Source organism: Astyanax mexicanus, chromosome 23 (assembly GCF_023375975.1).
Source record: "Astyanax mexicanus isolate ESR-SI-001 chromosome 23, AstMex3_surface, whole genome shotgun sequence".
Classification (NCBI taxonomy): Eukaryota; Metazoa; Chordata; class Actinopteri; order Characiformes; family Acestrorhamphidae; genus Astyanax; species Astyanax mexicanus.
In genome coordinates this window covers 26,164,439-26,452,796 of record NC_064430.1, presented here as the reverse complement: position 1 = coordinate 26,452,796, position 288,358 = coordinate 26,164,439, and the positions used below count along the sequence as shown (strand labels likewise).

The window sequence follows — 288,358 nt, the reverse complement described above, 5'->3', positions numbered from 1 at the left end:
CAAGTTGGATTAAATGGTTTAAATACATTTAAAATAAATGTTGCATTTGCATGAGAGACATTTGCTCCAACCACAGCAGGAGAATCTATTTTTTTTTTAAATAATCATGGTAACACTTTACAGTCATATGAAAAAGTTTGGGCACCCCTATTAATCTTAATCATTTTTAGTTGTAAATATTTGGGTGTTTGCAACAGCCATTTCAGTTTGATATATCTAATAACTGATGGACACAGTAATATTTCAGGATTGAAATGAGGTTTATTGTACTAACAGAAAATGTGCAATATGCATTAAACCAAAATTTGACCGGTGCAAAAGTATGGGCACCCTTATCATTTTATTGATTTGAATACTCCTAACTACTTTTTACTGACGTACTGAAGCTCAAAATTGCTTTGGTAACCTCATTGAGCTTTGAACTTCATTGCCAGGTGTATCCAATCATGAGAAAAGGTATTTAGGGTGGCCAATTGCAAGTTGTTCTCCTATTTGAATCTCCTCTGAAGAGTGGCATCATGGGCTTATCAAAACAACTCTCGGTAACACTTCCTATGAAGCCTGTATTCATAATGCATTATGAGTGTATTTATAATGTGTTATATGACATACATAATGCCTTATAATGACTGTAATAAGCTTGTATAATAACTCATAAGCGCTTACAATGACATTCATAACACATTATAAGCTACAAGTATAAGGATTTATAAAGCCAGGGTTTATAATGCCTTATAATGTCTGTTCATAAGAACGTTGAACATACTAATGTTGTAATGCACTATAACACATATATGGTATATTCTAGTATCACAAGTTATAATACATTATAATGTGCATCTTTAATTTTTAAATTAAAGTACATAACACATTATAAAGCATTATATACAGTCATTACAGGCTTTAAGTGAAGTGAGTTTTTTATATGCCTTTTACATGTAAATTTTACTATGCCTTAATGTAATGCCTCATAGAGCATTATAAGTGCTCTTTACTGGCTTTAAGTGAAGTGTGTTTTGGTAATGCTATTATACTTAAAGAATATTCGCTTGAATTAAAAAAAACTTACAAAGCATTATAAGTGCTCTTTACTGGCTTTAAGTGAAGTGAGAAACGCACATAGATTCACAGAATGGATTCACAAACAAGACATACAACTCATTCAAAAACAAACGATTCAAAAACATAATTTATTGTAGTTAAGCAATTGCACATATTGTACACAGAACAATTGTGTTTCTATTTCTCTCAATACATTTCAGTACAGTCAATGTGTGAGAATGCAAGTATCAGTACAGTTAAATTGCGGGAGAACTGTTCACAGCTTTTTCGAGAACTTTCTGATGTCATGCAGAAGTCGTCCAAGGATCCCGTACCTGTGCTTTCTACCAAGCCAGTGGGAGCACTGTACTGATACTTGCATTCTCACACATTGACTGTACTGAAATGTATTGAGAGAAATAGAAACACAATTGTTCTGTGTACAACTATGTACAGTGTGATTTGATCTTGATAAATATATGAGGAAATCCTTGCTTAATCTTTTACAAAATACGTTGCAATTGCTTAACTACAATAAATTATGTTTTTGAATCGTTTGTTTTTGAATGAGTTGTATGTCTTGTTTGTGAATCCATTCTGTGAATCTATGTGCGTTTCTCACTTCACTTAAAGCCAGTAAAGAGCACTTATAATGCTTTGAAAGTTTTTTTTTTTAATTCAAGCGAATATTCTTTAAGTATAACAGCATTACCAAAACACACTTCACTTAAAGCCAGTAAAGAGCACTTATAATGCTCTATGAGGCATTACATTAAGGCATAGTAAAATTTACATGTAAAAGGCATATAAAAACTCACTTTACTTAAAGCCTGTAATGACTGTATATAATGCTTTATAATGTGTTATGTACTTTAATTTAAAAATTAAAGATGCACATTATAATGCATTATAACTTGTAATACTAGAATATACCATATATGTGTTATAGTGCATTACAACATTAGTATGTTCAACGTTCTTATGAACAGACATTATAAGGCATTATAAACCCTGGCTTTATAAATCCTTATACTTGTAGCTTATAATGTGTTATGAATGTCATTGTAAGCGCTTATGAGTTATTATACAAGCTTATTACAGTCATTATAAGGCATTATGTATGTCATATAACGCATTATAAATACACTCATAATGCATTATGAATACAGGCTTCATAGGAAGTGTTACCCAACTCTCAAGTTATCTAAAAACAAAGATTGTTCAACATAGTTGTTCAGGGGAAGGATACAAAAAGTTGTCTCAGAGATTTGACCTGTCAGTTTCCACTGTGAGGAACATAGTAAGGAAATGGAAGACCACAGGGACAGTTCTTGTTAAGCCCAGAAGTGGCAGGCCAAGAAAAATATCAGAGGCAGAGAAGAAGAATGGTGAGAACAGTCAAGGACAATCCACAGACCACCTCCAAAGAGCTGCAGTATCATCTTGCTGCAGATGGTGTCACTGTGCATCGATCAACAATACAGCGCACTTTACACAAGGAGAAGCTGTATGAGAGAGTGATGCGAAAGAAGCCATTTCTGCAAACACGCCACAAACAGAGTCGCCTGAGGTGTGCAAAAGCACACTGACTCTGTTTGTGGCGTGCTTGCAGAAATGGCTTCTTTATGGCTTTCATTAATGTCTTGTTAACTAATGATCAGTAGATAAAAAAATGCATTAGTTTATCAGAATTCAAATTAAAGACACTTAGTTAATAGCATGTATATTCAAATTTAGAAATTGTAAATAATTAGCTCATCAAAATTACCTTTAACAAATTGCAAATTAATAAGAAGTTTAAACCTGAGAAGCTTTATCGATTGCAGTTCATGTTGCCAATGCATTCATTAGTATTTACAAATATGTTAGCAACTTTTTAGTTCCTTAAAATGTGAAAAATAATAGTAATTAATCATTAGTTAATGGCATATTAATGAAAGTAATTATAACGTGTTACCATGATTATTTATTTAAAAACAAAAATGCTATTGTTATGACCTCATTATTGACTATTAAATCACCCCAGCCGCAGTGTTCAGGGTGGTCAGGGCTCTCCGTAAGTGTTTCTTTGACTTTGGCGTTAACCTCAGCGTATCGGTGTGCGGTGTAGGAGTGAGTTTATCAACAGTAAACAGCAGATTTACTTCACTTCGCATCCCACGGCGGCAGGAAGCGATGAGGCGTGGCGTTATGAATTAAAAGAGTGATAAAACGCTGTGGCTGAGTTTGAAGCCCACACGGCGGAGTGTTCGGCGGGAAAAAGCACTTCGGCGGACCTCCTGCTTTTCTTTCCGCGCTCTGCCTTCACATCACGCTACACACATCAGCCCGTCATGACAGATCCGTGGGTGTTTTTTTTTTTTTTTTTTTCTCCGCTCTCCGTACGGTTGATGTACTTGACCACCCATTCGAGGGCCGGACCTCTACCCTTTTAAGGCTGGATGTTGGAGAGACGACTGTAAAGTGAAATCTGACAGCAGCGTGCGGTATGACATCTTATTCCTGGAGACAGTGGGAGATTCGCCGTGTTTGGGCTCGACTGCTGGTTCTGATGTCCTTAGATAACACCCTGTATTTCGAGGTGTGCCTCGGCATGCTGTGGCACCATGCTTTTCTAGACCTTTACCCACCAGAACATCAGCAGCTTCAGAACGAAAAAAATACAAATAAAATAAAAAAAATCTCAATCCTTACAAACGGAGAGTCTAGTGTCTGTGCAGAAGAAATGGCAATATAATAGGAGGGGTATATATATATATATATATATATATATATATATATATATATATATATAATTTACTGGTGGACCAGTGCTTTGGAATGATGGAGCTTTAGTCGTATTCAGTACATGTGTGATGATTTAGGGAAGCTGGAGATTGCTCACTTATTATCCCCATCTTCAGAATACTGAATCACACTCGATTTATTTGAAATCAGTATTGTATTGTGACCATTATTTTTTAAACTTAAATTAATTACACCACCAAGTTTAACCCCAACTTCCACCATAACCTCTTTACCCACACCCAATGCAGATTTGATATATCTGATATACAGGGGTTGGACAATGAAACTGAGAGGTTTTATGGCTAAATTGGAGCAGCCTGGTGGCCAATACTCATTAATTGCACATTGCACCAGTAAGAGCAAAATGTGAAGGTTCAATTAGCAGGGTAAGAGCACAGTTTTACTCAAAATATTGCAATGCACACAACATTATGGGCGACATACCAGAGTTCAAAAGAGGACAATTTGTTGGTGCACGTCTTGCTGGAGCATCTGTGACCAAGACAGCAAGTCTTTGTGATGTACCAAGAACCACGGTATCCAGGGTAATGTCAGCATACCACCAAGAAGGACCAACATCCAACAGGATTAACTGTGGACGCTGTAAGAGGAAGCTGTCTAAAAGGGATGTTCGGGTGCTAACCCGGATTGTATCCAAAAAACATAAAACCACGGCTGATCAAATCACGACAGAATTCAATGTGCACCTCAACTCTCCTGTTTCCACCAGAACTGTCCGTCACCACAATAAATTATCGTGCTCTAAAACCAGGTGTTTCAGTTTCATTGTCCAACCCCTGTATTAGCAAGATAATATACTACAATGAACAAATGCTGTCACTGCTGCTCCATGCTGTTTACACAACACACGTAGTATGTGCAGTGTTCACTGCTCATCTCATTGAAAACACTGTGTTTGAAAGCACAGCAGCATTTTTGGGGGGATTCCAGGTATGCACTTAACACTTAACTGTTATTAGCTTTTTTGAGGTCAATAACACAAAATACCATTTATTGTGTACCCATCTATAGTACTTCCATGCCACACACTGTTTTAAATGTACTGTCTAAGTATAGAACCATGTTCACTGTCATTTGGACCTGTACTCGTTTATTTGTCATTGTATATTCATCCCTTTTTCCTCCTATTCACATTAAATACATTTATTTTTAATTGAGCTAAACTAGGTGCTGATGAACCCCAGTTTAATCTGATACATGAGCCAGATAATATACTGCTATGGACAGTGCTGCCTCTGCTGCTCCACGCTGTTTACATGCACAGAATGTGCAGCATTCACTGCACATTCCTATTTAAAAACACTGTGTTTAAAAGCGCAACGTCATTTTTTTTTATACTCCTACTCCTTTTATACTCCTACTCCTACATACTTTTACATATGAGACTTTTTATGGTTGTTCTTAATAAAAGGCATGCATGATTATAATATTTTTGTGTAATTATTTTAGGCAATGTGGATGTCACATGTTTAAAATGCTGCCTAGATAAAACATATATTTTTTTTAAATATTTGTTATACTGATTATTTTTTTTTCCTTGATTTCACCATTTTCACTTTATTATTTGTTGTTTTCAGACACCGTTGTCAGAAACTCAGTGCTGAAGTGAATGAGTGTGAATAAGTGTGTGTGTGTGTGTTACAGAGGGGAAGTGTGTAACGGCAGGTGGGGGACGTCACTGACCTTTCCCAACACTTCCCCTTATTGAAGCTGTCCTGCAGCTTGGGCTCGGCTGGTATTTACATTAACATTTCAATACGTCCAGCCTGGTCAAAGATAAAATATTCATTTGACCTTTAAGGAGAAAGACTTACTTAAATGCTGTCATGTCATTTAACCTTAAAAAAAAAAAAAATGTGTGTAGGTCTGGGTGCAGAAGTGGCCCTCATTATCAAGTTTTAGATGCAGAAATGTATTTATATATTTATTTATTTATGTATTTTATTTACACTGCTCCCGGTTCTCGGACATTGCAATGCATAACTATATTGTTGCACCAGCTCCAGATTGTTTATTCTGACTGTGTGATGCGTGATTATATACAGCTTTTTGATTGGAAGTACGGTTAAATAAGAGAGCACTTAAAAATGATGAGTTTCTTTGATTTTACCAAAATTGAAAACCTCTGGAATATAATCAAGAGGAAGATGGATGATCACAAGCCATCAAACCAAACTGAACTGCTTGAATATTTGCACCAGGAGTAAAGCAGCATAAAGTTATTCAAAAGCAGCGTGTAAGACTGGTGGAGGAGAACATGATGCCAAGATGCATGAAGAAAACTGTGATTAAAACCAGGGTTATTACACCAAATATTGATTTCTGAACTCTTAAAACCTTATGAATATGAACTTGTTTTCTTTGCATTATTTGAGGTCTGAAAACTCAATTTCTCCTTTTCTGTAAATGAAATTATTTTTATTTTGGTAGTTTATAGAATGAAACAACAATGTTCATTTTACTCATTTATTTTCGGCCATGCCAAATCTCAGTCGCTCCTTTGTATGGAAGAATTTGGTTTGTTTAACACTTTTAAGTTACTACATGATTCCTTATGCATTCCTTCATAGTCTGGATCACTTTACTATTTATTTACAATGTAGGAAAACAAATAAAAAAATAAAGAAGAACATTGAATAAGAAGCCATGTCCAAACGTTTGAGTGGTACTGTATATTATAAAATAAAGAAAAATTATAATATTAAAAACAAAACATACACATTAAAAACATTAGCTGCAAACTAACTAATTAACTAAGTAAATAAATAAATAAATGTGGACATCCCAGTTCTCCCAGAAGTTGCGGGAGTCTGCCACCTATCAACAACAAACTTTTTTCCCCCAATCACATGTTGGAAAGAGAAAGAGAGGGAGAGGGAGAGAAAGAAGCTCCCCTCCTGTGTATATGCATGAAGTACATGCAAAACAGCGAGAGATTTGATTGGCCTGTTCTCTAGAAAGAGTCTGTGAGTCAGCGAATCAGTTTTTAGTGTGGGAGGGCAGTTTTTTTTTTTTGTTTGTTTGTTTTCCACTCCTGCACTAAAAAAAAAATTAAAAGTAAAAGTAAAAAAAAAAGTAAAATTTACTTTAAAAAAGTTTTGCAACTTTCTGCATTTGCTTGTTTTAAGTAAATTTAATTTCAGATAAATTTAAGCAACTTCAACTCGGTTTCAAGACTTAAATGTTACATAGAGTAAATAAGTGAACTGAACTTCAGTCAATACTTTCTTTTAGTAAACTTTACTTAATTTCTGCATACAATATTACCTAATTACAATTACTTCATTTATACAATATTACTGAAATTTAAATATTTTTAATTAGAACACGCATTTAAATATTTACATAATATCAAAGTCTCACTGTCTCAACACATGGATGGTATGGAATCCATTTTTTTAAGCATACTACTAAAAAGAATGTATTACATACCATCCAGGAATTATAATATATTATATATCATAAATGATTTGAGTAATATTGCATAAATGAAGTAATTGTAATTAGGTAATATTGTATGCAGAAATTAAGTAAAGGTTACTAAAAGAAAGGATTGACTGAAGTTCAGTTCACTTATTTACTCTATGTAACATTTAAGTCTTGAAACCGATTTGAAGTTACTTAAATTTATCTGAAATTAAATTTACTTTAAAAAAGCAAATCCCAAGTTGCAAAACTTTTTTAAAGTACATTTTACTCATCATTTTTAGTGTACCTGATATTATTTTTTTTTTATAAATTTCCGCAACTCGGGATGTCTGTGAAGGTGTTGCATTTGGAGACGAAGGGTTGTTTTTTTATGTTTTTTTTTTTTGTTCTAATCAATTCTCGTGATTAAGTGAGTTACATCATTTTCTCAAGGACATCATCCATCAACAGCAGCTCATCTTAAGCAAGCGATGGGAATCCGATAAGAGCTCGGGCGGACGCTCGCTCAGGTTTACCCAGCCGTCTGTTTACCCCCCTGAGATATGCAAATCATCGATACTGTAAACAAATCCAGAGCGCTGATTAAATTATGATTCATCCATTTGTACGATTGTCAATAAAAGCATGTGCTGAAATCCTGTTAGAGCTGTTTAATTAATATTTACCTGCAGGTCACAAACGCTGCATTGATTACCAGAACACCTTTACTTTACTCTCTCAGTCTGATACAGATGTTTTTTTCTCAGTTCTGCTCTCAGTGATACAACATTAACTACATACAGGATCTGAAGAAGTTCTGAAAAAAATAATCTATATCACATTAGAGCAATTTAACAGTGTGAAATTGACCCTGATGTCCTGATACTTTCTGTTTTTGACCTTTACTATATAAAATAATAAAAAAAAGAGATTAAGAATGAGCCTCATTTACCATGTGCCCAAGCCAATTCATTAAAACAAGGGTTAAGATATGAAAAAGATGAAAAAAAAAAAAAAAAATACAACAACTGAGACACCCAGTACCAGTAAGAAAGTTTTTCCTACATTGTAAATGAATGAATGAATGAATGAATGAATGAATGGATCAATCAATCAATCAATCAATCAATCATTCAATCTTAATTTTCACTTAGTAATACATTGAGGGTGAGAGAATTAAAATTTAAATCAAGTGTTTAATCAGGTGAGCTAAAATAAGGAATGTCATAAAAATAACAATCAAAATCAAATGGTAAAAGAAAATAAGACACAATATTATATTTAATTAATTAGAAATAAAATAAATCAGAATAAAAATATAAGTTGACAGGCTAAAATGTAAAAGGGATAAAAAACAAAAAGATAAATCATTAGAATAAAAAAAAAAAAAATCCACAGGCAGTCCTGATGAGAGCCAGTTTCATCCTAATAATTTTGAGGATACTTTCAACATTATTTCAATGTTTCAGATTGACTGAACTTTATTACTTAAAGTCATTATTTGTTTCTGTATTTAGTTGAGTAGTTGTTGCTTCTCATAATCTGGATTAGAACATTACTCAAATATTCACTATTCACTGTTTACCTGTAACTCTACCTCTTTACTACTTTACAACTGATGCTCTCAAACCCTTTATTAAGAGACAAGAAATTCAAGTAATTAACTCTTCATGAGTTCAGCAGCACAGCTGTTAACTGAAAGCCTGGATTCCAGGTGACTGTACCTCATAAAGCTGACTGAGAAAAACAAGCCAAGAGAAGCTTCTTTAAAGGATCTAAAATTATTATATTATTATTCTGGTTTGTTGTTTTAGTGAGACTTATATTTGGCTTAAATTTGAGCACAAGGATCACCATAACTTAACTGGTCATTTTGTGGTGCTTATTTTGAGTTCAAATTGTGAAAAATCTAAGTAAGGCACTTATGATGCTTAATAAGACAGATTTATTGGATTTATTGCATTAAAATGAGCTAAATTCACTTGCTAAAATGCTGTTTTTGTTGTGTAATTGCTAAGGCCCTGCTTGGTGGTTGCTAGGGTGGTGCTATACTTTAGCTGGTACTTTCTAAGGTGTATCTATGCACTTGTTAAAGTGTTGCTCGGTTGTTGCTAAGAGCTTGCAAGGTAATGACTATGTAATAATGTTGTTATAGTACAGATGTTAGTCGCTATGATCTTCCAGATTTGCTATCTGTTTCTAGGTTGGTTCTATGGTGGTTTAGGTTTAGATGTTGTTGCAAATGCATTTTTTTGTTGTGTTGTTTAAAAATATAGTTGCTTAAAAAGTGCATGAAAATGTTTTGGGCTTCCAAAACTGCACTATATTCTCACAAAGATATTAATAGAAACTACAAACAAATAAAAAAAATGACATGCCAGTATGTTCATCAACCCTATAAAGGCTAATAACCTAGAAATCACTCTTGAGCAGCATCACCCCAACAAACATTTCCTGTAACAGTAGTTACACAATGTTTACTCAGTGCTGAGGAGGAGGAGGAGGAGGAGGAGGAGGAGGAGGAGGAATGTTGATTTTTATTTTCAGTTCATCAATATTCCTGGGATGTCCTGCGTCCACAGCTCTCTCCAGGTCAAACACAGCAACTCAGTGGTGTTGAGGTCAGGACTCTGACTCTGACCATTCCATAAAACACCTCTTCTGCCTTTTCTACTGTTCTTTATTTGATATATTTATGTGTTTTGATCATTGTTTTGTTGCCTCACCCAAAATCTCAGCCTCATGTCATGATCCTCATGTTATCCTGTAAAATGTTTTTTTTTTTATATACCTTGAATCCTTTGTTCACTCAAAGAATACAAAGCAGTCATGCCTTCTACTAGTCTGCACATAGTAGTAGTGTAGTAGACATAACAGTAACAGCAGAAGTAACAGTAGCAATATAGTAGCAGTAGAATTGACAGTTGTAGCAATACTAATGATAGTATAAGTAGTATTTAGTAGACGGAGCAGCAGCATATATTGGCCATTAGGCAGCTAATAAACTCCCCCCACCATGCTTCACAGTGGAAAGAATAATGGTTACAGTTGTAGTAGTAGCAGTAATAATAATAGTAGTAGTAGTAGTAGTAGTAGTAGTAGTAGTAGTAGTAGTAGTAAAAGTAGAAGTTGTATCAGTAATGCAGTAGTTGTAGCAAAAGAAGTAATAATTATCCATAGCCGTAGCAGAAATAATAGAAATTCATTAGGAATTTATGGAACTACAAGTAGTAGTAGAAGTAGCAGTGCAAGTACTAGTAGTATTAGTAATAACAATAGCAAGTAACGTATATAGGCTGTTAAACAATAAAGAAGCTCCCTCCACCATGCTTCACAGTTAGGACAATAATAGTTGTAGTAGTCGTAGCAGCAGCAGCAACAAAGGTAGTGCAGTAGTTTATTAAGTAGAAAAAGTAACAGTATTAGATGTAGTAAAAGTGGTAGAAGTTTAGTAGACATTTAGTAGTAGCAGTAAATTAAGTAGTATTGTGTCTTTGTAGTATTGTAGAAGTAGTTGATCTGGTAGTGATAGAAGCAATAGTAATAGTAGTATTAGTAACAGCAATAGCAAGCAACACATAAAGTCCATTAAGCAGTAAAGCAGTAGTAGCAGCATAAACAGCAGTGCAGTATTAGACATAGTTGATGTGGTAGTAGCGTTGTACTTGCAGGAGTAGTAGGTGTAGTAGGAGTAGGAGTAGTAGTAGAAGCAAATGTAATAGTAAATACTAGTAACAACAGTGGAAGCAATAATAAGCACAAAAAAGTATAATCTATAGAACTAGATGGTAAAAAAAACTATTGTAGTAGTAGCAGCAATAGTAGTAGAAGTAGTAGTAGTAATAGTAGTAGTAGTAGTAGTAATAGTAGTATTAGTAGTAGCAGCAGTAATAGTAGTAGTAGCAATAGTAAATAGTAGTAGTGGCTGCAATAGCAAGCAAGGTATTATGCAATAAAGAAGCTTCTGACATTATGCTTCACAGTTAATGATGGTAATGGATATAGTAGTAATAGTAGTAGTAGTAGTAGTAGCAATAGTAAAACTAATAGTTACTGCAATTGCAAGCAAGGTATTAGGTAGTAAAGAAGCTCCCGACACCATGCTTCACAGTTAGTCTGATAATGGATATAGTAGTAGTAGTAGTAGTAGTAATAGTATGAGTAGTATAAGTATTAGCAGTAGTATTAGTAGTAGCATCTTTAATAGTAGTAGTAGCAATGGTAAAACAGCGAGGAGATAAGTGTGTTTAAACTGTAGACTGCACTGCTGAGAGACACACATCTGAAGTGAGAGAGACTTTTCGCTTCACCTCGATGAAATTATTTTGCCAATAGCAATTTTATGCTTCCATGCTTTCCAAAGTCACACTCTCTCCCCATGCTAAGTATCTGTGCTGCGCTAACCCGCGCTAATTCTCTCAGTTAAACATACACTGCTCTTTATTTTCACTTTTTTACTCCACCGTACACTGCTGCTCAGTAACAAGCTGGATTTAATTCTGTACCTCTTAAACAAATCCATATACGTTTTAATGTATGATCAGGATGGGTTCATGAAATACATATAAATAGGTTCCCACGGCCTACATCCATCTCCACTCAAAATGCTGTAAAGTCCAGAACTGTCTAAGAATCTGATTTATTTGTGTACGTTAGGTCATTGTCTTATCACATTTCCAGCTTTTATCTTATTTTCCTGGGCTGCCGACCTTGCGTTCTCCTGTAAAATGCTTTGCTATGCCTTCAAATCATTATTATTATTTTTTTCAAAAATGGTCACAATTAGTCCTGGCCATGAAGCAGCAAAATAGACCAGACCATGAAGCTTCATCCACCATGCTTCACAGTGGACAGTAATCATAGTACAGTAGTGGTATAAATTGCAGTACAGCTGTAGTAACAATATTAGCTGTAGTAATAGGAGTACAGAAGTAGCAGTAGAAGCAATAGCAGTACAGCAGCAGCAGTAGTAGTAGTAGTAGTAGTAGTAGTAGTAGTAGTAGTTAAGTACCAGTATAAATAATAGTAGTGGCACAAGTAAGGGATCCAGGCCATTAGGCAGTAAAATAGCCCCCTCCACCATGCTTAACAGTTAGGATGAATAAATTTATAGTAGTTATAGTAGTATAGTGATATTATCAGTAGAAGTAAAATGTGTCCAGTAGTAGTAGTAGTAGTAGGAGTAGTAGTAGCAGTATTATTATTATTATTAGTAGTAGTAGTAGTAGTAGTAGAGTAGCAGTGAAAGGAACAGTAGTTGTGCAAGTAATAAGGCATCCAGGCCATACGGTAGTAAAGTATCCCACTCCACCATGCTTCACAGTTGGGATGACAATAACTATAGTAGTAATAGTAGTAACAGCAGTAGCAGTAGTATTATGATGATTAGTGGTAACAATAGTTGTTGTTGTTGTTGTAGTAGTAGTAGTAGTAGTAATAGTAGTAGTAGTAGTAGCAGTAGTAGTAGTAGAAGTAAAGAAGGCACCCTCCACCATGCTTCACAGTTGGGATGGCAAATGAAACAGTTAGTTAGTACTACTACTAGTAGTAGTAGTAGTAATAGTAGTAGAAGTAGTAGTAGTAGTAGTTGTAGTCCTTGTTGTAGTTGTTGTTGCTGTAGTAGTAGCAGTAGTGGTAGTAGTAGAGAAGCAGTGAAAGTAACAGTAGTTGTGCAAGTAAGTAAGGCATCCAGGCAATAAGGTAGCCCCCTCCACAATGCTTCACAGTTGGGATGACAATAACTATTGTAGTAATAGTAGTAGCAGCAGTAGTATTTGTATTATGATAATTAGTGGTAACAATAGTTGTAGTAGTCATAGTAGTTATAGTAATAACAGTAGTAGTAGTAGAGTAACAGTGGAAGTAAATTAGTTGTACAGATAAGTAAGGCATACAGGCCATTATGCAGTAAAGTAGCCCCCTCCACCATGCTTCAGAGTTAAAATGATAATAGGTGTAGTAGTTGTGTTGGTATCAGCAGAAGTATAATTTGTCAGTAGTAGAAGTAGTAAAGAAAGCTTCCTCCACCATGCTTCACAGTTGAGATTATATTAATTATAGTAGTTGTGTTGGTCTCAGTAGAAGTAAAATATGTCTAATATTAGTAGTAGCAATGGTAGCAATAATAGTAGAAGTAGTAGTAGAAGTAGGAACGAATGCTCCCGTCACCATGCTTCACAGTTAAGATGATATTAGTTATAGTAGTTGTGTTGGTATCAGTAGCAATAAAATGTGTCTAGTACTAGTAGTAGCAATGGTAGCAATAGTAGTAGAAGTCATAGTATTAGTAGTAGAAGTAAAGAAAGCTTCCTCCACCATGCTTCACAGTTGAGATGATATTAGTTAAAGTGGTTGTGTTGGTATCAGTAGAAGTAAAATGTGTCTAGTATAAGTAGTAGCAGTGGTAGCAAAAGTAGTAGAAGTAATAGTAGTAGTAGTAAAGAAAGCTCCCTCCACCATGCTTCACAGTTGAGATGATAGTAGTTATAGTAGTTGTGTTGGTCTCAGTAGAAGTAAAATGTGTCTAGTATTAGTAGTAGCAATGGTAGCAAAAGTAGTAGAAGTAATAGTAGTAGTAGTAGTAAAGTAACCTCCTCCACCATGCTTCACAGTTGAGATTGTATTAGTTACAGTATTTGTGTTGGTATCAGTAGAAGTAAATTGTGTCTAGTATTAGTAGTACCAATGGTAGCAATAGTAGTAGAAGTCATAGTAGTAGTAGTAGTAGTAGTAGTAGTAGTAAAGAAATCTCCCTCCACCATGCTTCACAGTTGGGTTGTAAAATGTTACAGTGTTAGTAGTAGTACTAGTTCTATTTGGAATATTATCCCCCCACATTATTTGACAAGGTGTGCAGGAATCTCAGTTTTAGACTCAGTGCAGTATTTTTAATTTTTTTTGCAGTGCAGGTTTTGGGGAAACACTTCATTATGTACAGTAAATGTGTTCCATTGGGTCTCTGCAAACTCTGCATTTCTGCGTCTCTCAGACAGACCCGCTGTTTGCTGAGCACATGTTCTACAGAGTTCTACAGTGCAGATATCATTTACTAGGCTAATGTTTTGTAAACTGGACACAGGAGGGAGCTTGGTCCAAAAAAAGCTGCTTACAATACATAACGGATACGCGAGCCAGGCAAGCTCTAACCATCCTTGTGAATGGAGTCATTTGTGAGCCGGTGGAACGGCGTAGAGGCAGGAAGCACAGATGTGCTCCGCAGGGCTTGCTGTAGATCCGCAGTCAGCAGTTTTTACCCAGAAATACTCACGTCCACCAGCCTCTAGACCATACGCTTCCATGATGAAGACTGAGAGAGACTGCTGACTGCATGTGTTTGCATGACTTCTTGTTTGTTTTTTTACGTTTTCAGAATATACAAACTGCATATATAGCATACAGTTCCTGCAGATTTAGTGGTTGGGGCGTTGGGAGTGTTGGTAGAGCGTCCAATAGCATCCCATACTAGAGCTGCCAATAATGATCATTTTGGTAGTCGACTAATCTGACGGTTATTTTTTTTTTATTAGTCGATTAGTCAACGATTATTTTTGCCAACTCTAAAAACCAATAGAAACAGCAGATCATGAGGTTTAAATGGCATTTAAATATATTAATGTTGTTTAGGAGACACAAACTAAGTCTTCCATTGTGCTTTTGTCCCCAGCACTTTGTGTAATGTGGTACTGTTACAAATTAATGATTAGTATTTAAATTTATAAATTTAAATAATCAACATTGTCGATTATATCGACTAATCGTTGCAGGCCTATCCCACACATCTTAATTGGGAATATGTCTGCCAATGCTGTTCTTGGCATAATAGTGGCATGTAAAAAGAATATATATTTTTTCGATTATCAATCAAACTTATAATATCAGACAAAGATAACCTTCATAAATGAAAAAAAAAACTATCCGAACCAATCTATCCCTGTGTAAAAAAAATCGAAGAACTTTCTTAACCTTCCTCTAGTGTTAGCTTTCTGTTACTATTGCTTATGTTAACATGTCGGTTTTGACCCGCATCTTAAATCAGCCCTAGGATACCCTAAAAACAATTATTTATGATCCAATTTGTTTCTCACCTCTTAGTTACCTTGTTAGGGTTTAACATCCATGAAAGGTTTGATTTTTACATTTTTGTTGTGGCCCCCTGGGCCTTTCATTTGAGAGCATACCCATGATTTTCAATATAGAAATATTGTCAAATGAACCTCAAGAGATTAATAAAAGTTTTACAAAGGTTGTTATATTACCTGACTATTACTGAAGGGTAAAATACTGAAGGGTAAATACATATATATTTTTTTTATATTATTAACTCTAGTAACATCTATGGTGTTACGGGCCAATTTCGACCCATATATAAAATACTTATAAAAAAAGGCAAAAAAATGAAATTTCCTTTTTTTTTAATAGAATTAAAATTTGCATAAAAGATCATAATAATAATAATAATAATAATAATAATAATAATAATAATAATAATAATAATAATAATAATAATAAAATTGAGATTTTCAAGGTCAAAGCAAACAACCAATCAAGCAAATCAAACCAACAGAAATCAAGTTCTAGTTTTTAGGTGCATTAGTATTGTTAGATGCATGTGTGGCAAAAAGTGACACTTTTTGTGTGTTCTTTGTAGAAGTATTTATTGCATGTGAAGCACAACGTGTTTGTCTTTCTGTCCTTATTGCTAGGGCAGACCTGAAACCTCTTTCTTTTTGAATCAGATGGTCACTCTGGGGTTGTGGGTGTTGTGGTTGATGTTGAGGCAGGGCTGGTTGAGGATGATTCTGGTGCCCTCCTCATCAGACTGATCAGGGGTGGGTTTCCCGAAAACGATCAATCTTAGCGAATAACGAACGAACTAACGAATGACGTGTGTAAAGAACGAGCCAGTTCTGCGAGTGTTTCCCAAAGAGCTTCGCAACGTGAAAATTAACGAACGAGGTTAAAGAACGTCTTTGTTGACTCCTCCCCCAAAACAGCGTACTCAATCGATCCACAAATATCGATTCAACACTGCCAATATGCAGTATTTATTCACTATTACACCATAAAAACGTAGAAATGTGTTGTAATTAACAACATTATACTCCTAAAGATACATATGACTAAATAAATACTCGAAAATCTAATCTATTTTAAAACATTAAACTTATTTTTTCATTTTTAAAACTATTATTGTTAATATATATTATATTAATAGATAGTATACTAATATTATTAATAGTAATATTGATAGTAATATTAATTTATTATTATTCTAATTATTAATATTATAAAAATAATATAATAATACATATACGTATGTTCCTGTGTGTGTTTGTGTGTGTGTGTGTGTGTGTGTATATATATATATATATATATATATATATATATATTTATATATTACATTTTAAACCAACAGAAATATGTTTTGTACTTTATACTGTGAAGCTCCAGCTCATCCTAAATCACCATCTCAGTTGGGTTAATGTCAGGGGATTGTCAAGGCCATGCACCTTTTTGTCTACTAATTCCATTTGCGTCAATTAGTTTTCATGGTTTTAATATTAATCGACAATGTAAAAAAAAAAAAAAAAAACATGGAATGAGACGTGTCCAACTTTTGACTGATATTTGCGAGCTGACACACCCCAGAGTAGTTAATGTCAAGACTTCTGTCATCGCTAATCTGGATTTTAATAATTTACTCGTGGGTTTGATTGGGCAATTCCAATAGGCCCAGTTAGACTACAAGCCACAGTTGGCATTATAATATAATATAATATAATATAACTTATTCACTCACTTACTCACTCGTCAACCGCTTTATCCGTTAAGGGTCGCGGGGGGTGGGGGGATGGGGGTGCTGGGGTGCTTGGTGGCTGGAGTCAGCTGGCATCGGGCTGAAGGCAGTATACACCCTGGACAGGATGCCAATCCATCACAGGGCAGACAGACACAGACAGACACACAGACACATTCACTCACACCTAAGGGGCAATTTTTATCCGACATCTAATTAGCCTGAACTAATTTCTTGTGGGAGAAAACCGGAGGACCCGCAGACACGGGAAATAAAATAATATAATATAATATAATATTTATATAGTAATATAATTGATTATAATTAATAGTAATATAATATAATATAATAATATTAATAATTATATAGTAATATAATTGATTATAATTAATAGTAATATAATATAATTGCTTCAAACACGGAAATTATAATTTTTCTTCCTCAACATTGGTGGTCCCTGGTGTTTAAGGTGCTGAACTGCAAGTCGAGATCCCCTAAAGAAGCTCGTTAAAAATAACGACTGGGTCAGGGCACTCGTTAATCTGCGAGCGAGTTTACGTTGTACTTTAGTTACGTACGGGTTTGGGAAACACTCTTTAATTAACGATCAATCTTAAGTACGAGTTAACGAAGTTCTTAGCGTTACGAAGCTTTCGGGAAACCCACCCCAGATGTGTTTGTGTCTTTCGGTCAATAAACCACATCATCTTCCTCCTCAGAAACCTGCTCATCTGTGTTAGTTTGTTGCTGTGTGTCGTCTTATTCATTATAATCAAAGATATGATCCAGAACTTGGCTTACATCAAATATTTTTTCTCATTGTTGCATGCTGTAAACTGGAGATGTATTCTCTGCAAAGCACCAACTCTAAACTGATTTGGCCATACATGCATATGGATATGTACTTAACTCAAGTTGTTGGGGGTAGATCGGGCTGTGGGCTGTTGGTTTATATTGTGTTTGAGTTCAGTTTTGGGACTTATTATTGTTTTTTTTTATATTATATCATACCTGGGTCGAAATTGACCCTAACAACACAAAGGTTATAATTTTAACAAGAGCATTTTACAATTTAGTAAAATAGCTTTTTTTTATTTTATTTTATTTAAAAATAAGTTCCTGACAAAGTCAAAAAGTCTTGATGCAATAAACAAATGTACGTAGAATTTTTATGTATTTAAAATCTAAAACGGGTCGATCACGACCCTAACACTAGAGGAAGGTTAATTCACACTTGGCGGCAACAGCAGCAATCAAGCTTTACCGATAATTGGCAACGAGTCTCTGTGGAGGAATTTTGGTTCAATCTTCTTTACAGAATTGTTTTAAATCAGCCACATTTCCAGTTTTCCAGCATAAACGTTCTGTTTAAGATTATCCACAGCATCTCAATAAACAATCAACTTTGAGTTTTTGTTGTTTTTTAAGTCATTCAAATGTGGACTTTTTGTTTGTGTGCTTTGGGTCATTGTCCTGCGGCAGAACCCAAGTACATCTGAGCTTGAGGTCACGAACAAATAGCCAGATCCTGATTCTACTTCAGAATTTTCTGGAAAACAGCAGAGTTCCTGATTCCATCTACATTATTACAGCAAGACCTTGTCCAGACCTTGAAACAGTCGAGAAGCTCCAGACCCTCACACTACCACCACCATGTTTTACATTTTTCCGTATGATGTTCTTTTTTTCTGAAATGATGTGTTAGCACCTTCAAAACCAGACTAATCTCTTTCTTATTATTGAATCATTAACACTGATCTTAACTGAGGCGAGTGAGATCCTGAAGTTCTTTTTTAAATGTTGTTCTGGGGTCTTTTGTGACCTCCTGGATGAGTTGTTCATGCCCTTTTGGAGTAATTTTGGTCGGCCAGTCACTTCTGGGAGGGTTTACCATGTTTACATGTCTTCTCTGTTTGTGAAAAATAGCTCTCACTGTGGTTCTCTGGAATCCCAAAGCTTTAAAAAATGACTTAGAACCTTTTATAAACTGATAGAGGATCAATGACTTAGCTTTTTTTCTCAGCTGTTTCAGATCGCGGCATAATGTGTTGTTTTTTTGAGATCTTTTAGCTGCTTTTTGTTGTCAGACAGGTTCTATTTAGTAGTGAAAATCAACTTAGCTTTATCATCCAGAGTGCATCATCCAAAAAGGTAGAGAAACTGGTTGCATGAGCTTGTTAACGTAACATAAGAAGACTAAATAAAAATCTGTTTCATTCACCTGACCTTAATATATCAGAATCAGAAGTATAATTATGGTATGAAGCAACTGATGTAATGAGAAAATGAATAGAATTAGCTTACAACTTAGATTTATTGATATAATCCTAATTTTTATCTCTAATTAACTCAGAAAACATTATTTAAAACTTTTTCCTAACTGGTTTTCTCAGATTATTAAAGTAAATTCAATTTATCCAGGTTTCCAGTGAGCAGTTCTTTATGAAATTGCCTTATCTTTTTTTTATGTATTTAATAAAGCCATGTCTGGAGGTACTTTAACTTCTGCAGAACTTTCATTTGAGGACTTTTTCAAAAACAAAAGCGCATTAAGCTCTGAAGTAAAAGTGCGATCGCCCCGGTCGTTGGTTTTGTCTGCCCTTTTCAGACTTTCAGAAGATACCTCATTCCACCACACACTCTCTGATCAATACAACAAATAGGCACGGATTGATAACAAAGGGTGAGCCGCCCGAGAACTTCATGAGCCTATTTATAACCCTGGGTCTGTCCGATGGAGTAGTGATTCTTCAGAGGGGGCTCGATGCTCCTGCAGGCTGTAATCCATACGTCTGCTAATGTCGCGGCGGCGGAGCCAGAACCGCTGAATGAACTGCAGATGCACGCGTCTCCCGAGAGGCTTAAATTATTTATTTGTAAACAATAATTAACAATAGGTGTGCCTCGTTAGTCACTAGCTGGTAGTGTGTACCAGTAACATGTACCATCTCTCTGGAACCAGTCCATTCCTCACTGCTGGATGAAGAACCCAAACCATGCAGTTAAGTTAAAGTAGCGATAGTGAAGATAAAACATTACTGCAGTAAAAGTAAAAGTCTCCTCTTTAGACATCCACATTTGTTCTAGTCTCATTCCTGTTCTTTTAATAGACAATTTCACGATGAGACCAAGACTTTTTGTAGATGAGTCTGAGACAATATCAAAAGGTTTCATAGACTTAAAGTCTTAAACAAGATCAAGACATTTAGTAAATGAGTCTGAGACAAGACCAAGACTTTCATTAGATGAGTCCTTGTCAAGACCAAGATTTTTAATAGGTGAGTCTTAAACAGGACCAAGACTTTGAGTAAATGAGTCTAAGACAAGACCAAGACTTTTAGCAGGTAAGTCTTAAACAAGACAAAGATGTTTACTAAATGAATCTGAGATAAGACCAAGACTTTTAGCAGGAGTTTTTAAAACAAGACCAAGATTTTTAAAAGGTCAGTCTTAAACAGGACAAAAACTTACAGTAAATGAGTCTGAGACAAGACCAAGACTTTGTGTAAATGAGTCTAAGACAAGACCAAGACTTTTAGCAGGTCAGTTTTAAACAAGACCAAGACTTTTAGTAAATAAATCTGAGATAAGACCAAAATGTTTAGCAGGTGAGTCATAGACATGATCAAGATATTTAGTAGATAAATCCTTGTCAAGACCTTAACTTTTAGTAGACAAGCCCTTGTCAAGACAAAGACTTTTAGCAGGTCGCTCTTAAACAAGACTAAGACATTTAGCAAATGAGTCCAAGCAAGACAAAAACTTTAGTAGACAATTCTTAAACAAGACTATCAGTACTTTTAATAAATGAGTCTTAAACATGACCAAGACTTTTAGTAAATGAGTCTGAGACAAGACCAAGACTTTTAGCAGATGAGTCTTAGACAAGATTAAGATATTTCGTAGATAAGTCCTTGTCAAGACAGAGACTTTTAGTAGACGAGCCCATGTCAAGACAGAGACTTTTAGCAGGTAGGTCTTAAACAAGACCAAGATATTTAGTAAATGAGTCTGAGACAAGACAAAAACCTGAAGTCTGAGACAAATCCAAGACTTTTAGAAGGTGAGTTTTGAAGAAGACCGATACATTTAGTAAATGATTTTTGGGACCAGACCAAGACTTTTAGTAAGTGAGTCTTAGACAAGATCAAGATATTTAGTAGATAAATCCTTGTCAAGACCTCAATTTTTATAAGACAAGCCCATGTCAAGACCAGGACTTTAAGCAGGTCGGTCTCAAACAAGACCAAGACATTTAGTAAAAGAGTCCAAGCAAGACAAAAACTTTAGTAGACAATTCTTAAACAAGACCAAGACTTTAAGTAGATGAGTCTGTGTAAAGACCAAATCTTTTAGCATGTCAGTCTTAAAGAAGATCAAGACTTTTAGTAAATACATCTAAGACAAAACAAAAACTAGTAGTAAACATGTCTAAGACAAATACAAGACTTTTAGCAGGTGAGTTTTAAACAAGACCAATACATTTAGTAAATTAGTTTGAGACAAGACCAAGACCTTTAGTAAGTGAGTCTTAGACAAGATCAAGATATTTAGTAGATAAGTCCTTGTCAAGACCTTAATTTTTAGTAGACAAGCCCATGTCAAGACAAAGACTTTTAGCAGGTCGGCCTTAAACAAGACCAAGACATTTAGTAAATGAGTCCAAGCAAGACAAAAAACTTTTAGCAGACAGTTCTTAAACAAGATCAATACTTTTAGTAAATAAGTCTGAGACAAATCCAAAACCTTTAGCAGGTGAGTTTTGAACAAGACCAATACATTTAGTAAATGAGTTTGAGACAAGACCAAGAATTTTAGCAGATGAGTCTTAAACAAAGACAATACTTTTAGTAGACAAGTCCATGTAAAGACCAAGTCATTTAGCATTTCAGTCTTAAACAAGACCAAGATTTTTAATAAATAAGTCTGAGACAAGACAAAAACATGTAGTAGCTAAGTCTGAGACAAATTCAATAATTTTAGCAGGTGACTTTAAACAAGACCAAAACTGTTAGCAGTTGAGTCCTTTTCAAGACCAAGAATTTAAGCAGATGAGCCTTAAGCAACACCATGACTTGTAGTAGATGAGTTCGAGACAAGACAAAGACTTTTAGCAAGTGAGTCTTAGACAACACCAAGACTTTTAGTAGATGAGTCTGAAAAAACACCAAGACTTTTAGTAGATGAGTCTGAAACAACACCAAGACTTTTAGTAGATGAGTCTGAAACAAAACCAAGACTTTTAGTAGATGAGTCTGAAACAACACCAAGACTTTTAGTAGATGAGTCTGAAACAACACCAAGACTTTTAGTAGATGAGTCTGAAACAACACCAAGACTTTTAGTAGACGAGTCTTAAATAAGACCAAGACTTGAAGCAGGCAAGTCTTATACAAGATCAAGACTTTTTGCAGATGATTCCAACTTTTAGGATCTCAACATAGTAAATGAATACTAAAGTCATCCAGACTATGAAGGAACACATAAGGAATCATGTAGTAAAACTTAGAAGTGTTAAACAAACCAAAGGCGTGTGGGTGTGTCACGAATGACCCAGGCAGGGAGACGAGGAGGCGGACACAGGTGCAGGTAGGGTGAAATCAATAAATAATTTAATAAATAAATAACAAGTAACAAAGAAACAAGAAACAAGTAAACACTTAAATACTGAACAGGGAGATATATACAAGGAACAAGGGAGTGAACCAAATAAATGAAACTAGATAAACAAATAACCAATAACCAAAACAAACCAGTAAGACTAGAGAACATAAACTAAGCAAAACAAGGAGTACTAATGATAAACAAACAGGGAGTAAATAAACAAAGAAACAAACGAGGTAAGAACACAAAGAAACTAGAAACTACCAAGAAAAACCAAGAAGATAAACAAAACTAAACAGGGCAGGGATATATATATATATACAAGGGAAAACAAACAAGAAGCTAAACTAGACAAGGAAAACTAAACTAGACAAGGATAAATAAACTAAGCAAGGAACTAAAGGGAACAAGAAACAAGAAGATGAAAACAAGGAACTAGGGCTAGGGCTAAGGCTTGAAATAACAAAGAGACACGGAGAGACAAACAACAGGGGTTAGTGCAAAGACCGACAGAGACAAAGTGGTAGACCAGGGCTATATATAGCAACACAAACACACTAGAATTGGAAACACCTGGGGAAGGGGCGGAGCTACAAATGAGACACAGGTGGAAAAGTACTGAGACGGAAGACACAGGGGAGCACAGGTCACGTGGGGAATGCACACAAAGACACGAGACAGGGCCAAGACATGACAGAAGCCTCCCCCTAAACGCGCAGCTCCCGAGGCGCGGAAAAACGAACCCCGGGGGCTGGCGGCAGGGAGAGGCCAGGGAAAACAGGAGTCGAGACCGGGGACTGAAACGGAGACAGGACAGAGGACAGAGACTGGACGGGAGACTGAACGGGAGACGGAGACTGGACGGGGAACTGGACAGAAGACGGAGACTGGACGGGGAACTGGACAGGAGACGGAGACTGGACGGGGAACTGGACAGGGGACGGAGATTGAACAGGAGACTGGACGGGACTGGACATGGGAACAGGGACGAGGACATTAACAGGGACAGAAACGAACACTGTAACTGGGACGGGAACAGAGACAGAGACAGACACGGGTACAGGGACGTAAACAGAGACAGGGACCAAGACAGGGAGAGACATGGGGACCAGAAACACAGGTGGGTACCCAGGACTGGCAAATGTCTGAGGGGAAGTCCAAGGAGCCAGCCTGGGCACAGTACTGGGGACAAAGTCAGGGGACCTCGGTACCTGCCTGGGTACATGGGACCTGGGGCCAAACAAAGTTCTGGGAGCAGGAACCGGTGGGGTAGTGACTCTGGCAGCGGGAGCTGGTGCTGGCGGCGCGGCTACTCTGGCAGCGGGAGCTGGTGCTGGCGGCGCGGCGACTCTGGCAGCGGGAGCTGGTGCTGGCGGCGCGGCGACTCTGGCAGCGGGAGCTGGTGCTGGCGGCGCGGCGACTCTGGCAGCGGGAGCTGGTGCTGGCGGCGCGGCGACTCTGGCAGCGGGAGCTGGTGCTGGCGGCGCGGCGACTCTGGCAGCGGGAGCTGGTGCTGGCGGCGCGGCGACTCTGGCAGCGGGAGCTGGTGCTGGCGGCGCGGCGACTCTGGCAGCGGGAGCTGGTGCTGGCGGCGCGGCGACTCTGGCAGCGGGAGCTGGTGCTGGCGGCGCGGCGACTCTGGCAGCGGGAGCTGGTGCTGGCGGCGCGGCGACTCTGGCAGCGGGAGCTGGTGCTGGCGGCGCGGCGACTCTGGCAGCGGGAGCTGGTGCTGGCGGCGCGGCGACTCTGGCAGCGGGAGCTGGCACGGAGACTTGGGCAGCTGGCACGGAGACTTGGGCAGCTGGCTCTGGCACGGAGACTTGGGCAGCTGGCTCTGGCACGGAGACTTGGGCAGCTGGCTCTGGCACGGAGACTTGGGCAGCTGGCTCTGGCACGGAGACTTGGGCAGCTAGCTCTGGCACGGAGACTTGGGCAGCTGGCTCTGGCACGGAGACTTGGGCAGCTGGAGCTGACTTGAAGGCTTGAACAGCTGGAGCAGACTTGAAGGCTTGAACAGCTGGAGCAGACTTGAAGGCTTGAACAGCTGGAGCAGACACGGAGGCTTGAGCAGCTTCAGCAGACACGGAGGCTTGAGCAGCTTCAGCAGACACGGAAGCTTGAGTAGCTTCAGCAGAGACGGAGGCTTGAGCAGCTTCAGCAGACACGGAGGCTGGAGCAGCTTCTGCAGACACGGAGGCTGGAGCAGCTTCTGCAGAGACGGAGGTTGGAGCAGCTTCTGCAGACACGGCAGGAGTCCGGGGGCGTGGCTCAGCAGCCGAAGACACCTCGGAGATGGGCGTGGCCGCCGAGAGAATTTCGGAGCTGGGTGTGTGCAGATCCAGCGGAGCAGCAGCAGGGCTAGAGACTGCGGTAGAAACGAAAACCCGGACTGGATCTGCAGCCTCGCCGGTAAAGTCCACTGCAAGCAGCGCGGGGCCGCCGGTAGAAACCGGTGCGGGAAAAGTCTCCATAACAGTCCCAGTGCACGGCTGGGTTGCCGCGGAGATAGTCCTAGAGAGAGGCTGGATCGCAGCGGCGGAATCCAGCTCTGCAGCCGCCATGAAAACCAGCTCCTCAGCCTGAGGTGCTGGCGCTGCAGCTGTGGGGCTTGAGAGTGCGGTTGCCGCAAAATCCCGGACTGGATTCGTACTCTCTCCGGCTGAGTCAAGCGCGGGGAAAGTCTCAGCTCGCGGCTGGCTCGCTGGGTAGGAGGTCCTGTAGCGCGGCTCGGCTGCTACCGCGGAAATCACGGGGCACGGTTCGGCAGCTACCGCGAGGAACACGGGGCGAGGTTCGGCTGCTACCGCGGGGATCTCGGGGCGCGGTTTCACAGCCGTCACAGAAGTCACGGAGCGTGGCTTAGCCGCTGAAGACGCTAGCTTGAGAGGCGCCGGGGATGCTAGCGCCTTAGCCACTGGAGAAGCTAGCTCTGGAAGCGCCAGTGAGAACAGAGTCTTGGCCGCGGGAGGAGCTAGCTTTGGAGGCGCTGGGGAAGCTAACGCCTTAACCACCGGGGAAGCTAGCTCTGGAACCGCCGGTGAGGAGCGCACCTTGGCTGCAGGGGAACAGACGGGAGTCGGGACGGCCTCTGGAGCTGTGCGGCCGAGAGCCGGGTAGAGCACCGCCCCTGGGGGAAACGGTAACGGAGCACGGACTGGTACAGGGTAGAGCTCCTCTTCGTCCTCGGAGCTGCTGGGAGCGCACCCGAGAAAGTCCCACGGATCCCGCTCCTTTAGCCTCGGGTACACGGAGGCACCGAGGCTAACCGCACCAGCCCTTAGCGCCCCCCCAAGAAAATCCTCCCCGGAAAAGGGGTCTTCTTCCGGCTGGCGGGACCCCTTAGAACGCCTACCCCGAGGCCTGCGGCGTCCTTGAGGCCTCGAGGTGTCCTGCGCCGGGGTCCCGCAAGGCGCACGGCGAATCGCCATTCTGGTGCCAGTCCACGCAGAACCTGCTGTGTCCATGTTGTGGTCGGTCTTTCTGTCACGAATGACCCAGGCAGGGAGACGAGGAGGCGGACACAGGTGCAGGTAGGGTGAAATCAATAAATAATTTAATAAATAAATAACAAGTAACAAAGAAACAAGAAACAAGTAAACACTTAAATACTGAACAGGGAGATATATACAAGGAACAATGGAGTGAACCAAATAAATGAAACTAGATAAACAAATAACCAATAACCAAAACAAACCAGTAAGACTAGAGAACATAAACTAAGCAAAACAAGGAGTACTAATGATAAACAAACAGGGAGTAAATAAACAAAGAAACAAACGAGGTAAGAACACAAAGAAACTAGAAACTACCAAGAAAAACCAAGAAGATAAACAAAACTAAACAGGGCAGGGATATATATATATATACAAGGGAAAACAAACAAGAAGCTAAACTAGACAAGGAAAACTAAACTAGACAAGGATAAATAAACTAAGCAAGGAACTAAAGGGAACAAGAAACAAGAAGATGAAAACAAGGAACTAGGGCTAGGGCTAAGGCTTGAAATAACAAAGAGACACGGAGAGACAAACAACAGGGGTTAGTGCAAAGACCGACAGAGACAAAGTGGTAGACCAGGGCTATATATAGCAACACAAACACACTAGAATTGGAAACACCTGGGGAAGGGGCGGAGCTACAAATGAGACACAGGTGGAAAAGTACTGAGACGGAAGACACAGGGGAGCACAGGTCACGTGGGGAATGCACACAAAGACACGAGACAGGGCCAAGACATGACAGGGTGTGTGTCTCGGATATCGTGATGCGCAAAATGGATTGTACTAATTCTCTTAATTAATCATGGGTGTGTTTTGGGTGAAACATGAAATAAACCAATCAGTGTGTCACTTGAAATTTATTTTAAGAGCCAGGTGAGCTCTGACTTTGGCACATTCATGTCTTAACAGCACAGTGCTTTGCGCGTCCCAGCAGGCTTAAAAATAAACTGTTGATAGGGTGTAAAATAGCGAAGAACATCTTAACATTTCTTTACGATGAGAACCACTGGTCTTCTTTTCCTGGCACCAATTTTTTAATGGTTTTTATGACTGCACTTAAAGTAGCATAAAGTAGGCATTAAAGGTGTGTTCATTTTTGACAGGTACTGTAAGTACAGTAATACATGACATTTATTCTTTCATTGTTTTTGTAGTTTCTCACCATGCCCCATTGCCGCTGTAGACCTGAGACCTGTCGTATGAATATATAAGAATTCTCAATTTTACCACAATCCGCTCCCGCCTTGGCTTTGGCGGAGGATATCCTGTTTAAATGCATGAGAACATTTCATTCAGACATAATAACAGAGAGAAAGCCATTTTACCGGATTGCCACTATGTAAATATTTCACTTATGCTTGACTTCATTTGGCTTTCAGTGAAGACTAAGCACTTAAAAATTACCAAATTAAATCCACTGTTCTGTTCTGCGTCTCCCTACGAGGAAGTAAATGCAGAAAATTAAATTATGTTTTGTAGGTTTTTTTGTCTTTATTTCCATAATGTGGGCTTTAATGTAATTGCTTCTCTAAGAGTAGGGTTCATATTTACATTTATCATTTGAAATTCAGATGGGTGCCTTTGGAAACTTGCTGACAAAATTGAAATCCGTAAAACTGCTACGCAAAGCTGTTTCACCTCATTTAATTAGGCAGAGAGGATCACACCAGTAAAACAGACGCTCGGATCCCACAATGCTTCTGGGGATAATTGTCACAATGAGAAGATTCCTTCTTTTTTTTTTTTTTTTTTCTTCTTCTTCTTCTTCTTCTATTTTGGCTCGGGAGATATTTGGAGCAGTCCAGACGCTGTAATCTGCTGATCTGATCCTCCGGCATCATTAAACGCTTTTACATAAAGCTTATTTATGTCACTGTATGCTGTACAAAGCTTTTTCTTTTTTTTTTTACACGTACAGTATTAAGATCTGTAAGAAAGGGGATTCATTGCAGAGTGGCTCCATAATCTCTTAATCAGTGCTGATTATTTGGTCTAAAATCCACCTGTTTAAATATTTAAATATTAGATACTGCATTTTTCTGCGTAATTAAACCCTGTGCAAGGCGCGTCGCAATGCTCATTGCTATCTTACACCCCATTAACAGCTCTATACTGTTAAGAATATCATTGAAAAGTTATTTTATTGCAGTATTACATACAGAGTGATCTATTCTAAGTGTTTATTTATTTTTTTGTTGATGTTGATTATGGCTTACAGCCAATGAAAATCCAAAATTCAGTGTTTTAGAAAATTTGAATATTATGTAAGACCAATTGGTACTTTTAGCAGTGTGGGAATTATACCAAAGCTTGTTGGAAAAATCCACATAATATTCAAATTTTTTGAGATGCACGAGTATTAACTTGCGATTTACAGGGGTTGGTCAATGAAACTGAAACACCTGGTTTTAGACCACCTGACGGACAGTTCTGGTGGAAACAGGAGAGTTGAGGTGCACATTGAATTCTGCCGTGATTTGGGCAGCCATGGTTTTATGTTTTTTTTATCTTAGCACCCGAACATCCCTTTCAGACAGCTCCCTCTTACAGCGTCCACAGTTAATCCTGTTGGATGTGGTTGGTCCTTCTTGGTGGTATGCTGACATTACCCCGGATACCGTGGCTCTTGATGCATCACAAAGACTTGCTGCCTTGGTCACAGATGCTCCAGCAAGACGTGCACCAACAATTTGTCCTCTTTTGAACTCTGGTGTGTCACCCATAATGTTGAGTGAATTGCAATATTTTGAGCAGAACTGTGCTCTTACCCTGCTAATTGAACCTTCACACTCTTCACGCTCGTATTGGTGCAATGTGCAATTAATGACGATTGAACACCAGGCTGCTCCAATTTAGCCATGAAACCTCCAACACTAAAATGAAGACAGGTGTTTAAGTTTCATTGTCCAAACCTCTGTAACTGTTTAACTGTCTCTCTTACATTTACTGTGTACTACTAATTCAGTGATTCAGTGATAAACTAAATAATAAAGAGATAAAACTAAATAAATTAAAAGTTCTACCTGAGGGAACAGAGCACACCTGGCACTTTACAGCTCTAACTTCATCAGCTCTAACCTCCCCATCATACCCTTCACTCCCATCACTGATGTGCCATCCCCCATCCCCATCCCAGTGCTCCCAGCAGCCCCATCGTTTAACAGGAATAGCTCATTCTTTTGTTTACAGAAACGCTTCTCAGTATTGCATCTTCAGGCAGTTTGTTGACATTGTTTTCCTCCGAGTTTCTGTGCATTGTCATCTCCGCTGTCGCGTCTCATCTCTCCCAGAGTCCCAGCGCTGACGGGGGAGGTGGGGTGGTGGATGCATACATTAAAGAGATGTCAGATGCGCCCGTAATTGTCGGGGAATCAGAGCGCCGTCTTTTTTCTGGAACAATCTTAACTCGGATTGCAGAAAAAAAAAATAGCAATCATTCAATAGAAAAAGGCATGAGGTTACTTCATTTGTATTTGTTTATTTATTATGTACTTCTAAATATAGCCCAATAATACAATAATATGTTGTATACAATGGTGTATTGTATAGTACATTTCTTTAAAAAAAATAATTTTCCTTTAATTTGGTATAATTATTTAACAAGAGTTTTGTACAAAGATGTCTTAAAATCATGAATCATGAACCTCAGTTCCTAAAAAAAAAAAGGGAACAAAGTGCTGTAAAACAGACCAGATCTAAACTCCCCAAACTGTTACATCACAGTTATGGTTTGCTGTGGTTTTCCAAACATCTAAACCGTTCCAGATTCAAAAACACCAAATTGTTCGTTCTGATTATGAAATGTGGGCTGGTATATTGATTGTTCCTGTGTAACAATACAATTTTGTTTGTGCTATTTATTTATTTATTTATTTATTTTAAATGGGGCTTGGAGCCATGTACAACCCTAATGGGGCATATGTGTATTGGTATTTTTAAATGACTTTTAAAAGAAAAAACTCACATTTTGGTATGTGCTCATAGACCAACAGTGATAGTGCAGCATTGGACCAATACCTACTATAGCTACATATGTTTGTTTGTTTATGTATGTGTGGATATAGATTACCAGTCAAATGTTTGGACACACCTTCAATTAGGTGATTTTTTTTCCTGTTATTTTAAACTGTCCTGTATTGTAGATTTATCCTAATCCAATTTCTAAATGCTTTACAATTAGTTTATTAATGTCTACTAATTAGGTTGTAAATGCCTTAAAAATCATTAATAATCAGTTATAACACATACGTAGAAAGGGCAACAATATAGATGGCTGTGGGTTCACTATTTGACAAACAACAGGTCATTGTTGCCCTTTCTACATATGTATTATAACTGATTATTAATGACTTTTAAGGCATTTACAACCTAATCAGTAACCATTAATAAACTAATTGTAAACCATTTATAAACCCTTTATAAAGGTAGTCTTATTTTAAAGTGGTACCAGAAAATATTTTGAGAAATGAAGGTCAGTCAATCTGAAAGGAATAATTTCAAGAATTCTGAAAGTATTCTTAAGGGTAGTCACTGCAAAGAGAGTCAAAAACAATATGATGAAAGTGGCACTCATCAGGAGAATGAAAGATCAAGAGTTCCCTCTGTTGCACAGAAGAAGTTCATCATAGTTACCAGCCTCACAGAGTTTTAACACTTTTAGGTTACTACATGATTCCTTATGTGTCCCTTCATAGTCTGGAGCACGTCAGCATTAATTTATAATGTAGGAAACAAAAATATAAATAACTAAAAACATTTTTTTCTTCTGCTTCCACACAAAATTGTCAGAACTCATTTGTTACTGCTGAATAAAGTAAAATCCCTTCTTTTGGCAGAACTTGTGCTCGGTTCTGATCCGCCGCCACAGGGCGAGCAGGATTCACCTGAGCCTGAGCCTAAATCTGAGCCTGGCCTTCGCTGGAGAAGACCAGATAAACCACGTTACCCATAAACCACAGTGTTCATATTTGTTTATTTGGAAGCATCTCCTTCAGGTGAGCTCTGCTTCTGTTTAATTCAGCCGTGAATATCAATTCATTACCCGTCCTACGCAGGGCGGCTCCTGTTTTAATCAGAACCGAGAGCCCCACGGCATTGTGGGAAGTAATCACGGTTCATCTGAGGGGCTCTGATTATTGTGTGATGTTGAATGAAAGGGAAAATCTGTGAATGTGATGGTCAGGTGAATAAAATGTGCAGATTTGTATTTAGCTTTTTCTTTGATTTCATATATTTCAGACAGAATTCAGACAAATAATGGGTTTACAGTGTATGAAAAGGTAGAAACCCATTTAAAACTTTTGTAGTTTCTAGTCACCAGTACTGTTTTATGGTGAGTTTATCCATATCTCTTATACTTTTATTTTGTATTGTTCTTACTTTTTTAATAATTATTTTTTATTTATTCATTTATTTTATATTTTGGCTTTTATGATCTTAGTTAATTTTTTTTCATTATACTTTTATTTTATCATTTATTTCTGCTAATATTTATTTTATGTTTATTTATCATCACAAATTTGCAATTATTATTTCTGATTTCTTAGCTAATGTTTTAAATCCCTTTTAAACTGTAAACGCTCGGCTGCATTGTGAATAAAGGTCATCCTCAATGTATTCCCAAGTGAAAACAAAGGTTGATTCATTGATTTACGAGGAAATCTCCTTTCTCATATTTCTTACTATTTGTTTATTTTTTATTTATTTTTATTTAATTTTTATTTATATTCATATCATGTAAGTACAATATTACCAATTAATTGTTTATCATTCATATCATTTTATCATTTACTTTTAATTTAATTATTTTTATTTTACATTTTATAAATTCTTTACTTTATTTATATATATATTTTTTTCATCTATAAATGTATTAAATGTATTTATTTAAAAATATTGATATTAATATATTTTTAATTATTATTTCATATTTTTTATTTAATGTTTTCAATCTCTTTTAAACTGTAAATGCACAGCTGAATTGTAAATAAGGGTAACCCTCAATGTATTATCAGTGAAAATAAACATTAATCTTTAAATAGAGGTATTCCGGTCCGATGGACTCTGGTGGAGCTGATGTAGTTAATGGAGTTGATGGATCTGATGGAGTTGATGGAGTTGATGGATCTGATGAAGTTGATGGAGCTGATAGAGCTGATGGAGCTGATGGAGTGGATGGAGCTGATGGACTCTGATGGATCTGATGAAGCTGAACATCTGATGGAGCTGATGGATCTGATGGAGCTGATGGATCTGATGGATCTGATGGAGTTGATGGAGTTGATGGAGTTGATGGATCTGATGAACTCTGATGGATCTGATGGATCTGATGGAGTTGATGGAGTTGATGGATCTGATGGACTCTGATGGAGCTGATGGATCTGATGGAGTTGATGGATCTGATGGAGTTGATGGATCTGATGGTTCTGATGAACTCTGATGGATCTGATGGAGCTTATGGAGCTTATGGAGCTCATGGAGTTGATGGAGCTGACGGAGCTGATGCAGCTGATGGAGTTGCGGTGTTTAACTGTGTTGGGGTCTCTGGTTCTGACACGTTCTCTCAGGTTTAATTAGTTTAAAGTATACTTTTCAATCAGATCCAGCAGCACGCAGAGCCAGTGTCGGTTACAGAGATTCTGCCGGCCTCACGATTTCCTGATTAAAGTCTTTCTGCCTAATTAACAAGATGTGCTGGTGTGCGAATGTGTTTGGACAGATTTAGCACATTTCTCTTCATCTCTCTCTCCCTCTCTTTATTCCCTCTTCTGCCGATGAGTGCTACAAACCAATCAGCTCGGCGGGGGTCTTTTGTTAACCTTTCCAAATGAACAAAAGCAGAACGCTCGGACGGCCGGGACGCGGCGAGCGGCGCCCTATTTACATCAAAATATCTTAATCCAGCAGGATTGTGTTTAGCGTGAGATGGCCTCTGTTAAAAACCCAGATAACTTCACTGGTTCTGAGAGCTTCTCCCGCAGTAAGTGCACCACTTAGTCCAATTAGCCTGGTGTGGTTGGCGGTTCCTCGCTGAGATCATTGTGTAAAGTTGTTGCACTGAGATGTGAAACAAAAAAAAAAAAAACAACAACAAACACATAATAAAGACATGCAAATAATAAAATCATAAATTGAAGTGGAGCTCATGATTCAACACTAGAAATTTCAGGACTTCTACATTCAAGTAATGAGGTACAAATGTATAGTTTCCCTACACTGTAAGCCCAGATAAGTTGAATTTACTTTAAAAAATTGAGGAAACCGGTTGTCTTAACAAGGTTAAGTAATAGGTAATGAAAAAATAAGTTAGCATAACTTAGAACATCAAGTTATTACAACTAAAGAGGAAGTTGATTTATTTCTAAGGTAGCCCAGGGGGAATCACTACACACTGATGGTGAGTGTTAGTCAGAAACTGTTGGACACACCCAGTATGCAAATAGATTGTGACAGAAGCCAATGGAAAAGAAGCTGATAACAGCAACAGACTAAACTCAGGTATTATAAGTTGGTTCAACTCAAAGATCTCAGTTTGAATGTGTCTATAGGCCCACGAATGTTCAACTAACTCAAAATAGTTGCGTTATTGTTTAGAAATATTCAATTTCATGTAAAACAGACTTAAATCATTTCAGTTCAAACAACATATGGGTTTACAGTGAACCAACCACATCCAACAGGATTAACTGTGGACGTTGTAGGAGGAAGCTGTCTGAAAGGGATGTTCGGGTGCTAACCCAGATTGTATTCAAAAAACATAAAACCACGGCTGATCAAATCACGCAGAATTCAATGTGCACCTCAACTCTCCTGTTTCCACCAGAACTGTCCGTCACCACAATAAATTATTGTGCTCTAAAACCAGGTGTTTCAGTTTCATTGTCCAACCCCTGTAGTAATACATCAATTGAGGCATATACCAAAAGAACAGAACAATAAAAACCCTAAATACCCTTTAATTCTCTTACAAATACACTAAATAAAATATTTTTTTTTTCCAGATTGGTCAGATAATGGTCACAGCTTTACTAAATCACAGGCTGGAATCTGTGCTTCGCTTCCACTACTCCCCTTATGTTCCCAAAAGGTTTCAGTTCACCTCCTGGAACATTTATAAAACCTGCTTCACTGACTTCACCCTCCAAACCCAGCCCACTCCTCGCGTCCATCTGCCCAGCTCTCAGGTGGATCTATACTGGACTCATTGACATTATACTGGTCATGAAATATGAATGGCGCTATCAGAGGTATTGCGAGGAGAAGGGCAGCATCTCTACAGGACCTGCAGTGCTGGAGCTGATGCAGTGCATTAAACAGTAACGACCTCGCTGCACACCCAGCTAAAACACAGCCGGCCCGCTAATGGCTTCACATGGGTTTGCATATTTAATAATAAAAAAATAGCCTTTTACTGGCCTGATTTAACTCAGTCTGGATAAAAGATCATTATAAAAAAGAAGGAAACCCAGACAAAATAGTTAAGTACAAAACCTCAGATTTAAAATGTAAGAAACAAAAATACTTTACTTACCTGTTAAACCTGTTAAACCACAAACTTAAATGTATTTCATTAAGAAACACTGGTCACACAAGCAGCCAAGAGACCCAAGGTCACTCTGGAAGAGCTGCAGAAATCAACAGCTCAGGTAGGAGAATCAAAATGTAAAAAAAAATAAAAAATCACAGGGTATGAATACTTTTGCAAGGTGGTTGCCAGGTGGTTGCTAAAGTGTCGCTAAGTAGTTGCTGGGGTGTTGCAAAGAAGTTGCTGAGGTGTTGCTAAGTAGTTGCTGGGGTGTTGCTAAGTAGTTGCTGGGGTGTTGCTAAGTAGTTGCTGGGTTGTTGCTAAGTAGTTGCTGAGGTGTTGCTAAGTAGTTGCTGAGTTGTTGCTAAGTAGTTGCTGGGGTGTTGCAAAGTAGTTGCCGAGGTGTTGCTAAGTAGTTGCTGGGGTGTTGCAAAGTAGTTGCTGAGATGTTGCTAAGTAGTTGCTGAGGTGTTGCTAAGTAGTTGCTGGGGTGTTGCTAAGTAGTTGCTGGGATGTGTCAGGTGGTCGCTGTGGTGTGTCAGGTGGTTTGTTGGACATGTTACATGGTTGCTGTGGTGTGTCAGGTGTTTGCTAAGGTGTTGCTAAGTAGTTGCTGTGGTGTTTCAGGCACTTGCTAAAGTGTTGCTAAGTAGTCGCTATGGTGTGTCAGGTGGATGCCAAGGTGTTGCTAAGTAGTTGCTGGGGTGTGTCAGGTGGTTGCTGTGGTGTGTCAGGTGGTTGCTTAGGTGTTGCTGAGTAGTTGATGTGGTGTTTCAGACAGTTGTTCAGGTGTTGCTAAGTAGTTGCAGTGGTGCAACTACTTAGCAGCACCTTAGACAACAACTGACACACCACAACAACTACCTGACACACCAGATCAACTACTTAGCAACACCAGAGCAACCACCTGACACAACACAGCAACTACTTAGCAACACCCCAGCAACCGCCTGAAACACCACAGCAACTACTTAGCAACACCTAAGCCGTGTGTCAGGTGGTTGCTGAGGTGTTGCTAAGTAGTCGCTGTGGTGTGATAGGTGGTTGCTAAGGTGTTGCTAAGTAATTGCTGTAGGTAAATACAGTAAATACAGTAGGTGTTGTGGTGTGTCAGGCAGTTGCTGAATTTTTGCTAAGTAGTTGCTGTTGGGTGTAAGGTGGTTGCTGAGGTGTTGTTAAATACAGTAGTTGCAGTGTGGCAGGTGGTTGCTGTGGTGCATCAGGTGGCTCCTAAGGTGTTGCAAAGTAGCTGCTGAGGTGTTGCTAAGTAGTTGCTGTGGTGTCTCTGGTGATTGTTGAGGTGTTGGAATCAAGTGGTTGCTCTGGTGTGTCAGGTAGTTGCTGAGGGGTTTCGAAGTAGCTGCTGTGGCGTGTCTGGTGGTTTCTAAGGTCTTAAAGTATTTGCTGTGGTGTGTCAGGTGGTTGCTGTGGTGTTGTTAAATACAGTAGGTGTTGTGGTGTGTCAGGCAGTTGCTGAATTTTTGCTAAGTAGTTGCTGTTGGGTGTAAGGTGGTTGCTGAGGTGTTGTTAAATACAGTAGTTGCAGTGTGGCAGGTGGTTGCTGTGGTGCATCATGTGGCTCCTAAGGTGTTGCAAAGTAGCTGCTGAGGTGTTGCTGAGTAGTTGCTGTGGTGTCTCTGGTGATTGTTGAGGTGTTTCGAATTAGTTGCTGTGGTGTGTCAGGTGGATGCCAAGGTGCTGCTAAATAGTTGCTGTGGTGTTTCAGGCGGTTGCTGATGTGATGCTAAGTAGTTGCTGTGGTGTGTTAGGTGGTTGCTGAGGTGTTGTTAAATACATTAGTTGCTGTGGTGTGTCTGGTGGTTGCTGAGGTGTTGCTAAGTATTTGCTGTGGTACACAATGTGGTTGTTTAGGTTACTAATGTTTCTATTGTCATACAAACATTTGCATCACAAAAAATATATATAGTCAGTTCTGTCTGATTTTAATTTATCAGTTAGTTTATTTATTTATTCATCAAGAGGAGAGATTTGGGAGGCACTAAGTGAGCCCAACTTCCGCGAAAAGCAGAGACCTGTAATGGCTTGCGGTTGATCACGTGCCGCTTCTCCAGTCACTAACTGTGGCTGAGCACTTGATCAGGAGTAAGTGCTGCGGTGAAGAGCTTCTGGTCAGAGCCTATTGATTTTCAACACACTGCACTTGTAAAGTGCTTTTGCTTTAGATGTGATTCTGAACAGGAAGTGCTGCTGCCCGGCCTCACCGGCTTTCTTACCTCCTCCGCCCGCGGTGCGGTCTCAGCCTGCAGAGCATTAACTTAAAACCTGCGAGCGGAGATCCAAATAAGTATTTTCTGGAACATTAATTAAATTAATTAAGTTTAATTCATCATTTTACAGAACATTAATTAACTTAATTAGAAACGCTGAAAGTGGGGTGGTAAAAAACTTTGCGTTATGAATTTAAAGCGTCAGTCTGTAGTTTTTTTTTTTTTTTGAAGATTTGGAGATTTGGAGACCTCTCTGGTAAGAATGTGATATGAAGACCACTGAAAAAAAAAATGGCCAATTACCCCAAGATGCCTCTCCAGGTTTCCCTTTAACCATGAGACAGAAAGGTGTTGGGGACATTTATTGTGCTATACTATGCTATACTATGCAAATATGCATCTAAAAAAAATAAATTTAGAAATTTATTTAAAACCAGTGTGCCAAGTCCTGCTGGAAAATGAAATCCGCTGTAAGATTTTCTTAATGACTTTGCACTTGATAAAACACAGTGGATCAACACCAGCAGATGACATGTCTCTTTGTCCAAACCATCACTGATTGGTGGAAACTTCAAACTAGACCGCAAGCAGTTTGGACTGTGTGTCTCTCCACTCTTCCTCCAGACTCTGCTCTCTTTGATTTACAAATAAATTGTAAAATTTACTGATGATCAGTGATGGTTTGGACAAAGAGACAAATCATCTGCTGGTGTTAATCCACTGTGTTATATCAAGTCTAAAGTCAACTTTTATAGAGATGTGGATTTCATTTTCCAGCAGAATTTGACACACTGCCCACTCTGCCAAAAGTACCAATTGGTCTTACTGAATATAATTTTCTAATTTTCTGAGATACTGATTTTTGGTTTTCATTGGCTGTAAGTCATTCTCATCAACAATACAATAAAGCTTAAATGCTTAAAACAGATCACTCTGTGTGTAATACATATATATATATATATAATATATGAGTAACTTTTCAACTAGTATAAAATTGTATCAATATTAAAAATGTCATATCACTTATCCAGTAAAATGTTGAGCGCAAATATTATATGTAAATAAATTGAGGAATGCTCTTTTTCAGCTGTTGTTTCTAACTGTACACTAACCATCAGTGTCTGTCCTCATTTGTCCACGTCCCTCTGATTTTCCTCATGGCTGCTTTAATTATCATCATCGTCATCATCATCATATCACACTTATCCTGATTGGGATGAATATGTATGATTGGCCGCTGCCTCGCAGGCCAGGCATACATTAGATCAGCTCAAATTATCATCTGTTTTGGACTTGACCTGGATAAACGTCCAGGATCTATCAAAAGTAATGAAGATATGTTGTTATGTTTTACTGAAGAAAAACATAAAAAGATAAGTTAGTGTTATAAAAGTCCATTCTAAACTGTGGAGGTGTAGTATTTACATATTATGTTTATGATATGTTGCAAAAATTGTTATTTTAAAACTCTTTCAAAAGTTTGAAGCAGGATAGTCATGATGCTACAAAGGAAAGCAGGATCTGCAGGATTCAGGAGGTTTAGCCACAATGCTAACAGTCAGCCTCAGGTACAGTAGGATTAGAACAACAATGCTAACAAACCCAGCAGCCAGGATTGGCAGAATTGAAGTGGGTTAGCTGCAATTCTAACAGCCATTGCTAGGAGCCAGAATGCTGACTGTTAGCCTCAATGCTAACAGACAGTCTTGGCTCAGTTCGAGCTGCAATGCTAGCAGACACATTAAACAGGATTTGAGCAGTTTAGCCACAATGGTAACAGCTAGGCTGGCCATTTGAGGTTTGTTAAGTTGGTTAGCCATGATGCTAACTGCCCTTGGCCAGATTAGAGCGACAATACAGTCGACAAAACAGTTTTGGCAGAAATTAAGTGAGTTCGCTGCAATGCTAAATGCCAACCTCAGGTAGCGTGAGAGGGACAAAGCTAACAAACACAGCAGCCAGGTGAGCTTGGCACCATTATGGTGGGTTAGCCGGGATGCTAACAGCCAGTCTTGGCTCAGTTGGAGCTGCAATGCTAGCAAACACATCAGTCGGCTTTTGCAAGATTTGAGCAGTTTAGCCACAATGGTAATAGCTGGGCCATGTGATGTCAAAGTCACAATGCTAAAAGACACAGCAGCCGCCAATGGGAGATTTTATGTTGATTTCCCATGATGCTAACTGCTCTTGGCAGGATTAGGGCAACAATGCATTCGACAAAACAGCCTTGGCATAATTTGAGTGGGTTAGCTGCGATGCTAAAAGTCGACCTCAGGTAGTGTTAGAGCGACATTGCTAACAAACACAGCAGCTGGGTTTGGTTAGGTTAGAGGGGGTTATCTGCAATGCTAACAGCTGGCCTCAGGTATGAATAGAGCCACAATGCTGACAGTTAGCCTCAATGCTAACAGCCAGTCTTTGCTCGGTTCGAGATGCAATGCTAGCAAACACATCAGCCGGTCTATGCAGGATTTGAGCAGTTTAGTCGCAATGGTAACAGCTGAGCTGTGCAGTGTTGAAGTCAAAATGCTAAAAGACACAGTATTCAGCCATGGGAAGTTTCAAGTTGGTTACCCATGATGCTAACTTCCCCTGGTGGGATTAGTGTGACAATGCTAACAGTCTTGGCACAACTGGGGTGGGTTAGCTGCAATTTAAAAGCCAACCACTGGTAGGGTTAAAGCAACAATGCTAACAGATACAGCAGCCAGGATCTGCAAGATTGAAGCAGTATAGCCACAATGCTAACAGTTGACCTTGGCAGGATTATAGCCTTAATGCTAACAGACACAGTGGCCATGATTTGCCAGATTGGAGAAGTTTACCCGCAATGCTAACAGTTGGCCTCAGATAGGGTTACAGCCACGATGCTATCAGCAGTACTGTAGATGGTTCTTCGTTTATTGTACTTAAACATGGTTCTATGTGGCTCCACAGGAGTTCCACCACAATATTTTTTTTTGTTCCAAAACCTTTTTTTATGTTGTGGAGAATAAATTTTGTGTAGAATATAATGAAAGAAGCTCATTACACTTTAGGAAGGTCCTTCATTTTTAACACATCCCACACGATAACGGTTCTGTAGAAAGCAAAGCTCTGAATAATGCTTTATTTTAAAGTGTGTAAAGAATGCATCGAACAGAGGACTCCAGCTATTTTTACTCCAATCAGCACTATACGTCCTCCAGAGAAAGAAAATAGCAGGAAATCTGCTTTATTTAGAGTCAGGGAGACAGAAGGAAACAGCGAAGTTGGGTTTAGGCTCTGGAACTCTAATAAAGTGGCAGATGGTTCATGCGAGAATCTTTAGCAGTTTGGCGAGCCGAGCACTGCGAGCAGGGAGAGTAATTGGAGTTTAATTGTAAAAATCTTTTATTTTTTACTCTGTCTGCATGTACAAATTAGCATAATGATGTGTTTTTTGTATGTATTCGCTGAATAACAGCCTGAGTGCAGTTTTAAAGACACAGCACAGGCTGTACAGTACGTTAAGCTGTGAAGGTGTTTCTAATAAAGTGGCCAGTTGGTGAAATTGCAAAGTAGGCATTTCTAATGACGTGGCAAGTAAATGAAAGTGTGAATTATGAGTTCCTAATAAAGTGACAAGTAAATGTAAGCACAGGGTTCTATAGGTATTTCTAATAAAGTGGCCAGTGAGTGTAAGCACAAGGTTCTATAGGTGTTTCTAATAAATTGGCCAGTGAGTGTAAGCACAAGGTTTTTCTGTAGGTGTTTCTAATAAAGTGGCCAGTGAGTGTAAGCACATGGTTCTATAGGTGTTTCTAATAAAGTGGCCAGTGAGTGTAAGCACAAGGTTTTTCTGTAGGTGTTTCTAATAAAGTGGCCAGTGAGTGTAATCACAAGGTTTTTCTGCAGGTGTTTCTAATAAAGTGGCCAGTGAGTGTAAGTACACCACAAGGTTCTATAGGTGTTTCTAATAAAGTGGCCAGTGAGTGTAAGCACAAGGTTCTTCTGTAGGTGTTTCTAATAAAGTGGCCAGTGAGTGTAAGCACAAGGTTCTTCTGTAGGTGTTTCTAATAAAGTGGCCAGTGAGTGTAAGCACAAGGTTTGTAAGTGTTTCTAATAAAGTGGCCAGTGAGTGTAATTGCAAGGTTTTTTCTGTAGGTGTTTCTAATAAAGTGACCAATGAGTGTAAGTACAAGGTTTGTAAGTGTTTCTAATAAAGTGGCCAGTGAGTGTTAGCACAAGGTTCTATAGGTGTTTCTAATAAATTGGCCAGTGAGTGTAAGCACAAGGTTTTTCTGTAGGTGTTTCTAATAAAGTGGCCAGTGAGTGTAAGCACATGGTTCTATAGGTGTTTCTAATAAAGTGGCCAGTGAGTGTAAGCACAAGGTTTTTCTGTAGGTGTTTCTAATAAAGTGGCCAGTGAGTGTAATCACAAGGTTTTTCTGCAGGTGTTTCTAATAAAGTGGCCAGTGAGTGTAAGTACACCACAAGGTTCTATAGGTGTTTCTAATAAAGTGGCCAGTGAGTGTAAGCACAAGGTTCTTCTGTAGGTGTTTCTAATAAAGTGGCCAGTGAGTGTAAGCACAAGGTTCTTCTGTAGGTGTTTCTAATAAAGTGGCCAGTGAGTGTAAGCACAAGGTTTGTAAGTGTTTCTAATAAAGTGGCCAGTGAGTGTAATTGCAAGGTTTTTTCTGTAGGTGTTTCTAATAAAGTGACCAATGAGTGTAAGTACAAGGTTTGTAAGTGTTTCTAATAAAGTGGCCAGTGAGTGTTAGCACAGCACAAGGTTTTTCTGTAGGTGTTTCTAATAAAGTGGCCAGTGAGTGTAAGCACAAGGTTTTTCTGTAGGTGTTTCTAATAAAGTGGCCAGTAAGTGTAATCACAAGATTTGGCTGTAGGTGTTTCTAATAAAGTGGCCAATGACTGTAAGTACACCACAATGTTCTATAGGTGTTTCTAATAAAGTGGCCAGTAAGTTCAAGCACAAGGTTCTGCAGGGTGTTTCTAATAAAGTGGCCAGGGAGTGTAAGCACAAGGTGTTTCTGTAGGTGTTTCTAATAAAGTGGCCAGTGAGTGTAAGCACAAGGTTTGTAGGTGTTTCTAATAAAGTGGCCAGTGAGTGTAAGTACACCACAAGGTTCTGCAGGGTGTTTCTAATAAAGTGGCCAGTGATTGTTTGTGTTTATAGGGTGTGATAGTGCTGAAGCAGCAGTTTCTCCTCTGGATTATTTGTAAATTGGCTCAGATTATAAATAAATAAAGAGGTAAATAAACAGCTTCAGATGTTCTGCTTCACCACATCCTGCTTCATTACACGGATCAGATAATAAAGGTTATATAAACGTTTGCAGCAGTGCAGACACGTGAGACAGGGTTAATAATCTAACAGTAGACAGGTGTTCTGTGAGAAAGCGTTCAGGTGGTGAGGATGATGAGGATGCCAGCCTGTCTCTGGCTCATGATGTGAATTACACACTCAGTCATAATCAGATTACAATCTGTCATGGCATGGCAGCTGTAGCTGAATAAAAAACAAACGAACATCTATAGTGTTATACAGTAAATACATTAAAACCTTTTAAACATTAACCCTTCAAACCCAAGTTTACTACTGTTCAATACATACTAATAATTTAGTGTTGACTAAATTTTTAATTAAGTAGTTATTATGTATCATCAAGTAGTTAAGTAACTAGTAATTATTCTAAAAAGTACTAAGCATCTAATTTGTTTATAAGTAGTTGTTTTTACTACCTAGTAATTTAGTAACGGATAATAATGTAATATCTACTTACTATCAAGTACTGGTGAATTAGTTTGTAAGCTGCAATTATTTACTATGAGTAACTACTTGAGTAAAAGTAAAATTACCTATTTTAAAAACTACTTAAAAATTACAAATTACTCATAAAATCCACTTAATTACAGTAACGTGAGTAAATGTAATTCGTTACTTTCCACCTCTGGTATCTACTAACTATTCAGCACCGGTGAATTACTACATAAGTATCAATTATTTATTATCTAGTAATTTAGTAACTAGTGATTAATAAAAAAAAAACTATTTAGCACCTGCTCATTCGTTTGGAAGTAATTAATAATTATTTAGTACCTAGTAATTTAGTACCTAATGATACTGTAGGTTTATTTTTCTAATAAAGTGACCAGTGAGTGGAAGCATATGATACTGTAGGTGTTTCTAATAAAGAGGCCATTCAGTATCTACTAACTATTCAGAACCTGCTAATTAGTTTTTATAGGTAGTACATTTTAAGTACCTAGAAATTTAGTATCTACCAGAGGTGGAAAAAGTACTGAAAAATCGTAAAAAGTACCTTTACTTTGCTAAAATCCTACTCAAGTAAAAGTAAAAGTACCCATCTAAAAATCTACTCGAGTAAAAGTAAAATAGTACTTAATTTAAATTGTAATTTGAGTGAAAGTTACATAGTTACTTCTATTGAAAAAGAAAAAATAAATAATCGTTTTAAATAAAAAAAAAAAAAAAACACAGAGGCGGGCCGGAGGGAGGAGGGTTTAGTGTGGATGTGTGTGAGTGTTAGACATGTGGATTGGGCATTTATGGAAATACGGAACAAATCGCGTCCCTTATTGGTTTAATTATTATTTTTTTTTAATTCAGAATTTTTTTTCCAGCATTTTATTTGTTACTCAGTAACGGGGACTTTTCCTATGTAGTGAAGTAAATTACTTGTGTCAAAATCTACTTGAGTAAAAGTAAAATTACCTATTTTAAAAACTACTTAAAAAATTACAAATTACTCATAAAATGTAATTAATTACAGTACGTGAGTAAATGTAATTCGTTACTTTCCACCTCTGGTATCTACTAACTATTCAGCACCGGTGAATTAGTGAATCAGTAATATTATTTAGTACCTAGTAATTTAGTAGCTAATGATCCTGTAGGTGTTTCTAATAAATTGGCCAGTGAGTGAAACCACAAGGTACTGTAGGTGTTTCTAATAAAGTGGCCAGTGGCTCCTTGTGTGTTTGTATTGCTGTATACTCTAAAACAGCTCATAATGAATAAAACAAAATGTGTAATGAATATATTATTTAGATTAAATCTTTAATTCAAGCAAATAAGTTTGATATTTTGCATAATAAATCCCTAATGTTGGTTATCTTTGGAATAAAATGTTTTTAAATCTTTTAACAACGAGTTGATGTTTGTAATAAATGGTGAAAATGTCTCATACAGGTCTTCTGCTTGAGTACAGCACTTTATTTCTTACCCCTCTTACCCCGGTTATTGTCAGTCATCACTTTTTAAGCTCATAACTGCAGCTTTTCATGCGTATTCCTGACTCTGACTTCTTCCTCCTCTTCTTCTTTTTCTTTATCTTCTGATTTTCGTGTTTGTCTTTTTATATTTACCTTTATAAAACAAGCTTCACCTTAACTGAGAGGCGGAAGCGGCTGAAAGACGAGCTAATTTAAGAGTGTACTCTAATCATCTCGGTCCTCTCTGTTCCTCTGATTCTGACAGCTTTGATTATTCAGAGAGGAATCTGCTGCTCCTGCAGTTCTGAAGCCGGGAGAACTCGCTCTGAACCGGGCCTCCAGTTCAGCTGAGCCCGAGCTGCTTTTCTTACTCATCAATCTCAGCCCATTCATTTCCATTTCCATTTACGACATTTAGCAGCTCTTATCCCCAGCCGAACAGACCAGAGTCCAAAATACCCAACATACACTCCTTTCATTTCCTTTCAACACGCAGCGGCCACTTTATTAGAAACCCCAACCTTGTAACTTCACTTTGGTGGTCTAGAGAGAGTTAGATTTATCGGTACCACTTTAAAATAAGACTACCCTTATAAAGGGTTTATAAATGGTTTATGAATGAGTTTATTAATTACTATTGATTAGGTTGTAAATATTTGTAAAATTTTATATTGATTAACAGTAACAACATATCAATTGAAAAGGCAACAGTGATCTGTTGTTTGCTTAGTCATTTAATTAATCTTATAATAATTAGTTAAACATACTTACAAATATATAAGTAAGATCAGTATTTAGCAAGATCTGAGGTTTGACAGTATAAATGAGTAGCAAAGTTTTAGCTCAAAGTTGACATTTCTATTTATGTGTTGTTATATATTTATTAACCTCTTATTATTGATAAAATTTTTAAGTATTTGTAACCCAATTAACAACCATTAATATACTCATAAAAAAAAAAAAATTCATAAAACCTTTATAAAGGTAGTCTTATTTTAAAGTGGTGCAGATTTATCAAACAAAGTACAATGGCTCAATTATAACATTGGTGGAAAAGCCCTATTAAAATCCAGTGTAATCATTTACACATATGCCTGAGACATAACTGCATACTTCGTTTTGCAGAAATCTGAGGAGAATGTATAGTAGGGAAAATTACACCTAAATATTGCAATATTTATAAATTCAATTCAATAAACTAGAAAATATATTTATATCTGAACATATTTTCAAAGAAACCTACGTCTCAGAAATATTGCAATGCTGCTGAAGGTTTGCAGTGTACAGTATCCAGTATTATGTAGGCCATTCTTTAATATATGCCTGCTGAGTTTCAGGTGTTGGCACTGAGGGGCGTGTCTAAGGCAGGCAGTGATCAGTAGCCTGGTGAGTCTGAGTGCCAGGGTTCAGAAGGAGGCATTGATGGGGTTGTGACGCTGTTTTAGATTCAAAAAGGCGAGTACAGGCTGGTTTCTTGGGTATTGAACAGCAGGAGTGTTGAGGCAAGAGTTAAGGCAAGACGCCTACAGGATCTCTGAAGATGGTATCTGTGGTATCTGGCACCTAGGCTAACATTACAGCAGATGGTTTAGCAGGTTCTGGAGGTTGTGAGGTGGGTGGAGTCTCCATGTGCGTCAATGAGTCTTCACAGCTGTCCTTCCCTGGAGCACTTGGACCACTGCCTACCAGGAAAACCCTACAAATATCACCAAGTCAGTCATCCAGGACATCACAGTTTGGTTCTTGTCAAAGTGTCTCCATCAAGAGACCATTAAGAACTACAGTGCTAAAGTAACAAAACTGGCTGTTTACTTCTGATGGATGAAAAAAAAAATAGATTTTGAAATTATCCCAAGTATGGGTATGGTATCCCCAGTGGAGCCTGTGGTGTTGCTATGGGATCATCAGAGGCTACTTTTGGGTAGTGTACCATCTGGTGAGAGATATCTGACTGCCTACAATGCACATAAAGAGTTAAATTTTGCCTAGTTGACAGAATTTAAGAAGCAGGATTGTTATTTCCATGAATAGCCACTCCGTATCCCATTTGTTTGCAGTGGCATCATGAACAAAAATGCTGCACTGCTATGGACTGGAATTATATTGTCTTTAGAAAAAAAGTAAGTTGTCTTCAGGATCCAACAATTGTCGGGTTTAAATAACGAGGCCTCATGATAAGCATGTCAGTCCTGCATTTGCTGTGGAGCAACACACAGCCCCAATATCTAATGTGATTTTATGGGGAGCCATTGCATACGACAGTCAGTCACCCCTAGTAGTGATACAAGGGACACTAAAAGCTCAGTGATATGTATGAACGGGGCTTCCACCTGCCATTTTTTTTTTATTTAGTAGGATAATGGTCGCCCACAAACAGCATGAGTTTCCCAAGAATGTCTCCACCATTTATCAGACAAGCTGGGGTGCCAGCATCAGCAACATTTCGCAATATTTTGGTTCGAACCAAACTAAAAAGTCTGGATTTTAAAACTCCATAAGGCATTGCTTTAAAAGCACCATGTTTTTCACACTGATAGCCAACCTCGCACAGCCAGCACCCGTTTAATTTCAGTATCATGGTCACTGGCGGCGCATCATGCGTCTATAATTACCGTTTGATCTATCCTCTGGTTGATTAACTCAAACTGCGTGATGTATTACCCTCTTTTACATTTAATTGGGCATTTAGTCATAATATTATGTTTCATCACACCATTATTATCCTTAATTTTCCACTTTCATTATTAGAGGTTGGCTGCTTCTCCATAACGCACAAACAGGTCGGAGTCGGGCTAAGTACAGAACCGGGCCCGGCTCGATTTTATTGTTTATGTAGAGTAACTTCAGGACAACGAAACACCTGCAACTGGACACCTGCTCACAACTGCTCACCTGGTGTTTCCTGGACGTGCATTTAGTCTAAACCTAGAGTACAAATTCTAAACTACACATCTCCATTCACAGTGCTGTATAGCCCAGGCTTAGTCCTTGTCCATAAGACCAAACCCAAGTGGATTAGGCATGAGTTTGTCCATATTTGCTGCAGTAACACAGTAATCTACACTTTTCTGGGAAACCTTTACATGATTGGCTAATTTTTGCCAAAAGTAGCCTTTGATGTGGAACCAGCACCGTTCTGGTTTGTGAGCCTAATTTTAAACCTATGGAATAAAAAAAGAACACAAAGTAGGATATGTTGTGAGTGTTTTTGTGTACGTATTAATGGTTTATAAAGTGTTAACAAAGTAATTATTAAACATTAATGAACTCTCTCATAGACACTATTAAAACCCTTAATAAAGGAGCCTTATTTTTTGAAGTGGTACCAATATAACAAACTAATGAACTAAATAAATGGGAAAAAAATAAAAATAAATAAGTAATAAACTTCATCTGCCTATCAAAAGTTCAGGAGCTGTCAGCAAAACTAATAAGTCCAACTTGGCCGTCATCTGGTGCTTCTGTACTTCTGTCGCTCCGCTGATCTGTTGGGCGAATGATGCCTCATTCTGTCTCGCTGACCTCCGTTATAGATGTCCTTTTAATGGGCACAGATGCCGTCTCCCACTTATTCACCCATCTGAGTGGAATGGGCCAGAGATGAACGCTGGGGAAGCGGATCCACAGCTAGGCCGTGTTTTACATACACTTAACCAGAGTGATTTTTAATGGACACGCAGATGACCACAAAGCCCTTGGTTTTTTCAAATGAGGACGTTTCAAACTTGGGACGCGTTTATACTTGTAGATTGGTTCGTTGGGTCCAGATCAAAGCAGAAAATCATACAGTGCTGCAACAGTTCAGGTCTAGTTCACTTAGCGTTCACACTGATATTTCGCTCTGCCACAATGTATAGCTGTATATATATATATATATACAATGTATATATACAATGTATATGTATTTTTGCACCAGGAGTAAAGCAGCATAAAGTTATCCAAAAGCAGTGTGTAAGACTGGTGGAGGAGGAGAACATGATGCCAAGATGCATGAAACCACCAGGGTTATTCCACCAAATATTGATTTCTTAAAACTTAATGAATATGACATGAGATCGGCACAAATCTGTTGACTAACTACTAACTACTAAAACTACAAGAAACATCTGACATCTATGCTTTCCAAGAACGAATCCACCTGATCAAATACATTAATAACAATTATTGTATGGCTTTTATATACAATGTTTTACATGCTATTTTGTATTTATTTTATTTATTTTTTGTTTGTCTTGTCAAAAAACAGTTTTGAAAAAAAATTGACATCTTGTGTTGGCTACTGAAAATATTGACTGTTTTGAGGTGAAATCGATAAAAATGACATATATCTTTATTTAAAATAAGTTCGGTAACACTTCCTATGAAGCCTGTATTCATAATGCATTATGAGTGTATTTATAATGCGTTATATGACATACATAATGCCTTATAATGACTGTAATAAGCTTGTATAATAACTCATAAGCGCTTACAATGACATTCATAACACATTATAAGCTACAAGTATAAGGATTTATAAAGCCAGGGTTTATAATGCCTTATAATGTCTGTTCATAAGAACGTTGAACATACTAATGTTGTAATGCACTATAACACATATATGGTATATTCTAGTATTACAAGTTATAATGCATTATAATGTGCATCTTTAATTTTTAAATTAAAGTACATAACACATTATAAAGCATTATATACAGTCATTACAGGCTTTAAGTGAAGTGAGTTTTTTATATGCCTTTTACATGTAAATTTTACTATGCCTTAATGTAATGCCTCATAGAGCATTATAAGTGCTCTTTACTGGCTTTAAGTGAAGTGTGTTTTGGTAATGCTGTTATACTTAAAGAATATTCGCTTGAATTAAAAAAAAAAAACTTTCAAAGCATTATAAGTGCTCTTTACTGGCTTTAAGTGAAGTGAGAAACGCACATAGATTCACAGAATGGATTCACAAACAAGACATACAACTCATTCAAAAACAAACGATTCAAAAACATAATTTATTGTAGTTAAGCAATTGCAACGTATTTTGTAAAAGATTAAGCAAGGATTTCCTCATATATTTATCAAGATCAAATCACACTGTACATAGTTGTACACAGAACAATTGTGTTTCTATTTCTCTCAATACATTTCAGTACAGTCAATGTGTGAGAATGCAAGTATCAGTACAGTGCTCCCACTGGCTTGGTAGAAAGCACAGGTACGGGATCCTTGGACGACTTCTGCATGACATCAGAAAGTTCTCGAAAAAGCTGTGAACAGTTCTCCCGCAATTTAACTGTACTGATACTTGCATTCTCACACATTGACTGTACTGAAATGTATTGAGAGAAATAGAAACACAATTGTTCTGTGTACAATATGTGCAATTGCTTAACTACAATAAATTATGTTTTTGAATCGTTTGTTTTTGAATGAGTTGTATGTCTTGTTTGTGAATCCATTCTGTGAATCTATGTGCGTTTCTCACTTCACTTAAAGCCAGTAAAGAGCACTTATAATGCTTTGTAAGTTTTTTTTAATTCAAGCGAATATTCTTTAAGTATAATAGCATTACCAAAACACACTTCACTTAAAGCCAGTAAAGAGCACTTATAATGCTCTATGAGGCATTACATTAAGGCATAGTAAAATTTACATGTAAAAGGCATATAAAAAACTCACTTCACTTAAAGCCTGTAATGACTGTATATAATGCTTTATAATGTGTTATGTACTTTAATTTAAAAATTAAAGATACACATTATAATGTATTATAACTTGTGATACTAGAATATACCATATATGTGTTATAGTGCATTACAACATTAGTATGTTCAACGTTCTTATGAACAGACATTATAAGGCATTATAAACCCTGGCTTTATAAATCCTTATACTTGTAGCTTATAATGTGTTATGAATGTCATTGTAAGCGCTTATGAGTTATTATACAAGCTTATTACAGTCATTATAAGGCATTATGTATGTCATATAACGCATTATAAATACACTCATAATGCATTATGAATACAGGCTTCATAGGAAGTGTTACCATAAGTTCTTTATAATACATGCCAGTAGTAAAAAATAAATTGAGAATAATAAAAAAACTGAACATCCTTTATTAATTGTTTGTTATTTATGCATGGATTTACATTAGTCCTAAACTCTTAGACAAGGATACCTTACTGTAAAAGTCAATATAAATCAATCAGTTGATACAGTATTTTTTGATACTTTCTTATGCCCCTAGTGAATAAGATTGAAAAGTAATGTTCTGTTCTAGCAGCTTATATATTGGAAGTGTCTATAATAAGTTTTGGGTATATTGCTTTTCTGACCTTCTTGATTTTCTTTTCTTTTCTTTTTCTGGTATTTTGACACTCTAGAGCAGCGGTTCTCAACTGCTCTCAGTCCGGGACCCACATTTTCTCATGATTATTAAGTCATGGTCCACTTTTATAGAATACAAACCAAACTAATTTATTTGAAAAAAGAAAATGCCTTAAAAAAACATACATATGCGTGCAAAGTTAATTTAAAAGTGATTTCTTTTTTTAAGAAAAGATGAACATGACAAGCACCTGTATAAATGGTACTACCATAAAATAAAATATCAAAACTGCACAGAACACTGTACATAAGGCCAAACAATTTGATATTTCATTTCTCTATATCTTTGCATTCAGAGTATATTAGTAAGAAACTATGTCTGTCTGCTTTTTTCCCAATAAAAAAGACGAGTAAAACATTTAAAATTTATTTTTTTTATTATATATATTTTTTTGGAATTTAATTGTTAGTTTCATTTTACAACCTGGCCAGAATGTGTCCGTGGCCCACTTTTGGGTCCCCACCATTTAAAAAATGCTGCTCTAAAGGATGGAGATAAAGTTCTACCACCCAGACTAAGCAACCATCTGAGAGACATTCCCAAATCGCTCGTTGTTTGGATGATCTGGGAAGTGTTTAACATGAATGCATCCACTAGGAGAGTTAATAGAACCAGTAGCAGCAGTCAGAACCAGTTTTCCAGATGTGAGGCCACATCTGTCTGGGTAATGATGGAGTGAATGGAGTGTACGTCTGGTTGGCAGTGAAATGATCAGAGCTGCTGAGTTTTGTGAGAAATGATAAATAATTCAGTCTGTAATCTTCTCAGGTGAGGAGGGAGGAAAACACGGGCGCAGTCGATAATGATGGAAATGAAATCGCAGAATATCTCCAGTATAGAGCAGATTACCTCAGGACAGCGTGTACCTTTAATCCAGTCTGAATCAGCCTTTTAACTGGGGATTCTCGGATGGAGTCTCTGGGCAGTCGTACAGGCAGGAATTCTCCACTATATAATCTAACTGGAAGCTCTGGGAGCCATCAGGGCCTACCAGTCAATTCTGTTCCAGAAGTACATTTTTCTGCAACCAGGCAACCATACATAACATGAAGCATCCGGTCAGAGACAGTTAATGGGGAGCCTGGGCATTTCCAGTTCCTCCATTAACCCAAAATGATGGCTGCAATCTGCCAGAGGACACCTGCACGCATGTCCACAATGAAAGGAGGTCAATAGAAGAAGATATTCTTGAAAGCTGGAGGACAGTACCAGTCAAAATTGTGGGCACAGCTTAAATTCAGTGTTTTTTTTTTCATTATTTACAAAAGTGTTAAACAAACTGTTTAGATTAGACAGTTTTACACATCTTGGCTGGATTTTCTCAGTCAGCTTTATGATGTAGGATCACCTAGAATCCAGGCTTTCAGTTAACAGCTGTGCTGAACTCGTCAAGAGTTAATTACTTGAATTTTTTGCCTCTTAATTTAAAGCTTGAGAGCATCAGTTGTTGAGTAAAGTAGTGAAGAGGTAGAGTTACAGGTATACAGTGAATAGTTCTGTTTGAGTAATGTTCTAATCCAGATTATGGCTCAAGAAATAAAAAAATGACTATGATAAATGAAGGTTAGTCAATCTGAAACACTGCAAAGACAATCAAAAATGTAAAGATGAAACTGGCTCTCATCAGGAAGAGCAAGAGTTCCTCTGTTGCACAGGACAAGTTCATCAGAGTTACCAGCCTCAGAAACTGCACAGTTAACAGCTCCCCAAAAGTATTGGGTCACCCAATAATTTATTGTTTATTTCTTGAATAAATGTTTCGATTGTCCAGGAAAGTCTTTCTATTCAATGATTTGCAGTGGAAACATTGCTGTGAGGATTTGATTGTAGATTTGATGAAGACATAGAAGTTGTCTTACCACAAAATGAACACCAACAGACTGCAGTCCTGCAGTGTCTACCTGAACTCCAGCAAAGCAGATCTACAAGGGAGGGGTTTCTGATAAAGTGGCCAATGAGTTTATTGCTTTAATTACGTATGTGAGGACAATCCAGATCAAGGCATTCTTTGACATTTATTCAAGGCTTCATTCGACACTGTGCAGCAAGAAGAGATGTTAAATGAACCTGTGAGTTGAGCTACTGTGCAATGTATTTTCTACTTTTACTTTCAGTACTTGAGTACTACATTTTAGAATAAATTACTTTAAGCAATACTTAAGTACAAAAACAAATGTTGAATACTCCTTCTACTTAATACCACTTCTACTTAAGTATGGAGCTTAAAGGGTAACTAAACCCCCTGATTTTGTCTGATTTTAACTACCAGCTAAGGAGTAGTTTTGAAGGATCACTGGGTGATGTATGGGTTTAGGGGCAGAGCCGGAGAGAGAGCTGATTGGCTGAGCTGAAGCAGCAGCAGTGTGCCTATGATAGCGGTGAGACACAGATGGTTGGACGTCACAGTTGAACCTGAGAGGGCGCTACAGAGGCAGAAATGACAGCAATAAAAGCCTTTTTAAAGGTTATAAAAGGTGTATAACATTTTTTTGCAGGACTAGTACATTTCATTACTTCAATGGAACATATTTTATCTATTAATGAAAATATATATATATATATATATATATATATATATATATATATATGGTTTAGGGTTTAGTGGCTTTTACAAGAACACTTCAACTTCTATTCAAGCCACCAACAGATGTTCTACTGTGTCTAGCTGAACTCCAGCAAGGCTGATCTACAAGGATGGGGTTTCTGGCCAAAGAATGTATTGAAAGAATGTTGAAAACTTTAGTGCTTCTCCTTTAGTGTGGAGCTTAAGGGTAACTAAACCCCCTGATTATTTTAGCTGATTTCAACTAGTAGCTAAGGAGTAGTTTGGGAGGGGCAGTGGGTGATGTATGGGTTTAGGGGTGGGGCAGAAGGGAGAGGTGAATGGGCTGAGCAGTGTGCCTCTGATAAAACATTTTTATAACATTTTATTTATATATATATATATATTTTAAGTTGATGAAATTCGAAGCAGCACTACTTCAAAAAAAGCACATTTCAGCTATTTCTGAAAAAAAGGCAGATCTACAAGGAAGTGGTTTCTGATAAAGTGGCCAAAGAGTGTATTGCTTTAATTCTATGAAAATCCTCCAGACTAAGGCATTATTTGACATTTATTCAAGGCTGGAGATTCAAATAAATGCATTTTTAGAGCACTTTAGACCAAAACACTGTGCGGCACGAAGAGAAATGAAATTAACTTGTGAGTTGAGCTACTTTGCAACTCATTTTCATGCGGTGGACGTCTTTTTTCTTTTTACTTCTTCTTTTTTTTTTCGCCTTTCTGGAATAAATTACGCTTTTAATCATTCGGCCTGTATCTGTTCAATTCCTCTACTATAACTGTAACTGTATACACACGCTGTCACCGTGGAGAAATCACGTTTTCTGGGGTGGTTTGAGGACATTATGCTAGAATAATGAAATTCAAATTCTGTATTTGATATTATAATCTCCACCCCGGGGGCACTGTCTAAATGCCAGAGAGAATAAATAGTAGTGTTCTTATGTTTCTGTGTGTGTGTGTATATGTGTGTATATGCGTGTATATATGTGTGTGTGTGAGTACATTTGTGTTTTCATTAATGCGCTTATGTAGTCCTGTATGTGCACATGCTTTTGCCTAGCGTAGCATAGCTTAGCATAGCTCTGCTAGCGTCTCAATAACAGGTCACATAAAGTCGCTCCCCCGCCCAGACAGGAAGTAATTGACAAGATCAAGAAGAAGTTTTGTTATTCATGAAAAAGACGGATCTCAGATAACATTGAGGAGAAATTCTAATCTTCCAGTGGGATTAACAAAGAGAGGAGCCGCGTCTCAAAAGATAAAATCAGTGTGTTTTTTTAAAGATGTGAAGAGAAAGGGGATTGGTATGCTTCTAAGCTTCTACTTTGTTTGGGAACGCTATGAGGAACAGATAATTAAAGCTATCAAAATCTCCTCTACGAAGGATTTTCCGATTGATGGGGAAAAAAAAAGAAAGAGGGAAATCAGACTCTAATACTTCCTCTGAGGTCTATCCTGATTCAGTTCTAAAGAGATTAAACTGCAGTAGTAGTTATAAAGAGATTAAGGCTGGTTATAAGCAGATGAATCGAGAAGTATGAGAAGGTAAAACAGCAGTACGGCAAAATAGAATGTGCATCTGTAATGCAAAAAAATAAATAAATGAATAATAGAGACATGAAAGATTAAGAGAGATTACGTCTCCTGGTGAAATATAATATACAGGGGTTGGACAATAAAACTGAAACACCTGGATTTAGACCACAATAATTTGTTGTGGGGACGGACAGTTCTGGTGGAAACAGGAGAGTTGAGGTGCACATTGAATTCTGCTGTGATGTTTTTTTTGGATACAATCCGGGTTAGCACCCGAAGAGCCCTTTCAGACAGCTTCCTCTTACAGCGTCCACAGTTAATCCTGTTGGATGTGGTTGGTCCTTCTTGGGGGTATGCTGGCATTACCCTGGATACCATGGCTCTTGATGCATCATAAAGACTTGCTGTCTTGGTCACAGATGCGCCAGCAACACGTGCACCAACAATTTGTCCTCCTTTGAACTCTGGTATGTCACCCATAATGTTATAGTGTGCATTGCAATATTTTGATCAGAACTGTGCTCTTACCCTGCTAATTGAACCTTCACACTCTGCTCTTACTGATGCAATGAAACCTCCCACACTAAAATGACAGGTGTTTCAGTTTCACTGTTCTATCTATAGTTCTTTATAATATAAAAGCATTTTAATTGTGTTTAATTATGCAAAAAAACAAAAAAAGACTTCCTTTTTTTCCAGAGATGTATGTATTTAGGCAAAAAAAAATGTTGAAAAAAAAAATGTTTCCTATTTTTTTATGCAGAGAGTTGAGAGAGATTTTTAGTCCTATTTAATAATTTTGACAGGAAAAAAAAAACACACAACCTCAGAGATCGTCTGAGGTCAGATCCTGCTGGATTCGAGTTCGGCCGGAGCTGAAGAAATATTCCACCCGTAAATATTTATAAAAATATATTTCACAAAGTAGGAAACAGTACATGGGTATCTTAGATTACAATACAGAGAGTAGATAATTAAACATACAAGTATATAAGCATTAAAGCACAGTATAAAAATGATCTGCATGTCGTCTATACTGTCCAGTCCTACTGAAAATGACCATACTGTATCAGTACAAACCCAATAATGCACGCAGCTATAGTGCCATTTTTTGATCTCCGTGTGCAAGAGCCAACGTGCATAGACAAAAAAAAAAAAAAAGAAACGAACAAATAAAGCAGAAAATAATTTAAAAAAATAGAAAGTAAGGAAGAAAGCTTGGTAAAGAAAGCCAGCTAAAATGTCAGCAGTAGTGACTATGTACACGTCTTTTTTTTCTTTTTTTTTACTTCAGTTTTCTTCTCTAATATCATACAGCGTAGCACGTTACGTAGCACATGTCTGCAGTGTGTTCCGTTACTTTATGGGCTTGATTACCGGTGGGGTGTACAGTATAGAGTTGATTGAAACAAATAAACCAAGAAAAAAAAAATGTATATATATATATAAATATAAAAAAAAAGAAAGCAAAACAAGAAAATTTCCAGGGGTCAGATATAAACAGGAACTAAATCCACTCAGCTATTGTGCTTGAAATGATCACTGGTAACACTGTATACAGTATATTAATATATACACACACAGTATCAATAAAATCTCAGTTTTTTTTTTTTTTTTTTTGTGTCTCTCCCGAATCCTCCTTCTCCCCAGATCCTCTGTGGAAATCACAGTCAGCACAATTCACCACCTCAGTATCCCTCTGCAGCCTTAAGTGCAGCCTGGTACAGTAGTTCTGATTTTGATCAATTTATCAATTATTAATTCCAGCGCTTATAAAATAGCTCAACGCATGTGACGAACGCAGCAGTGAAACAAAGCAGAAAAGGAAGAATAAACTGAAATGACACAAGTGTGTGTGTGTGTTTCAATATTTTTTCTTCTTATTTTTTTTATTTTTTTCTCGTCTCCGTTTTATATTATACCCACAGCACAAAAAAACAACAATTAATGAACGACTGGCGATGGATACTTTTAATATTTATATTAATATAAATAATACTACCGTATAATGATGAAAAACACGAGTTGATTTTGGGAAGAAACTAATTTTAAATGCAAAAAAATTTAATAAAATAAAATAAAAAATGCTTAAATACAACCGTATTTAACGTTGTTTGCTTCCATAAAAAGAAGGCCTCGTTGTTTTCTACGCGTTTTCTACATGTTTTTATTTGTTTTATTTTTTTGTCTTCGTCTCAGTCTTTTATAGGCTACTAATCTTTGAGTGTGAAACACACTGATAATAGCATGAATACAAAGTGTTTGTTTTTTTTTTTTTTCGTATAAAGCGAAGCCGAAGCCGCCCTATCGAGGCTCGCCCGGGATATTCCGTAAAAATACGGAATGATTCCACTCTGTATTAAATGGTATCTCAACTAGTACCTATTAAAGCCAATATACTGTACTGTTTTTTTATTGTCTTTATGCTCACCTTAACAATGTTCATACATACATTCAGCAAAGTAATGTAGACCATATATTGCTTTGTAGGTTGTAGGTTTTTCGTAGGGTTGCTGTAACGTGTTTAATGTTCCTTGTGTTGAAGCTTTTCTGAGCGCGTCGGTTTTGGGAGTGGCGCCATTTGAGGCCTTCGCAGTCCGTAATCCGCAAAACCCGGTTAAAGTCCGTAAAAACCACGTTTTCCTCAAGTCTCGAAGCCTCGACGTCTTCAAGTCTTCAAGCGACTACCAAGAATCTACTCGTTTGATGCTTCCGGTGGTCACAGTGAACAACAAATACCCAAAATTACTGCTAGACACTCAATGACGGTAATCTAAAATCACTCCACGAGAATCATTGACCTCCTACTACAGACACTGTATTGAAGTTTAGCCCGACGTTAATTTATGACGCTGCACTTTTGATGTGGCGTATGACTAATAAGCTAAAAAGTCTTTCTAAGTTCAGGTTCAGTTCTCGAGGACAAAGAAGAAGAAGAAAAAATAAAATAAAATAAAATAAAATCAATAGGAGGCCTTGTGTCGTTCTTCAATCTGGCAACCCCCCCAGTCAGCGTGATACACACAGCGTAAGTCATGTAGGTAAAAGCAAAAAAGGCCCTGAAGGGTCCCGAGGTCAAGTTTCCTTGTCGCTCTCGCCCACAGAGTAAAGCTCCCCAAGTCTCCTGAAGTGTGGCCCCCAATCTCTGAGGTAGTCATAGTTCTGGTCCGAGTCCGACGACGCCGTCTCCAGCGAGCTCAGAGAGCCGGCCACCGAGCCCCGGCCCTCGTAGCCATAAATCTGGATGGAGTCGTATGGGGGCGCCGTGGGGTCGTTGTCCGCCTCGTGCAGCCGGACGTTGATGAACTCGTCCACGTCCACGCCGTTGGGCCCCGAGTGGTGGCCCTGCCTGGGCATGAACTGCAGGTCCGGTTTGATGTCCTTGCGAGGGAGGAAGCCGTTGATGCCGTCCGGGTTCTGCAGTGTGGCGATGTCAAACGCCTCCGTGTCCTCCTCCCCGCCGCCCTCGTCGTCGTAGCGGATGATGTTCTCCCGCACGTCCTCGTCGTCCTTGATGATGAGCGGCTCGTTTTTGTGCCTCCGTAGCGTCACGAACAGAACCACGATAACTGCGGACGACAAAAAATAAATACTACATCACAAACTGAGACAATTGTAGATACACTCAGTTCAGTATACAACAGCATTCACTTTAGAACCACAAAATTAAATATACAGTTCTGGAAAAAGATAAGAGATTTGATTTTACCAAATTGAAAACCTCTGGAATATAATCATAAGCAAGATGGATGATCACAAGCCATCAAACCAAGCTCAATTGCTTGAATTTTTACACCAGGAGTAAAGGCATAAAGCAGTGTGTAAGACTGGTGGAGGAGAACATGATGCCAAGATGCATGAAAACTGTGCTTTTAAACCAGAATTATTTCACCAAATATTGGTTTCTGAACTCTTAAAACTTTATGAATATGAACTTGTTTTCTTTGCATTGGTCTGAAAGCTCTGCTTCTTTTTTGTCATTTCAGCCATTTCTCATTTTCTGCCAATAAATGCTCTAAATTACAATATTTTCATTTGGAATTGGAAGAAATTATATGTTGTCTGTAGTTTATAGAATAAAACAACAATGAAAAATCATTTTACTCAAACATAAATCTGTAAATAGCAAAATCATAGTGATCTCTTATTTATTTATATTGTATTTTATTGAGATTTTTCAGTGATAGACCAACACAGAGTAGCACATAAAATGTGAAGTGGAACAAAAGAAAGTGATACATGGTTTTAATCAACATTTTAATCAAATAAAATCGAATCTGCTTCGTGTTGTTCTGTCCCTTAAAATTTTGAATGCATTTGTTTGCCAAGTCCTGCTGGAAAATGAAATCTCCGCATCTCCATAAATGTTGGCAGCAAGTCCGTACAGTGTTAACTTTTATGGAGATGTGGATTTCATTTTCCAGCAGGACTTGGCACACTGCCCACACTGCCAAAAGTTCCAGTTGGTCTTATGATATAATATTCAAATTTTCTGAGACACTGATTTTTGGGTTTTCATTGACTGAAATAAAATTTAAAAAAAGCTTAAAATAGATCACTCTGTGTGTAATACATCTATATAATATAGGAGTTTCACATTTTGAACTGAATTACTAAAATAAAGTAACTAAAATTTGATGTGTGAAGCTTCTAGAGTGTCGTACCCAGCAGTAAGATGATGCAGGCCAGGATAGCGATCAGAGCGCCCATGCTGAGGCCGATGGGCAGGACGAAGGCCTCGACGTTGCAGGACTGGACCGTGCCGTCTCGGCTGCAGCCGCAGACCCGGATGGTCAGGGTGTTGGTGCTGCTCATGGGCGGATCTCCGTCGTCGGTCACTATGATGGGCAGGAAGTACATCTCCTGCTTCTGCCGCCGGAAGTCATTATGCATCGTTACGATACTGATGGAGTTATCTGGAAGAGCAGAAAAACAGAAATACTTTCATTTATCCATACAGTCCTTAGATTAACCACAGTTTAGTGCCTCTTTTGCTCTACTCCATGCTCTAGATGCTGGAACATTGCTGTGAGGAGGATTTGATGGCATTTACAGTAGATATACACTGAAATAAATGACGTGTAAAATTTACTTTAAAAAAGTCTCGCAACTCAAATTTAATTTCAGATAAATTTAAGTAACTTCAACTTGGTTTCAAGACTTAAATGTTACATAGAGTAAATAAGTGAACTGAACTTCAGTCAATCCTTTCTTTTAAATACATGTATTTTTTACACATGTATTTTTATTTACACATATCTGTAGATATATACCTTATATACATATATTACAAACATGAACCATAATTCATACAGTTGTGGTCAAAAGTTTACATACACTTGTAAAAAAACATAATGTTATGGCTGTCTTGAGTTTTCAATAAGTTCTACAACTCTTATTTTTCTGTGATAGAGTGATCGGAACACATACATGTTTGTCACAAAAAACAGTCATAAAATTTGGTTCTTTCATAAATTTATTATGGGTCTGCTGAAAATGTCACCAAATCTGCTGGGTCAAAAATATACATACAGCAACATTAGTATTTGGTTACATGTCCCTTGGCCATTTTCACGGCAACTAGGCGCTTTTGGTAGCCATCCACAAGCTCCTGGCAAGCTTCAGGTCGAATGTTTGACCACTCTTCTTGACAGAATTGGTGCAGTTCAGCTAAATGTGATGGTTTTCTTGCATGAACCCGTTTCTTTAGCACTGTCCACATGTTCTCAATGGGGTTTAAGTCAGGACTTTGGGAAGGCCATTCTAAAACCTTAATTCTAGCCTGGTTTAGCCATTCCTTTACCACTTTTGATGTGTGTTTTGGGTCATTGTCTTGTTGGAACACCCAACTGCGCCCAAGACCCAACCTTCGGGCTGATGGTTTTAAGTTTTCCTGCAGAATTTGGAGGTAATCCTCCTTCTTCACTATCCCATTTACTTTCTGCAAAGAACCAGTTCCACTGGCAGCAAAACATCCCCAGAGCATAATACTACCACCACCATGCTTGACAGTAGGCATGGTGTTCCTGGGATTAAAGGCCTCACCTTTTCTCCTCCAAACATATTGCTGGGTGTTGTGGCCAAACAGCTCAATTTTTGTTTCGTCTGACCAGAGAACTTTCCTCCAGAAGGTTTTATCTTTGTCCATGTGATCAGCAGCAAACTTCAGCCGAGTCTTAAGGTGCCTTTTCTGGAGCAAGGGCTTCTTTCTTGCACGGCAGCCTCTCAGTCCATGGCGATGTAAAACACGCTTGACTGTGGAGACTGACACCTGTGTTCCATCAGCTTCCAAATCCTTGCAGACCTGCTTCTTGGTGATTCTTGGTTGACTCTTGACCATCCTGACCAATCTCCTCTCGGCAGCATGTGATAGCTTGCGTTTTCTTCCTGATCGTGGCAGTGACACAACTGTTCCATGCACTTACTTTATACTTGCGTATAATTGTCTGCACAGTTGCTCTTGGGACCTGTAGCTGCTTTGAAATGGCTCCAAGTGACTTCCCTGACTTGTTCAAGTCAATAATTCGCTTTTTCAGATCCACACTGAGTTCCTTTGACTTTCCCATTGTAGCTTTTGTAGCTGAGTCTAATCACTGGGTCAAATGAGCCCTATTTAAATGGGCTCATGAGAAGTCAACAGCTGTAGTCAATCAGAATCACTTACAAGAAGTGAAGAGGCCATGACATGAAGCTAATTTGATTGACACAACTCGCTACATCACCAAAATTGACAAATTTTGTTGCTGTATGTATATTTTTGACCCAGCAGATTTGGTGACATTTTCAGCAGACCCATAATAAATTTATGAAAGAACCAAATTTTATGACTGTTTTTTGTGACAAACATGTATGTGTTCCGATCACTCTATCACAGAAAAATAAGAGTTGTAGAACTTATTGAAAACTCAAGACAGCCATAACATTATGTTTTTTTACAAGTGTATGTAAACTTTTGACCACAACTGTACATGTTTTAGGTTGAAATTCTTATCAAACAGTGATTAACATTTCTAAATGTTAATCCCTGCATTGGTAAATATATGAAGTGTCAAGTAAACATTTGTTAAGATTCAAATTTTGCTCACAGCAATTAATACTTAGTCAATTGTATATTAATAAAGATTATCATAAGGTATTTCCAACAAAATATAATAAACTAACTATGAATAACAATACAAAATTCTAACATAACATAAACTGTGAACACAAACATATTGAATTATTATAGAATAAAATACAGTAGAAGCCATTGAACATTGCATATGTTACAAGTATTTTTTTAAACCATATAAAAAAAAATAATAATATAATATTATATAATATAAAACACAGATATATAGCAGTAGTATGCTGAAAGTAATAGCAGCTATACAGGATTGGTGGTACAAATTAGTAGTAATGTTCTGAAACCTTCTTATGAAGAAAAACATATTGTATTATTTATTGTTTACAATTATATTGCGTTTTACCAACAGACATGCTCCAAAATGACTTTTGTAAAAAAAGAAAAAATAATAAATAAAAAAAAAAACATTTTTTACATTGAGTTTTGTAAAAAATAAGTTTTTGAAAGAAGTCTGGAAGATTTTTGTGTGTGTTTGTGAATTAATTCCTGCAAGACTGATAATATTTTTTATAAATACATGCACATATGCTCGGGTTTGAAGCGCTCCAGCTCAGTCCTTCTGGAAATGTCAGGAGGTGGAGAGAAAAGAGTGGACTGGAAAAGTGCTGTCCTTCAGCGATGGCTCTTCTGAAAATCTTCGTCTGTCATTATCTAGTCCTTCATCTGCTATTTCCTTGCTGTGTTTTGTTTTAATATTCTCTAAACTCTCTGAAGATTCTCTTCCTCAGCAGCAGCAGAAATGTATTTCTACTCGTCTCCAGTGCTCATCGTTTCCTCCGTCTTGGGCGTGGAAGGCTGAAGACACATTCAGGGAAAAAGAGAGTCCTGAAGAGGAAAGTCGTCACTGGTGTACTAAGTAACAGATGTTGAACAGGTAGACCAAGGAAAACCACAGCAGTTAATGACAGAAACATTGTGAGCTCTGTAAAAAAAGACCCTAAAACAATTTCAGCAACAACCCTCAGAGGGCAGAAGTGAAGGGTTTTTATTCTTATTTTTTATTCTCTAAACTTTTTGAAGATTCTCCTCCTCAGCAGCAGCAGAAATGTGTTTCTAATCGTCTCCAGCGCTTGGCGTTTCCTCTGTATGAGATGTGCAGAAAAAGCGAATGGGAACAACTGTTTGGAATATCCTGAAGAAGAAAGTCATCACTGGTGTACTAAGCAACAGATAGCGAACCAAAAGACCAAGGAAAAACTGAGCAGTTGTTATCTATGTAAAAAAGACCCTAAAACAACTGTTAGTAATGTCAGCAACAACCTCCAGAGGACAGGAGTGAAGGGTTTTTTATTATTATCTAACATTTCTAAAGAGAGAACTGGAACAACTGTTTGGAAACTCACAGCAGTTGATGACAGAAACATTGTAAATTCTGTAAAGAAAGACCCTAAAACAACTGATACTGACATCAGCAACAACCTCCAGAGGGCAGGAGTGAAGTTTTTCTTTCTCATCGGCATCAGAAATGTGTTTCTAATCGTCTCCAGTGCATTGCATTTCGTCTGTCTCTGGGGCTTGCAAGGCAGAATTGCAGGGAAGGAGAGAGAACTGAAACTGAAACTGTTTGGAATGTCCTGAAGAAGAAAGTCATCACTGGTGTACTAAATACTAAGTAACAGATGTTGAACAGGTAGATAAAGGAAAACCACAGCAGTTGATGACAGAAACTTGTAAATTCTGTAAAGATAGACCCTAAAACAACTGATAGTGACATCAGCAACAACCCCTTCAGGGCAGGAATGAAGGTTTTTTTTCTTTTTGTTTTTTTTTTCTTTATATTTTTTGAAGATTCTCCTCCTCAGCAGCAGCAGAAATGTGTTTGTAATCGTCTCCAGCGCGAGGCAGGAGACACATTGCGGGGAAAGATAGAGAAGGGGTTGAGGAGAATGCTGTGAGGCGGAGTAAACACTGAGATAATGCAGCGATGAGTAGAATAAATGAGTTATGGAAATGACTTTTTCATCATGAAAGGCTGTCTGAGAAGCGGCGAGGTTTATTTCACTGCTTTATGAAGGTGAACGCCGTCACCTTTGCGCCGCTAATGAAAGCGAGGGGCCGGACGGGTTCTTTTCCGCGGCACCTATTCGCTAAAACGAACGTGATGGAGATTTAATTTAAGTTAATAAACATGCTAATGAAAAAAATATATAAACACAACTTTATTTTTTTTTCTGTCTCCCAAAGATCACAAAGCAATTATTTGCGAATGCAGCGAGAGCCGCTTTATCATTCTAATTACACCAACACTGCTTTCCCTCCAATGTGTGCAATAAACCAGTGCAGGGAGAAAATTGTCCATCACACTAATTTGTCTTAGTTTATCAGAAGATTCTGACAGAAATTCTGCCACCTTCAAACTCCGGCTGCACAGCCTGGGAATATTCAACTTAATGAGAGATATTACCAAACTATACAATACAGAGAATGTTCATTTATTATTATTTCTTATTGTTTCTGGGGGTGGGAGTTTGGGAGGGTTTTATCATAATTTTGTTTATTTATCAAAATAATTTATGTATTTATTGTGGCTCAGTTATTAAAGATTAAAATTTTAACCCATAGCATCCCAACTAGGGCTGCACAATAAGTATCATTTCAGCACTGTTATAACATGCATGTGTGCATGCAAAATAGTCACATTTTTGGATACAGAGAGTGCAATATTTCATATTATGGCATGTTGGATCACTGAACTCTTGCACTTTTAGTATTTTTGTGATTACCTTATGAAACGTTTTTTTTTTTTTTTTCTGGCATTTTTTTTATTTATCTTTAGTTTTACCTTTTATTTTATTTTATATTTGTCATTTTACTTTCTTTATATTGTTGGTGTTGTTTTAGTTGCTCTATTTTTTGTGTGTGTTTATCACTGACTATTTTAATAATGTATCTCTTTGTTTTATTGCTTTACATTTTTTAACTGTCTCTCTTTTATTCCGAATTAATGTATTTCTTCCTAATTAAATCTAAGTGTTTGCTTGTTTTTGTAATGCTTTTACCGTTTATTTTTTATTGTTTTGTTTATAAACTTAGTTAAATACTTTATTGATTTTTTAAGTTATTTTTCAGTCCCTTTAAGAGAAAATGTCATCTAAGCAAGAGGTGCTACTTTTAAACACAATCTAGTTTGTTTAACATTTTTTATTCCTTGTTTTATTTTTTGAGTTTTACCTTTTTATTTAATTTTATTTTGTCCTTTCATTTATTCTATTATTTATGTTTTACCTTTCATTTTATTTCATTTTTATCATTTCTTTATACTTTCTTTGTACTGTACTCTTGGTGTTATTTTAGCTAGCTATTTGTGTTTGTTATCATTTATTCTAATAATTTATCTCTTTATTTTATTGCTTTACATTTTAGTCTGTCCACTTGTCCTTTTATTCTGAATTATTTGACTTCTTCCTAATATTTTCTTCTTATATTGTTTGTTAGTTTGGTTTTTTTCCAATACTTTTCTGTTTATTATATATAATCATACTTATTTATCTCTTCATATTATTGCTTTACCTAAATATGTATATGTAAATACTTGTATACTTATATATTTATAATATTATATTATTGCTTTAAATCTTATATTGTTTGTTAGTTCGTTTTTTCCAATGTTTTTATTATTTATTTTTTATTAATTTCTTTTTGAAGTTCCTTGTTTCAGCTCACCTAATTAACAAATTCAGTACTTTAAGTTGTAAATGCTCAGTTGCATTGAAAATGGGGGTTACCCTCAATTTATTAACAAGTGAAAATAAAGATTGATTGGTTGATTTTTGGTTTCTTCATAGTTTGTATTTAAATAAAAAAGTAAAATAATGATTTAATGATTTGGTGTGTCTAAACCGCGAGCGTTGGGTTTGAGGACAGGATGAAGACACGCCTCCAATCATCACAGCCTGTTGTCTCAGTTTCACTTCCTGTCCAGAACCCCTGTCGCCATCGCCGTCAGTGTTATCATCCCAAACAAAACAACAAAACATCCCAGGCTGCTCCGGGGGGGGGGGATTTACCCTCGCCTGCTGAGAGCAGGTGGGAATCATCATCATCACCATCATCATCCTCCTCTTCCTCCTCATCCTCCAGACGCTCTACACGCCTCTGTAGATCCTCAGCACGGCTGCAGGGAGTTACTTAAAAGAATCTTCAGGATGGAAAATTATGCAGTTGACGTTACTAACCAGCCAAGGAGACTTGGAAACTGCGCAGCCGGAAAACAGGAGGGATGCTGGGAAGACTGAAAGGAGAGTAAAATCTCATTTATACATAGGATCTAAACATGTGTGCTCTGATTTTATACATCGTACTCTACCAATGTACGCACTTTGTTTAGTACAGTATCCCATTGGTTGTTTAACTTAAAACATGCTTCTATTTAAAACTACAGTAAAATTACAGTCATATATTGACTGCACTCCTCCATGTGGAATTCTCTCAGCTGTGTGATGTTTGGAAGGTTTCTTGCTGCACAGCATGTTTCAAATCCCCCACGGCATTTCAGTTAGATAACGATCAGGGCTCTGACTGGGTTATTCTAGAACTCACTATCTTTTTTTCTGGATTTTCTGGAACGTTTTAGGTCATTTTGCATGGTTCACCTATGCGTCAGGTTTATTGTTGTTTGTACAAATGGTCTCAAAATTTCCTCAAGATCTCATGATCCCTCTGATCATCTGCAGTTGATTTGCTTTTTTTTTCTCATTTTAGACATTTTAAGTAACTCTAATTGTTCTAATTTTTCCATCACATGAAATGTAAATTTCTGTTATTTTTTGTTTTGTTTTAATTTTAGAACTTTTAAAGTGACTTCTCCTGCTGCAAAGCATGTTTAAAATCCTCTACAGCATCACATCATTCTACAGCTCACCCTTTTTCTGTCTCTTTGAGACCTTTCCTGCTGGATTTACTGAAGTTTTTTGGGTCATTGTCATGTTGCATGGTTCATCTGTGCTTCAGCTTTATTGTTCATAAGACAGATGGTCTCAGAACGTCCTTAAGCACCCTCTGATCATCTACAGTTGATATGCTGTACCTATTTCTAATTTTAGACATTTTAAGTAGGAGTAAATGTGGAGGTGCTCTAACATTTTCATCACAAGAAATGTACATGTCTGTTGCATTTACTTTTATATAAATAAAAATTGTCTGTATTTTATAGAATAAATCAACAATGTTCATTTTACTTAAATATATACCTATAAATAGCAAAATCAGATAAACTGATTCAAAAACTGAAGTAGATATATAAATATATTCCAAGGGCTTCAACCTTTTACTAAGCTCCTGTTTAATTTGACCATCAAATGCAACCTTGTTCTTCATTTTAATGTGAATCCTTTTTTAATATTGTATAGAATATTATAGAATTCCATGTTGAATGGACCAATAGAAATGCTTAAAAGCGATTTGGAATAAAGACTTTTTACATTGACTTTTACTGCAGGTTAAGAAGGGTTTTTCTTCTTCTATAAAATTGATATTTTGGAGATATGACAGTGACGGTATGTGCTGTATCTGAACTTTAACCAGCGCTGACACACGACATCACTGTCTTCAGTAAGGAAAATGCACTTTGGCATGATATAGACCCTTTACACACACACACACACACACACACACACACAGTCAAGGACTCCAGAGTAGCAGAGTAAAAGAGTAAAGCTGGCAGAGAGCAGTGGATGCCTCGGGCTGTCCATCAAAAGCTGCTGACCTCACTGAGCTCTGGGATAAAACGGCCATCTTTAGCTTCACTGCGAACAAACTGACTCTCTCTCTCTCTCTCTCTCTCTTTTAGTCTCTCTCTTTTTCTCTCTTCCTCTCTCTCATTCTCTCTCTACCTATCTTTATGTCTCACTCTCTCATGGTGTTTTCACACTTCAAAATTATAGCATTGCTACATCCTGTCATCATCACCTAGCAACACACAGGAGTGTGTTGTCAATTTGTCATTGTACCTTTTCAGGTGCTGTGCTGAATTTTACCTCCCTGCCAAAATCTGTTACACAGCAGAATGAGCTTAACAGATTCCCATCGGAGTCCTTTTATTTCTGTTTATAAATAATGATTAATCTACATTTAGATTCACCAAGGAATCACCAAGGAAAGTCAAATTTTGGCACAACACCACTTCTTTTTCCTCTTATATTGTTTGCTGGGTAATTGTGACACGGCTCACCTTCTCAGACTCATTGGTCTGAGAGTGCAAACTATTAAAAAAAGTGTATTCACACTGCAAATGAATTGCACAATGTTTCAGTTGATCCAGATTGAGAACAGCTCTTTGTTTTGACCAAACTGAAAAGTCTGCAAGTCCAGACCAAAGATTGATTTGGTTCTTTGTAGCTATGAATACAATAACCACATTAGGTAACCAAACCAAACCCAAATAAAATCAAAGCTCAACACATCCTATCCTAACCCAACCCACCTCAACCAAAACCAAACCATGCCAATCTAAGAACAACAAAGACAAACCAAGCCAAAACCAAACCAGACCAAACTAAAAACAACAGACAAACCAATAAAAAAAAACAAACCAGACTAAACTATAGCAAACCATGCCAATCCAAACACAATTTAAATACAACCCAACAAAATACAACCCAATACAACATAACCAAACAAAACCAAATCTAATAACAACAAAGTAAAAATCAAGCCAAAGACAAACTACTGTAGACTAAACTGAGAAAACCATGCCAATCCAAACACAAGTCAAACACAACCCATCACAACACAACAAAACCAACCAACCAAAACCAAACTAAACCAAACCAAACAAAAACAAGCCAATCAAGACCAAACCAACTCAACCCAGACAAACCTAAACTAAAACCAATCCGACCAAAACCAAACCAAAACCAAACCAAACCAAACCAAACCAACACCAACACCAACACCAAAACAAAAAAAAAAAACAATTCAAAACCAAACCCAGAAGAAATTGTTAGTTAATAAATTTGAACCAAAATAAATTACAATTTATGTATGAATACACCATTAGTGTATATATATTTATATGTCTGTATCTCTGACTTTTTAGCCTCCCTCTCTCTCTCTCTCTCTCTCTCTCTCTCTCTGTCTCGGTGTCTCTCTCTCAGTGGAGAATCTAACAGGTCGTTATCAGTGATGCTCCGTCTGTTTCCAGTCTCTCTGCTTTATCTGGGGCAAAATCAGGAGCTATTCACAGCCTCACAGGAAGAGATTTACCAGTGTGTGTGTGTGTATGTGTGTGTGTGTGTGTGTGTGTGTGTGTGTGCATGTGTGTGTGTGTGCGCATGTGTGTGTTTGTGTGTTTTCTCCTGTGACAGCAATTAGTTCCTACTGTCCTCTTTTCTCCACAATAATAACTGCAGCATAGACTGTGTAATTATTGGAGCAAGTTGTAATTACAGTTTTATGTCGTATCTAATCATTACTTTTGGCCTCACCTCAAACCAAACCACATCGTTTTGCTCACAGAGCAAAAAATAGCCCTGCTTTCAAGCAAACTATATGGACTGGACAACTGGACAAAAGCATTGGGACACACGTTTAATTCTGAGGTAAGGAAGGTATGGTGGTAGAGGGGTAAATATGCTTATAAAACAATATCTGAGAATTTTATACCCAAACCAAAGTTACATAATGAAAAAAAAATGCTTATGGAATATAATCAAGAGGAAGATGGATGATCACAAGCCAACAAACCACCAAACTGAACTGCTTGACTTTTTGCACCAGGAGTGTAAAGGTATAACGTTATCCAAAAGCTGTGTGTGAGACTGGTGGAGGAGAACATGATGCCAAGATGCATGAAGAAAACTGTGATTAAAAACCAGGGTTATTGCACCAAATATTGATTTCTGAACTCTTAAAACTCTTAAAACTTTATGAATATGAACTTGTTTTCTTTGCATTATTTGAGGTCTGAAAGCTCTGCATATTTTTTGTGATTTCAGCCATTTTTTATTTTCTGCAAATAAATGCTCTAAATGACAAAATTTTTATTTGGAATTTGGGAGAAATGTTGTCTGTGGTTTATAGAATTAAACAGTATTGTTAATTTCACTCAAACATAAACCTATAAATAGCAAAATCAGAGATTCAGAAACTGAAGTTGTCTATACAGGTTTAAATACATCTCAAGGACCAGATGTAGAAACTGGGGTTACCACACCATCCACCATTGAAAATACCATTGTGCTTGTGGTTGGAGCACAAGCAAAACTAGGTGCCTCATTTGAATTTGGAAACTGGATGTTAATGCCAGGTGTGAACAGGAACATACTCCCTATTTGTACGTAAAAATACCTCTTGTAATGCTCAATAAATGCATTATTCTGTACATTACATGCAAAAACTATTCAGAAAATGTCCCATCCAAGAAAGCTTTGGTTTTAGTATAGAGTAGATTTGATGCAAAACAAATATTTCCCATTGTTACCAATATATTTATGGTGTTTATTGTATTTAACAGCCTTTTTAAAATAGAAAATCCCTATTCAAGACTATCAACCACCAGAAGAAGACAACAGTAATCAACAGCTGCCAAGCCTATGCCTGACTCTCTGTAATCAGCACACGAGCACAAAAGTGTGAGGTATCAGACCCAACACTCACAATCTAACCTGAAAATTACCTCCACGTTTTCTCTGCTTTTTCCTCGCTTCCTCATATCTTCTACCATCACACCTGCCTCGTTTACAGAAACCTCGCTTTAATTAAAAACCATCCAGGCTCCTGACGTCCCGTCGCCTCCTGATGTCCTGTCTCCCAGCTCTACCTCCACCACAGACAGATGGGACCAGATGAGGATTCTTCACCCTGAGCTCTGGGAAAGCATGACAGCGCCTCAGGGTTTAGGCAAGGGGTCGAGGCAGCTAGGAGTAGGTAAGTATGAGTGGGGTTTGATTGGGGTAGGTTGAGTAGTAGTGTGGTTTAACTGGGGTAGATTGATTAGGAGTGGGGTTTGATTGGAAGAGGTTGAGTAAGAGTGGGGTTTGATTGGGCTATGAGTGAGGTTTTATTGGTGTAGGTTGAGTAGGAGTTGGGGTTAATGGGGTACGTTGAGAAGTGGAGTTTGATTGGGGTAGTTGGAGTAAGAGTGGGAAAATAGGAGTCGGTTTTGATTGGGATAGTTGGGGTATAAGTGAGAATTATTGGTGTAGGTTGAGTAGGATTTGGGTTTAATGGGGTAGGTTGAGTAGGAGTCGGTTTTGATTGGGGTAGTTGGGGTACAAGTGAGAATTTATTGGAGTAGGTTGAGTAGAATTTACGTTTAATGGGGTAGGTTAAGTAGGAGTCAGTTTTGATTGGGGTAGTTGGGTATGAGTGAGAATTTATTGGTGTAGGTTGAGTAGGATTTGGGTTTAATGGGGTAGGTTCAGTTGGACTTGGGTTTGACTTGGGTAGGTTGAGTAGGAGTAGGGTTTGATTAGGGTAAGTTGAGAAGAACTGGAGTTTGATTGGGGTAGGTTGAGTAGGAGTGGGGTTTGATTGGGGTAGTTGGGGTACGAGTGAGAATTTATTGGAGTAGGTTGAGTAGAATTTACGTTTAATGGGGTAGGTTAAGTAGGAGTCAGTTTTGATTGGGGTAGTTGGGTATGAGTGAGAATTTATTGGTGTAGGTTGAGTAGGATTTGGGTTTAATGGGGTAGGTTCAGTTGGACTTGGGTTTGACTTGGGTAGGTTGAGTAGGAGTAGGGTTTGATTAGGGTAAGTTGAGAAGAACTGGAGTTTGATTGGGGTAGGTTGAGTAGGAGTGGGGTTTGATTGGGGTAGTTGGGGTACGAGTGAGAATTTATTGGAGTAGGTTGAGTAGAATTTACGTTTAATGGGGTAGGTTAAGTAGGAGTCAGTTTTGATTGGGGTAGTTGGGTATGAGTGAGAATTTATTGGTGTAGGTTGAGTAGGATTTGGGTTTAATGGGGTAGGTTCAGTTGGACTTGGGTTTGACTTGGGTAGGTTGAGTAGGAGTAGGGTTTGATTAGGGTAAGTTGAGAAGAACTGGAGTTTGATTGGGGTAGGTTGAGTAGGAGTGGGGTTTGATTGGGGTAGTTGGGGTATGGGTGACAATTCATTGGTGTGTGTTCAGTAGGATTCGGGTTTATTGGGGTAGGTTGAGTAGGAGTGGGGTTTTATTGGGGTAGGTTGAGTAGGAGTGGGTTTTATTGGGGTAGGTTGAGTAGGAGTGGGTTTTGATTGGGGTAGGATTATGGAGTATGGGTTGGGTTTGATGGGGAAGGTGAAATTGGAGTATGGTTTGATAGGGGTAAAGACTGTGCATTGAACGGATGGAGTTTATTTAGACTAAGGGTTGATAAGGGTTTTGTGGGATAGAAGTGGATAGAGATTGGGTTTAGGATTCTACCTCCACCACAGACAGATGGGACCAGATGAGGATTCTTCACCCTGAGCTCTGGGAAAACATGACACCGCCTCAGGGTTTGGGCTGGGGAGGCAGCGCTGTGTAAAAATCTGACCCATCCAGCTCACTAAACCCACCGCAGTGTTTAGCAAACAAATTCAGAGCCATCTGTCCCTCCGTCACCGCCCTGAGGAAGTCACCCTACATTGAGCTGAACTGCTAAAGCCTCACCAGGACGGGTCCGGATCCCGTTCATTTACTTTCTTTCAAAATGCACTGGGGAGTAAAGAAATAGCTGACGTTCGGGCATTTGCGCATCTGCTAACTTGTGGGAACACTAATTCCACCATGCTTTTCCTTCCAACACACTGACACGCCTCCGGAACCCTGTCCTACATCAACACTACATCTTTCTCAACACCCTCAGTTCCATTTAGGCTGGTTTTAAAATGTGACAGTACCAACTATAATATAGCCAAAACTATTTAACCGTTTGAACAAACAACTTTAACCCTTTGAACTCTAGGCTGTTTTGCTGTGTTTTTTCTCTGTTTTTGTTTTCAGTTCCTCTTTCAGGTCTTATAACACAGTAATTATATCAGACAGACACATGCCCTGATCTATCTATCTATAGATAGATAGATAGATAGATAGATAGATAGATAGATAGATAGATAGATAGATAGATAGATAGATAGATAGATAGATGAATGTAGCAAAGTTTCCTGTTGAATGGACCAATAGAAATGATCCAATATTTGGTAAAATAAACTGTTTTTACATTGACTTTTATTGAAAAAATAAAGAATGTTTTATCTCTCTCCTGTAAAGTTTATAGATAGATAGATAGATAGATAGATAGATAGATAGATAGATGTAGCAAAGTTTCCTGTTGAATGGACCAATAGAAATGATCCAATATTATGTAAAATAAACAGTTTTTACGTTGACTTTCATTGGAAATCAAGAAGGTTTTATCTCTCTCCTGTAAAGTTTAGAGAGAGACAGACAGACAGACAAACAGATAGACAGACAGATAGATAGATCAAAAAAAAGGCTTTTACCATAGTGTCAAATGTGCCATTTCCATCCTGCCAAATGAATAGGACCCCATAAGCAAAGGGGTATGGGGTCCCTTTACACTTTTCTGATGGGATGAAGTTCTATTCAATCATTTTATCCAATACCTTTGGAGTAAGTTAGATAGATAAAATTTAACTAATCATCCAACGTCATGACCTGTCCTCACTGATTCTCTACTGAGGCTAAATGCAATAAGACTTCTCACACAGTAATGTTCCAACATGTAGTGTAAAACCTTTTTCTAGAAATATAAAGGACGATACTGCTGCAGTGTCCTTTGTTCTTACCCAGGTTGTTTTTGATGGAGAAATTGGCGTTAGTGGGCGTGGCCAGCCTGTAGTGAAAGGTGTGTCCGTGGGCAGGGTTGTCTCTGTCCACAGCGCTGATGGTCTCGATCACCTGTGGGGTTCAGAGAGGCAGAGAGATGAAGCCGGTGGACACCGGAGACCCAAACTCATCTATTACTTCGCTTTTTCGCCATCATGAAGAGCGCCCGGCGTGACAGCGGCCCACATAGGATGAAAAATCTGTCCCATTCACTCCTGAAATTAGAGACCTTTATCCATGGGGTGCTGTCTTTCACACCGCACTCCTCTGCTGCAGCTCCATCTATATATCTGCCAGCCCAGTTCAGGACAAGCTGTTTTTCTTCATGATCGACGGCTTGTTCAAAAGTAGGACCCTGCCACCGCGCTCATTCGTTTCCTCTCACGGACATGGAGAAAGAACGAGGGGGGCGAGAAAGTGAGAGACCGCCAGAGACCGAAAGAGAGAGAGAGAGAAAGAGAGAGAGAGCAACGGGTACAAAAAGAAATTCAATACTATATTCTCACAAAGGTGGCTCAGACCATCAGAGCCATACTGTAGAGGACAGGCACTGGATTCTACACTACTGTGTAAACGTTTCAGGCCCCTATCACAGATTTTATAAGACATCTCTCTCAGAAATAAGAGTTTTGTAGCCAGTTGTACCAGCTGAACCTGCGTTTTACCGTAGCATAGTTTAAAAGTCTACAGCTCCTATATTGAAGTATATGCTGTACTGCTATGTATAATGGATTGTACCAACACTGTGAAAAAAATAAGTAATTATAGTTAATTATAGGGGCACCAGAAAATACCCCTTAAATGTAACACGTCTTGTGTTTGGGATACCACTAAATGCCTGTAAAAATATATACTTCACTGGTGACAAAGGTTGGCAGTATATGTCAGTGCAACTGCACTTTTCTGGTAGCAGGAGGAGCCAGAAAATATCAGTTAAATATAATGTTACATTTCTAAGATTTCTTTCTTTATTTTCATGACTATTTCCATTGTAGATTCTCACTGAAAGCATCAAAACTATGAATGAACACATGTTGAGTTTTATGTACTTAACACAAAATGAGCTGAACCTCCACAGTCACCAGACCTGAACCCAATCCAGATTTGAGGTTTGGGGTGAGCTGGAGCTTCACAGAGTGAAGAAGGTAAAGGAGCAACAAGTGCTAATAAACACCTCTGGGAACTCCTTCCTTCAAGACTGTTGGAAAAACATTTCAGGTGACCGCCTCTTGAAGCTTATTGAGAGAAGGATGTCAAGAGTGTAGAAAGCAGTAATCAGAGCAAAGGGTGGCTATTTTGAAGAAACTAGAATATAAAAAAAAAAAAAAAAAACTTTTTTTGGTTAAGTACATAAAACTCCACATGTGTTCATTGAAAATATGAAAACGCATTGGAAAAGAGAAGGTGTGTCCAAACTTTTGGCCTGTACTGTACATAGTTTACTGTTGTCAGGAAGAGCCAAAAAATTTATTGGAAACTCGTAAATTTCTGCTGGCCGGTGGTACCAGAATATATACCGTCAAAATAAATTACCATCTGGTGGTAGGGGGTGCTTGAAAATGATAACTTTCCATTTTGCACTTGCATAACGTGCATAAAAAGTACTGTTTTTTGCATTTGTGCATTTTAGTCTTCTGGTGCTGATTGAGTGTATTTATTATCAACACTTTTGCACTTTTTTTAATCTCGCATTTGTTATAATCTGTATTAGACAGTGATCCACATCCTGTTTTTGACATCCACAATTACAAAAAAAAAAAAAAAAAATGGAACGCTAAGTGATCCCAGCGGAATCCCGGTCAGAGAGGAGAATTGGCCTTGTTCTTTCTGGTTGGGTACTGTAGATGGCACTCTTTTTTTTCTCGCATCACTCATAGGGTGATGTGGATCAGCACAAGGCTGCATCTGTGAGCTGATGTATCAGAACTGAGTTGCAGCACTTTCCTTCGAGTGTTATCGCCATGTGATGCTACTCGCCAATGTTCAAAAAGAAGCGGAGTCTGACTTGACGTGTCGGAGGAGGCGTGTGCTAGTCTTCACCCTCCTTGTGTTGATAAGGGATATACAGCAGAGTAACAGCTCAATGGGTGGGACAAATGGGAAAACTAAAAAATTGATAACTGATGTATTTTATACATACTGGATTTTGTTTTATACAAAAACCCTGTGACACATTTTGACAAACAGGCTATTTACTTAATTTCATTGTGATTTCCAGAGACAAACAGTAAATGAATAGGTTTGTATTTTATATTAACAATAGTTTGTAACAGGCAGTGACTAATGAATAAGTCTCAGGTGTCATCTTACCTGTCCAGGTCTGCCATTCTCACACAGGAACAGCTCTTCATTGGTTGGAAATTCAGGTGCGTTGTCGTTAATGTCCAGAACCCTGATGGCCACGATAGCTCTGGAAACCTGGCTGTGGTTCCCTGATGAAACACAAACACACAGAACAGAACCGGTGAGTTCCGGACAGATCCAGAACTGGGCTACTGCAGATCTCAGGTAAATACTGTGACCCAGTTATTCTCTTTTCCTTTCAATGTCTCTCCTTCTCTCTCTCTCGCCCTCTCTCTCTTTCTCTTTCATTCTGGTCCCCTGGGCTGATGGAGAGACAGATGAGACAAGGCATCAATCCGAGAGCCAGGCCTGATCACGTATGCAAAGCAGAACAGCGGTGTGGGAAAAAAAAAAATCTATCATAATCGGCATGCTTTTAAAATCCGCTGTACACACACACACACACACACACACACACACAGATTCAGAGACACACACACACACATGCTCAGGAATGTTTTATACATAAGGTTAAAAAAAGATGAATATTTATGAAATGGTGGCAGCTAAAGACTAAGACGAAAATAAAAGGCGCTTTAATTAGATTAGCTTTTTTATTGGAATTATTCATCCTCGCTAATTTACAGTCCCTTTTGAGGACCCTGTAAATGATTGTATTTAATCAGCGTCACAGCCGCTGACTTTTATAGAAATTATCCCTTCATTTGGCCTTCGCAGCAGCAACGCGGCACCTCCTCTGCGCCTACAGACGCTATTAAAACGCCGCTCCTTTGACCCGAGGTAATAACGAGGGGACGCACCTACACCACCCGTCCGGCTCCATCACAAAGGCTGTCTAAATGGAATAACTGCAGATCAAGGCATGCGACTATAAAGGTGAAGTCATTGCGCTGATTTAGCTCTGAATATCAGTAAATTAGAGGAATTCAGTGTAAAAAAACTTGCTATGCATGAAAGGCCAGGACTATCCACCTTATTTTCCAATGTCTAACTCATTAAAGCAAGTCAGTACATAGTCAGTCAGTTTAATGCTGCAAGATGTTTACTCTACTACTGGAGGTTATTGAAAGTACAGGGGTTGGACTGTGAAACTGAAACACCTGTCGTAATTTTAGTGTGGGAGGTTTCATGGCTAAATTGGAGCAGCCTGGTGGCCAATCTTCATTAATTGCACATTGCATCAGTAAGAGCATGAAGAGTAAAAAGGTTCAATTAGCAGGGTAAGAGCACAGTTTTGCTCAAAATATTGCAATGCACACAACATTAAGGGTGACATACCAGAGTTCAAAAGAGGACAAATTGTTGGTGCACGTCTTGCTGGAGCATCTGTGAACAAGACAGCAAGTCTTTGTGATGCATCAAGAGCCACGGTATCCAGGGTAATGTCAGCATACCACCAAGAAGGACCAACCACATCCAACAGGATTAACTGTGGACGCTGTAAGAGGAAGCTGTCTGAAAGGGATGTTCGGGTGCTAACCCGGATTGTATCCAAAAAACATAAAACCACGGCTGATCAAATCACGGGAGAATTCAATGTGCACCACAACTCTCCTGTTTCCACCAGAACTGTCCGTCACCACAATAAATTATTGTGGTCTAAAACCAGGTGTTTCAGTTTCATTGTCCAACAATATTAGAGTGAAACGATTACTAAAGTTTATTGGGTAAAATTTGCCACCGCTGCAGTGCAGACATCCCCACCTCCCCTACAATACACACGATTCTCCAATCATGCACTTTTTGGCTTGAGGTAGAAGAAGAAAAAAATAAGAAATCACTTAAAAATGGTGAGTTTATTTGATTTTAACTAAATTAAAAAAACTCTGGAATATAATCAAGAGGAAGATGGATGATCACAAGCCATCAAACTAAGCTGAACTGCTTGCTGAAATTTTGCACCAGGAGTAAAGCAGCATAAAGTTATCCAAAAGCAGTGTGTAGGACTGGTGGAGGAGAACATGATGCCAAGATGCATAAAAACTGAAAACTGTGATTTAAAAAAAAAAGGGTTATTCCACCAAATATTGATTTCTGAACTCTTAAAACTTTAAATAAATATGAATTTGTTTTCTTTGCATTATTTGAGGTCTGAAAGCTCTACATCTTTTTTGTTATTTCAGCCATTTCTTCTTTTATTTTTCTGCAAATAAATGCTTTAAATGACAATATTTTTATTTGAAATTTCGAATAAATGTTGTCTGTAGTTTATAGAATAAAACAACAATGTTCATTTTACTCAAACATAAACCTATAAATAGCAAAATCAGAGAAACTGGTAAAGAATCTGAAGAGGTCTCTTATTATATATATATATATATATATATATATATATATATATATATATATATATATATATATATATATATATATATATATATATATTTCCAGATCTGTATACACTGTAGTATAATATAATATAGTATAGAGGTTTCTCAAACATTTTTTTTTCTTCCCCAAAGGACAGCAGCTCTGTGTACTTAGTGTACTTAGTGTGCTCATTGTTTTCCCTGCTGTAATACAGATGACTGAATGTAAGTAGTGCACTGTAATGCAGTAGTGCAGTGCTCTAGTCCTCCATGACTGCAGTGAGTAGTTTCTTCTTTCTGCATAGATGATTTGTACTGTTTATGCAGCATAAGAAACTTTTATACAATATACAGTACATGCCAAAAGTTTGGACACACCTTCTTCTCTTTTTAAATGTGTTTTCTTTATTTTTTTTTATGACTATTTACATTGTAGATTCTCACTGAAGCTTTTTGTACCAAAAATGAGCTGTCCTCCACAGTCACCTGACCTGAACCCAATCCAGATGGATAGTTAGGGGTGAGCTGGAGCACAGAGTGAAGAAGCTAAAGGGGCAACAAGTGCTAATAAACACCTCTGGGAACTCCTTCCTTCAACACTGTTGGAAAACTTTTCATTTCAGGTGGCCACCTCTTGAAGCTCATTGAGCGAATGATGCCAAGAGTGTGCAAAGCAGTAATCAGAGCAAAGGGTGGCTATTTTGAAGAAACTCGAATATAAAACATGTTTTTTAAATTATTTCACCTTTTTTTGTGAAGTACATAAAACTTCACATGTGTTCATTCATAGTTTTGATGCCTTCAGTAAGAATCTACAATGTAAATAGTCATGATAATAAAGAAAATGCATTAAAAAAAAAGAGAAGGTGTGTCCAAACGTTTGGCCTGTACTGTATATGAACCAAAACTGCAGCTCACCAGTACAAAACTCCTCAGAGCTGATCTGAGATTCGAGATGCTGCACAATAACAGTAGCATGCTGAAGACAGGCATCAGCAGCATTAGCACAAACAAAAATATGCAGCAGCGGTGGGCGAGATATAATTAATGAGCGAGAAACGGGTTCAAAGAGTTTGAGTGTAGGACCTATCAGAATCAAAACGGCTCGTGACAACTCGTTAATAATAAAGCACGCCGCTAGCGGGCGAAAACGGCGCTGACATCTGAGTTAGAGTGCGAACGCCTTTGTTCCTCCTACTTGGCCACTGAGGAGTAAACACTTTGCGTAACTTCATTTATGGCGCTGCTGTTCTCTCTGAGCTATTCTGACTGTTCCGTTCGCTTCTAAAGACTCTATTATAGAGAGCTTTGGAGCGATTTAATGATGTTTATAGAAACGATAATAAGCAAGAAACAGTGTGAAGAAATGTCTCAACCTTTAACTGAATTAATAAGAACCTACAGAAGCTTGTGCGTCTACTCACTGTGGCCACTTTATTAGAAACACCTATAAAAGAACCTTGTGCCCCTACATATTTATATGCTTTCACTCATTGGCCACTTTATTGGAAACACCTATAGAGACTTGTAATTTTATTCATTGGCCACTTTATTTGAAAAACCTTAAAAAAAAAGCTGGTGCTTCCACTCCATGTGGTCAATTTATTAGAAACATCTACCTATGAAAGAACCTTGTGCTTCCACTCACTGTGGCCACTTTATTAGAAACACCTATAAAATAACCTTGTGCTTCTGCTTAATGTGGCTCTTTATTAGAAACACCTATAAAAGAACTTTGTGCTCCTACCTGAGAACTCCTACGTAATTATATGCTTTCACTCATTGGCCACTTTATTGGAAACATCTAAAAAAGAACCTTGTGCTCCCACTCATTGTGGCCACTTTATCAGAAACACCTATAAAAGAACCTTGTGCTTTCACTCACTGTGGCCAATTTATTGGAAACACCTATAAAATAACCTTGTGGTTTCACTTATTGTGGCCACTTTATTAGAAACACTTTTAAAATTACCTTGTGGTTTCACTCATTGTGGCCACTTTATTAGAAACACCTATAAAAGAACTTTGTGCTCCTACATAAGAATTCCTACATAATTATATGCTTTCACTCATTGGCCGCTTTATTAGATACACCTACCTATAAAAGAACCTTGTGCTTCCACTTACTGTGGCCACTTTATTGGAAACACCTACAGAAGAAGCTTGTGCTTACACTCACTGGCCACATTATTAGAAACACTTTCCGAATGTAGTGATTCCACTTACTGTGGACAATTTATTGGAAACACCTGCAGAATCTTGTGGGTCCACTTATTGGCCACTTTATTAGAAACACCTACAAACGAATCTTGTGCTTCCACTCACTGTGGCCACTTTATTGGAAACACTTACGAAGCCTTGTCCTTCCACTTGCGTTTAACTAAAATTTTATCATTTGTCAATTTCGTCATTATATGTAGATGTACTAAACTTAAAAAAAAAAATGTGTATTATTATTATTATTATTATTATTATTATTATTATTATTATTATTATTATTATGCGTGTTCTTAAAAGTATTTAGCTTATCTATATAATAAAAAAATAGAACTAAACTGAAACTGGTCCAAATTAAATGTTTTTTTTTTTTTTTTTAAATGTATGCAATGTGTCCTACGCATATAGATACAGATATTTCCCAGGCATTTACTAAACCATAAATATTTATATCTACAGACTCTGTTTCCAGCTGTTTTCTTTTGTTTCTAATTGATATAAAGCCGTTCTAATTATGCGCTCTGAATCTGCTGGTGATTGTAATGAAGTGTGCCTTGTTTTTTTTTTCTTTTCTTTTTTTTTTTTGCTTTAAGCTGTGAAAGCGAGACAAGACGATTTTTCGGAATAAGTATCAGACGCAACACCTCGGGATGTTAATTTGAGTTTTATCACCCAAATACACTCCTGTATGGCATTCTGAATGCAAATAATGCTTTACATATGGTTAGTGGTGTTTGTAGTTCTGCTCGGCGGAGTTTAATTAGCCTGACACTTTTCTGGATCAGTTTTAGCGATGTTTCTTTTATCTGCGATTCTCGGCGTTGGGCTCATAAACAACTCTGCTTGAGTGAAAAGTGAGCTTGATACATCTTAATACTGTGGGAGGACAGGGAAGCAGTTTAGAGTAAATCCACTCCTTTCTGCATTCACTGTGCTTTATTTGTGATACAAGCTGTAATAAAGCATCACCAGCTGGTCTCAAATGCTTGATTGGGGATAAATGTTGCGAAGAAATGCCTGAGGAACCTTTGCTGTTTGTGGACGAGCATCATCCTGATGAAAAATGGCAGTTTGAAGCCCTATGATAAGAGACAGCACTGGATGGCAGGAGCCGCGGGTGTCCCTCATATCACTACTAGGGGTGACTGAGTATTTTATTAATAGTTTATTTTATTAGTCTCTATTTTTCTCAGGTAACACTAAAACCTAACTCACTGGGGGTCACTCAATCATTTAAAACTTTTATTATCTAACCACCTTCAGACAGCCTGTACCGGATTTACTTAAATAATTTATTCTTAATGTTTATTTCTTATTTTAGTTTTTTCGTTAGTTCTGTGTGTCCTTTTTATTTTTGTCATTATATTATTTTTTTATGTTTTAATAGTTGTGTATTATTGCTTTTTAACTTATTTTGATTAGTTTCATTTCCTCTTCTTCTTCTTCTTCTTCTTCTTCTTCTTCTTTTTTATTAATAAATAATTTCTTAATTCTAGCTCAGTTTGAACTGTTTTTTGTTGCATTAATCCTATCTTTTCTTTTAGCCAAGCTAATATAACCAAGTTATATTTTTATTATTTTTTTATTATTTTTATTCTTATTTTCATTTGTATATATATATATATATATGTATATATATATATATATATATATATATATTTCATATATATATATATATATATATATATATATCTTTTATTTACTGTTAATCTTTAATCTTTTTAAAAATGATTAAAGGTAGTTATTATTTTATTTGTCATATCAATCCCTGTTTTTGTAAATGCTCGGCTTTATTGAAAATGAGGGTTACCCTCAATGTTGCCTTGAACCTTCCCAGAAGTGGCCAGCTAACCAGAATTACTCCAAAAGGGCATGGAGATCTCATCCAGGAGGTCACAATAAAACCAAGAACAGCATCCAAAGAAATGCAGGTCTCACTCACCTCAGTTAAGGTCAGAGTTAATGATTCAATATTATATTAATGTCTCAAAAACTATGAATGCTTTACAGTTTGAGCACTGTATGTGTTTTTACCCTTCAGTCTTTCAAACTCCAAACCTCCAATTTCTGCTTTTTTCCCACTGTCTAAGTCCTCAAAAAGCACCTTTAATGATGTTGAGGTCTGAACTCAGTCCATTGGGACGGTCAGTCTGTTGTTCTCTGTTTGGTTAGTTGGATGTTTCTGCTTGTTTTTTTCTCAGTAAGATGTTCTGGATCTGGTGCACATCCTTTCAGACCTTCAGCAGTGAGTAAAGGGGGAGTTTGTCCCCCTTTACACTAGGAACAGTGTTGAAAACATTGCTGTGAGGATGTGATTGCATTCAGCCTCATTCAGGCTCTTACTAAAGCTTATGGATGCAGCTTCTTCATTCCAAAGATTCTTACAGTCCTTTTGATGTAAAACACTTTGAACTGATTTTGGATTTTATTATTTTTTTATTAATATTTTTCTTATAGGTATTATATTATTATTTTTATTATTTTTAATAGTTTTGTATTTTTTGCTTTTTATCTTTTTTTGATTTTCTTTTATTGTTATTACTATTTTTATTATTATTATTGCTTTTATTTTTGTTAGTTAATTTATTTATAAGAATTTTTATTGTATTATGTACAAGTTAGTTTTAGCTAATTTTAACCCATTTTTGTTGTATTAGTCTTACTTTCTTTTGATCTTAATTTTTTGTCAATTAAACCATACATAATTATAATCATTAATTTTATTTATTTTATTTTTTATTTTTTTATTTTTTTTCTCTATTTTATTCTAATTCTGCTTTTATTTATTTATTTTTTATCTATTTTTATATATATTTTTTCTGCTATTTATTTTAATAATTAAATTTGAATACATTGAAAATGAGGGCTGCCCTCAATGTACATCCGAGTTATATAGAAAGGTTGATATATATATATATATATGTATATATATATATATATGTATGCATCTAATTGTATATACAGTATACAGTTTTACAGTGTAGTAGACTCACGTGTTTCTGTGGCCGTGACGGTGATGTTGTGCCAGTTGTCGGTCTCTCTGTCCAGCGGCTTGGCTAATGTGATCTTTCCATCATCAACGTGGATATTGAACTGCCTCTCCAGATCCGTGTGCCGATCGATAGAATACCTGCGGAAGGAAAGAGAGCGCAGAGAAAGAGCAAAAGAGCAAATAAATCAACTGATCAGTTCACATCTACACAAATAAACACATAACACACTGTAGCTGCTCCACACAATGGCTTTCCAGACCATTCCAGAAGTATTTCTCCAAGAAAATAATCGCAGTTACACCTGTTTTGTTATAAAAATGCTTATTTTTATACTTTGTGTGTATTCCAACAACACAAAAAAAGAAAGAAAAAAAGGGCAAAATTTACACAATTTCACACAAAGCTTCAAAGGCTGTGGGTAAATAACTTTGTTTCAAGCATGTGATTTCAACTCAATTGTGGCGAGTAACAAATTTGGGCAATATAATAAAAAACACAGTAAAATAAGATAAAAAGGAGACAAGTTGACTCAATCTTTGCTTTGTGTGCCACACTAAACATGAGGAACAAAAAGAAGATAAAAAACAAGCTGAAGACCGAGGTCTGAGAACTTGAGAACCAAAATTGTGAAAAAATATCAACAATCTCAAGGTTACATGTCCATCTTCAAATATCTTAATATTTATTTGTCCACAGTGCACAACATAATCAAGACGTTAACAACACATGGAACTGTAGCTAACCTCCCTGCACGTGGATGGAAGAGAAAAAGTGGTTAACCCTTAGAAGCCTACCGACGGATTTTCCGTCCAAAATCGCACCTTGTGTTTTCAGCTTAATTACTCAGGAATCCCTTCACACATAAACAAAATCCATATATGGTTAAAAAGGGCGGAACTTACTCTTTCTAAAAATAGTGATGATCCTGACCCATCCCAGTGCGGTAAAGCTAAATCTACAAGAAACCCATTGAGAAAACTCCTATTTTTTTTTTTTTTTTTTTTACTCGCACATTTTAACTAAGTAGTTATTTTGCACTAAACATTTGTATTTATTTAGAATGAAAAGTTTACATTTCTGTATATACTTTTCTTTGTGTGTCTTGATTAAAATACTGAAAGGCATAGGCTGCTCTGAGTGTCAGGTTTTTAGTAACTACATGTATCCTAGAGGTGTGATTATTGATTATCAAAAAAAATAAGTCCGCCTGATGATGTTTCTCCATGCATTTTGTCAAAGTAATAATTAATAAACCATGTAATGAACTCAAATCATCAATATTCTTATGCTTTCAACTCATAAACACTCTAGTCTAACCATTTTTAAAAATATATCTTATGTGTGAATATATTTAAAGTCTATACATTCAAAATTAAGGAAAAAACATAATCAGTTCGAGGAAAATATAACAATTCTCCTTCCTTTTACATTTTAAATGATTATATTTTTGAGCAGCTGTATGTCTTCTGGAGTAAAAGAGATCAGGGCATGTGTCTGTCTGATATAATTACTGTGTTATAAGACCTGAAAGAGGTACTGAAACAGACAAGAACAGACAAGAGTTCAAAGGGTTAAAGGTTGCAACACTGAATAGTCTGGATGGTGGATAAACAGCCCCAGTCAAGTTCTAAATAAATTTAAGCTGTCCTGCAGGCTCAGGGTGCATCAGTGTCAGCGCAAACTGTCCATTTTCTTAACATAAAAAAAAAAAAAAAACTAGACTGCAATAAGCTAAAATTCTTTTTGAGGAAGCATCATTGTCGACAGATGAGACCAAGATAGAGCTTTTTGGTAAAGCACATCAATCCTTCTACTGCTTACTGACAAAGAAAAGACAATGAAAAAAAATACAGTACCTACAGGCAAATATATAGTGGGGTTTAAAGATGTTTTGAGTTTAATTTATGTCTCTGGAACTGGGTATTTTGACTAAAATCGAAGATTACCAACTTACTTTCGGTCACAATGTAGGGCCCAGTGTCAGAAAGCTGGATTTGCATTCTAGGTCATGGGTCTTCCAGCAAGACAATTACCCAAACATACTTCAAAGAGCACCTAGAGACGCTTAGAAACAAAGCAATGGGGAATTCTTATACCAATTCTGTATATTTCCTGTATATTTTGTATATTTATATCAGGGGAGGTCCAACTGGTTTTTATATGTGTATTATATACATATACATGCTTTTCTCTATGCTAAAATTAAACACTACAATAAACAGGTAAAGAAATAAACAATTCACGGGCCTAGATTGCAAATCCATGCAGTCCACCCAACCGTGACATCACAACTCCTGCTAGGAGCCCATGTAGACGTAGCAGAGCCTGGAGTGAAGGTCCAGAAGGACACACACACACACACACACACATACACACACACACTGTACACACACACACACTGTACACACCGGCAGCGAGACAGCACACCCCGCCTGGGATTAGTCTCCAGGAGGCAGAGCGTACGTATTTCAGTCAGGCTCGGACAGTTTCACGTACCACCGAGAGACCAACCCTGAGATGTTCTGCTACGTGTCAATCAAACTGACAAACTTACAGTGGGAAATCAAGAAAAACGAGAGAATAAAAAAAAACAGAAATAGAAGGATGGAAAGAGGAGAGAGTGGATGTTTATTTAGGTCCAGCACTAGATAAACACATGCCAATCATAGTAGCAGCATTAGAAGTAGCTGTAGTTGTAGTAGTAGTAGTATTAGTAGCAGTAGTAGTAGTAGTAGCAGTAGCAGTAGTAGTAGTAGTAGTAGTAGTTGTAGCAGTAGATTACAATTTCGATAAGTAGCAAAACAATAGCAGTAGTAGCAGTGGTTGAGGTAAAGCTATATTACTAGCAGTAATAGTAAGATAAATATATTTAGCAGGGATAGTAGTAGTCGTAGTAACAGTAGTAGTAATACAAGTTGTATATTTAGATTTAGAGAGTAGTATGAGTAATGATAGTAGTAGCAGAAGCAGTAGCAGTATATTCGTAGTAGTAAAAGTAGGATGAGGAGGTGTAGCAGTTAGTATTAGTGGTAGTAGATTTACATTTAAAGTAGTAGTAACAGTAACATTAGTTGTAGTAGTAGTAGTAGTAGTAATAGGATTAGAAGGTATAGTAGTATTAGTAATAGTAGGATGAGGAGGTGTAGTAGTAGCATTAGTATGAGGAGGTGTAGTAGTTGTTTAGTAGTAGTGGGACAAGGAGATGTAGTAGTAGTAGTAGGAGGTGTAGTAGTCCATGTAGCAGTACAAATAGTATACTAAGTTTAGAGTAGTGTTGGTAATAATAGTAGTAGAAGAAGCAGCAGTACTACAGTACGGTAGTATTAGTATGTAAGTAAGTAAGTAGGAAATGTAGATTTACAGTAGTAGTAGTAGTAAGAAAAGTATTAGTAATGATTGTACTAACAGAAGCATATGCTCATGTAGTTTTAGTATATTAGTAGTAGTAGTATGATGAGTTGTAGTAGTATTAGTAATAGTAGGATGAGGAGGTGTAGTAGTAGTAGTATGAGGAGGTGTATTAGTTGTTTAGTAGTAGTAGGACATGGAAGCATAGTAGTAGTAGTAGGATGAGGAGGTGTAATATTAGTAAAAGTAGAAAGATGAGGAGGTGTAGTAGTCATTATAGGATTAGTAGGACAATGAGAGTAGTAGTAGTAGTAGTAGTTGTTGTAGTAGTAGTAGGATATGTAGAATTAGTAGTAATAGTAGTAGGATGAGGAGGTGTAGTAGTCCATGTAGTAGTACAAATAGTATACTAAGTTTAGAGTAGTATCGTAATAATAGTAGTAGAAGAAGCAGCAGTATTGGTTATAGTAGCAATGTATAAGTAGTAGTATTATAGTAGGATGAGAAGATGCAGCAAAGGTAGTAGTAGTAGTAGTAGTAGCAGTAGCAGTAGTATGAGGAGGAGTTTTAGTAGTGTTAGTAATGGTAGGATGAGGAGGTAAAGTAGTGGTATTAGTATGAGGAGGTGTAGTAGTTGTTTAGTAGTAGTAGTAGGACAAGGAGGCATAGTAGTAGTAGTAGTAGTAGTAGTAGTAATAGTTTGATGAGGAGGTTTAGTAATAGTATAAGTATGAGGAGGTGTAGTACTAGGACAAGGAGGTGTAGTATTAGTAGTAATAGTAATAGGATGAGGAGGTGTGGTAGTTCATGTATTAGTACAAATAGTATACTAAGTTTAGAGTAGTATTGGAAACAGTAGTACTGGTTATAGTAGCAGTATATAAGTAGTAGTAATAGTAGGATGATCAGATGCAGCAAAGGTAGTAGTAGTATAAGTAGTACATTTAGATTTACAGTAGTAGTAAGAAAAGTATTAGTAATGATTGTACTAACAGAATCATATGTTTGTGTAGTTTTAGTATATTAGTAGTAGTAGTAGTAGCAGTAGTAGTAAGATGGGAAAGTGCAACAAAGGTAGCTGTTGTAGAAATAGAAGTCGTAGTACCAGTAGTAGTTATAGTAGTAGTAGTAATAGTACTAATAGTAGTGTAATGAGCTGTTTAAACGTCTCTATTTTTGGACAGTCAGAAAATGCACAAAAAAAATCATAAGACATTTACTAAAGTGGGCAATAAAGTAAAAGGCGAAGAATAAAAATAAATAAAAGCAGCGTCAGTGTGGAAGCAGGGGGAGGAAGTGGATGTTTGTTTAGGTCCGGCGCCAGATAAACATATGTCAGCTTTAAAATACCACTCTCGCTTCCTAATCGTGACAGAAGATAACACGCACTCTAATTACGTCTCACTTGCGCTTAATTGCCAGAACTCAAGGTCAGATTTCAAAGCGTAAAGCATAGACTTTCTGATTAGGCTACAATTTCTCCCAGCCATTAAAGGTTTGCGATTGGCGAGAGCTCCTGTCTGCGCGAGAGCAGAAAAAGCAGTAATAGCTCTTTAAAGATGAAATGAAATGCTTAATTAGTCTTAACATCAACAAACAGCTCCTCACGCTAAGCTTTTACATGTTTGTGTGTCTAATAACAAAGATGCTCTCGCGCCGCCACTCACTCACTCACTCACTCACTCGCTTCATCATCCGCCTTTTAAAGATCAGAAACAAATTGACTGAAAAAAAAATATGTATCATCAAGAAATGGAAATTAGAAATTTATAAATATCTCTATTAGTTTCAAGAGTGTTGTGTTGTGCTCTCAAATGATCAATAGAAGGATTCTGGACAGAGATTTTACCAGCATAAAATATAATAGAAGCATATATTATATATTAGTAGTAATATTTGTTGTAATAGTAGTAGTAGTAGTAGTAGTAGTAGTAGTAGTAGTACTAGCATCAGTAGTAGTAACAGCAGTAGTCTAGTAAGAACATTGTATTAGTGGCAGTAGTATTAATATTAGTAGTAGTAGCAGCACTAAGGTTACTCATGTAGCAGTACTAAATAGTAGTACTTCAAGAAGTTGTAGTAATAGTAGTAGTAATGGTAGTAATAGTGGTACTAGAAGTAGATATATTGCTGTTGTAGTAGTATAACAAAAGTATTAGCAGTAGTAGCAGTTGTTGTATGTATGTAGTTGAATGTATGTAGTTGTATGTATGTATGTAGTATGTAATAAAAGTGGTATTTTGTGTAATATTAGTGGTAACATAAGTATTTAAAGTAATAGTAATAGCAAGTCAGTACTACTGGTGGTAGTAGTAGTAGTAGTAGTAGTAGTAGTAATAGTAGTAGTTGTAGTAGTAGTAGTAGTAAGAAGTACATAATAATAATAGTGGTATTTTGTGTATTATTAGTGTTAACATAAGTATTTAAAGTAATAGTAATAGCAAGTCAGTACTACTGGTGGTAGTAGTAGTAGTAGTAGTAGTAGTAGCAGTAGTAAGAAGTACATAATAATAGTAGTGGTATTTTGTGTATTACTAGTCGTAACAGAAGTATTTATAATAGTAGTAATAGTAGTTTGGTAGTACTGGAATTAGAAGTAACATTATTAGTAGTTTTAGTATTAGTAGTAATAGTAGTAGTTCTGTAGTACTGAAAATAGTAGTAGTAGTAGTAGTAGTAGTAGTAGTAGTCATAGTTGTAGTAAGAAGTACATAATAATAATAGTAGTGGTATTTTTTGTAATAGTAGTAACATAAGTATTTATAATCGTAGTAATAGTAGTTTGATAGTACTGGAAGTAGTAGTAGTGATAGTAAGTAAGTAAGTAAGTAATTCTTATAGTGGGATTTTGTGTAATACTTGTGAAACATGAGTATTTATAGTAGTAGTAATAGTAGTTCTGTAGTAGTAGTAGTAGTAGTAGTAGTAGTAGTAGTAGTTTTCTTATATGTACATAACCATTGTTTTTTATTAATTAATTCATTCTTAAAAGTTTAGTATTGGCCATGATAAAAAATAATAATAATAAAATGGAAGCTTTACAAAGGCTCTTTATCACAGACGCAGCTTAGCGTTCTTTAGCATTGATTCTATATAGAACATTGAGAACTCAGTGAGCCATTTACATGCTTCTGGTCAGCAGAAAACAGTCCTATTTTTGAGTTCCAGACCAGACAAACCCAAACCCTGTGAAAATCTAGTGTTATATATTAGTTAATTTGTATTTTTTAGGGAGAATCTTTAATTTGCAGTTGTGTGATCTGGGTTCTCTCTCCGGCTGAAGAAATGGAACAGAATAGGAAGTGGATGTGCACCATTTGCCTCTTTGTTATTAGGTCAGTTATTCCGCGGGGAGGGTCACAGATGCACAGTTTATTCCAGCGCCACGCCGCCGTCCAATCGGCTGCACTCAGCAACTGTGCAGATGCTAATGTTATGGAGAGGACATGACAAAAATTAAATGGCCTGCCGAGTCTGCACGGCGTTCCTGGTGAACATCAATTCGGAGCAACCTCTAACAAGACCAGTCACCTTGTGTTGCATATGCTCCGTGTCAGGTGACAAGACACTAACCAGGGCCGGAGGGACTTCTGTCAGGAGAGGTTAGGCAAGCTCAGCTGATCAGATTCGTGCTGGATAAACACGGATACGGAGAGAGGACTCGGACCTTCAGCTGATTTTCAATACCAGAAATAGCAAAATCAAAAGCAGGAATGAAGTGCATATCGTCACTGTCCACTTAAAAATAAGCAGTGTCCGAAACAGTGAGTTTTTAAACAGAGAAGACAAAATACTATAAAATAATGTGACAAAAAAGCTTTCCACATAATTTCAGAGCATTTCTATTGTTTTATGCATCCAGAGAAAAAAAAAAAAAAACATGCTTTTTGTCATACATTTCTCACAATAACTACTTTATCGATTTGCTGTACAGCAACAAAAAAAAAACAGCTTTGGAAAAAAAAATAGTTTTTTTTTTAAATCAGTTTCTCTGTTTTTGCTATTTATTGCTTAATGTTTCAGTAAAATGAACATTCTCCTTTTATTCTATACACTACAGACAACATTTCTTCCAAATTCCAAATAAAAATATTGTCATTTAAAACATTTATTTGCAGAAAATGAGAAATGGCTAAAATAATAATAATAAAAAGACGCAGAGCTTTCAGACATCAAATAATGCAAATAAAACAAATTTTTAGAGTTCAGAAATCAATATTTGGTGGAATAACCCTGGTTGGTTTTTAATCACAGTTTTCATGCATCTTGGCATCATGTTCTCCTCCACCAGTCTTACACACTGCTTTTGGATAACCAAGCAGTTCAGTTTGGTTTGATGGCTTGTAATCATCTATCTTCCTCTTGATTATATTCCAGAGGTTTTCAATTTGGTAAAATCAAAGAAACTCATAATTTTTAAGTGGTCTCTTTATTTTTTTTTTTCCAGAGCTGTATATGGACACAACCTTGATATTAGCGATTGTGTTTATTTAGTAAGGTGATACATTTAATGTGTATCATTCTGTATGCTGGCTGTTTAAAAGCAGTAGTTTTATTTAGTTTCTTTAGTTTTTAGTTATTTTTTTTTAAATAGTTGCATGTAGTTTCAATTCCAAATCCAGTGTTTATCGTAATCAAAAGTTCAGTGCCATTTAATAGGATATAACTGTATTATTGCTGTCAGTGCTGACATTGTCAGTCTGCCTGCCATGATCTCTGATACACACACTAAAGACTCCAACTCCCAGAATGCACTAACACCAAAGCTGCTAATCACATGACGCTACGGCGTTCAAACTCGCCAAGCTTCTGATTACCTACACCTGGTCTTGTTGATATATACCCCTTGTTTTTTCAGTAACTCCTTGCCCGCTATTGAATCTAGTTCCTATATCTACAGTATTTTTAGTTCCTTTGTTTATTGCTTTTCTGTTAAGAGGCATGAAATGATCATGGTTCACCATTATATTATTTCTAGGACAATATATCATCCATAAAAACGTAAATAATAACCACAAAAATGACCACTTTTAGGCTAAGAACCACTACTTTAGAAGTGATTAATAGAAACATCATATTTGAATCAGAATCTCTTTTCACATTAGCTGAAGTGTGAGAGACTCTATTCTTCTCTTTTATTTGATAATTCTGGTGTAGAATGCAACACTGCAGCTCTATAGTGGGAGGTGTGAGCAACAGAAAAAGCCGTCCAAGTGCTGAACTGACTGTATTATTACCTCAGTAACTGCTGTGCTCATACCTGCTATACGCTGACTGTGAAATACCGTATATACCACCGTCTGTTACTCTGTAATATAACGTAACTCTGCAGCTTTGTCCTCACCACTTATATTCGTCCTCACCACCCAGAGAGAGCAAGGCCTATTGTCCTCTCCCAGGGTTTTGGAAGCTGACGGCAAGCTGCATGACCAGGATTCGAACCAGCAATCTCCTGATTATAGTGGACAATGTTAATTTTGCTCATACACATAGCTATAGAAAAATCTGAGAATCTTTTCATTTAAAAAATGTAAGTGGTCTCTAAGAGTTTCCAGAGCAATTTAAACCTCAATTTTGCTCATTTACATGTTATTATTATTGTTTTATACATTCACTATTTTGCCTTTCTGATTAGGTGCCAAATGCATCTCATTAATCTCTTCATAAAAAATAAGCTGAATCGAACGTAATCTAATATACACATCTTTTTTTTTGTGAAATCTTATAAATGAATACATTTTCACCCTAACAGACCATTGTTTACTTATCATGACTTACAATTTACTTATTCACCAGAAAATCAATGGGAAAAATGAATGAAATAGTTTTGGGTTTAAAATGTTACAGATTTCCTGCTGGAAAATGAAATCTGCATCTCCATAAAAGTTTCAGCAGAGGGAAGGAAGCATGAAGTGCTGTAAGATTTTGCGGGAAAAAAAAAAACTGCACTGACTTTAGACTTCATAATAAAACACAGTGGATCAACAGCAGCAGATGACAGACATGTCTCTTTATCCAAACCATCACTGATTGGTGGAAGCTTCACACTAGACCTCGAGCAGTTTGGACTGTGTGTCTCTCCACTCTTCCTCCAGACTCTGCTCCCTTGATTTACAAATGAAATGTAAAATTTACTGATGATCAGTGATGGTTTGGATAAAGAGACATCTCATCTGCTGGTGTTGATCCACTGTGTTTTATTATCAAGTCCAAAGTCAAAATCTTTCAGCACTTCATGCTTCCCTTTGCTGACAACTTTTACGGAGATGTGGATTTCATTTTCCAGCAGGACTTTTTAGGTTCGAGACACTGGTTTTTGGGTTTTCATTGGCTGTAAGCCATAATCATCAACAATAAAAAAAAAATAAAATAAAAAACTTGAAATAGATCTTTCTCTGTGTGTGTAATACGTCTATATAATATGGGAGTTTCACATTTTGAACTGAATTACTAAAATAAAGTAACTTTTTTTAATGATTTTCACATTTTTTAAGATGCTCAAGTATTTTTTTTATATTTTTGACCTAACCTGCATGTTACAGAATGCGTGTAACATGAACGTGCTCACACTCAGCAGGGTTAATAGTGCAGAGCAAAATAATCGTAGAAAAAAAAAGAAAAAGAAAAATGCAGCATTACTCCGTTCTGATTCCACCTGCAATGTCTTCTGGTCCGGTGCATTAAGTATAGCTGTGGGCTTGTTGTGGAGATGGACGAAGGACGAAGAGGAAGGATGGGAGGAAGAGGTGAGAGCGAGGGAGAGAAGCGAAAGAGAGAAAGATTGATTTGATTCAGGTACACAAGGTAATCTATTGTGGGAGCGAACTGACGGCAGCAGGATGTGTTAGTGTGGACCCGGCCTTTTTTCTGCTCTTCCATTTGCAAAGTGCCTTTTACCTTTAAATAACATTATCCGTCCTGGCAGCCGGAGGGAAGATGCGACTTTGCCACTTTGCGTCTCGAAATTCACTTAAGGACGCCGTTGCTTTTGTGAAATATTGGGAAAGATAATGTATTTCTTGATGCTGAAGCGGGCTTGATCAAGCTTTTTGCCAAACATAATTTACTTGATGGCTTCGGGATGGAAGTAATTCATCTTACGAATAAAAACGGCGCACGGACGCAATGGAAAGTAGCGGATTTCTACGTGATGCTTGTTAAAACATGCCATCTTTAGCACTGTTGATACTCATTAAGATTCTTCGAGTTTAGTTTTTATTTCTATCAAAGAACTACAACCATGAAGCAGATCAAGTTTGGACAGCATGGAATATACAAATAAAGAATAATTTTCTCTTTAAGTTTCTTAAAATTTACTTTGGGGCAATTCCACCAACATTCCTTCCAAACTTATTTTTTTTAATCTTTTTTTTATATATTTTTTTCTCTCAAGAAAGTCTTTATTTGAAAGAAATGATTAACTGCATGTTCGAATAATTGATATTTATGACACACAAAAAAGAATCACTTCTGTTAATGGCACTCATTTATATTATTGGAACTCACTCCTGTTACTTTTGAATGTTTTGAATAACAGGAATGAACGTAACAGGAATGCATTTTTAGCATAGAATTTGAAAAAAAAAAAAAAAAAAAAAAAAAAAACATGAAAATTAGCTAAATGGCGGCTATGCTGCACATTCTAGTGATTTTTTCCAAAATTTGTATTTTAAAAATAAACAAATAAGATCTATGTATGTATTATATGTATTATATTTCAGATTTTCAATTTGGTTAAATCTAAGAAACCAATCATTTTTAGTGGTCTCTTATTTATTTATTTATATTATTATTATTATTATTATTATTATATATATATATATATTTTTTTTTTTTTGCCAAAGCTGTACATACTGTATTTTTTTATTTTATTTTACACTGACCTCCATTGAAACTCAACAAGCTTTTTTTTTGTAAATGTTGTAAATGTATCTTTAAGGGTATTTAGAGCTAAATTAGGACTAGCCATTCTGAATCTGAAATTTTGACCATATTTTCGTTCATTTCTTGCAATAGAAATGTCCTATGCTGTGAGGAACCGCAGTGCTACTCTCCTGCTGTCAGAGTTTATTTTACTTTCCAGGCACAGAAGGTAAACAAGCAAACAAAAAAAACTAGTAAAATATATGATTACGCTGGAGGCAGCCTGCCCGGACTCTCAATCAGCGCTGCAGACGATCAATGCAGCCGTTTATGATGGCAGTTTAAGTCTCTCTCAGAGACTCTCTCCAGCAGAATGAAGTGCATCTCAGATCTAACCATCAGAACCAGAAACCAGAACCCAGAGCGACCCGCCAGGACCTTCATTCTGCACTCAGAACCAACACCCGTCAGTTTATACCCATTATTACTGACCAATCAAACCAGGGGAGAAACAAATACAACGTTTTTTACTTGCAAAAGGTCAAAAGATAAAACAAGGGCTCTGGTAAAGTGGTAAAGCGGAATACTATGTGCCGCCACTATAATCAGGATGATTCAATCGCTGGTTCAAATCCCGGAGCCCTGAGAGAGCACAATTGGTCTTGCTCTTTCTGAGTGGGTTCAGTACAGTACAGTGGCGCTCTTTTCCCTCATCACTCCTAGGGTGATGTTGATCAGCACAAGGCTGCATCTGTAAGCTGATGTATGGCTTCACATGTATCGGAGGAGGCATGTGCTAGTCCTCTTCACCCTCCTGGTGTTGTGGCATCATTAGTAATGGAGGATATACAGATGAGTAGCAGCTGAATGGGTGGAAAATTTGGCCAGGTAAATTGGAAGGAAATAAGTAAAAATTAGAAAAAAAAGAGGAAACAATACACAATGTATGAATAAAAAAAGTTACTTAACTGCCAAAAATTATATTTTGTAACATTACAATTTATGTCAAAACATTAAAATTAATCATTTGTGGTGTTCTGCTTTCTAACATTATCGTAGATTTTTCTTTCTAAATTTATGACGATACTCTGTCATAATAGCATTAGTAGCATTTAGTTTATAACAATATCCCATATTTTGTAACGTAGCGCCACACTGTATAGCATCACCCTATGATTAGTAATGTTACACCACAGGTTGCGACATTACACTTTATGTTTCATCATTAAATTCTAATTTCTAATGTTACACATTTGATTTGTGGTGTTGTATTTTATATATTTATACATCTTGTAAATCTACTTACCATATAATGTTACACTATGGTTTCTGATGCTATACTTAGTGAAAGTACATTAAGTTTTATAACAAAACCTGATAGTTACACAGCCACATAATTTCATACTTGTAACAATACATTTTTATTCGTACTGTTACACTATATATTTCAACACTGCACTGCGTTTTGTAAATTTGTAACAACACCCAATAGTTTACAATATTACACTGCAGTTTGTAATGTAAAACTATAATTATTATTTAATGAATAATGTTATACTATGAATTATAGTGTTATATGTAGAGAAACAACATTTAAAACATAACATCATACTTTATGACAATATCCTATAAAAACAGTTTGTAATATTACACTGTATTTAGTAGCACCTTTATTACTATTATTTCTATTAGAGATGGAGCAATGTAGTGTTACTAACTTGCTGTGGTAACTCACTAGCAGGTAGTGGTGTTATCCATTGTGCTATACCATCATCACATAGTTTATGGGGTTAGTCATGTTTTGAAACTTGAAATGCTACAATATATATTTTGAAAAATGACTCTCACTTATTTGATTTTCATTAATTTGATTTAAAAAAAAAAGTTGTAATGAGATCTTTATTTTATTTTTAATTCAAAAAGACTTTTTTTGTAATTTTCTACCATAATAAAATAAAGAAATGACAAAGCACAACATCAGATAATAGGGATCTAAACAGAAAACTTTAAATTATAAACTATTGTATATATGAATTGTAACCTATAAACAATGTTGTAGCTATGCAACTTAATATGCACGAAATAAAAATAAATAAATAAATAACAAGCAGCACCAGATATCACCACATAACTAAAGGTTAAATCAGATTCGGATGTGGGAACAGGAGTAATGAGCAAGAAAAACAACAATCATAAGGATGCAAACTCAGGATGATGAACTCTGGGGACATTTGGAAAACAAGAGAGAAAGAGGAAATAAAAGAATCTGGGATTGGTCTCCAGTTCCCCGTTCCCAGTCCGGGCTGTAATTACACAGCCTGTTGCGTGTTGTGCTGGAAGCCGGCGAGCCGCTGGAGAATTAATGAAATGCTGGGCTGGACAGAGAGAAATTGCCTGTATAACCTATAGTCAAGGTGCCCTTGTGATATTTTCAGGGTGAAATGATTCGGGGAAGGTAAAGCGGGAGATCTGTGCCCACTTTCACTCCGCCCTCCTCCTCTTTCAACTCCTCCTCCTCCTCCTCTTTCAACTCCTCCTCCTCCTCCTCTTCTTTTCCTCATGCCTATATTATCTGATAAATTTAATTCTACCAACAATTAACTGTATATTTTATTTGATACTGATATTTATTTTATTAGATTTTCACATATTACTTTATTAACCCTTCGTTTTGGATAATAATGTTATAAAAAACTACATTGAGGGCATTGATTTTATAAGAGCTTAATTCTGTATGTAGATAGATAGATAGATAGATAGATAGATAGATAGATAGATAGATAGATAGATAGATAGATAGATAGATAGATAGATAGATAGATAGATAGATAGATAGATAGATAGATAGATGTAGCAAAGTTTCCTGTTGAATGGACCAATAGAAATGATCCAATATTAGGTAAAATAAACGGTTTTTACGTTGACTTTTATTGGAGATCAAGAAGGTTTTATCTCTCCCCTCAGACAGACAGACAGACAGACAAACAGACAGACAGACAGACAGACAGACAGACAGACAGACAGATAGGTCAAACAAAGGCTTTTACCATAGTGCCAAATGTGCCATTTCCATCCTGCCAAATGAATTGGACCCCATAAGCAAAGGGGTATAGAGAGATAGACAAGCCATTAAACCAAGCTGAACTGCTTGAATTTTTGCACCAGGAGTAAAGCAGCATAAAGTTATCCAAAGACTGGTGGAGGAGGAGAACATGATGTCAAGATGCATGAGAAAAAAACTGTGATTAAAAACCAACTGGGGTTATTCCACCAAATATTGATTTCTGAACTCCTAAAACTTTATGAATATGAACTTGTTTTCTTTGCATTATTTGAGGTCTGAAAGCTCTACAAATAAATGCTCTAAATTACAATATTTTTATTTGGAATTTGGGAGAAATGTTGTCTGTAGTTTATAGAATAAAATAAGAATGTTCATTTTAATCAAACATTAACCTATAAATAGCAAAATCAGAGAAACTGATTCAGAAACTGAAGTGGTCTCTTTTTTTTTCCAGACCTATATCTATTTGCTTTTTTTAGTCATCTTTATTAGGTAGAGTCTGTCATTAGAATCATTATCAAATTATTTTTTTGTAGATATTGAACTTTTAATCCAGATATTACATTTATAACACCATACTTTTAGATAATACTTGTGTTATGTATTGTTTTATATAATGTATTTTAGAGGATTAGATTATAATATATTGAAAGTTACATTTGGGATACTTTATTCTGGGGAGTAATTTCAATAGAACTTAATTCATTCAATAAATGTTCATTTTGTTGGAGGTTTATCTTTAATTTGTTTGCAGTTTCTCAGTAATAATTGTTAGTTGCAACATCTTCAGTACATCTCTGTTCATCATTCATATAAAAGTCCGGTCCCACTTTATAATAAGTGTCCGTAAGTACTATGTAGTTACACGGTAACAATCCATGTAACTACAGCGTAACTACTGATGAAGTACACATTGTTACAGATTAACTACAGAGGTACAGGTTATGTAATTACACATGTGTATTAAGGTTAATTTTGACTTGTGTAAGTACACATGTGTACCAGGGTGAGTGTACTTACACAAGTGATAGAGCAAGTGTACTTACACATGTGTAACAATGTGTGTGTACTTACATATATGTAATGGTGTGTGTGTGATAAGTAGAGTATAAACAGATCCAACAGCTATTGTCTAGTATGTAATTAGGTCTGATTGAGTACACACACATTGTTACACATGTGTAAGTACACTTGCTCTATTACATGTGTAAGTACACTCACCCTGGTACACATGTGTACTTACACAAGTCAAAATTAACCTTAATACACATGTGTAATTACATAACCTGTTCCTCTGTAGTTAATCTGTAACAATGTGTACTTCATCAGTAGTTACACTGTAGTTACATGGATTGTTACTGTGTAACTACATAGTACTTAGGGATACTTATTATAAAGTGGGACCAAAAGTCATTTTCTCTGCTTTGATTGGTACTTAAATTGGAATTTACTCAAGATGAGCAGATTACATTACAAATAACTATATATATATATATATATATATATATATATATATTTTTTTTTTTTTTTTTTATGCAACTGAGTTCTCCAATCAAGTTATTCTATTCCCAAACCTTTCAATCACTGCTTTCCCAAACAAGTGATTGATGCTTGCGTGATTGATGCTTACGTGGATGACGGCATTAAAGTGATGCCCAGATCATCAGTAATTAGCGGTAAATCAGTAAAATTTTTACCTGACGAGACTCCGGCTGGCGTCCTGGTCCCGCGCCGTGACCGTTCCGATGGCGGTGTTTATGGGCGCGTTCTCGTGGACGTCGAACACGTACGTGGACTTGGAGAAGACGGGCGGTTCGTCTGCGTCCTCCACCGAGACTTTGACGGTGGCTTGGTCCATGAAGGGGGTGCCGGTGGTGGAGGAGCGGACGTTGGTGGCGACCACCGTCAGACTGTAGTTCTTTTTACTCTCAAAATCCAAAGCCTGCGAGAAACGAAGGAGAAAAAGAGAAAGAGAGATAAATATCGTTACTAACGACCACGGCAGCAAGGACACACGCGCCCAGCAGTGATGGATTAAAGCGTGAGTGCGGCGTCCGCAAGTTCCCGTCTGGCAGTGTGCCCGTGTGTTTTTCGGCAAGGCCTAACAAACCATGCAGACAAAACAACAGACAAAGAAGAAGAAGAAGAAGAAGAAGAAGAAGATGTAGAAGAGCAGGGGGATGAGAAAGAGGTCTCTGTAAAAAAACAACACAAATAGTGGGTTTAACCCTTTGAACTCTAGGCTGTTTTGGTGTGATTTTCCTTCATTTTTGTTTTCAGTTCTCTCTCTTTCAGGTCTTATAACACAGTAATTATATCAGACAGACACATGCCCTGATCTCTTTTACTCCAGAAGACATACGGCTGCTCTAAAATATAATCATTTAAAATATAAAAGGAAGCAGAATTGTTATATTTTCCTGGAACTGATCATGTTTTGGTCAAAATTGTGCCAAGCTTTTTTTTTTTTTTGACTGTATAGACTTTAAATATATACACACCTAAGATATCTTTTCAAAAATGGACTAGACTAGAGTGTTTTTGAGTTTAAAGCATAAGAATATTGATGACAGTTCATTGCATTGTTTATGACTTTAACAAAATACATGGAGAAACAGCATCAGGCGGACTTATTTTTCTTCGTTACTTTTTTTTTTATTTTATTTACTTTCAATTAATGTTAAGAAGTTTTTTTTTTTTAAACAATAAACAGAATAAAGAACAAAATAACATTACTGTTCCTTTAAATGAGCTGCTGGTGTATCTTCACAGTGTGAACGAGGAGCTCAGTATCAGTCTCTGCTGAGACACACAAAAGTGCTGCACTGTTAAGATACGAACGCGCCAAAGTCAGAGCTCACCTGGTTCTTAAAGGGAATGACATCTGACACACTGATTGTTTTTTTACGTTACACCCAAAATTAGTTACACCCATGATTAATAAATATAATGACTAAAGTCGCGCAAGGCATATTTTTCATTATTCAACCACTTAATTATTTACACTATCACTTCCCCAACCTCACTTACATTCAAGTACATTTAGCCATGCTTGGGTATTCACATATTTACATACTCTTCCATATACTTTACAGAACTATATTTGTTACATATACATATTAATACTTCTGTGGCTCATAATTCACTTTTATAACCAATGTCATTGCACCCTGCACTTGTCCGTTAGCAACATCTACTGCACTGTTCTGTTTATAGATAGATCTTTACCTTGTATAGAAAGGGTTTTTTGCACCCTTTTTTATTTTCTATTCTTCTGTGTTTAATTTATGTTGAATATATTTTTCATTGTGTTGTGTTGTTGCTGCTGGATGCTTACACCTTAAATACCTTTTCTCATGATTGGATACACCTGGCTATGAAGTTCAAAGCTCAATGAGGTTACCAAACCAATTTTGTGCTTCAGTAAGTCAGTAAAAAGTAGTTAGGAGTATTCAAATCAATAAAATGATAAGGGTGCCCATACTTTTGCACCGGTCAAATTTTGGTTTAATGCATATTGGACATGTTCTGTTAGTACAATAAACCTCATTTCAATCCTGAAATATTACTGTGTTCATCAGTTTAATTAATAGGGGTGCCCAAACTTTTTCATATGACCCTATCTATCTATCTATCTATCTGTCTGTCTGTCTGTCTGTCTGTCTGTCTGTCTGTCTATCTATCTATCTATCTATCTATCTTTTTTAAAGACACACCCATATACTCTAATTCCAGCTACACAATACACAAATGACTTTTGCAATATAAATCACTAATAATCTTGCCCATAATGTAAAATGAACACTATAACATTGCAAATTTACAGTGTATGATATGTTTTATTATTGTTTGAGTTTATTGGTTTAGCTAAATGACCAGCAAAACCAAGCCGGCGTACACAAGTGTTTTTATTTTATTATTATATATTTTTTTCTGCCGTTTGTCCGCGTGTTCCGGCAAGGCCTGACACAAACAAACCACACAAAATAACAAATGAGAACAAGGAGGATTAGAAGAAGGAGGCCCCTGCGAAACACAATAACAGCAGAAAGGAGAAAAAAAAAAAAAGAAAAGTTATTTAGTGGCAATAAGCAATAAGCAATAAGCGAGCTCTCACCTGAAGCGCTGGAAGTGTTATTAATTTGTGCTGTGAGACAGCATCTGTTTGGGATTTAGATGAGCCCGCAAATAAGGTTAATCTAATGGAATCACAACGATTGCATTGCAAATTGTTAAGCAATCATGAAAAATATAATTTGTATGTTTGTGTTTTCCAGCAAAACAAAATTATCCCGGCCTACAATAGCATGACGCTAACGCGGTTAATGTATTCTCCGGGGCAGTGATCCAGAGGAGGAATATTATTGAAGTATCAGGTAAAAGCAATTTGGGAATGATTTGTACTGCTGGATAAATATTTGATATAATATTTCTCGGAGTGAGGAAAGGGCAGAGCGGCGGCAGCAGCGCCGGTAAAACACAATCGGCCCAATGCAGCAGCAGTAGCCCTACTCTAGCCGGGTTTGAATTTTGGCTTATTATAATTATATTAGGCTCAATTTTACATATTGATTTTTCTTTTCATTTCAGATGTATTTAAACATTATTTTCGAGAAAGCCCTTTTGCTACAGACTTCCAAATAAACAGAACGATGCTGCGTCGAGAGCTTCATGAAATGGGTTTCCATGACTAAGCAGCTGCATCCAAGCCTTACACGACCAAATGCAATACAGTGGTGAAAAGCATGCCACCACTGGGCTCTATAGCAGTGGATGAATCAAACTTCTCCATCTGGAAATCTGCTGGATGAGTCCAAGTTTTTGATTGCCAGGAAAACAGTACTTGTCTGATTGCATTGTTCCAAGTGTAAAGTTTGGTGAAGGGGGATTATGGTATGGTGTTTTTTTTTTTTTTTTTTTCAGAAATTGGGCTCAGACCCTTAGATCTAGTGATATGAACTTCTAATTCTTCTGCATAGAAAGAGATTTTGGACAATTTCATGCCTCCGACTCTGTGGGAACAGTTTGGGGGCGACTCCTTTCCATAAAAAACATGGATAAGGGAGTTAGGTATGGAATAACTTGACTGGTCTGCCTCAACCTGATAGTAATTCTCACCCAACGTCAGTGTCTGACCTCACAAATGCAAGAATTATGTAAGAATGGTCAAAAATGTCCATAAACACACTGCTAAACTTTGTAAAAAAAAATATTTTATTTTATTTATTTTTTTTTCTGGAGGAGTTAAAGCTGTTACAGCCTATTAGGAAGAAAAACTCTATGAATTAAGCAGACAAGCGAATACTTTAGGCAATGTAGTGTTTCTAGGATTTCATGGATATTCATTTTCTCAAAAAAATCATATTTGGACATTCATATTTATTTTAGGTTAAGTTTAAATAATTATAGAAATGTATTGAACATACAGTACCAGTCCAAAGTTTGGCCAAACCTTAAAGTCAGTGTTTTTTTTCTTTCATTCTTTTAAACTGTGATTCAGTGTAGATTAATATTAAAGTCACCCAAACTATGAAAAAAAATGGAATTATTTAGTGTTAAGCAAAACAGAATATGTTTTATATTTTAGCTACTTCAAAGTAGCTCATCTTGCTTAAATTTTAAACAGTTTCACAAATCTTGACTTTATTTTCTCAGTCAGCTTTATGAGGTAGAGTCACCTGGAATTCAGGCTTTCAGTTAACAGCTGTGCTGAACTCGCCATAGTCTGGATGACTTCGGTATTCATTTACAATGTAGGAAATACCTGTAATTGTATTATAAATACAAATATACCTCCATTGCAACTTACATATTTTGTTGTAACCTTATTCTAAATATTAATGGATAAATATTTGATATTTCTCTGTGTGAGAAAAGAGCACAGTGAAAAAAAAAACAAAAAAAACACACATTTAAGCCAAGACAGCAGTAGCAGCAGTGGCAGCTGGGATATGCCCTACTCCAGCCCGGTTTGAATTACAGGGTGAGTTCAGGGTTCACTACTTTACAGTTTCCTCTCTCAGCATTTGCAACATGTAAAAATGTCACAGTTTTATCCTCAGACTGACACGTTCATACCCGGGATCAGCTGCTGGCTCTGGCTGTAATGCTGGAAATAATGGGCTGGAGTCGCAGTGCTGCTCTATAAGCAGGATTTATGGGCTGAAGCAGCTCCGGCCAGGCTACAGCCAGACCCCAGAAATTAGCCACCGCAGCACAGTGAGGAATTTACTGCTTACTTTACCTCAGACTGTAAAATACTGTAATACAGAAACCAGAGAGAAATGCTGTTAACATGCGCTTTCTAAGGCTGCTAACTCTGATGAGTTTATTCTGTGCAATAAAGGAAACTCTTGCTCTTCCTTTCCTTGTGCGGTCCTAATGAGTGCCACTTTCATCATGACATTTTTGATGAGGATGCTTTCAAAGTGAGAAATTTTACCTCAGACTGTAAAGTGCGATAAAGAAACCATAGAAAATAATTATTTTTTTCTGAGTTTTATTCATTGTATCACTTCTTTTTTTTTTATTCTGAATGAAAAAAAATACTTAAATTTATTTCTGTCTTGCATTTTTTTTAAATCACAATTTGATACGAATTCATTCATTCTTTTTACTTTTATTTACATTTTCAACACATTAAACATAATTTAGCTTTTTTTCTCTCTCTGTTTTATTTATTTTATCACTTCATTTTTTTATTTAGCATAAAATAAACAACCTAAATGTATTTTTTTTTCTTGATTTTTTTTATCATGATTTGATACAAATTCATCAATTCTTTTATTTTTTTTTTTACTTTTTGCCATTTTCAGACAAACAATTTAGCTATTTTTTTCCATTTTTTTTATTCTGCATAAAATAAATTACCTAAATGTATTTCTTTCCTGATTTTTCTTTTTTTAAGAAAATTACAATTTTAAAAACAAAATCATCAATTTCTTTCATTTGTATTCACTATTTTTTTTTTTCAGTTTCAGACAAATAACACACAGACAAATTCATTATTTATTTTTTCTTTTATTTACCTTTTTTCCATTTTCAGACAAATAATTTAGCTTTTGTTCTCTGGGTATTATTCATTTCACCACTTCTTTTCCTTTTATTTTGCATAAAATAAACAACCTTACCTAACATGTATTTTTATTTATTTTTTTTTTTAGCCAAATAATTGTTAACAAACCCTAATAAAACCACACTGAGAAAAATAAATAAATAAAAAAATCAGCTTGTTCGATCCAAAAGCGTTAATTTAGGTTAGAAAATGGTCACATACAGAGAATTACGACTGTTTTTGGATCATAAAACCACCACACAGAGCTCATACCTGGACCACAGGGGTGGTAAGAAAAGAAAATGCAGCATATGGGCCTCTGGGTTTCAGCTAGAACTAAATGTGTCCAAGCCAAGAGGCACCGCTGTGCTCCATAAGCAGGATTTACAGCCCCAACTAACTTCAGCCAGGCTGCAGCAGGGCAGCGCCGAGAGAGAGAGAGAGAGAGAGAGAGAGAGAGAGCCTGGCACTGGAAATTAGTGGCCGAAGCACAATGAAGAATTTACAGTGTGTGCTTATGTTTTAAAATAGGCCCCGGCTCCCAGCGGGGAGGTCAGTGGATGCTGGAGCCGGGCCGAGCGAAGGCCAGCTGGGACGGGAGAGCAGCTGGAGTCCCTCTACCAACCGGAGCTTTGATGTGGCTGTGGCAGCAGGGCCAGTGTGTGTGTGTGTGTGTGTGTGCGTGTGTGTGTGAGAGAGCCCTGCAGTCCTGCTCTGTCACAGTCCAGGCCGCCCCAGGAAGCATTTAATTTTATTAAGCCCTCTCCTGCACTGCTGCCGCGGCCGCGCCGGAGCGGAGAGTCGGCACTGGGATACCTGCTGAAACCCACTGCTCCACCATGCAGCATGCTAATACTGCAGCACTACAGAACATTTTCATACCAGCAGTTCTGCAAAAAATACCAATTTTCCACCTCATAACAAGTTGAAACATGTGCAGCATCTGAAGTACACTTCCTTAGTTTAGTTCTGGAGCTCTGAAAGCTACAAGGCTAATGTCCTTGCTAAAAAATAATACAAAAAAAAGTTTGCCAAGCTTAAACTGGTTAAACTGGTTAAGCAATTGAGATTCTGATAGATATGGAGCCCGATTTTAGCAACCTATAGGCAAGCCATTAACCGTGCACCATGCAGCTTGATTTTAGGGTAGTGTCAGTGTGTCTTTGCTATCGTAATGACGGGAAAAGTACACCTTGTGTGGTTCGAAATGTAAAAAAAGGCATGTACTAATTCTTGTAATTAGCTATGAGTTGTGTTATAGGTGTAACATTAAATATGAACCAATCAGTGTTTCACTTGCCATTTCCTTTAAGAGCCAGATGCACTCTGACTTTGGCGGATTGATATTTTAACTTGAGGTTAGTGCAGCGCTTCTGTGCTTCTCAGCAGAGAAAACAAAACTAACTGAAATGTTGTAACGAGTGCACACAGAGTGTACCTGCAGAGTTAAGATATGGTAACGTATGGACATCTGACTGTTGACGGTTGTCAGGGTTTTAATCAGTCAGTGGAGTACCTGTGCTTTCCAGTGCCAAAATAGCAATACACCAGAAATGTACCTAAAAATACACCTCACTTCCAGACCACCACGCCCATCAGTGTAGATATATTCCCAAGCACGTCCTCTATTGAAACAATGCAGGTGGAAGTAGTTTGTTCTTGGAGTGTAAGATAGCAATGAACAATGGTTTACAGTGCTGTAAAACAGTATTTCCCCCTACAGATTTCTTTTGTTTTTGCTTTTTTTTATCACACTCACACTTTAGCACATTTTAAGACAAAAGTTAGCCAAATAAATATACAAAACAGTTTCTAAAAGATAATTTAATTCATTGAGGGGGGTGGGGGGAATCTATCCCAACCAATCTAGCCCTGTGTGAAAAAGTATTTATCCCCTAAATCTAATATTTTGGTTTTGCCACACTTGGCGGCAACAACTGCAATCAAGCATTGGTCATATCATTGGTCATTCCCTTAAGTCTTTTCACAGCTCTGGAGGGATTTTGGCCCATTCTTCTTTACAGAAGTTTCGAACTTTGACTAGTCCACACCAAAACCTTAATTTGTGGATTGCTAGAAATGTTCCTGAGTTTGATGCAGTGATTGCTATTACAGAATCACAGACTGTACAGAAACATACTATTTTTAATTCAGTGCTGCCTAAGGGGACCAAAGATCACTTACATCCAGTACTGACTATCCCTTGTGCGAAGGGCTTTTTCCAGAGCCATTCAGAGGAGGACCTGCTGGTGTGCTTCAGATCATTGTCCTGCTGCAGAACCCAAGTACAACTGACCCAAGTCAGCTTGTTAACTAACATCACAGGGTTGAAATTATCAACCAATGTGTCTATTATGACCAGCATGAATGGACCGAGTGACTTGAATGACTGTCCATACTTGTCAACCAGTCAGTCATAACCATGCTGATCAATCCAGTAACCAACATGACCATGCTAGTCAACCAGTCAGTCATGAACATTACGATGAACCCCATGAACAACATGACCATGTTAGTCAACCAGTCAATCATAACCATGACCAATTGTGACCATCAACCCTATGATTAACCCTATGACCAACATGACCATGCTAGTCAACCAGTATATCAAACCAACAAGACCATCCTAATCAACCAATATTGTAAAGCTTGCTAATCACTATAACCAGCAATATCTAGCATGACCAGCATTACTGACCATCCTGATTATGCTGGTCTACCAGTATGAAGAGCCTGACAATGCCAGACAACCAGCCTAACCAACATGACTGTACAGACCATGTATACACACTGCCTGCCCAAAAAAAGGGTTACACTGTAATATTTGGTTGGTCCACCTTTAGCTTTGATTCCAGCACACTGCAATCAATCAATTTGGTCCAGAACATGGTTTGCAGTACCTTCTACACCTGCTATTTTGATTCGGACCAACATACCTTAAAATCCAGAGGTCAGACTAAGACAAGATAGGTGTGAAAGCATCAATAGAATCCAAAAAAAAGTAAAGTAGGTCTAATAGCCAACACTGGCCAGCACAGTGTAAAAAAACAGGACGTGGTCCAAGTTCGTCTCATGGAGGGAAAAAAAAAAAGCAAGCACACTCTTTGCTACGCAGCAGTTTTGTTCCCTTTCAGACTTTTTTTCGCCTTTTCTTCGTACCTCTAAAACTGATGACTAAGACTACAGAACTTATTTGGTGGAGCAGGGAGCAGCTTGATCGTGCAGATTAGCATTTTTCGGAAGGCTCTCAACAAGCTCCCGAGCTTCGTGGAGAGATGCCGCTTGGAAACGCATCATCGTCACCAACCTCTCTCAATAATAACGCGTGCCATTTGATCCCGTACGCGGAGTCGGCCGCACTCGACGGCCGCTGGCGCTGCTGTTTCATTACTCATTGCTCTGTGGGGGCTAAATATGGCTGTCACTTGACCTCCATTGATGCAATTCGCTTTTCATGTATCTGTGCGGATGCTGCTGAAGTGTCTGGCTGCTAGCTAGCTGCCGGCTGGAGTGTGTGGAGGCTAGCTGGCATTAGCTAGCATGCTCCCACCACTTTTCGGTCTCCGCGGTTTGATGCTCGCGGCCCTGGGTGCTGTTTGCCGAACGCCGCGCATCCCCTCCCATCGCTGGCCGAGGGTTTTAGACCGAGTGAATACAGGGGGGGGCCTATTTGAAATTTGGAGACATCAAAGATTGGCGGGGGGAAGTAGCTCGGCCCTCTCAGCCACCCCCATATTAGCATGAGGAGGGTGACGATGGGGGAAGATGAAAGCACACACACACACACACACACACACACACATATACACACACACTGCTCAACAACAAAGCCGAACTCCACCGACGGCATGGACCTCCACTCCAGATCAATACGTTTAACCTTGCTACAAAGAGGCTTTGATAATTTGGGCTCAGCATTTACCAACATAAAAAATAAAGGAGCCAATGGGGGCGAGCTGGAGGGATGCCAGAGAAGAGCTCCTTTGCTTTTTTATTTATTTATTTTATTTTTTTTCACTGTACAAACTATTTTGGGTAATACATATAAATAATAAACGAAAAATATATAATATAATAGAATCTACAAATATATATATATATTTTTTTTTTGTTTAGACTTTAATTTGTTTAAACAAAAAGGGAAAAATATAATTAAAGCTGGAGCAACAATCTCCTGTTGATTTGCATGAGTATTTATTAATAACACTTTATTAAAAAATAATGTTTTGCAACACTTTAGACGTGGCTACAGCTCTCTTTAGCTACTTTAAATATAGGTATAGGAAAATGCTGAATAAATATTAATAACTAACAATGATTGTAGGTATTGTGATGACTTACTCTGATGAGTAGCTACACTCTCTCATTAAGATGTATATGCATTAATAACACTGTAATAACACTACACTATTAATGACACTAGAGTGAATACAGTAAACACAGTATTAATAACACTCTAAATGTAGGTATTGTGATATACACTAACGAGGTGGAGCTTAGTCTCTCAGTAATTAGAAAGAATATAAGTAACAGTTACTGAATACATTTAACACTATAACACTATAAATGAATGCACTGCAACATATAAGACACTGTACACAAGTAAAGGAGAATATGTACTGTATTAACACTGTAATAACTAATAAGTAAATACAGTATATGTAGTATTAATTTAAATATATTTTTTTACACTTTTTTCCCAAAAATGCTAATGTTGCTGCACCTAGCCTTAGTAGACATCTGGAAGTCGAAGCTTACTTTAAATAAAATGTTTTTTTTGTTTGTTTGTTTGTTTAATCAGCAATTACAGTTTTGTTTACTTAGCTTAACGTTTAAGCTAAGTGAGACCTGCTGAATTAGCAAAAAAAAAAAAAAAATGGCGACACCCCTGTTCCTCACTAGTGTCGCCTAATGTGCCTTATAATCCTGTGAGCCTTTTATATGAAAATGGACCAGAACATAAATTACTATTATAATCTGGTGTGCTTTATCTATAAAAATAGACCAGAAAACAGATGTTCATTGTTAGTGCACCTCATAGCTTGAAAAATATGATACTACTGTTTTGTTATACAAGATTTACTTGTTATATAATTTACTGTCAGCCCATCAGAAACCTTCTTTTTTTTTACAATGTAACCTGATAGTACCTATTTTTTATCAGTCTACAAAGGCACACTCTCCAAGCCAGTCTGTTTAACCTCAAGTTGTTTGGTGCAAATGCGATATTTAGCACATCCAGGCCCGGCCAAGAGGAGGGTGCTGTGAAAAATGGATGCCAGCGTGCCACGGCGGGTACTAAACAGGGAGGAAAAATAAAGGTTATGTTCTACACTCGCACGCCCGGCTCTCCTGAACTCCGGCTCCGTCTGGAGGTGCCCAGGTGACGGCGAGGAGGCTGTTGATTGCCTGTTTTTGTCATGCGGCACCATCCATCATACTATTAGCGATGCAGGCAACAGATTCCAGGCCATGTGCGGTGGGATGAGACGGTGGAGAATAGCAGCTATTCTGTTTCCAATTCCGCTGCAGACGGAAAACTTCACCGCGCCGGCTCTGTTCTTTCTGTTTCAGTCTGACCTTGCCTGTTTTTCTTTGTTCAGTTATTTTAGAGGAGATTATCTCGGAGCGATCTCGCCCTTCGCTAAACGTGGGAGTGTAAAATATCACTGCGGTTGATCTAAACCAAGTTCTGCACTATTCATTTTTGAAAAGTTCTTAATACACTCATTTACAAAAAATAAATAAATAAATTAAAGAACTCAGCACACAAGTACAGTATGTCTCGGGCAGATAGATATATACTGTAAATATTATATAGTTGTACAGGTGTAAAACTACTTCCAATGCTTCTAAAGCGCTGCCACTATGAGCGGGAGGTCGCAGGATCGAACCCCTGCTCATGCAGCTTTCCCATCAAGCTGCCGGCACTCAGAGGGAGCAAAATTTGCCCTGCTCCCTCCGGGTGGGTAGATGGCGCTCTCTCCCCACATCACTAAAGGGTGATGTCCACAGCACAGGGCGTCTGTGAGCTGATGTATCGGAACCGAGTCGCTGTGCTTTCCTCCGAGCGTTAGCGCTGTGATGCTACTCGGCAGTGCTGCATCAGCATCAACTCGAAAAAAGTGGTGGCTGACTTCACATGTATCAGAGGAAGCATGTGTTAGTCTTCACCCTCCTGGTGTGTTGGGGCATCACTAGTGATAGCGGGAGGCCTAATGAGTGGGTTGGGTAATTGGTTGTGCTAAATTGGGGAGAAAATGGGAAAAATTAGAAATAGAATTATAAAAAAAAGACTTATACTGTATTCAGCGGTTAGAAACTTGGAGAAAATTGGAGGGTCCAACTAAATATCCTAATATAAAGGTTTAGGCTTTGTGTTGAGGTCAAGATTAGGGCCAGGGTTAGGGTCAGGTTTTGGACTGAGGTTAAACTTAGATTATAATAATTTGAACTGAGTTTTAACAAATAATCTTCAATGTTTTACTACATATACTGCACTGATTGGTTGTTGAATCAAGGTTCTGTATTGGATATTGCAACAGCCAGGTTTGAGTGTAGAGGCCTCATGGTGAGTGCCTTGATCCTTCCTTTCCTGTAGAGCAACATTCTGCCCTAATTTCGGGTGTGATGATCTGGGGAGCATCACATTTGACAGTCAGTCACCCCTAGTAGCGATACGAGGGACATTAACAGCTCAGTGATATGTGCAGAACATCCCACAGGCCAAGTGTTGCTTTTAAGGGCTTCTTACTGGCATTTTTCAGCAGGATAATGCTCAACCACACACTGCAAGGTTTTTCCAGGAATGTCTCTACCAGATTTGAATGCTTCCTTGTTTTGTTTGGTCACCAGAATTATCAACAATCATGCTTTTATTAGATCATTTGGGATGCCAGCTGTGGTCAACATCTGGGGGTAAATGTTCTGCAAGATGCCATACAGAACCTGTACACATCCATTCCTATCTGCACCATCTGTATCTCATCTTGTATCCAAACTAGAGATGCCAAACGAGGTACTAGAGCCTTAGCAAACTTATTGGTATGCTACTTATTTATTTATTTATTTTTGATTTTATATAACACATTTTGGACCATATATTATTTGCAGTCTTCTCAGCAACTACCATCGAAATGTTCATAATCGAAGCAATCCTAATAGACTTGCCTTCAGAATTCCCACCGGACGTCTTCAGAATATCAACTGCAACTCCAACTGCATTCGGTGTGCAGAAAAAAAAAAAACATCTCCATATACAATTTATTTAAATTTGGCATGAACATCAAAGAGCATACACTGTGTCTAATAAACATCCCATGTTTTAGTCATGTTATTTGTATGCAAACACTATGCGCCGGAGCGTCGCGCTGGTTCATCACTTGCACTGGAGATGTCCTTGGGAGATAAGAGCGCTCCATTGTACTCGAAGCCTCGGCGAAGGCTCCTCCATTTGCATACAATGGCTAATCCATATGCAAATCCATGCTAGGGTTCAGAACCAGTACCAGAACACAAGCAAGTGAGGGGTAGGAATTTCAGAACCTCTGAGCCGAGCACACCTGGATTTGACAGCGAAGGTTGCTAATCTTGTTGCAGCAAGTAGGAAGTGTGGGATTGTTACGCTATTCAAAAGTAATTATAAAGGAAAAAAGTTACCAGGAACAGTCTATCTTACACCCTGTCAACCGTCTATTTTCAATTAATTTTATTATTTATCAAAAATCTACACGGATGGGCATAGTGGTCTGGAAATGAGGTGTGTTTAAGTTAATATCTGCTGTGTTTCTGTCTTGGTGGCAGGAAATACAGGTGCGCCACTGACTGATTAAAACTCTGACAACAGTCAACAGTCAGACACCCAATTCTCTCTTAGTCACACATGTATGTGGATGGAAAAACAGCTTTTACATCAACAATAAACAGAATAAAGAATAAAATAATAACATTGATGTTCCCTTAAATGAGCCTGCTGGTGTATCTTCACAGTGTGAACGAATAGGTCAATATCCTCTGTATAGACGCACAAAAGCGCCGCGCTGTTAAGATACGAATGTGCCAAAGTCAGAGCTCACCTGACTCTTAAAGCGAATGACAACTGGCACACATTTGATTGTTTGTTTCATGTAACGCTCAAAACACGCCCATGCCTTTTGCACATTTCGAGATGCACAAGGTGTATTTTTTGTTTACTCACGATACCAAAGACAAACCAAGCCACCCTAAATCCAGCTGCACGATCCTTGTAAGTCCCTTGTAAGTCATCAAGTGGTAGAGGTTCCTAATGGAGTCCATTGATAATCATTTTATGCACCTGAAAAATTCTCACAAAGTTCCTTCAAATTTTTAGGAATATTAATAGGCATACCAATAGAATCCCACACACATTTTTATTTAGGGATAGGTCTGGCAATGCAACTGTCCATGACTGTCTACATTATGTGTCTTCAAGGCAAACTCTTAAAAAATGGCAGCAGTGTGGGGAAAAGCATTGTACCGTTGGAACAAGAGCACCAGAGTATTGAACCAAAGGTTCATGGACACCAGTTCTCGTGAATTTAATACAGCATTTAACTATTTTATGTTGCTTTCATTGCTAAACCATGTCAAATTCAAATGCACACATTCACATTGTCTAGTCCTTGTAGTAGCGAATTATTGCCAGCTGAATACTGAACTCTCTGGAGCAGGTACACTAGCATGAACATAAAGCAGTCAGACTAAAACCAATTCCAAGAATAGGTAAGAGGGGTGTAAAGATCCCCAGCACTGAGCTTCAGTATTGATGCTGTAGCTGAAAACAATCAAATCCTCACAGCAATGCTCCTGCAAAATCTACTAGAAGGTCTTTACTGTACAGTAGAGTTAGTCACTCTAACAAATGCAGGGTAAACTATTTTTTTAAATGTAGAAATAAACAGTTTTCCCAATTCATTTGCCTATAGATTGTCCATAGGTTTAACAGTATTAAATCACAAATACATTGCTATTATACAGATAGCGTATAATGACAGCTGTGGTATATTAGTTTCTCTCACCCGTTTAAGTGTGAGGATTCCCTCCTGAGTCTGTCCATCAGTGATGATCTCAAACACATCCCTCTCGTCTCCTCCAATGATCCTGTACGTTGATTTGGCGTTTTCTCCGATGTCTCGGTCACTCGCCTTCACTCTCCCGCCAGGTTTCCCAATGCCCAGATCCTCCGGAATGGTAAACTCATACAAACCTGAATATAATGGAATATAACCATATTTAATATAGATTAAGCTGGAAAGTTTATACTGTACAAACACTGGAAATGCCTGAAATGTATTACATACATACTGTATATGTTTTTATCTTTGCCATTAAGTGCCCTGTTGAATATGCAGAAGCCAGTATGAAATAATTCTACCCAAAACACCAAATTTAACAGCACTGATTCCCATCCCAACACCCGAAATCTTGGTGGGAAACTGGCTTATTGGGCAGATTTTGATCATTTTGACTTATAGTGCTTTTCCACCAAAATAACTCTTGAACCAGTTCTTGAACCAGTTCCGTTCTGGCTTATAAGAAGCGTGGTGCTTTTCAGCAAACTAGCCCATATTTCCACCAGTTTTAGTGGAACCTTCAAAACATCAGATCATACGTTGTCAACAGAGAGTGTTGTCATCTGGGTTCACACTTAAAAACTTTGTATTCATTGGTTCCCACTGCAAGAAAACGTTCCTGGTTCAGGAACCTACTTTTGTTGGTGGAAAAGTGGCAAATAGTTTAAAATTAGTTAAAAGGTTTGTGAACCAGAACAGTGCCGATTCCACATCATTTAGAATATTTGCTCATTCTAGAAATGTATTTATATAAATTGTATACATTTATTGCAATGTCATGACTAAACTGAGATCGCTTTCACCTTTTGAGAACTTTGGTGGGTTATCGTTGATGTCCGTCAGCGTTACAGTCACTGTGGTGGTCCCTGACATTCCTCCCATGTGACCCCCCATGTCTCTGGCTTGAATAACGACCAGGTACTCTTCCCTCATCTCCCGGTCCATCCCGGCCAGCGCCACCTTGATCACAGCTGAGAAAAGCAGGGAAGAAAACAGAAAAATTACGATGGTTATGAAAAAGTGCTGTATCTAAAGGGGACATTTAGAGAAGCATGAGGACTGAGGTGGTTGTCCTTATATGATGCACTTATATGACGCAATATTTTACAGTTAACACCTATAACATGCAGCGTGGAAGCAACATAATACTGAAACTGCTTTATTAAGTAAAAATACTATAGTGTTGTTTTAATTTCCATGGAGTCCTTATCTACCTTACATTTCAACAATTTATTGAAAATATTTTCATTGAACAAATAGTGTTTATTTAATGGTTTCAGCCTAAATAGCCCTGGTTTTGTTTGTAAAAAAAAAAAAATGGTTGTACAATCCCATTTGCCCAAATGCCAATTAACCAACAAACCAATCAACCAAACCAACCAACCAATCAACCAAAAGAAACAAACCAACAAAACAACTGAACCAACCAGTCAATCAAACAATCAAACAATCACCTCTTCAATCAACCAGTCAAAAAGCCAATAAAACCAACCAACCAATAAACCAATCAAACAGCCAACCAATCAACCCACTAAACCAACCACGAATCAACAAATCAATCAAATAACCAACTAATTCTAACAACAAGGCAACCAACATATACATACAAACAAACAAACAAACCAACCAACCAACAAAGCAACTGAACCAACCAACCAACCAACCAAACACATATTCAATCTACCAATCAATAAACCAATCAAAGTATCCAATCAAACAGCCAACCAACCAATCAACCAAACCAATTAACCCACCAAACCAAACAAATGATCAACCAACAAATTCTACCAAAAATCAACCAACCAACAAAACTAAACAAACAAACAAACCAAAACAGTATTTCTTACATTTATTTTAACTATTATTTAATGGCAGACTATATGAATTGCTGTCTATTCATTTATCTATTTATTTAGTTTTGTTTGATTTATTTTGGACTTCTTGCTTTCTTACTTATTTATTTGTGTTTTTCATTTGCTCCCAGTCTTTTTCCTGATTAAGTTTAGTACATGATTCTCAAAGGAATTTCTCAAATGCCGTAAGATACATCCAAAAATGTCTTTATCACGATTACATGTCATATAACACGTTAATACTCTATAAAACACTTTGACGATTCTAATGCACAGGTTCTGCTATAAATAAAATAAAGCTGTTTGAGGTTCTCTTTGATTTGTACATTAATGATCTACTACTGCAATTTCCCAGCTTTTACAAAGCAAAAATTCCCATTTGAACCGGGCGAAGCTGCCGTCAGAATCGATGTCTATCTGCTGTCTGCTCTTCCTCTGTGGGCTTTCTCAGTTGACTAATTATCTCAATGATTAGCCTTTAGTCAAAGCTTTCTCTATTCCCTGCTGGAGCTTCACCAAAGACCTCCGAGCTCCATCATCTATCCAATATTCCAGCAATGGAGAGAAGTTATTCCACCCTTCCACCCTTTTACATGAGCAAAGATGTGTGTAGAAGTGTGTGTTAGTGTGTGTAGATGTGTGTAAAATGTTTTAGATGTTTATAGAGGTGTGTAGACTTGTGTAGATGTGTGTAGAAGTGAGTATAGATGTGTGCAGACGTGTGTGGAGATGTGAAGAAAGGGATAGAAGTATGTAGATACATGTGTAGATGTGTGTAGAAATGTGTATACGTATATGATTCTTAGTGTGTATATTCTAAGTGTGTAAATGTGTGTGGTAGTGTATAGGTGCCTGTGTAGAAGTGTGTAGATGTAGGTAGACATGTATGTGTATAGAAGTGTGAATATAGAGTATGTGTAAAAAGTCTGGGTACATGTGTTTATGTGTTCAGAAATGTATAGAAGTGTGTAGATGCATGTATAATTGTGTAGACGCATGCATAGATGTGTGTAGAAGTGTGTAGAAATGTGTAGAAGTGTGGAAGTGCGTAGATGTGTGTAGAAGGATGTGAATGTGTGTATGCTTGTGTAGATTTGTGTAGATGCTTGTGCTGAAGTGTATAGAAGTGTATAGAAGTGTGTGAAAGTGTTTGGAAGTGTGAGCAAGCATCCATAAGCATGTAGACTTGTGTAGATGTATGTATATGCATATGAAGATGTGTGTAGAGGTGTGTAGAAGTGTGTAGAAGTATGTAGAAGTGTCTAGAATCACATAGATGTGTGTATAATGTGTAGATGCATGTGACGAAGTGTTTAGAAGTGTGTAGACATGTGTAGAAGTGTGTGTAAGTGTCTAGAAATGTGCAGACGCGTATGTGGAACTGCATAGAATCATGTAGATGCTTGTGTAAATGTGTAGAAGTGTGAAGATGTGTGTGGAAGTGTGTAGAAGTATGTAGATGCATCCAGAAGTGTAGACATTTTTTAGAAATGTATAGATGTGTGTATAAGTGTGTAGATGCATGTGTAGAAGTTTGAAGATGCTTGTACAGAAGTGTACCGACTTGTGTAGACTTGCGTAAAAAGTGTGTGGAGGTGTGTACACATGTGTAGAAGTGTGTAGAAGTGTGTAAACTCCTCTGAAGCTCCTCAGAAGTGGATGAATCTCAGCTGTGGCTCGGTGAAAGCAGCTGTAATGCTAATGCTGTAATGCTAATGCTGTAATGCTAATGCTGTGCGGATATTAAGCAAGCGGGTCGGTGACGGGGGATGCAGGGCTGTGCTGTTTTTCTGAGTTAGCATTGCAGATGAGCTTGTTTGTTTGTTTGTTTGTTTGTTAGGAGTTGTGTGCTGGCACCGGGAGTCCTGTGTGTTCAGACCCGGTGTGAATTATGCCGTCTCCCTCGTATAATCTTAAATATTGTATGCAGAGTGCATCTTCCTTTCCTGACTGTCGTGGCGCGGTGGGGAATTCTTAAAGCACAAAATTTGTTCAGACAAAAGAGTACACCCAGAACATCAAAGCAGGACTGAAAAAATAACTCTTTTTCTTTTACTTTTTTACTCTTTCATTTACACTTTTCATTTTATACAATCGCTTACAACAGTAATAAATATTGTTAATTGCATTAAAGGTAATACTTTCTTAATTTTTCCCAATTTCTCCAGGCCAATTGTCCCACCCATTCAGCTGCTACTCAGCTGTATATCTCCCATTACAAGGGAGGGTAAAGACTAGCACATGCCTCCTCCGACACATGTGAAGTCAGACTGCTGCTGATGCTGTAGCGTTACAGAGTAGCATCACAGCGCTAACGCTCGGAGGAAAGCACAGCAGCGACTCGGTTCTGATACATCAGCTCACAGATGCAGCCTTGTGCTGATCCACATCACCCTAGGAGTGATGAGGGGAAAGAGCACCATCTACTGTACTGTACCCACCCAGAGAGAGCAAGGCTCTCTCAGGACTCCCTCCGGCAGCTGATGGCAAGCTGCATGACCAGGATTTCAAACAACAATCTCATATATCATAGTGGAATCGCTTTAGTGGCCTAAAGTGTAATATTATTTCTAACTACATACAGTATTTTGTGATCTAAAACATTTTGAAATATTTACAAATATTTTATGTTATCAAGAATAGTAACATGTTTAATGTTTGGGGCCAAGGTGTATTTAATAAATTCTGTACTCTTAATGGGAAATCCCCCTCCCTCCTCAAAAATGGACCTAAAAACGACTAAAAATATCTGTTTTACGAAAATGGCTTCAAAAAGCACAAGCAACGTGATTCATAGTTCCTACGATCCTGCAAAATTCTACATTTACAAGTTGAAAGCTGTGGAAGAAGTAGCATATATTTTATTATTATTATTATTATTATTATTATTATTATTATTATTATTATTATTATTATTATTATTATTATTATTAAAGTGTAAAGTGTATTATTATTATTATTATTGTAGTGTAAAATGCTGATATTTTTATTTATTTATTTATTTATTTTCATGCTTCATAGAGCTAAAATAGCCTGAGGTCAGATTGACCCCAAACAACTGATGCATACAAAATGTGTACAGGACAATGAAAACTTATTCTCATGTTAATTTTACAGTATATTTCACCATTAAGTTAGAGGTTTGAGGTTGATTTGCATTTTAGACCTCCATTACATTTATATCTTCAGATGATTTGCCTTTCTTTCTTTGTCTACTTAATATAAACATATGTGAAGCATATTATTATTAAATGTCCCTTTGAAGACCGCTGTCAAATGGCTAATCTGCCTTTTCTGGTGTTCTGTTTTTTTGTTGTTTTTTGTATGTTAAAAAAAAAATAGAGTAAAAAAATGAGGTTTGAGGTACAAAATAACAATAAATTAGCATTTAAAGAAGCTAAACGTTGAATGGAGACTAATTGACCAAAAATATAATAATCGGAGGGCTAACCAGACACAAATTTGCTAAAGTAGAGGTTTGTTTAGTCTGGTTTAGGCCAGACTCAGACTAGTAACATACTATAAATGATTCAGTATCTAGGGAAATCTGTTTTGTCTGCTTGTCTACTTAATGCTGGTTTTGGAGTGCATGTCTTTCTGACCCTTCCACAGAGAGGTCACATCATTTGTACAGAAGCAGCAGCTAACAGCTAAGAGCTAACAGCTAGCCGTCCACAGTCTGAGTCTGAGACGTTTTCTGGTGGCAGAGTGCCAGGATTTGGTGAGGAGCTATTAGGGAAAGGTAGGCAGGAAATAAGCTCAGAAAGCAAAGTGGTGGAAGAGAAGGACCTCCTGTAAAGCCCTGCCATTCTGGGCAGCTGCTGGGTCATGTCGCCAAAGTCAGGCTGTACGCGTTTCCCCGCGAGCTATTTGAGATGCTAGAAAATGCAGGGCAGTCACTCTCTCTAAAAAAGAAGAAGTGGTGGCAGCCTTCAGCAAAATGTGTCCGAGCTTTTCAGTGAGAGGAAAAAGCTTACTGTGGGTTACGACCGGCAAAACAATTTACAAAACGAGGACATAAAGCATCAGTGACTTCAAATATTAATTTCTCAAAGCATGAAAGAATAGATTGTCAGGTTTATGGTGCAGCAAAGTTAAATAAAACTACCTCCACCATGTTTGGAAGCTGTTTATTTTATTCTGGCAAGGTTTCACTGTGAGTTGTAGACGAAACTACCTCCCCCTTTTTTGGAAGCTGTACTTTATTGTGGCTAGGTCTCACTGTGAGTTGTTGTTGAAACTACCGCCATCATGATTGAAAGCTGTATATTTTATTCTGGCTAGCTCTCACTGTGAGTTGTTGGTGAAACTACCTCCCCCATGTTTGGAAGCTGTATATTTTATCCTGGCTAGCTCTTACTCTGAGTTGTTCATAAAACTACCTCCACCATGTTATATTCTGGCTAGGTCTCACTGTGAGTTAATTTCTTAAAGTATGAGAGTATGGGTCGTAGGGTTTAGGTTGCAGTACAATTTTATAAAACTACCTCCACCATGTTTGGAAGCTGTACTTTATCCTGGCAAGCTCTCACTCTGAGTTGTTAATGGAACTACCTCCACCATGTTTGGAAGCTGTATATTTTATTCTGGCATGGTTTCACCATGAGTTGTAGATGAAACTACCTCCACCATGTTTGGAAGCTGTATATTTTATTCTGGCATGGTTTCACCATGAGTTGTAGATGAAACTACCTCCACCATGTTTGGAAGCTGTATATTTTATTCTGGCTAGCTCTCACTGTGAGTTGGTGATGAAACTACCCCCACCATGTTTGGAAAGTTGTATATTTTATTCTGGCTAGCTCTCACTCTAAGTTGTTGTTGAAACTGCCTCTGCCATGTTTGGAAGCTGCACTGTGAGTTGTAGATGCATGTTTTCAATTCACCGTTTGGTCCTTTTTAACCCCTGAGTTCTTAAAATTGTAATTCCAACATTGCTGCTTTTGTTAAAGAGATATAACATTTAATTAAGTAAAGTTTCTTAAAACTTTCAATACCTTTAAAACTAGCTGTTACAAATCTTTTTAGCACCTTATGGTTTTTAACCATTATTGTTTTTAACCATAATGTTAAAAACCTTATGGTTTTTAACCATTATGTACATACATATAGTACATAATTTATAATAATAGTCATTTTAGAAAGTGTTCATCAATAAAAGTTGGAAATTGGAAACAAAATTGGATATTGGTCATTAGGTGCTGATCTTTGGGCCCTCAGGTGGCACTGCATTATAAACAGGCTGTACTGATTCTGTACTGAAAATCACTGCATAAAACGTATTCAGGAACACTGTCAGAAATCATTACAGTTCACTGTGGTGCATCCACAAATGCAGGTTAAATCTGCACCAAAAAAAGAAGCCATGTGTCAACACCATCTTTTATAAACAGCATCATCTTCTCAATTTTTCCCATTTTTCTCCCAATTAATTTGGCCAGTTGTCCCAACCATTTAGCTGCTACTCAGCTGTATATCCCCTATCACTAGTGAGAGTCAGCCTCTTTTTTTTTTTTTTTTTGCTGATGCAGCATTCGGAGAAAAGTGCAGCGACTCGGTTCTGATACATCAGCTCACAGATGCAGCCTTGTGCTCATCCACATCACCCTAGGAGTGATGAGAAGAAAGAGCACCATCTACTGTAACCACCCAGAGAGAGAGCAAGGCTAATTGTGCTCTCTCGGGACTCTGGCAGCTGATGGCAATCTCCCGATCCTTTGTGTAGCTTTTTAGACCACTGGACCACTCTGCAAATGTTAGAGAGGATGAGTAGCTTACACAGCTTCACCTTCAACAATCCAGACACATTCCTAAACTTTACAGAGTAGAAGAAACACTCAGGAACAACTCCACAATTCATTGTGCAATCCACGAATGCAGGTAAAAGCTGGACCATGCAAAGAAGAAGCCACGTGTCAACACCGCCTTCCACAAACAGCATTGTCTTCTTAATAGAACATTTTATTTTGTTTCCTTTTGTTTTGCCTCAGTCCTCTAGGTTTTTTTTAAACGGCTACTGTTAGAAAGTATCAACAATCCCGATACATTCCTGATCTTCACAGAGTAGAAGAAATGGAAAAATTCAATTCCACCGAATTTGGAAAGAGTTTTTGCAGACAATTAAGCCGCTGATGAATGGGAGCGTGATGTTTACGTATTTATTGAACACGTCTCATTTCCCGTGAAGTGTTGGAAGTGTCAAATGGATCCTAATGGTTGTTTTCCCTTTACCTTTTATTTTTCATTAACATTCATTAAAACATCTGGCTCACTCGAATGAGCCATCTGCACGTGGCGGGTAATCAGGAACGCAGCGCACGCCGCCGCGCAATTTAAGCTCCTCAAACTTCCCCTCCGCCATTTGCATTTCCACACTTTGACTGGCAGCGGGTGATTGAAATGCATTGTGTCGTGGAGCGGGCAGCGCCACTGTACAAAAACAACGGCGGCAACAACGGCGAAAAAACAAAGTGTATTGGTTTAATATGCACATACAATTTGGGCAGACACAGGCCTTGTTTATTGTCGGCTGTGTTTCCAAATTACGAGCTGTTCATTTCCATCTCATTGCTTATTAATGTAATTTCACCATTATTTAATCATGTTGCTTACAGACACTGTTAACAAGTCGGCTGAAAATGCAATTAGGAAAAAAACCCCAAAAAAACAACAAAGTCAAGGTTGAAAAGAAGCAGCGCTGCAGATGGAATTCAAAGATAGCCCTGTCATTTAAATCAAGCGGCCGCGCATCGCTTCGCACGCCGTTACAGATCAGCGCCGGTTCCGCGTCTCTTCCGCGTCTCTCTCCGATGTTTTGTTGTCTTTTATTTTTTTGTCTGTTTTTATTTAATTAGATAAAATTCCTTTTCACCTTGATTTACGTAAAAAAAAGGATGACCCGGCGTGCGAGAATAAATAACACAAGCATATGTTTTGTATGAGTTTTCATTAATGAGCGTCGTTATTTAACCGGCACCGAAATACGATAAGAGGAACGCACAATTCTAAACAGGTTTAAAAAAAACACATAATTAAGACACTTTTACAGGATTTTAGAAATGCATGACCATCTGGGCTTTGTGAGGAAATGAGTGAGAGTGTATGTGTGCAGAAGTGTAAAATCAGCCCACTCACCGTCATACTGGTCAATGGAAAAATAAGGCTGGCCCTCTAAGATGCTGTAGACCAGTTTAGCGCTGTTTCCGTATCCAGGATCGTCGGCATCGGTGGCGGTGACCCTCGTGACCGACGTTCCTGTGGAAAAGAGAGAGAACAAAATCACATTTATTACTCAGGTACCTTATTCAAGACATTTCACGGAGATCTGGAGTTCTCTTGAGTCTTGAGTCTCTGCACGGATCATCTTCACACTAGGCTATATAAGTCTGCTATGTTCTTGTAGGAGTGTGTGTGGGGGAGGAAGGGAATCACAGTATAAACCAATAGGGAGTCGGAATGGTATATGTTTATACTTCCCCACATCCAATCACAATCAGATTCACTCTATCTGAATAGAGAGATTGATCTGGATACGGGCTTTATTGAATGAAAACAAGCTAAGCTAAAAATGAAATAGGAGTAACGAGTAACTATTTAAAAAATGTAAGGAGTAGAAAGTTCAGATAATTGTGTGAAAATTAAAAAAAAAAAATAAATTACTCCAGTAAAGTAGAGATAACCAACTTTTCTATTTAAGTAAGGTATTGAAGTATTTGTATATTTCAATATTTGACACACCTCGTGAAAAAAAAAAAAAACATAGATTAAAGTATACTAAGCATATATTAAGTGTTCTTGTAGCCACACTATTAATCAGTATATTTAAATTCAATTTTTTATATTGCTAAAACTTTTTTAAGTACAACTTTCTTGTGCTTGTTATACTTTAATTGTATAAAAATAGTACAAAAGTCTTACTAAAATTGTGCTAAGTAACGTTTAAACATTTAAACTACTTCATGTATGTAACCCCATATGTTAAAAAGGTTTACAGCAAAATTATAATACATTTAATGAGTATTACAACTGTATTACTCTTTATTATAGTATGTTAGTATAGTATATTAGAAATGTACTAGAAATTGTTGTTAAATATATTTACATTAGAGTACAAATATGTATTACAAATATGCTTCTTGTTCCTGTCTTTTGTAAGTAACACAACTTTAGTATACTACGTTGGGTATAAAATATATATATATTTATTATATGGTACTACAATTTTTATCATGTTACAAATTTACTAGTAGTAGTTAAAATTAGTAGTAAAAATTGTATTTACTTTTCTAAAAAGTTATATGATACATTGTACTTTAAGTGAACTACTGTAAAAGTTGTTTTTAACACATTTAGCAAAAATTACAAAAAAGTATATTTGGAAATAAGTATTTTAGAAGTATTTTGAATTACATTAAAGTACAGGTGGAGTTCATAGTAGTCTATTTATTTAAGATACACTATATTGTAGTTTTTTTTTTTTAAGTATGATCAAAGTTTATTTTCAAACATTTGATGAACGCATGATATTAATGTACTTTTAATATATTTTAGGTAAGGACATAAATCTGTATATTTACAGCATACTCATACATAATTGTCTCAATATGTTTTACGTACAATTAAGATATATATTGTGGTGATATGATAAGAACTACAAGCAATATAACTAGACTCCATGAGGTGAGTGTTGGAGATGTTTTAATGAACACATTGAGGTAAAACCACCAGACACTGCTGACAAGATGTTGTTGTGGGACTATTCTCAGTCCAGCAGTGAAACTAAGGTGTTTAAAAACTCCAGCAGTATCGAAACCACTCACCACCTCATACACCACCTCCTTGCTCAATGTCAAAGAGATGCAATTGCTATGCAAGCTCATGAAATAGCATCAGCATGTGGATGAGCATTGTCCTGCTGGAGTATTGCACATTCAGGACAGTGTACATTCAGAACTGTTTGCAGGACCGTAACATTAATGTAACATTGGGCTGCCAAAGATTCTAGTGGTATGTTAGTGCTAAGCTAATGGTAATTTGCACTGACTAAGTACAGACTCTGCATAGGTTATACCCATTGCTGACACCAATGTGCAAATGCCAATACACACAGCTTATACACAGCATATAAACAGCTCTGGAAAAAAAAAATATATATATATATATATATATATATAAGAGACCACTTCAGTTTCTGAATCAGTTTCTCTGATTTTACTATTTATAGGTTTATGTTTGAGTAAAATTAACATTGTTGTTTTATTCTATAAATTACAGACAACATTTCTCCCAAATTCCAAATAAAAATATTTAAGTCATTTAGAGCATTTACTTGCAGAACATTAGAAAGTTTTAAGAGTTCAGAAATAACTATTGGTTTTTAATCACAGTTTTCATGCATCTTGGCATCATGTTCTCCTCCACCAGTCTTACACACTGCTTTTGGATAACTTTATGCTGCTTTACTCCAGGTGCGAAAATTCAAGCAGTTCAGCTTTTTTTTGGTTTGGTGGCTTGTGATCATCCATCTTCCTCTTGGTTATATTCCAAAGATTTTCAATTTATATATATATATATATATATATATATATATATATATATATACCTACACAATCATCTCTGGCTCAACATGGCCCTACAGGAAATTTCCACAGTGTCGATATCAGTGCAATCTCATTTTGCTGTTTATGCACGCAGGGCTAGTTTACCTATTCGTCTTTATTTTCTTTTGTTTTCCCCTTTAGTATTCAGTATTATTCTGTTCACTCTTCGTCCTGCTTGGGGGGATAGGTGTACAGCACACTTTCGGAGAGTGCTCTGTAACCGCGCCTCCCTCCAGGCCTACATTTACCGCCTGCCTATTAACTGGAGATGCCGCTCGGAGCGGGTGCAGACCTGGGTTACCATGGCAAACTGCACTTCCTTACCGTTGGCATCTGGAGGAAATAAATAATGATGCCTAGGTATAGAATAATGCTTTTGTCTTATTGCAGTGTGACGTTATGACCTATATTGTTGACTCTGTTGAAGTGCAGCGTGTATTGTGTGCATGTACGTGTCTGTGGGTGGATGTACTCATATAATACATGAACATGCAGTGAAGTGCTGTTGCTTTTAGACAGAGACCTTCAGTTCACTTAATACATGTCAAGCAATGTTATTATATATTCATAATTATCTAAACCACAACTTTCTGCTGGCTTCTCTATAGGATTCTTTTCATATGTTAGTGCTAAGCTAACAAAAGTAGTCGTTTAATATAGTATAAGGAAATATGGGGGGGGGGGGGGTGATATATGGCAGTATAGTGTAGTAAAGAGAAGTATAGAATGTATAGGGTTGTGTAGAGTAGTATATGGAATATAGGGTACAATAGGGACTAGAGTGTAGTATAGGGATTGTAGGCTTGTGCAGGGTAGTATAGGGTCATATAAAGACTATAGGGTAGTGGAGTGTAGTATAAAGAAATTATAGGGACTATATGGCAGTATAGTGAAGTAAAAAGACATATAGGAAGTATAGGGTTGTACAAGGTAGTTTAGGGTAGTATATGGTTTTATATGACAGGATAGGTAGCACTGTTTAGTATAGTATAGGGAGCATAGGAACTACAGGGTAGTACTGAAAGTACACAGTTGTACAGAGTAGTATAGGGTCATATAAAGACCACAGAAAGGTATAAGTGTAATATAAGGAAATCATAGGAACTATATGGTAGTATGGTGTAGTAAAGAGAAGTATAGAATGTATAGGGCTGTGTAGAGTAGTATATAGAATATAGGGTACAATAGGTACAGTATTATTGTAGCAGTATAGGTAGCATGTGGAGTAATCTATAGAAATAGAGGGTAGTATAGGGTAGTTTAGGGAACTACAGTGTAGTATAGGGATTATAGGCTTGTACAGGGTAGTATAGGGACATATAAAGACTATAGGGTAGTGGAGTGTAGTATAAAGTTATACAAATTATAGGGACTATGTGGCAGTATAGTGAAGTAAACAGACATATAGGAAGTATAGGGTTGCACAAGGTACTTTAGTGTAGTATATGGTATTATATGACAGTATAGGTAGCACTGTGTAGTATAGTATAGGGAGCAAAGGGACTACAGGGTAGTATAGGAAGTATAAAGTTGTACACAGTAGTATAGGGTCATATAAAGACCACAGGAAGGTATAAGTGTAATATAAGGAAATTATAGGAACTATATGGTAGTATATTATAGTAAAGAGAAGTATAGGATGTATAGGGTTGTGTAGAGTAGTATATGGAATATAGGGTACAATAGGATACAGTATTTTTGTAGCAGTATAGGTAGCATATGGAGTAATCTATAGAAATAGAGGGTAGTATAGGGTAGTTTAGGGGACTGTAGTGTAGTATATGGATTGTAGGGTTGTACAAGGTAGTATAGGGACATATAAAGACTATAGGGTAGTGCAGTGTAGCATAAAGAAATCATAGGGACTATATGGCAGTATAGTAAAGTAAACTGAAATACTTGTACAAGGCAGTTTAGGGTAGTATATGGCATTATACGACAGTATAGGTAGCACTGTGTAGTATAGTATAGGGAGTTGTACAGAGTTGTATATTGTCATATAAAGACCACAGGAAGGTATAAGTGTAATATAAGGAAATTATAGGAACTATACGGTAGTATAGTGTAGTAAAGAAAATAAAAGGAAGTGTAGGGTTCTGAAGAGTAGTATACAGTATACATATATAGAGGTTATATAGGGGAGTTTATAGAAGTTATATATAGATAGAGGTTGTTTAGGGTAGTATAGGTTAATATATGAAAGTATAGGGAGTATAGGGACTACAGGGTAGTATATGAGGTATGGGTTGTACAGGGTAGTTTAGGGGACTATAGCGTAGTATAATGTATTAAAGAGAAGTATAGGGTTGTGTAGATTAGTATATGGAATATAGAGAATATAGAGTAGAATAGGCTAGTAAAGAACATAGTATAGGTAGCATATAGAGTAGTATAGGGAATTTGGAGTAGTGTAGGGTATTATAAGACAGGTACAGGTGTGGTATAGTATAGCGAGTATGTACTATACAATGTACATACTACAGGTAGTATAGAGTAGTACAGTGCACTAAAGTGAAGCATTCGGAGTACAGAGTAGAGTAGTATAGAGAGTATAGGGATAGAACTGGCTGGTAAAGAGCAGTATAGGTATCACAGTATAGTATAGAATAGGTCGTACAGGGTAGTGTATGGGAATATATAGGGCAGCATAGGATGTTATAGAGGAGAGTACAGAGTCAAACAGAAGAGTATAGTGTAGTATAAAGAGTCCAAGGTAGTATAGGATAGCATTGCATCGTAATGTTGTAATATTGAATATAGTGCAGTATACAGTAGTATATTATAGTACAGTGCAATACAGATGAGTCTAAGGTAGTTCAGAGGAGTATATGATAAATGTGGATTTAAAAAAAAAAATGAGCAGGTGTTCCAATACTTTTGTCCATATTTTGCATGTAACTTAGCTGTAGCTTAGCCTTCCCCCTTGTGTTCCTCAACAGCTGTCCACCAGCAGAAACCAGTGAATAAATGGGCGAGTAAGCCAGCGAGTGAGCGAGCGAGAGAGAGAGTGAGTGAGTTAGCACGGCGCTATTCAGCGTCCTAGAGATGCGTAACGTTTTATTAAGTTCTGAGCCTGGGAGGCAGCTTCGGCGAGAGGAGCAGGAGCGAGTAAATAAAAAGAAATATGCTCTTCCAAGAATGTGATAAATGGATTGCTTTTATCTTAACATGAATCAGGCTGCTGACTTACAGCGAGCAGCGGAGTGAGTCCCGCGGGCCGGCGGGCGGAGTGTGTGTTCATGTGTTTTTATAGTTGGGCTCAGCGATAAGCCAACACTTCATCTATTAAACACGTGGCGGAGGCCCACGCGGTCGCGCCGGGGCCGGCGTCGGGCCTGCGATGCCCTCAACGCAGCGACGGCGGCAGCGCATCTCCTGCAGACCTTCACTTCCAGCCGTAACGAGCCGAGCGAAGAGTCACAGGTAGCGGCAGCCGCTGCTTGTTTTTTTTGTTTGTACACAACCGCCACATGAATTACTGACAAAGCGGCGTCTCCGAGGGCCACTTCAGGCTCTCCGTGTCTGAAATAATTGGGTTGCGATACTAAACCAGGTTTTGAAGTCAGAGTGCAATGGTGCTGCTGTTTTTCTCATTTATTTATTTTCTCGCTCACCGGTAAAAGCGGAGATGCAGCGTCAGCCATTTATCATCGCGAGACGTTTACAGTATTGTGGCACTGTGCAAAACAGGTGGTAGACAATAGCGAGGGTGTGTAAGGCACGTTCCTTCAGTACACACACTTGTAGACAAACACACGCACACTGACATATACTGTACACACACCACAGGTGGTATATGACAGAGTATCAGACACAAAAACACACTGTTACACTATATATATATATATATATATATATATATATATATATATATATATAATGGATATCTCAGCAAGGGAAAAACACTTGTCCATATATTTTAAATAACACCCTTTACAATTAATTTAGATTTCAGCTGCTTAAAGTTGCACCCATTGCTAATACAAATATAGCGTGTATAGGGTAGTAAACACTGAGGCATACAGCAATAAATTAATATAGTAATATATACAGATTATACAGATTATTGGGAGTAAAGGCTTGTGTAGGGTTGCATAGTATAAGGAGTATAGGGTTGTACTGGAAAGCATAGGGAGTATAACAGAGCACGAGTAGTGTGATGTAGTATAAAGGAGAATAGCAAAGTATATTTAGTATATGGAGTATAGAACAGTATGGGATTTTGTAGGGCAGTATAGGGTATTATAGGGAGTAATGGATAATATGGGGCAGTATAGTGAGTATAGGGTAGTGCAAGATAGTATAGGAGAGTATAAGTAGTGTAGGGTAGTATAAGAGAGAATATAGGAAAAAAAAGTACAGGGAATATATGGAGTACAGGACAGTACAGGGTATTGTAGAGCAGTATTGGGTATTATAAAGTGATGTAGTGATAGTATGGGGCAGTGTAGTTGTAATATGATAGTGAAGCATAGTATAGGAGAGTATGAGCAGTGAAGGGTAGTATAAGGGAGAATGGGGTATTATCACGAGTATACTGTGTTAGAGGAAGTACACAGAGTATACGACAATAAAGGGTAGTGTAGGGCAGTATAGGTTGTTTAAAGTAGTACAGGGTATTATAGCGAATAAAGTGTAGTATAGTGAGTATATGGTAGTATATTGAGTATAGGGTAATATAGGAAGTATAGAGTATTATAGTGGGTATATAGTAGTATAGGGTAGTATAATGAGCATTGGGGACAAATGGCAATATGGGTTGGTATAAGATAGTATGGATGGTAGTGTAGGAAGTATACAGTGTATAAGAGAGTATATGTTGGTTTAGGTGTATAGAGGATAATATAGGGTAAAATGGGGTGGCACAATATATAAAGAAACAGTGGTACATTTAAAAATATATAAAGCCTAAACTTTAGGATTTTGTCAAATCTGGTTTAGTCAAATTTTTGGTTTAATTAAAAAGAAATTAAGATCAAAGAAAGATAAGTTTACACTCAAAACAAAAAACAAAACAAAAAAAAAACACAGTTAAAATTAAGCTAAAACTAACTTTTACAAAGTATAAAAATAAAAATAAAAAAATCCACCAGTAGTAACACTGTCATTACATCATTGTTAATATGTGACTACATAGTTATTAAAGACACTGATTATATAGTGGGGCTGTTAAAAATCTGTTAAAATATTATTATTATTATTACATTTATCTTAGTACTGACCTTCAGTATACTACAAAAAAAAGAAATGAACTGACAAAAAGAACTGAATATTCTTAAATGAGCTCCAGCCCAGCTGAGCTCAGCAGCCACATTATTTGCGCTGCTTCTTTACGGCTTATTTTTATACATTACCTTTCCTCCGGGCTGCTAGTTAGCGCAGTATGGCTAACTTTAGAAAGCTGTGCTAATTGGCAGAGGTGACTTTGCCCCACGTTGGAGCCGGCCTGTTGTGAATCTATATACGCAGCAAATATTGAACAGAACGCCGCCTCACTGCGCGCCCATTTGGAAATTTAAAAAAAGACAACCATTCTGTAAAACTGTGGAGTCAGTGGGCCGTGAAATAACTGGCTTCTCCCTCCTCACACGGGCGAGAAACTCCCTCCCAGTCTTTTGATAAAAAGAATGAGGGATTAGAGGAGCCTTCCTCTGGCACGGCTTCAAATCAGTACAGATTAGCTCGTCCTTGTGAGATATTGTATGGAGAATTCCCACACTCGCCTCTACCGGACCGCCGGCACCCTTGGGCTCCGGATGCTGGTGGAAACTTGATTGTGGGAATATTATCTCTGGCTGTATAGAAATGCCTGTAGGACTGCTTTGATGATGATGGTGGTGAAGATGGGATGGGATGGGAAGCTTGCTTGGAGGAAGACAGACAAAGCGTGCATTAAGATCACGGGGGAGAAATCTGGGCGAGTTATCGAATTCAGTTTATTTTGTTTCCACATGTGTGTAGAGTTTCAGGTGGTGTGTGGGATTGCAATGCTATTTATAAAGAAGATCAAAGTGATCAGTTATAACAATAACATATAAAAAACGGACTGATATTGGCAGCTTTTGGTCTTATTTATGGATCTACAGTACACGTACAGACAAACAGACATATTGTTTAAGCCGTTGTAGCGTTGTAGAGGTTCCTAATGGTGGCAGCAGTTTTTGGACGAGCATTTTACTGGAGCCTATAAATTTAGTTCCTTCAACCACAGATGCAACGCCTCTTGTTTAAAAGGTGAAGGTGGATGTAAGTTGCATGGAGCTCCACATAATACCATAAAAAAAAAAATCTGTTTTAAAAACACTCCAATATGTTTGTGTTGTTTGTAACATTCTTATATTTTTCTGTTGTGCTCGCAACAGTCCGATCATTTTGTATTGTGTTTGTAACATTTTGATCTTTTTGTGTTGTTTGTAACACGTTCATCTTTTTGTGTTGTGTTTGTAACACGTTCATCTTTTTGTGTTGTGTTTGTAACATTTTTATCTTTTTATGTTGTGTTTGTAACACTTTGATCTTTTTGTGTTGTGTTTGTTACCCTTGATCTTTTTGTGTTGTGTTTGTAACACTTTGATCTTTTTGTGCTGTGTTTGTAACACTTTGATCTTTTTGTGTTGTCCTTGTAAAGGCTTTGATATTTTTGTGTTGTGTTTGTAACACTTTGATCTTTTTGTGTTGTTGTTGTAACCCTTGATCTTTTTGTGTTGTGTTTGTAACCCTTGATCTTTTTGTGTTGTGTTTGTAACCCTTGATCTTTTTGTGTTGTGTTTGTAACCCTTGATCTTTTTGTGTTGTGTTTGTAACACTTTGATATTTTTGTGTTGTGTTTGTAACACTTTGATCTTTTTGTGTTGGGTTTGTAACCCTTGATCTTTTTGTCTGGTGTTTGTAACACTCCAATCTTGTATTGTGTTCATAATAATCTGATCTTAAGTACTAAAATACTGTATCTGTATCTACACAAGTATTATTTTTACTTCATTTACTTAAGTGTGGAACATTGAGAACATTTTGACTTCTTGTCTTGAGTTATTTAAGTCACTTGTTTGATAATTGCTGGTTCTCTAGCAATTAAAACCTATTTGTAATGCATTGTAAACTATATCAACTGATCTGCTGTTGCAACTGGAAGGTTTAAAAAATACAAAATATTGTGAATACTATTCACTAGTTAACTTGATTGCTGATGCTAGGCACTTCGCTCACAGCACTCCGGAAATGAACTTTAAATCTTGGTCAACAAAAGGTGGATAAAGAAAAGGACTTTTCATTCAAATTCTATAAATGTCAAATTATAATTCATGTGCCCTCCTCTCCAGAGACCTTGACATTATTTGATTTATTTCTTGTGTTTGGGAAAACAAGTGTTGTTGGTATCTCCCCTGCAGCCGCCGGCTTGTTTCGGTGTGAACAGACACTGAGGTGGTGGTATTTGTGGCTGGAGAAATGTCAGCTCTACATTTGAAACACTCCACTGGGGCGCTGGACTCTGTTACGGGGCACCGGAAAGAAAAAGAAGAAGAAGAAGAAGAAAAAAAAGTAGACTTTGTACTTACTGTATACACTGATGCAGTGATAGAAAATCAATAGCAGCCTCAGTGAGAAGTGTGGTGGGAGGCTGTGGATAAATACTGAAGGGCCGTGTTCACTCAGCTAAGTGGTTCTGCTCGGCTGGCTCTATAGATACCCCACCTAACGTTATCCAGTAGGTGGCGATACCATTGGGAATGCGGTAGAACAGATTTACAGTACGTATAGTATGTGCTTTGTACATTTTTGGTTTGTCATTTTGTTTGGTTTCATTTTATAGATGCCCATACCTATCACTTAAAATACGTATCATTGCTGTCCAATGAAAAACAATCATCTCCAAAACAGCAACTTTACAGGAGAGAGAAAAAACCTTGCAAACTTTTAATGGAAGTCAATGTAAAAACAGTTTGTTTCAGGTCATTTTGAAGAGTTTCTATTGGTGCATTCATAAAGAAATGTTGGCACAGTGTAAGGGACAGTTTGTCTGTTCAAATTATGTAGTAAACTACAAATCGACAAAAATGGAGATAAGTGTTTTTCATAGGACAGGAACAATATACATGTTTTATTTTCATTTTTTTTTATCCAAAAGTGTTAATTATCTCAAAAATAATGATAAAAGATTTTGAAATACTGAAACAGCATCTCAAAATTATGGTTTGGTATCTCAAAACACTCTAGTGACTCAACTAATAACTGTTTAATATCATAAAATGCTGATAACTCAGAATAATGACTTAGTATATAAGAAACGACATCACCTCAAAAAAAAAAGAGATTGTATTTTTAAAAAATGAGTAAAATGTTAAAACAATAACTTTGTATTTTTTTAAATAACAGGGGAGTATCTCAAAATGATTTTTGCTTAAAAATAACGGGAGAGTATGTCATGATATTTATATAGTATCTCAAAATAATGAGATCGTTTTTCAAAATCAAGTTGTTATATCTCAAAATAGTAACTCATCATAATGATAGTGTCTTAAAATAATGAGATAGTATCTCATGATCAATAAATAATAAATAATAATTGAATACCTCAAAATAATAACTTAGTATCTCAAACTACTTATATAGTATCTTAAAATAATGCCGTTTCTCAAAAAAAAGTATATAGTGTCTTAAAATAATTGCTTAATAGCTTAATATAATCACTTAATTATTTTTAGATGATATAGTGTCTCAAACTAATAAAATAGCAAATCAATATAAACACTTTGTACCTTAAAATATTGAGACAGTATGACTCAGCATATTAAAGTAATTACAGCATCCCAAAGTAATAATTCTCAAAATAAAAAATGATATTTTTAACTATTTTTAACTCTTGAAATAGCATCTGAGCTCTGAGTCTGAATATGAATCCATGTCATGCAGCTTGCCATCAGCTGCTGGAGCCCTGAGAGAGCACAATTGGCCTTGCTCTCTCTGGGTGGGTACAGAAGATGGCGCTCTTTCCCTTCATCACTCCTAGGGTGATGTGGATCAGCACAAGTTTGCATCTGTGAGCTGATGTATCAGAACATAGTTGGTGCGCTTTCCTCCGAGTGTGCTGTGATGCTAATTGCGAATGTTCGAAAAGAGGCGGAGTCTGACTTCACATGTATTGGAGGCATCACTAGTGATAGGGGATATACAGCTGAGTAGCTAATTTGGAGAGAAAAAAATTAATGTGAACCTGACAGTTATTTTTTTTTTTATATTGTATCATAATCTCACTAAGAACAGACCAATAAAACTGCTAAAAACATATTATTTTTGTTTCCCTCCTTCTTTAAAACTCTCATTAATTGATGGAGAAATCATATATTATCATATATACAGTATAGTATCATGACAGTCATGATGCACTTCTAACAGGCTCCAGCAACCCACACAAAGACTACCTACTAACACAGAGCTTTAGTGGAGAGTAAAGTTCAGTGATTTAGAGATCTTCTTCCCCAGCAAATTCTTCTGCAGGTTTGAGCATTCCTGCACTGATCCAAACAACAGAAAACATCTAAAAAAACAGGAAGTGAAGGTCAGCAGTGTGTGCAGGTGAGCTCTGAGAGCTGCAGTGTTACTCTGCTGGTAAATACTGTATTATTTCTGCACATCTCCAAGCCTCGGCTATTTATACCCTAAACAAACAATGCCTCTATTCAGCACTGAGGAAGAGGATTGTGGTGTCAAACAACCGTATAAATTCATAAAGAGAGCACTTCAGTTTCTGAATCTGTTTCTCTGATTTTGATATTTATAGGTTTATATTTGAGTAAAATGAATTACAAATAGGATATTGTTATTTAGAGAAAAATGAGAAAAGGCTGAAATAACAAAAAAAGATGCAGAGCTTTCAGACCTTAAATAATGCAAAGAAAACAAGTTCATATTCATAAATTTTTAAGAGTTTAGAAATCAATATTTGGTGGAATAACTCTGGTTTTTAATCACAGTTTTCATACATCTTGGCATAATGTTCTCCTCCACCAGTCTTACACACTGCTTTTGGTTAACTTTATGCCTTTACACCTTATGCCACTATATGGTTGGTAATATCTAAAAAACAAATCATGTAGTTCCTGAAAACCTCTTTTGAGACTCAATATCTCAATTACACGGCTTAATTACATTTTGAGATATCATCTCAATAAAATCACTTTGTATCTCAAAATGCTAACTTAGCATTTTTAAGTAATTACAGCACCACAAAGTGATGAAAGTAATTCTCAAAATATATATATATATTAACATCTCAAAATAATGAAATAGCATCTCAAAATAATGAGATCACATTAATGACTAAGCAAGAATCACTTTTTATGGTTGGTAATATAAAAAAAAAATCATGTAGTATCTTAAAATTTATGACAAAATGACTTAATATCTCAATGTAATAACCTAGTAAGACCTAGTTATTTTGGGATTCTCAAAATAATGAGATAGCATCTCAATATAATCACTTTATATCTTAAAACAATGAGGTAATATCTCAAAACAATGAGATCTGATGAATGACTAACCAAGAATCACTTTTACTTTTTGACATAATGTGAATATATCAGTTGCCAAAGCAACTATAAACACAAAAAGCTGAGAACATATACAGTATTATATTGACTTAATATATCAATATAATGACTTAGTATGGCTTAATTATTTTATAATTTCTCAATATAATCACTTTTACTCATTTCTCGGCTAAGGATGTCTTTTTCTACACTATATTTTACATAGACATTAGCTGTTTGGGGCTTGGAGTGGTCATTTGGAACATTGAGGAATGCTGGTTCGAATCCAGGGTTATGCTGCCTCTACATCAGCAGCCAGAGCCCGAGAGAGCACAATTGGCCAAGCTCTTTCTGGGTGGGTAAGTGGCACTATTGACCCATATCACTTATTTTAGTCTAAGGCTGGCTGGGATATATATTAGAGCTGCTAAAATATTAGAGCTAAAGATCTGGCACTTTACTTTGGTGCTACATGAAAATGAGACAGAGTCTGAATTCATACGTATCAGAGGAGGCATGCGCTAGTCCTGACCCTCCTAGTGATTGAGGCATTGCTAGTGATAGGGGCATAGGGGGTGTATATTTGCTCAGGGAATGGTTGGGTAACTGGCCATGAAATTTGATTAAAAATTGGATATGTAGCTTTTACTGTCTACTGTTCAGAAATGTCAGATTCTGCACCTTTAATTCTCTTCATTTCTTCAGCTCCATTATTATTACCATTAGTAAAACCAATGCACTTTTTTTCTGCACTACATACAATCTTTATTGCTTCTATACAAAGAACCATTCATGCATTCAGCCAAATGGATTCTTAATTGGTCACAATTACACACAAAAGGCACCGCCGCCTTTGTAAAAGAACCCTTAAAGAACCCTGTATTCACTGCACAGTCTGTGCTCTATAGCGGATTGTCGGAGGTCGGATATCAGAATTCCCAAAGATGTCTCCTCGTTTCTTCTGTCCTTCAGCTTTTGACCCAGAAATCAATAGAAATCCTCTGTATTTAAGGAGGTATCAGTTCTGTAAAAGCTCTCGGAGGAATCAAGCCGAGAGAGGAGATTTCCACAGCAAGGTTACACAGGTGGTCCTAGTTTTTTTTATTGAAGCTTTCTTTTTTTTTCCCATCCAGTCTCCAGTTAATGGAGGAAATTCTAAAACTCTAAAGTGTCCAGTCTTATCCGCGAAGATCCCCCGTGGCTGAAGGTTTTCACTCAAACAGAGAAGAGAAGAACTTGTTTAAAGAAAAATTAAACAAGTGGAATCAGGTGTGTTTCAGTTAGATTGGAGAAAGTTTGTATTCAACTTGAGCTCATACTTTGGAGTTTTTAACATCAGACAAAAAATCTTATCAAAGAAAGTGGCCTGAGACTTTACACTTCTATTCAACACTTCAACTCAACTCAACTCAAATCTGAGCTCAAGTCAACATCTATACTTCTATACTTTTAAACTATTAGTAACTACACTAGTAATACAGTATTTTTATCTTGAATAAAACAGCCTGGTCAGCTCTAACCAAGTTGATTGATCAGCTACGTGTTTGGCTACTATAGAATTATGGTATGTATGTGTTTGATCTGATGGTTTTGCTGGTCTACAAGCATAATCAGCCTAACCAACTATAACCATCAATATGACCAAGCTTGACCAGCATGACTAACATGACCATGATTGTTGACCACCATTACCATGACTTGACCAGCTTGACCATGTTGGTGTTTGATGGTTTGCTTGTCTACAGCACAACTAACCTAGTCATCCAGCATGACCAGCAAGACCAATCTTAGTTCTTGACCAGTTTAGGGTAGGTATGTTTCATGGTTTAATTGGTGTGCAAGCCAGATCCACCAAACCACGCTAAACAACCATAATGACCAAGCTTTACCATGACCAATTGTTTGACCAGAATGACCAAGCTAGACCACCAGTGTGACCATTATGCTTGTCCATGCTGGATAACCAATAACTCTTGACCAGTATTAGGTACGTTTTTGTTTGAGTCTTGAACAACATAAATTTTCTGCTTGACCATGTCTGAATTTGATGGTTTATCTGGTCAACAAACCAGGCTTGGATAACCAGCATCATCAAGATTTTTTACCAGCATTATGATGGATCTTCACCAGTACAGGGCATTTCTGATGGTTAAGTTTTGAGTTTAGGCATGGTCTAGCTGGTCATCTGAGGCATGACCAGATAGGCCAATCTAGTCAACCAGCATGATCAATGTGATTAATCTGTTGGACCAACATCGTCAACAAAACCAGTATGGTAGATCAACATGACCAGAATGACTAAGCTAATCAATCATTACTATATGACAAGCATCACCATGCATAACTTTAAGAGCATTAGCATGGTGATCTTGGTGGTCAACCAGCATTACCACCATCACCAAACATGGCCAAAATTAGATACACCAACACCATGCTGGTCAAGATCTAGTTAACCAGCTAGTTTACCAATATAACATATGTTATTGCTTGGATTATCAACTTTTCAACCAGCTTCATCTCAAACAAAGACTAAGCTAAGCTAACTCAACCACAGTTTTCATTGAGACTGTTTTGTTTTCCACAGTTTGTAGCTTAAATTCCACCCTTCTACTTCCCAGCCAAGCCGACTGCAGTAGAAAATCCTGCAGCTCTTTGCGGATCAGATTGTACCCTGTACTCTAAAAGACTCTGAAAGATCAAGTCAATTAAACCGCTGATGTGGTTGAACTTCAGCAAAACAAGCTCATATGAAAAGTCAGTTTATAACAGGACGAGAGTGTATCATTGGCAGATCCGTTAAACCCAGTAACGGATGATGAAAGGATGTCTGGTCTGGAAAACAGGTTTGGTATTGATTCGTCCATTCTCACATCTTTCTCCCGAGTCCTTGGATGGAAGCGCTAAGATATGCAATTCCTCCTGGGAAATCGAGGTACCGCGCTACAACACAAATAGAGCACTTTTTCTCCAGGACAGAGCATTCCGAAACGCTCCCAAATCCCAAAACAAAATCTCACCTAAAATGGACCACCACTGTTTGTCCTAGATTTACACAACAACCTAGCAAAACATTATGACCACCTGTTTTTTCTACTAGAGCTGAATATTCAGACAATACCCAGTAGTCCTGTGTTTCACCCTATTCTTCAATACTCAGGACCCAACTGGCATGGTGGAAATTACTATATTTTTCGCATTATAAAGTGTCATGGACTATAAGGTGCACTTTCATTAATAATCAATAAATATCTATTTTCTGGTCTATTTTTATGCTTAAGGTTCACTGTATTATAAGATGCATTTTATACAATACTAGAAAGGAACAGGGGTGTCACCATGTTTTCCTTCTAATTCAGCAGGTCTCACTGCTGGGTGGCTAGACGTGTAAAGCTAAGCTAAGTTAAGTAAACAAATATGTAGATGTCATTTACGAATTTCCACTGAAGTTGTAGTATCATTAGCATTAGCATTAGCAGCTAACCCGCACAACAGCGCTACATTGAGGAACCCTGAGTGTTCTGGTAAACTAGAACGATATTAGCTAGCGGTTTATCCCACGTAGCTGATTTTAACACAGTAAACACACAAACTACAGGCTGTTATACTCACCTCTGAACAGCCAAAGGGCTAGATAGCACTTAGCGCAGTTTGCTCAGGTAATGCTAATGCTGCTCCAGCAGTGATAGCCAGGGTTACCAGTTAACAGCAGACTACAGGCTGATAATACTCACCTCTAAATGCCAAAAGAGCTAGTGCTTAGCGCGGTTAGTGTACAATGCTAATGCTGCTCCAGCAGTGCTAGCAGGGGTTAGCAGCAGGCTACAGTCTGATAGTACTCGCCTCTGAACGACAAAATAGCTAGAATTTAGCATGGTTAGTGGCTAATGCTAATACTGCTGGACAACTAAACTGAAACTCCTGTATAAAACTGTATTTCAACAGAGTTACGCACAGATTATGTGCGCTGTGTGACATTGTTTGGGAAAATTTAAGGATTTTAAGTGCACCTTATAATATGTCATGCTGTGTGTATAAGTGGAGAACAGCGGGTATTTAAACACAGTGTTTAAAAACTCCAGCAGCACTGCTGCTCTGTGGTGGAGTCCTCGCCATAAAAGAACAAAGTGAAAGGACAATATGAATTTATATACCTTTATAAAAGGATTCTGCCGTAGCAATAAAAATGTGCATACTATTGTTACCAAAACAAATATACTTTTTTTCAGTCCTATATATACTCTCAAAGAACCCTACAAATGCATAGACTGTAAATTTAACCACATTAAAGCCATTTCTGTTTATAACATGTTGTCTTAGGAGAGTCCCTTAGCGTTTACACCTGAAACCTGCTGCAGAAAACTTCTTACATCTGGTCCTTAACATTTCGCCCCGAGCCAAGAACTTGAAAGTCCACATACTGTACACATACAGCAACACCTGAGGTGTTAAAATCACTCCCAGACAAGGTGTGAAAAGCACTCTTCCTCACTATGGCGCCCATATTAGAGCCGGCTGGTGTGTCCACTCTAGAGCGTCTTTTATCTACAGAAGTAAAGTAATGGATTAACATCACAAAAAAACATGAGTTACATGAACTTTGATCCACAGGTCACTTACCATACAACATACATCGATAAGCCATTACATTAAAACCACTGCCAGGAGACTCGAATGAATGATATTGACAAAGTGGTTCCAGTGGCACTTGTCAATTCATGGATCTATGACGCCAATTCCATAAAATGGAAAGGGGGAACTAGGATACGGTTTAAAATGTAAATAGATGTAAATAAATAAAAAAAACAGAATGCTATGATTTTCAAATCCTATAGATCAGTATTTTAATCACAATAGAATATTGAACAAATATCAGATTTTGAAAGTTAGAGATTTTGCCATGTAATATAAAACATTAACTTATAGAAATCTTAAAAAAGTTGGGACAGGGCAACAAAAGACAAAAAACAGAAAGTAAGTGGTACCAAAAAAACCCAGCTTCAATAGGAGCAAATTACAACCAATTTAATGGTTGAGTGATTGGGTATAAAAAGAGCCTTTTAGAGAGGTGTTGACTCTCAGAATCTGTTTAAAACTGATTTTAAAAATTATAAAACAATTTCAGAAAAAAGTTGCTCAACCTAGAATTGTAAAGATTTTTGACAATCCTCCATTTATAATCCATAATGTTATCAAAATTCAGAATCTCAGAAATCATCAGTCTAAACATACCACAAACTACAAACTAAAGCTGTATAATGCAAAAAAAAAGTTGGGACAGGGCTACAAAAGACTCAGAAAGTAAGTGGTACTAAAAAAAAAAAAATCAATAGGAGCAAACTACAACCAATGTAATGGTTGGACGATTGGGTATACAATTTTAGAGAGGTGTTGACTCTCAGAATCTGCCTAAAACTGATTTTAACATAGATCACAAACCACAGATTTAAGCTGTATAATGCACATAAAAAAGCCATATATCAACACCATTATCCAGAAACATCACCATCACCTTTTACAGTAATTGAGGTTGTACATATAAGTGAACAAACAGTTAAATGGGCTAACATAACAATCTAAGCTTCCTTGACCAGAAAAAAAAATACAATTATGTTATTCTAGTCTTTTAAAAAAGGGTCAAAACAACTCTAGAACATCAGGCAGGTCTTTTAAGGGTGTTACCCACCAAAAGTGGTCCAAAGAAAGTGAAAAAAAAAAAAAAAAAAAAACAGATTAATCTCAACTAGATCCAACAGTCACCCAAAACTCATGGGTTGGATGTCAAATTTCATAGGAAACCACCATGTGGAGGTCTTGTGGAGTTCACATCCCAATGGTGGTTTTGATGTTATAACTGATATATGCATAATATAATTATAGATATTGAAGAATAAACGTTTTAATACGATCTGCCTGAGATATTTAAGTGATATTTAAGTAATTTAGCTCAAAAAATACAACTATTTACCTCAACATGTTGCTCATTTTAATGGCCATCACCAATATCTATAAACGTTTCATAATTTCATCAGAACTAAAATATTAAAACATCGAACTTCTTACTTATAACTTAAAGCTTGAGACAGTTTTTGATCTAAACGACCTTTTCTTCCATTAACATTTGAGTTATTAAATGAACGTCTGATTCCGAGGCCTGCTGGCGGCATAATTGGCGCGCCCAGTTGAGAAATACAGTTTTATAGTATAGAACCTACATAATTAATGCTTTTATAATTGGAGTGGGCCATGAGAGGAAATACATTTTACTGTGTAAAGCTCACAGCTGGATCACGCTTTCTGAAGTTCAGCCTTTCTCTGCTTTGAGTTTTTTTTTCATCGCTGTTTGCCTTTCAGAGCACTGACTGGCACTGAGCTGAGTGAACAGCATCAAAAAGTGGGGATTTAACCCCTTAATGCCTGTTGTTGCAAATATGCGACTAACCGTTTGATTCAATCAACCTGCCAAGATAGCGCCTGCATTCCCCCAATGCCTGTTAGTGCATATTCGCCACGGACCTAGGAACCTTTGACAATTTACAATTCAAATGAATCTAGAATTCAAATTAATGAAATGTTTCCTGTAATATTTGTGTATATTGTGTTGGTGACAGTAATTGGTGTTATTTATTATTGAATGCCTGCTGTTGGGTGCATAAATAAAACATTGTTTTTTCACTGTTATATTACTCTGTTATTGTTATCTTAGTATGGACCATTATGTCTGCTGTAGCAAATTTGCAACATACCAAATTTACCCCAAATAGACCATATTGCCTGTTGTTGCAAATTTGCAACATACCAAACTTTCTATTTATTTTTGTGCAAAAGTGAAATTAATACTCTCAACAATATTTACTATCTACTTAAAGGTAAAACACACATGAAACATTTTTTCATATACAGCTACATTAATTCAGGCGTTAAGGGGTTAATCATGAGATGAACTGAATACAGCAAAAAAAAAATCATGCAAAAAAAATTAAAACAACATCTATTTTATTTATTAGTAGTAGTTTGGTTTGAATGATACATGAACATGTAGCTGAAAAATACACATCTAAAATAGATATTGTTTTGTATTAAAGGAGAAATTCTATGTAAACTGCACTTGGGTTTTGTTGAATCAAGATGACGAGTACAAACTTTTGTTAAATAACCCACCTCCATTGACTCCCAGCAATCTAAAATACAGCCGATGCTTTTAGCCAATGCTTTTAGCCGATGCTCCCAACAGGTTAACAATGCTAGTGATAGGGGCATAGAGTTGACCATGCAAAGAAAGCAAAATACATTTTTACACCAATAACAAGCTCAAAGTACCTACAAACTTCATTGGTAGAATTCTGAATGCAGAGAAAGTTCAGATAGTTTAATAAAACCACTGTTCTTAGCCAGAGTACCTTGAGGTAGATGAGAACATATGAATAGATAGAATAGGGGAATATATTGCAAAATTAAATCAGTGGAAATGCATGAATATGTTGGAAATATTTTCAGCAACAGTCGGAATTTATGCATTTCAACTTCAAGTCTTGTTAATTTTGTGAAAAAATACCCATTTCTTTGCACGGGTGACAATATGCCCCTATTATTAGCATTGCACACTGCAAAAAAACTAAATTTTAGCCAGGGAAATTATCTCATTTTAAGGCAGTATATCTTAGATAAGATAAGGGTTTATGTCTTACTAAGCATTGTGTCAGTGTAAGATTGTTTTGCTTTGTTTTAGGAATAATGATCTTATTCAGTCTTACTTAGAATTTTCACCTTATTTGAACTATATTGTACTAACTTAAGCCACAAAATAGTTAACTAATAATTCACTCACATAACTCACTCACTTTGAGAGCTCTTTCTAAGAAATCTTACTAAGAAAATTTTCCTCGACCCACTGGCAGATTTTTATTTATTTATTTATTTTTCTGCTAAATTTAAGCAAAATTTACATCTCAATTTACATATATTTTGGTTAAAGCTGTATCATGCAAAGAAAAAAGCCATATGTAAGCACCATTATCCAGAAACATCACCGTCACCTTTTACAGGATTTAGAGATACATAGGAATACATACTGTATTAGGCAGTGAGCAAAGAGTCAAATGGGCTAACTTAACAATCTGAGACACTTTGACCTTAACAAAAAAAAAAAAAAAAAAAAAAAGTGATTTTCTCTAGTCTCTAGGGTCAGATCAACTGATCAAAAGATTAGTTGTATTTTTATTTGTGGGAAAACCCTTTAAACAGCGAAACCTATGCTCTGAAAATCTTATATAGTTCTAACTGTCTATACCGTAGCATTCTGTACGGTAATACTGAGATTGCGTATGGACAGAACAGGCTGTATTATATTGGTGGTAACAGAAAGTCGATTTTTGTCTTTGTCGTGTGGAGAAAAGAGAGAGAGAGAGAGAGAGAGAGAGAGAAAGAGTGATTGAATGACAATGAAGTAAAGAAAATCAGAGGCTCACGTCAGGAGATCTATTTGTGCTCTGCGGAAGTGTGGACGAACGAGCTGACCGTTTTGATTGCAATGCACCGGTCAGACATATTCACCAGCGAAGCCTATCATCAAGGAACCATCATTCGTCCGCAAAAATTGCAGGCCAATCCGTCCGGCGAGGATAATTTGCTGAGCCGAGCATCGTCCACGCCGGCACACTAACTGCGGCTAAGTGCGTACTAGACTCCTCGGTTGACTTGGAGACTCGCTAGCTGGATTGCGGCCAACTGATGCTAAAAAAGCAGGCGAAGGCCGGATTCAGAAGGGCATTCTGGGCGACGGCGGTGGATTGAGGTAACAGAGGAACGCCGTACACTTTCTTCCATGTCTGCCGTTCAAAGAGATGTAATTTTCCCACCACCTCTCATTCAGGCATGATGTACAGCGGGCACTATAATTGAAAGGGCTGGTTACCCCCGCGTTGTTTATCACGGAGCACCAACGTTGCCAAGGGTTTTAAAGAGGGCGACCATAAATAACAATAAGGCACCAGTCCAGGTTCTCCTTCAGCATCCCGGTCCCCGTAACCCCCTGCTAATTCACATTCATGCTGCCGCTCAGGTGTGGGGGGCCGGCTAGGAGAACCACCAGAGCGTGCTCGGGACAATGTGATTTCACAACAACGAAGAAAGAAAAAAAAAAGAAAAGATAACCTCACACAGTCTGCTAGGACATGAGGATACAATAAATTTGGTAGACGGTACCAATAACACTAAAATTGTACACTTATTAGAATCAGCTTTGAAACTACAACCAACAATAAACCACTTAAGAAGGTATTTTTTTATTTTTTTAATTTTAACATTTTATTTTGCACACCCACAGTGTTTTTCTGTTTTTTTTTTTTATTCAGTGAAAGTGGACTGTAGCCTTTGGTTGATAAAATGATTGTTAAATTGAGTGTTTTTCATTATTTTTAAAATTACCTGCATTGAAAATTAGAATCAGCTTTGAAACTACGACCAACAATAAACCAATTAATAAGGTATTTTTTATATTTTTTTAGAATTTTAACATTTTATTTTGCACACCCACAGTGTTTTTATGTTGTTGTTTTTTCAGTGAAAAGTGGACTGTAGCCTTTGGTTAATAAAATGATTGTTAAATTGAAATTTTTTCATTATTTTTTAAATTCCCTGCATTGATAATAAGAATCTGTTTAGAAAACTACAACCAAAAATAAGCCAATTAATAAGTTTTTTTTTTTTTTTTGAATTTTAACATTTTATTTTGCACACCCACAGGGTTTTTTTTTTTTGGACTGTAGCCTTTGGTTAATAAAATGATTGTTAAATTTAGTATTTTTTTATTATTCAAAAATTGTATATTAATACATATTGAGATATATTGAATTGTTTATTAAATAATAAAAAGGGTTAAACAAACCAGAATATCTATAGAATAGTTTTATGATACTTCAAAATATGAATTTCAGTTAACAGCTGTGCTGAACTCGTCAAGAGTTAATTACTTGAATTTCTTGCCTCTTAATAAAGTGTTTGAGAGCATCAGATGTAAAGTAGTGAAGAGGTAGAGTTACAGGTATACAGTGAATAGTTAATATTTAAATAATGTTCAAATTGCAGTCCCCGCAAAGGCTGGTAAAAAATGGTATAATGATGAAACTGGCACTCATCAGGACTGCCCCAGGACAGGAGTAATAGCAAGATTTTTCTCTCTTGCATAGAAATACCAGCCTTATAAACAAATGCAAGTTAACAGCTCTCCAGATAAGAGTATTTTGGTTTGTTTAACACTTTTAAGTTACTACATGATTCCTTACTACATGATGCCTTTGGTTTATGAGAAGGATGCTCTAGCCATAAGAGAACGCATAATTTAACCCAGATGGAGGATTGTGGTGACGTGGTTGTCACTGTTCTGAACGCTGTTTCCAGGAGCCGACGACGGAAAAAGGGACTTGGTGGACTGTAAGGGACCGTCACTCTCTGTGTCCCTCAATTAAATAGAATTTGAGGAGACAGAGAGAAAAGAGAAAAACAGAACTCAAACTGTCAACTCGTCAAAACACCAAAACAACAACAGCATGAAGATAAAGTTTCAATTTCATACTACTACTATATAACTTTATATTACTTATTTCTTTTTTTTTACGTTATCCTTAAACTTAAAAAAAAAAAAATACTTGTTGTGCATTGTATACAATTTGCTTTGATGTAAGGGTGGCTTTTTATGCAACATCTGCAATGCTGCCTGATTAATTAAAAGCTGAATCATTATTTTGAGTGGTTAAACATTCTGTTTGCATTATGTGTTATTTTATGCTAGTTTTTAAGAAGCTTTTAAAAAAAATTATACCAGGTGTCCCATATGAGAGCTCCATGTCCATCTTGTTATCTAGGGATAACGCTGTTCTGTTAAATAAATAAATAAATAAATAAATAAAATAATAATAATAATTCACACTGACTTCACACTGTTTTATTTTTAATTAAATAATTAAAAGCACTTGCTGCTGAATGTTCAGTAGCACTTTAAAAGAAGACTACCTTTATAAAGGGTTTATTAATAATTTTTAAAAGTATTTATCGATAGCTTTTAATTTGGTTGCAGATACTTTAAAGCCCATTAATAAACAGTTAATAAATGCATAACAACACATAAATATAAATGGCAGTGACCAGAAAATTGCAAAATAGTGATTTCACACTCATTTCTACTGTCAAACCTCTACTGATCTTTCTACATATCTTGTGTTTTTTTTTTTTTATTAATCAGCATTAAACCTATACATTAAACCTATACAAATATATTTGTAAGTATGTTTAACCCTTTAACAGGCCAGGATTTTTGTCAATTATCTGCCAACATTACAATACCAAATCTTAAGGATTTCTATTCAAGCATTACATAAAATGATTTCATGATTGATAAGGAACATTACTGAAAAGTATAATTGTAATTGTAATTGAAAATATATTTAAAAAAAAGTAATTTTTAAGTAATTTTCCTGAATACAAATCAAACAGTTCATGTCCTCCAAACCTTTAGTTTCGTTTATAATTGTCTTATTTTTATGTCTATTTTTAAACATGGAAAATTTTGAGTTGATATCTTTGAAAATAAATAGCACCATAAACAATTCAGCATGCCTGCAACTCTAGATTATCTACATTTTCATTTCAATTTTAAATGCTATTCATGTCAAAAATGATTATTCTAATAAGTCTGAAGTCCTATAACTACTTATAACTTGTACATTGTTATAAAACAGTTAAGTTATGTTTAAATATGTTTTATTAAGTTTTATGGGACCCAAATGCACAGTATTCTGATAAAAAAAAAAGTTGATCCCTAAAATCAACTGTTCTTTTTTTATTTCTTTCTCTTTTTTTCTCTTACTTTTTTTTTCATGTAGGCGAGAAATAATAAAAAAAGTCACACCAAAAACATGCCTTTCATAACATTCCCTACATGCTTTAGCCTGGCCCCTGACAAGCTGTTTACAGGAGCCACGGGAACTAAACAATTAAGGGTGTCCTTTGTAGCCACTGATGGCTTTGACATATGCCGGCGTTCTGAAGTGGTGTGTCATTGATTCGTTTTAATTAGCTCTTCAGGAACGTGTTTGCCACTCGCGGACAGTTCAGTCCAGGAATTTCCGAAGACAAATCGCTACACTTCGCATACTTAATTGTTCCCCAGACGGCAATGATTAGACCGAAATAAGAGTAAATAAGACGCGAGCTGTAATAAGAGGAACCAGAGTCAAAGACAGAGGCTAAAGGCCAGGCGGCGTCACGAACAGGATCGAGATTTCCGCAGCTTCGCTGAATGTTAACAGAAATGGTAGGATGCTTCTTGTGATTAGCTGTCATAAGAGCTGTGAAGAGGCTGGGAGGAACATATGGTCAGTACAGGTTGCTCGTTTAGTTCACCAGAGTTTTGACGAGCCGTCTGAGGCTGTGGCACTTCAGGCACAAATCTGAAGCACAAATGAGCATTTTTTTTTTTTTTTTTTAATTCTGAAATTCTATTTTTTGGCAAAAGTGTGAATGATTGTTCGTAATGTAGAAAGATAATAAGCCATAATGGGATGGAAATGCATTTGCTCGCTCAAGCAGACTGGTTCCATTGGAGATTTTGTGAAAGTTGTGGATGAGCCTGCATTCTCCACCATTTCAAAAATATAATAAATAACAATCTGAGTATTATCAAGTTTTTTGAGTATCATCAATAGTTTTTGAGTATCATCAATCTTTTTTTTATATATTTATTTACACTACACTCTACATTGTTCTCTATTTCATCAATCTATCTATCTATTTAGTGACTAAAAATAATTTTGAATATAGGAATATAATCAATAGTTTTATTTATTAATCATAAATCAGTGGTAGTGACTAATACAACCTAAATATTTTTTTTTGTTTTACACAATTGCAAAGAAAGATTTTTTTAGTTACGATTATGGTATATATATATCATATTACAGTTAATAATATTATAGCTATATTGTATAATATGTATAATATGGTTTTCTTAATAGTTTCATAAAAAAAAAATATTAAGTAAGTGCTTTGTGCTATTTTTTACAAATTTGATGTGATTTAGATAACATTTTTATCATGTTTTCTACCATTTAGGGATGGTTTATGAAATAAAAAGGTTAATATGAAATATAAAATATCATTCAATATCATAGAATTAGTCTTCTTTACTGTGCATTACAGACAGAAAAAAAAACATTCTTATATTTTTCCATCACTGATGATAATTTAGGTCTAAAAGGGTTAATTTACAAATATATATTAAATTATTAAAAATTATGTTGCTAAATAAATGGTTAAAAATGACAACAGAAACATTTCATAACATCCACTATGGTAAAATAGGTTGTCTATGGCATATTTCTGAACAAAACATACGTGACTGTAGATGGACTTCAGAAATGTAATGTCTCATCTATCTACATCCACTATCAGACCTCACTGCTACTCCCATGATGCACTTTACCTTGCTGTAAGCACATTGAACAGTGTTCAGTCTCACAAAAATACACCTCACAACTTATACCGGTTGTTACGTAAGTGAGGGGATGGACGTAAGTGCAGAATAATTATTAAACAAACTAAAAAAAAAAAAAAAAAACTAAACAAACAAATTAAACAAACTAAAACAAACTAACAAACAAACAAAATAAACCAAAGTTACACTGAATATAAACAGAAAACAAACACGGGTAAACGCAAGACAAAAATACAAGACTGAAATAAATAAAATAACAAAGATGAGATTAAAGTATAATCAAAACTAAGAAACCAGTAACTCTATAAACAAAAACCAACCTGACCGACACGCAACAAGGAATCACACAAAAGACTAGACAAAGAACGCTTGAAACAAAGGGGCTTATATACATGAGGAGGGAACAGGAAACTGGAAACACCTGATGATCAATCAAGAGGGGGCGGGGTTACAAATCACTGATGACAGGGTGGGGCTAGGGCGGAGACAGGACCAAAACACAACAGTAGCACATGGCTGGGAAACACATGACAAGTAAACAGAGGGGCAGGAGCACATGGGACCAAATGAGGGAGAAACACAAGACAGACATGGGCTAAGGTGTGACAGTGGTCATTATCAAGCCATTATCAAGTCCACCAATGAATCCAGTACTGAAGAAAAACTTGATCAAAGAAAAAAATGATCCAAGGTTTATTTAGGTTATGCAACAAATATATAACTACTGTATGTACAGTCATTAACAGTGGTCTATTAATAGAGCCTGATATAATGCAGTGTTAATGTAATGACTAATGTTAGGATACTGAATGATGTGAAAGACGCTGTGGTGTTCCTGTGTGGTTCTGACCCAAAACACTGTCTTCTATTATTTTGTCACTCTGTAACTGTTACTCAGATCATCTCTGACCATCTTCCTCCTCTTTCTCCTCCTCCTCTTCCTCCCTAAACGCTCCGACCGTCCCTGAGTGAGGATCTGTCTCGCCCGCAGGAAGTGGGCATCTCTCAGGGGGAAAAGTGACACATTAAAGTGATTGTCATCATCAGCGGGCGAGCGAGCCAAGCCTGTACCCACTCAGCGGAGAGAGAGAGAGAGAGAGAGAGAGAGAGAGAGAAAGAAAGAGAGAGAGGGGGAGAGAGAGTATATAAAGAGAAAGAGGTAGAGAGTGGGGGAGATAAAGAGTGTGTAAACCGAGAGAAGTAGAAAGGTAGAGAGAGTTGGGGAGAGAGAAATAGTGTGTAAAAAAGAGAGGGAGAGAGAGAGGAGAAAAGAGAGAGAGAGAGAGAGAGAGAGAGAGAGATGAAGGGAGATAGAAAGGTAGAGTGAGTGAGAGATGGGGTTGAGAAAGAGAGAGGGAGAGAGAGTGTATAAAGAGAGAGAGAGGTAGAGAGAGGGAGAGAGAGGGTGTATACAGAGAGAGAGGTAGAAAGAGAGAGGGAGACAAAGTGTGTATAAAGAGAGGGAGAGAGAGAGAGAGAGAGAGAGAGAAAAGGGTAAAAAGAGAGACAGAGATAGAGAGGGTGATATTGAGAGAGGAAGAGAGAGAGAGAGAGAGAGAGAGAGAGAGGGAGAGACTGAAAGAGAGGGAGGACAGTGGAAGTGAGAAAAGCCAGTGCTGACGAGGTGTGTGTTAATCGAATTGTGTGTGAATGTGTGTTTGTGTGTGTGTGTGTGTGTGTGTGTGTGTATGGGGGTCTGCATGAGTGTGTATGCATGTGTTAGCATGTTAGCATGGTTAGTGGGTGTCTGGGCGTGTCGATTTGCGTAAGTGAGGATGTAAGTGCATGTCTGTACGTGTGTGTGTGTGTGAGTGTGTGTGTGTTTGTGTGTGTGTGTGTGTGTGTGTGTGTGTGTGTGTAAGTGTGTGTGTGTGTGTGTAAGTGTGTGCGTGTGTGTGTAGCGTGGGGGTGTGAAGGTACAGTAACACCATGCCTGACTTCCTGTGAGTGTGAAGGGGGCCATCAAAGCTGACACACGGCGATCACAGCAAACACACAACACTCTCACAGGGATGAAACGCATTAGAGAGAGAGAGAGAGAGAGAGAGAGAGAGAGAGAGAGAGATGGATAGAGAGAGATAGAGGGATGGAGAGGTAGAAGGATGCAGTCATTGAGCTACAGGGGGATAATGGAAGGATGGACCGGAAGGATGGGGAGGTTGGTGGAAGAAAGTACAAAGAAATGGATCAATTAAAGTATAGAGGTGCTGAGAGTGAAGGACTTGAAGATTGAGACATAAATGGGTTGGAAAAGGGATGAAAAGATGGAGAGATGCATGGATAAAGAAATGAAGTCTTAAGGTTATGAGTCTTAATTTAGTCATTCACTTAATTTAGTTATGTCTATGCTTTTATGTCTCAAGTCTTATTCTTTAGTGTCTTAAGTTTGAGTCTTAGTCAAGTTTCAAAGTCATTAATAGTTAAAGTCTGAGTAATGTCTCAAGTCTAAGTTTATTCTTTAGTGTCTTGGGTATGAGTCTTAGTCAAGTTTCAAGTCACTAAGGGTAAAAGTCTGAGTTGAGTCTGAAGTCAGGGTTTGAGTCATGCCTCAATCTATTTAAATGTAAACGTCGAGTCGAGTCTTGGGTTTTCTCAGGTGAAACTCTAAGTTAAGTCTGAGTGTCTAAGCTACCAGTCTTTAGCGTCTAGTTTTAAGGGTATAAGACAATATTTAGTATTTAGTGCCTCGGTTGTGAGTCTTAGTCACGTTTCAAATCATTAAGGGTTAAAGTCTGAGTTGAGTCTCAAGTCTAAATCAAGGTTCAACACTTTGAGGTCCAAGTCTGAGATGTGTCTTAAACCTTAGGGGTATGAGTCTACGTTTAGTCTTTAGTCTCTTGGTTGGGAGTCTTAGTCAAGACTCAATGAGTGTTGAGTTGAGTCCTAAGTTTTGGGACTATTTTTTATCTGAATATGGCCTATGTTCTGTGATGTATGAGCCTGAATTTGTCCTTCAGTAAAATATTTCATTTTGTTCAGTTTCGACTTTGGCCAGCGCTGTGTATTTCGGTCTACTTTGTACTTCGATCCATATAGTGCACAATCTTATTTTTGGCCATCTTCGAGCAGAAAGATTGCTAGTAAATTCTTGTTGCTCTGCTGTTATTGTGCACTCTGTAAACACCCCCCGGTCCTCCGTTCCTTCACCTCCGTTCAGCACCTGAAAGAGTGAGTGCTGCACTCTCATCAGTGTGATCAGTCAAATGGAAGCTGCTGGCCTTGGGCTGAGAGGCCAGAGCCAGAAGAGTTAAACTGTTTCCTGCGAGAACCTGAAGAGCAAACACGGTGTACGTGCCCGGAGAGTAAATGTAGCAGTCAGGTAAAGGAGGCGCTCCTAGTACCTCCTGACAAGTAATCCATCAACAGGAACACACATATGCCAGCCATACCTTAGCACATACCCAAACACCAACACACACACACACACACCCGTACTGAAGGGGGCACGCTCAGAATGAATGATGGATGGAAGATGGAGAGAGGGAAAGAAAGTGAAAATAAATAGGATAAATGTGCAGTTCTCTTAGCTGTCTGATGGAATGTGATATTTCAATGGGCCGTCTCGGCTCTAAGGCGCAGAGAAAAGCAGATTCGTCCAATTATCTGGCAACCCTGACGACACACCGCGGTCCTTGTCAGTGACACATGTAGGCGATTGCAGATAGGACTCCGAACAATTTTATTCTCCACAGAACCCGAGTTGTCAGTTATGTCAGCAGCGTGCCTTCTTAATTCTATTAATTTTTTTTCTCATTGTTGCACTGAAGCCATTGCACATTAAGTGGATTATTACAATCATCACTGAGAACACTAACCCATTCTGCACCCACTTAAATGATTCCCTCTCAGCATGAATGTAGGGAATGCTATAAACTGCTGTGTTATATACCATAAAAGTCAATATGAACGTATGATTGAGACAGACAGGTCATTTATAGTAGTGGTAGAAGTTATAGTAGTTGAATACTGAATTTCTTATTCTAAATTTGTTCAAACATTACGTTCATTGTTTGCTTTATGTAAGTCTAAGTCAAGTCTTGAGTTTCTGGACATCAAGTCTGAGCTGAGTTTTGATTTTCCAGCTTGTAAGTTTGTCATGAAGTCTCACATCTTGGTGTGAGTTTGAGTCTTGTCTTAAGTTTTTGAGGTTTAAGTCTGAGTTTAGTCTTTAAACTCTGACATTTGAGTCTGGGTTGAGTGTCAAGTCTTGGTGTGAGTTTCAGTCTTGTCTTAAGTCTTGCTGTGCTGAGTCTTGTCTTATATTTTTAAAGGTTTAAGTCGGTTTAAGTTGAATCTTCAAACTTTGGCATTTGAGTCTGGGTTCAGTCTCAAGTCTTGGTGTGAGTTTGAGTCTGGTCTTCAGTGTTTTGGGTTTAAATCTATGTCAAGTCTCCAGCTCTGGCATTTGAGTCTGGGTTGAGTCTCAGGTCTTGGTGTGAGTTTGAGTCTGGTCTTAAGTTTTTAGGGTTTAAGTCTGAGTTGAGTCTCCAAACTCTGGCATTTGAGTCTGGGTTGAGTCTTAAGTCTTGGAGTGAGTTTGAATCTGGTCCTAAGTTTTTGAGGTCTAAGTCTGAGTTGAATCTTCAAACTCTGGCATTTGAGTCTGGGTTGAGTCTCAAGCCTTGGTGTGAGCTCGAGTCTGGCCTTAAGCTTTTGAGGTTTAAGTCTGAGTTGAGTCTCCAAACTTTCGCATTTGAGACAGGGTTGAGTCTCAAGTCTTGGTATTACTTTAAGTCTGATCTTACGTTTTTGGGGTTTAAGTCTGAGTTGAATCTTCAAACTTTGGCATTTGAGTCTGGGTTGAGTCTCAAGTCTTGCTGTGAGTCTGATCACAAGTTTTTGGGATTTAAATTTGAGTTAAATCTCAAATCTTAGAAGTTTGAGTGTGACTTGAGTGTTGTATCTCATGCATGGGAGTCTGAGTCAAGTCTAGAGTTTTTGGTGTGCAAGTTTCTGAGTTTGACTCTTAAGTTTCCTAAAGTTCATGTCTGAATGGATCGTTTGATATTTGGCATGTGAGTCTGAGATACATTTTCAGTTCCCAGGGTGTGAGTCTAAGCTAAGTCTTAATTTTCTGGGTTTTAAGTCTGAGTTTTCTTCCAAGTTTCAGGAGATTGAGTTTGAATGGAGCCACGAATCTCTGGGCTGCGAGGCCTAAGACTAGTGTTCAAGTTTTCATTTTCAAATGCTAACCTCCTTGAAACTTAAGGATAAGTTCTACTTCTGTTCTACCTCGAAGCTTCCAAACTAAAAGGTGCAGGAGATGTAAAGTTCTGCACCTCCTGTCTCTCTACAATACATACCAATTGCATCAGTGTTTTCTGGACTGGTATGAAAGGTCGGATTATTATCTGTAATGTTGCACCTCCTCTGCCAGCTGGTCTTCAAACTGTGCAATAGGCTTTATTACCCTAAAAGACCCTCGCCCCACCCAAACTAGACAACTGTTAAGAGTATTTGCTAAGTCCGGATCAACCAGGCATGAGCTCCTGCAGCTGTAATACCTGCCGTCCTTGGTGTTTCATGTTGGCCGACACTTTTGACACATGTACAGGTCTGTTTGGTCAGTCGTGGGCAAGCTCTTGTTTATAAAAAAAACAACAATCTGGACAAGATAAAGCTGAGGAAACTCTGAGCCTCTGAGAGAGAATTATCCTCGTTGAGAAAAAGAGAGAAACATGGGCGTCCACGTGGAGATAGAAGGAGTTCTGTAGGGATACTGTTCCCTTTTTTTACTCTCTCTTTCTTTCTTGTCTATGTATTTATCTACCCATCCATTTATTAATTGAACCACAGGTTATAGACTCTATATGCTGTATATTATACGTTTTATTAGGTACGTTTTTCATCTAGACCATTCAGTAGTCCTTTACAAGAACCCTGGACTGGTACATACTGGAACTACATTGTCTTTAAGGGCCAATCCCGATTTTGGTTCTTGGTCAGGTTCTTGTGGTGACCACTTCCATCCTGTCAGAGGAGCCATTGCACACGACAATCGATCACTCCTAGTAGTAAAGCGAGGGACACTAACAGCTCATTAATATATACAGGAAAACCTGCAGCCAGAAGTGTTGCCTCTCATGGCAGGGCTTCACCTTATATACATATTTTTTCAGCAGGACCATGCTCACCCATACACTGCAAGGTTATTTTTTTATTAGGTAGATTGCAACATTTACTTGGAAAATGTGCCAAAGAATGCTATACAGAATCGTTATGCTTCCATGCCGAACCATATCTATCTATCTATCTATCTATCTATCTATCTATCTATCTATCTATCTATCTATCTATCTATCTATCTATCCTTTTGTAGAAAATGTAAGGGGTAGTGGTGCTTTTGGGCACAAACTGGGAACCTTTTTGAAATGTCCGACCTTTCAGTCATCCATTCTTCCATCCATCCATCCATCCCATTGTACATTCATAGCCCAAGGATAGACTGCAAGGCATGAGCCTGTCAGCATATTCATAATGCATCAAACCATACATTTGGGGGCAGCTTCCAAACTAGAATCTACAGGGAATGTCTCTCTATATAAGCAACTACTTGCATCAGTGTTTTCTGGACTGGTATGAAAGGTTGTATTACTGTCTCTAATCTTGCACCTCCTCTGCCAGCTGGTCTTCAAACTCTGCGGTAGACTTTCTTACCCTTCAAGACCCTCATCCCACCCAAACTAGACAGCTGTTACGTGTATTTGCAAAGTCCAGACCTACCAGGCATGAGTTCCTGCAGCTGTAATACCTGCCGTCCTTGGTGTTTCATGTTGGCCGACATTCTGACAAACAACAGCAGCAATCTGGACAAGATAAAGCTGAAGAAACTCTAAGCCTCTGAGAGAGAATTATCCTGGTTGAGAAAGAGAGAAACATGGGCATCCACTTGGAGATTGAGAGAGTTCTGTCAGGGATACTGTTCTATTTTTCTTACTCTCTCTCTTTATTGTCTATGTATTTATCTACCTATCCATCCATTAGTTGAACCATAGACATATATATTATACATTTAATTAGGTACGTTTTAAACAAATTGTCTTTCATCTAAACCATCCAACAGTCCAAGACAGCAAGTCTTTGTGATGTATCAAGAGCCACGGTATCCCGGGTAATGTCAGCATACCACCAAGAAGGACCAACCACATCCAACAGGATTAACTGTGGACGCTGTAAGAGGAAGCTGTCTGAGAGGGATGTTCCTCTTACAGCGTCCACAGTTAATCCTGTTGGATGTGGTTGGTCCTTCTTGGTAACATAAAACCACGGCTGATCAAATCACAGCAGAATTCAATGAGCACCTCAACTGTCCTGTTTCCACCAAAACTGTCTGTCACCACAATAAATAAGTTTCAGTTTCATTCTTCAAGCCCTATATCTCATAATTTGTAAAAAAAAAAAGGTATTGGGTCCAGTCTCTTTTTGACCATCCATCCTTCCATCCTTTCATCCATCCAATCCATCCTTCCGTCCATTTCATTGTGCGTTCACCAACCTGTCAGTCTGGTGCTGCATCTCAATCATCTTATCTGCTATGTATTTGCAGATCAGCCCACAGTGTGGACTGTTATTCTCGCTCCTTTATTCTCGGCCATGATCGGCCTTCACTTTTAGCTCGGCTTCCTGCCGCCGTGATGAATACGCTTTCTTCCATTTATGTCTGAGTGTGCTCACACCCCCTCATCCCACCAAACCCCCTCACCCCACCAATCCCCATCACCACACAGCCCAGTAAATCTCCGGTGGAACAGGCAGCATGGCAGAACACACAGTCAGGAAGCCGAGAGACAATAACCCATGTCCTCTCTGAGAACACTGTGCTCTCTGAACTCTGAATCAGGAAAGCAGGCACGGTTCTGCTGTTCTCCAAGCAAACATGGGGGTCCTGCTTCCATCCCAAAACCATGGGAAAGTACAAAGCGGTGTGTGGAAAAGCTTACAGGTCTAAAAAAAAAAGAAACATGGATCTCTAAAATTGCACCTTTACAGGAGAAGCAAAAATCCTCTACGGCTTTTAATAGAAGTCAGTGTAAAAGTGAATGGTTCCATATATTTTTTTTTACATTTCTATTGGTCCATTCCTCATGTGAAAGGCAGCAGCTCTGTACAAATGATGTAGTGATCGACAAAAAAGAGATAATGGAGATACAAGTTTGTCTTTTTTCCTTTTTTTGTTTGGGCAGCACTGATATTCTTTATAGTTGCTTCTTCACATACTATATACTTTACATTCAATATTGATAGACACCAGTACAGTCAATGGGCAGGTGTTTCTATTAAAGTGGCCAATGAGTGAAAGCAAAAGATTTTTTAAGTGTTTCTAATAAAGTGGCCACATTGAGTGGCTGTTGTTTCTAATACATTGACCAATTGGTGGAAATAAATTATATTGTTTCTGTTTCCAATAAAGTGGCCAGAGTGTGGAAGCACAAGATTATGGAGTTTTTGTTTTTTTTTCTAATAAAGTGACTAATGTGTAGAAATGTGCAATACTATAGTTTCTAATAAATTGGCCAGTCAGTGGAAGCACATAGTACAGGTAGATATTTCTAATAAATTTACCAATGGGTGGAAATAATGGGTGATATTTCTTGGGTTTCTAATAAAGTGGCCAGTCAGTGGAAGCACAAGTAGAGCAGTAGGTTGTTTCTAATAAAGTGGCCAGTGTGTCAAAGCACATGAAGAGCAGTAGGGTGTTTCTGATAAAGTGGCCAGAAAATGTAAGCACAAGAAAAGCATTAGGGTGTTTCTAATAAAGTGGCCAATGAGTGGAAGCACAATTAGATGTTTCTTATAAATTGGTGGAAATAAATGATATTGCTTGGGTTTCTAATAAAGTGGCCAGTGAGTGGAAGCACAATGTACAGATAGGTGTTTCTAATAAAGTGGCCAGTGAGTGGAAGCACAAGGTACAGATATGTGTTTCTAATAAAGTGGCCAGTGAGTGGAAGCACAATGTACAGATAGGTGTTTCTAATAAATTGACCAATGGATGGAAATAAATGTTTTTTGCCAGTCAGTGGAAACAGAAGATACGGTCCTATAAGTGTAGGTGTACATACATGTTTCTAATAAATTGGCCATTGCATTTAACCAAATGGTATTACATGTACTGTAGGTGTTTCCAATAAAGTGGCCTTTTTTTTACAGCACTTCCGAATGGATAAACAGTGAAGTCTGGAGAGATGATGACATTCTGAGGTGGGGAAAGTGTCGGGCTGCTGTAAACTAGCGCTGCATGCTAATGCTACATGAATAGGACCTGATAAGCTCCTCCTCAGCGGCGGCTGAATGTTTACTCTGTGCGCTGCCGCTCATTAGAATACAGCCTTATAAAAGCCGCGTAAAAAAAAAAGAGCAAATAAAAAACACTTAGACCACAGGATGTAATCAGCGCTTTTAATTTGGGAAAGCGATGCCGGGAGCCGGCGGGGAGCAAAGGGCCACGTCTGCGTCTTAATAAGCCAGAAAAAAGGGGGGAGTGTTCGGCGGCGTAGCAGGTGAGCGAAAAAAAACAGAGCGAGTCGTTTGAGGGAGAGAAAAAAGAAAAGAGGGAAGTTTCAGAGAGTTAGGAGAAGAAAAGGACTGAGAGAAAAAGGAAATAAATAAGTAAATAGAAAATCTGACGCAACATTAAATACCCACAGCTCTCCTTCGCTGGCCTGTTTAATAAATGGAGGGGGAGTTGGATGGCGGCTCCGTCTGCGAGAACACATCCTGGCATCCTATCAGACTGGGGATGTGCTGTGCCAACGGCTCGGTGCAAATTAGAGCGCTCCCACATTGACAGAAATCTCCTCCATCGCTCTATAAAATATCGCCCGCGTACGGCCCGGTCGCCCGCCCCGCTTCATCCATCACATTACCATTCATTATTAAAGCAATTAAATTTCACGAGGGTGAAGTATGCTTTATTTTCTCCTTATGCTCCACTGTTTCTCTGTCACTGAACACATGCAGTGGAGAGGCGGAGTTTCAGCTGATAGTGTTAACCGTTAACCCTAGAACACTATCGTTAAAATTAGTAACACCGTCACTAACGTTGGGTATACACTGTATGACAGTTTTACAACATACAACATCACATAAAATCATCATCGGCTAAAGTCCTACCAAAAAATATATATAGAGTACAGGCCAAAAGTTTGCACTTCTCTCATTCAGTGAGTTTTCTTTATTTTCATGACTATTTACATTGTAGATTCTCACTGAAGGCATCAAAACTATGAATGAACACATGTGGAGTTTTATGTACTTAACAAAAAAATGAGCTGAACCTCCACAGTCACCGGACCTGAACCCAATCCAGATGGTTTGGGGTGAGCTGGAGCTTCACAGAGTGAAGAAGGCAAAGGAGCAACAAGTGCTAATAAACACCTCTGGGAACTCCTTCCTTCCTTAAAGACTGTTGGAAAACTTTTCATTTCAGGTGGCCACCTCTTGAAGCTCATTGAGAGAATGATGCCAAGAGTGCGCAAAGCAGTAATCAGAGCAAAGGGTGGATAGTTTGAAGAAACTAGAATATATGTATGTTTTTAGCTATTTCACCTTTTTTTGTTAAGTACATAAAACTCCACATGTGTTCATTCATAGTTTTGATGCCTTCAGTGAGAATCTACAATGTAAAATAGTCATGAAAATAAAGAAAACGCATTGAAAAAGAGAAGGTGTGTCCAAACGTTTGGCCTGTATTGTAGGTAAAAAAATAATGCTGCTGGAAACTTGGTCTTTGGTCCACCCATTCCTGGGACATTTGAGCGCCTGATTTAAACACACAAATGCTAACATACATGAGTCAAATTACACCCATAAAATATGTTACTCTCCAGCACTTACGTCAGACGAGAATTTTGAAAAAGGTTGCATGCCTCTTGAAAAAAAACATAGATGGCAGGGCCTAAAGGAGGTCAAAGGGAAATAGTGAAATAAAGAAGTAAAGGAGGGGAAGAAGGAGATGAGGTTAGAAGTAGTTAGTGTGTTAGAGGTGTTAGGAGAGTAAGAGCTCTTTGAAGAGCTCAGTCTTCAGGAGTTTATTAAAGATAGTGAGAGATTCTCCTGATCTGCTAGTAGAAGGTAGTTAATTAGAGGTGTTAGGAGAGTAGGTGCTCTTTGAAGAGCTCTGTCTTCAGGAGTTTATTAAAGATAGTGAGAGATTCTCCTGATCTGGTAGTAGAAGGTAGTTAGTTAGAGGTGTTAGGAGAGTAAGTGCTCTTTGAAGAGCTCTGTCTTCAGGAGTTTATTAAAGATAGTGAGAGATTCTCCTGATCTGGTAGTAGAAGGTAGTAAGTTAGAGGTGTTAGGAGAGTAAGTGCTCTTTGAAGAGCTCTGTCTTCAGGAGTTTCTTAAAGATAGTGAGAGATTCTCCTGATCTGGTAGTAGAAGGTAGTTAGTTAGAGGTGTTAGGAGAGTAAGAGCTCTTTGAAGAGCTCTGTCTTCAGGAGTTTCTTAAAGATAGTGAGAGATTCTCCTGATCTGGTAGTGGACGGTATCTAGTTAGAGGTGTTAGGAGAGTAGGTGCTCTTTGAAGAGCTCTGTTTTCAGGAGTTTATTGAAGGTAAGGGACGTTCCTGATCTGGCAGTGAACGGTATGTTGTTCCACCATCGGGGAACTCTGATAGAAAGATAGATAGGTAGATAGATAGATGGATTGATGGATGGATAGATGGATAGATAGATAGTGCTAATTAATGTGTTATGAAGCCCCTATGCAGGTACCCTCAGAATTTGAATTAGAGGTTGCCAATTTTACAGTATGTTAATTAAAGATCAAATTACATAAAGATGCGATTACACTGCATTAGATTCTAATTGATTTAGAAATGTTTTATTGTGATTGGTAAAGATTAAGTGCAAACCAGAGAAATAACGTAGATCTAAATTTTACTAGAAATATTAAATATTGGTCACATAAATTGACAAACTGAACAGAATGAGATAAACTGGTTTAATGGTGCCAAAAACTTTATTCCTTTACATTAAATATATATATATATATATATATATATATATATATATATATATATATATATATATATATATATATATATATATATATGAAATTGAATGTGTGTAAATTAAGGACCATTTAATGAATTAATAGATAATAATTTATCAAAATACAGAAAGAATCACAGATTCATGGATCTACACATGTTGGGGATGTCTTTTATAGGAATAAAAGTAATCCTATAGCTGATGTATATTTACTAACACAAACAATATTTCATATCTCTTTATATGTATTGTTGCCATCAAATGTAACTTTAGCCATGAAAACCCCATTACAACATTACAACAGAGTATAAATTATGTACAGAATTAAACAGAAAGAAAAAAACGGACACGTGCACATGACTGTAATGAATTCTGCATTTACATCAAAAATAATGCAGCGTGAATTAATTTCACAGCAAAACTCAAATAATATCCTGACTTATTAAACCACAGGAGGAGCTCAGACTCCACTCCAGGACTGTCCTTACTCACAGCGAAGCAGCGCCACTGCCTTTTACTGTTTTTGGCACACATTTCAGAAGTGATAATGCCAACTTCTGCCATGCCCCAGCTGTGCTGCTGTGCTTCGAAGGCCCATGAAACTGGTTTAGTGCCACGAAGCAACGTGAGGGGTCCAAGCACTGGGTCGGCTCAAATGTGGGCCTGCATGTGTTTATACAGCTCTGGAAAAAAAAATTGAGACCATTTCAGTTTCTGAATAAGTTTCTCTGATTTTGCTTATGTTTGAGTAAAATGAACATTGTTGTTTTATTATATAAACTATGGACAGCACTGTTCCTAAATAAACAAAAAAAACTAATGAATGAAAATGAAAAGAAATCAATATTTGGTTCATTGTCTCCTCCACCAGTCTTACACACTGCTTTTGGATAACTTTATGCTGCTTTACTCCTGGTGCAAAAATTCAAGCAGTTCAGTTTGGTGGTTTGATGGTTTGTGATCATCCATCTTCCTCTTGATTATATTCCAGAGGTTTTTACTTTGGTAAAATCAAAGAAACTCATTATTATTAAATGATCTATTATTTTTTTTCCCATTGCTATATATATATATATATATATATATATATATATATATATATATATATATATATATATATATATATATATATATATATATGTACCGAACATAATACGCCCAAACACTGGATTAGCTCTAATTGGATGTGATATTGGATGTGTCTAATAATGTATACTAAAAACACAAGCTTATAAAAACTTTTATATAGATACTGTACAAATAGACCTATTTGTATCACATGCATAACACTCATAATTTAACATTCAGATGCTTTTATGAAGAAAAAATGTTTGTTAATTAACCATTTTTTTATGACATTATTTAAATTTAAATACGGAATTATGATTTTATTACTATTTATATTTTAACAAATTCACCTATTTTTTTTTAATTCTGTACTCTAATTATCACCTCAGAATTAAAATTAAACATTTTAGCAATATAAGCCCTGGCTTATGTCTACTAACAACACAGGCCTATCAAGAAAACACAAAACTTAAAAGACTGAGCAGAATTTCTCATCCCAGATGTTTTTTTTTTACTTTCTCTCTCTCTCTCTCTCTCTCTCTCTCTCTCTCTCTCTCTCTCTCTCTCTCTCTCTCTCTCTCTCTCTTTCTTTTCGACCTCCTCTTCTTTTCCCTTCATCACAGCAGACGGACAATATCATCCACCTCGCCGGCCGCTGATTACCCTGTCACATGGGATCATGTGGCCCAGGGCCCATTAGTGGCGGAGCCGGCTATTTACTCTCTCCGTCCTCATCACCACCCGTCTGCACTAAGACACTCTCCAGCTCATTTTTTTCTCTCCTTTTTTCATCACTTTTTTTTTGCACCCTCGCATCCCTTGCTTTCTCTATTTATTATTTATTTATTTTATTATTTTCTTTCTGTAATCCTCTTCCAGGCCTGTGAAAGGGTTGTTGTCTGAAAGGCAGACTGGATAGCAGAGGGGATTTTTGCCCCCCTTATTTTATTTTATTTATTTTTCTGTAGTCCGTTGGTCTATTGAGCTGCTGGCCAATCATGCGCAGCAGCAATCTCATGCAGAACACAGTGAAAGGCTTCATTACGTGACCGCATGCAGGCTATTCTTTACTTTATATATATATATATATATAGTTTGTTATTCTTTTGTTCTGCCTCTCAGAACAGGCTGACCTATAAGGTTCAGGCAAACATGGCCACTTACATATATATACATACATATATACATTTTGTTTCATGTCCTGAAGAAGGCCACAATGTTTTTTTAAATTATTTACCATGACACATTAAAGGCTTTTTAGTCATTTCTCCCAACAAAGTGCCTTTGACTTATATTTTTTTCATATTTTTATATTATATTTGGCAACCGGGGTGTTGGCACATGCAGAATGGGCTTGTTTCCAGCAACCCGGGTGTGACATGTGACTCAGGCTGATTCCCATATTATACTCGGCAACCGAGGTGTTGGCACATTTGCCTCACAAAGATTCTTATATTATACTTGGCAACTTCGCAATGCAACTATGGCTACAACATGTAATAATAATTAATAATCACATAAACCTATAAATATACTTCTAATATTGTTCTAAATTATTATTTTTCCTACAGCCTAAAGATTGTTATATGTAAATGAGTTCTAATGTGCTCTAATGATGTCAGTGTGAGTGGGCGAAGCTTATATATATTTTTTTCAATAGTATGTTGTTCTATTGAACACATGGAAAATCATCCACAACAGCTACAATCTCATGCAGAACAGAGTGAACTGCTTCATTACCTGACCACAGCATGCAGGCTATGCTTTATTGTATGTATTATATATATATATATATATATATATATATATATATATATATATATATATATATATATATATATATATATATATATATATATTTCGCTCTGCCTCCCAGATAGAACAGGCTGACGTATCAGACCCAGGCAAACGCGGCTGCTTCCTGTTTCACTCCAGCTCCAGTAATAGCTAAACAACCGTGGAGTAGCTGCATTAACTCGGGGTAAAAAAAGCTCCTGAAGGCTGAAAGATGCTTACGCTGAGGTATTACAGCTGTTTGAAGGGATCGGAGTATAAAACCTGCATTAATGTCACAGTATGTTAGTGATGTGTACTGGTACACCTGTCAGAATAATAATGATTTGCTTAGGAAAACATGTAAACTGTCCATATTCTACATTTCTGTTCTATCATTTATGTTATTGTTTACCACACAGTTCACTAAGAGACATTTGTGTGGGATTATGTAACAAAATATCATATTTAACCCCACCATTTGAAATTGCACCATCAGATTGTTTCTATTTGTTGATTGACTGTCTCACAAGAAAAAAAAAAAAAAACAGCCAAGGATGAAACACTCTTTATAACTTCACCATCCAGAGTGGGTGGAGCTAATTAGCAGGTTAGCTTAGATTTGTCGCACGGTGTTAAAACCACTTTTTTAAAATATAACACAGTTATAGGTACCACTTTAAAATAAGACTACCTTTATAAAGGGTTTATAAATGGTTTACAATTAGTTTATTAATAGTTACTAATTAGTTTGTACATGCTTTAAAATCATTAATAATCAGTTATAACACATACGTAGAAAGGGCAACAATGACCTGTTGTTTGCCAAATAGTATACTTAGTAGTAAATGGGTACCATTTTAAAATAAGACTACCTTTATAAAGGGTTTATAAATGGTTTACAATTAGTTTATTAATTGTTACCAAATAAAGTTGTGCTTAAAAAGCATTAATAATCAGTTATAACACATATGTAAAAAGGGCAACAGTATAGATGACTGTGGGTTCACTATTTGGCAAACAACAGGTCATTGTTGCCCTTTCTAGGTATGTTATAACTGATTATTAATGATTTTTAATGCATTTACAACCTAATTAGTAACCATTAATAAACTAATTGTAAACCATTTATAAACCCTTTATAAAGGTAGTCTTTTATTAAGTGGTACTCAGTTATATGTAGTGCTGTTTCTAATAATGTGGCTTTAACTCATTCCAATCTCAATCTCCATCATAGGAATTGGCAATAATTGTGATATAGGTTTTAGAACATTTTTTTTTGTATTATTTTAGTAACATATATTAGTAACACTATATAAGACATATATTTTCTGAAGTGTGATTGTGTGATTCTTTAGGCTAATCTTGTCCAAAGAAGCTGAAACAACATTTACTGGTACCACTTTAAAATAAGGCTACCTTTATAAACGGTTTATAAATGGTTTACAATTAGTTTATAAATGGTTACCAATTAGGTCGTAAATGCCTTAAAATAATGAATAATCAGTTATAACACATACGTAGAAAGGGCAACAATGACCTGTTGTTTGCCAAATAGTATACTTAGTAGTAAATGGGTACCACTTTAAAATAAGACTACCTTTATAGAGGGTTTATAATTGGTTTACTACTAAGTATACTAAAATTAAAAGAACACCTTTTACAACACATTTACATACAGTCTATCTGTCATAAAATATTGTGATTTAGAGCATTTATTTTCAGAAACTGAGAAATAATGAAAAAATAATGAAAATAATCAATAATCAAAATAATGAAAAAAATAAAAAGGCAGTGCTTTAAGACTGATTAAAATTATGGAAATAATGAAAACAAGTTCATATTTATTTAGAAAAAAAAAAAAACAATCTCCAGATCTAAACCTAAACCTCACTGAAATGTAATCAGGAAGAGGAAAAGATGGAGAAAGTGTGTTGTCAGTAGTTTTTAGAAACAAAAAAACAGCTTATTTACTTAAAAAATATAGCTATAAATAGGTAAATTAAGAGAAATGTGTGTTATATTTATATGTATTTAAATATACATTTTTGTTTTTTTTGGGACATCACAAGCAAAAAATATATATATTTTTTTTGTATTTTTTTTAACCCTTGTGTGGTGTTCATATTTTTGTTACTCGTTTACTTTGTTACTTGAATTTAATTCAGCAAAATTAAGCAACTTTACATTAAAATGCTTTACACATGCTCGCTTCACCTAAATTGCAAGCAATATAAACAGCTTACATGGTTAATATTTGCTCTTTACCTTTCTTATGTTACATTTCTTTCAAAAAGTGCTACATTTTTTAAATTAGTTTTTTAATAAAATGTAAAAGAAAATGAATTAAACTCAAGATATGAGTAGAAAATTTGTTTAGTTTCAAATTTACAAATGAAGCAATGTTATATATATATATGTGTAGGGGGGGGGTGTACAGTGTGTGTTTATTGAAAATGTGTTTTGATATATGTTTTTCACAAACAAATGAGTCAATGCCAATGAGTTTGAGTTAGAAAAAATATTTTTTTTAGTATCATTTGATGAAAAATGAAATTGGGTCCCACAGACCCGAACACCACACAAGGGTTAAGTCTAGTTTGTGTTTACATGGACTTTTTTGCGTTCAGAATTGAATTAACCTTTTTTAAAAGCCTAACAATTTTCACAAACTCAATCCCACTTTTGAGAAATCGATGATATGATGATATAATGATGAGATGATATGATGATATGAGCGCTGCCTCAGCAGTTTTGAGAGTTCTGGGTTTGACAGCTGATGGATGTACAGTAGAACAGTAACTCTGGAATTAGGCTCTGCGTTTTCTGTCTTTAAAACAATATTGAGTTTAGTAATATTAAAAGCACAATCTCTTGGACATGGAAGTGTCTTTTTCTCTCTCTCTCTCTCTATATATATATATATATATTTAATATATTTTTTATATAACAAATTAAAAATTATAAATGTGTAAATACATTCAAATCAATCTTTTTTTTTCTGCAGATTTTATGGAAATATTGTAAGAAGCGCTGCAGAGTGTGAGCGGCGGCGCTATTGAAGTGTTCCCGACCTGCAGGAGGAGACGCCTGCGCTCAGCATCTCCACAATCTCACGCTAGTCATTATGTGTGAGACTGTCAGGGAGTCCGGGTTCTAAAATTATTTTGGAAGCAGGAGAAGCTGAGGGAAACAGCTTCCTCCAGGCTGGTGGCAGAGCTCTGGAGCAGTGCTCTACTGCACTGGTTTTACTGGTTATTATTATTTCACTATTTTCTATTTGCTACTGGATTCAGAGAAACTCAAATATTTGTTTTAAGCATCAGGAAGCTGAATTGAATGGATAGTAAGATTCTGTTGATATTCCACAAGTTTTGAATAGCCAGCAGGGTAAATACAGTAAATATGTAAGAAAGTATGCAAGGAAGTACACTGTAAGCCCGAATAAGTTGAGTTTACTTAAAAAATTTGAGGAAACCGGTTGCCTTAAAAAAGTTAAGTAATGGGCAATGAAAACTTAAGTTAACATAACTTAAAACATCAAGTTAATACAACTAAATTGTAAGTTGATTTAACTCTTTTGTTTTTGTTACACCAATTCATTTGCCCTACAATTCTACTTAGTATCTTGAGTTACAAGTAAACAAAAGTTTTGATTTCTTCTTACTTTCCTTTTTTATTAAACGTTACTTAAATATTTTTATAAATATTCATGGAAAAAACAGAGAAAAACTCGCGGAGCCGGCGGATGGAGCTCGCGGAGCTGGCGGGAGAAGCTCGCGGACCTGGCGGGAGAAGCTCGCGGAGCCAGTGGGAGAAGATCGCGGAGCCGGCGGATGGAGCTCGCGGAGCTGGCAGGAGAAGCTCGCGGAGCCGACGGGCTCGCGGAGCTTGCGAAGCCGACGGGCGAAGCTCGCAGAGCTCGCGGAGTCGATGGGAAATGGCAGAAAAAAAACTTTTTTTTTGCATTTAAACCTGCCCTTTTCCCAGCTTGCTGTTGGTGAGGCGGCGGGCGAAGCTTTGCGTCCTCCGTGCCTCTGCAGTCTAAACTGCAAGGCGGGAAAATGTGGGCAGCTCAGTGGACCAGTCACAGCTGCCGCTCTCCGTGTCGCTGAGCTTGCAAGCCTGCCCGCCGTCTCCGCGAGCTTCTCCCGCCGGCTCCGCGAGCCTCGCCCGCCCGCTCCGCGAGCTTCTCCCATCGGCTCCGCGAGCTCCGCCCGCCCGCTCCGCGAGCTTCTCCCATCGGCTCCGCGAGCTACGCCCGCCGGCTCCGCGAGCTCCGCGGGCAGGCTCGCAGGCTCAGCTACACGGACAGCGGCAGAGCTTCGCCCGCCGCCTCACCAACAGCAAGCTGGGAAAAGGGCGGGTTTAAATGCAAAAAAAAGTTTTTTTTCTGTCAAATAACTTAAAAAGTTAAGTCAATCAGTGCAAAAACTTAAAATGTTTAGTTTATTAAACTAAAAACTATTAACACGTTTAAATACGTGCTGAAATGAGTACAATATACTTACTTTTGACAGTAATGGACTAAAACTTAATAATTTATGTACATTGAATATACATTTTTAATTAGAAATAAAATCCGGGCTTACAGTGTAAGAATAAAAAAAATAAAATAATAATAATAATAATAATAATAATAATAATAATAATAATAATAATAATAATAATAATAATAATAATAATTAATTCAATCATTTTGTTCACTTTGCATGGTTAAAATTTGTATCATTTGTATCATTTGATTATGTGCACAATTTCAAAATTCTGTGTTAATTAAAAATGATGAAATTACACACTTTTCTAACGTATTTTATTTTTTTTTTTTAATTGTAATATTTTCTTTTTAAATATACATATTATTGTTAATAAGTAAGTAGGAGTAATATGGAATTTTCTAGGGAATTTGGCTTTTTTAAATGTGAAACTGGCGTTCAACACTGAGATTAGCTCAAAAAATGGAACAAATAAAGATTAAAATGATTTTTTTTAGACAAAAACGCTTTTGCTAATTTAAAATGAAGAAATTACAAATAATTCTACTGTATATTTTTAATTTCCAAAAGATTTTTTGTCTAAAAAAATAGTTAGTTTTTTTATTTTATTATTATTATTATTATTATTATTATTATTATTCGCTAATCTGAGTATTCTAGGCCAGTCTCACATTTAAAAAAGTCAAATTCCCAATAAGCAATTCCAGATTACTCCTACTCCTACCTCTTATTAACAGTAATATGTATATCGTCGCTGTCCAATCAAAAAAAAACAAGTATCTCCAAAACAGCAACTTAACAGGAGAGAAAAAAAAAAAACTCTAAACTGTTAATGGAAGGAAATCATCGACATTTGAATTATTTGTTTATGTGCACAGTTTTAGAAATGTTTGCCATTTTAAAACGATGAAATTACAAATAATTCTACTGTACATTTTAATTTTTTTAAAAGGGTTTTTGATAAAAAATACCACATTTTAGCAACCTTACTGAAGCTCAGTGATTACCTGATCAGCAGAAAAAAAATAGCCAGCTCGCTATTTTCCGTGGCTGCTGCACATTGTTTGTGTGCCATTATCTATACCTGGCAACCTTGATTGTGGAAATGGGACTGGGGAAATGGTTTGCAGTAAGCAGATTAAGAGGATAAATCCCACAGAGATTTCCATGGCAAACACACACAGTTCAAATAATAAAATACTGTCTAAAGCTCGGCTGACAAGAGCTGTCAGTGCTTAAAATGAACATGTTTCCTGTTCATTTTTTATATCTGATGATACATCCTGATCACGGTCTCATGTTACCACAGCAAATATAATATTTAATGGTCTTTTAAAACTAATAATAATAATAATAATAATAATAATAATAATAATAATAATAATTTAACTCAGAAACACTTACAAAAATGTACTTTATTTTTCTTTAAAGGGAACATTTTCCATTTCTCATATTTATGAGCCAACTGCACGGCTACAAAACAATATATTACATGTATGTAAACTATACTGTACCTAAACAATGAAAGAAAAAAAAAAGGAAGCTTGAATTCAATTGTATAAGGTATTATATTTTCATCTATTTATATAATATTCTAAAGGATACTATTAGGGGTTAAGCTGGGTCAGTAAATTGGATTATAATGAATCTGTAAGCTCTTTTTTTCCCTCATGTATAGCAGCAGTGGTCTTACAGGAAGTGAACTGGTTTCCATGTAAAGGTCCTTAAACCACTATGCTCTCCACCATTCACTCCATTCACCCAGCGAATTACCTCACCCTCAATCAGCGAGGCTGATTCATCTGAATTTCACTCCACTCACTGCTATTGTTAAACCTCGCCGCTATTACCACACGGCCTTATGGGCTTAAATTTACCTATAGAGGAGGAGGAGGGGAATACTGAGAACCAATATTCAGAACTGCAGAGACTCAATGCATTCTGATTGAACGCTTATTATCCCAGTATTCTGTTTCAATTTACATTTAAACTGAATTACATAGTGATTTAAAATGAATCACACAATTACAGAAGTGTATAAGTTCCATAATAGCTCCATTTTGATGTGTACCCACTAGTTCAGCCTGGGGTTTTTATGCTAAATGATGCAAAATATGGTTAAAATATGCTAGAGACAAGAGCTTTTACTGAAATCAAGGATGTAAAGGCAGCAACAACAATGCTTTAAAATCAGACATTTGCTTTATTTTATATTTAAACGTTAATTTGATAATGACAATTTTGTTAAGTTCACAATTTTGGGTTAACAACATCCAACCAATCAACCGCTTAGCCAAGCAACCTACCAATTAGCTAACCAACTACCCAACCAATTAACCTACCAACCAATAAACCAATTAGCCACCAACTAATTAGCTAAACAACCAATCAATCACCCAACCAGCCTAACAACTTACCAACTGCCCAGTGAATCTACCAGCCAACCAACCACCCTACCATTTCACCAATCAACCTGAAAACCAATTGACCAATTAGCCAAGCAACCTACCAATTAGACAGCCAGTCAACCAATCGACCACACAACCAATCTTGCAACTTACTAACCACCCAACAAACCTACCTCCCAATGAACCAACCATATGACCAATCAACCCACCAACTAATTGACCAATTAGCAAAGCAACCTACCAATTAGACAGCCAGCCAACCAATCGACCACACAACCAATCTACTAACTTACTAACCACACAACAACACTTCCTACCAACCAACCATCCGACCAATCAACCCACCAACCAACTGACCAATTAGCCAAGCATCCTACCATTAGGTAACCAACCACCCAACCAATTAAACAATTAGCCAAGCAACGTACCAATTAGCTAACCAACCAATCAATCACCCAATCAACCTCCCAAATCAACCAACCACCCAACCATTGGACCAATCAACCCACTTAGCCAAGCAATCTTCCAATTAGCTAACCAACCACACAACCAACTAATCCACCAACAAATTGCCAAATTAACCAAGAAACCAACCAATTTACCAATTACCCAAATTAGCCAAGAAACCTACCAACTACCAACGACCGGTGGCACTCACTTCACATCTGATGAAGACGTTGGAGCGGCTCTTCCTCTGTCTACTCAGACCGCAGGTGCAGCATGCCCAGGACTGTCTACAGTTTGCATACAGGGCAGGTGTTGGTGTGGAAGACGCCATCCTCTACCTGCTACACCGAGCCCACTCACACCTGGACAAGGGGAAAAGTACAGTGAGGATCCTCTTCTTGGACTTCTCGAGTGCCTTCAACACCATCCAGCCTCTTATGCTCCAGGATAAACTGGATGGGATGCGAGTGGACCCCTACCTGGTCGCCTGGATCTTCAGCTACCTCACTGATAAGCCGCAGTATGTCAGGCTGAATGACATCACGTCTGACACTGTGATCAGCAGCACTGGAGCACCTCAGGGCACGGTGCTGGCCCCTCTCCTCTTCACCCTGTACACCGCAGACTTCTGCTACAACTCTGAGCTGTGTCACATTCAGAAGTTTGCAGATGACACAGCCATCGTGGGGTGTATCAGGGCTGACAACGAGGAGGAGTATAGAACTCTGGTGAGGGACTTTGCTGTTTGGTGCCACAGGAATAATCTGCAGCTCAACACCTCAAAGACCAAGGAGTTGGTTATTGACTTTGGGAGGTCCAGACCAAGGTCACGACCAGTTCTGATTGAGGGGGTTGAGGTGGAGGCTGTGGACTCCTACAAGTACCTTGGGCTGTGGCTGGACAGCAAGCTGGACTGGACCTGTAATTCTGACCACCTGTACAGGAAGAGTCAGAGCAGGCTGTACTTCCTGAGGAGACTGCGGTCCTTCAACATCTGCAAGAAACTCATGTGGATGTTCTATCAGTCTGTGGTGGCCAGTGTCCTGTTCTACACCGTGGTGTGCTGGGGATGCAGCATATCAAAGAAGGACTCATCCAGGCTGGACAAACTGATCAGGCGTGCTGGTTCTGTGGTCGGCATGAAGCTGGACTCCTTGGTGACGGTGGCAGAGAAGAGGACTATGGACAAACTGCTGAACATCATGGACGATGCCAGTCACCCTCTGCACACCGTCATCAGCAACCAGAAGAGCCTTTTCAGTGACAGACTGCTCCTCCCCAAATGCAGGACCAACAGACTCCGAAACTCCTTTGTCCATCATGCCATCAGACTTTACAATTCCTCCCCTGGGGGAAGGAGGAGTAACAGGATGACAGAGGATGAGGAGGAGCAGTAGCAACTCAATGGACTAAGTGCAATAAAATAACACATACGGACTAAGCGCAATAAAATAATACATACGGAATAAGTGCAATAAAAATTCTATTCAAATACATTCACTGCATATTTATATTTATAGTTATACTAATTATATTTGCTGTTTTATACTTTTGTCTACTTGCTTTGCACTTTATATTGTTTATATACACTTTATATACACCTACTCTTTGTTTCTATCTGTGTGTACTGTATTGATGCTGCTACTGGAACCCTAATTTCCCTGAGGGAACCTCCCAAGGGATCAATAAAGTTCTATCTATCTATCTATCTATCTATCTATCTATCTATCTATCTATCTATCTATCTATCTATCTATCAACTTACCAATTACCCAACCAACCTACCAACCAATCAACCCACTAACCAATTGACCAATTGGCTAAGCAATCCCACAACCACCCAACCAATCAACCAACTTACCAACCACCCAACAAACCTGCCTACCAAACAATCACCAAACCAATCAACCCACCAACCAACTAACCAATTAACCAAGCAAACTACCAATTAGCCAGCCAACCAATCAGCTACTCAAACTGCTTAGCAACCACCTAACAGACTTAGCTACCAACTAAAAAAATACCCTACCAAATTATCCACCAACAAATTGACCAGTTAGCCAAGAAACCAAACAACCAAAAATCCATCCAACATATTTTAAAAAGATTTAAAACATGCCCTGCAACTTACAATTTACAACACATTATTCTTCATTAAAGTATCCATATGTTTTAGCCAGGTAGGCCACTCCCCCTGCATGCTAGTCCGCGCTAGTGTTCAGCAGTATGATGGATGCTTTTAGGCAGTGTGCGGGCCGTGTCGAGTGTGTCGCTCGGTTTGGCGGTGCGAGGTTCGGTGGCGGTGGCAGATGGACGGAGAGGTGGGGGGTGCCGGGTCTTTAACGCCGTGTGCAGCTGGCCTGCAGTGGAGCCACATCTGCTGTCCAGCCTCCGTGCTGAGAGTGACCCGCGGCTCGGGCCGGGGCTGGAGGTCAGCGAGCCGCCGCAGCCGAGCCAGACGAGGCTAACCCGGCGCAGGAGGCAAGCTGAGCCTCGCTTTAAATAACCTGAACCTCCTAACTCACCTTTCTCCCTCTGGTGATGAGCGCCGGCAAAACGCGGGACTCGGCCTGAACTCTGGAATGAATAAACGGAATCGCTTTAGCCTTTTAAACGGAGGAGTATTTAATCCAGTTATTAATTTAAAGGCTTATTATTCAATCACTAAAATCAAGCTAATACTACAGTATATACAGAGTTGAAACAATAAATGAAACTGAAACAACTGGTTTTAGACCAAAATAATGTATTGTCCCGAAGGACAGAGTTGAGGTGCACACTGATTTGGGCAGCCATGGTTTTATATTTTTTGGATACAATCCGGGTTGCACCCCAACATCCCTTTCAAACAGCTTCCTCTTACAGCATCCACAGTTAATCCTGTTGGATGTGGTTGGTTCTTCTTGGTGGAATGCTGACATTACCCTGGATACCATGGCTCTTGATGCATCACAAAGACTTGCTGTCTTGGTCACAGATGCACCAGCAAGACGTGCACCAACAATTTGTCCTCTTTTGAACTCTTTTGTGTGCATTGCAATATTTTGAGCAAAACTGTGCTCTTACCCTGCTAACTGAAACACTGGTTGCAAAACCTCATTAACGTAAAATCGGACTGTCAGAGTGCCTGTAATAAAGAACAGGAGAGTATCTGGCACTGTACGAAATAGGCACCACACACCGTGATACCAAGAGCTTCGAGACGCATAAAGTGTTTTTTAAAGAAAGCTTTTTACTTTTCAAGCTATCAACACCATTCCAACACCAATTCTCCCAATGTTTAGTGTGATACTTGATGCATTTAATCTATTTTTATAACTGATGTTGTTACAAAGCAGCTTTACCCAGAGAATCAGATAAAATGGAAAATGTTGAACATATAGCATATGTTGGAGGTTGAAAAAACCTTAGGAGGAACCAAGGCTCACATGTACTAATATACTGTAAAAAGGGGGTACCCATCCTCCTCTGGTCAGGCAACAATCAATGTTAAATTGTCATTATAAATCCACATGTCCTCTCACCCACATGTAACTAACTATTTGTCGTTTTTCCTCCCTTGTTCTTCCCATTCTATTGTGCAAACCGTTCTGCGCTTCCCGCAGGAAATGTACTTTTCTAGTTATCACTGTGCTCTTGGACCATATGTTGCAGATACAGCAGGTAGAATCCGATCATCTCTGGAAGAAACTGTGGAGGAGTACTCGGTTAATAACCGAGCTACCGAGCTATTTAACGGCTGTGAAGCAACGTTTGTGTAATTACAGATGTCTTGGAGCCGGTAGAACAGGCTGTTTTCTGTTGTTTGCAGAGAAAGATGTGAAAGAAAATGAAGCTAATTAAATTAGGACCGTCGGCTGTTTCGCGGTACAGTTGCGTCTTTTACTGTAAATGTGAGCAGACTGTTCAATTATCAACCGCTCTGCGGTTTGTTTTGGAAAGCTGTGTGGTGAAGGTAAAGCTCCTTCTTTATTATTTTTTATTATTATTGGTATTATTTCGTCGAGATCTCTCCTCCGCATTTCCATAAAGCCGCGCGGGGGGAAAAGGCCCCGGCTCCGTTGTCAGAATCCCCCCCTGACGAGACCTTATTTATTTTTTACCTGCCAGGAATGCAGCGTGCATAATCAGAAATGTTATTAGAAGTACAGACCCCTCGCCTGTTAGTCCTGTTACACCCCGCCCGTAATAACGCTCAAAATGCAAATGAACCCTGGGTAATCTATTAACGTCACTTCGATTTTATTTCAGCGCTCCAATTTAGCAGATCCTGACACATTCGTACGCGTGGCGTCTCCGTACACCGCTTCATTTTGCCGGGAGAGAGCGGCTCTCTCGGAGAGGAGGGCGGAGGAGCCGTGTGCCATCTGTCTCTCCACTCGTTTATTACCAGACTCTGTAATGAAGCCGCGGTGAAGCGAGCTCCCGAGGCCTTGGCTTCTCTCTCTCTCTCTCTCTCTCTCTTTTTCTCTCTGTCTTTCTCTCTCTGTCCTTTTTTTTTGTGTTCCTCTGCTCGACTTTTGACTTTCACTACAGTACCCTACAGTACTTCACTATACTCTTTACACTACTCTATACTATCAAATAATAACCTATACTTTTTTTATTCCTCAGCTCGAAAACCTTTTACTAAACCATATTAATCTATACTACTCTATACTGCATTATAATACATTCTATTACAACCCTATAAACACCTATATTACCTACTATTGCCATCTACTACCCTCAACTAGCCTATTTTCTATCAGCTAAACCCTCTACTACATTGAGTCTCTTTACTACTCTATACCCCATGATACCCTATACTCCCTATACTAACCCATACTGCACTATAACATCCTTAACTACAATCTATTACTTTATACCACCCTATTATACCCTCTACTATTATCTATTACCATCCTCTACTACATTGACTTTATTTACTACCCTATACCCCCATGATACCCTATACTCTCTATACTAACCCATACTGCACTATAACATCCTTTACTACTATATATATATATATTACTTTCTACTACCCTATTATAACATCTTCTACCCTCAACTAGCCTATTAAACCCTCTTTTCTATCATCTAAACCGTCTACTACATTGAGTCTCTTTACTGCCCTATACCCCCATGATACCCTATACTCCCTATACTAACCCATACTGCACTATAACATCCTTAACTACAATCTATTACTATATACCACCCTATTATACCCTCTACTATTATCTATTACCATCCTCTACTACATTGACTTTATTTACTACCCTATACCCCCATGATACCCTATACTCCCTATACTAACCCATACTGCACTATAACATCCTTAACTACAATCTATTACTATATACCACCCTATTATACCCTCTACTATTATCTATTACCATCCTCTACTACATTAACTTTATTTACTACCCTATACCCCCATGATACCCTATACTCTCTATACTAACCCATACTGCCCTATAACATCCTTGACTACAATATATTACCCTCTACTTTCCTATTATAACATCTACTACCTCTGCTACCATCTGTTACAGTCCTCTACTACATGTACTCTCTTTATCAACCTATGCCACTCTATACACTATATTTACTATTCCATACTGCCCTATAACATCCTTTACTACTATATATTACCCTCTACTACCCTATTATGCCTCCTACTATCCACATACTATTCCCATATACTTTCATATACCACTCAAGGTCTTGGCTTTTCTCTTTCTTTTTTCTTTTCTTGTTGTTTATCCTCAGCTCAACTTTTTTTTTACAACTCAAAAACCCACAACCTTCCCAAGTTTCATTCTTCCGTGCAGCAGTTATTGTCATTCACACCTATCCTCTGTAAAGGAGGCGGGCCGGACGCTTCAATGTTAATTACCCCAACAAGTCATTTCGCGGCGGCTCGGGTAATTTCAGCAGCGCCGCGAACCTCCCGTCAGTTCCAGAAGGAAGGCAGGGAGCTTTATAATTCCGGCATATGGTCTGAAGACCTGACGAGGGAATTTGCTTGCTTGTCTTGGCCTTAGAGTCAAAGACCCCATTAGCAAGAAAACAGCTTCGGTAATCCAATGAGATTTGTCCAATCCATGCAAATGACTCATAATTCCCATTGTGCTTGGACCCCGTGTTCATAAGAAACAGACTCAAATTTAATTGAAGTGAAATTGAAATGCGAGATAATCTCATGAATATACATACGGCATCTCGGAAAAGCGGAAACTCCCATCTTTAATCCCATAAACTTTAAGCACTTCGGAGGATTTGTTGAGCCTCATATGGCTGCTGCGATTATTAATTTGCTGGACCCGTTGATAGAGTTGGTGATCTAAGAGGTTTTAGGGTTATTTTATTTGCTGATGACAGCGCCGTGCAATACGTTTCCCAAAATAGTGCAATCTGACCCAATAAATTCTCCAAAGGTTTAACCACCGGTACCACCGCCGCCTTAGATCTGCTGCAAATGTTCATTTTATGAGCAGACTGGAAACATGTGGGACCAGTGGTGTCTTCTTTTGTCTACTGACTCTGTGAGAGATAATGATCAGGACCGTCCTTTGAATTACTTCATTGTTCTCTATCAATAGAGCTGAATACACCTAAACAGATGCTCTCCTAGAGCTGAAAACACAGAAAACGTAGAGTACTTTCTTTTCTCAAGCTATACTGTTTGTCCAAAAGTTTGTGGACACAACTTTTGGCTTATCTAGTCCCTGAAAAGAAGTATTACCACTGGAACAGGACATTCTGGGACAGATACAATTAAACCCTAGGCTACCATATATTTCATATTCAATACTATACTCACCATAAACTACTTTTAACTACCATATACTCCCATATATTCCCTATACAACCCTGTATACAGTATCTCTATATTCCCCCATACAGCCTATACAACCCTATACTTTTCTATACTCCCCCATATAACCTATACAACCCTATACTTTTCTATACTCCCCTATATAACCTATACAACCCTATACTTTTCTATACTCACCTATATAACCTATGCAACCAATTATTTCTCTTATCTATACTGCCCTATATATGTGTCTTTTCTCCCAAATATTGCCTATACCTCCTCACACTTCCCTATACTTCCCTACACACTACCTGAAACTACTCTATACCACAATCTACTACCCTTTACTGTTAATTGTTGTCAAATACTATACTTTATTTCCCTATAATACCCTATACTCATTTATACAAGTTCCTATGTTACTCTATGCTATATATACTCACCTATATTCCCTATACAGCCATATGCATGTCTATACTCCCACATATACCCTACTCCATCTTTGACCTATCTATACTACACCACATTCCCTATACAGCCAATTACATGTCTATGCTCCCACATATACCCTATACTTCTCTCTATACTACATTTAAATACTCTATACTAGAAATTATTGCCCAATACTAGACTTTACTCCCCTATTCTACCCTATATTCACCTATACAACTTCCTATACTTCTCTATACTACCTATACTACCCAATTCTCACTGTATCAGACTATACTACCCTATACCCTCTATTCTATACATCCCTCTACTCCCCTATACTACCCTATCCTCCCTGTGTGCTGCAATGACCTTTGGGATATGGGCTGTCCACTGTGGGTGGTAATGGTTTTTTACAATGTATTCCCAGTACACATTGTGACACAGTATATTGATTAATGTTGATCGGTATCAACACAATATCTACAATATCTACTTCATAATTAACGATTTGATCTCAAGACTACATTCAATAGCATTGTAAACCATTGACTCTATAACTCAATGTCTTCAAGGGTTAACTGTTGACTGGTGACACAGTCACGTCTTCACATACTTTGATGGGCTGTGATGTCACCCATATGGGTTTGTTAGTCACGCTAGAGATCTGGTGGCATCCCTGGCACTGCCTCTTCACTCAGAGCTCATCATTGTGTTTGATTTATTTGTGGGTGGCACTAAGCAGATGGCGAGGGTCGAAAACACAGCCCCCGCGTCCACATCAATATACGGGAACGGTTTAAAGGGTTCGTATGGATCCAACATGGAAAACCTAATCACCTTCACTTCTGTCAAATCAAATGTGCTGGATGGAGGAAGCACAAACTGCCAAGGTCGCACATACTTATAGCATATATTTGTGATTAAGCTGCAAACATTGCTAAAAAAGGATATGTTCACTCATGAAATTCTGGACCAAGGTTCTTGCGTTTAGTTAATTGTATAAAATACATTTTTCCAAGCCTTTCCTTGTTTTCTCCTAGAATTAAACAGTCTGTATTTTCTATGGTGCTGAGAAACCCCTTTTTTTACTTCTCAGCTTGGTCTTAAATTTGGACTGAAGAAAATAAATGATTTCAGTTCAGATCAATTGGTCGGTCAAACATGGTCAAGTACATCTGCAGTGTGAAACTACTAGTTCACGTTTTTGTTACATTGAAATCAGTTAGATGTGGTTTCACACTATATTGTGGTGACTAAATGCACTAAAGAACTTTCTACATCCTGCCATCATCACCCACTGTACATGGATGGCGTCTTCCTATACTTCATACGGAAGTATGAATGGTTTATGGAATGACATTTATTGCAGTCATTATGTTGTCAATTCAGAAAATTGTCTTTTCTTTAAGGTGTTGTGTTGATGCATCCAATTGCAGAATGAGAATGAAAGATTCCCTTAAGATTCTGTTTCCTTTCAGTTTAAGAACAGTTTAAGATTCTGTTTCGTTTCAGGCACCTGGTTGGCCGACAGAGCTCATTTACATATCACCGTGTCCAGTAGCCTTTGCTCTGTCAGGAGGTAGGTGGAACTTTGTGGAGCAGCCAATAATATGCTTTTAATAAAGCGTTAAAATTGTTATCATTTTTTTTTCTGCCTCAAATTATTTCAGGCACTGGTTGGACATAAATAAGGGTTACTAGCGACTGGATTGATGGATTTTCTTAAGTTTGGAGGCATTTTGAAGGTAAGAGTGTGGGCTAAGCGCTCAAGGGGGTTGGGTGTGTGTCACGAGTGTGTCACGAGTGTCCTGCAGTGAAACACAAGCAGATGTGAACTGCACACACACACTGTAACACGCTCTTTTGGCTCTAAATCAGGAATTGTACATCCTACAGTAAAACGGGTCGCAGTTCCGTAATCCAGAGGGGCAGACGGTTCGAATGGTGTTTGATCAAATATGGACCAATGAAAAATGCAAATATGAAAATTATGATTCATAATTATCAGAAGCAAGCCATATTTCGCCTTGGGCGTGTTAAGAGGTTAATATACAGAATACAATGTACCACATAGAGGTTTCACACTGCAAACGTACTGGTCATTGTTTAATTGATCCCGATTAAGATCACCCCTTTTGTCCAGATCAAATATTGGTCATTTGGTCCAGAATGTAGTTTACAATAGCTTTCACACCAGCTATTTTGATTCAGACCGAACTAAAAAAAGTCAAAAGGTCTTTTCTTAGCACCCTTAGAAAGGCAGGCTGTTTAATCCTAGGAGAAAAAACAAGGACAGACTTGAACAAAACGTCATGTCAAATTAATTCTGACTAATTTCAGATCATGAAAGCACACAAACACCATAAGTGGACGTCAGGGAACAAATAAAACTGCAGAAAAAAAAAAAAAAAAAAACGTAGGATACGGACTGTCGAGCCGCTGCAGAGAGAATTAAAGCTCACTCTACATATGACCCACTTAAAGAGGCTTCACTTTATTAGTCACTTTCAAAAGCCTGTCAAAGTGTGCCGTCTTCAACCCGTTCCGAAACACTTTAATGCATACGCTTAAAAGAAGTTTAAGACGTGACGTGGTATGCTAATAGGTCATATTAGCATAATCAAATTGAGTTAAAGAATTTGTGTCAGTTTTCTCATTGTAATAAGACATTATAATTTATTACCATACCGCTTATTATTGGGCGACCACTCTCGGCTTCAAATGGCTTGTCAGAAAGCTAGTTAAAGCTCGGCGGCTAGGAATGAATTAATGCTCGCTAAATTCCTCATTCCAATATGTTTTAATGAGTTTGACCCGGGCTCATATTTAGCATTCTGTGTACGGTTTCAGGCCAAGGAAGATGTAGGGAGTCGGACAGGTGTTTTAAGGTAAAGTCGCTGCTGACTCAACAAATCTTTAAGTCTAATTCTCTATAGAGAACATTGATCAGCCTATTAGATCACCATGCATGCTTGAAGAAGAACAATTCAGATTCTTAAATGGTTCTTTGTCCAGATTCTGAGGGTCCTTTTGTACACCCTGTGCTGCTCTACGTCCTGTCAACAGTCTATTTTTTAAAATAGCATCAGAGTTTAGGAATAAATCTACACTGATGGGTGTTGTTTGATGAGTTTCTCTGATTTTACCAAGTTGAAAACCTCTGGAATATAATCAAGAGGAAGATGGATGATCACAAGCCATCAAACCAAACTGAACTGCTCGAATTGTTGCACCAGGAGTGAGTAGCATAAAGTTATCCAAAAGCAGTGTGTAAGACTGGTGGAGGAGAACATGATGCCAAGATGCATGAAAACTGTGATTAAAACCAGTGTTATTCCACCAAATATTGATTTGTTTTCTTTGCATTATTTAAGGTCTGAAAGCTCTGCATCTTTTTTGTTATTTCAGCCATTTCTCATTTTCTGCAAATAAATGCTCTAAATGAGAGTATTTTTATTTGGAATTTGGGATAAATGTTGTCTGTAGTTTATAGAACAAGACAATGATGTTCATATTACTCAAACATAAACCTATAAATAGCAAAATCCGATATATAACCACTGGAATATACTGTTTTTACAAGAGTGCAAAATCTCTGCCACCTTAAAATTTTCACAGCATCACAGTAAACATACATGAATCAAGCTTTGAAGGAGAGTGAACACATACTGATTGATTTTTACGTAATACTATTCACTTAAACCCCCCCCAAATACAACAATGTACTCCGAATTGTCCTTATTATTCAATTCCACCTTAAAAAAGTGAGGTCGTTACTTCCAGGTGCTAGATAAATTTATCAACATTTTTGTTCCACCTTAAAATCTGCCAGTATGTTTACACAATCAGCCTAATTCCACCTTAAACTGTGCCACAACCACATTAGTTTTACCTTAAAACTATCAATCAGACAAGTTCCACCTTAAATGCTGCCAATATATTCACACAATCACTGTAATTCCACTTTGCATTCTTACAACCACCAGCTATAAGTGCCTGGTCTAAACCGGTGCACCATTACATGTTTTGGGTTTATATTAAACTATTTTTCAAAGATTTATAAATATTTTTCCAACTTCCCCAGATGATTTAAGGCTGTTTTGTCTACAACACAGACAGACAGACAGACAGACAAACCCCTGGCTAACACTCTTTACTTTATTTCAGAAAGAAATGCTGGACATGAAGTGTCTAAAGACCTCTGGATGTACTTTTAAAACCAGAACATTGTCTACCGTCTGATTCTAAGGTGAAATATTGATTAATTTAGAAATATTTTAGTTATATTTACAGGTTTTGTTCAGATATGAAAGAGATTTTCAGATTTTTTTAGAGAAGTAATGTTGCATTTGTAATTGTACAAGGAACACTCTGCCTAAAATTATTGAAATATTACTGTTTATGTGAAAAATTAACCCTAAATAGTTAGACTAAAGTTTTATTATTCTGTGATTCTCACACACTTCCACACATCGTCAATGTCATAAAAAGTCCTTAAAAGAGACTTTTAATACTTAAAAAATGTTGATTTTCTTTTACATAGAGTGTACCTGCCACTACATTTATTGTGGAACAGAAACTTGTTTTAAGTGTGAAATACATTTGCTAAAAAATCAACTTTGAATGAGATAAAAAAAAATAAAACTTGTCACTAACACCTACATGTTTCCAGTGGTTTTAGTGCATTTAAGGTGGAATTTAAGCTGGAATGGTAGAATGGAAAATTCTGAAAATGCTAACGCTAATGTGTTAGTTAAACATGATTCACTGACAAATTTTGTTTAAAGCCTAGACTAGCAGGCTAGTCACCTCCCAGTGCTGGTGTCCTGGGTTCAAGTCCCTATCTGGATGGAGTTTCCATATTCTCCCTGTATCTGTGTGGGTTTACTCTGGTTTCCACTCTTTGGTCAACAATTGAAAGTGTCTTTGAGTGGTATAAAAAAAAGCACTATATGAGTGTAATTACAGGGGTTGGACAATGAAACTGAAACACCTGTCATTTAATGCGGGAGGTTTCGTGGTTAAATTGGAGCAGCCTGGTGGCCAATCTTCATTAATTGCACATTGCACCAGTAAGAGCAGAGTGTGAAGGTTCAATTAGCAGGGTAAGAGCACAGTTCTGCTCAAAATATTGAAATGCACACAACATTATGGGTGACATACCAGAGTTCAAAAGAGGACAAATTGTTGGTGCACGTCTTGCTGGAGCATCTGTGACCAAGACAGCAAGTCTTTGTGATGCATCAAGAGCCACGGTATCCAGGGTAACGTCAGCATACCACCAATAAGGACCAACCACAACCAACAGGATTAACTGTGGACGCTGTAAGAGGAAGCTGTCTGAATGGGATGTTCGGGTGCTAACCCGGATTGTATCCAAAAAACATTAACGCACGGCTGCTCAAAACATGGCAGAATTTAATGTGCACCTCAACTCTCCTGTTTCCACCGGAACTGTCCGTCACCACAAAACTATGACCTGCTGATGGTCCTACATAGAGCTATCATTGTTCATGAAAAAAACGCTTACGTTACAACTGTTTTTAAAGTTTCTAAAAGACCTTTAAGGAAGCATTTTTGGTGTTATACAGAAACACTTTAAAAAATTTATAGAGAACAATCTATAAAAAAAAAAAAAAAAAAAAAAAACTTTTCACAGCTTCCCTTTAAGAATTGAGTCTGTTTTGTCCACATCATAAGTCAGATAAACCCCTGTTAAAACTCTTTGTTTCAGTGTCTACAGACCTTTGGATGTACTTTTAAACCCAGAGCATTATCCTCTCTGATTCTACAGTGAAAATCAGACAGAACACGTCTCTGATTTACGTAGAGGAGACGGTCTTGGAGAAAGACCTGTTAGTTTGGGATGTTTGTTGTTTTCTTTTGCTGCAAAGAGTGCTTTTGATTCTTTCCATGAACGTCTCCCGGCGCATAAATACTTTATAAGACCAAAACAAGTCTAGTCCGAGCCAACCGGAGAACCCTGGGTAATGTTTAATTAATCAGCAGTGACAAAAGGAAATCGCGATCACAAAAGCAGCCGCCTTCCGTCTTCTGACGCCGCCGGTTTCCCCACAGGAGAATGCTCCTGCCCTCAGCCAGCGAGAGCTTCACCGCCGAGCTTGTTATCACACCCTCTTCACTGTCAGAACCTCGTAACGGCACTGAGTATTTCACTCGGGCGCATTACTCCGAGAGAGAGCCAGAAAGGCAAACTCACTTTCTTTCTTTCTTTTCTTTGCAGTTCCAGCTTTTCAGACATGATGGATTACAAGCGTATCCAGGAGGTAAAGGTTGCGTCCAAACAGTCGAGGAAAGCAAACTTTCTCAGTCTGTTCTGATGGCGGCTTACTCTACCTCACTTTTAACGAGTCCGGTGCCGGGCAAAGCAATAAAAGAGAAACAAGAAAACCAGGCTTGTTTGCTTTAAAATACTATGAAATGTTAAATAATAAAGAAATCATGTGAAATCCTGTGAAATCTCAATCGGTGTTACAGTTAGTAACGTCACCAGTGTCTTCTGAAAGGCATGAAGAGCAGAAAAATATCACTCAAAAGAGTAAAGCAATCATAGATGTAGCACCACCAACTGATCTAGCAACTGTTGGGTAATTCCAACAGTTGGGTAGTTCCAGTTTTTTTCTATGCTAAAATTGGCATTTTATCAAATTTCCACCTGAAATCAGTTCTTAGGAACAAGAAAATACACTTTTTTTTATTCAAATTTCTATGAAATGTTGACAAATGTGAGATCGAATGAAGAATTCCAAGATATTCTACATCACTAATGACTGTAGAAAACCATCTACAGCACAGTTTCGTGCCTCTGCTGGCTGGTTGCAGTATGATTTACAAAGTAGCTCCACCCACTTCCCAATTGTTTGCCCAATAGCAAAACAGCCCCATTCATTTTACATCTCATTTATTTTTTTCATTTAAATTTCTTCTTTAATCTCATTTCCATCTTCAGTGCAGTAGATAGTTCCAGCAGTTAATTTTTCCTATGATAATTTTTGCATTTTATAACTTTTTTCACCAGAAATCGTTTCTTAAGAAACAAGAAAATAAGCTTGTTTGCTTCAGATTCTTACAAAATGTTGAAAAATGCAAAAAAAGGTGAAATCTAATATAAAATATAAAATCCAGATAGTTTACAACATCACTAATGACTGTTGAAATGCAACCACAGGTCCAGTGCCTCTGCTGGCTGGTTGCAGTATAATTTACAAAGTAGCTCCACCCATTTCCCAATTGCTTCCCCAATAGCAAAACAGCCCCATCTATTTTATGTCTCATTTGTCTTCTCTACTTTTTTTTTTCTTTCATCTTCTTTTCATCGCCAGTGTAGTGGATAATTGGATAATTCTCGTTTTTTCTGTGCTAATATTGGTATTTTATCAATTTTCCACCAGAAATCTGTTTTTAAGAAACAAGAAAATACGCTTGTTTGCTTCAGATTCTTATAAAATGTTGTAAAAAAAATAAAAATGTGAAATCTTATAAAGCTTCCCAGATATATTACAATATCGCTAATGACTGTAGAAAAGAGCCTACAGCACAATGTCTTTCAAAAGTAAAGCCACCACAGGTCCAGTGCCTCCTATGGCTGGTTTCAGTATAATTTACACAGTAGCTCCGCCCACCCCCATATTTTTCCCTAATAGCAAAACAGCCCCACCCATTTTCAATCTCATTTTCCTCTCTAAACTTCTTTCATCTTCTTTTCATTGCCAGTGAAGTGGATAATTGGATAATTCTTATTTTTTTACTATGCTAATATTGGCATTTTATACATTTTCCAACAGAAATTGGTTATTAAGAAACAAGAAAATACGCTTGTTTGCTTCAGATTCTTATAAAATGTTGTAAAAAAATTAAAAATGTGAAATCTTATAAAGCTTCCCAGATATATTAAAATATCGCTAATGACTGTAGAAAGGCATGTACAGCACAATGTCTCTCAAAAGTAAAGCCACCACAGGTCCAGTGCCTCCTATGGCTGGTTTCAGTATAATTCACACAGTAGCTCCGCCCACCCCCATATTTTTACCTAATAGCAAAACAGCCCCACCCATTTTTCATCTAATTTTCCTCACTAAACTTCTTCTTTTATCTTATTTTCATCGCCAGTGTAGTGGATAATTGGATCATTCTCAGTTTTCCAAAATTTTTCTTTTCCAAAAGCTACAATTCGTTTTTCCAAGTGTCAAGCACAAAGAATTGCTCAGACTCTAGTAGATATTAAAGAGATGAACAGGTTTAATTAAAACGAGCTCTGCTGCACAAAGAGAAACAAACATCACACTGAGTAACAGAGCAAGAGTGACCGAAACGCCAAATATTCACAAAAGTGATCAAATCACATAATTAATCCCAAAACAAGCAAAGCTAAGACTAAACCCTGGAGATGCTCGGTATCTGAATGTTGGCAATACTTCGCTAATACTTTTGATGTTGGCAACACTAGAGCAAGCAGACTGATACAGTATAAATACATGTGTGTGTGTGTGTGTGTGTGTGTAACAGGTTTGTGTAATTACATAAGTCTAGTATAAGGTGGATTGTGGGAAATGTAGTCCTTTTACATGTTCACAAGTAGCCTATATTGCTGCATAAATTGGCATGCAGTTATCTCAGTAATATCTCCACCAAATTGCAACTCTCTCATTGGCCAGCTTGATCTCTCAAAACTAAAACTAGCACACATCAAATACCCCCATATTTTTTCCCCAATAGTAAAACAGACCCTGCCATTTTCCACCTTATACTCTTTCCTCTAAACTCACTCTTTCATCTTCTTTTCACCTCCATTGCAGTAGATAGTTCCATAAGTTATTTTTTCTCATGCTAATATTGGCATTTTATGTATATTTAAAAAGAAATCGGTTCTAAAGAAACAAGAAAATAAGCTTTTTTGCTTGAGATTCTTATAAAATGTCGAAAAATGTGAAAATATGGAATTTTATGAAGCAATCCAGACATTTTTTTTTAACATCACAAATGACTGTAGAAATGGATGCACAGCACAATGCCGCTCAAAAAGTAAAAAATAAAACACAACCACAGCTTCAGTGCCTTGCAGTGGCTGGTTGCAGTATGATTTACACAGTAGCTCCGCCCACTCCCCCAAGTGTTTTCTCAATAGCAACACAGCCCCACCCATTTTCCGTTTCATATTTTCTTCTCTAAACGTAATCCTTTATATTCTTTCCATCTAAAATGCAGAAAATAGTTCCAACAGTTAGTTTTCCCTATGCTAATATTGGCATTTCATACATTTTTTCAATATAAATAAGTTTTCTTAAGAAACAAAAATTGTCTTGATTCAGATTTCTATAAAATGTTGAAATGTTTTAAACACTCTGATCGACCAGATTTATCGCCAATTGAACATTCTCTACATCGCTACAGGATTATCTGCAACATCTATGGGAAAATGTGATGCAAGATGGCATATGGAACATGTATACATCTATGTATAAACTCAATATTCCATATTTTATTATATTTTAACAGTCCCTTTTCCCCAATAAAACCTGGCCTTGTTTAACATTGCTATACATTGCTCACACATATCGTCACTGTCCTATGAAAAACACTTATCTCAATTTTTGTCGATTTTTATTTTTGTTTATTACATAATTTGAACAGACAAACTGTCCCTTACACTGTGCCAAAATTTATTGGTGAATAGACCAATAAAAAGTCTTCAAAATGACCTGAAATAAACTCTTTTTACATTGACTTCCATTTATTCCAATTACAAGGTTTTTTTCTTTCTCCTGTGAAGTTACTGTTTTGGAGATAAGTGTTTTTCATTGGACAGCAAGGATAAACACTTCCATTCAATTGCAACCAGTCTTATTTTATTTAGATAGTTTGGTTGTCAATCAATGGCCTTTCACGTTAATTTTGCACATCATTAAAATGTTAATTTCCTGCGAATTTAGCATCTGTAGATTTTATTGCAATGACAAAAGAATACAAATCAACAACTATGACAACAGAACATCTGTAAATCTGCCAAACAGCATCTGCAAATGTGTATAATAACATCTGTAAATCTGTCAGTGATTCTGATTTATAGCAACACCAGCTTTCAGGTATGTTTCTAATTTTTTTTTTTTTTGTATTTTTTTTTTTCACAGCAGAAACGGCCACTGAGGCAGGGCCTGGCAGGAGGCTGGCCGGCACTTGTTAAATATAAGCATGAAAAAGATGCACATTTCTAATGCTATAATATATTCATTCATTCTGGAGTAAACCTGCTCATGCATTCTAATACGTTTTGCCCCGTTGGCTTGTTTTAAATGGAGCTCACACAGAGTTGACAGAAGCTGTGTGAGAATGAACAAAGCTTTCAGTGAGTTTTCCTGAAGCTTCCCTCAGAGAGTGGCCTCAGTTAGAGCGTAATTCTTAAGACGGAGGCCGGAGCGGGAGAAGCGCTGCAGTGATTTGTGTAGACGTATGAAAGTGGGCTTGTTGTAAACTGTTTTATTCATACTGCATTCTGCTCCAGACAAGATTAAAATCAGTGATCCGTGAGCTTCTGGAGTCTGCGCTGCTTTAAAACAACACACTTTCAGGTGCTGCTTCCAAAAGCCGAGAGCACCTAGTGTTGTTTTTAAATATAAAAATAGTAGTTTAGCCCAGCACTTTAAGGTGCTGGCATGGTATTTTCTACAAAAAAAAAAGCAATAGCCAATAGAATCAGACATACTGAACAGACTAAAATCATTGTGCTCAATTCTGAAGGTTTATGTATGTATGTATGTCTAATTCAATTGGCTATTTGGTTAATTGGTTCCTTTGCATCTATTTGTTTAATTGGTAGCATTGATGCTATTTGGTTAATTGGTAGCATTGCTAGTAGATGGTTAAATATGTGAGTAATTGGTTGCATTGCTTCTGTTGGGTTAATTGCTAGCATTGATACTATTTGGTTAATTGGTAGCAATGCTACTATTTTATTTTTAATATATATTTTTAATATATAGCTTTGCATCTATTTGGTTAATTAATAGGATTGATACTATTTGGTTAATTGGCAGCATTTGCAGTATTTGGCTAATTGGTAGCATTGCTTCTATTTGGTTAATTGATAGAATTGATACAATTTCATTCATTGATAACATTGCTACTATTTAGTTAATTGGTAGCATTGCTATTATTTGGTCTATTGGTAGCATTAATACTGTTTGGTTCTTTGGTAGCATTTGCAGTATTCGGTTAAATGGTAGCATTTGTAGTATTTGGTTAATTGGTAGCATTTGAAGTATTTGGTTAATTGGAAAACATTATTACTAGATGGTTAACTATTTGGTTAATTGGTCGTATTGCTGCTGTTTGATTAATTGGCCGCATTGCTACTATTTTGCTAAATGGTATTGTAGTATTTGGTTAATTGGTATCATTGCTATTATTTGGTCTATTGGTAGCATTAATACTGTTTAGTTCTTTGGTAGCATTTGCAGTATGTGGTTAATTGGTAGCATTATTACTAGATGGTTAACTATTTGGTTAGTTGGTTGTATTGCTGCTGTTTGATTAATTAGCTGCATTGCTACTATTTCATTAATTGGTAGCATTGCTACCATTTGGTTAATTGGTTGCATTGCTACTATTTGTTTAATTGGTTGTATTGCTACTGTTTTGTTAATTGGCTGCATTGCTAATATTTGATTAACTGGTTGCATTGCTACCATTTGGTTAATTGGTTGCATTGCTACTATATGTTTAATTTGTAGGATTAATACTATTTAGTTAATTGGTAGAAATGCTACTATTTGTTCAATTGCTAGCATTGAAAGTATTTTAGTTAATTGGTTGCATTACTGCCAGAACTTTCATGATTCTCTATTGCTTCTATAGAATAACCGATTTTTAAAGAATGCATCCTAAATACAGTAAAAACTAAACAGCAAAGCACTAAGCGACACCACAGCAATAATTTCAGATACCATATAGCAACACATAGCAACACAGCAATAGATATGAAAGCCTAGAAACACCATAGAAACCACCTGGGATACCATAGCTGGTAGAAGTGCAACCAATACCATGTCCATGTAGCAAGAAGATTTGCATATCCCCTCCCAGACAGCAATCAGACTTCGGTCCAACCAGTCAGGACACATGAATTACGTAAACTTTCACATAAAGGAACCAGTAGGATCAATGAATCAAAAAGTGATTGATTTATGGATTTATTAAAGAACAGCGCTTCACATGAAGTTTCAGTTTCATCTTATCCTACACCACAGGAGCTATCAAGGAGTTCCAGTGGTCACAGCTGAGATTATTACTAAGAATGCCTTCTAGATCACAGCAAAATGGACACGCCCACTTCATTTTTAGGTTTTAGAAGCTCTTTTACCTTACTATCCCACCACTGAGACTATCTATTTATCTATCTTTGATTTCTACATAAATTAGTCAATACATGTTTTCTGATCTTCATCTAGGTCACAACAATAGACAGACACAGTCTGTGTAAACTAATCCCACACAAAAAAATATAGGTTTGCATGGTTTTATTGAACCCCCGAAAGGTTCACATTCTGTTTTATTGCAGCTATATATAAGACATTTGAAAAAAGATCAATTTTGGGCCACTTTTACCTGCTGTGTGACCTTTTTAATATTTTAAAGTATCTTGAACATGCATGGACCGAACAACACTTAAGGCAGCAGTTTTACACCAGTAAACACACATTTAAGCCGTCCACCACTAGAAAGCCAATGGAAGAAGGTTGAGAAGACGTGGGGAAGTATTTATATTCTTACCCTTTGCACATCTATCTCATTTACAAGCATGATTCTTTAAAGAACCATCCAATGAAAGCTTCATAAGAACAGCGAAAGTGGTTCATCCACTGAACGTAAACCCCTTTGGGCAGCATTATTGTTCACCATAATTGGCCATTGTTATCTTCCATGTTCTTTTGAACAGATAAGGAAGCCAGCACTGGCCTGGATCTGCAGCCATCAGGGACGCTCCCTGAACTCAGCTGAGGTGAAAATGCACTATTTGTCATCCTCACCGTTTATGACAGTGCTGGTGCTTTAAGAACACTGGGATTATAAAATATTAAAGATGCCCAGTTAATGCTGTATGAGCTGCTACTTTACTGGAAGTTGAAGCTGGTTCAGGGCTCTTTCTGCTTTACTCAAATTGCTCCCTGATGCTCGACTCCCTCGGCCAGGTAAGTGGAAGAGTGGAAGTGTAATAGTGAGTTTTTGAAAGTGAAATGTGTCAGAAATGATCTATTTCATCGAAGAGAAAAGTTTGACTCTTAAATTTGATTTTGAGTTTTAATGGCATCATTTTATTAGTTATATTGGCATTGTTTTGTTTCATTTTGTTATTACCATTATTCAAATGACACCACATAATAGTTCCCAGCAATTACTGAACATTTTATATAGTTATATGTGCACTGAAAAAAAAAAAAAAAGGTTTAACTGGTGCTAAAGAAAAAAATTTAGGTTTTATAAAAATTAAAAAAAAACATTATTTTCCATATTTGTGGAGTGCACGACGTTGTCGACAGATTCTTCCACCTAAGCTATGGATTTCTGCAGCTCCTCCAGAGTGACCATGGGCCTCTTTGCTGCTTCTCTGACCAGTGCTCTCCTGGCTCGATCTGTCAGTTTGGGTGAACCATGGCCATGAATTGGTAGGTTTGCAGTTATAGAATACATTTTCCATTTTTGGATGATCGATTAAACGGTGCTATTTGGGATGCTTAAAACTTGGGATATGTTTTTATAATCTAGCCCTGCTTTAAACTTCTCCACAACTTTATCTCTGGTCAGGTAAAAGTGTAAGTGTAATAAAAAAGAGTTTTTGAAGGTGAAATGTGTTAGAAATTATTATTATTATTATTATTATTATTATTATTTTTACCTTCTGAATTAGATTTTGAATTTTAATGGGTGACTTCTTTTTTCATTTTATTGTTTAAAATGTATTATCATGTAGTATAAAATGTGATTCAGTGTATGGTCTATTTTTCGCATTGCTTTTTCCATTTTATTAGTTTTATTGGAATTATTTTGTTTAATTTTGTTATTATCGTTATTTAAATGATACTGCATAATAGTTTCCAGTAATTATTGAACATTTTATATGTAATGGGATGAAGTGCTACAGACTAGTAGCTCTCCAGCCCAGAGGGTTGTTGAACCCAATTGCAGAACAGTTGATCTTAAAGCAGGTAAACCCAAGAAGAAAAGAAAAAAATAAATAAATACACTGCTCCTCACGCGGGATCGAACCTGTGTCATCAGGGTCGTCGTCCGAAAACTACCGCTGCCGCAGCTAGTGAATTGGGAAACAACTCGGAAAAAAACGCCCTTATAAGGAGATAAGAAGCCCAAGAATGGGCGAAAAAACGAGAACGGGCGGCGACAGAGAGACAGGAAGGAATATAAACAAAAGCTCACCAGAGAAGCATTTTATTTTTTACTTTTTTCTTAACTGTTGGTTATGATAGTTAAACAACGACACAGGCCAGATGTTTCATGCTTGCCGGCCACATCTGGCTTTAACTCTACATTCTAATCCATCAAAGACCTGCAGCTCAACCAAGACTCTAAACAGATAACCGGATCACCTATAAGACATAGCGTAAGTGAGACCATTTCTTACTCACCTACTGGAGACATCTCCGGCACCGAGCCCCGGAACGGCCCTCCCACGAACTGTGGCGGGTTATCGTTGATGTCCTGCACCTTGATGATGAACTGCGAGGGAGATTCCAGAGACATGTTGGAGTCCTTGTTGATGACCCGTGCCATGAGCGTGTACTCTGCCTTTTCTTCTCGGTCCAGCCTCTTCATAGCGTGAATATCGCCCGTGTTTTCGTTAATGACGAAGATCGTTCCTGCACCCTCGCCAGACAGCTCGTACTTCAGGTTCCCGTCCCTTATGTTCAAATCCGTATGAAGCTAAAACAGAGAGAAAAGGAAATTTTTTTTAGCATTTAGCGCTCAACACAGAACTCACGCAACTTTATTCAAAGTGAAAAATAAAATAAGGTAGTGAAGAAGTGCACTCAATACAAAGATCAAGGCAACCATATTGCTGATGTCCAATGAAAAACATCCCATTTTTATCTCCACTTTTGTCAATTTTTAGTTTACTAAATCATTTAAACACACAAAATGTTGCATGTCCCTCACGCTGTGTCAAACTTTATTAATGAATGGACCAATATAAATTCTCAAAAAATACCTAAAATATATATATTTTTTTGGTTTGCTTCCATTGGGAGTTAAGAAAGTTTGATCTCTCTCCTATAAAGTTACTGTTTTTTTTTTTTGTTTTTTTTTTTTATTGGACAGCAACCATATTCAATATATTTGTGTTGGACACAGATGTGGAGTGAGCAGTCAGTTGTGGGCACTTGAGAATCATTGAGGGTTAAGGTCAGGAATTGAACCCACAACCATGTCATCATTAATCCAGTAATCTAAACACGGAGCCACCACCATTGTGCTTTAATCCAATCTCAAACCATCATAACCTACAATTAACATATTGTATAATATAAGTTAATAGCTTAGCTAACAGGGTCATATACATTTCTTGGATTGTATGTGGATGATGGCATATTGAGTGATGAATTATCAGTGAGGATATAATATATAATATATAATATATTTTAATTTAATATAATATAAGCCAAAATATTAAAGCAACAACTACATTTTTCTGATATTTTTCTTGATTTGAGCAAATTTATAATAAATAAGTAGATTCACTAAATGCAATATTATAAGGAGAACAAAGATAAAAAAGACGAACAGCAACAATAAAAAAGAAAATTATTTTATTATTTTGAATAAGTATTTATCATTTATTACTTCTCAGAGCAAATATAAAATATCATAAATAGTTATTGGGTTACATATAAGCATTTACATGTTTACACAAAGATTTCCTTTACATCTTTTTACATAAAAAAAATCTTTTTTTATAATGACTTTTTATCACCACTACCTAACTAACTACTCAAACAAACAAACAAACAAATAGTTTAACAGTAATTAAAAAAAATATCTAAATTATTTTTCTTTTGCAAAACATGGAAATATGACCCAGATAGGGACTTGAACCCAAGACCCAAGAGCTGGAAGGCAAACATGCTGATTCTGGGTAATTTTAGAGTATCCAATTTACCTGATCTTCTTGTTTTTGGACTATGAGTGGAAACTAGAGTCCCAGAAGGAAACCACCCAGATAGGGACTTGAACCCAGGACTCTTCAAGTGCTGGGTGGTGAAAATGCTAACAGCTAACCCAGTATTTTTTATTTCTTCTTTATGTGTCACATAAACACATTTTTTTTCAGAAGATAAGAACTAAATAAAGTCCACTTGGAGGACGTAGGGCGAGTGGACCGTGGTGGAGTTGGTCCAGCGGGTGGTGTTTTACTGTGACAGCTGAATTGTCCAATCTAACAGACAAAGGCGGTAAAGGGCAGACAGGGTACCCGTCTCTCTGCGCTGTTTAGATAGTGTATCCCGGCCTGTCTGTCAGTCACTCTGTAATCCGCTGCTGATGGGAACCGAGCTGATAGTGCTTTTCTTTCTTTTTCTCTTTTTCTTTTATTTTTTCTTCTACCCGGCATTCAGTCACCTCTCCACCGTCAACCCCGTTACCAGCATCGACCGCAGGAGCCACCCCCACCCACCACTGTTAACACACACCTACACACACACATAGCACACCTACACACACTATACACACCCACACACATTACACACCTACACACTCACAGTCAAAGATAAAAAAAGATCATCTTAAACAGCGGATCTGTCTATATCTCTCCTCCCAGAACTGAAAACAGACAGCTGCCAACAGCTGGAACCCATCTCACAGCTCCTACAGATCACTGATAAAAAAAATAAAAAAAATAAATAAATAAATAAAAATCTGCTATTTAAAGTAGGGCTGCACGTAACAATATATACTGTATATGTATGTATATATAAAACAATTGTTTTTATATTTTTATGTATAGGAGGATTATAAATAAAAGGAGATTATACACAACCTGCCCAAGCCAACATACCTACATCCAACAGACACCCACCCATTTATCCAACAAACTCCCACAAACTTTTTTGAATGTGTGGTTGGATAGATGGAAGGATGGTTGATTGATTGGTTAGATGAAAGGATGGGTAGGTGGTTGGTTGTTTAGTTAGTAAGTTGGGTGGATGGAAGGGTGGGTAGATGGCAGGTTGGTGGGTTGGTTGGTTTGATTATTTGGGTCGATGGCTGGGTAGGTATTTGGTTGGTTAGTTAGGTGGTTAATTAATTAATTGGTTGATTGGTTAGTTGGCTGCTCATATAGATGGGTGTGGCTAAATGTGTGGTTGAATAGCTGGAAGGATGGATGAACGGCTCATTGATTGGTAAGATGGAAGGATGGGTATGTGGTTGGTTGTTTAGTTGGTTGGTTGAGTAGATAGGTGAGTGGGTAGGTGGTTGCTTGGTTAGTTGGTTGGTTTGATTGGTTGGGTGGATGGGTGGGTAGATGGTTGGTTGTTTAATTAGGTGGTTGATTGGTTAGTTGGCTGATCAGATGTATGGGTGTTTGGCCGAATATGTGGTTGGTTAAATAAAAGGATGGATGGATTGTTGATTGGTTTGTTGGGTTGGATTGATCAATAGATATATAGATATATAGCTATACATGCCGTAAGAGACTGGGTTCAGTCAGACACTGACTCAGTTCAAGAAAAAGAAAAGCAAAGAAAGCTAAAAAAAAGGGGGGGAAATCAAACCGGGCTCACAATAAAGAGTGCGAGGAACACAAGGTGAGCGACTTCAGGGACTTCGCACTAAACGAGCAGCAGGAAATGGCTGTTTTTATTTTTTTTAGCACCTCGTCTAAATTAGGTACCTCGTCCCAGAGGAAGGAAGGAGGTGGCGAGAGGAGGAGGAGGAGGAGGAGGAGGAGGAGGGAAGGGAGGGGAGGGTTTGGAGGGGTAAAATGGATCATTTGCAAATTTGACAATGCTCAGCAATACTCCAAAACACGGCCCACGGCGTGTCGCCATTAGGATTAGTGAGGTGTTCTTTTTTTTTCCTCTGCTTTTTTTTTTTTTTTGCAAACTCACATGAGGACGTCCTGTTCCGCAAACTTCAATTCCATTTCCTGGCCTAGAAATATAGGAATGTGCGGCGGAGTCCTGGTGGAACGGCACCGAGGGAGCGCGGTAACAAGGCAAACTCAAACCCGGAGCTCCGAAAAACCCACTGCAATTGTTTTATAAGCGCGCTTTCATGCATATGTTGTCTCGGAGGTGCTGTTCTCAGACACTGACAAAGCACATTCACTTAAATTGTCACACCTTGCACTTTTGTTCTCCTAATTGTGCCATCATTCCACATGAAAGATCTATCTCATTAACACGGCGACTTCACAACAATCTCGGCTCTATGAAAACCCTTAAATGAGCCCAAATTAATGATGGGCTTTTTTTTCCCGCCTGTATGTTTTTTTTCCCTGCTCTCCTTCTCCCGCTCAACCCCAACGGCCCTCGTCTTTCCTCCGCTAAGGTTCTTCGCTAAAAACAGACTTTAATTAACGAGAAACGTGCAATAATCCATCGATTATTAATCACTGTGGAAATAATTAAAGCTTTGATAGGTGTATTAATGTGTTAATATCGCTCCCTTCTTGTTTTTCGCCAGTTCGTTTTCAACGGCACCAGCGTTGAGGGGAATCGCTTGACTGTATGTATGTCATTATTCCCATTATCTGTAATACCGAGGCAAAATTTAATACAATTTAATGCAAAAGTATTCATACCCTTTGAATGTTTTCACATTTTCTCACCTTACAACCATAACCTAAATGTGTTTTTTGAGACTGAGAATTTAAGTGATACACTAACACAAAATAGCACATATTTTTGAAGTGGAATTAAAAACTTACATTTATTTCAAAAATTTATACAAAAAAAAAATCTGGAAAGATTAGAGATACAAACATATTCACAATATTACTTACTCTGTCATTAATACTCTAAATAAAATCCAGTGCAATCAATTGCCTTCAGAAGCCACACTAGTGAGCAAACAGCATCATGAAGACCAACGTCGAACTCACCAGACAGGTTTAGAGATAAAATTTAAGTAGAGAAATTTAAACCAGAGTTAGGTTATAAAAAAACATAGTCCAAGTTTTCCCAAGCGTCCCAAGGAGCACTAATCAATCCATCATCCAAAAAAAAAAAAAAAACCTGAAAAAGTGTCCTACAACTGTTTCTACAAACCTACCAACACATGGCCATGGTCCACCCAAACTGACAGACCGAGCAAACAGATCACCATTGGTCAGAGAAGCAGCCAATAGGCCCATGGTCACTCTGAAGGAGCTGCAGAGATCCACAGCTCAGGGGGATCAGGAGAATCTGTCCACATAACAACTATAAGTCGTGCACTCCATAAATCTGGCCTTTATGGAAGAGTGACAAGAAGAAAACCATTGTTGAAAGAAATACATAAGCAGAATCATTTGCAGTTTACCACAAGCACAAGCTCTGAGCTGTTTTATAAAGAATCTGGTAGAGACAAACTCCAAAAGGTGGCTCTACTAAGTGTTGATATAGGGGGGGGGGGGGGGGGGTTGAAAACTTTTGCTCATCACACTTTTCAGATGTTTCATTTTCGTTCCACTTCACAATTAAATGTGCTACTTTGTGTTTTAAGTCTATCACTTAAAATCTCAATAAGTTTATGTTTGTATTATATAACAGTTATATACTGTATGTATAAGGTATATACACTATCATGATGATAACTACTGTATATATTGGGACTATAAGGTGTTCCAGAAATAATAGCGATATACAATATTACTGTCATAAAATTGCTCAATTTTGTGTTTTTTCACTCATTTTTACTGCTAAACAGGATTCTCCTGTGCATCATTATTCACATTATCCTCAGTGCCAAGGTGACAGTATGTAGATAGATAGATAGATAGACAGGTAGATGATAATAAATAATATGCATTATAATGCTGTAATACACTTATTTTAATAGGTTTAATAGATTTAAAAGACTATTTTATACCATTGATACTAGTTTAGTGTAATAATGAACTTGCACATCATGTATAATAAGCAATTACGCATTAATAGGTTTGTTAGTACTTATTATTTTTTTTTGTTTACCGAATGCCAGTCCTGGACTCACCTGTGTGTCATTACCCACATTATCCTCAATGCCAAGAATAGATAAACTCTAAAAAACAGTGAAATTAGTGATTTTAGTCAGGAGAAATAATATAAGTACAACTTAATAAAATGTGTTTAGAGAACTTCAACCTGAAGACTTAAAAGTGCTTGTTGAGCCAATGAAAACAATGTGATTTCAACCAATTTTTTGTACTGTATACTACATGTGTCAGTGCTCTTTCTACAGTGTTGGATCATACAGCTTTCCCATAGGCTCCTGACACCATATATTTGCATACTGGGCGTGGCCTCTCCCTTACTCTCTTACCATCTTTGTGTTTGGGTCTGTTGTCCAAAGCTACCTTGTCCTTGTCGTGCTTTAGTGTGATATATGTGTTGATTATCAGGTTGATTCTCAGTGTTGTACACTGAAAATAATAGTGTGCTTGATCTACTTAAAAAAAAGATCATGTCATTTTTTTTTTTTTTGCATCAGATAATTAGCTAGATCAAGCAAGAGTAGTCATTGTATTTACTACTTAATTTTCTCCAGTAGTACTAACATACTTTTTCAATTAGGTACAACTTAATTTTCTCAAGTAGGGCTAACATACTAACACACTACATGGAAAAGTTAAGTATTGTCAGCTTAATTTTCTCTTGTACACCGCTGACTTAAAAAGCTGAGTTAACTCAACTTAAGTGTTTAATTTGTTCTTTAATTTGATCTGTTTAGTCAAATAAACTAACAATTCACCTTTATTTTAACACACACTTTCAAGTTAATAAAACTTTAGTAATATTTACACAACTCATCATTTTAAGTTACCCAGGGGTATTCTCAACATATTAAGTATATTATTATCTAACTGCCAATACTGACAGTATAATAATGGAGCAATACAGGAGTAAACTGGGTAAAGAGTGAACTCTGCAGCTCAAAGCCAGCATACTGTGATCACTAGAAACACAGAATAAAGTTAATGTGCTCTTACAGCTCTACAACACTGAGACGTGCCAATCAACATGTATATTATAATTACTGCACGCCCAGGATAAGGTAGCTTTGGGCAACAGACAACACAAAGACGGTAAGTAAGGGAGAGGCCACACCCAATATGCAAACATATGGTACCAGGAGCCTATAGGAAAGCTGCATGAACCAACACTGTAGAAAGAGCATTGACACAGGTAGTGACTAAAACTCTAGTAAATATAACAAGACTTTTATTTGTTGTGCAGATTTGTTGTGTACCTAAAAAGATTTGTTGGGATTACGTAAATAAATTATATTAAGGAAAAAATACACAATGTCTTGTATTTTGAACAAATGTAGAGTAATTAAAAACTAGATATATTCATGTAAAGGTAGAAATAATAACATATTTAATTACGTTACATTTACTAATGCTCAGATTTATTTGTTTCAGTGTAGGCTGTAAGAGCAAGTCACCTTTATTCACTTTTTACAGAGTTCACTTGTCACGTCTATTACTGACTGTGTAGTCCAAAACCGGGACTCCTCTGTATCCGTCAATGGACAATCTCTGCCTCAGGACTCCAACCCCCAGAATGCACCTGTGTCTGACACGTGTCCGGACTCCACCAATCAGCGCACCTTCTCTCTCTCGTCATCACCGGAATTCTGAGATTGCTTTCAGCTGTTTGTTATTAACTTACAGTATATAAGTCAGTCTATTTTCACTTGTTTTCCGCGAAGTATTGCCACTGTTATCCAGCGACATACCGAGCGTTCTCTATCTTTTTGTATTACCGTGTATGACCCGTTTTTTCCCCTTTTGACTCCGTTTTTTGTCTCGCCCGTTCTGCTTTGTTTACTCTGTGATCTTCCGTTTTTTTGACTCTGTATTTTGGCTCAGGTTTACTCTTTGTCTAACGTTTCAGCTCTAATGCATTGGTTTATTGTCTCTCTGGTTCTGACCCTCGCCTGTATTACTACTACGCTCTCTGTTTTTGCCCCATTTATTAAAGCCTCATCTAGTTTTTACCGCGTGCGTCTGACTCCGCTCTGTAGCGTTACATCACTCTTGTGCTGCCCCAGTGTTATGCTGTCAGTATTGGCAGTACTATAAAAATATGTTAAATTGGCCGAGGATACCTACGCAGATGAAATAACCTAAATTATTAAAGCCCCAAAAAGACAAGAAGAAAAAGAAAAAACGCTCGAGCTAATTAAACTATTGTTGTTTGATCAAAACTCAGTTAAGTTGAATACACTTAAAATTTTATATACTTACAACTTTAACAACTGGGTCAAAGCAAAAGGATGACTTGACTGAGTTAAGTTGAGCTCTCTTTCTACATTTTTAGAAAAATTGTTCAGTTTAGTGGTGTTTTTCTGTTGACATGTACGACAAACATTTCTGAGTTTGTTAATCTAACTAAAAATGTTTTAGCAAGTCATTTTAACACATTTTTTTAGTTGGCAAGTGCAGCACACATTTTTCAATTATCTCGACTAAATATATTAAGTTAAGCCAGCTTAAAATATTGGATAATGATAATAAATAAAACTATGATAAATTTAAGTTTAGCTAATATTTAAGACTTGTCAGGTCAACTTAATTTTGTAAGTGCAGAGAACAAATGAGCCATAAAGTTGTACTAACTTTAAAAAAAAAGGACAGGAAATAAGTTGCCCAATGATTTTAAGTTGGAATGACTTCAATTGTTTTACAGTGTACCATAGAAAAGATTCTTTTTAAGTCTTTTTCTCTCGTTTTAACCAAACACCATCAGTAACAACAGCAGCAGCGTCGCAGGCCTGGACTCACGCCGTTCCTGCGCCGCCGAGCGATCCTTTAATCTCAGTGTACAAACACCGACTCCAGAGGGGAAGAGGTCGACCTGTCCGTCATTATCCACGCTACCCACAGTGCCAGCACCACATCGGTCGACGTCAGCAGCTCCGCAACGTCTCAGAGTACCTTCACAGCATAGAGTTCAAACCAGCTATGAAAACAGCTGAGACGCTGCATAATTTACAGAAATGTATAATTAATACAATGCCACTGTTTTATTTCTGAAGCTGTTATTCAGATGTAACACTCATTAGCAAGGTAGCCTCACAGCATCTGCGTCGCTAAAACAGAGATACAGAAAATAGAGAGATGAAGAGAGAGTGACAGATACACAGAGACAGATAAAGATACACTGTAGAAATGAAGAGATGGATGGAAAAAGAGATTAAGAAATGGACATATTTAGAGGGTGAGATAGATGAATAGATTGACAGATACACAGAGACAGAAAGATATAGAAATAGATAGAACTGAATAGATGGATGGTAGATGCATAGAAAGAGAGATGGAGGAATGAGCAGATTGACAGAGTGAGATAGATAGATAGATAGATAGATAGATAGATAGATAGATAGATAGATAGATAGATAGATAGATAGATAGATAGATAGATAGATAGATAGATAATGGTGGAATTGAAAAATAGATTGATTGATAGCTGGATTAATATAAAGAGAGATGGAGGAATGGACAAATTAAGAGAGTGAGAGAGATAGTTAGATGGATAGTTGCATCAGTGTATGAGTGAAAGTGTAGATAGATAGATAGATAGATAGATAGATAGATAGATAGATAGATAGATAGATAGATAGATAGATAGATAGATAGATAGATAGAAAGAAAGACATAGGTGGATATACAAAGATTGGTTTCTAAATGGATAGAAAATAGAGAGATGAACAGAGAGATACACAGAGAAAAATAGTCAAATAGAAATGGATTATTAGATGAATAGATGGATGTATAGATGGATGGATGAACAGATTTAGAGGGTAAGAGCGATGAATAGAATGACAGATACACAGAGACAGATAAAATTCAGATAAACAGACAGAAATGAATAGATGGATGGATGGACGGATGGAGGAATGGACAGATTTAGAGGATACACAGATACACAGAAACAGATAAAGATGTATATAACTAGATAGAAATCAATGGATGGATGGATGGATGGACGAATAGAAAAAGAGATCAAGGAATGGACAGATTGAGTGTTAGTAAGATAGATGAAGAGTTGCATCAGTGGATGAGTGAGAGTGTGGATAGATAGACTGATAGATTGACATAGGTGGACATAAAGAGATGGATGTGTAAGTGAATATAAATATGAATAGAACAGCAAAATAGATAGATAGATAGATAGATAGATAGATAGATAGATAGATAGATAGATAGATAGATAGATAGATAGATAGATAGATAGTATAACAAGGTAGCCTTCATTACAGTGTGTTAACCAGTCAGGGATTAAGACAGAGGGCAAAAGTAAAGAAAGAAAGAGAGAGAGATAGAGAGAGAAAGAGAGATAGAAAGGAGAGAAAGAGAGAGAGATAGAGAGAGGATTGGTAAACCTGAGGAGTTCTGCATAAATCAACCCGGACCCCAAAAATGCCTAATTTATTTGCCACCAGGGAGCGTGCTCTCCATGAGAAGCGGCGTTTAAGCCTCCCGCGCCTGTTCATTAGCGCCGGCGTGGAGACGAGCAGCCCTAAATCTGCCCAGACACACCGGCGCGAGGTAGTTTAGCGACGGCGTGATTGCGCGGGGTTGTGCGAGAGCTGCTATTTTTTATGTGCTGCTCTGCGTTCTCTCTCGCGCCGCTCGGAGTTTCTGCTGTCAGCTCGGGAGGAAATATGCCAGCGAGAGGAGGCGACGGGCTTTACGGCAGCGCCAGGAGCAATCAGCAGCCCCGTAATGAGAGCGGCGCTCAGCCCCGCCGCGTGCTAAAGTGCAGTGTTAAGCCCTACACGGCAAATTAATGATTTCGCTTCTTGTCAGGGCAAGCAGGCGGCAGCGGGGAGCGCGGCGACTCCGGGGAGGCCGAGGAGGAAGGGTCCTCATCATCCTCGGGGACACGCTTCTCACTTCGCTTCATACGTGTCACCCAGGATCCATCTGAGCCACATCGCGAGGCTCAATTAGGCCCGGATTAAGTCCCAGGGCCCGCTAAGCGCTAGGTGATCCATATGTGTGGATTAGGCCAGGCCAGAACCTCTCTGGCTGGAATTATAGCTAATGCTCAGAGAAAGTGCTTCCTAATCCTGCTCCTGGAGTGCCGGAGTGCTGGAGTGTCAGACTGGTGTTATTCTGAAGATTTTACCGTTTATTCCTTGTTTTTTTCTTTGCTTTTCTCATACTTTAACACACCTGATTCGACTCAAGAAGAACACGCTAATTAGCTGAAATCAGCTAATTAGCTGGATCAGGTGCGCTAGCGCTAGTTGCCGCCGTACAATCAGCGACTGTGTTTTTTTTTTTTTTTCAAGTGCACGTCTGGCAGTAGGTTTCTCAGAGGTTGTTTTAAAACTTGTTCATCGCCTTTATGGTCGCTTTCAAGTGGTTTGTGTGGGAGAATAATTAATAAATAAATAATTATTAATTAAGCTTGGCGAGTTTATTTAATGTACAGTTATCTTTATTTTAAATGTATAGGAACACAACTTTACTTGGGTGGTCCATTGTTGATGTCTTGTATATATAATATATATATATATATATATATATGTTCAACTAACATCTACTGTAACTAATTGTTCTTTAAAAGTAACTGAATTCTTAGATGAATGTAAATTATTTTCTGTTGAATGTGAACTTAAACCTAACCTCAGTCTTTAAAAGTTGGGTTAAGATAGGGTTAGATTTGCTCCAGTTGGTCAAATGGGCTAAGCGCTGCCACTATGATCAGGAGATCGCCAGTTCGAATCCTGTTCATGTAGCTTGCCATCGGGAGAGCACAATTGTCCTTGCTCTCTCTGGCTGGGTACTGGGTGAGTTGTTGCGCTTTCCTCCGAGTGCGCTGTAATACTACTCGGCAATGCTGACTCAAAGACTCCAATTCCCAGCTCCAATTCCAGCTCACACTGGACATCCCTGACTCTGCTGATCATGTGACGCTACGGTGGTCCCGCTTCCCCAGTTACTGATTGTTTCCACCTGGCCTGCCTAGTATAAATACCCTTCAGTTTGCTCTGTTCCATGCCGAGTATTGAAAATATTATTTTTGCTACCTTATTGTTACTGACCCTGCCTGTCCCTAACTACTCTTGTAAGCCTAGCCCCTTTGTCATCTCGTGTTGTGTCTGGTCAGCGTGACACTCATAGGCATAGCAGTGGGTTTAGTTAGAAAGAGTCTGATGAATATTTGGATTATTGAATAATAACTTGTTGAATTGTTGAATTAGGTCACTTTTTTCCCAGTTAAAATGAGTTGTTTAACAACCTGTTAAAAATGCAATGCATTGAATGCAAAAAAAAAGAATGCAAGCAATAGCACAACCCCCACATGTTACATATGTTTTAAACGCTATGTATATACAGAATTATCAGTATATAGCTTTAACCCTACGTGCAATTGTTTGCAATCTGCTTAGCATCCTTTACACTGAGCCACTTGATGTACTGTTATCATTAAAAAGTAATATATCGTAAAACACAGTGTTCCTCATCGTTTTTGTTGCTTCTTTAAATTAATATGCTTTAAAGATTAAAACCATCAGACACTGCAGAGCTAGAGCTGCCATCTGCACACAAAAGAGCATTTCTTTTTTTTTCTGTGTGTTTATACTGATTAGATGTTCCAACTTGATTTTATCTCATTATTTATTTTCATTTCCACCGACGATAAACAGCCAACAAAAGCATAAAAATGACACGCGATATTTGTTTCGTTCCTCTGAGGAACACCCTGTGAAATCGCCTCTCTTTATTCAGAGCGTAATTTGAATTAAATGCTCAACGAGGGAAAACAGCAGAACATGACATGCCTTATTTATCTTTCTTATGGCGAACAATAAAGCGGCGATACAATACGAGTCTGGGGGTGGGGGCTAGTGAGGAGTGGGGAGGGGGGGCGTTATGTCATTTCATCTTCAAAGCTAATATCCATTTCCGCAGAAATGTACGGCGATAGCCTGGCGCACCTATATGAGTGATGAGCGAGCAATGCTTGCTACAATATTTTGAATAAAAGGAACAGATGGCATATCGCTGATACATGATCTACGTGGCTATTCTTGGAATCAATTTCCTCTTCGACTCTCCGTCCAATGGGACAAACGTTATCTCAGCCGAGACGTTTCTTTATTCCAGAAAATAACAAATAAAGAAATAGGTGGCAGTTGCAAATTAATATGTTTGTTGTACATATTGTGATCATTTTTTTTTTCTTGCAAGCACGAAAATCTATACGAATAAAGCTGTTTGATTCCCTTTGGCTCATTTTTAAGTCATTCTGCATCTGCATATTCATTATTTGAGTAATATGGACAATTCTTGCATGTCTGCATGTGTAATGTATGCCTAATGCATGTGTAAAGCATGTGTAAAGCATGTGTATTGCACATGTAACATATGTGTAATGCAAGTGCTATTTATGTGTAATGCATGTGTAATTAATGTGGAATGCATGTGTAACACGTGTAACGCATGTGTAATGCATGCATAATACAGGATTAACATGTGTAAATGCATGTGTAACACATTTATTGCATGCGGAATGCGTGCATGTGTAATGTATGTCTAATGCATGTATGATGCAGGTGTAATGCATGTATAATGCAGGTGTAACAAATGTGTAATGCATGTGTAATGCATATGACATGTCTAATATGTGCGTAATGCATGTGAAACACATGTGTAATGCATGTGTAAAACATGTGTAATGCATGTGTAAAACATGTGTAATGCACGTTACACATATATAATACATGTGTATGCATGTTTAAGCATGTGTTATGCATGGGTAATAATAATAATAATAATAATAATAATAATAATAATAATAATAATAATAATAATAATAATAATAATAATAATCTATTAATTTTCTGCTCCTGGAATATTTTTTATCTTCCTTCTGAATGGCATTGCAATCCAACTCTTCTTTCTCAGTGAATGTTTTATGACTGCAAAAACATTAAGCTACAAAAAATGAAATCTCTCCAGCACTTTTTTCTTCGCTGCTCTCCAAACAAAATCGCAGAAAACACACCGAATCCTACCTTCATTCATCAGAGCAACAGGTACTCTAATCTCCCCCGATCAGATCAATGGCTCAGATCTTCCGTCTTTAGCTCTCAGCAAGACGCAGAGAAGAAAAGCGTGAAATAAAGTCTTTATAAATAAAAAACCCAAGATATTATGTAAAACAATAATGCGGCGCAGGTGTGCCGGCGGATGTGGTCGGGTTGATGAATGCCGCATGGCGCCTTAAATGGAGAGGCTTTCTCTTTAACCTCCTCCACTACCTGATTAGCCTACCTGTGCACTTAATTTATTCGCGCCACGCTGAGCGGGAACAACACCAAACAAAGGGAAATAAAGAGTCTGTGCAGAGCTGGGCGAAAGATAAGGCACTTGGAATAATTGCATTTAAAAAGCTGCGTGATTGGGCAGTAAACGCTTATTTGTGAAGATTATATACTGTATATGTAGGGGATATTTAATGGCTTGGACACTTCTTTTTTTTGCATCCAGTTACTGGTACTGTTAGTATTATTAAATTCCAGTCATTTTAAATATTATATGGAATATGGAAAAAGCTCTGCTCCTTATTTAATTTCCATTTTTATGTTTTGTGAAATCACATCAAATTGGCCCTACTTTTTTAAGGAAAGCATATTCTAGTGCACTATTTCAACAGAACAATGCTTTCATGCCTGTCTATGGGCAATGCTTGGTCAGGAACTACAATCCCCAGCATGCATCTGCCAATGATATTTAGGCAGACTCAACCAATGCCATCTCATTTTCACGCTCGCCATCTCAGGAATCCTAATTTGTTCTCAGCTGCTATTCATTTACGATTTGACTCTGATGTTTTGGCTCATTGTGTTCTATCTATCTATCTATCTATCTATCTATCTATCTATCTATCTATCTATCTATCTATCTATCTATCTATCTATCTATCTATCATGTCCGTAAGTTTTGAGATTTAGAGCCCTCTTTGTTGGGGAGAATGGGTAATTGCAATGAGCATGCAGAAGAATCATTTTAAACTGGGCGGGTGTGATGCAGTCTCCTTACAGAGTGGATGAATACGATTCCAGGTTATGTTCAGTCAGAGAGAGAGAGAGAGAGAGAGAGAGAAAGAGAGAGAGAGAGAGAGAGCGCTCAGTCAGAATCTTCACTCCTTCGTTTCTTTGGTTTTACTATGAGTGAATAGTTAGAGCTACTGGGCTCTGAGTTTCCTCTTCTGAAGTCCCCATTGCTCCACCAGCCGCTCGCGTTCAGTAAAACTGAGCCGGATCCTCTTTTAGAGGCTGTACGTGTGACATAAGTACGTAAAGATGTGTGACGTGGCCAGAAGAAGAACTTCTGCGAAAAGCAACACGACACCCCAGTTTATAGAATTAATATATTATAAGGCTTAGCAGGGATGGTGGTTTTAGCTCACTGGTACCATTAAACACTATATTATGTCCCTTCTTCACTCAGAAATGCTTCTGCTTTCATTTTAGAAATAAAATGACACTATACACATAATATACAATATCTATCTACACTGATGTACACTGAAAAAAATGATGAGTAAAATTTACTTAAAAAATATTTCGCAACTTTCTGCATTTGCTTTTTTTAAGTAAATTTAATTATAGATAAATTTAAGTAACTTCAACTCGGTTTCAAGACTTAAATCATAGATAGAGTAAATAAGTGAACTGAACTTCAGTCAATCCTTTATTTTAGTAAACTTTAATTAATTTATTTTTGCTGAATCAATCCTTTCTTTTAGTAAACTTTACTTAATTTCTAACATTCAAATATTTACATTGTATTTGTGGATGTTCAATATTTAGCAGATTCCTCGCCATGAAACATTTCAAAGCACTCAAAAAGCAAGCCACAAATTGAGTCTTTTGATAAAGTAGGTCGTTGTCAGGCAGGACATTCGGGATGAGATTCATGTTTTTTGGGTTTTAGCACTCCAGAAGTTGGTGGTCTCAGCCAACGTTCGGCATGAGTGGCCTTGCCCAGGCTGACGGGCGGGCCGCGTGAAGGCGCAGCATGTTTTAACAGGGGAAGTGTCTCGGTTCTCCCAGCACAGCACACTTCATTCACTTCATTCACTCGCAGGAACACGAGGGGAACTCTGAAACATGAATCAGAAACCCAAGCTGCGCCATCTGGACCAACATAACACTACAGTACAACCAAATCCTGTATCAAATTAGACGTGCCACAGCGTTCCATCTGGACCACATGAAAACCAGCCTAATTCTGCTTCTGCTTACTGTAGTATACATTTACAATAATACAAAACCATCACATTAATAACTACTGAATATAAGAAATACATACACTTATCATATGTTGGTAACACTTTACTTGGATGGTCCATTTGATGGCCTCTTTGATGCTCAACTGACATTCAACTAACATCCAACTACATGTCTATTAAATGCAAATGAACTAAAAGGTGAAAGTAAATGATTCTCTATTGAATATAACCCTACATTCAACTCTGACCCAAACGCTTATCTAAATATTTTAGGATTGGGTTTAGGGTTGGATTTTAAGCTTAAGGGTTAAGGGTTAGGTGTAGGGTTTGATTTTATGGTTGATTAAGGGTTAAGGTTAGGGTTAGGTGTAGGGTTAGGTTCTATTTTGAATCATTTACATTCAACATAGGGTTAAGTTAAATTTAATGGACATTCAATTCAGTGTTAGTTGAATGTCAGGTGAGCATCAACAAGGCCATAAATGGACCATCCAATAAAGTGTTACCCATATGTTGTATTAATTTGGGTTAATTTCAAGTTGACACTCTCACTGACCACTAACTTTATGTCTACCAGGGTTCATTCTAATGTATTATAGACTTATAAATAATTACATATAGACATGTACACGTAATTACATGTTTATTTGGGGTTTATTATAATGTTACATCAAGTTAATTACAGGTAGACTCTTACTCTTACTAATCACTGACTTTCTGTATGGTTATTTTGCATTTATTCTAATGTTACAGAGAGTTAAATTTAATTACAGATGGAAACTCAGAAATCACTGACTTTATGTTTATTTGGGTTTGTTGCAATGTTATATAGAGTTAATTAAAGGTAGACACTCTGGCTGACCACTGACTTTATTTTGGTATTTTTGGGTTTAGTATTCTAATGTTATATAGATTTAATTAAAGGTAGACACTCTCTCTGACCGCTGACTTTATTCATATTTATTTGGGTTTTTTTAATGTTATATAGAGTTAATTACATGTAGACACTCTGGCTGACCACTGACTTTATGTTTATTTATTTGGGTTAATTTCAAGTAGACACTCTCAGTAACCACTGATTTCATGTATATTTGGGTTTAGTATTCTAATGTTATATAGAGTTAAGTAAAGTTATACACTTTCACTGACCACTGACTTTACGTTTATTTTAGGTTTAGTATTCTACTGTTATATATAGTAAATTACAGGTAGATAGTATCACTAACCACTGACTATGTTTATTAGGGTTTGGTATTCTAATGTTATAAAAAGTTTAAAGGTAGATATTCTCAATGATCACTGACTTTACGTTTATTTGGCTTTAGTATTCTAATGTTACTATAGAGTTAATTACAGGTAGACACTCTCACTGACCACTGACTTTACGTTTATTTTGGTTTAGTATTCTAATGTTATACAGAGTTAATTAAAGGTAGACACTCTTACTGACCACTGACTTTATTCATGTATATTTGGGTTAACTATTCTAATGTAATATAGAGTTAAGTAAAGGTAGACACTTTCACTGACTTTATGTATTTTTATTTGGGTTTAGTATTATAATAATGTATAATATTATACAGTTAGACACTCTCACTGATTACTGACTTTCTTTTATGTTTATTTTGGTTTATACTAATGTTATATAGTGTTATCGTTAATTACATGTAGACATTCTCACTGACCACCAACTTTGTTTTCACATTTATTTGGTATATTTATTTTAAATTTTATATAGAGTTTATTACAGGTAGACACTCTCACTGAACAGTGAATTTATTCATGTTTATTAGGGTTTATTACTCTAATGTTATATAGATTTAATTACAGGTAGACACTCTCACTGACCACTGACTTTATTAATGTTTATTTAAGTTTAGTATTCTAATGTTATTATAGAGTGAATTAAAGGTAGACACTGTCACTAAACAGTGACTTTATTCATGTTTATTTGGGTTTAGTATTCTAATTATATATAGAGTTGAGACCTAATTACAGCCAGGTACTCTTACCTTCTCATTGATTCTTCGTTTGTTTGGGTTTAGTATTCTAATGTTATATAGAGTTGATTACAGGTAGACACTCTTACAGATCACTGACTGTGTCTTTATTTGGGTTTAGTATTCTAACGTTATAATTCACCCTCACTGTGAATGTTAGCATGTTGTGTTTTTTAAAATCATGCAAACATGCAGTATTTTTTTTTTTTTGTTGTGTGGTATTAGTTTAAGCAGACTGTGTTTGTCTATTGTTGTGACATATATATATATATATATATATATATATATATATATATATATATATATATATATATATATATATATTGTATATAGAAATCCAAGTAATCCCAAAGGGTTCGCATACTTTTTTCTTGCACCTGTAAACTGCAGCACAGTAAAGCAAATACTGTCCAGATATATAATGTACATCTGCAGATCCGTGTTGTTCGTAGTCGTGGTTTGTAGTTAATAATCTGTGTCCGCCGGCGGAGGCTGGAGATAGCGGTGTTGTGCATTGTGCTGGGGTTGTATCTCTGTAGATGTTTAGTTGGGCTCTGTCATTAGCTATGCAAATAACCTCTCTATCTCCGGCTGGCAGATACACGCAGGCTGCTGTACTGGTGTAGCCGAAATAATTACGCGCTGTTCTTCAGCGTGTCAGCCCGCCGTCGTCTCGCTGAAGGTTTTCTTGGACAGAGGAGGTTCTTCTGTACGGCGGAGCCGGTCCTGCTGCTGTCTCGTACAATGTGGAATTACGGAAAGCTGTGTTTTAACATGTCACATCACAGCCGACTGGAAGTGGCAACTAGCAGCTCTATTGTCTCTCCAGACGGCATGGTGTGTGTGTGTGTGTGGTGAGAGATGTTGCTAGCCTTGTGTGTGACATTTTACAGCATTTTTTACTGTATGATCCATCAAGTGAGAAGGACAGCGAAATTCGTTTTAAAATCTTCCCTCCTGGTCTTACATACACGTAGTCCCCCGAAAACCGCAGCGTTTATTTATTTATTTTTCGTTTTCTTTCCCGCTGAGGACAAATTCTATTGATTTTCACTGTTTCTGTTCAATGCCAACACTGTACACCCGGGCATCAGCATTTAGCCTAGCATGTAATTTACACAGCACACGCTAAATTACAGCATTTACAGCATTGAGACACTAATTCTAAACCTGTTCTAGTATACAAGAGTTTTATTGCTTGTGTTGTAAGTGTTTATGGACTAATACTTTAAGGAAAAACACTACAGTATGAGGTATTAGTGCAAAAACATCCTCAATTAACACTCATATATACTACAATAAGAGTAATAAGTCCATAAACCACCTCAATAAACACTTTTACACACTACAATACAAGAAATTATGCTACAAACGAAGTCAATAAACACTGCTTTGTAGTCGAATGGGAGTTACTAGTCCACAAAGATCCTCAACACTTTTATATATTAAAATAGGCTATATAATTATTATTCTATAGACTAGAATAGGAGACACTAGCTTATAAACACCTCTGTAAACATTTCTATACACTAAAATGGGAGGTATTAGCCTATAAACACCTCAATAAACACTAGTATACACTACAATGTGATATATTAGTCTGTAAACACCTCAATAAACACTTTTATATAAGATCAGAAACATCTCACTAAACACTTCTATTTACAAGAATATGAGATATCACATCATACACAACCTCAATAAACACTCGTATACACTAGAATATGAGTTATTAGACCATAAACACCAACAATAAACACTTGAATGCACTGGAATATAAGATATTAGTCCATAAGCACCCTCAAAAAACAAAAAAAGATAGTGGTCCATACACAACCATAATAAACATTCCTATACACTAGAATAAGAGATATTAGTCCATAGTCAACCTCAATAAACACCCCTATGCAATAGAATATGGGGTATTAGCCTAGAAACACCTAAATAAACACTCCTTTACACTAGAAAAGGAGACATTAGCTCATAAACACCTCAATAAACATTCATACATAGTAGAATAGGAGATATTAGCCCATATTATTTAATACACAACCTCAATAAACACTTGCATACACTAGAATAGAAGATATTAGTCCATGCACAACTTCAATAAACACTCATATACACTGAAATATGAGATATTAGCCTATAAACACATCAGAAACACTCATATACACTAGAATAGAAGATATTAGCCTATAAAGACCTTTAAAAAACATCTCAATAAACACCCTTACACAGTAGATTAGGAGATATTAGTCCATACACAGCCCCAATAAACACCCCTATACACTAGAATATGAGTTATTAGTCTACTGTATGATTCATCAAGTGAGGAGAACAGTAAACCTCATGTAAAATCTTCTCTGATGCGTTTATTTACTTTTTTTTTTTTTTTCGCTGAGGACGAGTTCTATTGATTTTCACTGTTTCTGTTCAATCAAGTGCCAACAGACTACAACCAGGCATCAGCATTTAGCCTAGCATGTAATTTACACAGCACACGCTAAATTACAGCATTTAACAACATCTGGCAACCTATTCTAAACCTATTCTACAGTACAGGAGGTTTTTTTTTTTTTTTTAGGTGTTTTATAGAGTGATATCTCCTATTCTTGTGTACAAGTATGTTTATTGAGGTCTTTATGGACTCATTTATTCTACTAGGAGATACTTTATAATAGAATAAGAGATAGTTGTCCATAAACACCACAATACACACTTACTATATATATATATATATATATATATATATATATATATATATATATATATATATATATATATATATATACAAACTAGAATATAGGTTCAGGGTTAGTCCAGGGCTGTGTAATAATGGTCTTTATGGATTTAAAAGATCTCCTACTATAGTATATAGGAGAGATTATTGTAGATTCTACATAAATCTACTATTTAACAGTATATGAGCATTTATTAATATGTTTATAGACTAATATCTCCTGTTTATGGGATAATATCTTCTAAGATTAAGTATAAAATGAGTCAATGAGTTACCCTAGTTAAAATGAATGTAATATTAACTTAAATACAGCTATAATTATGTGAAAAACATTAATGAGTATTGATATAAGTATTGATATTGCACAAATTTCATCATGAAGTTAAACAGCAGTCTTGGATTACATTGTATTTTGAATCGTGATTTTTCACAAAATTTAAATACATGGCCATATTTTAGCAATCCGTGAGCCACCAACCAAGCAGCTTGATTTAGGGCGTTTCAGTGTGTCTTTGCTATCATAACGACGGGAAAAGTAGAGCTGAAAACAGTGTAGATTCACAAGTGCCATTTCTATTTAAATAATGAAGTCCCAAGGCATTAAAATAAAATAAGTTTGCAGGGTGTAAAATAGGGCTCACAGTCTACAACTAGGCTTAATCCCTACCTAGTGTCTAAAGTTAAGCATCATAATCTGCAATGGAGATTATGGTCTGTATTTTTAATACAGAATTTTGGATGAAGTTTAAATGCACAAATAAAAAAGTCAAATATACAGAAAAAACTCATACTACAGAAATTATAATAATTATATCATGTGTCTACAGACTAAAACAGGGCATTATCTTTCAACCTGGCCTCTAATTCACAAAGCACACTATAATATCTGTTTTATTGTGAAAAAAAAGGGAAAAAGAAATCAAAGCACCTTTTTTTCTCTCTCGTTTTTTTTTTTTCTTTTTTTTTCTGAACGGTCCCAGAATCCCATCTGTGATGCTTCTCTCTTCCCCTTTTTTTAATTTTAATGAATCTGAACAATACCTTCTTAAAAAGGTTAGCCAGGAAACAGTAGGAAAACAGGTTAGGCCTTCGGGGGATTGCAAATTCGGGGGAGGATGATGTGAATTAGGAGTTTCTTTTTATAACTTATATTCTTTTAAAACCAAAGTGTAGAAAAAGAGAGAGAGAGAATATAATGAAAACAAAAAGAAAGCAAGAAAGAGAAAGAAAGAATGCCCCCAGACGATCCGGCATGCTGATGAGAGCCCTCGCAAGGTTAAATGAAAATGAAGACAAACAAATCAGTCATGTTGATGGAGAGCAGCCAAATAAATAAATAGATAAATACATATTTATATATTTATTAATTTAAAAACACTGCTTGCTTCATTGTAAACTCATTCGAAGTCATTTGATGTGTTTATTGTTTCCTTTATCTATTGCTGAAATAATAAATTCCTCTAACATGCTGTTTTATTTGTCTGCAATAAAAAAATATATTAGGTGTTTTTTCTTCTACTTTTTTCTTCATAATGTCATGAGTGGATCAGACACAGAAGTGCTGCTGAAGTTTTTAAACACCTCAGTGTCTCTACAGGACTCAGGCACCGTCCACACGATTCCAGATTTTTAAGTTTAAGAGTTTATTGTTTAAAAAAAAAATCTTGTCCACAGGGAATTAAGCTGTAATTAACATGTAATTGTAAAAAAAAAACATGTAAAGTCTGTTTTTTAATGCTACATTTATTTTATATAAACCTATGGCGGGATAATCACAATATAGAAAAGTAACAAATAAAACTTTTTTTTTTTTTTTTTTTGAATAAAAGTTGCACGAGTTAGAATGTTATAATCACACAGCTCTGGGGCAAGAGCTCCTTCACTTGTCCGCATTTGACTTGCAGCGTAAAATAATCTTAGATAATAGGTCTATACTTCTTCAGTGTTGCAATATTAGTTAACATCATTCTGAACAAACTTTGCTTATTTAAAAGCTCAGTTTTAACACTGTCGGGTTTAAATCGGGCTGGGGGCGTCACAGGCTCATAATTGGCTTGGGTCTGGTCTGGTTGGGTTTGATTTTTGGGCCTGATCTAAGCTCTACAACAGATGCAGGTTCCTTCTTTCCCAGACTTTACTTCATCTACAAGGTGAAGCAACTAGCCAACTATGTCTACTACTGTGTTTAAAAACTCCAGCAGCACTGCTGCTGTATCTGATCCACTCACTGTACACTCTAAAAACAGAGGTACGATATGAGTACTTTTTTGTACTCAAAGGTACACTCTTCATAATTGTATTCTCAAAGGTACTCAAAGGTTTTTTAAAGGATCAGATTTGTTCCCTCTGAAGTACAAAGTCATTTCTAACAGCAATAAGTACAAATTTCTACCATTTAACCTGCAGCCAAAAGGCACATTCAGTATTCTGTATCACTGTACTAATAAACTATATATATTTTAATTGCATTTTTTTTTTTATTTGAAAGCCAGACAGTTTTGGATTATCAAGTTTCTGACACATATTCAGTTGATGGTAATCTTTATAATCTTTATAATCTTTACTTGTACAAAAACCATGGGTACAAAAAAGACTTTCACTGAAAGGTACTTTTTTGTACCTCAATAAAAGGTAGAAGCCCCAGCGACAAGCTTTGTACTCTTTTAAGTACAACTCTGCATTTATTTCTCTTAGTGTGTACCAGCTCAACACACACTAACACCTCATACACCAACTCAATGTTAGAAATATATAGAGTATATATATTTTTTTATATATATATTTTTTTTTAATTGGATTTTCATTCTTTTCTTTTTTGTTTTCTTTTTTTGCATACACAAACTCCAAAACACCACTTGTTGTGCCCCTGAAATGTTCGGGAAGTTGCAGGCTGTTGCAGAACATTCCGTTCAGGCCGGTGGAATAGCTGCGCTTTTACACAGCGAGTTTTTACTGCCTTAAAGGCGTGACTGAGACACTTACGAGTGTGTGGAAAGATTTCATGATGCCACACTAAATTACTCCACTTCTGAATCACCTCTCTGCAACCTGAGGCGGCAAACAGGCAACGGCACTGCTACTCTGCAGTACTGTCGCCTGAGAGTACAGAGAGTTAATGTACATATTCTTTAACCCTTTCAGACTGTCCGTGTCACCAGGCAGACTACTATGTCCTGTTGAATACTCGGCATACTGTGGTGTGATGATCTGGGAAGATATTAGATATGACAGTCGGTTACCCCTAGTAGTGATACGAGGGACATTAAATAAGAGCTCAGGACATCCTGTATCTACTGTACATGTGTTGCCATCACTTGTTGCAGGGCATCTAAATCCCCAATTTACAAAGCCAATTACCCATCCCACTCATTAGGAACTCCCCCATCACCAGTAATACCCAAACACCAGGACGGTGAAGACCAGCACATGCCTCTTTTTTAGACTCCACCTCTTTTTGAACTACTGCTGATGCAGCATTGCTGATGAAGCACTCGTAGGAAAGCGCAGCGACTAGGTTCTGATACATCAGCTCACAGATGCAGCCTTGTGCTGATCCACATCACTCTAGGAGTGATGAGGGGAAAGAGCACCATCTACTGTACCCACCCAGAGAGAGCAAGACCAATTGTACTCTCTCAGGATTCCAGAAGCTGATGGCAAGCTGCATGAACAGGATTCAAACCAGCAATCTCCCGATCATAGTGGTAGCACTTTTGACTTCTGCCAAATGGTATTTTACGGAAGGATAATGCTCGCCCACATGCTCGTAATTTATCGTCAGTAAAACATTTATGGAACCAGGACAGTTCTGGTGGAAACAGGTGCCATACTTTGGGCAGCTGTGGTGTTATGTTTTTTGGATACAATCCGGGTTAGCACCCGAACATCCCTTTCAGACAGCTTCCTCTTACAGCGTCCACAGTTAATCCTGTTGGATGTGGTTGGTGCTTCTTGGTGGTATGCTGACATTACCCTGGATACTGTGGCTCTTGATACATCACAAAGACTTGCTGTCTTGGTCACAGATGCGCCAGCAAGACGTGCACCAACAATTTGTCCTCTTTTGAACTTTGGTATGTCTCCCATAATGTTGTGTGCATTGCAATATTTTGATCAGAACTGTGCTCTTACCCTGCTAATTGAACTTCACACTCTGCTCTTACTGCTGCAATGTGCAATTAATGAAGATTGGCCACCAGGATGCTTCAATTTAGACATGACACCTCCCACACTAAAATGACAGGTGTTTCAGTTTCATTTTCCCTTGTATATCTCATCTTGAACCCAGTCTGTAGGCATCCAACAAGGTGCTAGAGCCTCTTTTTAGGCTCATTTGTACATTTTTGTTAATCAATATGTGCAATATCTACTACTCTAGTGCATGAGAAGTGTTCATTGAGGTGTTTAAGAGCTGATATCTACTATTGTACTCCATAGGACTGCTCTTTTTACAAAATAGAAAAAGACAGATAGGTTCTTTTTGTGTTAGATTTATTGAAAAGTACTCAGTGGATTAATCAGTTACAGAAATAATCATTAGTTACAGCCTAACAGAAGGAGGACTTGACCACATAGGTGTGTTCGGTGGCAGAGTGTGTCGGGGTCGTCCCCGGGCGGAGATGGCTGAGATTAATGCCGGCTGTCACACCTGCCTGCTTTTGTTCCTGCCAGATGCCGAGGGGTCGTGAAGAAAGCTGCAAACACTCATCAATCTCCGTACAGCGCTACTGTATACCTCAACAGGTCACACTGTCCAGTCCGAGCCTTACTGCACTGAGGTCCGCTTACTTTCAGTGCTTTCTGGATTCGAGTTTAAGATGCTTAAATGCTAAATTTAATTGGAGGAGAATTCTGAAGGGTCCCTTTCACTTCCTGTGGAGTCTGTGAATGTTTATTCTGGCCACATTCTCCTTCACCACTCTCTTCACTCTGAGCTTGTTCAGGGATTAAATCAGAATGGCACAGAGGAGCACAAACGGAGCAACGGGACTGAACGATACTTCTTTCTCTCGTTTTTTTTTTGCTTTTTTTTTCATCTGAAACAAATAATCACAGCACGTCTTTTTTTTCCCCGCACAAAGATTTAATTGCAGCGAATCAGAAAGTGGGAGAATTCCCCGCAGTATGCAGATGCGCTTTGATGCTGTCAGTCACGCTGCGGCGCTTTTGATTAGAGCCTCTGTAACACTGAGGGTCCGTGACCCGGCGCCATTACAGCCAACTTACAGCGGCTCCATGCCCCCCGAACTGGGTCAGCGGCTAGACCTCAAAACACTCCGGCTCTGTAGTGGAGTCGAACGCCTAATCTACTTCCAGAAAAAACAACGGGGACGGACACACACTCTCACAAATACACACACACTCATACCCAACACACACTCAGTCGGAATGTCAGTCGGGGACATCAAACTTAAAAAAATAAATAAATAAATGAGGACAGAAATTTGTGTTTCTTTTATAGATTCTCCTACTTTTTTAGAGTAAATTAAAACACATAATAAAAAACATATTATGATCAAACTAGGCTAATAATATTACATTTGATCAAATAATATTTTATTCATAGTATTTAAACTAGGCCTATTTGAGCTGATCTAACCCATATATACTGCTCTGGAAAAAAAATAAAAATAAATAAGAGACCACTTCAGTTTCTGAATCAGTTTCTCTGATTTTGCTATTTATAGGTTTATGTTTGTGTAAAATGAACATTGTTGTTTTATTCTATAAACTACAGACAACATTTCTCCCAAATTCCAAATAAAAAAATATTGTCATTTAGAGCATTAACAGTATTTGCAGAAAATGAGAAATGGCTCATTTATAAATGAAATAACAACAAAAAAAGAAACAGAGCTTTCAGACCTCAAATAATGCAAAGAAAATAGGTTCATATTTATAAAGTTTTAAGAGTTCAGAAGTCAATATTTGGTGGAATAACCCTGCATTTTAATCACAGTTTTCTTCATGCATCTTGGCATCATGTTCTCCTCCACCAGTCTTACACACTGCTTTTGGGTAACTTTATGCTGCTTTACTCCTGGTGCAAAAATTCAAGCAGTTCCGTTTGGTTTGATGGCTTGTGATCATCCATCTTCCTCTTGATTATATTTCAGAGGTTTTCAATTCGGTAAAATAAAAAATAAATCATCATATTTTTGTAATTTAACCCTCCTACTCTCTTTAAATCTTAATTCTAAAAGTTTATTCACCAGTTACTTTATGTTTATTTGTTGAATTATCAGCAATTCTGACTTTATTGTAATGTTATAATCGTATCATTAAGTATTGTGTTGTAAGCTTTAGAGAAAGATTATAAAGGTGAATGTCATACAACATGACCTCAACATTTTTACCACACAAATGTGTGTCGAATATATGATATGAAATTTCTTATGTTTTATGCATATAAAACAGCCTAAATGAAACATACATTGAAATATATAGAGACATTTCAAATATTTGAAGTGTTCTTCAGTGCAGTGCTGTAGCACTTCCGCCTCACAGCAAGACGGCCTGGGTTCGATTCCCGGCTGGGGCGTCCTGGGTCTTTCTGTGTGGAGTTTGCACGTTCTCCCCGTGTCTGCGTGGGTTTCCTCCGGGTTCTCCAGTTTCCTCCCACAGTCCAAAGACGGCACGTTCAGGCTAATTGGGACTTGATTGAAATTGCCCCTTAGGTGTGAGTGTGTGAGTGAATGTGTCTGTGTGTCTGTCTGTGTCTGTCTGCCTTGCGATGGCTTAGATCGTAGAACCTTGTGATTAGACAGTACCTTTCCTGCCGCGAAATAGCCGACGAGCTGATGTGGCGTTAAACTCGACTACCCAACCCAACCCAGTGCAGTGCTGAGACTATAATAATTATTTAATAGTAATAACATATAATACTGTAGCTGCTCTGTGGTGGTCCTGGTGTTGAGTCCTGACCATTCAAGAACAGGATGTAATATAATATAATTATATGGTTTCTGCAGTTTAAATGCTGCTGTTGGCTGTTTTTAATACGAACACGGGTGGCGTGAAGTCTGAACAGTGCCTCATTAGTCTAAACGAACCGCTCGTCCCGCCGCTCAAAAAAAAAGAAGACAAGAGTTTTAAAATCACGAGGCTAAAGTGTTAGAACACATTATAGATTCAGGAACGCACTCGCTATCGTTTGGGACATCTACAAAAGCGCCATGAGTCACGACTAGTGGCGGGAAGCAGAGTTGAGATGTATTTTGCATGAAGGCCGTTACTGCATCTATTTATGCAGCACACTGTGTCCAATTTGTCCCCTCTGCACGCGCTCACTAAAATATGTGTGAATACTAATGAGCAACAAACGTCCCCTTTGCGGACTGTGAGTAAATCTTAAATCCAGCTTTTTTTGTTTTGCGTGTTTTTTTTCCCCCTGATTTGTTTCAGGAAAATCTCTGAGTGCGTCTCAAACACGACATCAGCACAAGTCAAAATGTACTGTGTGTGTTTTTCACGAAAGTTACAGACATTTTTCGATCCCGCTTTAGTAATAAGTGTAATAAGTGTGTGTAATAACAGTGTAATAATTAAATACAGTTGTAAGGATTATGTAATTACACATTTATATCAGTATATATTGAGTTTATTGCCATAATGAAAATCTGAATAATGATAATGAACAGTTTTAAAACAATCACAGCCCTAATTACATACCAGATGAGCACAAATGGAGAAATATACATTTATACACACCTTATTCTACACACAATGTGCGCTGCTAAACACGACATCAGCACAAGCCAAAATGTACTGTGTGTGTGTTTTTCTCAAAAGTTACAGACATTGTTTTGATCTTACTTTATAATATTGTAATTAATGTGTAATAAGGCTCTGTAATAACTTATACATAAACTTATTCAACACGTCCTACATGTCCTATTAAACACAAGTAAAAACTGATGCTAACATTTGCGTAATTACATAACCTGTACAACTGTGATAAATGTGTAACAATGTGTATTACACCAGTAGTTGCACTGTTATTACGTGGTTGTTAATGTTTAACTGTGATTTGTAAGTTATTAGACACTACTAGAAAGTTGGACATATTTTTTTCTGCTTAAAGGGCTGAAAATATTTTCTAAGCAATACATTAACAATAGTATTAATAGTATAGTACAGTATAGCAGTCAGTTTTGACGCTGCAATGTGATTGGCTAAGACGCATTCTGTGAGTGCCGTTATCAGCCGGTTATGCACTGGAATGTAACCGAAGCTCTCCATGTATTACCTAGCAAAGATGCAGCGCTTACAAGCCAAACAGCAGTACAGCTACAAACAGAGCAGCAATGGAACTATTTTAACTTGAGTGTTTATAACCAAATAGATCCTATTTTCTTGTCCTCTTTACCTTAAAATTTGTGCTATAACATGCCTACGACCACAGCACCAACACGTCATGGGACGTTATTGCTCTCTCTTTTGTGTATTATTGCTTAAGTATAGTATAGTCTAGTATAGTATAGTATAGTATAATATAGTATAGTGTAGTATAGTAAGTTATTAGACACTATTAGAAAGTGGGGCACATTTTTTTCTGCTTAAAGGGCTGAAAAATATTGTCTAAGCAATACATTAACAATAGTATTAATGGTATAGTACAGTATAGAATTGTATACCACAGTCATCAATTTTGACCCTGCCATGTGATTGGCTAAGAGGCGTTCTATGAGTGCCCTTATAAGCCGGTTATGCACTGGAATGTAACCGAAGCTCTCCATGTATTACTCCACCACATATAGGTAACCTAGCAACGATGCAGCGCTTACAAGCCAAACAGAGCAGCTATAAACAGCAGTACAGCTACAAACAGAGCAGCAATGGAACTATTTTAACTCGAGTGTTTATAATCAAATAGATTGTATTTTCATGTCCTCTTTACCTCAAAATTTGTGCTATAACATGCCTACAACCACAGCAACAACACGTCATCTGAAATTATTGCTCTCTCTTTTGTATATTATTGCTTAATTATAGTATAGTATAGTATAGTATAGAACAGTATAATATAGTATAATATAGTATAGTGTAGTATAGTTAAGAAAATTTTGGCAGCAATTTTTGCCAGTTTTGAGATGTGAACCAACATGATATTGAATTTTTAGTTTACTTCCATGGTAAAGGCAAGTGAGGTATACTGAGGTAGAGTTAGGTAGAGTGAAGTAGACTAAGGTAGTGTGAGGTATAATGAAGTGGAGTGAGGTAATCCAAGGTAGACTTAGGCTGTTTGAGGTAGGGCAAGGTAAAATAAGGTATAGTGACATACAGTGAAGAAGATTGAGGTAGATGGACATAGAGAGAGAGGTACAGTGAGGTAGAGCAATGTAAACTGAGGCAGGGTGTGATACAGCAAGGTAGACTGAGGTAGAGCAAGGTACTGTGGGGTAGAGTGAAGTAGAGTGAGGTACTGTGAGGTAGAGTGAGGTAGATAAAGGAAGACAATGGTAGATACAAAACCCAAATAAGCCATTTAATGAATTAGTTATGATATCGATATGCCTCAGGCTGTTAGGTAGAGTAGAATTGATGTTCTGAGCAGCACAGCGAGTTTTTATCCGTACTGATGTACGAGAATTTATGTTCCTAAAGTGAGAGGCCACATATGTGGTCAGGATCTATGACTTTGACCTTATACAGATCCAGACCAGTCACTCAGAGCTTCTCGGACAGGCTGTAAACATGGTGATCACAGATGGCCCCGCCCCCACGCCCCGCCCCCCTCAGCATAAATCAGACCAGAGTGTTTAGAACGTCGGGTTGCCTCACATTGGTGCAAAAGGCAAGGGGAACGTGACATTATTGCCACCATTGCTGCCACAGCTGCCACCACCACTACTGCCACTGCTGCCACTGCTGCCACTAAAAACACCTTGTGCTAAGAGTTGTGTCTCAGTCACAGCCATCCCACTTTCCGTCCATCCCGTTATCCCTTCGTCCATTTCACTCTCTTCATTTGTTCTCTCCATCCCTCTCTGCAATACCCCTTCTCTATTCCTCCCTCCATTTTTCTTTCTCTATCCCTCCGTCTCTCCCTCCATCACATACTTGCTTTCAGCCACTTAGTGATGCTCAGACAAGGTGGAAGCTCCAGAGTGGAAGGAGACAACTCTCAGCTGTCAATCAAATCCACTCATGCAGAGAAGAAAGATGAGAAAACTACTGCCCCCTTCTCTCTCTCTCTTTCTTTCTTTCTCTCTCTCTCTGTTTTGTTTTGTCTATTTTTCCCTCTATTATTTATCTCTCATACTCTATGATCTGCAGCTCCTCTATCTTTTCCTCTTTCTATTCTTTCTTTCTCATTGCCTATGGTATGGTTTCTTTCTCCTGATCACTTTCTCACCCCTATTTCTTTTTCTTTTTTTCTTTCTTTCTTTCTTTCTTTCTTTCTTTCTTTCTTTCTCTCTCTCTCTCTCTCTTGCGCTCTTTCTTTTTATTTTCTCTTTCACTCTCTCTGTTTTTTTTCTTATTGTTCTCTATATTGTAATCTGTTTCCCTTGCTTTCTTTCTCACCCCTTTCTATTTTCTTTTTTCTTTCTTTTTTGTTCTCCTTGTTTTGCTTTGTCTATCTATCTGTCTATCTATTTTTCTCTTTTTGTTTTCTATCATTTCTTTTCATTGTCTATGGTATAGTTTCTTTCTCCTGATCTCTTTTTCACTCCCATTTCTTTCTTTCTTTCTTTCTTTCTTTCTTTCTTTCTTTCTTTCTTTCTTTCTTTCTTTCTTTCTTTCCCTTCCCTTATTTATTTCCTCTATGATCTGCAACCCTTTCTCTCTTTCTTTTTATTCTCTATAAAAATAATAAATAAATTACAATATTTAAAAAATAGTAATAAATGAATGTACATATAGTTTATGTAATAGTGTAATGTATATTGTGATATATGTAGGGTGGTTTAGATTCAGGTTTTGGTTTAGTTTCTCTCTCTCTCTCTCTCTCTCTCTCTCTCTCTCTCTTTCTCTCTCTCTCTCTCTCTCTCTCTCTCTCTGTTGGATGATGTAGTGTGGTGTGACAGGGCTGGACTGATGGTTACTCTGGTTGGTTTAGCTGGTGGTGAGTGATGTTCTGCTGGGCGGCTGGATGTTCTCATTTCCACGCAATAACCTGTCCGAGCGGTGCAACAGCCTCTCCTCAAACTTCACAATCAACGCCAGTTTTACATCAATTTCACAATTTGAGTTTCTGCACTCTCCTCTTGTGCTGCCTGTGTTTAATTTGACCAAATTTGTTCATAACATTGTCATGGATTCACATAATAATTTACTTTTAAATGACTATTTTGCTGCTGTTGCTACTGTACCTTTCAGATGGTCTCAAAAACAACACTGAATCAAGAACCGTCATTCAACAGTAGCTGATAAAACCACAAGGACAATGGATTTCTTTTGCAAACCTTTACCAACAAGCTGTGCAGAACCTTAAGAAACCTCAACATCAACTCCTGTGGGCTTGGAGAATTCTGGGATGGACCAACAAATAGTGGAAACACAGAGTATAAACACAATAGTGGAAGCTCAGATCAATCAGATCATTCCAGTTATTAGATATCAAAGATAATATAAGAAAATATCCATCCAGAAAAAAGTCACCAAGTCCAAAAGCCAGAGTCTGTCATGTTACAGAGGTGTGTCAATACAGTTCTGTGGGCCTTAAGGCTTTTCTTTGTTTTATGCTAATTTAATTTTTTTGTCCTTAGGAAAGTGCACAATTTCATTTCCATATTCTTTCTCAACGCTGTTGCCTGGTAATGATGCAAATGATCAGTTATATATTTGTAGTCGCCACCCAAAAGGAACAGAAAACGATAAAGAGAGAGCTCTTGAGTTTGTGTTCATTAGAAGCTTTGGAACATAAACAGTGAAACTGAGTCAAACAGCAAACAAACGCTGCCCTGAAGACTCTGCGCAAGTCGGAATATTCCGAAAAACATCTCGCCTGGAGAATTCGAGGTTTGCCAAATTACAATAAGCTCTCCAACAAATCAAAGCCTGCCACCAATTTACGCTCATGCAGATTTCTCAGGGACTTTGCTTGTTTGTTTTCTCCTGTATCCTGGCGCTTACCCGCCGTCCAGGGCCGGGCACAATGCCACGCGAAGGCCGGACACGAATGCATGCTGATTCTTTGGATCATGACTTTTTTATTAATCATTAAACACCAATCAAGCTTACAAGAGCACTTTCTGGTTAAATCTGTTTCTCTGCTTATATTGTTATCCTTATTTCCACCTGTTATTCTTCAATACTCAGGACCCCATAGAAAAGAAAACCACCACAGAACAGCTATTGTATTATTTATTTTATCAACTTGTAGACAAATTAAAATCAGTGACAGAAGCTCTGAATCTTTTGCTGTACAGTTCGGGAGTCTTCCCACAGGAAGCTGTTGGTCCATCAATTAAACCAATGAGGTGTTTAAAAACTCCAGCAGCACTGCTGTATCTGATCCACTAGTACCAGCACAACACACACTAACACACTAATCATCACCATTGGGTGCAGAAAGAGAATAATTGCATTCCCATAGTTTTGTTCAAGACAAACAAAATAGCAAAAGTTGAGTTTTATGCCCAAAACAGAAACCAGGACCAGGCATGGAATATTCTGAAAAACATTTCAAGAGTTCTAGGTTGCCAAATAACAATAAGATCTTCATTCTACCTCACCATACCTCATTCTACCTCACTATACATCACTTTACCTGACTCTATTTTATTGTACCCCTCTCTTCCTTTCTCTGCTTCACTCTACCCCTTTCTACCACACTGTGCCTCACTCAACATTGTTCTACCTCACTCTACCTCAATCTGCATCCCCCTTCCTTATTCTACCTCACTTTACCTTCCCTTTACCTTCCTCTACTTGCCTTAATCTGGGGTACCTCACTGTCCCACTCTACCTCACTCTACCTCCAGCCTTGATATGTCATGTGATCACATTCTGCAGTGTGTATTGGCTTCTAAAAATGGACACTGTGCTTGTTTGATTTCTCCCACATTCCAACACATACTCACCATTGTGTTTTTTTTTCCTTAATGCCTATATATTACAGCGTTTACCTCGCTTTACCTCACTATACCTTGCTGTCATCTGCCTCATTCTACCTCATTCTATCTTGCTCTACATTGATCTGCCTCACTTTTCTGACCTCAATCTATCTTCCTCTATCTCATGCTACCTTGCTGTACCATTTTTTACCTACTTTACCTCACCATATCTCACTCTACCTCACTATAAATCACATTACCTGACTCTAGGTATCTCTACTTCTGTTCCTCTGTAGTACAGTCAAACAGAGTCACCTGAGGTGTGCTTTTGCTTTTTTTGCTTTTAGCTTCTCCTTGTGTAAAGTGCGCTGTATTGTTGATCGATGCACAGTGACACCATCTGCAGCAAGATGATGCTGCAGCTCTTTGGAGGTGGTCTGTGGATTGTCCTTGACTGTTCTCACCATTCTTCTTCTCTGCCTCTGATATTTTTCTTGACCTGCCACTTCTGGGCTTAACAAGAACTGTCCCTGTGGTCTTCCATTTCCTTACTATGTTCCTCACAGTGGAAACTGACAGGTTAAATCTCTGAGACAACTTTTTGTATCCTTCCCCTGAACAACTATGTTGAACAAGCTTTGTTTTTAGATCATTTGAGAGTTGTTTTGATGAGCCCATGATGCCACTCTTCAGAGGAGATTCAAATAGGAGAACAACTTGCAATCGGCCACCTTAAATACCTTTTCTCATGATTGGATACACCTGGCTATGAAGTTCAAAGCTCAATGAGGTTAACAAACCAATTTTGTGCTTCAGTAAGTCAGTAAAAAGTAGTTAGGAGTATTCAAATCAATAAAATTATAAGGGTGTTCATACTTTTTGCAATTTTTGGTTTAATGCATATTGCACATTTTCCTCATTTCAATCCTGAAATATTACTGTGTCCATCAGTTATTAGATATATCAAACTGAAATTGGCTGTTGCAAACACCCAAATATTTACAACTAAAAATGATTAAGATTAATAGGGGTGCCCAAACTTTTTCATATGACTGTAACTCACTCTACCTCACTCCTCCTCACTTTACCTTCCTCTACCTCCCTCCCTCCATCTCACTCTGCTTCACTGTATCCTTCTTTAGCTCACTGTCCCACTCTACCTCACCCTACCTCCAGCCTCGTCATGTCATGTGATCACAGTCTGCGGTGCTTCTACAAAGGACACTTTTTTGTGCTTTTGTTTGTTTGCCTCCACAGCCCAGCACCTACCCACCATCCAGGGCCAGACACTGAGTCATGGGACTGCAGTTATTTATTAACACTGATACATTACACTATGTTTACAAATGGCATTAATTCGTACGGTAGAAGAGAAAACCGTGTTCGACTTTAAATCTTCTCAGAAGATCTCGGCAGCCTTGTCCTGAGCTCACTCTGGCCCACACTTTTCAATTTGGCGAGGAGAGAAAAGGGGATTGAAGTAAAAAGCTCTCGCTTTAGGAGTGTAGCGTTACATCTATTCTACTTTGTTCAGCCTTTTGGGAGTAAGCAGAGAGCAACAATGCGGCCGGCTATCCGTTTACACTTTCTTTACAAGACCATGGCTGCTGTAATTGCGTTCCGCGGTCCTCCTTTCCACGGCCTCGCTCCCGTTTAAAGGCCTTGTGGCCGCGGGATGATGAAGAAAAATGAAACTGCGTTTGAGCGATTCGATTCCGGGCTGGGAAAATGCTGCCACACGACTTTTTGTTTGCCTCCGTCTGTGTCTCCTTCTTTTTTCTCCTTTTATTCCTCTCCTGTGTGGCAGAGCTGGATTAAAGCCAGGCCCGGTTCTGGAGAACACTCGGAGGAAACACTTTCCAATTAAGGCCATCGACGACGAGCCGAAATACTGCGTGTGATGGGGATTAGGTATGAGATAATAAGGGTCGTGATGGCGGCCGGCTGGTGGAAAGACGGCGAGGCAGAATGGTATTAATTAGTTATTGACTCTGTCCTTTTAAAAAGCGTAGGGTTACAGACCCGTCAAGTGTGTGGACATCAAGTTCACTGACCGCTCTACTGTATTTGTTAACCCATCAAACATTCACTTTCAAGCAGTACCTATTTTATTTCTTTACTTCTTTTTATTTCAAGATTTGATTGTCATAAAAGGCGTCTGAGCTTTGATTCCAGTTCGCACTGAAGATTTACAACAAATCCAACAAGTATAAGAATCTCATCCCTTTCCTCCACCAGTCAAAAGAGTGAACAATAAAGCTATAGAGACACGTATGTAGAATTATTCTGTGAACAAAACCTGTTAAACCTGTTATACTTTTGTTATTCTTCTTCTAAATTCGTATCATTTAAGGACAGATCTGCAGACTCTTGGTGAGATTTTAATCTCAGTGTCTTCATGAGGGAGCATCAGCTGGAATAGTTTTGGTTTTCTCAGCATCTTGAATGAAGGAGTTCCTGGAGGTGCTGAACAAAAGTTGCTGCTTTTCCTTCATGCTGTGAAGCTCCAGCTCATCCCAATTAAACCACCTCAAATCACCTTAATCTCAGTTCATCAGGTTTAGATCAGGGGATTAATGTAGTAATAATATAATGATAAATGTAATTCCATATGTCTCCCTTAATAGTTTCCATGTCTTTAATATTAATGTACAATGTAGAAAATAAATAAAGTAAAGAAATAAATAAAAACATTTAATAACACCTTATGATCAGTACTTTTTTTAAAAGTTATAAATTCATACTGAAGTAATCCAGACTTTGAAGGAACACACAAGAAATCATGAAGAAACTGGTTAAAAGTGTTAAACAAGCAATGAAGCAGATTCTGAGGCTTGTGCTGTCCTGTGCAATAGAGAATACTCTTGTTCTTCCTTTGCTGGGGTGTTCCTGATGAGTGCCAGTTTCATCATCGTAATGTTTTTGATGGTCTTTGCTGTGACTACACTTAAATATACTTTTAAAGTTCTTTTTTTCAGACCGAATTTTTTTTCTTTACTTTATTCTTTAGTTGAGTAATTCTTGCTTCTTATAATCTGGATTCGAACATTACTCAAATATTTACTATTCACTGTCTACCTGTAACTCGACCTCTTCACTACTTAACTTTAACTGATGCTCTCAAACTAACAAACATTAAGAGTCAATAAATAAAATTTAAAAAAGGTAATTAACTCTTGACGAGTTCAGCACAGCTGTTAACTAAAAGTCTGAATTCCATGTGAAAATCCAGCTTTACAAGATGTGCAAAACTGTCTATCCATATGTTTTTTATCCATAGTTTTTTAATGGCTTTAGTATTAATCCACAATGCAGAAAATGTCCGTATACTTTTGCCGCCCGTTCTACGTGACACAGTGATGAAAAGGAGCAGCTGAATGAGTTTTGGGCTGTTAGCGGTTAAGGCTTATTGCAGATGTTTAGTGTAAACACACATAGCCAGTAGGGATAATGTACATCCTCATATTTTTAATACGTTTCTATTCATAGAGCCAAACCCCAGCTGAGGCCACAGATTGTGTCCCCGGGCTTTTGTTCTACAGATTCTTTCTGTAATTCTCTGTTTGTTTTGAATACAGAGAACAGGCGCGCTCGTCACCGGGTTTATGCGGCGTATAGTTAATGTACGAATTACGAAATGCCACGGTAATAAATTGCCCGCTGTCTCTCATTCAGCTCTGATACACATTTCCTATATATCTGCGTTTTCATTATTCATGCGGGGTCTGTAATGGCGATAGTATATCATGTAAGGAATTTTAGCTCCGGCGCTACAATTTGGATCAGCGGTGAGTGATTACGGGGCTGGGACTGCCTGTACAAAAAAAAAAAAAATGACTTTTTCCATTTTAAACACACATTGCTTCAACAGGGCGCCTTTCAAAACGATCGCTTCTACCCAGAATGCCCTTCTGTTGTGATTCTAGAAGCTGTTGTAGAGTATAAAAGGACGGGGTTTACGCTGATGGATGATTCCTGAGGGGAGTCGGAGAGCTGAAAGTATAATAAGTACATTTAAAAGCAGGTGTTGTACAGACTGTGATAAATATCCGGAGCGATATTAATGAAAAAGCATAACTCATTCCAGCAGTAATTAATTCTCCGCTCGTCGTATTTACATGATAAATCTGAAACACAGTTTGCTCGGTACACAACCGGCGCGAGAGCGAGCGCGAGAGCACCGGAGCATGCTGGGTTTTTGTTTACCTCAGTAAACATATGGGAGTGTGTCGTGTCCAGGTGTGTGTATGACACGCGCTCTCTCTCCTGCAGCTCTTGTCCAATTATAGATTAGTCAGAAGTTCTCAACCGTGGCCTTGTTTGCATCTCATAAAATCATTTCACTCGATATCACCCCGTCGATAACTAATTACTCGCTCTGTAATTCCCTCCGCAAAAAAAAAAAACCCTGATCTTTACAGCCGGATCTGTATTCCACACGTATTCACTGCCGGGCCGGCAGAACGCGGGAGGAAATACGGGAGGAGAGACGGGTAAAACACGAGGAAATACTGGAGGAACACAGGAGGAAATACGGGAGGAGAAGCAAGTAAAACATGAGGAAATACAGGAGAAGAAACAGGTAAAACATGAGGAAATAGAGGAGGAGAAACAGGTAAAACATGAGGAAATACAGGACAAACACAGGAAATATTGGAGGAACACAAGAGGAAATATGGGAGGAGCACAGGAGGAAATACAGGAGGATAAACAGGCAAAACATGAGGAAATACAGGAAAAACACAGGAGGAAATACAGGAGGAAATATTGGAGGAACACAGGAGGAAAAATTGGAGGAGAAACAGGTAAAACATGATGAAATACAGGAGGAGCACAGGAGGAAATACAGGAGGAATCATTGGAGGAGCACATGAGGAAATACAGGAGAATAAACAGGTAAAACATGAGGAAATATAGGAGGAGCAGAGGGGGAAATACAGGAGAATAAACAGGTAAAACATGAGGAAATACTGGAGGATGAACAAGTAAAACATGAAGAAATACAGGAGGAGCACAGGAGGAAATATTGGAGGAACACAGGAGGAACAATAGGGGGAGAAACAGGTAAAACCTGAGGAAATACAGGAGGAATCATTGGAGGAACAAAGGAGGAAATATAGGAGGAGAAACAGGTAAAGCATGAGGAAATACTGGAGGATGAACAGGTAAAACATAAGGAAATACAGAAGGAGCACAGAAGGAAAAATAGAAGAAACACAGGAGGAAATGCAGAAGGAGAAAGAGGTAAAACATAAGGAAATACAGGAGGAGCACAGGAAGAAATACAGGAGGAATCATTGGAGGAACAAAGGAGGAAATATAGGAGGAGAAACAGGTAAAGCATGAGGAAATACTGGAGGATGAACAGGTAAAACATAAGGAAATACAGAAGGAGCACAGAAGGAAAAATAGAAGAAACACAGGAGGAAATGCAGAAGGAGAAAGAGGTAAAACATAAGGAAATACAGGAGGAAGACAGGAGGAGGAAAAGGTAAAACACAAGGAAATACAGGATGAGCACAGGAGAAAATACAAAAGGAAAAAAAAAGAGAAAAGTGGGAGTGTACGTGTATTTGGCGCAACTATGTTTCCAAGATAGCAATGAACAGTTGACTGTTGTTAAGGTTTTATACAGTCAGTGAAGCAGTGATTGTGTTTTCCGTTGCCAAGATAGCAATACGTTTCCAGACCACCATGCCCAATGGCGTTAAAATACCTTTGCTATTTACTGTAAATGATGCAGATGCAAGGCATGGAAATAGCCTGTTGGTGGGGTGTAAGATTGCAATGCACATGGTGACATATAATGCATGACCGAACTGGAAACTGAATTATTCTTATATATTTTTTTTATTCATATTTTTGATTTTGTTCAAACTGCTGCTTTAAGACGAGCTCTGCGCCGCTCCATTAGGCCTCTCCAGATAACGCAGCGCATCTCAGGCGCGTTTATTTAACATGCAGGATCCGGCCTCCTCGATTTGCACTAATCAACTGATAAGACGAAAGCCCTTTTCACCAATCCCCCGAGGCCCGGAGCCCGGCTCCTAATGGTCATTAGTAGTAATTATGCTCCCTAACTGGCACATCCAACCCAGTTGTCCCGACTAATAAGGAGTGGGTTCCTGCCCCCTAACACACTCTGCGGGTCGGTATCTGAGCGCCGCTGCTGTGGTACGTTCTCCGCTGCGATAAAAGGCAAGTTAACTTTCCGGTGTGATGAACCGAGTAAACAGCCGAGAACAGGGCCGGAGTTATCTGAGCCCACCGCGGGACCACCGCTGCAATTACGCGCCCGCATGAGTGCGTGGGTATGTAAGTGCATGTGCGTATTAGTGTGCAATGTGTACGTGCATGTCTATGCTTCTACAAACCGCTCAGCCTTTACATTAGAACCATTGACATCTACAGGGGTTGGACAGTGAAACTGAAACACCTGTTTTTAGACAGTGTTTGATGGACAGTTCTGGTGGAAACTGAAAAGTTGAGGTGCACATTGAATTCTGCCGTGATTTGAGCAGCCGTGTTTTTTTTTTTTTTTGGATACAATCCAGGATAGCACCCGAAAAACATCCCTTTCAGACAGCTTCCTCTTACAGCGTCCACAGTTAATCCTGTTGGATGTGGTTGGTCCTTCTTGGTGGTATCTCGCTGACATTACCCTGGATACCGTGGCTCTTGATACATCACAAAGACTTGCTGTCTTGGTCACAGATGCTCCAGCAAGACGTGCACCAACAATTTGTCCTCTTTTAAACACTGGTATTCCACCCATAATGTTGTGTGCATTGCAATATTTTGAGCAAAACTGTGCTCTTACCATGCTAATGAACCTTTACACTCTTCACGCTCTTACTGGTGCAATGTGTGATTAATGAAGATTGACCACCAGGCTGCTCTAATGAAACCTCCCACACTAAAATGACAGGTGTTTCAGTTCAATAAGATACATGAACTGGCTTCTATTGTACGATGGAATATTAGGCAGCGAGTAAAAATGGACAAACATAACAATTCTTTGACCAACTGGGTCTCCACTGAAAATAAAGACCAGCTTCCAGCATCTGCGGCATCTATCAGTCCATTTCTTCGAGTAAATTGTACAGGCAAGAGTAGCAGTAATTGGTTTCTCACCAGGAGGTGCACTACCCAAACACTAGCCTCTAACCAGAGCATGCCGAGTTTTGTAGCATGTATTTTACTGTATGTGTGGTCTATGTGTAAATCCACATGCACATTTGTCATTTGTAGGCATATCTATGTTCACGTACATGTGTGTGTGTGTATGTGTGTGTGTGTGTGTATATTTTAAGCATCACTTTGTGCTCCTGTTCTTTAAAACGGAGGATAAAAATACCTGCTCTGCTTTTTGTCTTTCTTTTGCCAACATCTGCAGGGAGCGCGTGCGGGTGGTCACATGACTGTGTGCTCAGGGTGAGACTGTAATTCAGCTGATGCAGGTTTTTACATTAGTGCTCGGATGAAAGTGTATGCAAAGTAAATCTCTCTCTCTCTCTCTCTCTCTCTCTCTTTACTCTCTCACCTTGTCTTTCTCTTTACTCAATCTCTCTGTCGCTCTCTTTACTGTCAATCTATCTCTTTAGGTGACTCTCTCACACAAAAATCTCTTTCTCTCTTTCTTTCTATCTCTCTCTCTCTCTCTCTTTGACTGTTTCTCTCTTTAGCCAACGTTCTCACACTTTCTATCTCTTTAATCTCTCTCTCTCTTTTTTTTAACCAGCTCTCTCTCTCTCTTTATTGTCTCTATATCTCTTTAGCCATCCCTCTCTCTTGCTCTGTCTTTGCTCTCTTTCTCATTCTTTCTCTCGTCCTCCTTTCTCTGTCTCTATCTAGTTACTCTTTCTCTCTACCTCTCTCCACCTCTTTCTTTCCCTCTCTCTCTATTTACTCTCCCTCTCTCCCTTTCTCTTTACTCACTCCTTCTCTTTTTCCTTTTTTCTCTATCTTCCTCTTTATTTACTCCCTCTCTATTAACACTCTGTCTTCCTCTTTATTTTACCCCCTTTAGCTTTTTTCACCTCTCTCTCTCTACCTATATACCCCTCTCTCTCTCTCTCTCTTTAACCAGCACTCTCTCTCTCTCTTTCTTTTCTCTCTCTCTTTATTGTCTCTCTCTCTTTAACCAGCACTCTCTCTCTCTTTCTTTTCTCTCTCTCTCTCTCTTTATTGTCTCTCTCTCTTTAACCAGCACTCTCTCTCTCTTTCTTTTCTCTCTCTCTCTTTATTGTCTCTCTATCTCTTTAGCCATCCTTCTCTCTCTCTCTCTCTCTCTCTCTCTCTCTCTCTCTCTCTCTCTTTCTACCTGTATACCTCTATCTCTACCTCTCTCTCTCTCTCTCTTTACTCTCTTTCTCAGTCTTTCTCTTGTCCTCCTTTCTCTGTCTCTATCTAGTCTCTATCTCTCTCTACCACTTTCTTTCTCTTTCTCTCTCTCTCTCTTTCTCTCTCTCTCTCTAACCTGCTCTCTTGAGGAGGAGCTGTGGAGAGTGATCTTATCGACCGGTGTAAAACCAGTGCTGGGAGTGAGGGACTCAATAACATATGCACTGGAAAAAAAAAAAAAAAAGAAAACATGCATGGGCATCTTTATCAGCCCAAGGCCTGACACACACACACACACACACACACACACACACACACACACACACACACACACTATGACATGCCACTAGTCAATGGATAGCTGTAACCAAGAGTGACCTTAGGAAACACCTAAACCTGTATAAGCTGAACACTGGCCGATGTGCTTATGGCAAGGCGATGTGAAGGTGACGTGAAGGCGAGTTGGAGTGAGGTCTGATAGTGGGTGCAGATGGATAGTTTGGGGACCATAATGGTGACCTGTGGTGTCTAGCAAGAATTCATCCATCAACGTCAGAGATATAAAAATAGTTGTACATCAACTATACATAGAGCAGTACTGAGGTGCCAATGGAACTACCATTAAACTAGAATTAAACTGCATTAGTAGTAAAAAAGTAAACCTCCTATGTGGTTTATGAAGCTAAAAACCTACTAAAACTAAACACTAATTAACTAAAGAACCCTAAAAAAATCCTACGTTTGGGGAAGTCAAATGAACTAATATAATCTGTTGGTCAATGTTTTCTAGTTATTGGTTAAATATTAAATACAACACAAACACAACATAGAATAAAATGTCACAAATTCAATAAGCTTGAATACATAATAATTGAATGTAATCGAGGTCATTCTGACAAACTTATCCTGTACAACAGAGTGAACTATTGTCCTTTATTTCCTGAGGTGGTCCTGATGAGTGCCAGTTTCATCATAACATTTTTGATGGTCTTTTGATGGATTCTGATGTATTTTGATGACTGCACTTAAGGATACTCTCAAAGTCATTACATTTTCTTTACTTAGTTGAGTAGTTCTTATTTCTCATAATCTGGATTAGAACATTACTCAAATATTCACTATTCACTGTATACCTGTAACTCTACCTCTTCACTACTTTACAACTGATGCTCTTAAACAGTTTATTAAGAGACAAGACATTCAAGTTATTAACTCTTGATGAGTTCAGCACAGCTGTTAACTGAAAGCCTGAATTCCAGGAGACTCTACCTTATAAAACTGACTGAGAAAATCCAGCAGAGATGTGCAAAAATGTTTAATCAAGCAAGAGGGGCTACTTTAAAGAATATAAAATATAAATCATAAAAAACCACTAAATTTAAGTTGTCTGGTTCTGTAAATTGTTACATTATCATACAAAATCAACATTTGAAAAGTATAACTACATACTGAGTAAATATATATGGCACTTAGCATTTAGCCTCCCAGCACTTTTTCCCCACAAACTACACGACAGAGCCAGGATTGTGTAAAACTGTCCAAACATTTACCGATCAATAACAACCGCTAACAACCGTTTATTAGGTGTTTATGAGAATATATGTGCGAGGTAGAATGGAAATGAGGTCAGTAACAACCTGAGGCACATATTTAACCTCATAAAGCTGCAGGCTCACCGCTGAGTTGAGAATTATTATTCAGTAACTGCTACGAAACTAATAAATTAGCGTAAGGTATGTGGCTGTAAGAGCGAGGAACTGAAGTGCACACCCACATGCGCAGCCCCGCAGATTAAAGGGTTAAAGTGTTAATGCGTACAGTGCATGCTAATGCTAATGCTTCACCTCCCGCATTCATCACACACACTCCAGCCGTGGACTGAGCTGGAGGCTAAAGCCTGGCGAGCAAAGAGAGGCTAATAAACGAACTGATGTCAGGCTGTTTCTTCTCCAGCCCCGTTCGCTCTTCTGCCGGAGAGCGTGAGCAGCTACGAGATGCTTTATGAAAGAAAAGCAGATGCTACGCTTTATAAGAAATATGTAGCTTTTCAATATTCACTGTGATTTTACACATTATTGTACATATAGAGGACTCTCAGTCTTTACTTTAAAGCATTGTCTGTACAGAATTTCTTTTCTACAGTTTTCTTTGATATAGTGGGTGTTCTTTCAAGCTATTCATCTTCAGAAATAATTAATTATCTAAACAGCACTTTTTAACACATTTGAAACAGCACAAAGTTAACATGAATATGAATCAGTTCAACATGTTTGCACCTCTAGGTAGATAGATAGATAGATAGATAGATAGATAGATAGATAGATAGATAGATAGATAGATAGATAGATAGATAGATAGATGTCTCTGCTATGAAGATCAGAGCAAGCGCAGCAGCCAAAACAAGCCAGAAATTGCATTTTTCAGTGCATTATTGAGCCAAAAACTACAAACAAAATCGTTAGGTTTTTTCAGTGATTTTAAATATTCTTTCTGAAATCCATCCTAGATAGATAGATAGATAGATAGATAGATAGATAGATAGATAGATAGATAGATATAGATAATATCAATACAATGTGTCTTTTTTTGTCTCTGCATAGTGCATAGTGTAGTGTTTTAATTTTAAACAAAAGATGGTTAAACAATGATTTATTTTTTGTTATTCGCTGTGATTTAACAGATTATTATATATATAGATAAATCTCAAGTTTCTACAGTTTTCTTTGATATGAGGGATGTTCTTTCAGGCTAATTATCTTGAGAACTAATTAATTATCTAACTAATTTATGTTATGTTAGATAATAAAAAAAAATAAATTTGAAACAGCACAAAGTCAACGTGAACACGAATCAGCCCAACAAGTCTGCACCTCTAGATACATAGATAGATAGATAGATAGATAGATAGATAGATAGATAGATAGATAGATAGATAGACAGACAATCAGCTTGCTAGTTGTGCCTAATCATGAGGTTTTCAGTGATTTCAAATATTATTTCTGAAACGATAATCCGTCCTTCGTTTTGATAGATAGATAGATAGATAGATAGATAGATAGATAGATAGATAGATAGATAGATAGATAGATAGATAGATAGATAGATAGATAGATAGATAGATAGATGGTGCATTATTGAGCCAACAACTACAAATCAATCATGATTTTTTTTCAGTGATTTTTTTCAGATGTTCTTTCTGAAATGATAATCCAGCCTTTGGATGGATGGATGGATGGATGGATGGGTGGATGGATAGATAGATGGATAGATAGATGGCTGCTTTTGAAGATGACTGATGTGCCTATAAAGACTTTGCTACAATGAACCACTTCTCACACCAATTTTTACATGCAAACTAATCATTACAAATGAATACTGTTTAAAAAAAAAAAAAAAAAACTTACAGTACAGTATTGGACAACAAAATATTGCAATATGATTTTATACGATATTGACATATTATAAATATGATAAAAATAATGTTTTTTTGTTGTTTTGAGGGCCAAACAGCACAGTATTCTGATAATGGCAATTCCAAATCAGCAAGATGAAAGAGTTTGAGACTGTACATCGCAGCAGCTTCAGTTTTGCTCCAGTGATCAATATAAACAGCGTGTGATTAGCTGGACTGTGAAGCATTCATTAAATTAATTACCACACTTTCGTCTCGGCTCTGGAACTCCTCCGTGGCTGAGCTCCATCCTCCAGCTATCTCCGTGCTGCTTCACACAGTGAGTTGTCCTCAATACAGTTTGGACTTCAGAGGAAATGGGAAAAAGTTCCAAAATATCCTATTTACTCTTACTAATGCATCATTCTTATTTGTAACAATAATACATGCATCTTATATAAGTTATGAGGCTTTACATGTGTGTAGAAAATCATCCAGAAGATCTGGTGTTGTGAAAAATTTAGCAGTTTCATACATTGCCAGATCACTGTTGTATTCAGATCACTATAAACGTATTCTATAACTGGAAATCTACCAAGATATGGCCATGGTCCACTTAAATTGAGGGTTCAAACTAAGAGAGTACTGGTCAAAGAAGCAGCCAAGAGGCCCATGGTCACTCTGGATGAGCTACAGAGATTCACAGCTCAGGTGGATCAGGATAATCTGTTCACAGGAGGACAACTATAAGCCTTGCACTCCGCAAAACTGGCCTTTACGCAAGAGTGTCAAAAGGAAAACCATTATAGATAGATAGATAGATAGATAGATAGATAGATAGATAGATAGATAGATAGATAGATAGATAGATAGATAGATAGATATCGTGTGCCAAGAGTAGTGTCTTTTTTATGGAGATGAGAGCAAGCACACTAGTCGTGTGCCAAGAGTAGTGTCTTTTTTATGGAGATGAGAGCAAGCACACTAGTCAAAATAAGCCAGAAATGGCATTTTTGGTACATTATTGAGCCAAAAACTACAAACTGATCATGAGGTTTTCCAGTGATTTCAAATATTCTTTCTGAAAATGGTAATCAATCCTTTGGTTCCCAATATTTTGGTCTCTCCCCATTCAAACATGCATGACTAGAATAAACTGTCCCATCATGTTTCAAAGATGGCCGCTTGGTCCTTTCTATAGTAATAGATTTAAAGACAACACAAAATGAACCACTTGCTCATCACCATGAACACACCTCCCCACTGTGAAACATGGTGGTGGCAGCATCTTGCCATTGAGATGCTTTTCTTCAACAGGAAAAGATATCCTTGTCTGACCTCACTGTCTGATAACAAAGGTTTCTAGAGTATATATATTCTGAATTAACTCTGCACCATTAAACCCTCCATCTAGCACAGTTATCTCTTTCTCTCAAACAGAATAATTCCTCCCTTTCTTCACAGAGAAACGCACGACTCACTGCCGCCCTGCCACTAATTAGCACACAGTATCCTGACATATTGATTATTGGCATTCAGGAATAAAACAGTGGGTGAGACCGAGAGCGAGAGGATCAGGCTCTGAGAGCACGGCTCAATCTGAGTTATAAATGAGTAAAATCCCTGCAGGCAGCCCACAGTCTGCTCTCACTCCAACTCACTCTTACACTGTTACTCTACACACTCATTTATATACTCATTTACTGTAAATACATGTAATATTATTACTCTACAGCTCTGAAAAAAAATTAAGAGACCCCTTCAGTTTCTGAAACATTCTTATTTTATTCTATAAACTAAAGACAACATTTCTCCCAAATTCTAAATACAAATATTGTCATTTAGAGCATTTATTTGCAGCTCATGAGAAATGGCTGAAATAACAAAAAAAAAAAGATGCAGAGCTTTCAGACCTCAAATAATGCAAAGAAAACAAGTTCATATATTTATAAAGTTTTAAGAGTTCAGAAATTAATATTTGGTGGAATAACCCTGTTTTTTAGTCACAGTTTTTTTTTCATGCATCTTGGCATCATGTTCTGCTCCACCAGTCTTATACACTGCTTTTGGATAACTTTATGCCTGCACTCCTGTTGCAACAATTCAAGCAGTTCAGTTTGGTTTGATGTCTTGTGATCATCCATCTTCCTCTTGATTATATTCCAGAGCTTTTCAATTTGGTAAAATCAAAGAAAAGGTGGTTGGTATGGTGTCTCAGATGGTTGGTTGATGGTGTTTCCAATGCTTTGTATGGTGTCTCACAAAGCTGGGATGATATGGTGGTTCAGGTGGTTGGCATGTTGTCTCAGGTGGTTGACATGGTGTCTCAAGTGATTGTTATGGTATCTCAGGTGGTTGGCTTGGTATAACAGGTGGATATTATGGCGTCTTATGTTGCATTGTGTGCCAGATGGTTGGTCAATGGTGATGGTTATTTACATGGTTATTATGAGGTCTCAGAGGGTTGGTATGGTGTTGTATGTTGCCATGGTGTATGTTGGTATGGTGTCTCAGTGGGTTGACATGGTGTCCCAGGTGGTTAGCATGGTGTCTCAAGTGTTTGTTATGGTGTCTCAGGTGTTTGATTTGGTATAACAGGTAGATATTATGGTATCTTATGTTGTGATGGTGTTTCAGGCGGCTGGTATGGTGTCTCACATAGTTTATGGTGTTTAAAATGGTTGGAGTGCTGTGTCATGTGGTTTGTTTGGTGTCTAACATGGCTGGTATGGTATCTCAGGTGGTTGGCTTAAAGGTGGTTATTGTAGTATCTTATGCTGGCATGGTGGTTCAGTTGGTTGGTCGGTGGTTATTCACATTGTTAGTATGGTGTTTCAGGTGGTTGTCATGGTGTCTCAGGAGGCAGGTATGGTGTCTCAGGTGGTTATTTTGGTGTCTTATGTTGTCATGGTGTTTCAGGAAGCTGCCATGGAGTCTCACATGGTTGATGTTGCCTCCGGTGGTTGGTATGATGTTTCCAATGGCTGGGATGTGTCCAAGATGGTTGTTCAATAGTGTTTCAGGTGGTTGGCATGGTATCTCAGGTGGCTGTTTCCCAGGTGGTTTTTAATGTGCTGCCTAGCGGTTGCTGTGCTACCCTTTAGTATAAAATGAAGGAACAGAAAATGAAAAATGGCAGACACACAAGAGCAATACAGCAGATATAGATGTATTGTAAGTAGGAGTAATATTTAAAGAAAGAGATAAAGAGAGATAGAGATGGAGATGGAGATGGGTGGTGTAGTATTTTATCAGACAGTGGGTGGAGAAACAGGGTGCAGAAACAGCTGCAGAAGCTCTGAGACGAGACGAGCCATTGTCAGGAAACTAATAAAGATGCTGGTTATTCAGGAGTGCGGTAATTACCCAGCCTGGGATATCAGTGTGGTATTTATGAAAACACTGTGCGTTCACAAAAGGGGGAGGTCACACACACACTCGCGCGTGCACACACACACTCACACACTCGCGCACGGGCCATCACACAATTAGCATTCCGCTGGGTGTCCAGCCCGAGCTGATAAGCAGACTTGACATTAGCATTTTATTCCCATCTTTAGCTAACGGGGGGCTGCTGGGGGTGACATTGATAAACATGACACCTCCCTGTATTGGAAAAATACAGCATGCGACTGCGAAACGGCTATGAACACATCAGAGCGCAGCCGCAAATGAAGAGAAATAAGAGCCTGCGAGATTGCATCGATCCAGAAAGGTGCAATCAGTGGAGCAGCGCAGCGGCGCATTCAGAGAATCTATGAATATACCGAGTCATAACACCGCAGAGGAACGGCCGGGATACAGCCGGCGACCTTTCTTATGACCTGCTTTAAATGTGCCGCTGTTGTAATATGTACAGATGTTGCGATGTGGTTCACGGGGTGAAACTGGTTACTGGTTGCTGTGGGCTTTCAATGGTGTTGCTACGGCTGGTAAAGTATTGCTTGGTGGCTGCTTGGTAAAGCTTTGGGTTGGGTTGGTCCCACTTGTAGATCAGCTATACCATCCAGAAATCTTGGATTTTGTAGCAACTGCCTAGCAACTAGGGGTGTGCGATATGACGATAACAGATCGTGAAGTATTATAAAGTGTCTACGATAAGCCATCACAGAAATAACGCTGGATCGTTAAGCTCATTCTATCCACTACAGCAGTTTTCTGCTCAGCCAAAGCGCACTATTTGCTAGTGCCCTTTCACGCACCCTAGTGGCCCGCACATAAACCAATCAGCTCACCGGAACACCTTTGCTTACAGCCCCTCCCCTTTTCTCACAAGCGCAAAGCCATGGATGAAAACACAGCGGCAGAGTTAGTTCCTAAAAAAAAAGGTTGATTTCAGTAATATGGACCTAGTTTGGATTTTCCCAAGCTGACGTTATACAAACAACAGTGATATGTAAAATTTGCACAGAGGTTGTTCTAACGTCGGATGGAAGCACGACAAATCTTTTTAACCACTTAAAGAGACGACATCCCAAACAGTACGCTGAAAATCAGGTAACCAACAGATTAACTAAACCGCAGCTAGCAGAGGCTAATGCTACAGCCGGACCAAAACAAACAACGCTAATGCGGTCATTCGAGAGAGGCACTCCCTACGAGAAGAGAAGTAAATAATATAGAGAGGTAACAGAAGCTTTTTTTAATCACGTTTTACCTGGCAACGGACATGGTTCCTTTTAAAACTGTGGAAAAGTTTTAGAATTTTCTAAAAATCCTGTCAAAACATTGAATGCTAGCAATACTTAAATTACAGGAAGATTTTTTTTGTTTTTACAGCAATTTTTTATTTAACTTGATACTCCATTTGGTCAGTTTGCTTTCATATTAATTCTTTGTAGGTGGTTGCTGTGGTATTTTATTGGTGTTGCTATGGTATAGTATTGATATATATATATATATATATATATATATATATATATATATATATATATATATATATATATATATATATACATATATAATGTCCTGCTTTTAGACCAGCCAAACCATCTCCACCTAGGATAGTATAGCAACTGCCTAGCAACCACCTACGGATGCCATAGCCTCCACCAAGCAACAGCTTAGCAACAGCATCAATCATCAATCATCTCCATCTCAACAATCTTAAACAATCTTGCAACATTGCTATGAACACATAGCAGCACCACAGCAGCCACCAAGCATCAACATACTGTAGTAACACCATAGTATCCATCTTCCAGCACATGTTCCCTTCCTTAGATTATGTGATTATGTGCTAAATGTGGTGCTAGGGTGTTGCTTGGTGGTTGCTAAGCATTTGCTGCTGTGAAATCCCAGGTGGTTGATATGGTGGTGTTATAGCTGGTTGCTGAGTGGTTGCTGTGGTACCCCATTTTATTTTATTTTTTTTGCTTGTTTTCTTTATCTATTAATACCTTGTCATGTGCATCCCAAACCAGCTAGTTCACCAGTATGTGGTAGTGATTTAAAAATATTTTAAAAACTTTTAAATCTGGACTTTTCACAGTTTCTTAACTGGTTTCAGTGCAAATATCATTCAGAATCGTGTTCTACTTTGTGTAGAAGCTGGAGAGCGAGCAGATCCATTAGCAGAACAATAAAAGATCATAAGATCGATTCTGCTTACGGTCAATTCTGTTTACGCACTTTTATCACATTCATGTTTACCAGGGAATTCCTGCCGGGGTCACAGCGGGTCGCGTCATCATTTACACAGAGATATAATCACATTTACTGACAATACAGACTGTCACTCACACTGGCACCAGACAACCCGGCAACTCCGCAATACACTGAATACATTACACTCACCATTACATCACCAAAAATATCAATAACAACAATCACAGCACCGTTCTATTTTGACACACGAGAGATATAAACGGACGAGGAACCAAAACAAATGAGTCATTAATGGAGCACTGACTGCAATAACTAATCAATAACTACAATAAATCTGATTCACCGACTGACTGAATAACAGCTCAGTCTCACAAATGCAGCTTAGCAGTAGGAATATCTTAAAGCGGCAGCCTTTAATACCATTTAATACGTTACTTTATTATAGTAATTCAGTTCAAAATGTGAAAGTCATATATTGTATACATGATCTATTCATATAAGTGTTTATTTCTTTTATTGTTGATAATTATTATTATGGCTTAAAGCCAATAAAAACCCAAAAATCAGTGTCTCAGAAAATATTAAATAGAATATTTTATCATAGACCAGTTGGTATTTTTGGCAGTGTGGGCAGTGTGCCAAGTCCTGCTGGGAAATAAAATCCACATCGCTTTATAAAAGTTGCCAGCAGAGAGAAGAAGCATGAAGTGCTGTAAGATTTTGTGGGAAAACAAAACTGCACTGACTTTAGACTTGATAATAAAACACAGTGGATCAACACCAGCAGATGACTTGTCTCTTTATCCAAACCATCACTGATTGGTGGAAACTTCACTCTAGAATGCTTCCCTCTGCTGACAACATTTATGGAGATGAAGATTTCATTTTCCAGCAGGCCAAAAGTACCAATTGGTATTATATAATATTCTTATTTTCAGAGGCACTGATTTTTGGATTTTCATTGGCTGTAAGCCATAATCATCAACAATAAAAGAAATACATGCTTAAATTAGATCACTCTGTGTGTTTAATACATCTATATAATATACGCACATTGTGAACTGAACGACTGAAATAAAGTAACTTTTCAATGATATTCTATTTTTTTGAGATGTACTAGTATATTCATTCTGAAAAGTTTAATGTTGGATGTAATTGCCCTCTACATGTTGACAGTATTTCATAAATTTACAAAATGAACAAAAATATATAGATAAGCTTTTGGGAAATCCAAATTAATATATTGATAATTATTATAGTTTTCTACTATCTTCTTCTTTTGTTTATCATTATTATTTATGTCACTAATTCCATAATTACAACAATCTTGCTTTTTTTTAGCTTCTGTGTTTTGGCAATGTTGTATTCAGAGCAAAAGCACACATACACACACACACACACACACACACACACATATTCACATTCACCCAGACAGTCTCACACACACACACACTCAGTCACACTCATCGAACCAGCCCGCTACAAAGAAAGCCATCAGTCTGTGCGTGTGTATATGTGTGTGTATATGTGTGTGTGTAACTTCAGAGGCCAGCCTGTTAGCCATTAACGATTCATGATTCATCTGGATCTCATATTATAACGCCCTGAATTTTTCATGCAGCTCTTCAATGGGCAGAAAAAAAGAGCAGAATTGAAATGAAATGTTGTCTGCAGCTCGTCAGCCCGTCAAACCCGCGCTGTTACAGGACCGATACGAATAGCTCCAATTTGCTGGACACTGAGGGGATTCAGATACTGACAGTGTGTGTCGCTAGACATCTAAACCAGTGTGAAGTTAAAGCCTGAGTCTGAGAACATCTTGAACACAAACCCAACTGGTGCCCAACCCAAACACAACCCGACTACCACCATACAAACAGTAGGAATTTACTGTATACCATAATTTAGCACATTCACCGCTCAGTGCTGCGGTCTTGGGTTCAACTCCCTATCTAGGTAGAGTTTCCATGATTACTTACCCAAGTCTCACAAAACACACAAAGCTAAACCAACTGAAACCTAAAAACCCAATGCCTTCCCATCTTCACTTCCACTCAACACATGCCTAAACCCCACTGCTACTCAACCTTAGCTTGAGATCAACCCATGCCTGAACCCAACTACTACCATTACCCAACCCTAAACCCATCTGCATTTCAGTCTATCCAAACACAAACCCCATCGCTATTTAACCTAGGCTCATAATAACCAAACATTTGCTGCCCAAACCATGTCTAAACCTTTTAGCACATTTACCTCTCAGCTCAGTGCTGGGATCTTGGGTTCAAGTCCCTACCACAACCTGACCCAATCCTAAACCCAACCCCTACCCAACCCAAATACTCCACTGCCATTCAACCTAGACTCAAAACTACATAACTACTGCTGCCCAACTCATGTCTGAACCTTCATCTTATCACATTTGCCTCTCAAAGTCTCTGTATTGGGTTCAAGTCCCTATCTGAGTGGCCAAGTGAAGTTTTCATGATTTCTTTCCCAAGCCTGAACCCAAACACTACCTGACCCAAGTCTAAACTCTGCAACTGCAACCCATCCCAAACATAAAATAGACACCATGGTGGATTGGTGATTATCAGTACATCTGCCTTTCAGTGCTGGGGTCTTGGGTTCAAATCCCTAGCATGACCTGACCCAATTCTAAAGCCAACCACTACCCAACCAAAGCTCTAGCCTGACTTCTACCCAACCCAAACACAAACCCAACTGATATTTAACCTTTATCTTAGCACATTCACCTCTCAGTATTGCTGTCTTGGGTTAAGCCCCTAGCTGAGTGAAATTTCCATGATTTCTTACCCAAACTTGAACCCAACTGCTACCAACTGTACTCAATTGTAACCCAGTCCAAGCCTGAAAGTCGTGGTACAGTGGCTTAGTAATAATCATGTTTGCCTTACAGTGTTAAGGTCTTGGGTTCAAATCCTTATTTGGGTGCACAAGCCTAAACGCAACTCAATAGCTACCCAAAATAAACCCCAAAATATCAAAGAAAGAAAAATAATCCAGCCCTAACCCTAGCAATTCGGGTTCGGATTCGTAACGATTCGTCTCAAACCTGATCCAAATCCAAACCTTTAACTCGGATCATGTCCCAAACTTCTGGATTGCCTGTTGAGGATGTGAGTGTGAAGCACAGAGCACACAGAGCAGCTCTTCCTCCCTCTCTCTGGGAGAGTTTTCCCCGAGTCGTCCTCGCAGGATCATTAAACAGAAATAATTCATTTGAGATAAAGGTCAGTGCCACAGTCTGTTGCCTTCCCGAAGTTCGGCGAGGCGTCAAAAAAGGCAGCGAGATGGGCCCGGGCCATCGATTCGCTGTGGAAATTTCGACTCCTCTCCCGAGTGCTAACGAACATTAGTGCGCTAAATCCGGAGAGCAGCCTCGGCTGTGCCAAATGTCATTGGCGTCGTGGATTTATCCCCCCTCACCCAAACCAACCAATCCCCCACCCATCCACATCATTGGCTTTGTTGTTATTTTTTTGGATGCTTGAGCAGAAGCTAGCAGCAGCTGCTGTTCTTAAACATCCAGAAATAGGCCTCTCTCTCTCTCTCTCTCTCTCTCTCTCTATCTATCTCTCTCTCTCCTCCCACCAGTGCTCATTGTCTTTCTCGCCTGCCCACGTTTGCTCCCAGCTAGCCAGCCACGCAGCCAAATGCACATCGAGGAGCACAATGACAACAACCATTCTTAACGAGATTACTCCATCCGCCCAGTTTGGCTCCTGGGCTCTTGGATGGTGGATGGAGGGAAGATGGGGGTGGGTGGGGAGTTTGGGGGGGTGGCCTGTTTGGGGGGTTGGGATAAGCCGAAATGCCTGCATCTCCCCAGGCGCCGGGGTAGCATCCGTTTAAGAGGCTGCTGCTTAACTCCGCCAAGCATCCGCAGAATGCTCGCTGGATGACTTAGCTGCCCACAATGACTTTAGCGGAGACCAATTAGAGGGGTTTAAATAATTATAATCAAGTGTTTAAGTAATCAGGATTGAGTAATTGCAATCTAATATGACGGTGAAATTACCCAGCCAGCCGAAGCTCAGCCGGGACTCAGGGTGTGATTGCGTGCGAAGGCCTATAGAGGGCGTTTTGTCTGAAATGAATGAAAAACCTGTGTTTTTAGGGGAAATTTGAGTCTGACTTGGTCAGGATTTCTATGAAACTCAATAGTGGAGATTGAAACATTTGTCGTAAAGTCATATAAAGTGAGTTTGGTTTGTTATAGATCCTTCTAAATGCTATTAAGTTGGATAAAAGTTGATGTTGCTATGGCTAGAACGCATAGAAACAAACCTACTGGTGAACCTACACAACTGCATATAGTAGTGTATATAAATACACTATATAAACAGTGTATATATATCAATAAGAGACCACGTAAAAAGTATGAGTTTCTTTGATTTTACCAAATTTAGCAAATCTGATTAAATACTTTTTTAGATATTCGTTGGGGACTATTTTTGCCACACAACACCCTGCACTCTGCATGTATTCCTCCACTATTATAATCAATTATATGCAATATTTAAAGCATGATTTAGGCACAAAAAACAGATCTTGGCCATATGACTAAAACAAGCGTGAATGCTGAGATGCACAAAAGTGCAGCGCTGTTAAGATACAAATGTGCCAAAGTCAGAGCTCACCTGGCTCTTAAAGGGAATGTGTGGGCAAGTTATACACTGATTAATTAAGAGAATTATTACAGGCCTTTTGCAAGTTTTGAGCCACAAAAGGCATATTTTTGCACCCTTTATAATACTAAAGACACACGCAATTAATACTCAATCGACTGGTGCAGTATAAAGATCACTAAAATAGAGCACTAAGTGACTAAACTGCAGTCTGAAACCAAAAGTAACCAACACAGCAAAAACAGGAGATTTGAAATTTCAGAGTTAAACAGCTGAGAGTTGATTTTCAGTCTCAACGAGAAATTTTAACTCTTTCAGATTTAAATGGTGTTCAGTGTTGGAGTTATTTGACAGAGTTGAATATTTCAGTGTTAATCCCACTCAACCCAATAAATACTGGCCAACTCCACAGAGATTTAACTAAACTCCACCCAGTTAAACACGTTATTTGCATAATGGGTGTGTCCCCCAGATCCTAGCTTACCATCAGTGTGAAATCTTGCCCACCAGAGCCACCTTCCATTGGGTATTCATAGGGTGTTATATTTTGTCTAACGGTTGTTTGTCTAGCCAATATATTGTAGGCTATAAGAGCAAGTTACCATCCTTTGTACAGTAATGTAATTTGTGTTAAAGTGTTGGAAATGCACTAAGAAATACAATGGAAAATTACACACTAACCTGTCCTGAATAATAATTAAATAATAAGAAGTCATATCAATTGATTAATCTTCTTCTCATTTATATATCTTTTTAAACTCTTTTCAGTGTTACAGTGTAACAATTTAGGAAGTTATATACAAGAAATACAAATGTGAGTTAAAAAGGAATTCTGGCAAGGTGTTAAATGTAACTATTTAACTCCAAAGAGTATGGACCTATATAAACCTACTCTGTGGGAGTTAATTTAACACTTGCCTTTTTGCTGTGAAACCAGATATACTGGACACAATGTAACAAACACACCAACCTTTTTACTAGACTTTTTACCAGACTAATCTGCCCTTTTTTAAGGCTGTTAAAATACCTTCAATGGCTTTTTTATGTCAGCACATTAACCATTTAATACATATACATTTTTACAGTTCAGTGGGATGCCTGAACAATCCCTCAGCAACAGTCACTTTGAAATTGTAGGCATTGCTGAAGCCCAACAACCCTGATTGAATATGAAACCTGAATTCCCGAGCTATCGAATCGGGATCCTTCGTAAGAGGCCTGAAATGAAAGCAAATGGAGTCCAGATCTGAGCTGAAAAGGTCAAAGTCCATTCGCCTCGAGACAAAAGACTTAGATATCTATCAGAATAAGAAAACCAGCCCAGACTGCTGGTCCAAACACATCCTTAGAGCATATTTTAAACTTTGAGACGTTAAGAGATAAACCCGTCAATACCAACGCCGACACTTCGCCCTCCGCTAGGAGCTCTGGATCGTTTCTCAGAAGCTAGAGGGCTCCTTTCTGGCAGGACGTGAAAGAGCACCGAGTCCAAACGAGTCACCCGAGCTGAGGTGTAGCAACATTAACCATAAAACATAAACCACCAACGCCGTTCTCTGCAGAGAGGCTCGGCTCGGGCCACACAGCGAAAGGTTAAGTGTATAATTCCTCTGATTAGTTATCACCAAGTTCAAGGCTCTCTCAGCCAGGCGTTGGAATCCTGCGGCTAAATACGGCATTATCTCACCTGCAACAACACGTACGGGCGTATAAAGTTGGTTTTATTTGTTTAACCTCTTACCCTGCAGGCTTTTAATTCCGAGGTTTATTATTTAGACTTTGAGAGCGATAGCGAGGTCATTTAAGGGGTTAAAAACAAATCTAAACAGAGAAAAACGCAGCGTTTCTTACATTTACTTGTTTACTTTGCCTTTTGATTTCATTACAGGCAGTAAAAACCCAAGATACTTTATGGTACATGTTATGTCTGATAAAGAAACATATAATTGGCTTGTGTACATGCATTCCTGCTAAATACGTATGTAATTGCATTGCTTTGTAATGGGTGCAGCATATGGGTTTGCATTGTCTTTTTAAAAAAATTGAATGAGCATCTCTGGAAGGCAGCATATATTGCTTTAAGATTGTAAGGCAAATCTCTTTTCTTTTTTTTTAGCTGTAGATTGAAATAAATAGGGTATAACAATGAAAGATAAATATACGACACAAAAGATCATGTCATGGCTGGACTGGACAGTCCAAGGGTCATACATGAGTGAGGGTGTATACTGTATATAGGAAGCTGAACAGGTGCAATCAATATTCTGGTGATTGGCTTCCTGGTAGTGCCTTGTGCAGTGTCATGTGATCGCATGAGTATATGATCTCAGCGTGAGATGCATTTTGGGTATCGTAGTCCAGTCCGGAGGCTGAGTAGAAGTGTAGAAGTGACAAGAGCGCCTACAACATCAGGCATAAGAGAACAACATTTCAGCTTTTATTTCTAGATATTTTGATCTGGATCTGATGCACAGTTCAAAAGATAGCACCTTTAAAGGAAATATTCAGATGTCTGAGGCGTCTCTGCTGTGGCTCAGCCAACAACACCCTGGGGTGGAATTTTACTTTATGGACCTGGACTACTCGCCTTTCTGTGTAAGTAAGTATATGTTTAAATAGGATCTCCGGTGGATTTGATGTTTTGCAGAGACTCTAAGACTAGGTTAGGACTACTGGCTGAACTGCACTTAGCAGGGCATTATTACACATGTCGTAAAGTAACATATGACATTGAAAAATTGTTATTAAAATGTTAAAATGTCTTTATTTTAAAACGTTTCTAACTGTTGTCCGTCTCGCTGTCTCTTGGTGTCGCAGTGCTGGAACGAGTCCTTTAATACAGTAACATTTATTCCCAATGAGTCAAGACAAAACATTTACATTTAATTATTATCCTTAAAACCAACATAAAAAAGCTATTAGCTTTTTGGTGATGTACAGTAGAAGCTCCATCACAGGTAGTCTGCAGTAAAGGGGGGGGGGTTCCCTCACTCCCAGCACAGACTGGGGGGAGGTGAACTGTGTTTTATATCTGCTGGTGTAAAGGGGGAGCACACACACTTGGCTGGATGTATTGTACAGAGCTGACCATGCTCAAATTTAATCAATGACTGGCAACCCGGCCCTGCCACCTTCCCCGGCTCCTCCGCTCCGGCTCCGGCGCTCCGGCTCCGGTTCACAGAGGTTAAAAGATACTCGGCTCTCGCCTCCATTCAGCAGGTGTGAGCGAGCGTGTCGCCTCCGTTCACTAGTGTCCTTTTTACCATTCTTCCCTCTATTACACGCTCTTTACAGCAGCGCCCGCTGCGAACGCTCACCACCGCACACTGACTCAGCTATTGTACCACACACGCCTCGAACAGCGAGACGAGCGCTATCTTCACCCAGCCAATACACGCAATTTCTACTGTATTCTGACATTATACGCTCTATTCTTACGTTATATATTACATTATACACTGTATCCTTACATAACAGTCTTAATTCTCACATTGTACGCTATATTATTACATTATATATTACATTATACACTGTATCCTTACATAATAGTCTTTATTCTTACATTATATGCTATATTCTTACATTATATATTACATTATATACTGTATCATTACATAATATTTCTTTTTCTTACATTATACGCTATCATCTTACATTATATATTACATTATACACTATATACTTACATTATACTATTTATTCTTACATTATAAGATATATTTTTACATTATATATTGTGCTATACCCTAAATCCTCACATAATAGTCTTTATTCGTACATTATATGCTACATCCTTACATTATATATTACATTATACACTATATCCTTACATAATAGTCTTTATTCTTACATTATACTCTATATTCTTACATTATATATTACATTATACACTATATCCTTACATAATAGTCTTTATTCTTATATTATATAGTATATCTTTACATAATATTCTTTATTCCTGCGTTATACTGTATGTTCTTACATTATATATGACACTATACAATATATCCTTACATAATATTCCTTATTCTTACATTATACTCTATATTCTTACATTATGTACTACATTATGCAGCATATCTTGGCATACTATTCTTCACTCTTAAATTATATACTGTATTCTTACATAACATCCTTTAAGTATTAGATTATACGCTATATTCTTCCATTACATATTGCATTATACACTATATCCTTACTTAATATTTTTTTATAATATATAAATTATACATTATATTCCTACATTATGTCGCAGATACAGCATGTACAGTACATACTCTACAATATTCTGATTTTATATTCTTTAGTTTAGTACATTATATACCATATTCTTATAGTATACGACATTACAAACTATATTCTTATGTCCTTATATTCTTAGTATATACTACATATTCATTATGTTTATATTATATTAGCTGTATTGTTATAGTATACAATATAGTAATGAATTATTAATAATAATGAATAACAGTATATACTTACATTACACACTATATTATTATATTGTATGATACACTCAGCTGACCCAGGTCTCTGGCACACACACACACACACACGGTTTACTGTGTAAATGCTCTGTGTACGTGTGTGTGTGTGTGTATGTGTGTGCGTGTGTGTGTGTGTGTGTGTGTGTATCACTTCCACAATTGGATGGAGGATTTACACCCTGAATCAGCTCCCATTGCCACCAAAACCCATAACTCACTGCAGCTCTTTTTCTCTTCATCTCTCTCTCTCTCTATTTCTCTCTTCATCTCTCTCTCTCTCTCTCTCTCTCTCTCTCTCTCCAGCTCTCTCTCTACAATTCTCTCTCTGAATTATTCTCTGTCTTTGTTCTTTTCTTCTATTTCTCTTTTTTACTATTCTATCCACCCTCGCTGTCTCCCTCCTCCCTGACTCTTTATCTCTCTCTCTCTCTCTCTCTCTCTCTCTCTCTCTATCTCTCTTTGTTTGTCTCTCACCCTCTTCCTCTTCCTATCTCTCTCTCTTTTTGCCAAGATGAAAGGGAGAGAATTGGAGAAAAAGCAGAGAGAGGAGAAGGGCAAACAGAATGAAGAGAGATAGAAAATAAAAGAGATAAACAGTTGGGAAAAGAGAGAGAGAGAGAGAGAGAGAGAGAGAGGTAGAGAGAGTATGTAAATGCTGAGCTATATATATATATATATATATATATATATACATATATATTTATATATATATTTAATGAAAGGTGATCACCTACTGAAAGACAGGCAGAGCGAAGGCCGACTAACTGCAGTCGTACAGTGACCCCTGTGTTGAGCTAGATGTGTGTGTGTGTGTGTGTGTGTGTGTGTGTGTGTGTGTGTGTGTGTGTGTGTGTGTGTGTGTGTGTGTGAACAAGGAATACACGTTTTTTTCTTCTGAACCCAGTCCAGTTCAGGTATCCTCCTCATGCTCCACTGTACCAAACACACACACACACACACACACACACACACTTGTTAATGGGCAAAAAGCCAGAAAGGCAGCGCAATAGACAAGCTGTCAGCTCGGCCCACAGAGGCGCTAATGTGATCCCACAGCTCTATCAGACTCAGAGCACAGAGCCGGTGTTTATTACAGTCACTACAGAGCGAGGGGGGGGGGGGGGGGGTTAACTTAGAATAGCGATTTAAAAGCTTGGTTGATCTACAGCTCCTGTGTAGAATAGCAGCCTGAATGAAAGGAAGAAAACCAGAGCTGAACAGAGAGCAAGTCTGACCTGGAGACACCAATCCATACTCCCATCAATAACCATCTTTACCAATACCAATCCATACCAAGAGCCATCCACACCAATATATATCTATACCAATAACAACCTATCCATACTCTTATCAATATCCATCTTTACCAATACCCATCCATATATATCATACCTATCAATAACACTCTTCATTTATACCCATACACATACACATACACACCAGTATCAATCAATACACATCAAGTCCTATCTATTCAAATACCCATCTATACCAACAGCCATCCATACCAATATCTATCTATACTAATAACCAACTATCCATACCAACACCCATCTATATTAATACCCATCCATACCCAAACCGATCTATAACAACAGTCATCCATACCAATACCCATCCAAACTAATACCCATCTATACCAACAACCATTCATACCAATATCTATCTATACCAATAACCAACCATCCATACCATTACCCATCCAAACCAATACCCATCTATACCAACAACTATTCATACCAATACCTATTCATATCAATACCCATCTATACAAATATCCATCTATACCAATACATATCTATACCATCTATACATATCTATATCTAAAACCCATCCAAACCAATACTCATCTATAACAATACCTTACAATAACATTACCCATCCATACCAATAACCAACTATCCATTCCAATGTCCATCTATACCAATACCCATCCAAACCAATACTCATCCATAACAGTACCTAACAATAACAATACCTATCCATACCAATAACTAACTATCCATACCAATGTCCATCTATACCAATACCCATCTATACCAACACCCATCCATACCAAAACAAATCCGTAACAATATCTATCCATACCAATACCAATGTAGATCAACACCCATCCATACCAACATCAATCTATACCAAATACCCATCCATACCTAACTAATATAACTAATGCTCACCTATAACAATACCCCTTATATTAATACTACATGCATACACACACTCACCCCATTCATACCAATAGTCATATATCAACTAATGATCACCCATAACAATACCCATACAAACCAATGCCCATCAATACTAATACCCATCTATACTAAAACCCATCAATGCCAACAGCCATCCATACAAATACCCATCCATACCAATCTGTAGCTTTAATAACATCCATATCCTTCTATACATCCCAGAATCCCAGCCGTACTCATACTTATAATAATACCAATGATTACACTGATAGTGTGGATCTTATCTCCACATGGACACTAGATTTGACCACCCGTAACTCGTCTGCTCAGTGACTAGTCCATTAAACCCCCTCAGTGTCCTTCACTCCACACTCAGCTAGCTCTGACCGCACCTCTGACCTGAGCAAATGCAGATGAAGGCGTGAGATCAGAGCGTGTGTGGTGGGCTAAGCCGAGGGGGGGGGATCAGGAGGCGGATCTTTGATCTGCTAAAGATCCTTCATCAGGCAGATGAGCAGAGTGTCTTCTCCAGCGTCAGGAACACCACACTGAACCTGGTCCAGCAACAGCTTTAAAAATAAAGCTTCCTGAAGGTTCTTTTCGTTGTAGATACAGATGTTGAAAGAGTTCTGATCTGGACTGGAACCCTTGTTTTGTGGCATCAATCTAAGGAACATGTATCTAATCACAATCTAGTCACATGTAGTCATAGTGATTGCTGTACCATATGACTATACATTAATATCAGCCACCAACCATTATTTAAGCTCTTTTTATACATTTTTATTAACATATTTTTGAAGTTAATTTAATGTAATTGTGCCCCAAAACAAATAGCAGTTAACAAACAATTAATATTTGATTAGCAAAAAAAAAAAAGAAAAACAGATTGCTCTGCTACATACAGAATATTTCAATATATATTAAAAGCAAATGAATGAATACTTGATGTGGTTCATAATCAGCCTGCAGTGTTTCAGAATTATGTTAATTGGATGTGAATGTCTGGATGCAAACACCCAGAATATCTCATCAGAACCATCTGCGACTGGCCAAGATGCTCCCAACACAGCAAAAAAAAAAAAAAAAAAAAAAAAAGACAATAGTGATTTAAAAAGCAATTTGCATATTGCACCCTTCTGCGATATTGCTTTTTTGAAAAGTCAATATTCCAATATTATGTCCAATATTATGGTAATGAATTATAAATAGTATATTGTGCACACATAGGTTTAGATTAGGCTTACACTCAATGTTTAATTAGGCCTGGAATTTAAAATTAAGGCTGGATATAATAGTATAGAGTATATTATAAGCAATATTGTACATGAGCCTGATTCAACCTAAAATCACCAAACCAGTAAATTTTGTATAAACCTCACTGTGGCCCAGTAATTTCACTGTAAATTTGAACTCAGTGGAAGCCTAAAGCATTCTGACTGAATCCTGTAAACCAGTAAACTGTAACTAAGTAAAAAAAAAAAAAAAAAAAAACTCCTGATGGTAGCCAACAAAATAAACCCAAAGGACTTTGATATGAATCTGGCTATAGTGCAAACATTTTCAGTATCAATCCAATGTAACCCAGCAGAAATCAATCTAAATTCAACTGTAGCCAAACAAAATTCAAACGGAACCCAGTTTGGGCTCAACACATGTATAATGAACCCAACTGTAGTCAAACACAATTCAGACTTAACCCAGTTTTGGCTCAACAAATGTATCATGAACCCAACTGTAGCCCAACAAAATTACCATAAATCCAACTGTAGCCCAACAAAATTCAGACTTAACTCAATTTTGGCTCATCAAATGTATTACGAACCCAACTGTAGCCCAATAAAATTCAGACTTAACCCAGTTTGGGCTCAACAAATGTATCATGAACCCAACTGTAGCCAAAAAAAATGCATCATAAACCCAACTACAGCCAAACAAAATTACCATAAACCCAACTGTAGCCCAACAAAATTCAGACTTAACCCAATTTTGGCTCAACAAATGTTGGGCCAGAATACATTTTTAGCCCAGTAAAATTTGGAATTACCTAATTTATTCATAATGAAATTGTTTTTACCCATTAAAAACCAAACAAAAACCCTGCCTTTGCTGTGAAGTGACACACTGAACCAACTGCTGGTGTGATGATCTGGGGAGGCATTGCATACATTGCAAACATCATTATCACCAAATCACATAAATTAACTAAAATCTAAACCTCACTGTAGCCCAGTTTTGCAGTATATTTGAACTCAATTGATGCCTGTAAACCAGTAAACTCTAACCCAGTAAAAACTCTGTTGGATCCTGATTGTAGCCAAAATTGATATGAACATGGCTCTAGTCAAGAAATGTTCAGTATCAATCCAGTTTTAACTCAGCAGATATCTGTCTAAATAATAAAAAAAAAAAATCTGACTTAACCCAATTTTAGCTCAACAAATTTATCAAGAACCAAATTGTAGCCCAACAAACTTCTGTATTAGCTTAGCGGTGCTCCAACAAAGTTGGGCGAAAGTACATTTTTAACCTAGAAAAATTAGATTTACTCACTTTATCCCAATAAAATGATGTTTTAACCCAATAGAAACAAAACAAAAAGTGTGTCTGATCCTAAATATAGCCTGAATATAGTCTGAACAAAACTATAGTCCAAACTAAATGGATCCAAATCCAACAAAATTCTATCTAAACCCAAAATGTAGTAATATAGAATTGTCTAAACCCAACCAGACACATGTAACCCAGTTGAGTTCTGTTTAAACCTGACTAAAACTCAAGTTTGAACTCAATATAAACTTGTATTTACCCTAAAAAAACACTCGAAAACCAATGCAGTTATGTCCTATGTATTAAATACTATGGACCTAACCCAAGCCCAAGAAAGAGAGGCCAACTGTAGCTCAACAAATACTGTCTGAACCCAAAATGAAAAGCCTTATTATCAGCTTTCCAAAACTAATTCCAGTTTCAGCAAATTTATTTCACTCACTGCCTTCAAACAAACTCACAGAGGATCCATATAATAATCCTTACATACTATATTCATTTCAGACTGGCCTCAGACCTCATTTTCACCAACATCAGTGACTCTACTGCACCAGATTAAGACATATCTGGCATAATAAAAGGTTGTGGAGAGTGAAGAAAGTAGAAAACCAACAAAAGTACAGGTACAAATAGGAACAAGACTGAAAACAATGTCTAAAGCTGAAACTGAGTCACAAAAACTGTTGGGTCATATATTATTATTCAGAAAAGTTTTTTAAGCTGTAGGCTAAAGCCATGGTCCTAAACTTCTGAAAGCTAATGAAAGTCATATAACCCCTCCACACTCGCACAGCAGGCTGCCAGGCCCGGCCTTCTCACTCTAATCAGAGCATTAGAGGCCTGGACTAGGTGTGGGTTTGCATCGAGGGCTGACCATATGCTTCTCATTTACAAGAAACGTGGGCAGGAAAATACACTTCTATTTAACCCTTTCACTCTACTGAGGGTCAAACATGTCTGCACCAGAATTCTGCACAGATCTGCCTGAACCCAATGGAGATCCAATAATATTCTGGTCCAAACCTAATTTAAGCCCAAGACAATTTGCTGTGAATATGACTCTAACCCAAAAAAGTTGTCTGGATACAATTTTAGCAAAATACAATTTGGTTCATTCTAAACCCAAATTTATCCAGCCAAAGTTCAGTCTCAACCCATTTTCAGCCAAACAAAATTTAGTATGAACCAATTTTTTGCCAAAGTTCAGTCTGAACCAAATTTCAGCCAAACAAAAAATGAACTGAACCAAATTTATTCAGCCAAAGTTCAGTCTGTACACAATTTCAGCCAAACAAACTTTGGTATGAACCAAATTTAAGACAAACACATTTCAGTTTGAACTCAATTTTAGCCCAACGAGAATTAATCTGAACCATTTTTTCCCCAACAAAGTTCATTCTACAGGTCAGTTTATCCAACCAAAGATCAGTTCAGTTTGATTCCAGTTTTATCCAAGCAAAATTTGGTCTCAACCCAAATGTACCCTGAAATCTGTTTAGAATAAAATCTCTTGCAAGCTGGTTAAGCTGGTCTAGAAGCATGGACCAACCTAACCAAGTCTAGCCACCAGTATGACCAAAAGTCAATGGAACACAAACTATATTTACCCATAGGGCAAAGGTTTAGGGACAACTTGTCTTCTTTAGTTCTTTCAGAAACATTTGCATACAACTAAAACTACAATACTTATTGATACAAACATATATTTGGGCATCTGCTTATTTATGTTTTTTTTTTTTTTTTTTTTTTTTCTGAAATCAAGGTATTACGATTACTCTATCCTAGGGGAACATACACTATGGATTTAAATATTTTTATAGACACATCTTCCAATCAATGCAATGCAAATCAATTCAGCTATTTCAGGTTGCACTTTTTACTCTAGAAAAAGAAGTATTGCCAATAGAATAAGACACTTTAGAGCAGATAAGCAAACATGAATCTATTGGTAATGTCCTTAGTGGGTGCCCAACCTCCAACATTCTGACATTACTCTAATTCTTGGCATTAAATACAATCAATTATTGACACCAATATAAAAAGAAACAGTCCATAAAAGCATGATATCATTGGTTTTATAAGAAACTATGAATAAAAACAGGTGTTTTGATACTTTAATCCATATATTACACTATACGATTCCCCAGATATAAGACAGGCCGTACACAGTAAGCCGCACCTCCTCTATGTTCCTCAACACGAGTAATGCAGAGAGCAGAGAGCAGCAGGTGAGATCTATAGCTGTGTTCTCTGGAGAGCGCTGACTGTGTGGATATGGATAATTGATGGGCATGTGAGAGCAGGTCCAAACCCGGGCAACACCCGGAGCAAAGATCAGTCCTGTAGCCTTCGGCAGACAACAGGAGCTAAAGCAATGCAGTGAGAAAGAGAAGTGGCATCCAACATTTATAGTTTAACATCACTAAATAAAACACAAAGCTCAAATAGAGGCTAAAAATCACATCACTGTTCCTCTAATGTTCCTGCGTGAGCTCAGCGTGAGAACATGGTCAGGTGTACAGCAGATACAGTATAAACAGCTTTTGTAGAAAAAAAAATGTTAGAATTGATATATTTTAGCTTTACAAGCAAAAAAAAACGAATGTGCAAAAAATATATATATATTTTTTTAAATCATCACTTTAGTTGTGTTTCCCTAAAGTTGCTTTTAATCAAATTTTCAATGCAATTACTGTATATTTAAGTCATAGTTAATAACACTTCCAGGCTAATACTTTTAGAACACACACAATATTTTAAATTTTAAGGTGTAAATATTGATTATTTTAAGGTACTATCTCATTTTTGTGAGATAATAAAATAAAATCTATTTATCAATCTAAACCAGTCTTAGATCAGTCGTTATATTGAAATTCAATTCAATTTTTTTTTTTGTTGAAAATGCATTCTTTCACATATTTCTCTAATAGTTTAAAAAATCACATTATTTTAGAACAATAAATCACTATTTAGGTATTACTATTAAGATAAAAATACATTATTTTGATATACAATCTAATTACTGTATGAGAAAAAGTTCTTATACCGAGATTCCTTCTCATTTCATTAAGATAGTAAGTAATTATTTGGACAATTTGACACATCTCGTTATTGTGAGGTAAACAATAATAAAGTCATTATTGCATGATTTTAAGTAATTATATTGTGCTGAAAGGTATGTTATGGCAACTTAAAAGTAAGTTAGAAGTAGAAAAAGTAAGTTCAACGCTGCTTTTATATATAGATTAAGAGTTTGGAAATAATAATTTGTTTGTAACACATTATATAAAAAAGAGAAAACAGTCAATATTTTACTTGAATTTTGCAGTTTTGTTTTGATGTTTCGTGTGAATTTTGTTTTAATACATGTAAGTACATTTTCTTTTCTTAAAATTAGGTAAAAAAAAAAACTGATTATACTAATTGATATAAAAATGTCTAAAATTATATGATTAGATGTTCTATAAATTAGTGTTTAATTTAAGAAATAAAAAAAATACTGCATAAATAATTCTATGTAAATTTTCTTCCAGTTTTTCTGTAATTTTGTAAATAAAAAATGTCCTTTGTAATAATTAGTATAACTTAAATTGGGTTGTTAAATAGCAGATTGTGATTGTATTTATTTATTATTACTTTCTTTATGTATATATTTTACAGTGAAGCTTTAAAGTAAGAGCCCATCCTCCTCCGGTCAGCGTCTGACAGAACATCAGATCAGGAATCAGCAGTACGATCAGGTTCTGGAAGGTTCTTCAGAGAAGCAGAGGCTCTGCTGTAGAGAGGAGTTTGTTTTATAAAACTGTGGACGGCTCTGAAGCTAAACTTTGATTGGCTGTCTCTCAGCTTCCTGCTGTGTCCTCCTCTTCGCTTGCCGAGGACACGCCCCCTTCCATTCCTCCTCCAGGACCGTATCAACCAAACACGGCACCGCTGACACACTGCTGGCAGTTAACACCAAACGCCATCAGAGGAAGCTCAGAGAACACAGACCCGGCGTCAGATCCACTGATCCGCTCTTTATATCTGTACTGTCAGCTTCACTCGCTCGGATTCAGATACAGCACTTTCACATACAGCACGCCCAGCGGATACTGTACTTTATTTCCTTTGCCTGATATATTACACACACACACACACACAGCTCTGAAAAAAAATAAGAGACCACTTCAGTTTCTGAATGAGTTTCTCTGATTTTGCTATTTATAGGTTTATGTTTGAGTAAAATGAACATTGTTGTTTTTTTCTATAAACTACAGACAACATTTCTACCAAATTCCAAATAAAAATATTGTCATTTAGTGTATTTATTTACAGAAAATGAAAAAGATGCAGAGCTTTCAGACCTCACATAATGCAAGGAAAATGCAAAAGTTTATATTCATAAAGTTTTAAGAGTTCAGCAATCCATATTTGCTGGAATAACCCTGGTTTTAATCACAGTTTTCATGCATGTTCTTGGCATCATGTTCTCCTCCACCAGTCTTACACACTGCTTTTGGATAACTTGATGCTGCTTTACTCCTGGTGTAAAAATTCAAGCAGTTCAGCTTGGTGGTTTGATGATCAGCTTGTTATCATCCATCTTCCTTTTGATTATATTCCAGAGATTTTCAATTTGGTAAAATCAAAGAAACTCATCCTTGTTAAGTGATCTCTTGTTTTTTTTTTTTTTTTTTTTTTCCAGAGCTGTATAGGTAAGTATATAATTAGTGGTGTGAATAGATTATAGAAAATGTAATCAGATTAATCTGATTAACAACACTGTTCTGTGATTAACTTTGATTAATCACAATTCAGTTCTTTTTAAGATGCAAGTTTTCTATAGTGAATATTTAAATGAATATTAAAATGTAGTTAAACGTTAAGCTAAGCTAAAGGCTAAAGCTGCTGTTTCCATGTGGGTCAGCCAGACGTCTTCCTGTAGCAGTTTATTTCTCCAGTTTTCAAGAGTTTTTCGAAGGTGTAGAAAACAGTACTTACCGCTTTCTGGCTTCATCTGTACTTTCTCTAAAGATAACGCTTTTACCTTTGAACAGCAGGGTATATAGAATATAAATACTAAATTATACACCATTTTCATATGGTTGCAACTTAATGTTATCAACTTGTCTGTAAAATTCAGGATACCCCTGATCAAATGACCTTTACTGTTTAATTGTGTAATCTGATACACGTCCTCTATATAGTCTACACATTTATATACAACAGTACAACAGTGTTAGACAGTGTAGGATAACAAGCTTTGTTTAGAGTGTCAAAAGCCACATGTTAGTATCATCAATCATTACTCAGCTCAGCCGATCAGCACTTTTTCCTCATTGGCCTTCTCATTAATGCTGTCAGCACGACCATACATGCACTGTAAATATTATAGCATTTTACCAAAGTGTACATTAATTAAATTATAATATATTATGTAAACATTAAATATGTTTTGTCACTTTCCAATGGAAATTATGTATCTTCAAAACAGTACCTTTATAGGAGAGATATAAAATCTTCTTAACTTTCAATGAAAGTCAATGTAAAAAGAGTTTATTTTAGGTAATTTTGAAGAATTTCTATTGGTCCTTTCATTAGAACATTTTTACAGTATAAGGGAGAGTGTGTGTTAAAAAAATGCAGTAATTTAAAAATCGTCAACAATGAATTTTTCATTGGACAGGGACTTAATACTACCCTATATTACCCTAAATTAAAATATACAACCCTTCACTCCCTATACAACCCTTTATTACTTCCTTCTAACTACGTATACTATCCTATATAACCCTACACTAACATATACAACCCTCTACTCCCTATACAACCCTATATTACTTCCCCATAACTCCTTATACTACCCTATATTACCCTTCGCTAACATATACAACCCTCTACTCCCTATACAACCCTATATTACTTCCCCATAACTCCTTATACTACCCTATATTACCCTTCGCTAACATATACAACCCTCTACTCCCTATACAACCCTATAATACTACCCTATAACTCCTTATACTACCCTATATTACCCTTCGCTAACATATACAACCCTCTACTCCCTATACAACCCTATATTACTTCCCCATAACTCCTTATACTACCCTATATTACCCTTCGCTAACATATACAACCCTCTACTCCCTATACAACCCTATATTACTTCCCTATAACTCCTTATACTACCCTACATTACACTACACTAACATATACAACCCTCTACTCCCTATACAACCCTATATTACTTCCCTATAACTCCTTATACTATTAACTCCTATAACTCCTTATACTACCCTATATTACCCTACGCTAACATATACAACCCTCTACTCCCTATACAACTCTATATTACTTCCCTATAACTCCTTATACTACCCTATATTACACTACACTAACATATATAACCCTCTACTCCCTATACAACCCTATATTACTTCCCTATAACTCCTTATACTATAACTCCTTATACTATTAACTCCTATAACTCCTTATACTACCCTATATTACACTACACTAACATATACAACCCTCTACCCCCTATACAACCCTATATTACTTCCCTATAACTCCTTATACTACCCTATATTACCCTTCGCTAACATATACAACCCTCTACTCCCTATACAACTCTATATTACTTCCCTATAACTCCTTATACTACCCTATATTACACTACACTAACATATACAACCCTCTACCCCCTATACAACCCTATATTACTTCCCTATAACTCCTTATACTACCCTATATTACCCTTCGCTAACATATACAACCCTCTACTCCCTATACAACTCTATATTACTTCCCTATAACTCCTTATACTACCCTATATTACCCTTCGCTAACATATACAACCCTCTACTCCCTATACAACCCTATATTACTTCCCTATAACTCCTTATACTATAACTCCTTATACTATTAACTCCTATAACTCCTTATACTACCCTATATTACACTACGCTAACATATACAACCCTCTACTCCCTATACAACCCTATATTACTTCCCTATAACTCCTTATACTACCCTATATTACCCTACGCTAACATATACAACCCTCTACTCCCTATACAACTCTATATTACTTCCCTATAACTCCTTATACTACCCTATATTACACTACACTAACATATATAACCCTCTACTCCCTATACAACCCAATATTACTTCCCTATAACTCCTTATACTATAACTCCTTATACTATTAACTCCTATAACTCCTTATACTACCCTATATTACACTACACTAACATATACAACCCTCTACTCCCTATACAACCCTATATTACTTCCCTATAACTCCTTATACTACCCTATATTACCCTACGCTAACATATACAACCCTCTACTCCCTATACAACTCTATATTACTTCCCTATAACTCCTTATACTACCCTATATTACACTACACTAACATATATAACCCTCTACTCCCTATACAACCCTATATTACTTCCCTATAACTCCTTATACTACCCTATATTACCCTACATTAACATATACAACCCTCTACTCCCTATACAACCCTATATTACTTCCCTATAACTCCTTATACTATAACTCCTTATACTATTAACTCCTATAACTCCTTATACTACCCTATATTACCCTACACTAACATATACAACTCTCTACTCCCTATACAACCCTATATTACTTCCCTATAACTCCTTATACTACCCTATATTACCCTACATTAACATATACAACCCTCTACTCCCTATACAACCCTATATTACTTCCCTATAACTCCTTATACTACCCTATATTACCCTACATTAACATATACAACCCTCTACTCCCTATACAACCCTATATTACTTCCCTATAACTCCTTATACTATTAACTCCTATAACTCCTTATACTACCCTACATTACCCTACACTAACATATACAACCCTCTACTCCCTATACAACCCTATATTACTTCCCTATAACTTCTTATACTACCCTATATTACCCTACACTAACATATACATCACTATATTACTTAGTCAATCCTATGATACTTCCCTATAACTCCTTATACTACCCTATATTACAATACACTAACATATACAACCATCTATTACTTATTCAACCATATGATACTTCCCTATAACTCATTTTACTACCCTATATTACCCTACACTAACATACACAACCCTCTACTCCCTATACAAGCCTATATTACTTCCCTACAACTCATTATACTACCCTATATTACCCTACACTAACATATACAACACTCTATTACTTATTAAATCCTATGATACTACCCTATAACTCATTATACTACCCTATATTGTCTATAATCCCTTTACTACCCTATACTACTCCATCACTACTCAATGGAAATCAATGTAAATAATTGAGTTTATTTCAGGTAATTTTGGAGAATTTCCATTGGTCCATTCATCAAGGAATTTTGACACAGTGTAAGGGACAGTTTGTGTGATCAAATTATGTAGCAATTAAAAAATCATCAAACATTTAGATACTTGTTTTTCATTGGGCAGTTACTATACTCTATCCTATGTTACCCTACATTAACATATACAACCCACCACTCCCTATACAACCTTATAATACTTCTTTTTAACTCCTTAAACTACCCTATATTGCTTATAATCCCTTTACTACCCTATACTACATTAACCTTCCAATATTACCCTATACTATTCTTAACAGCTTATACTATTCCCACTATTAATCTATAATATCCTTAGTATTCATATATGTTCCATATACTCCTACAACCTCTATACTCCTATATTATACTCCTATAACCTACCCCATACTACCCTACAGTACTATATCATCACTGTCCAATAAAAAAAAGGAAATTCAATGAAAGTCAATGTAAAAAGAGTTTATTTTAGGTAATTCTGAAGCATTTGTATTGGTCCATTCATCAATGTGTGTTCAAAATATGTATGGATTTAACAATACTCAAAAATGGAGATTTTAATTGGATAGTGAGGATACATATATAGTTGAATAAAAATCATTGTTCAGAATGTTTTAGGAAAGGCCTAATTCAAAATGCAAGTTATTTGACAATTTTGCGTGTCCACTATTATTTTTATTACATTACATTATTACATTCAGACAATTGCATATATTACACTATACAGTATGTGACACAGTTAAATCAGCTGTTATCTGAATTGTCCTTTAGATGTAAAGCGAATAAACTAGTCTGTTCAGTCTGAACAGGATCACTGAAGCTCTAAAGCGAGCGAACACTGGATTCATATCCCGTTTCTTTAGCAGCTACAGAACCCCACCAAACTAATCCACCCCGGCTTTCATTACCGAATGACAAAGCACCGCTAATTAATATTTAATAGAGGAGTAATTCATTTTTAATACTGTAATGTAATTAATAATAACATAATGAATTTTTCAGGGTTAAGTTATAGGCCTGGATTGAGACTAGGAAAGATGTCATTTTTTACATGTTGGCGTTCGTTCAGACTTTGAGACGTGGCGCTTATTTTACTTTAATTAGAGCTAATCTGGGCACGCCTTTATAAATGAACTTAAGAAATAAAAAATAATTCATGCATTTTTAACATAAAAAACATCAGGATTGCCTATTTTTGTGTGTGAAAGAAACACATTATTTAGGTGCTCTTATCTGGAGAGCTGTCAACTTCCTGTTTTTAAGGCTGGTAACTCCAGATGAGAGCCAGTTTCATCATAATGTTTTGATGATCTTTGCAACTGCATTTGAGGATAGTTACATTAGTGAGGAAAGTTAAATTAGTAACACAAAGTAGTGCACACAGTACTATCTATGGACATGGTTAAAATGCACAAAATACTCCATAATAAGTTGTTATCAAGTGGTATTGCTAACAATGCTAACTTTGAGCAAACTGAAAAAAAAAAATCCACCCAATCAGAGTTCGGTGTCAGGAATCATTGTGATGTCACAATACCGTCAACCCCCACAATTTTCACCAACCCACTAGATCAGTTGAGAAAATGCAATTTCAGCCTGCTGGTTGAGAACCTCAGACAGTACACAGCAGGATTAGCCTGCAGACTTTGTTTGAGGGAGGGATCTGTTATCTATATATAAGGAGTTATATATATATATATATATGTATTAAAAAATGGTAAAAAAAAAAAAAAGTAATTTTGCCAACCCTGCACTGAAACACACAGTGTTTTCCAACTAGAAATGTTACTCATCTCATTCTTGTCACCAGGCGGTTTTCTGGAAGCACCGCAGGGGGAAAAAAAACGTTGTCAGATATAAATACATATCTGCTTTCACTGCTGAATAAATAATCAAAGTCACTTCCCGTCAGTCGGACTGACAACTCCCAGCATTCGCACATTATAGCCCGGCCTCCGGAATATTAACAGCTTGTTATCAATTCTCTGTGTGCCAAATACATACATTCCCACCGGAGATAAAAGCATCTGATGGCGAGGAGAAGCATCGACGGACTCTTTTGTGTACAGTACATCTGCACTGCAGCCAGAATAATAGAGTCCACAATTATCCATTCTGATAAACCATTACAGCAAATTACAGCCAGAAGAGCAGAAAATAAAAGAGACGCGAGATACGATCTAACTGACATTTACTATAATCAAGCTGACAATATCTAAAGTAAACAGACTCGCATTACGCTTTGTTGTGCAAAGATAGCAATTTGTCTCAAACCTTTCCTTTATTTGCGCCTTTACTTCCCGTTTTATTCCGAATCAAATGAGCAAAGCTGTCAAACTCTGTAATCCAGTGCAAAACTTAAAAGCTGGGAATTAAAGGCGCCGGCGCGGGACGGGTCGAGGGCCGCGGCGGAGTTCATCTGTGAAACCCTCTCATAAATGATCAGACAGGCCTCCTGCTGGGGTTAAACGGGTGCGGGGGTTTAATGTGAACGGAACTGATGTCCTCCCGTCATTTACTGAATGAACAATGCGCTCCCCACTGAGCACTCAGCACTGCTTAAGCACGAAGGTGACGCCTGAAAAAAAAAAAAAAAAACAAGCATGCTAATGACTTGATGAGAGCGTCGCTATGCTAAGAGAAATTTGACTTCGCGTTGTTGAATATCTGCAGGTTAGCAGAGGTAGCATAAGGGATAGGGCTGGTTAGAACATTGGGTTTTTATGACAAGGTTGTGGGTTTGATACCCTGGGGTGTGCCAACTCTCAGCACTGTAAAAGCTCTGAGTGTCACTAGTCTAAAATCTGACTTTCTGTAGTTGTAAATCTACAGGGTAGTGGTGACCTTTTAATTAAAGTGGTTAGAGAGATTGGAGCACAAAGGTATTAATGACAAGATTGTGGGTTCAATACCCAGGTTTGCCAAACCCTCAGCAGTGTTAAAGTGCTGAGTGTTGACACTATAATGTCTGTTGCTATGCTAAAAGTTGACTTCATGATGTTGCATATCTGCAGGGCAGTGGTAGCATAAAGGTTAGGATTTAAAAGAACACTGGGTTTTTATAACAAGGTTGTGGGTTTGATACCCAGGTTTGCCAAGAATCTAGCAGTGTTGAAGTCTAAAATCTGACTTTCTGTAGTTGTAAATCTACAGGGTATTGCTGACCTTTTAATTAAAGTGGTTAGAGAGATTGGAGCACAAAGGTATTGATGACATGGTTGTGGGTTCAATACCCAGGTTTGCCAAGTCTTGAGTGTCGATATTATAATGTATATTGCTATGCTAAAAGCTGACTTTATGATGTTGCATATCTGCAGGGCAGGGGTAGCATAAGGGTTATGATTTGATAGAACACTGGGTTTTAATAACAAGGTTGTGGGTTTGATACCCAGGTTTGCCAACCCTCAGCACTGTTAAAGTTGAATGTTGAGTGTTGCTACACTAAAAGGTGACTTTGTGTTGTTGCAAATCTTCAGGGTAATGGTCACCTTGTATTTACATGGTTAGAGTGATTATAGCACTGGGTTATTGGTGACATGGTTGTGGGTTCAAGACCCAGGTTTGCCAAGCACTCAGCACTGTAAAAGTCCTGAGTGTCCCAAGTCTAAAATCTGACTTTCTGTATTTTTAAATCTGCAGGATAATGATGGCCTTGTAGTTAGTGTGGTTAAAATGATTAGAGCATGGCGTTATTTATGACAGGGTTGTGGGTTCAATACCTAGCTAAGCTAAATGTCTACTTCATGCTGTTACAGATGCACAGGACATTGTTTACCTTGTATTTAAAGTGGTTACGGCACTAGGTTATTTATGATGACCGCCAAGTGGTCCAGCGGTCTAAAGCACTGACAGTATGATCGGGAGATCGCTGGTTCGAATCCCGGTCATTCAGCTTGCCAACAGCTGCCGGAGCTCAGAGAGAGAACAATTGTCCTTGCTCTCTCTGGGTGGGTACAGTAAATGGCTCTCTTTCCCCTCATCACTCCTAGGGTGATGTGGATCAGCACAAGGCTGCGTCTGTGAGCTGATGTATCAGAACCGAGTTGCTGCGCTTTCCTCCGAGCGTTAGCGCTGTGATGCTACTCGGCAAGGCTATAAAAGAGGCCTTGTGTTGAAGCATCACTAGTGATGGGTGATATACAGCTGACTGAGGATAACACCACTTTGCTTTCACAAGCTTTCAGGCACAAATTAGAATTATAAAATCTGATCACGAGACACTGATTTAAAGGTGACATACATATGAAAAGTGATGCAAATCCAATACAATCCAATTCAATCACCTGTTCACACTTGGCATTACCATGCATCAGAATCAGAAGTGCCAGATGACCAGGTGACCAGCTATGAATGTTTTGCGAATCATTTGTAATCAGATCGAATCCAGAACTAATCCAGAATGTTAATGCCAGGTGTGAACAGAGCCAAGAATGCTTTCTGAGGGCACCACAAGTGGTTCTTTTTAGTGCACCACGTAAAGAAGACTTTGTAGCACCGATTTTAAAAATAAAGAGTGTAGTCCGGGAGAAGCTCAAGTTGGAGACCTCAAGTGCTCTATCTCTCTTTCTCTTTCTCTCTATTTCTGTATCTCTCTCTCTCTCTCGCTGTATCTCTCCCTCGTTTGCCTCCCGCTGCCATCCCCGATTCCCCGTCAGTGCTAACGGTTCTCGCGGCTGGCAGCTGGTGCTGAAGGGGTTCTGGGTTCTGACAGGCAGGAGCTCAGGAGCGCCATGTATAATTAAACATCAGACCGCTGCGCAATAAAAGCTAAAGGACGGAACGAGTGTAATCTTGGCCCGAGGAACTCGATAATCAACACACAACCACACGCCTGCCGGAGCGGGGGTGCGGGAAAAAAAAAGGCACACTGATTTGTATGACCCATTTGAATCACACACACACATATATACACACACACACACACACACACGTACGTACGAACACCACGTACGCACCTCCCACTCCTGATTTGATTCATTTTTTAATTAGTGAGACAGAGCGCGAGAGGAAATTGTGACTGCAGATCTAAGGTGATGAAGTAAGAGAGATTATTGGAGAGGGCGAGAGAGAAATTAACACAGAGAGAGAGGAGAGAGAGAGAGAGAGAGAGAGAGAAAAAGAGACAGAAAGAGAGAGAGAGAGAGAGAGAGAGAGAGAGAGAGAGGAGGAAGAGGGTGGAGCAGAAGGGCTTTCAATCTCCGTCGACACCGCGTCGTCCTATCACGCCGCTACACCCAACTTATCTGCTCTCTGCAAACCTCGTTCAGCAGCACTTAACCTTGCAGCGAAAAACAGCGACGGCACAAAAATGCAACTCAATCAACCCCCAGCCCACCGAGCGGGAGGGCTAAACGCTGCCACCCACCATCCCTCACTTCCACCGGCCCGCAGCGCCATCCTGCAGCCGCAGATTCTCATGTAATTCCTGCAGTTGAAGTAGTTAAAGCGATAATCATTCGGAGGCAGTACTGAGGGAGGAGTTCGGCCTTCTGCATCACATTCAGTCCATTATATAGCTGCCAGGAGCTTCGAGATAATTAGGATGACTGGATTAGGTGTAATAAGTGTGTAATAATAATGTATTTTTTTTTACTAGGGCAAACAAGCACTAGGACAAACAATGCAAAAATAATAAAGAAACCAGTCAAACAAACTGACATTTTCTGTAAAAACATTGGTTCAGTAAGGATGTTCCGAATATTTGGCAACCAAAATGATTTGTTTAAAAACACTTTTGATGTTTGGCTGCATAAATGAAAATACTGAATAGTTTAGACAAAAATACACTTTTATTAAATAAATTATTTACCCTAATTAATGAGAGATGGTAGCTCAGCCTCCCCAGTGCAAAATAGCACAATATCTACATTTAGAGTGATATTAATACATATTTACCCTAATTAATGACATACTGTTGCTCAGCCTCCATTACACAATATATCTACACTTAGAATGTTATTAATACTGTACCTATTCACACCAATTAACTAAAGACCATCGTTTCACCTCAGTGTACATCTTAGTGTAGGATGTATTTCAGTGTTCAGTATATTATCACTTTGTTATTAATACTGTATATATTCACCCAAACAGTAGATCCACCTCAGTTAATCACAATTTCTACATTTAGAGTTTAGAGTTGTTTTATCTATTGAGTATAATTTATGAGAGACATCTCCAGCTTTGCCTTAGTGTATATGACATTGTATATCTTTATGCAGATCCCAATGCACATTTCTGTGTATACTTTAGTGAATATCTCGTCGTATATCTAGGCACAGATCTCAGTGTACGTCTCAGTGTACATCAGGGAAATGTTTTGGAACGACTTACCGAACCCTGCTCTACTTTCTCATTAGATTACACAGAATTTAACGTTGTGTAAAGCTTGTCAAACCTTCCGCAAGCTGTGGGTGGAACACGGATAGGTCAATTACCCCCCAGCTGGGATGACAATAAACCCGTTCTGGACCCGGGACTATAATTCTGCTGGCTGACGTCTGGAGAAGCTCGGTGTTCTCCTGCACAAACTCCTGGTGGCTGTAACGGAGGCGAGGCGAGGCGAGGTACAGAAAGCCTCATTACTCACAGAGATCCACCGGCTTCCTCCATCACCGTGCAGCACAGTGGGTCTGTCAGCCAAAAAGCATCGGGCCAATTCAGCCGTGCACCTCGGAGACGGGCTCAGGGAGGATGCATATTGTTCTTGTTTATTTATTTCTGCTGATCAAAAGCTGCGGCGCCATCCAACAAACACTGCTTGATTGTGGCTCCTAAAAATTGATGCTCCCTCTTACAATAAGGACAATAAGGTGTTGCATTTTGGTTTTGAGGCAATAGCCAGGCTGAAAAATGAAGATGCACACTCTAGTGAGCTAGAGTAGAACAATGCTCGTCCACATGCTGCTACTGTATAATGCCCGGATCAGACTAATTTTATTTCTTTTTTTTCCCCATTTTCTTCCCAATTTACATGGCCAATTACCCAACCCACTCATTAGGACTCCCCCTATCACTAGTGATGCCCCAATACACCAGGAGGGTGAAGACTAACACATGCTTCCTCCGATACATGTTAAGTCAGCCACTGCTTCTTTTTGAGCTGATGCTGCTGATGCAGCAATGCCGAGCGGTTCCAGTACATCAGCTCACAGATGCCCTCTGCTGCAGACATCACCCTAGGAGTGATGTGGGATAAGAGCGCCATCTACTGTACGACACGAAACAAAGATAGATGCTTAATCTGACAAAGTGAACATTGTGAGGGACAAAAATGTTGTGTAATCTGAGCTTGGCATTAGGAGCTTATCTACAAGGCATACAGTCTGACAGCCAACAGGAAAAATGCTTATTCAGCCGTGTACCTCAAAAATGGGTGAAGGAACACCATGAAGTACAGTATTGTGCTTGTTTATTTATTTCTGCTAATCAAAAGCAGCAGTGCCATCCGACAAACCCTGGTTAATTGTCACTCCTGAAAAATTAATGCTCGCACTTACAATAAGGACAGTAAGGTGTTGCATTTTAATGTTGTTGCAATATCTATGATGAAAAATGAAGATGCACACTTCTGTGAGGTATTCCAGCGGGACAACATGCTCGTCTACATGCTGCTACTGTCTTAGGAAAATATTGTCTTGTCTACAAGACATACAGTCCAACAGCCAAAAGGAAAAAAAATCTAATTCAGTTGTGTACCTCAAAGATGGCTAAAGGGATGCCATGTAAAGTATTGCCCTTGTTTATTTATTTCTGCAGATCAAAAGAGCCAAGGCCATCTAACAAACCCCTTTTAATTGAGGCTCTTGAAAAATTGATACTCGCGCTTGAGGATGTTTTGGTGTCGCCGTGGTATCGCTGGAGAAAGCACAGGTGCAGAGGCCACACACACTGGAGAGCGCATGTTTTATTCAGGCGCAGGAGGAGTCGGCCGAACAGCCGAGGAATCAAGCGAGGGAGGGTAATTAGCTGAGCCGCTGCCAAACTTTCGGGCGCTGTGAAAGGAGAGTGTTTTCCACCTCGCCGCGGCTCAAGACTGGCCTCAATCAACTCGCCAGCCATCGGGAAAAGCGCCCCCAGCCAAACAACTGGCACAACCAGACACATTCCCAAACACCCAGCACCAAACTATCAATTCTTAATGAATACAACCAGAGAGACCAGTAAGCCAGATCTGATTTGCCCTGAAACTTCTGTAGGTTAATTCTAAAATTCTACAATTCTTCACTATAAAAGGAGAATTGCTGGACCAACTTAACTGAACCCAAATAATTGAATTAAATAAAGTTTTCTAAATCAAGTTGACAAGTTTAAAGAACACAGCTACTTTTTTAAGTCAGCTCAACCTAATTCCCTAATTGTTTTCAAGTGAACACTTTGCATTAATGTAACTTACAAAATGTTAGGCAAGTCTTAAACCATTTAAGTGTTAATAACTTAATTTGTTATACTGTTATAAGCCATCATTAATAGATAGCATTAGGGTTCAAATGTGATAGATCCTGTGAACCATGGTCTGGACCAAAGCATCAACATTTGGTTGATCAATATATATGAGGTATAATAGTCTCATTCTGCATCAATTAAACAATGATACAATTCATGTAAACAGTGATACACCCTTTATGCAAATAGGTGGTCATAGGAGCCAATGGGAAATGTTTTACTCATAAATGTTGCACTACACAAACGTAAGACACACCCTATGGGTTACCATTACTTCAACTATTACTTTAATACACTTTCTTTTGTTATTTCATTATAAATACATAAATAAATCAACTACCTATCTTTAAATCATGGAAGACATCCCTTGCAATAAATGCATTCAGCACCATAAAAACAAAATAAAAAAATACATAACTGCTATGATTAAAACCCTTAGTATTTTGGAGGTGATCTGTAAACAGAAGCTAACTCCAAAAAAGCTAATTCCAAAAAACACAACTGAACAACATTCAGCACTTCAATCCACAGTCTTCAATAGATCACAACTGGCACAGAGTTACTTAGCTCTGTTTAGAGCTATGAAACATGCAAACCAATGTGTATAAAAATGCAAAAGTACAATAAAACCTATATTTAAGCTAATATAAAAACAAATGATCAGACAACACTTTGAAAGGAAACTCACTGAACTGACAACTTTAAGTAAAACGTATAGAGAGGATCTACTTACTGTTACTGTAGGTAATGATGACAAGATATCAATGCAAATTGCATTAATTTGCTAAACAGTCACCAAACAGGCAGTGTGAAACCAAGACAAACCAGATTAAATGTACAGATTTCTATGTTCACATCAATCTTAGTTCACATTTTCAACGGTGCATTAAAAAGACCAAAAGGCGTGTTGGTTCACTCGTATACTCCGAGAATAGAAATGGATTCTGGCAGAGAGGTAGAATTATACAGCAACAATACCTGAAAATGGAACTTGCTGCTACTACCAATAATAGTAACAAAAATAGCAACAACTAAGTAATACTTAGCCTTAAATGTAAGGTTTTACAGTGTATCAGTAGATAAAAGCATGTCGGTTGTAGTTTTTGAGGTGAGTAACTGTACACTGTTAAAAAAACACAAAGAAAAAACAGAAATCGATTCCCAGCTCTTGTTTTTTTAGCTTTTTTTTCTAAGCAAGGATTTTTTTGTGCGTGTGTGTATATGTGTGTGTATTTGTGTGCCGGTGTGTCGGGAGGTGGAGAGAGCCAGCTTGGGTCTCCCCAGGTTCACACTTGCACTGATCTGTGAACAAGCTGCTTTGGCCCACTCTTCCAGAACTCTCTCAGGACCTCCAAACAGACCGAATAAACCAGGACACTCACCCTCACACACACACACACATTTACACACAAACACACACACACAAATATCGCTCAGTATACACTCCTCCACACACACAGATCACACCTCAGAACCTCGGTAACAGCCAGCAGGTGATTTTGTAGACTGTGGGTTGTTTGAAGAAGCTTTTTTTATTTCTTATCATTTGACTGAATATCTGTTTGCATTGTTGGAGTGTTGGAATTACACCAATCTGTACTTGTGACTTTCTTCTCTACTTTTCATCTCTTTCAATCTTTTTATACCCTAGTTGCACATATTTACAATACATTTACATTTACAGCATTTGGCTGATGCTCGTATCTAGAATGACTTACTACAAGTTTGTTCCTGGTACAGAGTTGCCCAAGGACTCATTTTAGTGTATCACAGTATAGTCACCCAGACCAGAAATTGAACCCCAGTCTCCCACATGAGGTGGTAGCTTATAAACAGGCAGTGGTGTTATCCACTGCACCACACCAGCCACAAATGTATAAAATATCAGAATATCAAAATATATGGTTTTGTATTTGGTTTACCAAATGGGTCCCATCATTACAGCCCACCATAATCTCACCTTCTGGTGGTTGCACCTAGACCCTGCACAGTGCAATGCACAACAAAGATGGGACTCATCACTATTATGTATGTGAAGAAAACATAAAAACCTGTGGACAAAACATTCTAGTTCCCAGTTTGGCTAAGCATCCAGTTTTCAAATGGTCATGCCCATTTTCACAAACCTATAAACCCATAAAATATAATTAAAGCGACATTCTGTAAGTTTTTTTTTAGATTTGGTGGATTTAGTGACCACTCTGGTGAGAATGTGTAACTGCACCAATCATTAAATGCATATACATGTGATGTAAGTATGTAAAAACATCTGACGTGCCTAAAAAAACTACCTCAAAACCTTTAAAACCACCCTACATTTTTAATAATTATTTTAGATGTTACATAATGGTTGCACCAACATGTTGATACCATTTTTTTTACAATATTTTGCCATTTTACCAATCAGAAATACTACTGCTTACAAATAAAAAGAAAAAAAAAAGCTGGAATATTAAGAACAACCTCTAGCTAAATCTAGACAAACCCTGACCGTCATGCTTTCTCTTCCTACACAGAGACAAATCCCACCACTGAAAGCCCAGTCTGGTGGTATAAATGGACCATCAGAACAACCCAACAATTAAATACCCCAGTGCCAATCTAGCAGGTGCCAGCACTGCCCACTTCTTTTTTTAGCTTCCACCTAATCACAAAACATGTAGCGTATTCCGAAGCATTCCAACAAGCAGAATTAATGTTTCCACACGATAAGCGCAGAGTTTAATATCCAGCTGACAATTAGAGAAACTCACCCTGCCAACCAGAATGGGATCGGGTCCAGTGAACTCCTCCAACACAAACATTTGATTCCAAACCCATCCTCTCTTGGAGCGGCTGAGGATTTTTTGTCCCTCCACCTCTCTGGTTCGCAAGGCCGCTGCCGAGGTCGTAAGTAAACTCTGGGAACTCGATAAACTCTGGGAACTCGGAAAACTCTGGGAACCCTGGGAAGTCTGGGGACTCGGTAAACCCAGGGAACTCTGGAAACCCTGGGAATTCTGGGAACTCTGGGACTTGTTGGTTAAAGGTACCGCCGAGCAGCAGGTAATCCACAGCAGGAACAGCCAACCGGCCCAACATGTCCAACTGGCCCAACCATTCCAGCTGGTCCTGATCTCCACCTGTGGCTTAATTTTCCGCTTGGCCATCGTCTGTCTGCTTAGATTATTTGCTTTATTATTAAAATTATTATTATTTCGCTCTCGTTTTTCAGTGTACGTCCCAAAAACGGTGAGGCAGCTACTGGTCTGCGGTCCGTGTCCTGCAGCCCGGGTTCATGGTGCTCTCAGGGTCACGGAAGCAGCGTGATTTGTCTCCGGCTTGAAGAACAGAGCGGGGGGGCACAGCATGGCGCGATATCCATCAGGTGGCACATTGGGCACTCGACACCTACAGAGACAAAAGAGGGAGAGAAAAAAAAGAGAGAAAGAGGGATGTACCATTTGGAGGGCAATTTATATATTAACATGCATGGATGAAATAATAGCCAGTACTGCCGCTATGTAAAAGCAGACATAGAAAAGCTGTTGAGGCAAGCTGCTGCATGTGCACTATAGGTAAACAAATAAATAAATAAATAAATAAATAAATAAACAAACAAGCATCCACTTCAGGTACATTTTGTTCTGTACAGCACAATACCATGCATTATGTTCATGTAAAAGCACCATGTAAAAATGTATTGCCAATCGGTAAAGGCTCCACTCTGCTCAATGGGTTGAATTATATACTGGTACTCTCTTTCAAAGGGTTTTTCGTTCTCTATAATCAAGGTGAACCTAAAATTTTTTTTTTTTCACATAATGCAAAGCATCTACACAAATGTATGTATTTTTTTTTACATTGTGTCAAGATTCTTTAAACATGTATTAATAGTTCTATGTAAGCATGCATCCAGTTTACAACCAATCTATCTGTCTGTCTGTCTATTTATTTTTAGTTTATTTAAACTGTTGTGTAGGTACACTTTTTGTATTTCAGATCACTCTCCCCTGTCCCTATAAATATACATATTTTTTCATTGGAAAGCAACAATATACTTCAGTTTAAAGAAAAATCAGACAAAGAATTGTTGAGGAACATTCTTTTGAGATCAATCTGAGAAATTTGAGTTTGAACTTGAGATTCTAGGCAGAAACATTGGCATTATAAAAGAAACCCTTATGCTTTATGACTTGTATTACACCCTATGAAGTACTTGATAAATATATGTAAAGTAATGTAAAGTGTAGTTAAGTTAGAACGGTGGGAAAATCAAAACAGTGGTTCTGCAGAGGTAAAAAAAAATAAGAGAATAAGAAATAAATATATTTATATATCTATTTAGGTATTTTGATTTCAGAACATCTTTTGTTCTTGACAAATGTGGTTGATGTGGTTTTCATCAAAAGGTTCCTCACACTTAAATAGAGGTACTGATATATATATATATATATATATATATATATATATATATATATATATATTTGCAATAGTTGTTATGTTTAGAACCATCTATTTAAAAGGTTCTTCGGGGAATCAAATGTGGTGGAATTTTAACCCAGAGCTAGTCAGCAATCCAATATTAATATACTAGTGCATCTTTAAAAACAATTGCACTTTTGGCAGTGTGGGCAGTGTGCTTTCTCCATAAAAGTTGTCAGTAGCAGAGGGAAGCATGAAGTGCTGTAAGATTTAGTTAGAAAACAAAACTGCACTGACTTTAGACTTTATAATAATAAAACACAGTTGATCAACACCAGCAGATGACATGGCTCTCCAAACTAGATGCAGATTTCATTTTCCAGCAGGATTTGGCACACTGCTCACACAGCCAAAAGTAACAATTGGTGTTAAATAAAATTGTAATTTTCTGAGACACTGATTTTTGGGTTTTCATTGGCTGTAAGTCGTAACCTTCAACAATAAGCATCCAAACATCCATCATGGGCAAGTTTTTTTTTTTTTTTTTTTTCTGGGACAGTCTTTCATAATAGTTATATAATGTATATTGGAATTATACTATATCAACCAAGGAATCAGTTAAGGAATTTACAGTGATACATCATCCAGCCCCAATTTAAAGGATGCTCTCTTGTGTTTAAAGCTTGTTCATGCAGAACTGTATAGAACTGTTCAGGAATGCACATCTCAATCAATCATACGTCATCCAACCAATCATTAAATCAATCAATCAACTAATCCATTAATCAATCAGTTAGTTAGTGACCAGCAGCTCCTAGTCTTTTCCTCTGGTGCTTCAGAAGCTCATGGCTTGTTGGTGACAGAAGACACGTGACCTCAGTGTTTACAGTGTTTATCTACGTACATATAAATACGAGTAAGTATATATTTATTGATTTTATTGGCTTTTCATTCGACTGTAATGCCTGTATCACTTTCACTGCACCACTTTTTCTTCTTTTTTTTTTACACCCGGCAATAAAAGCAGTATTAAAGTCTCGCGTCTTAAAAGAGCAGATGTTTGGAGTAAAAAAACACAAACAGGCTTTTGAAAGGGAGCACCAAGGTTAACAGGGGCTCTGCCTGGCTTTGAAAAGACGTCTCGGAGCCTGGAGTGTGCGCTGATAATGAACACAGCGGATACACCTGCTCACTGCTTCTTTATTTTTTTCTTTTTTACACTCATCATCATAAAAAAATGGCTTTTTAATAAGAGTTCGGCTCCGAATATGATGATGAGCATCAATGGGATTGGTTACAGCGCGGAGAAGAAGTGAGATGTATCTGTTTTTTATCCGGGATTGGGTTAAGTTTGGCAATTACGCACTTCTACCTTCACTAATAATGAGGACAGAGCTCTTTTATGACCAAACTCGTCGAGTTTTATTCACGTTATTATATCGCTAATTGAAAACTTCAATGGCACTTCCAGCATATCATCCTCCTCATCATCCTCACCATCATTAAACCTTGAAATCATCGGCAGCAGCAGCAGCAGCAGCTCTCTCTCTCTTTCTCTCTCTCTCTTTTTAAGCCCAATAACAGCTTCGCCGCATTAACGAACTCCGCACTTCTCTAAATGTCCTTGACTGGAATGAAAAAAAAAGGAGACCCTGTTATAATAAAATTCATAATTACGTATTTAAACCACGACCACGGGACTAAGTGTCACTTTCTCTCATAAAGCCTCTCTTGAGCTTCCCTAATTCTGCTATTAATGATCGTACAGCCAGCCACCTGTGTGCTATTTATTATAAAGTCGACAATGGATTAAAAAAATACATAATAATCACACCAAAGAGAGCATGTTGTCAAATGTAGCATATTGCAAAATATAGCAAAAGCAAAAAAAAAAAGAAAACATGGTTCTCAAAAGAGTTAAAAATGTGCCAGAAGCCTTTTCACATGCATATTTTTAAGTCTAGAATATTTACATTAATGTGCAAAAAATACAAATAAAATAAAATGTTATATGGTTAATTAACTCTCAGATGTTTTAGAACGATCAAAATCATCTTCATCATCGTCAAATCAGCAACTTTACAGAAGAAAAGGAGGGAAAAAATAATTCTTAACTCTTTGAAAGGAGGTCAATCTAAAACTATTTACATATATTAAAAATATATTCTACTCTTTGCTCTATACTCTATTGTATTCACTGTGCAGCATTTCTGTTGCATTCATCATAAAAAGATGGAATCTGAAGTTAAAAGGTGAAGGGCAGCTGCTAGTTTCAAATGACGTAGCAGATATAAAAAGGAGAAAAATGCAAAAAAAAAAAAAAGAAAATTTATGAGAAATGTAAGGTTTTTTTTTCTTTGAAACAAAGCAAAGGGGTCAAAAAACTTTATAAACCAATTTAGATAAAGAGTAAACATATATTTAAAACATTTCTACTGGTCTAAAAAAACATGCAATTTGAAACAATATGACAATCAGCTGCTGTTTTCAAAAAATGATGTAGAAAACTAAATAAAGACAAAAAGATAAATGGAGGTACAGATATCTCAGTTTTTCTCCAAATCTCCAAATCAGCAACTTTAGAGAAGATGTAAAACAATAAAAGCTTCCTAACTTTTATTTATTTATTTTTTTTGGATTGATCATTTTCTATTGATCTATTTCTCAACCAATCACAGAATTTAAAGTAAAAAAATGTGAAGGGCAGCTTCTAGTTGCAAAAGTTGTAACAAAATATACATAAATAAATCAACAAAAATGCAAAAAAGTAGATTTTATTTATTTATTGTTTCGGACAGCAATGATATAGATAATATATACTGATATATAACATTTAAGTAAGTTAAGGAAAAACCTACTTGCACTATAAACACACATATATATATATATATATATATATATATATATATATATATATATATATATATATATATATATATATATATATATAATAAAAAAGCACCAGTATAAGTGTGCACTCGCCTGATCACAGGATTCCATTACACCACTACGCACTGATCCAAATCCAGCACTGCAATCCTCTACATTACTAAACTCACTTATTGGACTGGACAGCCAGGCTACAGTCTACCCTTCTAGTCTATTTTTATAGACTTGCAGAACATTCATCAGCACCAAAACTGACATTTCAGAGAGAGATAGAGAGAGCGATAAAGAGAGAGATAGAGAATCATCATCATCATCATCATCATCATCATCATCTGCCTACATCAGAACTGCTGAATATATTCCTTTTTAACTACAAAAAACGGTTTGTTTGTGTGTTTAGAGAAGGAGGTTGAGATGTTAAGTCTCAGAGACTGAAATGCTTCTGAAAGATCTCGTAAAAAACAATTATAATCATCTGCACAGCATTTAGAGCCGCCGACCAATCGCACGGCTGTAAAGACAGCGTTTAACGATGGGCTTTTATAACGTAGAGCACGAGGAACACAGGCAGATCAGAACAGCTGAGTTTCAGCACCACACTGGGTGGACAGCTCCCCACATCTACATTTATATACAGCTACTGCTGGAGTTTACACACTTTATATACGCCTTTAATACACATATATACAACCTAAACACACATAAACACACTCTTAACATACACACACATCCATGTACTACATGAATACACAACGTATATAGACATAAACACAATATACTATACACACATACACATGTGTATTATACATATACACTTATTAAGTTGTTTTAATTCATACATACCTCATAATACACACAGTACACAACTTAAATTCACACATTATCACTTATTAACACTTATTATCCAATATGCTCACACCTACACAAATATATAACATATACACACACCTCTAATACACACATGTAAATGATACACTATATACACGTATACACGTCTAATGGACAAGCATATATGCACTATATACACACCACCACTAATACCTATGTATATACTTTTAACAAACAAAAATTTATACTGTGTTTAATGCATGCACACAAATATGTCAAATGTAATATATAATATATATAAACACATGTATGTATATGTGTACAGACCACATTTATGTCTCTAATATTCTTCAATAGACAACAATAGATTGACAATCTTACACACATACACACACAAACATGCCACATACACACTTCTAATACAATTGTCAAAAATATATACACTATATGAACTTAAAAATAATACTCTGATATACACACTGCACATTATACACCATATATAACATCATATAACGTATGCACGGCTCTAATAGACACACACACTCACCTCTGCCATGCAGAGCTCTTGCACTTCTTCTGACACACACACACACACACACTTCAGTTACCATTACACACACCCTGACTGCACACACACACACACACACACTTCAATGGATTTTGACAAAATCCACTCCCAGAAAAGAGACGAGTTGAGGTGACCAACTTGAGCTGCTTTAGCACAAGGTATAATTGTGTGTGTGTGTGTGTGTACGTAGTGCAATGCAGTCCGGTCTTGTCCACTGGAGTCCAACACAAGCACGAGCCACGAAACACACACACACACACACACAGTAACACAGCCTCACGCACACACGCGCACGAGAGAGGTTTCAGCCTGTCAATCTGGCTGAAAGGCTGATCAATCATCCGCGCGATCACTCCGGGCATCCTCGAGCCTCCTCGTGCCTCTATAAAGCACCCCCCCACACACCTCAATCCTCTCTACTGATGAGCTGCACGAGCCCAAACCCGCACCCTCACCAACACCAGCAGCGAGAGCGCACGAGCCAGAAAATAACAGATAGAGAAACAAACAAATAAATAGACAAACAAACACAGGCAGACAGACAGACAAACAGACAGACAGAGGCACGCGCGCGCACCTGTTAATGCACGGGGCTCCTCTTTCTCGGTGCGTTCACTCCGGCGGCGCGCGCGTCATCTCAGCCGGCGGAGGAGAGGAGAGCGGAGTGAGAACAGAGGAGGAGCAGCAGACGTGACCGGTTTCAGAAAGCGCGCGGCATTGTTGATCCCGTAATGGAGCGCGCCGCATAGAGAGAGAGAGAGGGAGAGAGAGAGATGAGGAGGAAAGTTGCGTTAAACGAAAAAGAAAGAGAGACACTAGGGGTAGGTGGAGGGAGGAATAGAGAGAGAGATAGACACGATGGAGCAGAGAGAGTGACGGAGTGACGCGCGCGCGTGGCGTGCGTGTAGGTTCCTTGCGCTGGTTTGTTGGGGAGAGAGCTCTCCGGCAGGCTGAGCGCGCGCTCGAGAGAGAGAGATGAGTGAGAGAGACTGAGTGAGAGAGAGATGGGAGGGAGAGAGAGTACCAGAGAAAAAGAAATTGGTGAGAGAGAGGTAAAGCTAAAGAGAGAGAGAGAGAGAGATAGAGAGGGGGTAAAGAGAGAGAGAGTGAAAGAGAGAGAGAGAGAGAGAGAGAGAGAGAGAGAGAATGTGTTGCATTCTTTAAAAATATAAAAATTAAATGAACAGCTGCACAAGCAACCTTTTCACATTGCATTCACAATTGCGTGTGCATGTTGTTGCAATGTGCATTACTTTCACGTGTTCCACGTTAGGACTGATCTCCCCGTTTGATGTCATATGCACTCATATAACACACACACACACACACACACATGCAGCAGTAATGCAACTCTAATTATCAGACAGTGAAAAGGGGAAATAATAAAGACAGAGTAAACAGAGAAAGCATAGAGCAATAGAGAGGCAGCAGCTTCTCTGGTGGAGACTCTTTTCCTCCCACCACCCCAACACCATGAGGGTGTTGAAGTTACATCCCTCACAAACAACTTTTCTTTCACACAAAAAAAGTTTATAATTATATATATATATATATATATATATATATATATATATATATATATATATATATATATATATATATATATATATATATATAACATATATATATATGGCTCTGATACATCAGCTCATAGATGCAGCCTTGTGCTGATCCACATCACCCTAGGAGTGATAAGGGGAAAGAGTGCCATCTACTGTACCCACCCAGAGAGAGAGCAGAGAGAGAGCATGCTGCCTGACTGGGATTCGAACCAGTGATCTCCCGATCATAGTGGCAGGACTTTAGACCACTGGACCATTCAGAGCCCCTGATCTGCTCTTTTAAATAATATATATATATATATATATATATATAGTGGCAGGACTTTAGACCACTGATCAGGGGCTCTGAATGGTCCAGTGGTCTAAAGTCCTGCCACTATGATCGGGAGATCACTGGTTCGAATCCCAGTCAGGCAGCATGCCATCAGCTGCCAAAGCCCTGAGAGAGCACAATTAGCCATGCTCTCTCTCTGGGTGGGTACAGTAGATGGCGCTCTTTCCCATTAACTCTCCTAGGGTGATGTGGATCAGCACAAGGCTGCATCTATGAGCTGATGTATCAGAACCAAGTCGCTGCGCTTTCCTCTGATCGTTAGCGCTGTGATGCTATTCGGCAATTTAAAAAGAGGCGGAGTCTGACTTCACATGTGTTGGAGGAGGCGTGTGCTAGTCTTCATCATCCTGGTGTTGGAGCATCACTAGTGATAGGTGTCTAGGAGTTCTAATGAGTGGGTTGGGCAATTTGCCTCGTAAATTGGGTTGAAAATGGGATAGAAATAAAAAATAAATAAAATACATAAAAAGAAATAGTAAAACAAAAAGAGCAGGTCAAAACATTGTTTAGAAACATTTTAATTTGTTGTAAGTAAGTTGTTACTAATTATTGTTTACAACTCTTATTAGTAATAAGTAAAGTTGCTATGTTGTCCTCACTTATTGTATCATTTTATTCATGTGCTTCTGAGGATGATGGAATTGACTTTTTGCAACAATGCATAGGATTTTAAAGAGCTATCACTCTGCGAAGAAAAAAAAATCGTTTTTTTTTTTTTTTAGATGACTCTCTAAAAAAACAAATGCAGAATTAAATTGGACAATAAAAGAACATAAGAAATCCATTTAAGGGCATTAGGGGTGAGACAGGGCTGCAGTTTAAGTCCAACCCTGTTCAATATCTATATAAACCAGTTAGTGATGCTAAAGGAACAATCTACAAACCCTGAACTTACCCTCAGTAACAAAGAAATAAAAACCCAATTCTATAAAGATGACCTGCTGCTGCTGCTGTCCCCCACAAAGTGAGGACCTTCGGTAATAATACTGTAATAACACTGTAATAATAGCCTACTGTAATAATACAGTCTTTTTTTAAACAGCATTCTTAGGACCATATAGACAATAGGCTTTAATCTTATCACTATTAAAATAAACACCTCAATTAAAATCAGATACACATTTTTGTTAGTGTTATTGCTCTGTTATTGTGCTGTATGAAACTGCTGTAAGAATTTTTCGGGTCCACCAAGTAAACTTGAATAAACCAGTTGGGACAAGCTTCCCACATAGTCCCTGCATGCTGAATTCTATAGAAATAAAATTAAAAGTTCAAAATAAAACAGCACAATTTTTAGTATTTTTCATATTTGATACAAAGAGTTTATGCTGCTTGTAAATCTGTCACAACTGTCCAGAAAAAGTTTTCTATATCTATAAAATAGTGATGTGTATTTTAAAGGGGTGTCCACAAACTTTAGGACATACTTTGAAAAAAATAAATAAATGTATGTAAATAGTTAAACTTAAGTAGTAATCATTATACAGTAAATAGCATAAATGATTACATAAGACAGACATACACTACTACTACTACTACTACTACTACTAATAATAATAATAATGATAATAATAATAATAATAATAATAATAATAATAATAATAATAATAATAATAATAATAATAATGTACAACGTGTTTTGTATTAGGGATGAGATGGGGTGAGATGGGTGTTCATCCTCTAAATAAAGTCTTATCTGAAACAGTTACTCCAACAAAAGCAGAATACACCCTATACAGGATCTTTTAATTGCACAATTGGACGTGTATTAATTATTTTATGTTTGTTTCAAAAGGATTTATTTCTGTTCTCTGTCTTTTCTTTTCTCTCTTTTTCTGTCTTCCCTTTTTACTGCAGCAGCATTTATCCCTGAAAATGGAGTGTGTGTGTGTGTGTGTGTGTGTGAGAGAGAGAGTGTGTGTGTGTATGAGTGTGTGTGTGTGTGTGTGTGTGTGTGTGTGTGTGTGTGTGTGTGTGTGTGAAGGGCAGCAGTAGAGTTTTATTGTGTGGCATTGTTGTGGCTTTGTTTGATACAGCGCCGTCTAGTGGACACATCTAGAACACCGTGCACATTACAGCAGAGAGAGAGAGAGAGAGTGTGTGTGTGTGTGTGTGTGTGTGTGTGTGTGTGTGTGAAGCCCTCGGGGACTGGTCTATTAGTCTGAGAGGATGCACGGGTTCAATAAACTCTGGTGGAGTTTTTCGAATGTGAGATCTTTTGATGAAGAATCAATGCTGTCCAGTGTGTGTGTGTATTCAGTGTGTGTGTGTGTACAATGTGTCCAGTGTTTGTGTGTGTGTGTCCAGTTTGTACATGTGTGTCCAGTGTGTATATGCGTGCGTGTCCAGTATTTGTCTAATGTGTGTCCAGTATGTTTGTGTGTGTCCTGTATGTTTGTGTGTATGTGTGTCCAATGTATGTTTGTGTCCAGTGTATATGTGTGTGTCCAGTGTGTTTGTGCGTGCTTGTCAAGTGTTTGTCTAGTGTGTGTCCAGTATGTATGTATGTGTGTGTGTCCAGTATGCATGTGTGTGTCCAGTATGCATGTGTGTGTCCAGTGTGTATGTGTGTGTGTGTGTCCAGTGTGTGTGTGTGTGTGTCCAGTGTGTATGTGTGTGTGTGTGTCTGTCCAGTGTGTATGTGCGTGTGTCCAGTGTGTATGTGTGTGTGTGTCCAGTGTGTGTCTGTCCAGTGTGTATGTGCGTGTGTCCAGTGTTTATGTGTGTGTGTGTGTCTGTCCAGTGTGTATGTGCGTGTGTCCTGTGTGTATATGCGTGTCCAGTATTTGTCTAGTGTGTACAGTGTGTGTGTGTGTCCAGTGTGTGTACATGTGTGTATAAGCGTGTTAAGCACTTGTCTAGTGTGTGTCCAGTGTGTGTGTGTGTGTGTGTCCAGT

At 37.6% G+C, this 288,358-nt stretch overlaps 1 protein-coding gene across 1 annotated transcript; it reads right to left on the bottom strand.

Annotated features, from left to right (window-relative positions):
• Positions 1 to 55,502: 55,502 nt before the first annotated feature.
• Positions 55,503 to 284,560, bottom strand: cdh8 (cadherin 8). The gene is made up of 12 exons (XM_049471151.1): positions 284,143 to 284,560; positions 277,630 to 278,266; positions 193,275 to 193,569; positions 122,715 to 122,834; positions 114,531 to 114,698; positions 113,674 to 113,861; positions 99,279 to 99,523; positions 83,307 to 83,443; positions 75,794 to 75,915; positions 73,444 to 73,555; positions 59,270 to 59,521; positions 55,503 to 58,174 (listed from the first exon to the last, which is right to left on the bottom strand). The coding sequence occupies exons 2-12, from the start codon at positions 278,023 to 278,025 to the stop codon at positions 57,681 to 57,683; spliced, it is 2,529 nt and encodes an 842-aa protein (XP_049327108.1). The 5' UTR covers positions 278,026 to 278,266; positions 284,143 to 284,560; the 3' UTR covers positions 55,503 to 57,680.
• Between the last annotated feature and the right edge of the window lie 3,798 nt (positions 284,561 to 288,358).

Excerpts from the sequence above, each read along its gene's own strand:
- cdh8 (XM_049471151.1), bottom strand. The coding sequence starts at position 278,025 with ATGGCCAAGCGGAAAATTAAGCCACAGGTGGAGATCAGGACCAGCTGG. Across the intron at positions 114,699-122,714 it reads TTCCATTGACCAGTATGACG|CTGTGATCAAGGTGGCGCTG; the intron begins GTGAGTGGGCTG and ends TGCTTTTCTCAG. Across the intron at positions 99,524-113,673 it reads GAATCCTCACACTTAAACGG|GCTTTGGATTTTGAGAGTAA; the intron begins GTGAGAGAAACT and ends CGTTTCTCGCAG.